Source organism: Erpetoichthys calabaricus, chromosome 13, assembly GCF_900747795.2.
Source record: "Erpetoichthys calabaricus chromosome 13, fErpCal1.3, whole genome shotgun sequence".
NCBI classification, from domain to species: domain Eukaryota; kingdom Metazoa; phylum Chordata; class Cladistia; order Polypteriformes; family Polypteridae; genus Erpetoichthys; species Erpetoichthys calabaricus.
Genome location: NC_041406.2, coordinates 117634799 through 117902864, shown reverse-complemented (window position 1 = coordinate 117902864; position 268066 = coordinate 117634799). Strand labels below are relative to the sequence as shown.

General features: G+C 39.3%; 5 protein-coding genes across 8 annotated transcripts in view; 2 read left to right on the top strand and 3 right to left on the bottom strand.

The window, feature by feature from the left end:
- The first annotated feature begins 88469 nt into the window (after positions 1-88469).
- Positions 88470-108131, top strand: LOC114663627 (heat shock 70 kDa protein 12A-like). The gene is made up of 4 exons (XM_028817492.2): positions 88470-88883; positions 97402-97626; positions 99475-99661; positions 106737-108131. The coding sequence occupies exons 1-4, from the start codon at positions 88605-88607 to the stop codon at positions 107774-107776; spliced, it is 1731 nt and encodes a 576-aa protein (XP_028673325.2). The 5' UTR covers positions 88470-88604; the 3' UTR covers positions 107777-108131.
- Positions 108132-112433: 4302 nt separating this feature from the next.
- Positions 112434-184855, bottom strand: LOC114663628 (uncharacterized). 3 transcript variants are annotated; one of them, XM_028817498.2, is made up of 7 exons: positions 184639-184853; positions 146750-146848; positions 145942-146034; positions 144506-144704; positions 139947-140054; positions 139326-139400; positions 112434-114049 (listed from the first exon to the last, which is right to left on the bottom strand). In XM_028817498.2, exons 1-7 carry the CDS (start codon positions 184680-184682, stop codon positions 113822-113824), a joined length of 846 nt encoding a protein of 281 aa, XP_028673331.2. In that variant the 5' UTR covers positions 184683-184853; the 3' UTR covers positions 112434-113821. The 3 variants fall into 3 exon arrangements, with proteins under 3 accessions (XP_028673331.2, XP_051791801.1, XP_051791800.1); XM_051935841.1 differs by lacking the exon at positions 139947-140054 and having other exon boundaries at positions 184639-184855; XM_051935840.1 differs by lacking the exon at positions 145942-146034 and having other exon boundaries at positions 184639-184854.
- Positions 184856-196256: 11401 nt separating this feature from the next.
- Positions 196257-220522, bottom strand: LOC114663626 (reticulocyte-binding protein homolog 2a-like). Its single transcript, XM_028817491.2, has 12 exons — positions 220372-220522; positions 216636-216698; positions 215249-215323; positions 211588-211671; positions 209804-209887; positions 207469-207594; positions 202892-202996; positions 200380-200575; positions 198897-199004; positions 198184-198258; positions 196620-197421; positions 196257-196559 (listed from the first exon to the last, which is right to left on the bottom strand). Exons 1-11 carry the CDS (start codon positions 220455-220457, stop codon positions 197182-197184), a joined length of 1242 nt encoding a protein of 413 aa, XP_028673324.1. The 5' UTR covers positions 220458-220522; the 3' UTR covers positions 196257-196559; positions 196620-197181.
- Positions 220523-222383: 1861 nt separating this feature from the next.
- Positions 222384-245734, top strand: LOC114663625 (heat shock 70 kDa protein 12A-like). Of its 2 annotated transcripts, none has more exons than XM_051935836.1 (4): positions 222384-222453; positions 239382-239603; positions 242080-242251; positions 243194-245734. In XM_051935836.1, exons 1-4 carry the CDS (start codon positions 222421-222423, stop codon positions 244249-244251), a joined length of 1485 nt encoding a protein of 494 aa, XP_051791796.1. In that variant the 5' UTR covers positions 222384-222420; the 3' UTR covers positions 244252-245734. The 2 variants fall into 2 exon arrangements, with proteins under 2 accessions (XP_051791796.1, XP_028673323.2); XM_028817490.2 differs by lacking the exon at positions 222384-222453 and adding an exon at positions 236111-236501.
- A 17988-nt stretch (positions 245735-263722) lies between these two features.
- The window catches only part of LOC114663804 (heat shock 70 kDa protein 12A-like), a 19457-nt gene continuing 15113 nt past the window's right edge, over positions 263723-268066 (bottom strand). Inside the window, exon 4 of the mRNA XM_028817726.2 lies at positions 263723-266759. Within this exon, the coding sequence (XP_028673559.1) occupies positions 265720-266759 (1040 nt within the window). The 3' untranslated portion in view covers positions 263723-265719. The remainder of the gene's footprint in view (positions 266760-268066) is intronic.

Here is a 268066-nt window from a genome sequence, read left to right as displayed (position 1 = left end):
ACCACAAGTTGTTGCTGCAGGCCCCCCCAAGGATGATGGAACAGATCTATAAAGAACTCCGTGGAGGTCCACAAAGTGTACCCGGTCGGTGCGCTGGTTATCCAGCTCCTTTTGAATATTTTGGCAGAAAGGGGTGAAAGCTTGAGCTTGGGCCAGATCATATAGAGTACTAGGTAGTGATGGAAATACCTTCTTTGCTTCTGCCAAGCACACCATCCCCAAGGATTCTGACGCCCTAGACAGAGCGTCAGGCACGATTTTGTTACAGCCCTTCCAGTACGTCACCTTGAAGGTGAAATTCTGGAGGCGCAGCACCCACCTGGTCAGTTGGGAAGATGTCTTCGGGTGATTAAACACCCAGGTCAGAGCATGGTGGTCTGTGTACACTTCAAAATCAACCCCTTCTAGAAAATGTTTCCATTTTTCCACGGCCCACACTACCGCCAGGCACTCCTTTTCTGCTGTTGAGTAATTGAGCTTGGCGCCGTGCAGCACTCGCAAAGCATATGCGATGACGCGCTCTTCCTTGTCCTTTTTTTGGATGAGCACGGCCCCGAGCCCCAGGTTGCTGCCGTCAGTATGTACTTGAAAAGCGAGCCGTGGATCGGGCTGGGCCAGGATGGGTGGCTTCTGTAGATGTTCTTTCAGCTGCTCGATGGCATCCTGGCATTCTTTAGTCCATTCCCACGGGACATCTTTCTTTCTAAGTTGGTTTAAGGGAGCTGCTATGTCAGCCAACCGAGGGATGTATTTATGGTACCACCCCACCAACCCTAAGAAATGCTGCAAAGATTAAGTCTGTGGGAGTGGGGTAATCACGGATGGCCGTAATCTTCTCTGGGTCTACAGCGACCCCCCTCTGCAGACATGATATGCCCGAGGAAATGGATTTGGGGTTGGATGAAGGTACACTTTGTGTTCAGGGTGAGGTGTGCTTGCTGGAGACGATGAAAGATGGTATCCAGGTCCTGGAGATGCTGTTCTATTGAAGGGGAGTAAATAACAACATCATCAATGTACACAAAGCATATCTTTCCGATTAATCCCCTCAGCACTTGTTCCATAAGCCGTTGGAAAGTGGCACCAGCGTTCTTTAGGCCAAATGGCATGGTTTTAAATTGGAACAAGCCCTCAAGGGTGATAACGGCCGTCTTCTTTTTACTCCCCTCATCCATCGGCACCTGCCAATAGCCACTGTGGAGGTCCAATGTACTAAAAACAGCCACTCCATGCAGTGACTCGAGTATTTCGTGAACCAGGGGCATGGGATATGCGTCCAGGTTTGTCTTCGCGTTCACACCCCTGTAGTCCACGCAGAAATGAAAGGTGTCATCCGTTTTCTTCACTAGGACTACAGGGGATGCCCAGGAGGAGAAAGATGGTTCAATTATTCCCTTGGCGAGCATTTTGTCTAGATGTTTAATAATATCCCTCTTCAGTGGAGAAACACGATACGCCCGGTGTCTCACAGGGACTTCGTCGGAAGTATGACTCATGTGGGTAACCCCATGTGCGACTCCCAATTTCTCAGTCCATACCCCCAACCACTTCTTCAGGACCAGCCTGACCTCTTCGGGTTGTTCCTCCACTGGGGCAGCCGCCGAGGTTTGATTTTTCACTCCTCACTGCTGAGTAAAAATTGATTTGCTTCAGACTTAAGTCTTCCCTAGGCTTATGTACAAAATCGCATACCCCTTCCCCTGGCACCATATACCCCCTGGGACAGAGATGAATAGTCATTTTCATAGCTGTTAAAGAATCCAGCCCAAGGAGTAATGGGACGGACAGGTGCTGGTCATCCAGGACGTAGGTCTCCATTTCCCAGGTGGTGGACAGTACGCTGTACCTCAGGGGGACTCTGCCCAAAGCCTTGTGTTCACTCCCATCTGCCAACAAGAATTGGACAGATGGGGCAGGTGTTATTTTATCTGACGGTCGGCAAATCTTCCTCCAAATGTTCTGTTTGATGAGGGTGTGATGGCTTCCTGTGTCAACCACTGCATCCACCAGCCACCCTCGCAGCGACACTGGGACGACCAGGAGGGACGCACTGACCTGCATAATCGTGAGATCAGCCTCCGACCGGCCAGGCTTGACTCGCTGGGGTCTTTGGGACTGGGTTTCTCTTGTACTGGACTGTATTTTACTCCAGTACGACTTGGAGTTACCCCAGTCCCGTTCCACTTGCGAGCCAACCCTAACCAGATCTTCAACTGACCCCACAACCCAACTGAGACACCCAGCTAGCCGCGGGTTGCAGGCATTAAGGATGTGGCGGACCACCTCTTCTTCGGACATGGCCGTCCACCACTTTAAACACAAAGCCCTATATTCATAGGCAAAGTCCCGGATGGATTGTGCTTGAAGTTGCACCATGGATTGCAGCTTGTCTTCAAGTTCGGTCTCATAATCATCAGGAAGAAAAGCTGTGAGGAAAGCTTGTCGAAAGGATCCCCAGTCCCTGATGTTTTTCTTTGCTGTCAGGCACCAGCTGCACACTGGCCCAGAAAGGGAGGCCCCTATCACTCCCAAAAGTTCTTCAGCTGTCAAAGGAGTGACAGCCAAATACGCCTCCCCTTCTTCCACAAAGTTGAGGACATCATCTGTAGTATATTGAGCCCCCAGCTTGGGGAAGGCCAGGCGTACCCCAGGGGTGGGAGGACGGGTAACATATATAGCGCCTTGAGACCCCCGAGGCATAGAGTGGATAGGTGACTGACGGTATGTCTGGAGACTCCTTCTGACTTCCCCCTGAAGAGATTCTTACCAGCGTCACTCTCGCCTCTGGAGGCACAGCACAATCTCTTGCCCCAGAAGTTTAAGTTGTTCATTTATATAATCTTTCATCTCCTCCTGGGAGCTGCTGATGCGGGTCCGTAAGGCATCCTCGTGTTCTAATGCGCTTTCGGCTACCTCACTGACCCTCTCATTCACACGAGCGAGTTGCTGCACCAGATATTCCCACGGAGGCGAAACATCTTCCTGGCCATCCTCTTCAGGTCCATGGTGATTTTCAAGGTACAGCGACTGTAAAGAATCCACCACCTCCTGCACCGCTGAACATGATCTGACCGTGACGTGGCGAGCCCCGGCTACTCCTTCCTCACACTGCAGCGAAGCAATGGTGTCATCCAGCTCGGCACGCACTACAGACATGATGGTAATCGGAGGGAACATTTATTTATTTATTTTTTTTTAAAGGCAGACAGCGATGGTACTTTTTAAAGATTCCTCAGAGAGGGCACCACTTATGTAACGGCCGATCCCTTACCCAGCCGGCAGCTACACCTCCAAGCCCTGTGGCCTGGATAAATTACTGAAATGAATCTAAATAAGCCATACCTCTAACAAATGAAAATTTTTCCCCACAATCGACGGTTTAAACAAGCACGCAAAAAACAGATAATATGTAAAAATGGGTAAATAACAAGAAAAAATGCACAATAAATATAGATATATAACCCTCCACCAAAGCAACAACACCATATATACATATATATATATATATATATATATACACATATATATATATATATATATATATATATATATATATATATATATACATATATACACACACACACACACACACACATGCACACACACAATAAATCCTCCCTTGCCCTTGTAACATATAACAAACAACACGAATAACAAAAAAATGAATGAGATACGGAAATGAATGTGAACTTGAGTCCGGGCATAAAAACTGTCCTGAATACGGTTGACTGAACTAGCGATAAAGTCGTTTGATTTTCCCAGAACAAAATGGAGCAGCCTCACCATGGATCCTCGGTGCGTGGTGGATGATGAAGTCCGACCCCAGGGTCTCTCGTGATGAGGGTATTGAGGTAAGTCCGGCGGACTGAAAAACAAACTGGATGAAAATGCGTGATGTGGAGTACAGCAGGTACAAATGGCTCGTGGTCGTGAAAATGAAAAGTCTCCTTCTCTCCTCTCCTTCTTCCTTTTTCTGTTCCATCCTGATTACTTAAATAGTCCTGTGATGGATGTAATTGATTAACATCAAACAGGTGTTTTCCAGGATTGAGGATGCGGTCTCCTCCCATCATCCGTCCCCCTTTACGGGGACGACATTCACTGACACACAAACAGCAAATGAGACAATGGAACAAGACGCACGTGGTACTAACACTGACAACACTATTACTACAATGTAGCCCCGCAACAACTTGACTTCAGAAACCTCAGAACAGCTGCCAAGAAGTCTGAGAAACTCACTGGAAAAGTCACAAAGATCAATAAAAAAAAACAAAAGCAAAAGATAAAAATAACCACTAGATTTCTTGGCCTCTGAAATCCCAAACCCAAATTCAAATAGTTTTTAGAAGCCAAACAGTTGGAAAAAAATTAAATTTACAATGAGGCTCTCTCACTCGCTTGCTTACCGCTGTTGCTGCTGCCAAGCAAAAACTGCACAAGACATGGCTCTTTCCATCCTTCCTTCCTGCCTTACTTTTTATTATGACTAATCAGGCTGAACCACATGGAACTCTGGGTAATTCTCTTACACGCAATTCACATACAAGTCCATACAAAGACATTACCTTTAAGACACTAATACACCAATGCAAAATCACATTTTCTGTTTCCTTTCCCATGCATGTTTTGCATTTTATGTTCAAATGTGTTGGCAAGTTTTTGTCAAATTTTTTTAGGAACCAGTAAAATTTTTTTCTTAAATCTATACTGGACAAATTTCAACTAATATATTGCACCCCACAACATCAGATATCACTGCTTTTAGAGTTTGATTGACATTCTCCCCATGAGGTGGGAGGAGGCACATCAGAGAATAACTTTCCACATTAGAATGAAAACATGAAACAGAAGAAGTACACAGGGCTGACAGAAGAAATACGCCGTTTGAGGAGAATGGACAAGGTGATAATTGAGCCCAGTGTTGTATCCATCATTGGTGTCATCACACATACACTACATGAAAACCTACAGACATCACAAATAAACCAATACACATACATAAAACTACAGAAAGCATCCATTTTAAATACATGTCTTAACCCCTTTAAACAATCATAAATATACACACCACATACAACCCTATATATTGGCCCAGGTGTGACATACAGTAGATGGGAACAACAGGGAAATCCCAGAAAATACTTTGAATAATAACACAAAGAAAGCATTGCTCTGTGGGCAGCCTTTACATTCATGTACTGTTGAGTCAGAAAATTTGAATCCACTGAAGGTGTCCAGTCAGAGACAATGAGACATGAAAAATCTTTCAGACTAATATATTTCTTATTTTTTCTTTACCACCCTTTAACTTTAACACTCATTTGGATCAAGCAATAAAAAATCTTCTTTTTTCTTTATATGCATGTAAACATACAGTAAATGTATGGTTTCTAAAAGAGAAATGGCAGCAACAGGTTAATAAAGTGCCTTATTAAAAATGCTTGGAACGAATGGCATTTTGTTTTATTTAGAATTTTAACATGTTAAACTAAACCTTAACAACTTGCTTTCACATTAACAATCAAATATAATAAAACAGATTGAGCTAAAAAAATAACAGGTCTTCACTACAACATGAACATCATAATGAAATACTACTGGGGCTCCTTTATACCAACAGCAATACACCTGCATAATGCTGTACTGTGACGGGGACTGCCAAGTCAACAGCTTTCTTTATTTTTAAATTTTCTTCCTTTTTAATTATTCTGGTGTATGTTCAGAATACAATGTGTGTGTATTTCAGGACTAATTGGGTTACAAAATGATTGACTGACTGACTACTTATGTATTTATTTTATTTAAAGAACTTATGTAAAAAGTCAAATTTTCCCCTTGGGACATATAAAGTTGAAAGGAAATTTTTTTTATTTTATATTCATGTACACTTTGAAAGAAACATACATTATACACATCAGCTCCCTGTCCTTGTTGCCTTATAGAATTGAACAATAACAATATCACCGCAGTGATTTCCAGAAGAGGCGGATGCTGTTGTGCTTTTCAGAACGAGTCAGAGGGCCAGTCTTTTAGTAAGCAATAAGTTAGAAGTTGATCACAACATATATATATAAATATAATTTAAAAATAAATAAATAAAATATCATAAAAGACCCAAGGCCATATTTACAGGCTAGAAATATGCATATTCAAGTGCCCACACAAACATCAGGATTTATGTAAGAAAACTTGGAGACACACATGAATACTTACCAGCCGGGAAGGACTGGGAGAGGGTCAATACCTCCCCTGGACTACGAGAGGGTAGCCAATCTGGTCTGCATCAGGGCCACGGGATCAGAGCTTAGAAGCTCAACCCTGTTGGGGCCCAGCGGCACTCAGATGATTACAGGGCAATGGACTGCAGCACTTCCACCACATCTGGAACTGCTGTTGGAAGAGTATTTACAGAGCACCTGGAGTACATCCGGGTGTTATAAAAGAGGCCGTGTGTTGATGTGACAAACATATTACATCTCATAAATGATGAACATGACGTACAAGACCTTATTTTAGTTCCCTATTAGGAAGGCCAAAGCTAAGTATTTTTACTAAAGAGCTTTTATGGTTTTTCATCAGTTTATCTTGGCTACCTGTTGTCAGTTCTCAGGGAACTGGCCGACAGGTCAACAGGATCTCAGCCCAAGTTCATTCAATCATGAATGCTGTACTGGAAGCCATTAACCGACTGGTGAGGCACTACATTGAATTTTCATATGATGTAGGTGAACATACATAAAATATAACATAAAAATGCAAATTGTAGCAGTGTCTGTTTTTTCTAATGTAATCAGATTGCTTTACTTCACTCATATTGTCATCCAAGATGTGACTATTAAAATCATGTCTTAGTGGCCTGGATCAACCCATGATTCATTTATTTTGAGGCAAAGTACCTTTTACAGACATGATGGTGCTGTGTGTGGTGGCTGGCTGTTGGTATGGTAATCGGCTGATCCTTCAGTGTTTCCAATGGTCTGTACTATCCATTGTAATAGTAATCATATCATTAGATGTGCTACCTTGAAATCCTCTTGGAAAGACACAAATACAACAGAGTGCTCAGAGAAGCAATGACAGTGATATTTGAAGTTAATATTCAGAATGCTCAAAATTTCGACTTGTATTCAGTATACTTGAATCATAAAATGGAATTTATTCAGCACTTTTTGTTGTCTTATCTGTTTAATGTAAATGTCCATCCATCCATCCATTATCCAACCCACTATATCCTAACTACAGGGTCACGGGTGTCTACTGGAGCCAATCCCAGCCAACACAGGGTGATAGTCAGGAAACAAACAGGGCACACACACACACAGACACACACACGCACACACCAAGCACACACTAGAGACAATTTAGGATCACTAACGTACCTAACCTGCATGTCTTTGGACTTGGGGAGGAAACCAGAGCACCCGGAGGAAACCCACGCAGACACAGGGAGAACATGAAAACTCCACACAGGGAGGACCCAGGAAGCGAACCCAGGTCTCCTAACTGCGAGGCAGCAGCACTACCACTGCGCCCCATGTACATGTCCAGCTATTATTAAATGACATAATTATTGTCATGATAGTTACAATTGCCATTATGACCATCAGTGCCATGTTTTTGGCATAGTGTAAATAAAACTCCATCCAATCTCGTAAATATTAATTTCTTTGACCTAATATCAGTTTTCACACATTAATGATAATATGTAAATACTAGCTGACGCCCACCGTAGCATACGGCGGTGTAAGAATAGGAACGGAAAACGGTGAGAAAGGGATTCAGAACATCAAGAAGAAATAAATAGTTCTTGAAAGATGCAGTTGGGAATGTTGCATGTATCTTGGACTTCCTGGAAATGTGGATTGTAATATGATCGTTTTGCCTACACGTATGTTGTTATTTTCAGCGTTTACTTGCAGTGCGTCCAATCTTAATTTTATTTTTCATAAACTTTTGTTTCTTCATCTTGTAAAGCACTTTGAGCTACACCATTTGTATGAAAATGTGATATAAAAATAAATGTTGTTGTTGTTGTAGTGCCAAGAGTCAGTCCTGTTGGATCCCATGTGATTTGGTAGGGGTTTTTTGCAGGAATTCACAATCCCTACTTTTCAGGATTTCCGTCAGACCTGGAAGTACTTCGTTTGGGTTATGCCCTAGCATAAGTCATTCCGCCTCCTCTGGTGAGTCAGAGATGAGAAGAAGGAAGGAGGTGGATGAGAAAATGGAAGGAGAAAGAAGAAGACTGTACTGTGTATTTGTGTTTGTGTGACCAAGAAGAAACCTGTTGTAAGGTATTTTATAAAAAATGCATATGTTTTTGAACCCGTGATTGTCTGTGTGTTAGTTGTTTCAGGGTTGGAGGCTCAGTGGCGCCCCCTATCCGTCACAGCACACAACTCCAAAAATCAGCTAACAAGCCATCATCATAAGCCCAAAAATCATCATAATCCCTGACAACTTGCTTCTCACGTAGCCTGCTATTGGTGATATCCTCCAATATAGCTAATGCTGCCATTGCCAATTATATAATACAACACAATGCACAAGCTTTTTATAGACAGAATAGATGGACTACACACTAAGGCCGTTAACTTTAAGCGTAATAGGCGGTATTACCAATGTTGAAAACAGTCAGTTAACTGTCATAAAATTAGTTCAAGAACATCAGAATGTGACTGATGAGTCAATGAAATGCACAATTAAATTGGATTTTCTGTTCACTTCATTGTCCTGCCATCTGAAGTCACTAAAATGCCAGTACTGAAAAGGACTCTGTAGGACTTTCAGGTGGTTGAATTTTGCCCTTACATTAAGCCAATTTTCATGCCAAGTTTGTATTTTATAAATCCTGACTTTTCCATTTATGTTTCCAAGAGTAAGAACATTTTATACATGAGCCCCTAAATAATGTTAAACTGCAAAATAAACTAGCATACTGTATATCTGGGATCCACACTTCAACATTATCTTGTGCCGCTCTAAATGACAGTGTTTAATGAAATGATTCTGTACACTATTATACAGTATGGGGTCTTGTAACCTGAAAAAATAAAAATAATACAGTAGCAGGGTCTGAAGTGATGTACCAGCTTTATTCTGTTTAAGTAGATGAGCACAGTGTTTCAAAAACTTCAAGGACTGTGAAGTAGTACAGTAATTTCCACATGTAAATCAAGTAATTACATCCATTGATTTATATTATGATAGTTCAATTTTTCTACTACCTTGTGTTCCTATATTACACTGGGTATTTTGTTCTTACAATATCATTCATCAAGACAACAACATGTTCACTCGAATAACTCAAATTGGACAAAGGTATTTGGTGATGGGGGCTGTCTTACCTGAAAGAGAGAGAAGAACATGATTTGAGATATCTGGAGATCATTGCCTTTTTCCTCCTGAACTTTCCCTGTGCTCTCAACTCAAATGACAATAAGGAGGAGGATCTAACAACATGTTTAACTTTTTTTTTAGACAAAAAAATATAAATTAAAGTATTATACACAGTTGGAAGGTATTGGAATGAAATATACCAAATAATACTGAGCATGAATTTAAAGGAGGGTCTCAGTCTAAATAAATTTGTTGAACAACTAGTAGATGCAGTGGTAGACAAAAGCAAAGCTTATGATCTCACTTACTAAGCCTATAAAAAAGCATTCTGCACCAAAGGTTAATACTAAAGATCAGTATCAGAGTCCTAATGGAGATTTTCTTAGAACACGGTCAAGCAGAGATGTTGTTACAAACTCAAGATGGACTACAATGCTCTGGACACTATGGGACATGTAGCTCTGAATCATGGGCTCTTGTCCTTCCAACCAGAGAGAGACAATGAGCCAATGGACTTTCTAAGATGCAGGTAACTTGGAAACTTTTGCCGCAATTGATTCAGTTGTACAAGTACACCAAGTGGCATTAGAGAGAGCTCCATCCTACTGTCTCCACAGTTAAAGAGGACTGGACTGACCCAAAATGCATTTTGGCATCTTTTAGTGTAAGTTACTGCACCACAGAGGTTTAAAATATAGAAAGGGTTAAGCAACAGATATAGTGACAAGTTTAGTTTTGTTTTTCCCTCTCTTCTTCTTTATGTGTTCTTTCCTTTTCTTTCACTCATCTTTTTCCAAATTATTTGTTAAGTTCTAACTCAAGATATTACATAAAAATGAAAAATTTCTGTGAAGTATAATATGTAACAAACAAGCATTTGTGGTATACTTTTTTTCACACTGAAACTGAAAATTAGACAACCAAATCTAAAGCATATCTGACATAAGTGCGATCCTAAACTTCAAAACAGAAAAAGGTGTTTATTTTGTCTTTTTTCTTTAAACATAACTGATATGTATCTTCATACATACTCTGGATTGTTAAATAATAATAACCTCTTTTATAAATCATAAGAGCTATCCAACCATTTCCTAAAGTGTATGCAATTACTACTATAGCATTTACACTGTATTTTGATTTCCTTTGTCCTCTAGAAGTCAGTTTAACATGTCAAAAGTTTATTTAGAAATGTAATTTCCATAAATATAAAAATATCAGAAATAATTAGTATCTTTGTAAGAACTCAGTGTCACAGATTGTGCTGCCTCTCTTAACTGAATGCTCTGGAAGTGCAAAGGTAAATCTAAATCAGGGAATGAGGACCCGGATGCTTCGAATCCAGTTCTGCTCACTTTGTAATGAACAAGAAGTACATAATACATGATATGCCTAAGAAATGAACCTGCTATCCAGATACAAAACAGCCAAGAAATCTGAAACCTCTCTCTCCACACAGACCAGTTGATGGGGTTTAAAGGGTGACAAAACAAGACAAAGTCTACTTCACCAGTCTCCAAAAATAGAAAGCACCCAGGCATCCATTTAAAGACTTAAAATTCCTGTTTGGCAATTTTAAAGTTTAAAGTTTTAAAAGTTTGATTTATTTCATGGACGCATAGGAGCATCTGCCTTCCCAATCCCATTCTTTAGGTCAAGGGGGTAATGACCCTCTGATTTCAAGAGAACTGCGACCGAAAAGTTGCAATGGTAAAAATAAGCTGAAAAGACCATACTGGGTACATTTAAGTTTTTGTGTTCCTACAGGCTAATAAAACTAGATTTAGATTAATATTAAAAGTGATGAAGTACAGATTGAGGAGATCGTTCGTCCCCCAAACTATGCGACTCTTTAATTCCACCTGGGGGGGTAAACGTTAACATTTAACATTATACATAGTTATTGTCTGTTTTTCACCTGCATTATTATCATTCTTTAATTTAATATTATTTATTGTATCAGTATGCTGCTGCTGAAGAATGTGAATTTCCCATTGGGATTAATAAAGTATCTATCTATCTATCTATCTATCTATCTATCTATCTATCTATCTATCTATCTATCTATCTATCTATCTATCTATCTATCTATCTATCTATCTATCTATCTATCTATCTATCTATCTATCTATCTACAGATTTTTGTTTTATTCCTGAATGTTCAAGATCTCTATCTTGACTGTGAATAATTAATAAAACTTAATTCATCAGACAGATGCAAATTAATAGACAACTATGACTGCCACCTACATGCTGACTTCAAATTGATTACAGTTCAAAATGTCTGCAAATTTTTTAGCTCATGATGACAAGCAGGACAGGATCTGGGGACTTATGTGAACATGATGTACTAAAAAGCAGATGACTATAGAATATGAAGAATCACAAATATGTAATTAAGCTGGCAGCTTCAGCCAGGCAGCCAAATCAAACAAACAGAATTTTCAAAGACACCACTTATAATGCATGAATTTTTAATTTATTACACCAATATTTTGGAATACAATTTGTTGATTTTTGTTGTATTTTTCAAAATGGATGTTATTATGTGACTAGTGAAGGATTTATTTGGTCACCTTATTTGACTTTATAATAAACACTTTAGGGAAAATACTTTTTCATAATCTAGAATGTGACAAGATAGTCAACAAACTGTTTAGTCTCACAGTTCATTTCGCTAAGCACATTCACTTCTGGTTGGCAAAGTGGTGATGTAGGTAGTAGCGTTGCGTCACAACACTTGAACTTCACAGCACATGGGCTTGCCCTGAAGGTTCTGGTTTCTTTCTGCAATACCACAGCCATACTGTTCAGCTGAATGTAAACTATAAATTGCCCCAGAGTGACTGAATGTGGTTCAAAAATTGACTGAAAAATAGACATTTACTTGATATCTAACTAATGCATCAATCAATTTTAAAATCCTGAAAGTATGAAAATGATACTCTCTTTGCATAACATTGGGCCAAATTAGAGTTATCAGTCAAACTTCGGCATGCATAAAGGCAGGAGGCAGACTACCTAGAGAAAGCACAAAAAAGCAAGAACAATGACTGGTATTCAAACCCAGATTCCAGCAGTTTTGAGGCAGTTGGTGAGGCAGCTAATTGGTGCTCCTACTGTAAGCAATGACCATTATCTACTCTCTATATATAAAACCCTAAGCTTAAAAGTGCAACGATTTTATGTGATGTTTTTATGTCACTTTTTAGTCACACTTTAAATTGGACTTATTTTAAAACCTGCTTATATATGTTTGGTATCATTCTTTTCAGATTCTCAGATTCTTATTCCATTTTTAAATTAGAAACTAAAAAATATCAAGAACTCACATCCCGTGAGATAAGACTTAATCAAGAGTGCCAAGAGATTTAACCACGCCTGGGGCCGGAAATAAAAGACAAAGAGTAGGACAGCTGCTGTACAGGCTTTTAAATGTTCAAAGCGCCGCACTTAATGCAGATCACGCGGCACGGCAGCAGCAACAAGCCAGCAGCTGATTGAGCAAAGAGGAGGTTAAAAAAAAAACGTTTTTTGTTTCTCATTGCATTACCATTTAAGAGGGGGTTTCGGAGGAGCGACCGCGTCTCCTTGGGGTGCGTTCAGCTCCCCTCTTTACAATGTGAGTGGCAGACTGGCCGCAACTGGTGGATGGGCGCCCCTAGTTATACAATAAAGAATAACTTAAATAAACTAAATATAATGGAAAACTAAAAATGATTGACTAAGTAGAAAATTGCATGCTGTGAGGTGAATGTACTGGAGTACCAAGAAGAAGGAATGCAGTGGAGTTCTGGAACTAAGAAAATATTTTCAATGGTGGAACTACTATGGAGATGTGTGAATTGCAAGACCAAATTAAAATAATACAAACTGTCAGTCAGTATCCATCCCGCTATATCCAAGCACAGGGTCACGGGGGCCTGATGGAACTGATCCCAGCCAGTACAGGGTGCAAGGCAGGAACAAATCCCAGGCAGGGTGCTAGCCCACCGCAGGGCACACACACACACACACTAGGGACAATTTAGGATCGCCAATGCTCATAACCTGTATGTCTTTGGACTGTGGGAGGAAACCGGAGCACCTGGATTAAACCCACGCAGACACGGGGAGAACATGCAAACTCCATGCCGGGAGAACCTAGGAAGCAAACCCGGGTCTCCTTACTGCGAGGCAGCAGCGCTACCACTGCGCCACCGTTCCGCCCTCATTTTAAATCTTTTAGTAAAATTTCAAAGCAAAACAGTTCACATTAATATAGAGAAAAACTGATATTGAAAGAAAAGTTCTTGTTTAAAGAAAGTTCTGTGTAAGGTTTACTTATCTTGTTTCATGTTTCTCCAAGTTTGGTCATACAGTTGTACTTTCAAATGTTCATATCAAAATGGTTAGAATAGCTTTATGCCGATCTACTTTTTGTAAATTTATATAACAGTCCATGCTAGCAATAAGACTGGTTCCTAACTGGGTCAATTAACACTCAGTTTTACAGATAAAGCAAAGAAAGTTCTATTTCTTGTTAACTTACACGGGGCAAAAGACTATACGATATTCTAGGTAGTTGGAAGAAACTGATATTCTATTACTGAAATTAAGCAAACAAATAAATGTAACTTTAATATTACTTTCTTAGATGGCTCTTACGTGGAGTGTTCAGAACCCACGATGACACCTCAACATGGTACCCAGAACAGTTTCCGAGGTGTCTGTCTGGAGAAGAAAAGGGAGAAAGAAATTCCATGAAATCAATACGGGGTGGCCGATTTTAAGTCACAGAATATGGCTTCAGTGTCAGGTGTCCATTTCACCATATTCAGTGCCGTTTTCTTTGTCACTATGATTAAAGGTACAGCCCTTTTGGAAGACTAGGGTATGAGCCTCCTATAGCACCCTACAAGTACTAGGAAGGCTTGGACTTGCCTTTTATTTTGGACCAGTAACGAATGGCTGCAAATTTTGACCCTGAGGCTTGACGTGTCCTCCTTCCATTATATAGCCTAAATATTTGGATTTGGTAAGTTCAAAATAAAACATTTTGGGATTGACCTGGGATTGTCTCCCAGGTAGAATTCACAAAGTTGGGAACTCCAGTTATAAATTTGTGTCTGCGCCTACTACGCCTTTTGGATACGTTCCTTAACCGGGGCCATAGCCTCAAAAAGCGGTCGCGTAAGTCTGCAACATATTCAATGATGTTGTGGGACGAGGGTATTGCTTCCCCTCCCAACCTTCCTGAATTAGATTGAGTAGACCCCAAGGCTGTCTCTCATAGAGGAGCTCAAAAGGCGAGAAGCCTGTCATTAATGCATGCTGGACTTCCCAGAAGGCAAATAAGACAAGGGGTAGGAGTTGAACCCAGTCCTTCCCATTCGTTCGCACTACCTTCCTCAAAATTTGTTTGAACGTTCAACCAGTCTGTCTGTCTGGGAATGGTGTACCAATGTTTTGATGCAGAGTAGTTTGGCCACCTCCTTGAAGGTGGCGGTGGTGAAAGGTGCCCCTTGGCCTGTATGGACTTACTTGAGATGTCAACCCTCATAAAGACCCCTGCCAGTTTCTGGGCAGTGATTTTTGAGTTAGCCACCAGTTGGAGTATGGCCTCTGAATATCATGTAGTGTAATCCATGAGGACAAGAATATACTTGTGGTTCTTAGACGAGGGTTCAAGCAGAGTGAAGATGTCTATGCTGATCTGTACACATGGGATATCAGTTATCAGCTGGAGAACAAGAGGTGCACAGTCTTGCTGAGGGATTTGTGCTAGGTGACACTCCAGACAAGTGGTGCACCTCCTTGTGCATGCTGGGCCATTAGAAGCATACAGGATTTTTTTCAGCCCTTAAGTGGCCCCGTAGCACATGGGCATGAGCCAAATCACAGATCTTACACTGATAGGAGCAAGGAACAAAGAATTGTTTCTTGTCTCACCTTCTGTCTTGGCTACCCAATATAATAAATCTTTATCCAAGACAAGGTGGAACATGGATGGTGTGGACTGCAGCAACAACATTCCCTGCAAACTTCAAGGAATCATCATTCCATTGCTTGTGTTTAAAGGAAGCAGAGAGTGTCTGAATCCAGATCTGCATGGAGGCTGTGCTGGTATAGCAGCCTGTGTTAATATTATTAGCCAGCATTGGTATATTCCTTAACCCCCCCCCTGCCTTTTAATTGATACATATTGATATGACTCTAGCTCTGTTTTTATTACTGGCACTGCCTTAGTCTTAGTTTTACATCCTGCCATATTGTACTTTAGGTTAAAGAGATTATCAACTTTTTACCTTCAAGTTGTCATTGGTTATCACATTTTAATATATTGTAAAGTCCTGTCAGGAAATCCTTCCATCCATCCATCCATCCATTGTCTCCCGCTTATCCGAGGTCGGGTCGCGGGGGCAGCAGCTTGAGCAGAGATGCCCAGACTTCCCTCTCCCCGGCCACGTCTTCTAGCTCTTCCGGGAGAATCCCAAGGCGTTCCCAGGCCAGTCGAGAGACATAGTCCCTCCAACGTGTCCTGGGTCTTCCCCGGGGCCTCCTCCCGGTTAGACGTGCCCGGAACACCTCACCAGGGAGGCGTCCAGGAGGCATCCTGATCAGATGCCCGAGCCACCTCATCTGACTCCTCTCGATGCGGAGGAGCAGCGGCTCTACTCTGAGCCCCTCCCGGATGACTGAGCTTCTCACCCTATCTTTAAGGGAAAGCCCAGACACCCTGCGGAGGAAACTCATTTCAGCCGCTTGTATTCGCGATCTTGTTCTTTCGGTCACTACCCATAGCTCATGACCATAGGTGAGGGTAGGAACATAGATCGACTGGTAAATTGAGAGCTTCGCCTTGCGGCTCAGCTCCTTTTTCACCACGACAGACCGATGCAGCGCCCGCATTACTGCGGATGCCGCACCGATCCGCCTGTCGATCTCACGCTCCATTCTTCCCTCACTCGTGAACAAGACCCCGAGATACTTGAACTCCTCCACTTGGGGCAGGATCTCGCTACCAACCCTGAGAGGGCACTCCACCCTTTTCCGGCTGAGGACCATGGTCTCGGATTTGGAGGTGCTGATTCTCATCCCAGCCGCTTCACACTCGGCTGCGAACTGATCCAGAGAGAGCTGAAGATCACGGCCTGATGAAGCAAACAGGACAACATCATCTGCAAAAAGCAGTGACCCAATCCTGAGCCCACCAAACCGGACCCCCTCAACGCCCTGGCTGCGCCTAGAAATTCTGTCCATAAAAGTTATGAACAGAATCGGTGACAAAGGGCAGCCCTGGCGGAGTCCAACTCTCACTGGAAATGGGTTCGACTTACTGCCGGCAATGCGGACCAAGCTCTGGCACCGATCGTACAGGGACCGAACAGCCCTTATCAGGGGGGCCGGTACCCCATACTCTCGGAGTACCCCCCACAGGATTCCCCGAGGGACACGGTCGAATGCCTTTTCCAAGTCCACAAAACACATGTAGACTGGTTGGGCAAACTCCCATACACCCTCCAGGACCCTGCTAAGGGTATAGAGCTGGTCCACTGTTCCGCGACCAGGACGAAAACCACACTGTTCCTCCTGAATCCGAGGCTCGACTATCCGACGGGCCTTCCTCTCCAGGACCCCTGAATAGACTTTTCCAGGGAGGCTGAGGAGTGTGATCCCTCTGTAGTTGGAACACACCCTCCGATCCCCCTTCTTAAAGAGGGGGACTACCACCCCGGTCTGCCAATCCAGAGGCACTGTCCCTGATGTCCATGCGATGTTGCAGAGGCGTGTCAACCAAGACAGTCCTACAACATCCAGAGCCTTGAGGAACTCCGGGCGTATCTCATCCACCCCCGGGGCCCTGCCACCAAGGAGTTTTTTGACCATCTCGGTGACCTCAGTCCCAGAGATGGGGGAGCCCACCTCTGAGTCCCCAGGCTCTGCTTCCTCATTGGAAGGCATGTTAATGGGATTGAGGAGGTCTTCGAAGTACTCCCCCCACCGACCCACAACGTCCCGAGTCGAGGTCAGCAGCGCACCATCCCCACCATATACAGTGTTGACATTGCACTGCTTCCCCTTCCTGAGACGCCGGATGGTGGACCAGAATCTCCTCGAAGCCGTCCGAAAGTCGTTCCCCATGGCCTCCCCAAACTCCTCCCACGCCCGAGTTTTTGCCTCAGCAACCACCAAAGACGCATTCCGCTTGGCCTGCCGGTACCTATCAGCTGCCTCCAGGGTCCCACAGGACAAAAGGGTCCTGTAGGACTCCTTCTTCAGCTTGACGGCATCCTTTACCGCCGGTGTCCACGAACGTGTTCGGGGATTGCCGCCACGACAGGCACCGACCACCTTACGGCCACAGCTCTGGTCAGCTGCCTCAACAATAGAGGCACGGAACATGGCCCATTCGGACTCAATGTCCCCCACCTGCCTCGGGATGTGGTCGAAGTTCTGCCGGAGGTGGGAGTTGAAGCTACTTCTGACAGGGGGCTCTGCCAGACGTTCCCAGCAGACCCTCACAACACGTTTGGGCCTACCACGCCTGACCAGCATCCTCCCCCACCATCGAAGCCAACTCACCACCAGGTGGTGATCAGTTGACAGCTCCGCCCCTCTCTTCACCCGAGTGTCCAAGACATGTGGCCGCAAGTCCGACGACACGACCACAAAGTCGATCATCGAACTGAGGCCTAGGGTGTCCTGGTGCCAAGTGCACATATGAACACCCCTATGCTTTAACATGGTGTTCGTTATGGACAATCCGTGATGAGCACAGAAGTCCAATAACAAAACACCGCTCGAGTTCAGATCGGGGGGGCCATTCCTCCCAATCACGCCCTTGCAGGTCTCACTGTCATTGCCCACGTGAGCATTGAAGTCTCCCAGCAGAACGAGGGAGTCTCCAGAAGGTATGCCCTCTATCACCCCCTCCAGGGACTCCAAAAAGGGTGGGTACTCCGAACTGCTGTTCGGTGCATACGCACAAACAACAGTTAGGACCCGTCCCCCCACCCGAAGGCGAAGGGAGGCTACCCTCTTGTCCACCGGGGTAAACCCCAATGTACAGGCTCCAAGTTGGGGGGCAATAAGTATACCCACACCCGCTCGGCGCCTCTCACCGGGGGCAACTCCAGAGTGGTACAGAGTCCAGCCCCTCTCAAGGAGATTGGTTCCAGAGTCCAAGCTGTGCATCAAGGTGAGTCCGACTATATCTAGCCGGAACCTCTCAACTTCGCGCACTAGCTCAGGCTCCTTCCCGTTCAGAGAGGTGACATTCCATGTCCCAAGAGCCAGCTTCTGTAGCCGAGGATCGGACCGCCAAGGTCCCCGCCTTCGGCCACCACCCAACTCACACTGCACCCGACCTCCTTGGCCCCTCCCATAGGTGGTGAGCCCATGGGAAGGGGGACCCACGTTGCCTCTTCGGGCTGTGCCCGGCCGAGCCCCATGGGTGCAGGCCCGGCCACCAGGCGCTCGCCATCGAGCCCCACCTCCAGGCCTGGCTCCAGAGTGGGGCCCCGGTGACCCGCGTCCAGGCAAGGGAAAACGCCGTCCAAAATTGTTTTTTATCATAGGAGGTTTTGTTTAACCGCTCTTTGTCTCATCCCTCACCTAGGACCAGTTTGCCTTGGGTGGTCCTACCAGGGGCATAAAGCCCCGGACAACAGAGCTCCTAGAATCATTGGGACACGCAAATCCCTCCACCACGATAAGGTGACGGTTAAAGGAGGGGGTCAGGAAATCCTACATTAAAGTATATGGATTTGACTGTCTTGGTGAGTAAAGCTTTCAGTCCACATACACTACATCCAGTGGGGCAACACACACTCAGGATGGACTGGGTCTTAGGAGAGATGCATTGCTAATACAGCGTTCAGGAATGGAATAGAGGCTAATGAATTAATCGTGATTACCTGGGATGGCACCAGGTCAGGGGCCAGGAGCGTATTCACATCTATCAACATGAAATTGGATTTCCTGCTCCATTCATTGGCATCGTATTGAGTGTCCATGCCCTTACCATCTCTTTTGCATGGATGGGGTTCACCTTCAGGCAAGGCTTCCTCATTTATGGTCAGACTTTGTGACCAGTTGCAAACTAGTATCATGGCATGGGGAGACCACCATTTGTAGCACCACCATTTGCAATTGCCACAATACATCTTGTACAGGGAGACAGGAAACTGCGGTAGTATACTGCCAGGCCTTACTTTGTATACATGACATGCTGGCCCCTTCTCCATCACAAAGGTGATGTTGCTGGTAGAATCATATAAGGCGTGTACCTTGTATCCACTGACTCAAGTGGGACCTGAAAAGGGAACCATAAGAGGGTTAGGTGCGACTGCAAAATAGTACCTCTTTTCATGTGTCCACCCACCCACCCCATGTGTCCCTGTTTTCAGGTATCTGTCTCTGGTTCTTTGGGGCTTGTACCACTTCTCTGGGCTTGAAATGTCCTGCTGCATTGCTTCTCATCAGGTCTTTCAGTCTGGAGAGGCTGATGGTGGCGTTCAATAACCTCGACCAGCCCCTCCATGTCTGTCCAGGACTGACGGAACACCTGGTCAACTAGGTATTCCAGGAGGGCATGGACAAGGAAATCTGCCGCCACTAGTTCCATGACTCCTTTGGCTGTATATCTCCAGGATGCAGCCAGTGAGCCAGCCTGCCCCACAAATTGAAGGCTTGAGTGCAAGTGGGGCACTCAGCGTCGAAGCTTCATTCCCCATAGCGCTGCACTTGACAAACAGGAGTGAAGCCATATTGGGCTACTATTACCCTCTTCAGGGTGGTATAATCAGCTGGTGCGTTTTCCTTAAAATTATAAAACGCCTGTTGCACTTTCACTGTTGGGCAGAGTGCAAGTAGATGTGCTCATTCCCATTGAGGCCAACAGTGTCAGGCAGCAGTGTGCTCAAAACTTAGCAGATATAACTCAATGTCATGACTCATTTGGGCTGGTCCCTTTCCTTGTCAGATGTGTTTGGCTTCTGTAGCCTCACATCATTCTTGAGTTCCTGCCAGGTCTACCTGTTGGGCAGCAACCTGAATTTGTAACTGGTTTACATGGTCTAGCAGTTGTTGGACCAGTTCTGCCAGGTTGGTGAGGTCTGCCATTGTTCTGTGCAAAATCTTGCCAACTGCGCCACCTGTCGAGTGAAGGACATGACCCAAGTGGTCAGGCTCATCCTATTGTTCAAGTTCGGCTGGCTTGGCTTTGTGACTATTCGCAACCTTGTATCACGGCGTAGAGAGACCACTATTTGTGCCAACTGGGCCACTGTCTTTACTTGAAATAAAAAGAAAACTAAAAATGATAGGTGTGTGATACTGTAGAAGTACCAAATACTAAGGCTTTAGCCACTGGCATCATAGGCTTTGGAGAGTGGTCTTTGTACAGGATCAGAGCTAAGTAAAATGTATGCCACTTTTCAGGAGCACCTCGCTTTTATAGTTCCTGGACTCATAAAGGCATGGTCAGTTGCCCTCAGTGTCCGTCTTCTGGGAGTTGTGGGTGATAAGAGAGATACAGGAGTTAGCGATCGTGGCCCCCTGGTGTCCAAGAGTAGTAGTGCTTACCTCAGATGGGCCCTGAAAGTATAATAACACTGCCTCTCAAGACTGACTTAGGAGTGCATTATAGTAATCTAGGCAACTAAAACAAAAGCTCGATCTAATTTTTCAGTGTCTTGTAAAATTTATAAGACTTCTAACATTTGCTGTATCCTTAAGTGCAAAAATGCAGACCAAGTGATGTGGTTAATATGTGATTTAAAGTTCAGGTCAGAATCAATAATCACCTCTATATTTTTTACATCCGCCTTGACTTTTAAGCATAAGGGATCAAGTTTATTTCTGATACCCTTGCTATATCCATGTTTGCCAATCACCAAGATTTCTGTTTTCTCCTTATTTAGTTTGAGAAAGTTACTACTCATCTAATAGGAAATACTGCTAAGACAGTGGATCAGAGAGCCAAGAGCGTCAGGGTCATCAGGCGCTATCGATAAATAAAGCTGTGTGTTATCTGCTTAGCTGTGATACCTCACCTTGTCCTAATGGAAGCATGTTGATTGAAAAAAGCAGCTGACCCACAAAGTATCCTTTTGATACACCATACACAATATCATGGGTCTATGAACTACAATCACCACAACTAACAAAGAATTTTCTACCTGTTAGCAAGACTGAAACCAATTTAAGACGCTGGTGGGGAGGCTCACCCATTGTCTAAAGCAATTTATAAGAATACTCTGGTCTGTGGTGTCTAATACTGAACTCAAATGTAACAGAACAAGAACAGATTGACAGACCCTTTCCTCATTAACCTGCAAATTATTTACTACTTTAACCAGTGCAGTTCTGTACTATAATTTGCTCTAAAACTTGACTGAAACGTATCAAGAAAAGAATGTTAAATTAAGTAATCATTTAGGTGCTTAATTACTGCCTTCTCTAGAATTTTAGTTACGAAAGGCAGGTTAGAAAATGGTCTAAAGTTATCAAAAACAGAGGAGTTGAGATTATTTTTCTTGATCAGAGGTTTAACAACTGTAGTCTTAAAACAGTCATGGAAGGTCCCCATATCTAATGATGAGTTCATTATATCAAGTACAGTGTCAATTAGCACATCAGGGACTCTTTGGAAAAAGCATGTTGGTATTGGGTCATGGTGCAGGTGGAGAATTCAGTTGAGAAATAATTCTACATAGTTAGGTTAGATCTATTCCAGCGAAATAATTTAACTTGTTTAAAATGGAATGCCGGGATTCAATCGGGTTAACTGTGAGAGGATGTACTATATTATTTCTAGAATGATTTATTTTAGCTTTAAAAAATATAGCAAAAGCCTCACAAGTTTCACTAGTAGTTTTTAGAAGGCATTCCATTGAGTGGGCTGGGTTTAGAAGACAATCAATAGTTGAGAATAAAATTCTTGAATTACCAGGATTATTGTTTGTAATTTTAGAGAAATAGAACGATCTATCAAGGTGGACTACGTTGTTGTATTCAGTTATTTTAGCCTTCAATATTTCAAATGGACTATCAGTTTAGTTTAGGATATTTTCCTTCATTTCGGTCACACCATTGTAGAAATAGCAATGCTTTTTGTACATGTAAATACCACCCCCGCCCCCCAACAATGTCAGGGCATCATAATGTTTGGAACAGTTGGCTTAAGAGGTGTTTGTAATTACTCAGGTGTGTTTGCTTGTTTCATTAGTGCAGGCCTAAGGTACCTGGTTTTGTGTCTACCTATAGACTACCTTTGAAGTCTGTAGCTGTCATTGTTCAACATAAGGGCAAGAACTGTGCCAATGAAAGTCAAAGAAGCCAGTATGAGGCTGAAAAACAAGAATAAAACCATTTGAGACATCAGTAAAACCTTAGAATTACCTAAATCAACTGTCTGGAATATCATTAAGAAGAAAGAACACATTGGTAAGATCAGTAATCGCAAAGGGACTGGTGGGCCAAAAAAGACCTCCTCTGTTGATGACTGAAGAATCCTCACTATTGTAAAGACAAAGTTTCAAACACCTGTCCAACAGATCAGAAACAGTCTTCAGGTGGCAAATGTTTATGTGTCAGGGACTACTATCTTCGGAAGACTTTTTGAACAGAAATACAGAGGCCACACTGCAAGATGCAAATCACTAGTTAGTCACAAAAACAGGATGGCCAGATTACAGTTTGCAAAAAAGTACTTAAAAGAGCCTGCAGAATTCTGGAAATAGGTCTTGTGGACAGACGAGACAATAATGAATATGTATGAGAGTGATGGCAACAGCAAAGTGTGGAGACAGAAAGGAACTGCAAAAGATCCAAAGCATACCACCTCATCTGTTAAACATGGTGGTGAACGTGTTATAGCTTGGGCATGTATGGATGCCATAGGTACTGGCACATTCTTTTCACTGATGATGGAACAGCTGATGGCAGTTGCAGAATGAATTCTGAGTTGTATCAAAACATCTTATCTGCTCAGCTTTCAGTAACTGCCTTCAAACTCATTGGACAATGCTTCATCCTACAACAAGATAATGATCCCAAACATACTGCTAAAGCAATACAGGACTTTTTCAAAGCTAAAAATGGAAAATTCTTGAATGACCAAGCCAGTCACCTGATATAAATGGAATTGTGCATGCCTTTCATATGCTGAAGAGAAAACCTAAGTAGACACACCCCTAAAACAAGCAGGAGCTGAAGCAGGAGCATTAGAGGCTTGGCAGAGTATCACAAGAGAAGATACTAAGCACCTGGTGATGAATAGCAGACTTCAAGTAGTCATTGAATCCATAGATATGCAACAAAATACTGAATATGACTACTTTAATATACCTGCCATTGCTATGTCCCAAACATTATAGAGCACATACACAGTGTGCTCCATAATGTTTAGGACAAAATCACATTTTTCTTTGATTTATCTGTCTGCTCTACAGTTTAAAATTGCAAATCAAACAATTCAGATGTGATTAAAGTGCACGTTGCAGACTTTAACGTAAGTGTATTTGTATACATTTCAGTCACACCATGTTGAAATTACAACACTTTTTATACACAGTCCCCCATTTCCGGGTACCATAATGGGTGTTATTCTTGCTTTACAGTCTCATAATGGCTTCTTTGACTTTCATTGGCAAAGCTCTTGTCCCCAAGCTTTCAAGCTTTATAACACACTGGTTAGACCTCACCTGGAGAATTGTGTACATCTTTGGTCTCCAGGTTACAAAAAGAACATACCAGTAATAAAAAAAGTCCAGAGAAGCACGACTAGGCTGATTTCCAGGGATACAGGGGATGAATTATGAGGAAAGACCGAAGTATTTAAAATTATGAAGCTAATTAGCACAGTGGATTGAGACTGTTATTTTAAATGAGTTCAACGAGGACATGGGAACACAGATGGAAACTTGTTAAGGTTAAATTTTGCACAAACATTAGGAAGTTTTTTTTTTTTTTTTTTTTTTACCCAGAGAGCACATGGAATAAGACACCAAGTAGTGTGGTAGACAGGGAGTTTCAAAACTAGACTTGATGTTATTTTGGAAGAATTAAGTTGATAGGACAAGCATGCTTTGTTAGACTGGCCTTTTCTCATCTAGATGTTCACTTTGACCAAGTCTGTAGGTAGTAGCAAGCCTAGGTATCTTATGTCTGCACTAATGAAGCAATGACACACACTTGAGCAATCTCAAACACTTGTGGAACCAATATGCCCAAAATTTTTTGCCCTGAAATAGGGTGACTATGCAGAAAAATGTTGTAATTTCTATATGGCATGACTGAAATTTTTAAAAATACTCTTAGTTAAAGTCTTTAATCATGTCTGAATTGTTTGATTTGTAATTTTAAACTGTGGAGCAGAGGTATATGTACATGTGTGTATAGAGAGTGGGGGGGGGGGAGGGGGGGGGGGAGTCAGAGTGCTTTAAAAAATCCCTTTAGCCTATAATCATTTTTGCAACAGCGTGGATTTCCTAAATGTTAGCACTGCTACCTCTCAGCTCTAGTGATTTTGATTTAAATATTGAATTATTACTGTCTATATGGGGTTTGTGTGATTCACCGTTTTATGCTTTGGTTTTCTTTTATTTCTCTAGATTTCTTTCCATATCCCAAAGATATGTTTATTAGTTTCTTCATCCATCCATCCATTTTCCAACCCGCTGAATCCAAACACAGGGTCACGGGGGTCTGCTGGAGCCAATCCCAGCCAACACAGGGCACAAGGCAGGAACCAATCCTGGGCAGGGTGCCAACCCACCGCAGGACACACACAAACACACCCACACACCAAGCACACACTAGGGCCAATTTAGAATCGCCAATCAACCTAACCTGCATGTCTTTGGACTGTGGGAGGAAACCGGAGTGCCCAGAGGAAACCCACGCAGACACGGGGAGAACATGCAAACTCCACGCAGGGAGGACCCGGGAAGCGAACCCAGGTCCCAAGGTCTCCCAACTGCGAGGCAGCAGCGCTACCCACTGCGCCACCGTGCTGCCCTATTAGTTTCTTTGGAAACTAAAAATTAAGCCTATGCAAATGTATCTATGATGGACTAGCGCACTATCCAGGTTTGTTTCCTACTTTGCAGCTTAAGATCCTGGGCAAGATTTGTAATGAGATCCAATAATAATATATGGAGGGATAAAAAGGAAGTATGGCTGGGTAATATGGCATGATACAATACACTGTCATTTTTAATATGTGCAATCTTTAATCTGCATTTGAATGCCACTGACTGACAATTCACAGAGAGCAAATTTGATTTTTCTGTTGCCTAAAATGTCACTTTAAGTGATTCTGCCAAGCTAAAGTCTCAGTTGATTGGGTGTCTAGATTACATTGTTCTTGTAAAGTTCCAAATTTCACTAACAGTAACTGGCAGTAAAACCTCAAAATCGCAAAACATTAGCTAGTATTATTTAAAGATATCTTTACAGTATTTGACAGGCATGATTTCCCTCTCAATAACAGAATTACGCCACTCATAATATTTTCAGCACACAATGCTAAGAGCAATATGATTTGACATATTTATATTCAGTGTTCAAAGATTTTGAATTTCAGGTGTAGTTATGGCCACCAGAATGCTGCATTTATCAAAGGCACCTTCAGATTATTGAGTTAGATAAAAATTTAAATTGTTTTAATTGAATATATTGTGCAGGTGTTGCCGTGCTCCATTTGAAAATCACTCGCATCTTCTTGTGAAATGACTTTTCAGGACTGACCGAGTCATTCCACGAAATAAGTATTAAAAGTAAATTAGCAGAAAAAAATAAAGCAAAACTGCAAAGAAACCAAACCAAATTTGAAAATATTCCAGTAGTAAGTATCTTTGACCAGGAGGTCTCCTTCTAGTTGTTGCCTGAAAACAAGAATACTGCTACTTTTTGTAATAACACAAGCAGTGAAAGTGCAATGCCTTGTTGTCTTCAAAATGAAATAACAAATTAAAACAATTTAATTTGCAAGAATGTTTTTTTTTTTTTGAAGGATCCTTCAACGATTATTAAAGGATAATTAAGAAAAAGGAGTATTCTCAGTTGAATTAACTACAATGAATCACAATTCATGCTTGATCAGAATGTATCCTAATGGGTGGGGTGCTAAAGTGCCTTATGTTAGTCTTCTCAGAACATTACTTATTCCCCACAGACAATTTATTTGCTATGCCTAAATGATGGGAAGATAACTTTTCTTTGTAAAATTATAGCTAAAAATATGAAAACTGATGGAGGCTGGTTAAAGAGTAAAGTAACAGTCCTGAATTTTGTGTGTAACTTTTACCCTTTTCAGGATAAAATTAAAAAAAATTAATTAAAACCCTTTGCTGAAGGGTCCAACGGAGTAGGATCCTTTCTGGCAGTAATGAGATTTGAACCAGCAACCTTTGAGATACCAGCGCAGATCTTCAGCCACAGAGCCATCAATAGATTAGATTAGATAAACTTTATTAAAATGTCTCATTTTACTTGACTTGTCACTTAATTTCAAAGGGAAATGTAGAATCCTAACCCTAGTGTAGATGTAACTATTGGAATCAGAGAAGAAGTCTTCAGTTTTTCTGGATTTTCTGGTGTGAAGCACCACAGGCCATACAATACTTATTTTAAATCTTTATTGCATGATACAACCAATACTGCTATCAATGGAAATGGCTGGGTATTATTACTTACCTGGACATTTTACCAGGTAACAAAATGGAAGGCAAAGGGCCCAAATGATATTTATTTACATTTTTTGCTTTTTTGTTTTTTTTACAACAGGCCATTGTTTCCGAGACACTTAATGGGGTAAAAGACAGTGTTTGATATGCTTCTTTGTCACAAAGTTGAAGGACTACTGTATTGGCTGATTTATTAAATTGTTCATTTTAATGCTTTTATGCACAGAAATGGTGCAGATCAGTCCAGATGAATAGGTGTGTGTCAAACAAACATGGATTGTTGTAATGATTGTTGTAATGCTTAGTGTGCCTTTTTGTTTTTTTTACAATTCTTGTGATAACCAGTAATTACAAAAATAATGCTGGACCCTTGATAGTTTATTATGGATGAAGCCTTAATTGACAAAAAAAATTCAAAATGGAAGCACAAGGACAAAACTTGAAAAATCCTCCACGTATGCATAGACAACAGACCTGTCAGAACTATGTGACACTTCTAGTTTTCTAAATCAATTCAGGGTAGGGTAAACAATCCAAAAATACTTTTCATGACTATTGACAGGTTCTTAAACTCACTCCCAAATGCAAGCTGGCACAGTAATGCATCTCGACTAAACTGTAAAGAATTTGCTTCATTTCTGAATAAAAAATGTACACATACTGTACATTAGCTGGTATTATGCAGCTGTCTGTTTAATTACAATGCATTGCTTTGGTACACTTACAACTTGAATTTAGACTAGACTTTAAAATCTATTGATTAAAATCTAAAAGTTTTTTTAAAGCAATGCTTACTTTAACTCCCCCAGTCATCCATCCGTTCTTATCTAAATATTTCTCAATAAACATTCTTCAAATGAGAATAGTGAAGTGGCCAAAGGTCATTACTTCTTTTAATGAAAAAATTACTATTATTAATTTCACTAAAAGCTTTTCAATTGTAAATAAAACTGTGCTTCACTATCTTTTCTTAAGAAATTTTGGGTATTCATATCACCTTAAGAAGTATCCCCTTAATTTATTTAGATATTTACTTTTTTTTTACTTAATTGATATATTTTAATATTTATTTATTATAAGGTAAAGAGCACAATCATTAGAGGTCAGATTTATTAAAGTTACATACACACAAAAAGGGACACGAATTTTCCGTACACAACTCTCCACACAAGAGTTGGGATTTATAAAAGAAAATATGCTGGCAGAACTTGCCTGTGTTTACAGCAACTTTGACTCTTCCATATGCAACATTTCAAAGAAACTGGAAATGACGACACCTTTGATCTAGTAGGAAAATGTTACCAAACAAACTAAATCTTTACTCAATTGTATAATAATTCATATCCCAAATCCATTATAATAAAGTCTGTTTACATGACAAACATATTAAACCCTAAATGTGATGAATATGATGTATGGACTTATTTTTGTTCCCTTTTAAGAGTGCCAATGCTGTGTATTCTAACTAAAGAACATTTTTGTTTTTTAGTCAATTTACAGTGGTGTGAAAAACTATTTGCCCCCTTCCTGATTTCTTATTCTTTTGCATGTTTGTCACACAAAATGTTTCTGATCATCAAACACATTTAACCATTAGTCAAATATAACACAAGTAAACACAAAATGCAGTTTTTAAATGATGGTGTTTATTATTTAGGGAGAAAAAAAATCCAAACCTGTGTGAAAAAGTAATTGCCCCCTTGTTAAAAAATAACCTAACTGTGGTGTATCACACCTGAGTTCAATTTCCGTAGCCACCCCCAGGACTGATTACTGCCACACCTGTTTCAATCAAGAAATCACTTAAATAGGAGCTGCCTGACACAGAGAGTAGACCAAAAGCACCTCAAAAGCTAGACATCATGCCAAGATCCAAAGAAATTCATGAACAAATGAGAACAGAAGTAATTGAGATCTATCAGTCTGGTAAAGGTTATAAAGCCATTTCTAAAGCTTTGGGACTCCAGCGAACCACAGTGAGAGCCATTATCCACAAATGGCAAAAACATGGAACAGTGATGAACCTTCCCAGGAGTGGCCGGCCGACCAAAATTACCCCAAGAGCGCAGAGACGACTCATCTGAGAGGTCACAAAAGACCCCAGGACAACGTCTAAAGAACTGCAGGCCTCACTTGCCTCAATTAAGGTCAGTGTTCACGACTCCACCATAAGAAAGAGACTGGGCAAAAACGGCTTGCATGGCAGATTTCCAAGACGCAAACCACTGTTAAGCAAAAAGAACATTAGGGCTCGTCTCAATTTTGCTAAGAAACATCTCAATGATTGCCAAGACTTTTGGGAAAATACCTTGTGGACTGATGAGACAAAAGTTGAACTTTTTGGAAGGCAAACGTCCCGTTACATCTGGCGTAAAAGGAACACAGCATTTCAGAAAAAGAACATCATACCAACAGTAAAATATGGTGGTGGTAGTGTGATGGTCTGGGGTTGTTTTGCTGCTTCAGGACCTGGAAGGCTTGCTATGATAGATGGAACCATGAATTCTACTGTCTACCAAAAAATCCTGAAGGAGAATGTCTGGCCATCTGTTCGTCAACTCAAGCTGAAGCGATCTTGGGTGCTGCAACAGGACAATGACCCAAAACACACCAGCAAATCCACCTCTGAATGGCTGAAGAAAAACAAAATGAAGACTTTGGAGTGGCCTAGTCAAAGTCCTGACCTGAATCCAATTGAGATGCTATGGCATGACCTTAAAAAGGCGGTTCATGCTAGAAAACCCTCAAATAAAGCTGAATTACAACAATTTTGCAAAGATGAGTGGGCCAAAATTCCTCCAGAGCGCTGTAATAGACTCATTGCAAGTTATCGCAAACGCTTGATTGCAGTTATTGCTGCTAAGGGTGGCCCAACCAGTTATTAGGTTCAGGGGGCAATTACTTTTTCACACAGGGCCATGTAGGTTTTGGATTTTTTTTTCTCCCTAAATAATAAAAACCACCATTTACAAACTGCATTTTGTGTTTACTTGTGTTATATTTGACTAATGGTTAAATGTGTTTGATGATCAGAAACATTTTGTGTGACAAACATGCAAAAGAATAAGAAATCAGGAAGGGGGCAAATAGTTTTTCACACCACTGTATACTTGTTGTCACTTCTCAGGGAACTGGCTGACAGACAGTATCTCAGTTAAGCTTCACTCCATCAAGCTGACTGTGCTGGATGCCATCAACTGACCAAAGAGGAGCTACATTCAGTTTTCATATGGTGTGAGTGTACATACATAAACTATAACATGCTTTTGCCAACATAAAAATGCCATTTGCAGCAGTGCCGGGTTCTCCTAATATAATCGGAGCAATTTACTGCACTCATATTGCAATAAGGGCACCTAGCAAGAATGAAGCTGCTTTTGTTATCATAAGCAGTTACACATGATACATTGTTACATTAATGCACGAGTCATCTGTGATGTCAAGGTGAGAGTGATAATTGTCGTAGCTTGAGTCATTTATTTTGAAGTAGTTTTGGCAGACATGATGGTACTGCACAAGGTGGCTAAGTTGTTGGTAAGATAACTTTCTGAACCCTCAGTGTTCCATATGGCCTGTACCATTCATCATAACAGCAATCACATCATTACATGTGCCAGGTGATAGTGGCTACCCACTCAGACGTTGCACTTATGCCTTTAGATACATTAGATACAGAAGGTGGTGTTTCGATGTGTTTTATAAATGAGACCACTGATTATTACAGCAAGCAGCAATGGCTAACCTAAAGTGAAATTTAAAAGATAATAAAAAGAAGTTTACAAACAACAATGCACATGAAGGCAATCAGCAATTTGCACTCTGTGGCATCTCCAAAAATTTCAAAACATTAAGTGAAGAGACAGACAAACAGAACAAAGTAACAAAATTTTACATCTTTACAATTTGCCATTTGAGAATACCTACTATAAGGAGAAAAAATAAATGAAAAGAAGTTGGACCCCTACCATATAAGCCCTGTTTAACTTTGTAACTTATTTTTTGGAGACACAAGTCTGAAGATAAAGTAAAAGTAGTGCTCTTCCCTGAGCTCCATCTTCCTACACTACTCTAGTCAATGTGATGATAATCTTTCAGTAAGGTCATCTTTTAAGGAGGATAAGGTGGAAGAAGTAGAACAAAAAGTGATCAAGAATTACACCAGCGATCTCTGGGCGGGACTTTCTATGCCTTAGTAATGGGAATAGAAGAATGCATTATAGATGGTGTAACCTCTTCTCCAGTTGCCTTGTGCACTGTTATGTCAGCAATGCCAACACTGTTAGTGGCACAGTGACATATAAACAGGCAAGTTATAGGCCCCAGTGTAATAGAGGGTGCCTCAGTCTTAACTATTCCATGCACATAGACATGGTTAGAAAATAGGGGACAACTGAATATAGGTAATTAGTTTCCCAAGCCCATAGTTGGTATACCTTATATCAATTGTGAACAACTTTCCTAGATAAATGCCTGGCTGTTTAGGAGAAGTTGGAGTTTAGATTTGCATGGGACACCTGGGCCCATTAGAAAAAGTCTGAGCAGGGGGAGCCTCAGGAACTCCATAGGTCATTCCAAACCCCTTAAAAAATGCACTGACCTGTCTCCTAATTAATACCAGTGGCTGGGGCTTACAAGCCTCTTCTGGGGCCTCATTTATTAATGCTTGCTTACATGCAAAAGAGGCTTGAAATGTGCGCACAGAAATTCCCACGTAAACATTGAGATTTGTAAAAGAAAACTTGATGTGAAAACTTATGTATATTTATGACAAATCTGACCCATGCGTATGCAACATTTTGAAGAAACTGGAAAATGATGGCACCCTTGATCAAGCACGGAAATGCAGCCAGACAAGCTAAATGATGACTCACACATATAATACTTCATATCACTCAGTTGCTATTATAATGTGTATTGACATGACAAAGATGTTATACCATAAAAGTGTTGAATATGATGTATAGACTTTTTTTTATCCCCTTTTAAGAAGGCCAACACTGAAGAACATTCTTGGTTTTTATCAGTTTATAAAGGTTGCCTTTTGTCACTTATCAGGGAACTGGCCAACAAGTCAGGAATACCTGAGCCAAGCTTCGTTCCATCATGCCCGCTGTGCTGGAAGCCATTAGCTATTAGCCGTTAGCTAACTGAGGAGGCGCCACATCCAGTTATTGTACAGTGTGGATATACATACATAAAACATAACAAGTTTCTTTTGCCAACTTTAAAAGGCAATTTGCAGGTAATGTCTAATTATCCTAATGTAATTGAATCGCTTTACTGCACTCACTTAACAATAGTGAAGCTATTTTTGTTAAATGAAAGCTGTTAAATTCCATTTACGCTTAAGTCATTTATGATGCCAAGATGAGACTGACAAACATCATGTCTCTGTGGCCTGGGCCAACCTGTTATTTATTTATTTATTTTGAGGCAAATTAGTTTTGGTAGATATGACTGTACTGTATATATTGCATGGCTTGTTGGTAAGGTAAGTGGTTGAACCCTCAGTTTTTCATATGTTCTGTACTATGCATTATATGTGTTCAGAAACAAACATTTACAAGGTGTTTATGATTTGTAAAGGTAAATTGCACAGAAATGTTTATACACTAGGCTTTTATAAATCTGACTTTTTTTAGCATATGGATTTTCCTGTTTTTTGACTTGGGCATATTTTCACAATCAAATCCACACCAAGTTTTATAAATGAAGCCCCTGGTCTTCAGACCACTGGTCTTGAAATTGTGGTTGTTTAGTTTTGGCAAGTGGTCAACTTGTCAGAGGAAAAAGGGCCAGAGGAAGAAGAGATGGTGAAAGCAGTATGAGGGAAGAGACTATTGAGCTATGAAAAGATTGAAAATTTGCCTACAAACACAAAACATCTAAAGTGTGCTAAGCAATGGAGATGACGGAAATGGTGCATGTGTTTGCATGTCAAAATGTTGTACGAAAGTAAATGCAGTAATAAAGGTATAAATAAAACATCTGCATCAGTCTTAAAATCTGTATTTTCTATACAAATAAATAAATTCTTTACACAAATAAAATTTATATTATTAACATCATTTGTCCAAATTGGAGTTTCTGGAGTGTGTTTTCTATCTGCTGTAATTAAGACAAAAGAAACAGGTAATGAGTTGGGGCACTGTAGTGATTCCCATATAATTGGCAGCTTGAAATACAAATGAAAAAAGCAAATTTTGGGTCTTTTCAGACCTGAGACTATCTTTGACTGACTCTGAGATAGAGGAAGAACCATTTTTCAGTTTGAAAGACAAGAAGAAGTGAGTTCAGGCAGTTGGGAACCGGAATTGAAGTTTGTTAGGGACATGACAGTCAATAACTGCTTCTGCAGAGGGAGGAAAAGAAAAGACATTAGGCAAAGCGCCTTCTCCTGGTTGGGAGCATAATTACATTTATATGAGACTTGAAGCTGTCTCCCAAGTGCACGTTTGTGACACTGCATATTTATTGCATTAATTTCCAGATACTGCTTGGGAATTTACACACGAGATTCAAAGTTATGAAATCTAAAGTGTCATATGTGAGCTGTGCTGAGATACAAGGATATTTAGTTAAAAGTATACTGTATATTAAATAAAACTCTCCCTTATTAATATATTTTTCATAACCTTCAGTAACTCATTATAATATTTTAAAGAAACTCTATCATTTCCTAAAAAGCATACAATACTTAAAGTGAATGTTTCATTCCATGTCCACTGGTTCATCGGTTTCTTATGTTTTAAGAAGTGCATTTATTTTATTGCCTGGAAGCATGTGAATATCTTTTTGTTTTTTTCATTTTCCATTGGCATCTTCAATATTTTTTAATTATAAACAGATCACATTACCAACGTTCCTTATAAAACTGTTGTGATCTCTGTCTATCCTACATCAATTTTTATTAGTACACGTCTGACTCGCTCCTGCACAATTTTTAGTTGAGATTTTAAACTTGTCATTTCATACAGTTTAGATATTTAGTTGAATAACACATAGCTTCAGATCACTTGGTCTTTAGATAAAGATCATTTATGGATTTGAGGTAGGTACAGTGTGAAATATCTTTTTGGGGGCTTGCAGCAATGTGTGTTTGGCTGGAACATTTACTGTTTATACTGAGGATCCAAGTGTTTTATATTCTGAATGGTATTCTTTAAATACCTTAATAGAAGTTCATGCACATCCCTATTTTCCTATTTAATTAAATGATGGGACAGTGATTTAAAGATAACTATATTTCATTGAAATTTATCTGCAACTCATTTAAGAAGATCTTTGAATTGCTTGAAGGAGTTCAGTAAGAATATACCTAAATAAAATAAATCAAACACTTTAAGCATTGATCAGTCTGAAGCAAGGATTTATTCCTAGACACACAAATGCCCCATTCCCTGCTAGGGTCCTGCTGCAGCTTCTAAGATGTGTGTGTGTGTGCTTGTTGTATTGAGCAGGCTGCTTTTAGAAGTTCACACATACATCATCATGTATCTTTTAAAAAGTGTTATTTCTCTGAAAGAACAAAATGGTCTTAAAAACTAACAGGCTAATTTTGAAACAAGATTCAAAGGCAGCTTTTCTAGTACAAACCATACAAAAAAACTTAGAGTCTTAACATTGCTGCCTCATTATTTTCATAAGTCAGTGAATAACTTAAGGCAATGTATAGAAATAGGCAAACATGGGCTAAAGCAGTTATAAGCTAATACAATTATCCATCCATCAATTATCCAACCCTCTATATCCTAACTACAGGGTCATGGGGCGCTGCTGGAGCCAATCCCAGCCAACACAGGGCACAAGGCAGGAACAAACCCTGGGCAGGGCACCAGCCCACCGCAGTAATGCAATTATGTGCTCAAATAAAATATAAATCAAGACTGCTACATGGTTCAAAATACAATTTAATACCCCAGAACTTCACCAACTCCTACAGGCATAAATGGTAATGGTTAGTTCAGTAAAAGTAAAAGTTTTAAATAAATTTTCCAAGCCAAATTAATATCGAGATATTTTTAAAATTATCTGAAGAAACCTGAAAATGACTGGATTATATCCTTAAATCTAGGCTCTAGAAACAGCCTGTCTTGAGATGGTGCTGCCTACCTCTCTGCCACAACAGCATTAAAAAGAAAATAAGAACAATTAATTGTTCAAAGGCACTGACTACACTTAAATCAATTTAGTGATGTTTTAATGAAATAATGTAAAGATATTAAATATTTCAAGACATTTAAAATCCATTTAGCAATATCTCTAAATGAGGGCGGCACCGTGGCACAATGGTAGTGTTGCTGCGTCGCAGTAAGGAGACCTGGGTTTGCTTCCCGGGTCCTCCCTGTGTGGAGTTTGCATGTTCTCCCCGTGTCTGCATGGGTTTCCTCCGGGTGCTCCGGTTTCCTCCCACAGTCCAGAGACATGCAGGTTAAGTGCATTGGCGATCCTAAATTGTCCCTAGTGTGTGCTTGGTGTGTGTGTGACCTGCCCGTGGTTTCTTCCTGCCTTGCGCCCTGTGTTGGCTGGGATTGGCTCCAACAGACCCCCGTGACCCTGTGTTAGGATATAGCGGGTTGGACAATGACTGACTGACTGTTTTATGTTTCATGAAAGTTGTGTATCCTAGACATGTTGTGTATTACAGACATGAAATGTTTGATTGGGATCAAAGCCAACATTCAAACTTCTACACACACACATCTTACTATTAAATACACATCCAACCTATTTTATTTAGTCATTTTAAATTTGTAAATAATGAAAAATATCTATTACCTTGTTAGGGTACACTGCTTTCTCCTTGCACATCCTCAGAAATACTGTACTGGCAATTCTAAATTTCAATAATGAATGGACCCTGTCTTGTACTGTTGTCTTGGCGAGTGTTGGCTCCTGCCTTGAGTCCAATTCAAGCTGAAAAGGCACATCCAAGCTGTAGTAAGCAGGCAGTGCTGGTCAACTGCCTAGACTGCCATCTTCTGGGTGGAGCTGATTTAGCAAGCCAGTTTCACTTTGATATTTTTACTGTAATATAATGATCATCTAATTAATCCTATTACCTAAGCATGCTTCCTTGTCATGTCAACAGGGTTTGATTGTGTTTATATCCCTGATCATTTAATAACTGCAGTCAGTGACATGTGTCAATAATAATATTATAATAAAAAGTAATATGTACAGCCAGACTTCAGCACAGGCTAATTATTTAAAATTACTGAAGATGCATGAAAAAAATATTTGTTATTTGTTTTGGAAACAAAATATTCCTGACACAAGATGATACCCTAGCGCTGCGTAGCCTCGGTGGGCCAGGGATTGATTGACTACTCTTTACTGTTATTCCCTGAGATAACAAGCTTCTGGTTGCATGTAGCTCATTACCCTTCGGGTTTTTGTAACAAAAAGCATGTGAAGAAAAAAGTGATTTGCTGTGTGAGTGACAGTTGTTCAGTAATGGTTAGTGACAACATTCTACTTCAAATGATAGTGAAGCATGCTGTAGCATTACAGATGATGTTTCTTCGAAAAGGTCAGTTTCTTCTCTTTCTATCTCACTTGCATACAGCAGGGAGATGTGATTTGCAGGTTGAGCAAATCAGCTACAGGTCAAATCTTTAAACTTAAAGTGAGTGGTTGTAACTGAATGACCATTTTTACATGTCATTGCAAAATAAAGCAGAAGATCATGCATGTGCACATATTGGATTTGTGTTTTTTAGCGGTCTTGAAAAAAAATAAGAGTCTGCTTTGCCCAAGACCAAGACCAAAAACAGTCGAGTCTAATCTTGAGTACTACAACACTATGTACTATATGTAGTCCTCGCTTTGAAGCCGTTATCATCAGTGAGCACTTCCAGGTCCTTGCAATGGTGCACAAACCCGTCAAAATGGTATGGTGATCTTCTCTCCCACTTTGGTTGTCAAGCTGGTGATAACAGTACATCAGCAGAGATTGTGACCACTCTGTGGTCTAATGGTGTAGCAGGAATATTCAGTGTTGTGTGTTGTCAGATGGCGCAGTTGGATGTTGAGTGCTGCGTTGTCATGTTGTACTGTAAGTGAGTAGGCAAACCTACTTGTCTGGAGCTGAAGATGTACTTTTCTTTTGGCAGATCTCAGCTTTGAAGCTCTCCTTCTTTTGCTGCTCTGTAATGCCTCTGTGATCGAGCTCTGTTCCTTGCCTGAGCACTTTAGCCACCACTCTTACTTCACACAGTTCTCCTATGGTCAGTGGAAACTCAATCTACCACGTTTTCTCAGCTCCATGAGCTAAAAGATCCACTGGCATCCATGCTCCCAGGCCAATGAACCTTAGCAGATGGAATGGTGTTGGTGGAGCCACAGAGGAAGCAGACTCTCAACTGTCAACCCCGTATTGATACTGCATTCTCAAGTGGCACTTTGCTAAGGATGATAGGTATTATTTACATTCCACCTCTAACACCAATGTAATGCTGGCATTGGGTGCCAGAATGGATCCTCTTGCTCTTTACTTGGCTTTTATGTGGCTTGCTATCCTTAAAAAGACTGCTCGTCTTTGTCGCACTGTATGAAACTTTGTTTACAAAATTGCAGGCTTTCCATTTTCATTTGTGTCCCCTGCATCTATTGATAGAATGCCAGCTCATACTTTGGGTGTCTCATCTCCAGCTGATGCAACTGGTGGGCTCCTTTAAAATAAGGTGATGATTTTGCATGAACAGTAAAGTCCGATGTCACTTTTGAATGTACATTATGTAAAAAAGTGCTGGGCAACTTTCAAAGCTGCATCACTGACATCCAGGGTGCCAGGAGAGATGTATCAGGTACAGAATGTTAGTCTGTTAATAAGCTGATAATATGGCATATTAGCTGTGATTGTGACAAAGCTAACTTTCTTTGTACTTATTTTATTATGTATAATAATTCAAAAGTATAATGCTGAAACATATTGATCAACAAAACCAACTTCTGAAACATCTTATGGACTATTCTGGGTATGGATCAGGGTGATAAACCATTTTAGCTTACCGTATGTACTCACATATAAGTCGGGTCTTGAAACTGAATCGATTATAAAATCAGACCCCGACTTATATGCCCGTTCAAAAATGCGACACTTAAATTTTTTTTTTTTACATCTTCTTGTCTCCACCAATCTCGCATCAGTTTCTCAGACTCATCGAATTTTGTTGCAGCAGTGCAGTTACCAATTTTTTTTGCTACTTCAACAACGTTTAATTTAAAACCGGCTTCATATTTTCTTCTGATCGAATGCTCCATCGTAGATAAGGGATGCAATGAAGATAAAGGTGTATGAGAGTGTGAGATACCAAAAACACAAATCAGTGGAAATGTTGCTTTGGAATAGTTCGGGTATTACCGTGTGGTCACATTGGCACAATACATAGATAAAAAAAGGCAGTGTGCTCCATGGTTGCGCTCTCAGGTGGGCGTTAGCATATCACAATCTCTTGGACCAATAGCGTGAGTTTTCCGAATTTGACTTATATGACCAACATTATAAAATACCAGAAACTATAAGGTAAACTCAACTCCCGACTTATCTGCGGGATAACTTGCAATTTAATTAATACTTCGCACAAGTGAGAAATCCATTTTGAAAATAAAATCATTTTCTACATTATTCATGCCTGAGCAAAATTTTATTGACAAATCATAAGGTTTAGAAAGAAAAGTTGACAAAGAAGCTATACAAGCTGCACCTCATACAATTACTATGTTGGCTGCATCTCTACTGATTAACACGTATCATTTAGAAGTAGCTGGAAAAAAAATTAAACCCACTTTTGTGCTTATTTTAAACCTTTTTTTGTTTTTATTTCTTAATAAAAACTGATAATGCCTGACATTTTGAAAATAACCACGTTTTTAATGGATTTAAATATTCTACCCCCACTACTTCTTTCTTTCTGTCTTACAATAGATGGTTGAAATGGATAAAAATCTCTTTGTTTTTAATATTTGACATGCCATACTGTGCTCTGATGGCTATCAAGTATAAGTCTAAGTTTTGTCATGCATACTCTGTCTTTGTCTCTCTCTCTCTCACTCTCTGTAACTCATAATCTCATACGTTGTTTCTAGATTGTTTTGGTTTTCCATGCATCTATTGCATACTCTTCAGTACTTGATGTTCTTGTATAGGGACTCTTAAGGTTTAGTCAACTCCTAGTATTAATGTTACATATTAGTTGGTATTACTTTGATATTACATACTAGTTTGTTTGTGTTTTCCTCAGAACAATTAAGGGGGTTCCAAACAATGGTTCAAACCCAGGGGCCCAATCCCACATAAGTCCAACCATTGTAAATGGGACGACTGCTTAGGTGATTTTTCTAGCACTATGATTTACTATATGTCACTTCAGATGTCAATCCTCACATTTTTTCGAATGTCAGTTGTCAGTAAATGTCAGTAAAAGCTCTCCAACTATTGCGTTATGTTTAAGTGATATAACGTACAATGTATACACAGTTCCAGTGATAGTGGTGTTCCTTAATTTATTCTTACTTACATATATTTTGATTGTGCTTTTGCCTCAAAGTACCTGTTTAAAACATTTAATATTTACTATTATAATACTGTATTATTTATAATAACCTTGCATTTTTAGTTAGTTTTCCATTACTTGGTTTACTGTATTAAACAAAATCATCTGTGTTTTTATATTAGTTGTTTGTGCATTTATTTTGGCAGGTGTTTTTTTTTTCGGGTGTGGGTGTCTCTAGCAATGAACCTTGCCTGGGGTGCCAACGGGGGCATCAACTACCACTGTACACTAGTTTGAAAATGTTCACCTTTTTCATATTTATTCATATAACAATAAACCTGCTCTGAGCCATAAATAAAATTCAACATAAAATGTTTAGTCCAAAACAAATCTTACTTAGTAGAACTGACCTTCAACATATTGCTGATCATCTCAAAAATGTTTATTGCTATTTTAAAATGTTTTATTGCTTCAAATTAGAAACTTTATCAAACAGAACCTGCCCGATTTTCCCCATCTCCCACCTTCAACTATGCTGGAAAAAATATTGCTCAGTCTCGAGGACTCTGCCTGCATTTCTGCAATATATAAAAATATTTTACAGTCCCTCCCTTTCAAAGATCCAAGAGGACAATGGGAAAAGGATCTCACTCAACATATCAAAAAAGGAGTGGAAGGTAGCAATGCAGAGAATTCATTCGAGCTCCATATGTGCAAAGCATACAATTATTCAGCTCAAAATTATATATCCAGCACATCTGTCTTGCTTAAAACTGTCCAAAATGTTTCCAGGGCAAGATCCAACCCGTGAACACTGCAATCATGTTCCAGCCTCACTGGGACACATGTTCTGGGCCTGCACCAAATTAACATTATTCTGGACAAAAATTTTTAAGTGCCTCTCAGACAGCCTTGGAGTCACAATCCCTCCTAATCCACTAACAGCTGTGTTTGGTGTCCTTCCAGATGGGCTTAAAGTGGAGAAGGACAAACAAACTGTAATTGCCTTTACTACACTATTGGCACGCAGACTTATTTTGTTAAACTTGAAGAATCCTAACTCTCCTCTTTTAAGTCAGTGGGTAACTGATGTTTATTATTATTTGAAATCGGAAAAAATCAAATTCTCACTTAGAGAATCTGTGCAGAACGTCTTTAAAACCTGGCAGGATCTAATTAATAATATTTTAGAATAAGCTCTGAAAGCAATGAGAAAGTAGACTCTGTCCCTATTTCTTTTTCTTCTCCATTTATCTGTATCCGCCTATTAAACTCTTCAATTTATTTATTTTTACTATTTTTAAGTTTTAGTCTGTTGGCCATGCTCTCTTTTCAGGGGTGGGGATGGATTTGTTTTCAAACCTATTTTTTTTTTTGTAAAAATTGATCTGTTTGTATGGAATGATTACAATAAAATAATAAAATTAAAAAAAAAAAGGTTTATTGCTTAATTTGCAATCCTTCTTAAATTTTCAAATTTCCAATATTTACAAATATTAATTATTGATTATGAACTATTTCAACCTGTAAAATTAGATTGATACCGTATTCCATTTTCCTTTCAGATGCATTTAAAAAAACCTTTAATCAAAGCTAAGAATAATAAATCCCTTCCGGCGCTGACTGTGATTTCTGAGAACCTTCGCTTTCTGAAGGACCATGCTCTGAAGATGATCAATGAGTCTAGTCTGGAGGTTACATTCTCTGAAGAGGACATCACATGGGTCCTGACTGTGCCAGTTATCTGGAGATCTAATGCCAGGTGATTCATGAGGCAAGCAGCTAAACAGATGAGCCATTAGTAGGTTTACATCTGCCTAGCATCCTAAATGACCTTTTTTCTCTGAGCCTGCATGACCTTCTTATCCTGAGGGGACTTGAAAATTTTTCCACCTCCTATTGCAAAATACATGACCTCTGCTCGCCCCGGCTACATGACCCTCCTGCCTCCCAGCCAGCATGAGCCTTTGCCCGCCCCGGCTACATCACCTTTGCTACTCCATCGGCCCCATACCACTCCTGCCTCTTATGAGTTAGAAGACCCTCTGTCTTTTTCATATTAAGTCCACCCATCACTTTTAAATCAGAGTTCAGGGTCCTCACAGACTCAAGCCAGTGGCGAATGGACATCTGGTCATGTACCCATCCTGTAACCCTGACCTGTCTCTTATTTTTTTTGGATGACCCTCTGTCTTTTTCACTACTAAACCCCCCACCACCTTTAACACTAGAATTACCAGAGCCTACGACAAAACTCGTAGATCTGGCCCACCCTAAATCCGTTCGCACCTCTCCATCAGCATCTTTTGTCCTCTAAATGTGGCGATAAAGACAAGCAGCCTGCTATTCCATCCCCCCACAGCTGCAGAACGTTCACAACGTTCTCCCAGCTCATGCCTTGATCGATTATCTGGGAGTGAAGTGCTGGAGTATTAGAGTGGAAATAATAGATCGTTATTTGGAACAAATGCATTTTATGTGTGTTCCGTTTCTACAATAATCTGTGTAAACACATTGTTAAAACAGAAACGTTTTTCATATTTTAGTAGTAAATGACAAAATGTTAGCATAAACTATATAATGTGTGAAGCCTGAAGTCCAAAGATCAAATAAACACTTCCACAAAAGGTACAAGTATAACATGACTAACGTGACCATACGTCCCGTTTTGAACGGGACCATCCCGTTTTTAGGTCGCCCATCCCATTGTCCCCAAGCACAGCTTTGGGACGCCGAAATATCCCGTTTTCAGAAAGAGAGCAACCCACTGTAACTATTTCAAAAAAAGGCACGAAAAATAAAAAAATCAGATGGTACCGCCTAGCAGCGCGGCGATGATGGCATGCGCAATATTTCTCACACACATGCAAGTCGGTCAGAAGCCTGCTAGCTCACTCGCTCCTCAGTTGTGAGTACGCGTAGACAGCTTGTGCATCTTTCTTGATGATTGATTATTGTTTTTTTATTGTAGTCAATTTAAATTCCTTGTATGTGAACCCTTCATTTTAACAATGCCTAAACACAAGTGCACTTTTAATGTTAACTTACAAACTAAGTACCCGTTTATAAAGCAAAGAAGTACTCCATCGGACGTCAGATGTGAAAAGTGTTGTACAGAAGTTAGCGTATCCCATGGAGGTGCCAGCAATATTGAGCAACATTTAAGATCAGAAAAACATAAAAATTCTGATATTGCTGCTGCTTTGAGTTCTTCTATGCTTAATTTTTTTAAGAAAAGGGATTCACCAATTTCGAAAGATCTGGAAGTTGCTGCGATGGAAGGCGCTTGGGCTTATCATACGGTGCAAGAGAACCACAGTTTTCGCTCAAACGATTGTGCTTCTAAGTTAATTCAAACATGTTTTGAACAGAAATTTAGATGTGCTCGTATGAAAACAGTAGCTATTGTTGTAAATGTGTTAGTTCCAATAGTAATAGGTGAATTAAAAGATCGCCTCAGCGAATGCAACTGTATTACCATATTAACTGATGCTTCAATCCATGGGTCCAAGAAAATATTCCCTGTTTTAGTTTGTTTCTTTTTACCATACGAAGGCACACAAGTCAAACTTTTAGAATTTCAAGACCAACCAGGTGAAACATCAGACATTATTGTCAATTATCTAATGAAAGTATTGACAGAAAATAATTTGACTTCAAAAATCATAATATTTTGAGGAGATAATACTAACTGCAATTTTGGTGGATTTAAAAGACGAGGCGTCAGAAATGTTTATGCAAAACTAAATTTATCTCTCGGAAGAACATTGATAGGAATCGGATGTGGAGATCACATAATTCACAACACGATTAAAACTGCCGCAGATTGTCTACCTGTAGACTTTGAATGTGTTATTGTGAAAATATATTCACATTTTCATATCTATAGTTTTCGCGTGGAAGCTCTAAAAGAATTTTGTAATGAAGTTGACACAGAGTATCAGAAATTGCTAGGCTATAGTAAAACTAGGTGGCTTGCGCTTATGCCAGATATTGAAAGAGTTTTGAAACTGTATAATCCATTAAAAAACTACTTTTTGAGTATCGATAAATGTCCAAACATATTGACAACCTTTTTTGAAAACCCTAACTCTGAATTATGGCTTTTTTTATGCATGCACAGTCAGAACTTTTCCATCAAGCTGTGTTAAAGATCGAGGGTCAGAGTATTTCTGCTATTGAAGCCATGAAGGAAATAAATCAACTTAAAGAGAATTTGGCCTTGAAACAAAGTACTCTGTTTCTTCCCCACTCCTTTCGTAATTTAATGGCAAAATTGCAAGAAAATGGCTGAAGTGGTGTTTATGAAGAATTTATGAAAACTACAGCTGCTGAGTTCTATAAAATAAGCAAAGAATATTTGGAATATAGGACTTTGTTTTTTGAAGAATTAGAAATATTTGAATGGGCGAATTTTAACCAAAATACCTACGTGGGAAGAAATTCAAAGTGTAATGGATGTATTGATTGAAAAGGGATTTATTAATTGTAACCAAGATACAGAAGTATTTGATGAGTTTTCACTTATTTCTAACTACATTACACAGCAAAAAGTGACAGAATGGCACACTGGGAATGTTTCAACCGAAAGTCATTGGGTGGAATTGTTCAAACACTTTCACACCAATAATTTGAATCATACGAACTTTCGTATTAATATTGAATATATTTTATGTCTGCCCGGCACTAATGCACCCGTATTAAGGATCTTTTCTTTTATGAATAAGTTTAGGACAAGCAAAAAAACACAGTTACAAATTGCAGTTCTTAAAGCAGTGATAAGTACCAAAGTAAATTTTAAGAAATCCTGCCAAGAATTTCATTCTTATTTGAAATCAACACCAAATATACTTAAGCAAATTTGTTCTTCAGAAAAATATAAGACCACATAAATTATTTATTTTGACGTGTTCATTGCTGTCCTTTTTATTAATAAATAAAAACTATGAAGAAATATGTGTTTTCTTGAATACACATATTATTACTTAAAAATTAGTAGATGTCCCATTTTGAGGAAAAAAATAAATGGTCACGTTAAATATGACAGCTTCTGTGCTGCAGCAGTAAGAACTGCTGACAGGTATCCAAGAGACCGCTGGTTCAATACTGGTTGCTCACAAATTTACCATTTTGAGTCGTGAGTTGCTCTTGTTGTTAATATTATACAATAAAAACATTTGATTTGTGTCTGTAACAGCCAGTGTAAATGTATACTACTTGTAAAAGTTAGTGCTTTTTTTTAATTTTATTTTTTCAGTATCACAATACTCCATTTGCATAACATCTTGCATTAGTAATCACTGACCACGTGTTTCGCGTGTTTTTTTTTTCCCTATCTTGAACAGTCTCCACATTTTGGTGCATGGTGGTGTTATTTTTGTACTCCAGGACATGCAGAGGAAAGAAAAGTACAGAGAGGTCAGTTCAGCGCTATTTGCAATCATCAAATTCAAATGTTCCCACACACCCAAGGACCATCCTTCCTACATTTACAACAGCTGTACCTGTTGCAATGTACACTCCTCTCTCTATTCTGTGGTTCCTATTACATTGAAGGGGCACCTGACACTGACTGAAATTGCTTTCCTGGGGGAAGCAACAGAAGCTTGTCGATGTTGCATCATCTTTTTCTTTTTCCATCACCTTTTCTTGTAAGAAGTGACGACGATGTTCCTCTGCAAGGTGAGCAAAGAACACTCTTCTTTTATTAGTGGACCCGTGCATGCCTTGTATAGCACATGTGCATCGATCGGGTCAAGCATGTTGTAGCACACACCAACTGGCCACCTGCGTGTTCCTGTTCACACTGAATAAGCTCACGCCTTCTGGTCCATGATGTCAACGCAGCACTGGGCAAAAAAATAAAGCGACAAATATATGTGACATTTTGAAGAAATCATTTTATGATCTGAATAGTACCAATCAGAAAACATCATCGCACTAATGAAATATTATTTGAAAACAAACAGCGTAAGATCAGGTGTAAATTTATGGTACTTTTTTTTTCAGTTTTATTCTGTCAGTCACGTTCATGCTCTCACTGCCCCCCTTCTGATCTGACCCTAACTAACAGCATCAGCATACAATAATACATGAAACAACAGAGGAGAAGCATTAGGCAAAAGTGCCAACCCTCAGCTCATCTATTCCAATTAGATGAGCCCACAAGTTGTCTCCCAATCACACATGACTATAGAACCAATGAGAATTCCAAAAATATCAAATATGATTATTTAATTCAGATACATAGGAAATGATGATCAAAACGAGTAAACATAAATTTCCAAATAAAATAAAGACACTGAAAACCAGGCCACTCCAATTGGCCTAACAAATATAGCATTTTCCCTTCTTTAACTAAGACTTTAATGTGCCTGCTTTACGCTTTCTAGAAAATAACCTCAAACTCATCTATATGCCTATTTGCTCTTTGAGTATGCACTCCATGTTGTTCTAAAACTAGAAGCTTATATAGATTTTAAATTTACAAAGCTAAAATGTTTATGAAAATATAAAACTGACTAACACCACAGAAAACAAATATGGCTAGTCAAAATATTGTGTACCAAAATTCAAACGGAAAATAATGTGAAGTGCCATTGTGAAATATTAGCAGAGAGCATGATTAATTCTTGGTGTTCATAGCATGTTTTGTTTGTAAGTGTGTAGTTTTGACTGCAGTAAATGGCAGTAGCCTGAAATGAGAATGAGAGTTAGTAAAATAAGCTAGCCAAGGTCAAAAATGGAAAATCAAAAATCTAAGAGACAAACTCAGAATGAGAAACCAAAAGTATAGTTAAGATGGACAGCAGGAGAGTCAAAAACCAGTAAAGTAAATAGAAAACACAGCCAAGAAGTTAACCAAAAGACATAGTCAAAATTCAAGAAAATTCTGCAACCAAAAATCAACCAAATATTATAAAAGATCAAGCAAGAATTATAAATTGTATCCATGTACTTGAACAACCAGGAATTGTAAAATGCTGACCTTTATACCCACGCCCCAGTGATGTCATGTGCTACACACTTCTTGTTTGTTATGACTTTGAGTCCCAGAGGACCTACAATGTAAATCCCAAAAACACTTCCAAAAGTTCCCACAAGAGGGAGAAATTCAATCAATAGCCATAGGTAGATACAAAAAAGGCAATGCAGAATCTCTCTATTATAAAAAAAAATCTTGCGACGAGACGTGATCTTCTGAAGAGTGACAGAGGGACACTTCACAGAGGCAGAGACACTTTCACTTCCCGCGACACAGTCAACTCACATCATATTGACATCCAATGGAAGCATGTTCCCATGAGATGGTGACCTAGGCAAGGAAAGTAATAATCAGCCCGGAACAAGTAGTACTGAAAACCTTGCAAGTCCAAACAAGGTCAGAAATAAAAGACAAAGAGTAAAAGACACAGTAGAACTTCATACAAAAGTTCAAAAATGTTGGCGTGATACACATTCAGAGCAGGTTACAGATTATGAAAGCAGTGGAATTCGAAAGGCTCAAAAAAAAATCTTGGCACGATACACACGCAGAGCAAGTTCAAAAACATGACAGTACTAAAATTCGAAAGTGTCAAACAAAAGAGACTACAGATCGCATTCGCGCAAACAAATGGAAATTATTACTAGGTGAAATAATGGAACAGCAAAAAGAGATTGGATATATGGACATAGGTGATATTTCGGAAGTATGTAGGTATTGTAAAGCTTTAAAGTTTAAGTCGGAGATTTGTAGATTGTCTAATTCGTGTTCCCATCAGGGAAAAGTACTGCTGCTTCCCAATGAACTGGCGTTTCCGCAAGAATTAAAAGATTTGTTGTATGGTGAAAGTGAAATCCACAAACACTACAGGCAAAATATATGTGTTGTGGTGGACGGCCAGGACCTATGCCCGGCCAGGACGCCCCTTCAACACTGGATCCGGCGGAGCAGCCACGGGGTGCACTCTGTGTCCCTCGGAACACGTGCCTCCATTGTCAGTCTGTGTCGGGTCAATGCCTATATAGCGCCTTTGCCACAGCGTCTACAATAATCTTTACGCATTTGCATCATTCAATGCACAAGACGTTGATTTACACAGTAATGGACGATACGGTATGAGAATCTGTGTTCCCGCAACAATTACAGCTATGACAAGTTTAATTTTGAAATAACCACAATTTGCTCAGATGTATCTTTATGATCATGGAGAAGCGATGCAACATAGCATCGAAAGAGTTAAACAATCTGACGTAATAGAAATTATACAGCCACTAATGGATACAAATCCATACGTCTAAAAGTATCGTACTTTACACAAAATTTATCATATATATATGAATCCGAAAGATCACAGTCACATTTATAATAAAACCACATGTGACGAATTGTCAGCGATAATAATTTCGAAAGATGGAGATATCAAAGACAGAGAAGATATTCATGTATATCCAAAGGCAAAGCATGATTCGTCATTTATGTCAAATACATCGCCACATGCCGACCCTTTACTCTTTCCTTTGCTTTTCCCAGATGGTGAAACAGGATGCTGCGGTGGGTTGGCACCCTGCCCGGGATTGGTTCCTGCCTTGTGCCCTGTGTTGGCTGGGATTGGCTCCAGCGGACCCCCGTGACCCTGTGTTCGGATTCAGCGGGTTGGAAAATGGATGGATGGATGAAACAGGATGGTCGTACAATATGAAACAAGCGCATTCAGAAAAACGAATAACACCCACACAATATTTTGGGTCAAAATTAGTGATACATTCTCATGTATATAACCCACTTCTATCATCTCAACGTCTATCGCAACATTACATTATTAATGCATATGTAAAAGTCGCAGCTAATTGTCTCTTCTTTATTAAATCGAATCAAGCTAAACTTAGAACGGAACATATGCAAGGTCTCATTGATCACGTTCAAAATTCAAATATCAATAGCTCAGACAAATTCAAAATAGGTAAAGCAGTAATATTACCATCATTATATCAAGGTAGTCCAAGAGCATTGCAACAGTTGTATCATGATGCAATGGCAATATCCCGAACTATCGGTTGGCCAGATTTATTTCTTACAATGACGTGCAATCCACAGTGGCCAGAAATCTGCAGCTTCTTGAGAACAATGCCAATGGCTACATCGGCTTGGGATATTCCCACTGTCGTAAGTAGATTGTTTTATCAGAAAGTCTGACTTTTATTAAATGAACTCGAAGCAGCGATATGCCATTCGTATTAAACCGTTTACAGTTTCCTGCGAGAATAGCTTTTGGAATGACAATTAGCAAATCACAAGGACAAACATTTGAAAAAGTTGTTTTATTTATAAGAGACAAAGAGACGATATATACTCACGGCCATGTGACAATGCGGGTTTGCTGCATGCTCCCATCTGCTGTCAGGGAGTCCTTAACCCGACACCGTCGGTAATGTTACCGATGACCTAAGCAGTGAGGCAACAATATAGCAAGGGGTTGGTGCAAAAGTGTCAAGTGCTTTTATTAAAACAACAGAACAAAAACAGTGTTCAAATTAATAAAGTAAAGTAAGTGCAGTGCTTCAAAGTCTTCAATAAATAAATAATCCATAAAACAAACTTGAATAGTGGAGGTTAAAATATAGAAAAAATCTACTAAAAACAATGAGGTTAAAATAACGCAGGAAGCATTCCTTTTTTAAAAAAAACAACAACAACAAGCCCGGAGTCTCCTTTCCTCTGGCGGCTCCCCTGCTTCACCCTTCTGGGCCCTGCAACAGGAGAGTCGCCCTCTCAGCAGCTGGCCTTCTCTCCACTGTCCAACTGTTCAGTTCATCTTACCAATCCCTGGCTACAGTAGGCCCCACCAAACAGTGACTTGGGATTCCCCAACGACCAGGGCTCTCACGCTGGAGAAATCCACGTCCCAAATCCCGTCTCGCGCTGCCTTCCACGGAGAGTCATCTGCCCTTCACCACTGGTCACTCCCGCTACATGATCACTCAGCGGGAGCGACCACTACTACTAATCCTGGGTGTCAGACCAACACCAAGGCTTCCTGTACAGCTGCATGCGCGAGCCTGAACTCGTTCGCTCATTCTCCCACACCGGCTCTCTCTCTCTCTCTCCCCTGCATCCTGCTTTCTCCTGCAACCTCCGAACGTTTCTCTTCTTTCTTTTTCTTTTTCTTCCCTTAGCCAACTCGCACTTCTATTTTATCAAGAGGGCATGGCAGCTGTAGCAAATCAGCAGTCCCAGGAACAATCACGGATGCGGGCGGTCTCTCACCTGTGCACTTAGGTGAGAAACGCCCACATTGCAAATCGCCCTGAGAACTGCTTCAGCCACACAACCACCACGCCCCCTCACTAAGCCATGAGCGCGGTGATTATTTATTTTAAAAACGGGCCTTTAATGGGAGCTGGGGACCCACTATACCACAGGCCATTTATACGTTGCATTATCACACTGTAAGACCAAACAAGGAACCCTAATTCATTGCGATCTTGAAGAAAAGTTCATTCCAAATATTGTTTTTACTGAAGTTTTAAAATAAACAATGAATATAATGTAACAATTCCCATGAAAACAAAAACACTTTAAATTGTATTTCCACAGGACCAAACCCGGGGGTTGGCGAGCGAAACGAGAAGGGGGTGGAGCCCCCTAGTCTTTAAAAAATAAAAGGTTTATTCTCACAAAAATATTCTTCAGTGGAAATAAAGCTGAAAACACAAAATAAAGCACAAAACGCAAAATGTAGTTGCCTTAAACAATAAGACAATTCTGTGCAAACAAGGTCCCAATAGAAGAATCCAAAGAGTGGTCAAGAGATTTGGTCTTGTCCGTTACGCGAGATGGACTTCTGAAGCGGAGCTCCATTAGCAGCCGGCTTTATTTTTTCTCTTATTTCTTATTATCCAGATGTATCCTGTATTTACCCAACCCGAGGAGTTTCTGCTACAGTATATAAACATGAGTAACAAGAAAGAGGGTCAGAAAGAAACGGAAAAGAAACCTAAAGCTACATCTAAGTCTAGACAGGCATCAAGTCCAAGTGCAAGGTACGGCCTTTCAGAGATTGACCTGCGAACAGGCAGGCGAAAGCACAGACTTCCCAGGACCCCGCTCCACTGCATCACCTCCAGCCGAGAGCGAAAATGAAAGCGAAGGTGCAAGTGATGCAGGTCACAATAGCTCTCCGATTCCAGAAGATCACTTGAAACTGGAAATGGCCTTGCAGTCCGCGCTTTCATCTACTACTCAACGGGCCAGAAGCATCGGCTGCAACGGGGGTTTCCACCTCACCCACGGAGCACGTATGCCAAAACGGTCTGTCTAAACTGAAGGTAATGACAACAATGGCCACGTCATAAATGAGCTCAAGAAAGGCATTCAGAAAAATATAAAGAAAGAAAGCGAGAAGCTGCGGCTGGAGATGCAGGAGCTGTGGCAGGATAATAAAGACTTGGAAAAACGTATATATAATCGCTTTGATGCAGCTTTTAAAGGTATGCTGGGAAAAATTGAGGAACACATTCAGGAAAATGCGTCAAAACTGAGAGCACTTGCTGATCAGTTTGAAGGCATTAAGCAGACATTCACGACTCAAATTGAAACAGCTGAATTTTTGGCATCTACCGCTGATGGAAAAACTACAGCTGCAAATTCCAAATGCAAAAAACTCGGAGACAGACTTGCAGCTCTGGAAGATAGATGCAGAAGGAATAATATTAGAATCGAAGGTCTGCCTGAGAATCGTGAATGTCCAAACTCAGTGAAATTCGTAGCTGAACTATTCTTAAACATAATTGGAGAGGACTTTAAATCAGATACTGAGATAGTGGCAACTTATCACATACGTTGATCAAATACCTCTAAACCTAGGACTCTAATTGTTTGCTTCGAGAGATTACAGTTTAAGCTTAATGTAATGTCACTTCTTAGACACAAACAAGAGATTATATTTGAAAATAACCACATTCGTATATTCCCTGATTTCTCACCCTCAACACCTGCTAAACGTGCCGCATTTTACAACATTAAACAGCAGTTACGGAAAGCCAATATCAGATACAGCCTCTTGTATCCTGCCAAACTGAAAGTGGATATTCAACACAAATATTACATCTTCTCAACAACAGAGGAAGCAGAAAAGGAGTTAAGAAAGCTGATCCCAACACTTTTAAGATATTATCTGCTGTCTGATCCACTTGCAATGATATTGGTACCATAATTATACATTCTTTTCTCTTCTCGGCCACTTTCTGTTTATGTTTTAATTACAATGAACGTGAATGTGTGGAAGAAATTCAAGTATTTTTTTTTTTACCATTCTAAATGAGACTGTTTAACATCATATCCTTGGGTTATTGTTATTGTTATTATTGCATTAGGGTTTACTATACTTATCCAGGGCCACTTTTTAACACCATTCCCTGGGTTTACTATCTTAATATTTCAAGACTGTTGAAGATTATATTTTATGCTTATAGTATTTAGTATCTCTACTTTTTAATCCTCAAACACCGCTGCTGGGGGGCTTGTTTTGTTTTGGACGTGCTCTGTCTCTAGGTATGTCAGAGGACTGGGACTTTGTGAAGTGGGGTCTAGCCTCACGTGAGGAGGCAAAATGGGGGGGGGGGGGGGGGGGGGACTAGGGGGGAGAGAAAGAGAGCAAGCTATATCTAATCTATCCTTATAATTATAATTACCAATGTAACAATAGGCTGCATGGCAATAACTCGTGGGAATATTGGAAATTAAGGATAAAGCTGTCTCACTTCCAGTTAAGACTACAAAATGACATCAAAAATTCAGAATCAATGTCTCCATGATGGGACAGTTAACTTTATGAGCTGGAATATTAAAGGCCTGAATCACGAATTAAAGAGAAAGAAAATATTCTCTCACCTAACAGGTCTAAACTCTAAAATAGTATTTTTATAGGAGACCCACTTACTAAGCAAGGATCAGTTCCGGCTGCAAAAAGACTGGACTGGCCAAATGTTCCATTCTAGCTTCACAAAGAAAACTAGAGGTGTGGGAATTCTCATACTGTACATACAACAGTCTCATTTGTAGCATCAGATGTAGTATCTGGTCCGGAAGGGAGACATGTGATTGTCATGGGCAATTTATGTAACTACAAAGTGATTCTGATAAATGTTTATGCACCCAATGTCGATGATAGGCAATTCCTTCAAAATGTATTTGCATCCATTCCTAATGTGAACACTCATAAAATTATAATAGCTGGGGACTTTAATAGTGTTTTAAATCCACTCTTAGATAGGTCTCCCGTCACAGGGGTGATGACATCTAACACTGCAAAGACAATTGCACAGTTTTTAAGTGACCACAACTTATCATACCCCTGGAGGTTTCGAAACCCAAACTCAAAAACATATTCCTTCTACTCACCAGTGCATCATTGCTACTAAAGAATTGATTATTTTTTTATAGACAATTTCTTGCCGACGATTAAATCTTGCAAGTACGACGCTATTGTTATTTCCGACCATGCCCTTCTGATCTAGGAGCTGAAATCATTATGCCCTACATACTCATCTCGCAGATGGCTTCTTAACCCACTTCTATTAGCAGACAAGAACTGTACAGAATTTATATCAAAACAAATCGGTTTCTTTCTAGAAACAAATACATCCTCAGAGGTCTCTGCAGGAATACTCTGGGAAACTCTAAAGGCCTTCTTAAGAGGACAGATTATTTCATATCATTCCCACAGAAATAAATTAGAAACCAAGAAGGTATCAGAGCTAACCAGCGAAATTACTTAAATAGATCAAGAACATGCCAGGTGTCCAAGTGAGGCTCTTCATAGGAAAAGGCAGGCTCTGCATTCAGAACTAAACCTCTTTGAGGTTTGATTTGTTTTCAATCCTATTTTTTGTAAAAATTGATCTATTTGTACGGAATGATTACAATAAAATTAATAAAATATATATAAAAAAAAAAAAGAACTCAACCTCTTAACAACCAAAGAAACTGAACAACTCATTTTTAAATCAAGACATCATTTCTATGAACACGGAGAGAAAGCTAATAAGCTCTTAGCTCAACAAATCCACAAGTAAGAAGTTCGCAATGCAATCCCAGCAATCACCAACACGAAAGGAAATAAAATCATTGACCATAAAAATATAATGCACACATTTAGAGACTACTATAAATCCTCATATTCTACTGAGTTTAAAGAAGACATCACACAATTTAATGCATTTCTGGACACAAATAGATACTTTTAGTGCAGAGGAATTGGATAAACCTCTGGCGCTATCAGAATTACTAGATGCTATAAAGTCACTTCAGAGTGGGAAAGCAGCAGGCCCTGATGGCTACCCTGTTGAATTTTATAAGAAATTCTCCACTCAGCTAGCTCCTCTCTTATTAGCAACATTTACAGAAGCTAGAGAATCAAATTCTACCTCAAACTTTAAATTAATTAATCACCGTCTTTCCTAAACAAAATAAGGACTTATTACAATGTGCATCATACCGACTAATTTCACTTCTGAATAATGATGTTAAGATACTCTCCAAAATCCTAGCTAGACGGATGGAGAAAGTGCTGCCTTCGGTAATATCACAAGATCAAATTGGATTTATTAAAGGCCGACACTTAGCTTCCAATCTTCGACGCCTGTTTAATGTAATATATTCACCTGCAAAGTCAAACACCCCAGAGATATTATTATCGTTGGATGCAGAAAAAGCATTTGATATGATTGAATGGAGCTACCTTTTCACTACATTAGAGAAATTTGGGTTTGGCCCGAACATGTGTGCATGGATCAAACAACTGTATACCAATCCAGAAGCATCAGTTTGTATTAACAACATTAATTCTGACTACTTTAAACTAGAATGTGGTACCAGACAAGGATGCCCCCCTGTCACCACTACTTTTTGCAATCGCCATTGAGCCTCTGGCAGTTCACTGTCGAAATGCTTATCATTTCTTATCAAGGTGGTGCAGTGGTAGTGCTGCTGCTTTGCAGTAAGGAGATTGTGGGTTCGCCTCTCGGGTCCTCCCTGTGTGGAGAGTGCTTTGAGTAGTGAGAAAAGCACTATATAAATGTAAATAATTATTATTATTATAAAGGGGATTATCAGAGAAGGGCTTGAACAGAAAATTTCTCTATATGCAGATTATATGGTACCGTATATATCAGACATACAAAATACTGTGCCTGCAGTCCTAACAGCACTTACAGAATTTCAAAAGATTTCTGAATAAAAGTGTGCTTTATCTAGTGAATTCTTAAGCATACAATATTAGATTGGACACTTTCCCTTTTATCATTGCGGATCAGTTTAAATACCTAGGGGTAAATATCACAAGTAAACATAAAGCTCTTTATCAACAAAATTTCGCCGTCTGTATGGAAAAAATTAAGGAAGACTTGCATTGATGGTCAACCCTTCATCTCACTCTAGCTGGAAGAATTAACGTTGTTAAGATGAATATACTTCCTAAGCTTCTCTTTTTATTTCAAAACATTCCAATATACATCAATAAATAATTTTTTAAGCAATTAGATTCAACCATAACCTCATTTATTTGGAACTTAAAACACCCACGTATCCAAAGAGCGACCCTACAAAGACCTAAGGCCTTTTACTACTGGGCAGCAAACATAGAAGCTATAAAAATCTGGACACAAATAGATGAACATGCACAGGCTTGGTGCACAATAGAAATAAAATCCTGCAGTACTACTTTATATTTCCTGCTTTGCGCCCCTGTAAATGCAAGTTATCATCAATATACTAATAACCCAATTGTGCTTCACTCACTCAGAATATGGAACCAATGTAGGAAGCATTTTAAGATGGAGAATCTTTTATCTGTGGCACCTCTGCATGACAACCACCTTTTTCATCCCTCGCAAACATATGCAGTTTTTAATATCTGGAAAACATTTGGGATTAAATTACTTAGAGATCTTTATATAGACAACATCTTTGCATCCTATGAACAATTACATTCCAAATTTAACCTTCCAGCAACACATTTCTTTCACAATCTTCAAATTAGAAACTTTGTTAAACAGAACCTGCCCGATTTTCTTCATCTCCCACCTTCCTCTATGCTGGAAAAAATATTGCTCAGTTTTGAGGACTCAGACAGCATTTCTGCAATATATAAAATTATTTTACAGTCCCTCCCTTTAAAAGATCCAAGAGGACAATGGGAAAATGATCTCTCACTCAACATATCAGAAAAGGAGTGGAAGGTAGTAATGCAGAGAATTCACTCACTCAAGCTCCATTTGCGCAAAGCATACAATTAATTATTCAACTCAAAATTATATATCGAGCACATCTGTGTGCATGGTGGCCGAAGGCGGGGACCTTGACGGTCCGATCCTCGGCTACAGAAGCTGGCTCTTGGGACGTGGAATGTCATCTCTCTGAAGGGGAAGGAGCCTGAGTTAGTGCGCGAAGTTGAGAGGTTCCGGCTAGATATAGTCGGACTCACCTCGACGCACAGCTTGGACTCTGGAACCAATCTCCTTGAGAGGGGCTGGACTCTCTACCACTCTGGAGTTGCCCCTGGTGAGAGGCGCCGAGCGGGTGTGGGTATACTTATTGCCCCCCGACTTGGAGCCTGTACATTGGGGTTTACCCCGGTGGACGAGAGGGTAACCTCCCTTCGCCTTCGGGTGGGGGGACGGGTCCTAACTGTTGTTTGTGCATATGCACCGAACAGCAGTTCAGAGTACCCACCCTTTTTGGAGTCCCTGGAGGGGGTGCTAGAGGGCATACCTTCTGGGGACTCCCTCGTTCTGCTGGGAGACTTCAATGCTCACGTGGGCAATGACAGTGAGACCTGGAAGGGCGTGATTGGGAGGAATGGCCCCCCCGATCTGAACCCGAGCGGTGTTTTGTTATTGGACTTCTGTGCTCGTCATGGATTGTCCATAACAAACACCATGTTCAAGCATAGGGGTGTTCATATGTGCACTTGGCACCAGGACACCCTAGGCCTCAGTTCGATGATCGACTTTGTGGTCGTGTCGTCGGACTTGCGGCCACATGTCTTGGACACTCGGGTGAAGAGAGGGGCGGAGCTGTCAACTGATCACCACCTGGTGGTGAGTTGGCTTCGATGGTGGGGGAGGATGCCGGTCAGGCGTGGTAGGCCCAAACGTGTTGTGAGGGTCTGCTGGGAATGTCTGGCAGAGCCTCCTGTCAGAAGTAGCTTCAACTCCCACCTCCGGCAGAACTTCGACCACATCCCGAGAGAGGTGGGGGACATTGAGTCCGAATGGGCTATGTTCCGTGCCTCTATTGTTGAGGCAGCTGACCGGAGCTGTGGCCGTAAGGTGGTCGGTGCCTGTCGTGGCGGCAATCCCCGAACCCCTTGGTGGACACCGGCGGTGAAGGATGCCGTCAAGCTGAAGAAGGAGTCCTACAGGACCCTTTTGTCCTGTGGGACCCTGGAAGCAGCTGATAGGTACCGGCAGGCCAAGCGGAATGCGGCTTTGGTGGTTGCTGAGGCAAAAACTCGGGCGTGGGAGGAGTTTGGGGAGGCCATGGAGAACGACTTTTGGACGGCTTCGAGGAGATTCTGGTCCACCATCCGGCATCTCAGGAAGGGGAAGCAGTGCAGTGTCAACACTGTATATGGTGGGGATGGTGCGCTGCTGACCTCGACTCGGGACGTTGTGGGTCGGTGGGGGGAGTACTTCGAAGACCTCCTCAATCCCAGTAACATGCCTTTCAATGAGGAAGCAGAGCCTGGGGACTCAGAGGTGGGCTCCCCCATCTCTGGGACTGAGGTCACCGAGGTGGTCAAAAAACTCCTTGGTGGCAGGGCCCCGGGGGTGGATGAGATACGCCCGGAGTTCCTCAAGGCTCTGGATGTTGTAGGACTGTCTTGGTTGACACGCCTCTGCAACATCGCATGGACATCAGGGACAGTGCCTCTGGATTGGCAGACCGGGGTGGTAGTCCCCCTCTTTAAGAAGGGGGATCGGAGGGTGTGTTCCAACTACAGAGGGATCACACTCCTCAGCCTCCCTGGAAAAGTCTATTCAGGGGTCCTGGAGAGGAGGGTCCGTCGGATAGTCGAGCCTCGGATTCAGGAGGAACAGTGTGGTTTTCGTCCTGGTCGCGGAACAGTGGACCAGCTCTATACCCTTAGCAGGATCCTGGAGGGTGCATGGGAGTTTGCCCAACCAGTCTACATGTGTTTTGTGGACTTGGAAAAGGCATTCGACCGTGTCCCTCGGGGAATCCTGTGGGGGGTACTCCGAGAGTATGAGGTACCGGCCCCCCTGATAAGGGCTGTTCGGTCCCTGTACGATCGGTGCCAGAGCTTGGTCCGCATTGCCGGCAGTAAGTCGAACCCGTTTCCAGTGAGAGTTGGACTCCGCCAGGGCTGCCCTTTGTCACCGATTCTGTTCATAACTTTTATGGACAGAATTTCTAGGCGCAGCCAGGGCGTTGAGGGGATCCGGTTTGGTGGGCTCAGGATTGAGTCACTGGTTTTTGCAGATGATGTTGTCCTGTTTGCTTCATCAGGCCGTGATCTTCAGCTCTCTCTGGATCGGTTCGCAGCCGAGTGTGAAGCGGCTGGGATGAGAATCAGCACCTCCAAATCCGAGACCATGGTCCTCAGCCGGAAAAGGGTGGAGTGCCCTCTCAGGGTTGGTAGCGAGATCCTGCCCCAAGTGGAGGAGTTCAAGTATCTCGGGGTCTTGTTCACGAGTGAGGGAAGAATGGAGCGTGAGATCGACAGGCGGATCGGTGCGGCATCCGCAGTAATGCGGGCGCTGCATCGGTCTGTCGTGGTGAAAAAGGAGCTGAGCTGCAAGGCGAAGCTCTCAATTTACCAGTCGATCTATGTTCCTACCCTCACCTATGGTCATGAGCTATGGGTAGTTACCGAAAGAACAAGATCGCGAATACAAGCGGCTGAAATGAGTTTCCTCCGCAGGGTGTCTGGGCTTTCCCTTAAAGATAGGGTGAGAAGCTCAGTCATCCGGGAGGGGCTTAGAGTAGAGCCGCTGCTTCTCTGCATCGAGAGGAGTCAGATGAGGTGGCTCGGGCATCTGATCAGGATGCCTCCTGGACGCCTCCCTGGTGAGGTGTTCCGGGCACGTCTAACCGGGAGGAGGCCCCAGGGAAGACCCAGGACACGTTGGAGGGACTATGTCTCTCGACTGGCCTGGGAACGCCTTGGGATTCTCCTGGAAGAGCTAGAAGAAGTGGCCGGGGAGAGGGAAGTCTGGGCATCTCTGCTCAAGCTGCTGCCCCCGCGACCCGACCTCGGATAAGCGGGAGACAATAGATGGATGGATGGATGGATGGATGGATGGATGGATGGATGGATGGATGGATGGATGGACATCTGTCTTGCTTAAAACTGTCCAATATGTTTCCAGAGGAAGATCCAACCTGCGAATGCTGCAATCAAGTTCCAGCCTCACTGGGTCACATGTTTTGGGCCTGCACCAAATTAACATCGTTCTGGACAAAAATGTTTAAGTGCCTTTCAGACAGCCTTTGTGTCACAATCCCTCCTAACCCATTAACAGCTGTGTTTGGTGTTCTTCCAGATAGGCTTAAAGTGGAGAAGAACAAACAAACTGTAATTGCCTTTACTACACTATTGGCATGCAGACGTATCTTGCTAAACTGGAAGAATTCTAACTCTCCTCTTTTAAGTCAGTGGGTAACTGATGTTTTATATTATTTGAAATTGGAAAAAATCTGATTCTCACTTAGAGGATCTGTGCAGAACTTTTTCAAAACCTGGCAGGATGTAATCAATAATATTTTAGAATAAGCTCTTAAAGCACTGAAGAAGCAGATTCTCTTCCCATTTCTTTTTCTTCTCCATTTATCTTTATCCACTTATTAAATTCATCAATTTATTTATTTTTACTATATAATTTACTAGCTCTAAGTTTTACTCTGTTGGCCATGTTCTCTTTTTCAGGGGTGGGGGTTAATTTGTTTTCAGTTGATCTATTTGTATGGAATGATTACAATAAAATCAATAAAATTAAAAAAAAAAGAGTGGTCAATAGATAGAGCAATCAGGTCAAAAAAATCCAATAAATCACAATAGGAACAGTAGAAACACAATTATTTGTAACAATTCCCAAGCACATTTGCAATGAATTGCCAGGAACTGCAGAAGAATTTATAGGACGGAGGGCACTTCCTAGCAGTGATTGACAGGTGACCCTGACTCTTGAAAAACCACCCACAAAACACATGGAACATAGCACAGGCATAGGAAACAAAGTAAAAAATAAACAAAAGTAACATTAACATACCTCAATGACTCAACACTGAACAAAAAAGACAGAAATTAAGACTTTGAAACAAAGTGGTTGAGATAAAACATTGTTAACACAACTGAATAGCTACTATAAGCAATAAAGTCTTAAAATGGTGCTGCCCATAAGAGAAACAAGATGCTGCAGCAGAAGAATGAATTTTAAATTTAACATTGACACAAAAAACAAACTTAACCACTAGTTTCCTGGGCCTTTAAAATCCCCAAAACAATGTTTCAAATAGCTGTAGAAACCAAGGAACTGTTAAAATTGAAAACAAAAGACAGACCATGACATTAACTAATATAAAGGTTAACAACAATAGCAACAATTTCTTGTATAGCCCAAAATCACGCAGGAATGTGTCAATGGGTTTTTACAGGCCCTGTTTACTGACAAAAAAAAAAAACCTTATAGGGAAAAAATGTAAGGAGTTTTGGGAAAGTCAATTCTGAGTGAGACAACTTTACTGGTATGTTGGTGCAATGGGCATCAAAAAATGGGGTAAATACAATACATGAAACAGAATACAAGTAATCTTCACAGAGCTAGATGGCCAATCTATCATTGCCACTTCAAAAATACATTAGTACAAACTACAAGAAAAAATATAAGAAAATATTATGCTACTCACTAAATACAGAACTATCACATATAAGGATACAGATTTATTAAAATACATCAAAAACAAAGTACAAACTAATTACAATAAATGAAACAGTATTTGTTTACCAGTTAATTGTAGAACCATGACCAGATTGCAGAGAAAAAGTCAGAGAAGCCAGGCACAGTCACAGTCCTGAAGACCTTGCCTACTAGCCCACTTCCAATCCCCCCAAGCCATTATACAGCAGAGACAGTAAAGGACCCTTCTACCAAGTGATTCCAGTGCTCCTTTATCAGAAATGACTGTTCAATAGGCAGGCAAACAACTTGGCAGTGGAGTAGTAGCACCAAATGCCACATAAAGATACTAAGAAGAGAAACAGAATAGGCAGGGGTTAGTAACAGTTTATAAATGTCATATTACACGCACTGCGGTGGGTTGGCGCCCTGCCCGGGACTGGTTCCCTGCCTTGCACCCTGTGTTGGCTCCAGCAGACCCCTGTGACCCTGTGTTCGGATTCAGCGGGTTGGAAAATTGATGGGTGGATATTATGTGCACCAGGCCCAATTTTTTAAATACTAGAAATACATCTATAGCCTTTGTTCCAACCAGGATTGTCAAAATCACTAAACCAGGCCAACAAACATACAAACTTAAGGCAGCAAGAATGGGGGCCATAGAATTATCTATTAATCTTAAATGAAGGGCAGCTAGTTTTCATCCCAACACATTAGCTTGTAAAAGATAGCCCGACCACAGACAGACACGACACCAAAATGTCCACAACACACATGTTTATTCCACACTATGTACACTATTTACATGATTGCTCAGTGCTTGGTCCTTCGGCCACCTCCACTCCTCTCTCGCAAGCTCCATCCTCTTCCACCCAACTCCGGCTCTCTGAATGGAGTGAAGCGGCCCCTTTTATAATGCCCTGGATGTGCTCCAGGTGCCTGACGATGAACTTCCAGCAGCACTCCCCAGTGTGGCGGAAGTGCCGCCCTTGCACCCGGAAGCACTCCTAGAGTACACCATCCCTGGTCCGGCAGCACTTCCTGGTATGGCGGAAGCGCTGTCCTCCAGGGCTCTAGGACCATCCAGGCACCCAGGGAAGAGTAGTTCTGCTCTCCCGTTCTGTCGTTCCTCCAGGTGTCCCGTCTGCCACAAGCTGTATATAGACAACTCTTGATCTGCAGCACTCTTGTTAAAAAACCACAAAGGATTAGCAAACAAAACAAGCATTACAAAACAATACTATTGTATAAATTCTTCATCACTTTGTTTGACCCAAATATACGAGGTGAGACAAAAAAATAACCAGATTAGTAAAAAAAAGATATATTTATTGATGAATTACAGCATTCTAAACATTGTCACCTTCTATATACTCCCCCTCCTGATCTCTATACCACTCCATACGTATCTTCCAATGATTGAAACAGTGCTGGAAGTCTTCTTGCTTGAGGCGCTTCAACAGGCTTGCTGTTTCTGTCTTCACTTCATCCACTGAAGAAAAATGTGATCCCTTCTGGTCACTTTTGATTTGCGGGAACAAGTAAAAATTACAGGGAGCTAAATCGGGTGAATAGGGAGGATGATTGAGGACAGGAATGTTTTTGTCAGTCAAAAACTACATTACGGAAAATGCAGTACAATCATTTCAAACAATCTCATTCACCGTTTTGATGTTTTCATCCGCCCAAGATGAGCGTGGGCGGCCTAGGCGATGAACGTCTTCCACATTTTCTTTTCCTTCCTTGAAACTTTTGTACCACTCAAAAACCTGTGTGTAAGACAAACTGTTAACACCATACACTGTTTTTATCATTTCATACGTTTCTGTGGCCGTTTTGTTCAAGTTTATGAGAAATTTGATGTTGATTCGCTGTTCGATTTTTGCACTGACATTATAGTGGTATCTCGTGTAGTGATTGTTGTGCAAATACTGATTGGACTATCCACAAGATATACCTAGCCGGTCGGCAGTTTGAGAGAGCATGTAGGATATAGTTCCATGATTCACGTTTGGCCGACCTCCAGACGGTTTTCCAGGAAAGCCCAGTCCAGTTATTTTTGTATCTCACCTTGTATATATTTACTACATTTTCCAATTTTGAAGTTAAACATGAAATGAGATTTGGGTGTTTTTCCACATTTCCACATTTCTCTGAATACCCTGGCAGTTTCAAAACTCTGTCCTACAAGCTAAACGACACCTGTCATTTCTAAATGAAAGTACACTTTCCAAACTTAAGGGACATTTACCAGGCAATGTGCCTTTTACTGACACCATAATAATATTCCACAAATGAAAAAAAATGTTCAAAATTATAATTAGTATATACAGTTAGATCCATAAATATTTGGACAGAGACAACTTTTTTCTAATTTTGGTTCTGTACATTACCGCAATGAATTTTAAATGAAACAACTCAGATGCAGTTGAAGTGCAGACTTTCAGCTTTAATTCAGTGGGGTGAACAAAACGATTGCATAAAAATATGAGGCAACTAAAGCATTTTTTTTTTAAAATCCCTTCATTTCAGATGCTCAAAAGTAATTGGACAAATTAAATAACTGGAAATAAAATGTTCATTTCTAATACTTGGTTGAAAACCCTTTTCTAGCAATGACAGCCTGAAGTCTTGAACTCATGGACATCACCAGATGCTGGGTTTCCTCCTTTTAAATGCTCTGCCAGGCCTTTACTGCAGTGGCTTTCAGTTGCTGTTTGTTTGTGGGCCTTTCTGTCTGAAGTTTAGTCTTCAACAAGTGAAATGCCTGCTCAATTGGGTTAAGATCAGGTGACTGACTTGGCCATTCAAGAATGTTCCACTTCTTTGCTTTAATAAACTCCTGGGTTGCTTTAGCTGTATGTTTTGGGTCATTGTCCATCTGTATCATGAAACGCCGCCCAATCAATTTGACTGCATTTAGCTGGATTTGAGCAGACAGTATGTCTCTGAATACCTCAGAATTCATTCGGCTGCTTCTGTCCTGTGTCACATCATCAATAAACACTAGTGTCCCAGTGCCACTGGCAGCCATGCACGCCCAAGCCATCACACTGCCTCCACCGTGTTTTACAGATGATGTGGTATGCTTTGGATAATGAGCTGTTCCACGCCTTCTCCATACTTTTTTCTTGCCATCATTCTGGTAGAGGTTGATCTTGGTTTCATTTGTCCAAAGAATGTTTTTCCAGAACTGTGCTGGTTTCTTTAGATGTTCTTTAGCAAAGTCCAATCTAGCCTTTCTATTCTTGAGGCTTATGAGTGGCTTGCACCTTGCAGTGCACCCTCTGTATTTACTTTCATGCAGTCTTCTCTTTATGGTAGACTTGGATATCGATACACCTACCCCCTGGAGAGTGTTGTTCACTTGGTTGGCTGTTGTGAAGGGGTTTCTTTTCACCATGGAAATGATTCTGCGATCATCCACCACTGTTGTCTTCTGTGGACGTCCAGGTCTTTTTGCGTTGCTGAGTTCACCAGTGCTTGCTTTCTTTCTCAGGATGTACCAAACTGTAGATTTTGCTACTCGTAATATTGTAGCAATTTCTCGGATGGGTTTTATCTGTTTTCACAGCTTACGGATGGCTTCTTTCACCTGCATGGAGAGCTCCTTTGACCGCATGTTGTCTGTTCACAGCAAAATCTTCCACATGCAAGCACCACACCTCAAATCAACTCCAGGCCTTTTATCTGCTTAATTGATAATGACATAACACGGACTTGCCCACACCTGCCCAGGAAATAGCCTTTGAGTCAATTGTCCAATTACTTTTGAGCCCCTGAAATGAAGGGATTGTGTTAAAAAAATGCTTTATTTGCCGCACATTTTTATGCAATTGTTTTGTTCACCCAACTGAATTAAAGCTGAAAGTCTGCACTTCAACTGCATCTGAGTTGTTTCATTTAAAATTTATTGTGGTAATGTACAAAACCAAAATTAGGAAAAAGTTGTCTCTGTCCAAATATTTATGGATCTAACTGTACATAATATGATATGTGAAACATGAGAAAAATGAGCGCCAATGTCAATTGGTGACAGATACCTTTGAAATATACATGTACTGTTTGGAAGCTTGCAAGGGTGTGAAGTGGTATGAATTGCAGTTTGCCTTGACTCAATGTTCATTCCCCAACTGTCAAGGATTAGAAGTAGCCAATGCTTGAATTGCCATTACACAAAAACACCAAGTCATCCATGAGTAGTCTGTGCAAAGTTTGCCACTTCAGTGTTCAGCATCATCTCAAGGTTATTTAGGTTAGGCTGACTGGCACATTTAGATTTAGTTTCTGCCATATGTCTAGTGATGCTGACTTATCTTCCTGTCCCCTGTAACCCAAGAATGACTAAAGCAGATTCTGAAAATGAATGGCTGGATTTCTGCTGCTTTTTTCTCTTTTAATTCTTGTTTAAGTGACATTAGACAAAACCGTTGGTACAAGTTGCAGAAGCAAGATGGATTTTCTATGAGGGCATGCTGTTTAAACAGAATCTTAATGTTGTTTTTGCTTACAATGAGTTTACTCTTTTTCACTGAAAATCACTTTCAATTTCATCTCTCTAGATCTAGAAAATGCAAAATGACTTTTCAGTTATTGTATTTTAAAATAAAGATTTTACAATTTTAAATTTAAAAATGCACTTATCCCAGCGGGGTGGCATGGTGGCGCAGTGGGTAGCGCTGCTGCCTTGCAGTTAGGAGACCCGGGTTTGCTTCCCAGGTCCTCCCTGCGTGGAGTTTGCATGTTCTCCCTGTGTCTGCGTGGGTTTCCTCTGGGTGCTCCGGTTTTCCCCCACAGTCCAAAGACATACAGGTTAGGTGCATTGACGATTCTAAAATGTCCCTAGTGTGCGTTTGGTTTGTGTGTGTGTGTGTCCTGCCCGGGGTTTGTTTCCTGCCTTGCGCCCTGTGTTGGCTGGGATTGGCTCCAGCAGACCCCTGTGACCCTGTAGTTAGGATATAGCAGGTTGGATAATGGATGGATGGATGGACTTAGCACAGCAATATTTTTTTATCATGACAATATTTTTTCTTTTATTTTGCAGGCTGGACTGGTTGATGATACTAATTCAGAAAAACTTCTCCTTGCTGTTGAACCTGGAGCATTATACCTGTGGTGCATGCCATTACCCAGCTCTAGATTTGTAGCTGAAAACAGCAGTGCTGAGACTCTTTGGAACACCCCAGTAATTCAGTGTCTGATTATAAATTGTGGAGGTAAGCTTGAAAAATATAAATATCTGATGCTGCAATATGACGCAACTGATTAATGTGAAAACATATTCTGGGAAAATGAACAGAGCAAAAGCAGACAAAGCATTCTGACCTATTTTTATGGTGATGGTATTGAATCTCATCAAAAAGGCTTGCATTGTTCAAGGATCAACCAAACAGTGGTGGTGTTTTTCCCTACATCAGGATTTGTGGCAAACCTCCACTCCCAACCACTAAAGCTGCAAAATGGCAATCAAAATATTAAAAAGAGGGAGGAATACAGGAAATGGAGAAAAAAACACCACACAGTAAAAAATCAGAACTGCCAACCTTCTATGCCTAACTAAAGAGGTTTTACTATTTGTTGGACAATTTGTCACCAACTTGTCCAAATCAAACCAGTTCTGGAGCAGTTCTCTCACCTACACTCTCCCTGTCTCTATGTGTCACTAGATCCTGGCTGCTATTTCCTAACTCACTTCCTGATTCTGTACTGAATAAGTCCTGGGATCTGAGGTGGCTTTCAAACCTGGAACCATTAAATACATATTTCCCATTCTTTATAACCACAGTCATATTACAGTATAATAAAACAATCCATTACAGCTCTATCATTATGCAATATTTTCCTTGTTAATTATTACCTTCTCATTTTCCGCAATAAATAATAGGAAAGAAAGAAGGGAAGACAAATATATCCAGGAAAAGGGTTAATACTGCATGTTATAAAATAAATGTTTGTTCTTTTTCTGTTTCAAATAATACAATATGTTGCTTAGCCTTTGTGAAACTGAACCTGGTATAGAGGTCTGCTACTTGGGCCAAATCAGCAATGTAAAAAATAACTACATTAGCCTCATCATTGAGAGTGAGGATGACTCACAAAAACGGTATGATGATGAGATAATGAAGGTCTTTTATCTCTCTGGTGTATATTGACCAAAAAATAAAATCGAGGCAATACATTAGGGTAAAGCCTAATCAAAACATATAAGCAAAGTAGGGTAGAGTCTAGACAGAGCCTAGAAAATACTTTAGGTAGTTTAATCTTGAATAGGTAAGTATGTTGTATAATTTAAAATTAAATTAAATTTCATGCATTGGAAGAGTATATTGTATTCTTTTTGTATTTCTGTGTATGCCTGTACACAGCCAAAGTAAAAGACCTGTAATGAGCTAAAGCGGCCCTAGCAGATTCTTGAGGCAGAACTAGTAATAATGAATTGTTTTTTTTGTGTTCAATAATTGTCAAATACTGAAAAAATAAATAAAAATATTTTTGAGTCAGTTTATTTGTGTTTTCTGAAAATTATTTGTAGGATTTTGACACCCAAGGAGTCCAGTATCCAGTATTCAGTATTTGTTTTTTGTTATAAATTAAGATTTAAGGTTACTAAATTATTTTGCATCTTTTTCTGATGTCATTTTGTTTTTCACGGGTGCCACCATTTTGTGACTTTGTTGTCATGATGCAGTATCCTGTGTTAAGAGGCATGATCTAGGAGGCCACAACCTATGACATACTAGCGCAAGAGTATAAACATCAGCACAATACACTTCCAGGCCAGCTGAGATAACTAATAAAACCTGAGGGTTAGAGGCTGATTTTCAGTGCAGTAATTTTGGGTTGTGCCTGTTGACAACAAATTTTGGTTCCTCTTTGGGCTTAGGAAAAAGATAGGACTGATCTCTGATTTAGACTTTTGGCTTACTTTCCTTTACTGGGATCATACATTTCCACATGTCTTCTGTTTTTTATCCAGGAAGAACAATTTGGATGAGTCTGACATCTTTCAAAGGTAAATTGACATACTATTAATTTTGCTTAAGAAAATAAAGTTTTGGAATGAGGAGAGTAGACAGGTGGTTTTTGCAGCTGCTGAAAGCTTGATCCTCTTTTCTGTAATGCATTTTATTACTACAAATGTTTGTGATGTGCCATCTGTTGGAATGAAAAATGTGTTGCATTTTATTACTACATGCATTACAAAATACATTCCAATAGATGTCACACTGCAAGTGTTAACACTATGGTCTATGTTGATTTCTTAGATTTTAACCTGTCTTAGATGGGTAGCACTGCTAGTACATATATAAAATGCTAATAATAAGAGAACTTACTAAATCCCTGTTCTCCCCTGTCCTAATTAATATTACAGTTAATTGAAAAATGAATAACAAACAACACACAAAAAGTCAAATATAGAGCACAGTTACTGTAGAAGATGGAACATAATGGATGAAGTCAGCAAGTTCCTGAGATGTAAATGAAAATGAATGAACCACTTCAAAGTCAAAAAGTCAAAGTGAACTTTATTGTCATCTCAGCCATATACAAGTATACAGATAGACGAAATTGTGAAGCTCAGGGTCCACAGTGTAACAACATGACATGCAAATAATAAATTAAAAATAGAATTAAAATTTTAATTTAAAATTAAAACACAAACAAGACAAGACATTGTGCAAAGACAAGACAAAGAAGTAGCATCAATATTGATGTGTAAGATATGTAATATAATAAATTATAAATAATAGATATAGATATTATAGAAATTATCAGTGTATGATAATAGTTGTTTAAGACATGTGTAAACAATGACAGCTCAGAATCAGTGGCGACTGCTCTAAGACTACAAGGGAAGCTCCGCTTCTTCTACTATGTCAGAAAATAAATGCTCATATATGCACTGTCGTATTTATATTGGTTTTAATAAAAGTGCGTTAGAACACGTTCAACTTCATGACTAGCTCGTTCAGAATCAGGTATTTATTGTAGATTGTTTGACGCGATTTTCTTGTCATACATTTCTGTGCAGCACAGCGCGTTAAACCCTCCTGAAGCCCAAGCACAGAGGAGCTTTTTTCACTGCAGAAAAGCTGGACGGTAATTTTATTTTATTTTTTATTTATTTATTTTGTGTTCTTTATTTCGTCTTATACGATTTCTCGTATTAGAAATTTGTTAGTTTTCGCATACCCCTTGGGGTCAGAGCGCAGGGTCAGCCATTGTACAGCGCCCCTGAAGCAATTACAGGTTAAGGGTCTTGCTCAAGGGTCCAGCAGAGTAGGATCTCTTTTGGCAGTGGCGGGGATTCGAACCGGCAACCTTCAGGATACCAGTGCAGATCCTTAGCCTCAGAGCCACCACTCCACCCAAATCGTCACTTCCAGGGAAGCTCAGCTTCTCTGGGAGTGGATGGAGCAGTGGGCTGGGCTGCTGCATGATGATTGGAGGAGCTGTTTAAAGGGAGGAACCCCTTTTTTGATTGACAGCATGTCTTAAGTATACATCAGCACTACAGAGATTCGAGTTCAGTCCCATGCGGATTTGCAGGTGAAGTCGTACGACAAACTGCTGCACTCTGTATTGTTTGCTGGTGATATAAACCATTTTTGTTTGTACAAATCATTCTTTAAATAATAAAAAAAAAACATATTATAGCGTTCTTGACTTTGCTTCTTGTTTCAGCATTGTAAAGTTAGTTCATTCATATAATTAAAGTAGCTCGTGGAAGGGGAAACTAGCCAGCTAGCAAGCTGTGCATAATGGCAGACACAGACGGTGCTAATATTGTTGACCTGCTTTTGGCAAAACCATTTAGTAGTCTTCCTTACGAGGAGAGATTCAGAATTAAACGGCAGGGCAGACCAACGCCCAAGATTGATCTGGTGCAAAAATCAGGAAAAAATAACAGGTCTTTTCAGCTCTCCTGGTATGACAAAGTGAACTGGCTGACTGGAAGTGCTGTGACAAAGAAAATGTACTGTTGGCCATGCCTCTTGACGAAACCTTCTCAGGGAATGGAATGTGTTTGGTCAAACGTGGGTTTTGGGGATCTGGGTAACTTTGACAGGGCATACAAAAGGCATGAAAAGTGCAAAGAACATGTGAGTTCATGTGCAAGGTTAAGTTGTCTGGGCAGGGTCAGGGTTGAACATGCAATCAATGAAGGTCTTCGCACTCAGGTGGCAAAACATAATGAAACAGTAAAAAAAAAAACAGGGCCTTCCTAAACCATCTAATTGATGTGACTTCCTTGCTTGGCCGTCAGGAGCTGGCATTCAGGGGGCATGATGAGAGTAGTGAATCAGCAAATAAGGGGAATTACAGGGAATTTACAGAAACATTAGCTAAATATGACTCTGTCTTGGCCACACAATTTCAGTCATCAGCTGTGTTTTCTGGTATGTCCCACTCAATCCAAAATGACTTGATCTCTGCTCTCGCAGCCACTGTTTCTGATCATATAAAAGGTGAAATTCAGAATGCTCCTTTTTTGCATGGCAGGTGGATGAAGCAACTGACATATCTTTCCATGCCCAACTGTCTGTCATTGTTAGATATGTGGATAGTGCAGGTAAAATTCAAGAGTGCTTCATTGGATTTTTGGATGTGTCAGGGGATCGAGATGCTCAGTCTGTGTTTGAAGTTTTAAACGAGAACATGCAGGGCTACAGTTTTAGAGAAAAACTTGTGGCACAAACCTACGATGGGGCTGCTGTCTTTGCTTCATCTCTCAATGGCCTACAGGCCAAAGTTAAAGTAATAGCCCCTGGTGCACTGTTTGTGCATTGCTATGCACACAGACTGAACCTGGTGTTGTCCCAGGGTACTAAATGCTTGCCTGAGTCAAGAATATTTTTTGCATCTCTCTCTGGGTTCACCACATTTTTTTCAAAGTCCACAAAAAGGATGTCTTTCCTTGAGTCTGCAGGGTCTTCAAGATTGCCCAGAAATGCTCCTACTCGATGGAATTTCACATTACGGATAGTGAGCACTGTGGCAAACAATTATGATGACCTCCTGCAGACTTTTGACAAGATTACCCAGGATGAGAGCATGGATGATTACACATTAGATGCTGCCAAAGGCTTCAAAATGAAACTGGAGGATTTTGAGTTTGTGTTCATGTTGTACACATATGAACAAATATTCTCTGAGACAGATGTTGTCCAGCAAAGGGCTATGGATGTTCTTTACTGCAAAAAAAGAATTGGGTCTCTCCTTGCTTTTGTCAAGGAGAAGAGGTCAGAGGAGGCTTATCAAGCAGTTTATGCAAAAGCAGCAAATCTCACATCAGACCCTCGAGATGAACCTATTAGAAAGCGCCGTCTGTCACAATTACAGGATCTCCAGGACCGCTACAGAAATTTGTACATGGCCATCCTAGACAATCTCATGGAGCAGATTTCTCAGCATTTTTCAAATTTGGAAAGCATGAGCTTCTTAGAATTAGTCAATCGAAATTTGATGAAATGAGACAAGTGTTTCCAGAGGAGGCATTTGAAAGTGTGCTGAAAAGTTATGGCCATTTCTTTGACTCAGGGAGACTGAGATCTGAACTTCAAGTACTATATTCAGATCACGACTTACAGGGGAGCAGGGGTAAGCTGTGTGATTTCTTGGTGTTTTTTAAAGACATGGAGTTGGATAGTGCAATGCCTCAGCTATACAAGCTGTTGTCGTTAGTGGCAACAATTGGCACTACATCAGCAGGTGTAGAGAGGAGCTTCTCCTGTATAAAACGGGTCAAGTCATACACCCCCAACACGATGGGCCAAGATCATTTGAGCAACCTTGTTCTCCTGGCCATTGAGAGGAAACTGGTTAAGTCCCTGGAAAAGATGGCCAATTGGTACGACACGGTCACAGACCATTTTCTGCAAAAGGAACGGAGGGCACAATTTACGTACAAATAACATAATGAATTTTATGATAAAGGCCTAATATGAGCTTCCCCTGTTTCAAAAGCTAGCAGCCGCCACTGGAAGACTCATACTATTGAAGAAGGATGACAGTGAAAATGGACAAACTCAGCTATCTGTTCACTTTTATAGAACGGTTTGCAAAAGGTGTGCTTATCAGCTGTGACACGATAAGAAGACGTACAGGTTTTTTTTAAAGTCTTCTCTAATGCTTCATTGTGGTTAGCTTTGCTGCCTCACTACTTATCAAATAATGCCAATGAGAGCTTAGTGACGACAGACGCTAATCAAGCAATGCCACATGATTTCAAAAAATTCTTAACACTCCCTAGCTTTCATAAATTGTTTCTTTGCTAGCTGAAACATTATCTTCTGTTTTATGCACTAACTTTGTTTTTGGTGTTTTTTCTTTTTTTTTTTTTTTTTGGTGGATTTCTAGATCGCAATCCCCCTGGGTTGTGGCAGAGCCCTGGATCCCCACAGGGCTTCTTGGGAACTGGAGTTCTTTGGCTCAGCCCTGTTGGGTCCCATGGGCGCTACCAGGGGGCGCAAAGAGAATTTGCAAGCCCTAGTTTGTCGGGCTCCCGCCTCACGTGGAAGTGCTTCTGAAACCACAGCTTCGGGACACCAAAAGTGCTTCTGGGTGTCACATAAAAGGAGCTGATTGCCACAACTCTGGGAACTGGGGTTGGGAGGAAGAGGATAGCACTTGCTGGGAGGAGTGAAGGAGGCAGAGAGAGAGAGAGAGAGAGAGAGAGAAGACAAACAATTGCTGTGTGCTGCTTTGTAACCATGGTTGTGGCATGAGAAATGCTTGAATGGAAGGATTTCCCATAATAAAAGCTCTTGTTTATTGGTTTATTGTGTCCAAGCCTCTTTGTTTTGGGTGTTTGGAGAGCAGTGGGGTGGCCACAATATGTTTTCTGAAGGTTATATTTTTTAAACTGGAGCTTTTTAAAATGTTAATTTTGTTGTGAAAAAGTTAGACAAGCTGTTTTGAACTGTGTATTTTAACTGTGTGAGCCCTTAAAATTGCACAGTAATGACAACGTAGAGCAGTAAACAGCAGAAGAAAACACTTTCGTCTAAATGAATGATCCATTAGCTCAGATGGTTGGCTTTATGACAGTGACTATTAGGAAATAGTGAGTACTTACAGAAACCTGTTACAATGTTCTCTGTTTTTCAAGAGCCTATTTAGATGCACAGTAGAGTTTACCAAACCTACTACTAATACCTCTTACTAAAACTATAAAGAACTATTATTTGATATCTGGTGTTACTGCCATCATTCAGTTAAAATAGAATCCAAAAATTCTTCAGAACAAGCTATTTTACTGTGACATGAGTTTCCACAAAGAAGCAGCCAATGTAAGAAGCTACTTATCTCCTGACCAGAATTCCCCAAATCCCATACTCTTACCGACATATCAGGGTGGACTGCTGTAGTTCAACACTTCCCTCTTTCTTTTACATGTGTAACCAAAGACAATTAAAAAGAATATCAGAACAGGCAGGAGAAAAGTTACAATATTATTCATCTTATATTACAGATAGTGGGTGACACTTTGGCACAGCGGTATCGCTGCTACTTCAAAGTAAGAAGACCAGGGTTCACATCCCAGGTTCTACCTCTGTGGAGGTTGCATGTTTCCCCTGGGTGTTCTGGTTTTCTCCTACAGTTCAAAGACATGCACGTTTGGTGGATTGACGACAATAAATTGGCAGGTACGTGTTCACCCAGCAATGGGCTGGCATCCTGTCCAGGGATTACCCCCCATGATGCTGTTAATGATTAAGTGGGTATGTATTATAGATGATACGTTTTAATCTTTAAATATTATAACTAGTGCCATTAACAAAAGCTAATAGAATGTAGTTTTGCAAACCATACTACATGATAAAGCTAAAAGTGTAGTTTCAGGAAATGCATAAACTTTTAGTTACACTCAAATTTGGTCTACTCTGTTCAGGTCATCATCTGGTCTGCTCTTTTCTTAGCCAGCTCTTCATCTGACTTTATAAAACTGTCTTCCTTAGTGGCCTGTCCTGGTCACATTTTCTAGCCTCATAAATCTAAAACATGTTTCTCATCCACCAGGTTTTCTTCCTGAAAGGGGATGAAGTACTTTAAATAATGTCTCTGACATGTCTGCACAGTTATAGCAAAGCCCCCTTGTAAAACTGGTTGCAAGTAGACTGATAACTGCTTTCAACACCTCCCCAGAAAAGTTGTTTTTTTTCAATAACTTTAGTCCTAAATCTCTGGGGGAAGAAATTACGATGGCTTACTTCTGCAATGCTGCTTCTTTCTTTAAGTCACCACTTAATTCTTAAGTGATAATTTATTATATTAATATTTAATATGTCTCATTATAGCACCTCTAATGTTTAAGACACCAGCCTAGATGACAATATGTATGGAAAAAGTGTTGTATGCAGTTTTAGCTGATTTGGGTTTTTTAATTTATTTCTTTCACTTTTGAGCCTTTTTAATGTGTACCATACACCTGTTTCCCTCATTGGTAATCATCACAACAAGGACCATATGCCAAACCCAAAGCAAGTTGTGTGTTCCCTTTCCTATCTGTTCCTTTCATGATGTGTTCATTTCTCTTGGAGCAAAACAGTTTCTGTCAACCTGAAACATCAATGTGCTGTAGCTCTTGTCTTTTTTTGTTTTATAGAGAACTTTCAAAGACTGTCAGATTCTGGAGTACATGGGAAGACTTTGCAGCAGGATGTTTCAGAGCGGGCAGTTTAATATTTCTACATGACCCTGCCCTCATACCAGTGTAGCAGAATGAAGCTGATGGCTTTACGTTTGAAACTGGTAAAGAGGCAGGCTTGCTGATATTTCCAACAATTATCAATGGCTCTGATGTCATCTGTCCAGCAGATATTATCTCATACAATTTGGGGTAGAGAGATAGAAGTCATTCTGCTGCTCAGGATTTGGTGGTTTATGCTTTTCATGCTTGTATTTTACATTAATGTAGATACATGTGATGTAGTACTTAGTGAGGAAATATAAAATTGTATTCTCTAAGTAAATGCTGTTGTGCTAATAATAGATGATGTAATTAAACATATCCATTAGTATGGAAATTGTGTGCAGTTAATTTCATTTAGAGTTAATGTTAAATACTTATTTAATTTTTTTAATGTTATTATCAGCATGTTGTTGGTGAGATGTCTTCTTATGTGATTTGCTGTCTCTATATCTGTTCTCCAGTTCAATTTCTTCCTTAGGTTGTGTGAAAAAAATGTTTTATCTCTTTGTATATTTTTCTTTTTTTGTCATTACTCAATTTATAAAGCTCCTTGTGAGATTTTTACAAAGAACAGGTACAGGTATAGTAGAACAGGTACAATAAAGCTGATTTGATTTGCTAAGGCTGAAGAGGCCAGTGGCATGGTGTCTTCTGCCTCGTTCTTTTTATTTTAATTTTCCTCACTATACCATACAATTAATTATTTAATTCTAATACAATTGTCATTTTCAATCCTGACAATTGTTTCTATTTTTTATAAATTCTTCTTGACCTCTAGAAATTATTTAGGTATCATTTTAGGGGTGGGTTGGATGGTGGCACAGTGGTAGCACTGCTGCCTTGCAACAAGGAGACTGGAGTTCACTCCGTGTGGGGAGTTTGCAAGTTCTCTCCTTGTCTGATGGGTTGCCCTCTGGGTTCTCTGTGCACTACCTGCCTTAATCATCAGAATTAAAACAAAAAAGGGCTTGAAATATTTCACTTTACATGTAATGCATGTAACATGTGTGAAGATTTACCTTTTTGAAGGTTCAGATTCAGATCAACAGGAAATTCCACATCCATGGCCCTATTTAAGAGAAATGTTTGAAATTGTCGACTCTAAAAATGATTCTTCGCTAATGTGTTGTATTTTGTGCAAACGTAAAAGTCATGAGATTTTGGCATTCAAGAATTCTCCATCGAATCTGAAAAAACGCATCGAGGTAAATAAAATTTTATGTTATCTTGAGCTAATTAATTATTTTCTTTAATATCAGTTTGTAAACGTAGCATCGGTAGAACTAGTATAAAGGAATGTTTTCTTGCTTAGTTTTGCTGTTAAAAAGTTTTTTTTCATTACAGAAGATTGTCATCTACAGCTAACACACCTGAATATAGATGCTTTAACAAAATAAAACAATTACAAATATGTTAGCAGAATTCTTTTTACAATTTCAGTGCATTTGCATGTTCTTGTGTTCATATTTTTATTCATAGGGAAAGCACGTGAATCACCTGAGGCCTCATGCATAACGGCGTGCAAAGAATTCACACTATAACATGGCGTATGGACAAAAGCGGAAATGTGCTTACACACAAAAAAATCCAGATCCATAAATCTGTGTGAAAGCCAACTTCTGCTACATAAATCCCGGTCAGCGTGAAAAGTAACGCACGTGCACGCACCTGCTGTCCCGCCCCAACTCCTCCCAGAATTACGCCTCTTTGAATATGCAAATCAATATAAATAGCCCTTAAGCTCAGCATTCTGTGAAAAGACAATGGGAAAAGCATGGGGGAAAATAGAAGAATTTCAGCGAATACCAAGTGGAGGCAAATAAAAAACGTACTATTTGTTGGTTTAAATAGTGGTATAAACAACAAAAGGAAGTTGATCGAGTGACATAGAGTGTTGGAGAAACTCGAAAGCTCAAGTTCCCAAAGTCACACAGTGCCCGAAATAAAAAGAAGTCAGATATCAAAGTCGCCGTGAAAACGAAATGTCATCTTTAATCTCTAAATTTTCACTTTAATCACATAGTTTATTTTGTCATTAAAGTAGAACATCATAAACTTCATCTTAAAATTGTTTAACTTACTTGTTTCTCAAATCCCATCGTAACTAAAGAAGCACGTTAAATGCTTTGTTTTGTGTTTGATCTTTTATATGCTCTATGTGTGTGAATCACTATGTGCTTCTTAAACCGGCTTTCTCTTCCTCTGACAGGACACAGAATCCATTACATTCTTGATATTACACATTTCTGAATAATTAAAATACTGAGATGTATACTTGATATAATTTTCATTATGATAGGCGTTAAAGCATGGGAACACGGTGGTGCATTGATTGTTCATGCCTCACGCAGGATGCTTGCTGCGCCGTGCATGACCTTCGATGAAATAATTTATTGCAGCAGTACTATCTCTTTCAAACGTACTAACCCCCAATTCCTGTCCTTACTGAAATATCTTCGTAGTACATGTTAAATTATTCTGTCCATCCAGTGTCATGCCAGTCCCAGCAAGAATACAGCGTGAGGCAGGAACAATCCATGAACGGAGCGCCAGCTCCTTGCTAGCACTGCAACACCGTGTCCTCACATGTTTATTTATTAACAATATAGATTATTTAAATTAAGTTAAAGTTTTATCTGTATAATATAATAAACATATTTTGCTGCATTTCATCTTAAAAATGACATTGTCATCATATGTAAATCCGTGCTTTATAAAGTGGCTCAGGTTGTGCAATATTATAACTGTATCGCAAGTTTACAGTGAGGTAATTGTACTTATAAGTACAAACAGTTCTACAAGGAGCACTTGATGGACTGATTGAGTGTGTTTATAGTTCTTGGGATGAAACTGTTTCTGAACCACAAGGAAAGGCTCTGAAGCGTTTGCCGTATGAGAGCAGTTCAATAGACAGCATGGCTGAGGCAGCATGTGCTTGATGGTGTATACCGATAATTCTCTTTCTGATCAGTTGCTGTACAGCTGTGATTCCCTACTCAGATACAATGATATAAATACTCCGAGTGGTGCAGTGAGAGTAATATGGAAAAAGATGATCCGTTGTTGCAACCCCTAACGGGAGCAGCTGAAAGAAGAAGAAGGTGCAGTGAGAGTAACAACGCTAAAGCAGCTATTGTATTTAGAATAGTTTGACCATTCTGTGGACCATTATATTGTTATAGGTTAATTACAATCAGAATCATTAAACTAATAAATAATATGAGTTAATTCAGTGTATTTATAAAGTCGCGTCAGGGATGTGGATCTAAAAAAGAAAGTGAAACCACACTGGAACTGTAGCACTGCTTTGACGCTGGGTGCCGCCAGTCTGCAAAACAGAGCGGAGAACCTGCGTACGCCAGGGTAAATGTGCGTGGCTTTATGCCAAGTTTAGGTTTTATACGTCGCAATTTGAACGTGGAAACGTTCATATGCACCATTTATACCCGTGGAGAGGTACACAAATTTCACTTCAACTTCTATTACAAGGCGATCAACATCAGAAGGAGGCCCTTCATCAAAGCAAATGAAATTGTGGCAAACCAAGAAAGTGTCAAAGAAAAGTGTTGATGATGCCATCATTAACTTTGTCATTCAAGGTCTGCATCCATTCAGTATTGTTGAACAGCAGGGTTTTAAAACATCACCAGGGGCCTCATGTATAACGCCGTGTGTAGAACTCACACTATAACATGGCGTAAGCACAAAAGCGGGATTGTGCGTACGCACAGAAAAATCCAGATGCAGGAATCTGTGCGCACGCAAACTTTCACGTTCTTCCACTACATAAATCCCGATCAGCGTGAAAAGTAATGCACGTGCACGCGCCTTCTGTCCCGCCCCAACTCCTCCCAGAATTACGCCTCTTTGAATATGCAAATCAATATAAATAGCCTTCTGTGAAAAGACAATGGGAAAAGCACAGGGGAAAATATAAGAATTTCAGCGAATACCAAGTGGAGGCAAAGGAAAAACGTACTATTTGTTGGTTTAAACAGTGGTATAATCAACAAAAGAAAGTTGATCGAGTGACAGAGTGTCGGAGAAACTCAAAAGATCAAGTTCACAAAGTCGCACAGTGACCGAAATAAAACAGAAATCACAAATCAAAGTCTCCGTGAAAAGGCAAGTCGTAGCCCACCGTCTTAGTGTCATATGAAAGCTTATTAGGGAACAGACAAAAAAAATAGGCACACAGTGGGAAAAAAAGCACGAAATGTCAACTTTAATCTCGAAATTTCCACTTTAATCACGTAGTTTATTTTGCCAAAAAAGTAGAACATCATAAACTTCATCTTAAAATCGTTTATTTTACTAGTTTCTCAAGTAGCACGTTAAATGCTTTGTTCTGTATTTGATCTTCTATGTGCTCTATGTGTGTGAATCACTATGTGCTTCCGTTCTTTCTCTTTCTCCGACAGGACACAGAATCCATTACATTCATGATATTACAGCTCTCTGAATAATTAAAATACTGAGATGTATATGTGATATCTTTTTCATGATGATAGGAATGAAAGCATGTTATTAAACATGGGAACACGGTGGCGCAGTGATTGTTCATATCTCACGCAAGAGGCTTGCTGCGCCATGTGCGACCTTCGATGAAATAATTCATTACAGAAGTACTGTCTCTTTCAAACGTACTAACCTCCAATTCCTGTCCTTCCTTTTCTTTCTCCAAATACCCAATCGCCACACAATCAGCTTTGTAATAGACGTTAAGCCATCTGTACGCTTAGAACGCCGATTCTTCAAAACTTTTAAGGAACATTGAAATATCTTCGTAGTACATGTTTAATTATTCTATCTGTCTATCCTTCCAGTGTCGCGTCAGCACCAGCAAGAATACAGCGCAAGGCAGGCTATCCGTGAACTAGCTATACGCTGCGGCACCGTGTCCTCACATGTTTAATTATTAACAATACAGATTATTTAAATGAAGTTAAAGTTTTATCTGTATACTATAAGCAACATATTTTGCTGCATTTCATCTTAAAAATGATTATGTCATCATATGTAAATACGTGCTTTATAAAGTAGCGCAGGTTGTGCAATATTATAACTGTAGTGTAAGTTTACAGTGAGGTCATTGTACTTATAAATACAAACAGTTCTACAAGGAGCACTTGATGGACTGATTGGGTGCGTTTATAGTTCTTGGGATGAAACTGTTTCTGAAACGTGAGGTCCGTACAGGAAAGGCTTTTGACGCTTTTTGCCGTGGTTGAGGTAGTGTGTACTTGAAACTGTATACCGATAATTCTCTTTCCGATCAATTGCTGCTGTGATTCCCCACTCAGATACAGTGATATAAATACTCCGAGTGGTGCAGTGAGAGTAATATGGAAAAAGATGATCCGCAGTGGCAACCCTTAACGGGAGCAGCTGAAAGAAGAAGAAGATGCAGTGAGAGTAACAACGCTAAAGCAGTTATGGTATTTGGAATACTATGGCTATTCCCTGGACCATTATATTGCTACAGGTTAAATACAATCAGATGCATTACACTAATAAACAATATGCAGTTAATTTCAGTGTATTTGTAAAGCCGCGTCAGGAACGTGGGTCTAAGAAAGGGTGACCACACAGGAACAGTAGCACTGCTTTGACGCTGGGTGCTGCCAGTCTGCAAAACCAAGCGGAGAAATTGCGTACGCCAAGGTATGAGTTACCGTGGAAATGTGCGTGGCTTTACGCCAAGTTTAGGTTTTATACATCGCGATTTGAGCGTGGAAACATTCGTACGCAACATTTCTGTGCGTACGCACCGTTTATACATGAGGCCCCAGATGTTGTTGTAATGTCTCATGTTACAGTGAAGAAAGCAACACTAGAAATGAAGGAAAATCTAAAGGCTGCTATGAGTGAGATTGAGTTCATCGCTACCACAACTGATTGCTGGACAGCACACAGACATAGGTTCATCTGTGTCACAGCACACTGGATGGAGACTGAAACCCTGGAGACGTGCTGTGCTGCTCTAGCTTGTAAACAGCTGAAAGGACCACATTCCTTTACTGCTCTTTCTGGTGCCCTGAATGGCATACATTCAGACTTCAACATTTGTCACAAGATCAGATGCACAACAACTGATAATGGCTCCAATTTTATAAAAGCATTTTGAGTGTATGGTGAGCTGCATGAAAACTACAATGCAGAACCGCTCGAGGTGGATAAGGCAAAATCAAAAAGGAGAAAGAGAGCACAGTGAGGGCAGAGGAAGAAGAGGAGGAGTAAAGCAGTGTGAGTGTTGAGTTCGCTCAAATTGGACCCATGTGGGATGAAGATGATGGCCTTGAATATCAACTGCGAAAGCACCATCGCTGTGCCTGCCACCTTCTCATCTTGGTAACAATGAGGCTCTGACATTCAGCATTTTCAAAGTGCTGGACTCTCTGGAAAAAGAGCAGTAGATCTACTACAGCTGCAGAAATTATTGAAGAGAAATGGAAACTCCAGCTGCTGAGGCCAAATGAGACAAGGTGGAATTCTCTTTTTTTGGCTGTGGAGAGGATTGTAAGGATCACAATAGAGCAAGGAGAAGGAGCTATTGCAGCAGTGTGCAGTACACTGAAAATTTGTATGTATCTCCCTATCACTTTCTTTTTAAAACTTATTGACTGCTGTATGAGGTAGTGTTTATTAATACATGACACAGTTAAGGATAAATTATCATGGGGTAATTAGCATTACAAAACAAAAGTCTGAATACACATGTACTTTTTTAAACAACTGTGTCAAAAACTGAAAACAGCCATTATTGAAGAGGCTACTTTTCACTTTTATATTTTGAGTATATTTCAGAACCTGTACTTTTTTACTTTTACTTAAGTAAAAGAGTTGAATGAGTACTTGTACTTCTACCGTAGTCTTTTTTTATGCAAGTATCTTTACTTTTACTTGAGTAAAGAACTTGTGTACTTTTGTCACTTCTGGGTACATGCAAGGTGATTTTAAAGTCAGAGGGGGGAAGTTATGTCATCTGGGGTTGAACCGGAAGTAACGTCTACTGGGGAGGAACAGGAAGTGATGTCTTCTGGGGAGGAACCAGAAGTTATGCCATAGGGCCCAGGCAAAATTTCCCGCATTTGGTCTGCGGGGAAGAAAGAGAAAGGATCAGTGTACTGTGCCACCCCCTGGTCCGACCTTCTTTTGAGCCCTTTAACAGCCTCCCATACACATGTGTGTAACACGTCCCCCCTCCCAGGCCAGACCTGTTGGGTCAGGTGTTTCTGACCGAGAGGTTATGAGCCTGAGAAGGAGTATCGGCACTGGCTTAGATAGACGATAAATGACCGAAAACTTGTACGGCTGTACATCTAAAAACTACCTCATGATCCTCGGGTTTTACTTCTTGTGTAGGGCCATACACTGTAAAGGTGCATGATCCGTAACCAGGGTGAACTCACGGCCCAAGAGGTAGTACCTCAGCTGAGTAATCACCCATTTAATTGCTAAAGCCTCCCATTCTACTGCCGCATACCTGGTTTCCCATTCCAGCAGTTCGGGCCCAAGAATATAATGGGGTGTTTGACACCATTGACGCTTTGGCTCAGCACGGCAGTTAGACCTGTGTCCGGAACATCTGTCTGGAGGATAAAAGGCAAAGAAAAGTTAGGAGCAGGCCCGCACCTAGGAAATTCTGGGCCCCAGGAAGCTGACAGAGTTCGGGCCCCTTTCGTGTTTCAAATATGTGCGTATATTTTAAAACACCACTTAATTTCGAAAACCTGGTTTTTGACGAAGGGTTTTGAAAGTCAATGGTTAACTAGGAATAGTTTATTCTGAAAAACTCATTCTGAATATAAAATATCTCTCCATATTGTGTAAACATCATGGTAATCAGCAGTTACTGGCTGGTGGGTTAATCCCTTAACGCTTTGCTGACCATTTTCTAATTTTAATATTTGAAAAATCATCAATGACTTTATCAAAGCTTATGGTATTTGCAAGTTCATGTTCAATGGATAACGTTGCGACGTTATTTATAATTGCAAGTTTGCTGAATGATCTTTCCCCTTGTGCCACAGGGACACGGAGACAACAAAATATCCTCAACGCTACGCATAGTTCTGGATATATGCCTTCAAGTCCAAGCTCAAATATCGAGTTTAGTAAATCAAGACAACTGTTACCACAATCTTTGAAAGTCGCATCATACACATTTTTGATGTGAAGCAACTCTCCTTTCAAGTCAGTAGTCTGATCACTTGGGTATTTGGCAATCAAAATTCCGCAGGACTCGGATATTTCGTCGGCGCTCATATTCTTAAAATCTAAAACTGGGTGAAAAAGTTAGCATATATTGTTTAAAGTTGCGAAACGCCGGGATAGTTCAATAATTACAGAATCCATAACAGAGTAGAATGTGCCGTTCCTAAATGTCTCCTCCGGACCTTGTTCTTGATCATGATCATCAGATGCATCCAAATCAGCTATATAGCGTCATGGTCATTTGTGACGCCTTGAAGTCTTGAATTCTGCCGGAATTGCCATTTCATTTGCCACATGCTTTGCTTCAGATAAAATTGCTTGCCACTGCTCTCTAAGACTTGTCATTTCGTTGCCCAGATCTTCGATATTTCGTGCTGCAATTTCCAACGATATTGACCGTGACTGCAAGATCATACTTCTTTGATTGATGGATTGCAAAACCTTCAACCAAAATGTAGACATAAAAATTGCAACAAATGAAGAAAAATACGTTTTCAGACCTCGTGCTTCTGATCGAATTTCATGTGTATATTTTTGTGATATCATCACTTCATCTAAAGCTTGCAGAACGCTGGGCAACTTTCGAGCAATAGGCCACACTATGTCGACCCTTGCGCTCCAGCATGTGTCACTTAACCTGTGTAACGAGCAACCTGTCTTTTGCAGCAAAATTTCCCATCTTTCTGGGCATGAACTGAAAAGAACGTAGATACGGTTGACGCATCCAAAGAAAGTAATAGCATCTTTGCAACACGAAGCGGCGTTTACGCCGACAAGATTCAATGTGTGCGCACAGAGAAAAGAGGGCAGCCTCGTTTTGCTGTAAGATGCATGCCTGAACACCTTTCACCTTTCCGGACATATTGGCGCCGTTGTCATATCCTTGACCCCTGCAGTCCCCAAGATCAATTCCATGTTCTTCCAAACTTGACAACATCATATCGGCAATTTCTTCTTCCGTTTTCTTGTTACAGTCGACAAACTCGACAAATCTCTCGTGGATGGTCCATGTCCGATCTGTATCCTTGTGAACATATCTCAAGATGAGAACATTCTGTTCGGTATGGGAGACATCTGGTGTAGAATAACATATCAGTGAATAATATATAGCTTCTCTTCTCTCAGATAAAATCCTATCCAGTACATGTTTTGTACAAAGAGCTATGAATTAATTTTGAATTCTCCAAGACAGATAATTGACTCTGAACTTCCTTCCACTTTCCTGGTTCTCTCGTATGTATTGTAAATGCTCGCGTAAAATGGAGTCATATTTTGCTAACAACTCCAGGATGCCCAAAAAGTGTCTGCTGTGCGGATTTCCAATTTCTTCTGATTCTCCACGAAACGGAAGGTTTCTGGAAGCCAGATACAGCACTACGTCAAGAAGGCGTCGTAAGAGGGCCCTGAATCTGTCTATTTTGTTGCAGATCTGTTCTTCAAGATTTTTGTCAATGCCAAAACCTTTAATTGCTTTTCCCAGTTGTCGCCACTTAAGGTAGCACTCTTTGTGTTGGATACTGCGCTCATGACTCGCCAATTTATCGTACAACTCCCTCCATCTGTGCTTCTTCGGATCAAAGCCCTCTTTTTTCACCAGTTGACTAACTGAAGACTTTTCTGAAATAGCAGGCATAAAAAGCAGGCATGTCACACAGTGCAACACTTGGTTCTTCTCACTCCATATAATCCAGTCTCTGGGAAAAGTTTCTCTGTTGTTAGACGATTTGCTGTACAACAAACCCTTTGGGAATGTTTTCTCGAGGCGATCTAACGGAAGGCCTTTCATCATCTCCTCTAGTTCATCTTCACTTTTTAAATTTTTCATCATAGACACAATACACTGCCTATCATAATCTCGTAGAGTTTCTGGCCAGTTTCCAGGATCTTTACAATCGAATGAAGACGAATATGTATGATTTTCCATCTCCATGTACAGAGTCTGCTCACTGTCAGCATCACTGATGTGTGGTTCTGAGTCTGCCTGTTCACGCACCTGATCTGCATCTGGGTTAGTTTCTTCTTCATTTGATGTGCCATCAACCCCTTTATCATGTCCGTCTGGACTACTGGATAACACAGATACTTGGAATGTACCACCTTTATTATCCGGGCTGGTATTATCGTTTTCAATATTGGCACTACCACTGGAATTGTCATTGTTCAACGACACAGGTTTTTCAAAATACCGGAGAAGTAAGTTTTTGTCCTTTAATTCTTCATCTTTTTTCTTCTGCTCTTTTTTTTCCTTTCGCTTTTGGCACCCAGATTTATGCTGGTAGGGCATACTGTACTTTTTACGATCTGGATCCTATATGTAAAATAACGATAAGCGATGGTGGTATTAGAAATATATTGTAAACAAAACACGCTAGTTCAATTTATATCATGTCCGTGTTACTGGACTGGTGAACTAAACAAAATTAAATTACAATGCATGTATTGTACAATAGTGCGCGTACCTGTCTCTGACTGTTGAGTGAGTCTGATGACAGCCACTGTTAAGACCAAAAGTCCAAATACAAAATTAACGCCGATAGGCGCTTCTCTTCACTGTTCACATAATAATGAAATAATGCCAAATTATAAGCTTTTGTAAAGTCTAACTCTAAGCGTGCACGGAACAGTAGGCCCTAACTCAATACTCACACGATTGCGAGTGCGACTGTCCAGCATTGAATGAATAACTTCCGCGATTCGCGCAGGCAAAAGGTGGAGACTAAACATAAACATTGCCGCACCGCCAACGGCACTCATTCCGACTTGCATATGTTATCTTGATGACGGACACGGGACAGCCTTTATGAGAATGCCACTGAAGCTCTCGGTCTTGCATTTTCCCACGGTTCGACGGATGACAGAAATGGAGTTCAAACTCAAAGCAGCTAGATCCGAGATCGTACCCACCGGCGACCGCTGTATGACGTCGACGCGCCCCTTCTTGATAATAAAGGACCTTTCGAGAAAAAAAAAAAACTCGAAAAAGGGCAGGCCCCTATCTAGCTCGGGCCCCTGACAAGTGTCATGGTTGTCCCCTCCTAGGTGCAGGCCTGTTAGGAGCCATTAAGACTGGTGCCAAAGTAAGGGTTTGTTTTAGGTCACAAAATGCAGTTTGTGCATTATCATCCCATACCACATTGTTTGGGACCCTCTTTTTTGTCAGATTAGTCAAGGGAATCACAATCTAGGGAAACCAGGGAACAAACTGGTGGTAGTAGCCTGTTAAGCCGAGAAAGGCTTGGACTTGTCTCTTGGTTTTCGGATGGGGCCATTTTAATATGGTTTCTATTTTGGAAGACTCTTGCCTTACTGTACCATGGCCCATTAAGTAGCCCAAATATTTGGCTTCATTTTACCCAAAGCAACAGTTGTTAGGATTAATCTGCTTTCCCCAATGTCCACAATATGCCTTGGACCTGCTGTAGGCAGTTCTTCCAGTGCTGGAATAGATAACCCCATCATCCAGGTAGGCAGCACTATATTAGTTATGGGTGTGGAGCACTTAGACGCTACCAGACGCTAGGATCCACAAGATGCTAGTAGGTTGTAGGTGCTCCATGTAACACAAATGGAAAGGACACAATACTGCCAGAGACCTATAGGGGTGATAAACGCAGTCTTAGCCTTTGTGGAGTCCGTTAAAGGAACCTGCCTATACCCATTTGTCATGTCAAGTGTGGTCAAAAATTTGGCCTGTCCTAGCCTCTCGAGGAGGTTGTCCACTCGTGGCACTGGATATGTGTCGAAAAGGGAGACTTCATTAAGCTGGCGGAAGTCATTGCAGAAACTCCAACTCCCCTCAGTCTTAGCGTCAAAGACAATAGGGCTGGACCAGGGACTATGACTCTCCTCTATCACACCTAGTTCCAGCATATGCTTGATCTCCAGCTCCACTTCTGCTCTTTTTGCCTCAGGCCCTGTCACAATGTCACGTCAATCAGTGAGGTTCATCCGTGTTTTTCACTCACTACCTCTGGGACAGACAGGATACAGTAACTGTTTCCAGGTCCTGTTGCTGGTGGGTGGTCAGATTAGACCCGAAGTTAAGGTCTATTTGGTGAGCAAAAATTGAATGAGGTTGGCCAGAGGAGGGGTCAGGTTCCCTATCCTTTCATGGTTTAAGCAGATTCATGTGATAAACCCATTCACTTGGTTGATGATTGGGTTTTTTCACCAAATAGTTGATGAGCTCCTTAACATCATATGGGCCTTGCCAATGAGCCAATAATTTGGAAAGGAAGGTAGGAACAAGCACCAAAACCTGATCTCCTGGGCAGAACTCCTGTAGAGACGTGCCTCAGTCATAACAACGGACCTAAGTGGCTTGCGTCATCTCCATGTGGGTCTTTAGAAGAGTTCAAATCTTAGCAAATCTATTGCGTAACTGAGAAATATATTCCAATATATTTGTGGAAGGGAGGGCCTCCTCCTCCCAACCTTCCTTTAGAATATCTAATATGCCCCGGGGTTGTCGCCCATATAGTAATTCAAAAGGAGAAAACCCTGTAAAGGCTTGTGGCACTTCCCAATATGCAAAAAGGACAAGGGGGGACAACTGGTCCCAGTTCCTCCCATCCTATGACCACTTTATGGAGCATCTGTTTGAGGGCTTAGTTAAACTGCTATACTATCGGTTTGAGGATGATACACCAAGGTCCTTAAATGCTTTATTTTGAGTAAGTTGGCCATTTCCCTGAACATTTCCAAGGTGAAAGGTGTCCTTTGGTCCATCAGGACTTCTTTAGGGAAACCAACTCGTGCAAAGAACCCTACCAATTTCTGTGCGATAACTTTAGGAGTTGCTGAGCGCAACAGAACAGCATTGGGGTATTGGGTGGTGTAATCCACTAGGACTAATATATACTTGTGTCCTCTAGCCAAGGGCTCTAGGAGTCCCACCAGGTTGACCCTGATATGTTCAAATGGGACATAAATAAAGGGAATGGGAACTAAAGGAGCACAGTCCCTGGACCTTCCTGCAAGCTCCCTGGCTGCTGGGTAAGCACCGCTGCAGTGCATCGGGGATCCCCGGCGCCCACTCCAGATGGAGACGGTGAAACATAAAGATTAGGGACGCATGCACGTTGAGTTTCACACAGTGGCCATTCTGAACCTCCTGGTTTCAAATCCTCCCATAGACACTGAACTAACTGCTAGAGTAAATTCTTGTGCTGCGGATGACTGATGTTTGGATGCTTTCAAAGTAGGAATCTGGAAAAAATGTTGATATACAGGTAGGTGCAAAAAAAAAACAACATTGGTGCCATGGTCTGCTGGAAAAATAGGAAGTTCCATCATTGGAAAGGTTAAATGGTGTATGTTACTGCCGTCTCATGCCATTATGTTAACAGGAAACAAACTTCACACATCCTGTTCATACACATTCTTATACAGTACCTATAAAAGAGCAGCTGCAAAGAACATTTAAACACTGGATATAGTTATGCAATTATGTTCCTCATGAGATCTTGAAACCAGCATAGTTTGCATTTTACTTTAAAAGTCACTGTTTAACCTAGATTGTGTGGCTAGACGCACTCAAGGTAAAGAATTTTGTTTCAGATAGAGATAGATAGATAGATACTTTATTAATCCCAGTTAATATTAATTAATTTCAGAGTGTCTTGTTCATTTTGTTCTAATATGCATTAGAATGATGTGCTTGAACAGATTATAGCAGTTGCCTTATAGCCCTCCTTCTTCATTCCCCACAGAGCCCTGACTATAAAGTATTGTACAAATGAGCCCTATCTGTTTCCAGATTCTGGTTGCTGTCTCTTTAGGATTGCTGGGGATGGCTAGCCCACATGTCTCTTGGCCAATCCTTGTCCTTATGCTAAGAAATGAACAAAGAAAAAACAAAGAAATGTTTTTTTATATAATATGGAATGAACGGGTTTTATCATAAAAAACTTTGTTTTCCGAATTTTCCATCTATTTAAAGAAATTAAACTCATATATTTAAGAGAGAATAAAAAAAAAACATTATTTGATCCTTTAATTATTAGATAAACAGACACTTTAAAATTGTTTTAACCTTGCATGACAGAGTTAAAGGAAACAGAGCTGAGAAGCTGAAATCATACAGGTAAGTATGGTTTCATTTTTGATTAAAGAGCGCATTACATCACAGCCATTCCTCAGGGCAGGAACTAAAGATACATACAGGGAGAGAGAGAGAGAGAGTAAAAATGAGTTAGTGACAGCAACTTCGCAGATATGAACTGAAGTCCCTTCAGATATTCTGATTTTGCACTTGTTTACTGCCCACTTCCTGAAATGGAAGGCACCTTTTTTATTGTGGCCATTGACTTTGGGACCGCATACAGTGGGTACTGCTTCATTGTAAAAGAGGACACATCAAACATACGAAATCCTCACTGGGGTACAGAGTATGGACTCAGGTTCTATAAAACCCCCACTTGTGCTCTGTTCAATGAACATGAAGAGCTGGTGAAGTTTGGTTTTGATGCTGTTATGGCATACAAGAAAATGTCTCCTACAGACGCTTCACTCTTCTACTTCTTTGAGAACTTCAAGATGGAGCTCTACAACAAGGTAAGATCTTTATTTTTCCTGTTTGTAACAGAGGAACATCCTTGCCTCAGTTTGCTCCCCCTGTTGGCAGCAGCTTCCCACTGATTGATTAAGAGGCTGCAAAATTTGTGGGCTAGAAGTGAATGTGTTCTTGTGTAGTTTCTTTCACTGTTACCTATTTTCCTCAGATTCTTACTTACGCAACAAATTTAAACAATTTAAACAGTCTAATGCAATTGCAGTATAAAAAAGGTTTGTTTTTTACAAAGCCAAAGTTGAAAACAACTTTGCTTTGGTTTGATATTTTGCAACACTTTGGATACAACATAACATTCTCAAGCCCACAATTCAGGGACTGTGGAGGGCTAGAACCTAACCCAACAGCATTGGGCAGAAACTTATCCCTCATATTACTATCCTGCAATTTAGGATCACCAATCAACATGCACATCTTTCAAGATGTAGGAGAAAACCAGATCACTCATAGAAGAACCCATACAGACACGAGGAAAGGCAGAATATGAAAAATCCCCAAAGAAAATGATTATCTGTTGGTTATAATTTAAAGCGAACAAATGTTATAGCTGTGGTGGCAGCATGGCTGACTACTTAGCCCCCTTTAAACGTCCACTTATGAGAAAAATAGTTGTGAGAAAAAAATTATAACCATAAATTAACAATCACCATATAAGATGAAACTTTTTCAAAATGTCCAAAACTAGCTTTGTTAAAATTATGACTTATTTTTACTTCCATAACATCACTTTTACTCCTTCCAAAAGAATACTAATGGCTTTTTGGAAACTCCAGCTCTGTATTTTACTGCAGACAATTCCAGATGTGGTGTTTAGGGTACAAGACGCACTAGTAACACTAAGGGTAATGCTATAAATTATGCACAGTTTAGGGTCATCCATAGGCAGTAGCAGATATAAGTAAAGGTGAAAAAGAACAATTAATGCATTATTGTCTGTAAGGTAAAATAAAAACTAAGAACAAGTGGAATCAGGAACACAGGAAGGATGGAACAAACAGGGCAAAAGGACTTTATCAAGCATACATCCAAAAACATTGGCCAAAATCTCAAAACACTAGGGACAACAGAATGGCACAATGCGAGACTATCTGAAGACATGGATTCTCTTCTTTTAGTTTCTCATCTTCATATGGGAGCCGAGGACAGTTCAGAATAAAAACTGTCAAGTGACTTGTCCTAATCCTACTTCTTCCATGCTGGTTTATAAAATAAACAAGGGGGCTCCGCCCCCTGCTTGCTTTGCTCGCCTAACCCCGGCATTGGGTATCCTGAAATACATTAGTCGAGCTCGTTCGTTTTGGAGCCGTGACCGCTTTGCCCACGGCATTTCAGATGCGCGTTGTAGGCGCCTGCGTTCATTGAGTTTATCCAGGTGGGCTCGTGTTTGTATATCCGTCAGTCGAGCTTGTTCGTTTTGAACCCGTGCCTGCTTTGCTTCCGCAGTTTCAGATGCGTGTTGTAGGCGCCTGCGTTCATTGATCATATCCAGGTGGGCTCGTGTTTGTATCGTTGAGCTGTATTGTATTTGAATTTGGTGTAAAGCGTTCAGCAGTTTGTACAATCCCAAACAGCACATTATTCCTAACTTCACTCCGCAGTAGTGCCACTCACAATATGGCGGTGACGTCTGCGCCTTCACTCCGCAGTGGTGCCAGTCACAATATGGCGGTGACACCTGAGCCTTCCGTACTATGTCGGGTTTCACTATGCTGTGTAGGCGGCTTTGCCTTTCGTACTTTCCCGCGCCTTCCGTACTATCTTTGTGGACCTGTGGGGCCTCCGTAGCCTCTTCCGTTTAAATCTGGGCTGCAGCGCAGAATCCTCTTTTTTGTGTGGCTGTGTCGTTAGTCGTTAGTTATAGGCACATTGTTGCTTCATTTCTCATTCACGTCAGTTGAGCTCTTTCGTTTTTGGGCCGTGACTCCTTCGTTCGCGGTGGATACAACTTCGCTTGTGGTTTATGAGATGCGCGCTGTACGTGCCTGCGCAGTACGTCTCATGGTCCCATCGCCGTGTACCTGCGTCCATATCCGGTTTATTCTTGGTTAGTAATATGGATGAGTGACTAAATTATAAATAAATTGTCATCAATGTGATTAAGCGTATTGAAAAATGTAAAAATAGTCTGTGTTTCTTCACTGACTCATCCATTACCCTAGACATAAACTCACAAGACAACACATAGAAGCTGTTTTCACATGTACAGGGTAAAGTACATGGTCCTGTCAGCCTTATATTTAAATATTTAACAATAAAAGGTATTTTTTTTTGTGTTCTAAGAATTGTTTGTTTTTTAAACACTGCAATCATCAAAAGTGAAAAACAGGAGCAGATCATCCATTAATTCTGGTTTTCCACCTATTGACTTTTACATTTAAACAGTCTGACTTTACCTCTGCGACTAAAAGTGATGCGATTTTTCATTGTTAGCAAAAAGAGTTTACACTATGTACTACTTATTTTTTTTATATATAATAACTAATTTACAGTGAGTAGTCACTATGTTATGTTCATTTGCCTAAAGGCCATTTCCCATTACGTGACTTTTCCAGCGATTTTGAGTTGTGGACTTCATGTACATAATCTTACTGTATTTGGGACAGTAGTGATGCATTCCCTAGTCTTATAGTGTGACATACACAGTGACTCAGTCCAACAAAATCAAAAAAGCTTGATATTGTCTTAAATCACTGAAGCGGACCACATCACAACGTTAAAAAAAAAAAGGACAGAGATTGCAGCAGAACTTGCTGTGCCTGTAAACTCATTGAGGCATTGGGCCCATTAGGCACCATATTAGTAGTTGTCACAAAAGCACTTGATTGATTGAAAGAACAAAACTGTGAAAGTCACCATGTAGTTGGGAATTTGGCATTACTATCAATTTCTAGTTATACAAATTGACATACTCAGGCAACATGATCAGTAACTGTAGTCATCAAATTTAATTTCCCCTTTGACTAGCTGTGTAATTTGACGTCGGTATAACAATGGGTTTGCTCATCCTCTTCCCCTATAGCCTTAAGGTGTTCATTCAATTTTGAAAGTATGAAGGCCTCATCCGCAAGATGCTTGACTGGCTTGAGATTTGCTGATTGGAATGGCCACAGGATTCATTTAAATTCCCTGTTATATACCTGGCATTTCATAAATGTCTCTCATTAAAAAAATATACAGAGATGGGAAGATCATAAACAATGCTTAAATATTTTGTGACATTCAGGTATTGCTTTACGTGCATAAAGGAAAGTGTGAAATGAAAACACACCCACAGCCTGCATTTTCATCATCAAGCAGGATGGGTCCAAGGGTTGTTGTTTGCGCTTCTTAGGCCACTGCAACTTCATCTTCTTGTTTTTGGGTGACAGTGGAGGTGTAAAAGGGCTTTCCCTTATTCACAAAACAGTATGATGAGCTGCTCTTGACCATTTCAACTATTTTTTTTTTCGCTATTCTCTAACCCAACTGAAAACCACCCACACTTTAAATATAATGTGAAAAAAATAATCAAGATGTCATTAAATTATGTTAATAGTACACATGAAAACACCTACTGTAATTACAGAAACTTAGTACACCAATATATCCCACGATTAAAAACAAGTCCTCAAATTTTATGGCATCCAATGCAAATTAATATATCAGTAAATTTAACTGAAAGTTTTATGTGATAAATTTTGTTGTCTATGTTGTTTGAGGCTTGATGAAGCAAAGACATTAGAAATATTGTTTATGGATACAGGCATATTTATATATTGTATATTTAGTTTCAGATCCAGGGAAAAAAATGTAGGTTAAAATATATATTTCATGGCAGCCAAATATTTATTATTCATAAATCTAACATCCTAGGTTTGCACTGTTTTCATCTCTTCACTTTTCTCCTCCTGTGTGTTTATCCCCCCAGACACAACAGTTCTCTTCCCATATCCAAAATAAATGTGTGTAAAGTTAACCGGAACGTCTGAAATGAATGTGAGTGTGTGCCCCCCTGTTCAGAGTTGATTCCTTTCTTGTAACTGATGTTGTCAGAGTCCTCTGCAGGGCCTCTGAAATAGATAGAGCCAGTTTGAGAATGTTATATTAGGTAATGCTATTTCATTTCCATGAAAAGAAGCAAACACAGAGAAAGATTTGGGGCATGGCCATGACCCTGAACAACGAAAAATAAACTGAAACAAAAATTTTCTTTTTACAAAGATGAGAATGATGTCCATTACAGAACTGACTGAACATTGATGAATTTTGGGTCATATGGATTCCAGACTGGAAGGGGTGGGCAATGAAAGTGATGTCAGCAGTGGAATGGCCATCAGTATTCTGTTCTACAGAGGTAGGAATACAGAAGACATTAGAATACAACGCCAGCCCCTGCTTTGGCAGGTTTTTACCATCACCAGAACCCTTAAGTTTAAATGCATGAATTTGACACATTACAGATTGGCTATGAATGAACAAACTGCTTGGAGACAATTGTTTTAATTTAGTTTTGACTAATTAAATAATTCTTTGTTACCTTGGGTGATCAAGAAAAGGTGTGAAAGAAAAAATCACCTTCTACTAATATGATGCCAGTGGATGCTTCAAGTTATACAGCTAAAGTTGTAGTAATGTAAGGCTTATGACATATATTTTTGCAATGCTGATCTTTAAGGGGATGTGGTATTCTACTCTGTTGTGCTGTACTATCTTAAGGAAGTAGTTCATTTATTTTATTTTCAAATACAATAAAAACCTTGTAGAGTATGACAACCTTTTCCATGAACGAGTTGTTTTGTGCAGGTTGTACTGGCTTTGGCATCACTGGTATTTTAGGTGGTATTTGAGTGTTTACAAAAGGCACTGTCCTCGCTTCACTGCCACTCTGGCATGCTGATCACAGTCTTATGAAACTGTTTACTTTGACACACCCTTTTTCTTTTAAGTTTATATACTTTATCTGGATGCATAGTTAACCAATTATATACACAACAAAATTGCCAGTGTTCAATTTTATAGCGTTGTTAATGTTAAATCTTATAGCATTAAGGGAACATTTCAAACTGCATATATGAAAAGAGTTTTCATAAATTAACACTTAAAGTGTATATATGACACTGGACATTTTGCTGTGTAGATATTTTTATCATGAATGGATAACTAGGGTGATAATCAAGAGACTGCTGGCATCAGATTTTCTAGTGCTAGAATAAGCTACATTTTAACATAACATTCAGGGTTGGTGGCAGTCAGATTACCTTTGAAAATTTATGAGCAAACAAGAAAATATCTTATTATAAAGAAAAGACAATTTTAACATGTATGCTCTAAATTGTCAGATGCTTAAATTAACTTTCATATTGCTATGAAAATCTTTTAAATGGATTATTTTTAGGGCAGCATGGTGGGGCAGTGGAGTTTGCATGTTCTCCCCATGTCTGCGTTGGTTTCCTCTGAGTACTCCGGTTTCCTCCTACAGTCCAAAGACATGTAGGCTAGGTGCATTGGTGATTCTTAATTGTCCCTAGTGTGTGCTTGGTGTGTGGGTGGGTGTGTGTCTGTGTGCCCTGCGGTGGGCTGGCGCCCTGCCCGGGGTTTGTTTCCTGCCTTGTGTCCTGTGTTGGCTGGGATTAACTCCAGCAGACCGCCGTGACCCTGTAGTTAGGATATAGCAGGTTGGATAATGGATGGATGGTTTATTTTTAAGATGTAGACTTGTGCAAGACTTTTGTTATCCTTGATCCTGACATGGGAAATATAGCTATAGACAGAAGATGAATATTCAAGAAGATATTCAAGGTTCTAATGCATTAAATATATTTCAAAACAGTTCTTTAAAGTAATGACTGGGTCTGTTAACTGTCCCATATTAACTTGACCAAAATGTTTTGAAAATTTTTACTACCCCCTTTTCATATCTTTCAGACTTAGAACTAAAGGGAAGCTGGAGATACACAGGAAAATCTTACTTCTCAAAGGTTGATCTTTGATGGCTCAAAGAACTTTAAAGAGATGCTAATGTATAGTTCAGTTAGGAATCAACTTTGTCACTGATGTTTCCCCCAAAATTCCTTAGTCAAAAAAGTTTTAGACATAAAGGAGACATGAGATATAACTATGAGTCAAAATTAAGAATTTGGTTTGAAAAAGATGTTTTATTTTGTGAGATCTCTTTCAAGACTTCATGTTTTTATTGGACTGATGCATTTATCTAAATGACTTACAATATTTGAGATAGGATGGGTTACATTTCTTTTGCTAATTGGAGTACAGGCAGGTGAAGTGATATGCTTGTGGTCACACAGTGTCAGTTCTATCTATCTATCTATCTATCTATCTATCTATCTATCTATCTATCTATCTATCTATCTATCTATCTATCTATCTATCTATCTATCTATCTATCTATCTATCTATCTATCTATCTATCTATCTATCTATCTATCTATCTATCTATCTATCTATCTATCTAGTGGGATTTGAACCCACAACTTCAGGGATGGAAGCCTGAAGTCTTAACCACTCCGCCTCTTTTTCCAGAATCTATTCCAGAATACAACTGTATTTATCAATAGCGCCTGATGACCCCAACTCTCTTGGTTCACTGACCCAATGTCTTATTTGTGTTTCTGAGTGGATGAGGAGTAATTTACTTAAAGTAAATAAGGAGAAAACAGAAATCTTAGTTATTGGCAAAAATGGATATAGTGAGGGTATTGGAAATAAACTTGATCCATTAGGCTTAAAAGTCAAGATGGAGGTAAAGAATTTAGAGGTAATTATTGACTCTGACCTAAACTTTAAATTGTATATTAATCAGATTACCAAGACAGGAATTTTTCACTTAAGAAATATAGAAAAAGTTAAATCCTTTATAACCTTGCAAGATGCTAAAAAATTAGTTAACGGTTTTGTTTATCGTCGACTAGATTCCTGTAATGCACTCCTTTCAGGACTACCCAAAAAAGACATCAATCTAGTACAGAATGCAGCTGCTACAATCTTAACTAGTAAAAGAAGCACATTTCTCCAGTTTTGATATCACTATATTGGTTACCCGTGCCATTTAGAATTGACTTTAAAATACTGCATCTGTTTATGGGTGTCTGCTTATAATTCCAAGAGATACACTTAAAAGAAGTGGTGAGGCAGCCTTCTGCTGTTATGCACCTAAAATCTGGAATAGTTTACCGATAGAAATTCACCAGGCTAATACAGCTGAGCATCTTTAAAAAACTGCTGAAAACCCATTATTTTAACATGGCTTTCTCACAGCTACATTTTAGTGTAACCCTGATAAACTATATATGCATTGAATTATCATTTTTATCATTACTCCTCAATCTGTACTAATCCCTACTCTTCTCTGTTGTTCTTTTTCCATTTTTTCTGTGGTGGCATGCAGTCCCTACATTGATAGATTGAAGGCAATACCCCAAATGTCAACATGGCCATCATTATCTAATTCTTTCACATGAAACCTGAAAACCATGAGGACATGGTTATATTAGGTAGAATACCCAGTGGGGGCTGGGTGGTCTCGTGGCCTTGAAACCCCTGCAGATTTTTAATTTTTTTCCAGCCCTCTGGAGTTTTTTTTTTTGTTTCTTCTGTCGTCCCAACCACCGCACCTTACTTTATTCTTTGTTATTTGGTGTTGCCTTATGTTATTTAGATTTTTTATAAACTTTTCTTTCTTCATCTTGTAAAGCACTTTGAGCTACACCATTTGTATGAAAATGTGTTATAGAAATAAATGTTGTTGTTGTTGTATCTAAACGAAGCACAGCAATATAAATGAGAGAAGCTAATAGTATTATTCAGAAGCGAGGGCTATAGTTTTGTAAAGTGTTTTATTACTACCTTCTATACATTTCACCATATATAAATGAACACACAATGCATACTTTCAAATTGTAAAAAAAAAAATGTCAAGACACTACTTGGAAAATCTGAACCCATTGTGTGAATTTGCTGAGATCTCCGCTGAAACTCGAGGTGATCTTTGTGAGACTACTGGGATATTTTTTTCTCAAGAGAAAAATCTGAGAAGCATGAAACAAAAGACAATGTCTCCATTTCATTTCTTTCTGATCACATTGTTGTCAAGGAGAAATGAAAAGGATATTAAGGAGATCTATTTCTTGATTTTTGATTCTGAATAATAAAACCTTCAGTCTCCATTATTCATGTAACAGCTATTTTTTTTAACAGTGCTTTATTAAGTTTGAAATCACTGTAATGACAGATATTAAGATGTTTTGATCAGTTTTCAGAGGGTAATTCAGTGTAATTTAAAGGGTAATTTAATTACTGTAAGCACTTAAATCACTTTGTAAATCATCTCACTAGGCAACTAATTACACTGATTCCTACTATCTGTAAACTGTGCAGCTGCATACAGGCAGTTTTGCAATAGCATATATAAGGTTTATTTTAGCCATTGACCAGCTGTCATTATAATAACACTTATAGATCCTGTATACCATTCCCTTATTTATTTATGTGTTTGTTTGTTTCCAGAGCTGTTTAAAAAATCTTCAGCTCAAGGCAAAAAATGGCAAGTACCTTCCAGCTATGACTGTGTTCTCAGAAAGTCTGCACTATCTGAAAGAACATGTTCTGAAAATGATCAACAATTCAAGTTCAGATGCTGTATTCTCAGAAGATGATATTACGTGGGTGCTGACAGTGCCAGCCATCTGGAGACCTGATGCTAAGCAGTTCATGAGGCAGGCAGCTAAACAGGTAAGACACAAGATCATTGTGTACGTACTGGTTTAGTCAGAAATACTAAAACTGAAGCAGTTTCAATAATTACTGGGTATTTACATAAGTTATATTGTTAACAGCAAACAAGTGTCATGTTATCTTTTAAATTATTGATATACTGTTCAAAAAATTAAAGGAACCATTTTTAATCAGAGTATAGCATCAAGACAATGAAACTTCTGGGATATTGGTCTGCTCAGTTAAGTAGCAGAGGGGGTTGTTAATCAGTTTCAGCTGCTTTGGTGTTAATGAAATTAACAACAGGTGCACTAGAGGGGCAACAATGAGATGACCCAGAAAACAGGAATGGTTTAACAGGTGGGGGCCAATGACATTTTTCCCTCTTTATCTTTCTGACTGTTTTTTCACTAGTTTTGCATTTGGCTATGGTCAGTGTCACTACTGGTAGCACGGGTAGTCCAACTTCTCCAGGATGGCACATCAGTACGTGCCATTGCTAGAAGGTTTGCTGTGTCTCCCAGCACAGTTTCAAGGGCATGGAGGAAATCCTAGGAGACAGGCAGTTACTCTAGGAGACCTGGACAGGGCCATAGAAGGTTCTTAACCCATAAGTAGGACCGGTATCTACTCCTTTGGGCAAGGAGGAACAAGATGAGCACTGCCAGGGCCCTACAAAATGACCTCCAGCAGGCCACTGGTGTGAATGTCTCTGACCAAACAATCAGAAACAGACTTCATGAGGGTGGCCTGAGGGCCCGATGTCCTCTAAATGGCCCTATGCTCACTGCCCAGCACCGTGGAGACTCGATTGGCATTTGCAATAGAATACCAGAATTGGCAGGTCCACCACTGTGGCCCTGTGCTTTTCACAGATGAGAGCAGGTTTACTCTGAGCACATGTGACAGACGTGAAAGGGTATGGAGAAGCTGTGGAGAACATTATGCTGCCTGTAACATCATTCAGCATGACCGGTTTGGTGGTGGGTTAGTGATGGTCTGTGGAGACATATCCATGGAGGGACGCACAGACCTCTACAGGCTAGACAACGGCACCTTGACTGCCATTAGGTATCGGGATGAAATCCTTGGACCCATTGTCAGACCCTATGCTGGTGTAGTGGGTCCTGGGTTCCTTCTGGTGCACGACAATACCTGGCCTCACGTGGCGAGAGCATGCAGGCAGTTCCCGGAGGTTGAAAGAATTGATACCATTGACTCTCCCCCAAGCCTGCCTGTCCTAAATCCAATAGAACACCTCTGGGACATTATGTTTCAGTTCATCCAATGTCACCAGATTGCACCTCAGACTGTCCAGGAGCTCAGTGATGCCCTGGTCGAGATCTGGGAGGAGATCCCCCAGGACACCATCCGTCGTCTAATTAGGAGCATGCCCCAACGTTGTCAAGCATGCATACAAGCACGTGGGGGCCATACAAACTACTGAGTACGATTTTGAGTTGCTGCACTGAAATTTCAGCAAAATGGACTAGCCTGCCACATCATTTTTTCACTTTTGATTTTCGGGGTGTCTTTGAATTCAGCCCTCTGTAGGTTGATAATTTTTATTTCCATCAAATGATGTGGCATCCTTTCATTCCTAACACATTACCCAGTCCATATCAGTATAGATACCCAGCATGATTTTTTCCCATTGATATATGATGTGTTTTCAAAGTGTTCCTTTAATTTTTTTGAGCAGCTTTATATATCTTATAAATTTTTAAATATCTAAGACCATCAAATATATCTAATAAAACAGAGGCTAGGATTCTAATCATGAAGAAAGCCCAAAATAAGCCAGAAATGGGGATGATACACTTACTAGGATAGAATGTTAAAGAACATTTTTGTTTTACCTTACAGGGTGGATTAATTGATGATATTAATTCAGAAAATCTTGTACTTGCGCTTGAACCTGAAGCAGCATCACTGTGGTGCAAACAGCTTTCTAGCTCAGGTTTTATGGTGGAAGGAGGTACACGTGCAGGAGGTACACACTCAATTCTGCAGAATAATCCAGGAATACAATATATTGTGGTGGACTGTGGAGGTAAGTTTAGATAATCAGAATGACTAAGAGTATAACACACTAGAGCAAAGTGATGAATCTAGATAGAAAGCTCATGTAAAATTACCTAGGCATAATAAAAAGAACTGAAACATTTAAACAAAGATGGCAAAATTTGCTGCAGTAATAACATTTCACATATTTAATATCTCATCAATATGAAGTATTGAAGTTGTGGTAGAATTAAAAACTGTGGAAGAAGTCAACATATAGTATACAAGACATTACATTACAGTGTTTGTTGTTGGCTCTAGCCATTTTCCTTCCATCCACACAAAACCTCCAGTTTTCCACAGATTTTATTTGGTTGCCACAGCACCACAGGGTCCAATTTTAGGAGGAGGCCTGGAAAAGAAGTATTCTCACATCTGGCTTTGGGGGGGGGGGAATACATTATTCCTGACATGAAACCATGATTCTCATTTAACACATTGAGGTTTCCTGGTAGCTTCAGTGAACATCCAGCTTTTTATGAGCTATGTAAGGCTTAGGAGTACTTGGACACTAGGGTGTCATTCATGAGAACATTAGACTAAAAACTCTGCCACCAAAGAATGGCCATTCCAGCCTTGGAAAGTTTGTGGAAATTTGCCTGAAGTGACCTGAAAATACCTATGTTTGTAAAAACAAAGAGTATATAGCCTACAGTGAACAGGTGAGTTAAGGTACAGTACATTCTCATTGGCAAAGGAAAAGACCATGGATAGGAGATCCCCAATGAGGTGGGGAGTGACTTACTGCTACAGAGAAGTAGTCACAATCTTCCACACAAGAAGGACTCTAATATCTGATCAGTCTATACTACACTATATAGCCAAATTTTGTGAACAGCTGACCATAACACCTATATGAGCTTGTTGGATTGTCACTCCAAAACTTTTTCTTCTTCTTCTTTCTCTACATCTTTTTCACTTCTGTATGGGGTCAATGTGCTTGATAAACCTTCTCCAAGCACCTCTGTCCTGCATCTCCTCCCTAGTCAAACAGTTTTCCGTCATATCTTATTTTACTTCATCCATCCAGCTCTGCTTTGACCTACCTTGATTTCTCTTCCCCTGTACTTCTATACCCTCATTCTTTAGCCCACATGTTCTTTGTATCTCTTCATCATATGTCCATACCACTTCAACCTACTTTCTTTCTACTTTAGATATTTAACCCACTTTTGTTGTACCTCTGATTGTATCGGTTCTCATTCTGTCCATTCCAAAACATTACCCTTCACTATTTCAGAAGGGTTTCCACAAAATTTAGCATTGTATCTTTGGGAATTTGTGCCTTCTCAGCCAAAAGAGCATTAGTCAGATCAGGCACAGATGTTGGACAGGAAGCCCTGCCTCACAGTCAGCATTCCAATTCATCCCAAAGGTGTTAAACCATGTCTTTATGGGCCTGGCTTTGTGCAAAGAAGTACCGTCATGCTGTAACAGAAAAGGGCCGTTTGTACTGCTCCAGAATCCAATAGTTACATGACTCCATACAATGCTTGGAATTGCACATAGTGATCATAGGCTTCTATGCAGCTGCTTGGCCATGGGACATTTCATGAAGTCACTGATATTTAGTTCTTGTGCTGATGTTGCTTCCAGAGGCAGTTTGGAACTCTGGTGTGAGGGTCAAAACAGAGATTAGACACTATGTGCTTCACTACCTAGTGGCCCCATTCTGTGAATTTGCAAGATCTACCCCTTCATGGCTGAGCTCCTAGACACTTACACCTCACAATAACAGCACTTATAGTTGATCAGGCTATAAGGGCAAAAATGTTATGTATTGACTTGTAGCAAAGTTGTCAATCTATGCCATGTTTAAAGATGACTGATCGTTTCAGTACGACCAATTCTAATGCCGATGCTTGTCGGTGGAGATTGCATGGCTAAGTGCTTGATTTCTTGTAGCTGTTAACAATGGGTGCAGTTGAAACACCCAACCTCAATGAGTGTATTTACATGTGCTTTAATAACCCAATTATTTACGGAAACCCAATTTCAAAAATAACATTTATACATTTATTCTGGTTAGAGAAAAAAGGATATTAGTCTCTGAGTCTATTAATCAGTGGAGGTTTGTAGTGCGGGCCACTGGGGCACCCACCAATATTTTAAAAATTCTCCTTAAATTAATTAGGCAATGTGAAGTAATCATGAAATAAATTTGTTCATTTGCACAATGTGCTGGTTTCAGCACATGCCAATATCCATTAAAAATTGGTTCTGACTTTTTTTCCAACTATTTGTTTAATTTCTGTGTGAATACCTATATTTCCTGAGTGAAGGGCACAAGCCAAATAAGAGTCTTATGTGAGTCTTTGATGATTTAGCATGCAGGTGACCCAAGGTAGCCCTTCATTTGGTTGCTTTCAGATTTTTCTGGGGATTTAGGTCTATGTGCCCTGGACACTCCCACATTTATTGGCAAGGAATTAGTATTTTTTTAGTTTTTTTTTTTAATCTAATGTGATTGGTCAATTGTCAAAGCACTATTTTATGTTCATGTCAATGGTTCGCAGATCATACCCAGCATTAATGTAACTACAGACAAGTCAGCACGACTTTAGGAAGGTGGCATACTTCAAGTGGAACTTCAGAAATCAAAGAAAATTGAGTTATTTCTTTAATGAAACACCCCTTCATAAATCATTCATTTAAAGAATAACAAGAAGATAAAGGAGCTCGAACTGGACCGACCTGACATAAGAATTTAGCAGCAGGCAAGTGTTCAAGGATGAGCTTACACACAAACTTTTTTTTCACACAAGCTCTGCAGGTGGTTGAGACCTGTTTGATGAGGATAGGACTACCTGAAGAAGCTGGCATAAAATCAGCTCCATGATTGCCAGATTGGAGCACTTCATATGTGTCTCCTTGCTGCTAGAGTCCATCTGCCCTGGGTGTGTGGTTTCCAGCGAGCCTCACAGCGCTGATGGATAGTGGGCATACAAGTTTCCACTGAAGCAGAGAAGTGAGGGCAAAGGGGTGAAACAGCATGGAGATGCCAGCAATGTGCTCACTAGATGCCCTGTCTGCGAACGCTGATCTCAGATCAGCTCCTTTCTCCAATAGTTCCACCCCTTCAGGCAGTTGAGCAAGTGAATGAGATACATTGTATAATTGTTTGTGGTTAGTAAAATAGTGGTGTGCCTTAGGTTGATTTTGGTTATAAAACACGTGCCACTACAGAAAAAAGGTTGGGAAACACTGATCTAGACAGTTGTATAAGGCTAAAGTTTTTTGGGAAGCTTAGTGAAATGACTCAGTTTAATCAGAAAGTAACTGAGACATTTTTAGGCCCGAAGGAAAGGAGGGCAAAATTTATGTTAAAAAATATAGGTATCCTGATTGTAAAGAAAGAATAAGCTGTAGGTTGGACATGTCCTGCGGGTGTAACTGGGCAAGTTGGCAGAGGATTGGGCAATTTAGAGACAGATGTAGTATAAACTTTGGGTGGCAGGTGCACCAGTTCCTTTCTACATCAACAGGGCATGTTATGGGATGAATAATGGGACTGTGGATGTCACTGGGTGAGGTTTTGGAGTACAGTAGAAATGGGCAGCATGGTGGAACGAGTATAATACATTTTAGCCTGGATTTGTCTTATGGGACAAGATATGCATTGGCACTATGATGAGGGTCACAAGAGCATGTGGAATGACCAGATAGATAGATAGATAGATAGATAGATAGATAGATAGATAGATAGATAGATAGATAGATAGATAGATAGATAGATAGATAGATAGATAGATAGATAGATAGATAGATAGATAGATAGATAGATAGATAGATAGATAGATAGATAGATAGATATTAAAGGCACTATATAACAAATAGATGGGAAAAGCATATAATAGATAGATAAACAGATGTGAAAAGCAGCATATAATAGATAAGTGCCCCCCCCCCCTCCCCAAAAGCTCCCACTCAAATTTTTTTCACCAGCTGTCAGTGGTATTAACGCACATCGATTTCTCTGTGAGTAACCCGGTTATGTGGTCATGCAAACCCTTAACAGGGTTACGATTAAAGATTCTGTAGTCTGTGCATGTCCATTGCACTCTGGCAGCATCAGCTGAGGAGGGTCTGTCTATTGAAGTTCACACTCATACACGTATGCAAGCTCTATGATAGCAGCCTAGTGTAAAAAACTAATCTGCCTTTGTAAAAAGTACCCAATGACTATAAGAAATTAAAAAATGCATCTTGACAGCTACTTTAAATGCTGTTATTACTAACAGAGTTCAAGGACTGTCTGGTTTATTTTCTGTATTTTTTTCTTTGGTTTTGTATTATGAGGTATGGTATTTAAAGCACAATATTACCTCAACATGCAGCATATTTTGTAATATTACCAATAAATGAATGGTCATAACAAGTCCCACTCCCATCAGTTATCATTGTTACTACATATTCAGTGGGCCTTGTTCAGTATAGCTCTGAATCTGCTCAAACCCAACAGATTCTTCAATTGCTCTGCTTTTCTCCCTAACAAAACAAAAGAGAAATGCTTTAGATTCTCATCTATCATTTTCAAAATGCTAGTTCTTTAATTGCATTTTACGGTTCTTTACTGGGCTGTATGGTTCCTTGCAGAATAATTGCTTGACTAAGAACCATTTAATTCTAGGAAAAGTTTTTTGCATATGAAGTTTGCTCTTTGTGCTTTGGAAAACTTCCTAATATGTAGAAAAAAAACCCCTGAAATCTTTAGTGTATGGTCAGCATCCAGGACACCTTGACAGTGGAAGGCCTGGGGGAGATAGCTTATTCAGGGCATTACCTCCCCCAGAGCACTAGATGGCAGCCCCCCTGGGTTTCAGTGGTGCCTTGGACTCCCACAGGGCACCTTGGGAATTGGAGTTTGGAGCAACCCTACTGTGTTCTGTGGGTGCTGTCAGGGGGCACTGCAGGAACTGTTGAGCCCTGTGTGACAGCACTACTTCCACACTCGGAAGTCCACACTCGGAAGTGCTGCCGAAGAAGGTCATTGGACACCTGGAGGTGTCCTATGAAAAGAGCCAGCCACCACTACTCTGGGGTTTTAAGAGTGATTAAGAAAGTGAATTAAGAAAGTGAATTTTGATTAAATAGTAGATTGTAGGATAGCCATATCCATTATCTGATAATACTTGATTCTTATCTTTTGTTTAAAATTGAATATATAATAACTACAGTGCCACAATAGTTCTAACAGTTGCCTAAAGAAATGTCCTCCAGTCTAAATGATTTGATCTGTACAATAAAGTGCATATACACTTGCAATGCTACGTATCTTTTCACAATCGGTAACACCATCCTGTTTTTCTTCCTTTTCCTAAATCTGACATCAACAAGCACATGTGATCTATGAGATGATAAGACTTTGTAGGTATAGCAGATCGTGGAAACAGAGAATATCATCAAGCTTTACTAAAGGTTTACTAAAAAAGAATGTATCAAATCATTCCATAATTACTTTGTCTTACTCCCACCTATAGTGTTAGTTGTGTAGAGTCTGGATACTTGGCAGTCCCATTTGGAAGACTGAAACATTTTTCTACATTTTGGCTTTTTGTAGTTGCCTTTAAAAAGCAGGATTACCAAAGGTACTTGCTGAGCAGTTTTGATTAAGAGTTTCTTCCACTGTTAATTATTGAACATGCCAAAGATACTTTAGGCTTATAGTGGCTATTTATTGTTAAAAGTACCACTTTGGAAATGCTGTTCCTTTGTTTGAGTTCACAGTTGGTGTTGGTGTAGCATGCTTGACTGGTTTTCTGCGATTTCCACCTCCTTTGGTTTGTATGCTTGTTTTCTGTTCTGACTTAGTGCTTCACAGAACTGCTGACCTGAGGTGTCTTCATTTTTTCTAAATGACTGTTTTGCTCAACTAGCTGATATTTTACACATAGCACCAAACACCCAATGCCAAGCCATCAGTTTCAGTTAGGACTACTACTAGTCTACTACTAGTCAAGTGCCTTTTAGCAATCACCTAAAATGTTCATATGGTAGATGAAGATAGGCCAACATCCTTTGTCAGTTTGGTGGCTCAGTAGAACATGTTTGATTTATTTTGAAGTAACAAAAACAGAATTAAAATCAGTTTGACAAAACCACAAGGTTGCTCCTCAATGACAGTACATTAAGTAAAGATCCTGAATCATTTCCTATAAAAATCATGAATAGTTAAAATTATAAAAATTACTATGGTACAGTAAATGAACATTTTTTCTTCACTAGAATGGTTAGTGAACAACCAGTTCATTTCATAGGCAGGTAAAATCATATTGTCTTATTTACATGCCTAGCTTTTATTTTTATTTGTAAAGGTAAGTGAAAACTGTTGTTACACAACTGAATATAGCCATATTGTATATTTTGGCCAGTAGGAGGCATCTCACAACATCCAAACCTTTGACTCAACCTTACAAACATGGTCTTGGTGCAAACGAACAATTTTATTTTACAATACCTTACACAGTTCTGTTTCTTTCCCGTACAACAATATAACACACATCACTTGCCCTCCACTCCTCCAAGGTGAACGAATCCTCTCCTGACTCTGACCCAAGTGTATGAAGGTGGTCCCTTTTATGACAGATCTAGGAATACTTCCAGTGTCAAAGAGGAAGCATTCCCTGGTCAGGCAAAAGCCACTGAATGTAGGGGCAGCTCTTCCCACCAGCCCATGGAGCAGAGCAGAGCTACCTCACAGGACTGCAACTCCCAGCATGCTATGCAGACACATGAATGGGCATACTAACCCTGGAATACTGCTACTCAATGTGTTAGGGGAGCATCCATCTACTACACTGGCCTCCCGGTCAGGTAATGGTATAGGGTGTACCCAGCCAGGATGTCAGCCAAGGCCAGCTGTCCACCACAATATCCATGCATGGACGTCACATCACAATACAAACATTAGAAGGAAAGAGGTAAGAAAGACCTTAACACAGCTTTGCTGCTGTAAATTCTTTTCCTTCCCAATTTTTTCACGGGTGCTTGGCCTTTCTTGAAAAATAAGTTAACTGAACATCCAGCCATGTTTAATACCAAGCATTTCATTTTTTCAACTGCAGGTGGTACTATTGACATCACAGTCCATGAAGTGTTGAAAAATGGACTCCTAAAGGAACTTCAGAAAGCATCTGGTGGAGGCTGGGGAGGGCTGAGTGTAGACAAAAACTTCACAGCCTTTCTTCGAGAGTTATTTGAAGGAGATGTGTGGGAGACATTTGAGAAGGAGCACCCTTCTGAACTACAGAAGATGATGTACAATATCTCTGTACAGAAATGCACTGACAAGAGGGAAGACATTTTCTTGCCATGTGTCTTTAGTTTAGGAAAACTGGCAGAGAAGAAGAAGGATATATCACTGTATTTTCAAGGTATTGATGGAGCCTCTTGGTCTGATGGAAACATAAAAATTTCCTACAAAAAGTTAGAAAGTTTTTTTAAAGACAGTGTAACAAACGTTATTGAAGCAATTGAAGACATTATGCAAAAGCCAGAAATCCACATTGATTACATTTTGCTAGTAGGAGGATATGCCTCCAGCAAGATTTTACGAGACAAAGTGACATCAAAATTTAGTGGAAAGTGCAGAGTTCTTTGTCCCATTGACTCTCAGTTGGCTATTGCAAAGGGAGCAATTCTATTTGGAGTTGACACTAAAATAATCACATCTCGTGTATGCATGCTGACTTATGGCCTTAAGATATCTGAAACATTTGTTTCTTACAAGCATGATTGGAAAAAGCGCAGAGTCTCTGCAGGTAATGTTGTCTATTGCACTGACATTTTCATGAAATTAGTTGAAAGGGGCCAGTCTGTAGGACAGAATGAGTCAGTGGAGCATTTCTTCAAACCGATAGATGGACATCAGGTACAGGTTTTGTTTTCCTTCTTTGCTACAGAAAAGGAAAAAGCCGAATATACAGATGAGCCAGGGGTGAATGAAGTAGGCTCTCTTATTGTTCCTATCCCCAGTAATGTTGTAGGTGTAGAACGCAGACTCAAGATGGATTTCAAATTTGGTTTGACAGAAATAAAAGCGGCAGTGACTGACCTTCACACAAACAAGACTCAGAACATCACCCTAAACTTTATGACAGACTAGACATGCAGATGGGCAATGTGGCAAAGTAACCAGAACATTGGACATTAAACTACAAGGTTTCCGGAGCAAACTCTGTTACCAGCTTGCAGAGTAATTTGCTGAAACATCCAGGGCTAACATTAGAAAACAAATGTATAACTAGTATTGTATTCTGATTTTTTGTGTCATCATGAGTTAAGATGCTTGCTAAATATATCATTATAAAAAAGTACCAGTAATGTATCTGAAACAAGCCTAACATTGAATATAACATTACAAAACTTGGTGTTTATTATGTTTAATTCATGCAATATGTAATAAATTAATGTAACTTGTCAAAAACAATCTGTACAATCATAATAAAATGTGTATATTTAATACTGAAACACTGCAGATTGATCGAAATAGAAAATCTGCATATTTTTTTTAATAAATAAAATGTCAGATATAAGTAAAATGAATTTAAGGTATTTATAGAGCTCAATTTAATATGAGGGTAAATCATAAAGTAAAGAAAATTTGAAGATTATGCAGTAGATGCTGATGCAATACAACACATTCACAATGGCTTATGTGTAGCACAGATATCTCAACAGCAAGCAGCACAGAGCTTTGCCATTAGCCTAGTTGAAGCCAAGCTCAAATGAACATGGACTGGCATGGAGGTAGGCAATCAGCAAGGTGAAGCACAGTCAGTCTCTTTTTCAAATGGCTGAATCTCACAACAATGCTTTGCTTTTTGCCCTTCCTAACATGACATGAATATGCTGTGTAACAGCTAGCCCGGCCACAGACAGACACGACACCAATGTCTACAACACATGGTTTATTTCACGCTATTTACAACAGGTTCCAGCAACTCACACACAACTCTTCCAGTCCTTTGTCTCTCCTTGGCCGCCTTCACTCCTCTCTTGCAAGCTTCGTCTTCCTCCTCCCAACTCTGGCTCTTTGAATGGAGTGTTCCAGGTGCTCGGTGATGGTCTTCTGGCAGCACTTCCTAGTGTGGCGGAAGTGCTGCCCTTGCACCCGGAAGCACTCCAGGCGTACACAGTTCCTGGAGCGGCAGCACTTCCTGGTGTGGCGTAAGTGCAGTCCTCCAGGGCTCAGGAACCATCCAGGCCATCCAGGTTGGTTGGGTTGGGCCATGGGCTTGGTTGGGCCATGGACCCCCACAGGGTTGAGCTTCCCAGCTCCATATCCGTGGCCCATGATAGAAATCAGGGGGGCTGCCCTCTTGCACCCAGGGGAGATATTGCCCTTTTCCTGGTCTTTCCCTGATCCAGGTGTCCCGGTAGGGCAAGGTCCCTGGTCGTCTGCCACAGCTGTTTTGCACTTTGGCTAAAGATGTTGATCAATACTCAATTACACTTTTGGCTTGAAAAATGGATATATTTGGTAGGTTTTGTGTTTTTTATTTTCACATTAGGTTAGGTGTTTTTGTAATTTATAAAAAGCTTTACTTTAGAAAACAATTTTATGTGCTAAATTAATATATACCATGATTGTGAAGAAATAACTTTGACTTTAAAATACCAAACTTATTCTTAAAGTACATAGGCCAGGGCAACACCAGAAATCAAAAGACACATGTCAACAGTTAAACCAGGATGGTGCACCAGTTTTTGCTTAGTCTTTCAATCAGACCGGGGACTGGCCAGATCTTTATAGGTGGATACACCTTTTATTGGTCTGGTCGGTCTGATGGCTGTCATACTTGGGGAGTAGCTGTTGCTGTAGCGGATTGGCTTCTTCCGATGGTCTTCCGATGTCACTCCTTTCAACAAGCGTATTATGAGTCTCCGGTTACGGCATGCTCCGACCGTGGTGAATGATGTCTTGGTGAGGAAGACATTTTATTCGCAGCTTCGCTCGGTGGTTGATGGGCTCTTGCAAAACTAATGGGTCTACAGAAGTGCCCAGTTTGTGAATTCTGACCACAGACTTGTTGTTGCTACTCTTAGGATCCAGCTTAGGGCCAGTAGGTTACCACCTACTAGGAAAATGAGCCTAGACTTGGCCAGACTCCAAGACCAGGCTGTTTCTAATGAGTTTGCACGCAGTTTGTGTGAGGAACTTTCAGAACTGTGTACGACTACCAATCCTAATGTGATGTGGGAGACTTTCCGTGACAAGACCCTGAAGGTTGCTGGGGGTTGTGTTGGTGTTACCGGTGTTCCCAGAAGGAGATGTTTCATCTCGCAGGGCACCCTGGATATCATTGAGAGGAGTCGCAGTGCACAGCTCAATGGCAACTCTGGTCTGTACCGGGAACTGAGAAGGACGGCTGCGAATGCTGTGATCTTCGCGGAGTCAATGGAGGCTCTAATCAGGGTGCTCGAGAGACTGAGCGAGGAGTCTGAGTGTCTGGGTTTGCAAATGTCCTGGATAAAAACCAAGATCCAGGCCTTTAATGACGTCTTGGGCACAGCCATCAGCAGTGTGTCTGTTTGCGGAGAGAGTGTTGACCTTGTTGAGAGGCTTACTTACCTTGGCAGTGACATTCATGTCTCTGGTGACTCTTCCTATGAAGTCAGTAGACGGATTGGGAGAGCATGTGGGGTCATGAGGTCACTGGAAAGGGGTGTGTGGCGCTCCCAATATCTATGCAAAAGGACGAAGGTCCAAGTCTTTAGAGTCCTGGTGCTTCCTGTCTTGCTATATGGTTGCGAGACATGGACGCTATCCAGTGACCTGAGATGAAGACTGGACTCCTTTGGTACTGTGTCTCCGGAAAATCCTTGGGTACTGTTGGTTTGACTTTGTATCGAATGAAAGGTTGCTCATGGAGTCCCGAATGAGGCACATTACATCTATTGTGAGGGAGCGTTAGTTACGGTACTACATCCATGTGGCACGTTTCCCCGAGGGTGATCCAGCTCGTAAGATCCTCATTGTTAGGGACCCGAGTGGCTGGATCAGACCAAGGGGTCACCCACATAACACCTGGCTGCAGCAGATACAGTGTCATTTCCGGAGGGTGGGACTGGACCGTGTGTCTGCCTGGGGGGTTGCAAACCGGGATACCGAGTTGTTTTGTTGTGTAGTGGGTGCGGCAACGCACTCTACCAGTGCATGCTCCCCAACTTGACTTGACTTGACTTAATTCAATCAGTCAAGGCAATTTTGCATCACCAATAAACCTGGAATGTCTTTGGAATGTGAAATGAACTTGGAGTTTTGGGATCTACAGTAACTTATGTTACCTATTTAAAGTTTTTTTATGTTGTTATAAAGGCAGTAATGAAGACAAATTTTATTAGTCACTTTTCATATTTAAAAATATTTAAATGAAAAATAAAAAGGTCATATTTGTGAAAAATAATTTAAAAGCTTCTAACGCCTTGCTTAACCTCCTTAGCGTTGCATTTTATTCCAAAAAAACCTGTAAAAAGCGTTGCATTTTGTTTGGCAAGAAAAATTACATTTTATTAAATCTCAAAAGTATAATAATGATACAAACAATAATAGAAATGATGAATAAAAGCAATAATATTAAATGAACAATAATAACATAAAAAATTACTGTAATTGTAAGAAAGTTTAATGAGGTCACGCCCTCACCCGGAAGTGGTTGCCTGTTCATGACAGACTTTTTGTTTGGTTTGGTATTGGTTTATTTACAGCATGTTTGTTTGTTTATTGTTTCAGTTGTTTTTTATGTTAAATAAATATAAAATACTGGTATTCAACAGTCTCATATCTCCAGTCATCTGGACGTGACTCCAGCACTCGGCTTTCTGTTAGCTAAACCCTGCGAATTAGCGCATTTCCAGAGGTCCCTGACACCCTTCTTTTACAGTAATAATAATACTACTAATGATTCCAAAACAGTATATAATCTCAAAATTAGTCATTTGTGTGGTATCTATATCATCAATCAAGCAAAGACAGCTGCCCAGCTAAGTAGGTGGGTTTTGTGATTTTAGGAATTTGCTTTAAGGTGTAAGAGATCTGGCAGGTAGTTCCAGATGCATTGTCATGGATATTGAAAACAGCAGGCATTGTGTGTATGGCCTTGGTCCAGGGCCAGTGGACCAAATTTCTTCTGGACATGCTATACTGTATACTTGTCCTTTGTGTTAGAGGCTTACAGAGGGCCCTAATAATACTGAATCAGGTTGCTATTGTCTGTATAGCTTTGTGAGCTGCTATGTATTTCTTGCAGAATGTTGACCATAAACTATACACAATACTCCAGACGCAGTTAGGATAGCATCCCTTGATTTATATTCAACAGTTTTTACCACATAACCAAACATTTTAAGTGCCTTTTTAATCACTTCTACACTTTGTTTTAGAATCTAAGCAGTCTTAGGTGATGAGAATTCTTTTCATGGACAACAGTCAACTCCTTCCAAGATATTTGCTCTAATTAACAACCATAAGGATGTTTGAGGTTTTGAAAACACAGTGCACAAAACAAATGTTTCAGATGTTTTCTCTTTATTTAAGAGTTATTTACAAAGCTATTCAATATGACATTTTCATATATCTGCCTAACAAGTTGCCTAAAAGAAGTATTCTTAGAAAATACAATTATTTTATTAAAGTATATTTTTAATGAAGTAAATTCTTCTAATGCATTTTATTGAGAGTCTAAATGGCACCCTTACAAAAAACCTAAGCAATATGATTCATTTACAATGACTATTTTATTCAACAGGTGTTTATATTATTATTTGCTTTTTCAGCAGTGGAATGCGTATACACATTTTAATCTGAGACATATCGACTTTGCATTAACATATTTGATCAATTTTCATGAGACAGCATTAACACCAATCCACTACTGCACACACTTTAGAAACACTCCCTAAAAATATTGCAGCATGTTTTGTGTGGATTTCACTTTACTCCATTATACTTGTGTCAAAAACTGGTCACTTTCAAAACAAAGGCTTCTAGTGCAATGCAGTGTCTTCCTGAAAGCACTTTCGGGCCATTGAAAAAGTATGGATGTCCTCCCTCTATCAATCCCCAGGGACTCTGACAGGGCTTCACTTCCGAACTCCATATCCCAAGTACCCCTGTGGGTGTCCCAAGTGGGATTTCATGTGAGGACTACCGCCACCTAGCATATACTGGATGGGATTGCTCCTGATTCCTAGCTATCGTTGATCCATCCGTTATTTGATAAATGTCAGACACAAAGTTATTTTCTTGCCCCACCAGCCAATCCATGTGTCCTTCTGCTCTGGCTTCCCATCCGGGTAAAAAACACCCTCCTTCCCAGTTAGGATGCCCGTTGTCCTCTTACACTATCCATGTTTTAAAATATAGTGGCATCTGAGAGTGGGGAGCTTTGAGGTTTAAAATGGTGTCCCTGACCCATTAAGAATGCAGAATTTTTGCTTTCATATTAAACTTGGACTTGATCACATTAAACAAAATGTGTAATTAAACAAGAAAAACAACTAACTGACCTATTTCTGCAGCGAAAGGCTTTTTCCATTTTTATCAAAACTATAACTCATGCTTTTTCACCTTTCTATGTGGACACTTACTGTGTTTAAAACATGCACTTTTGTAAATCTTTAGTTTAGAATTATTCCTTTTGTTATTGCAGTCTACTCAGTTATTAGCCAGGCCACAAATAATAATTACATATATAAAAGAAAATGTAACATTAGTTTCTGAAGAAATATATTTTGGTAACAATGTAGAATTACTAGAGCAATGTGAGACAGAAGCTGTCAAAACATAATTATCACTTGTGATATATAATAATCACTGCCTATTTATTTGATCAATTGCAGTAGAATTTCCTTGTACATGTCCTTGGCTTCATGATACATCAATCAGACCAGATTTAGAATATATGCATTTTGTGTGATTTAGTGACAAAATCAGAGAACTTTAAAGCAAAAGGTTGTTGTTTCAATGACTTTGTGGCCTCAAGCAAGTCTTGTAATCTGTCAGTGCTTCTGTGGTAAGGAATAAAAAATAATTTGTGGTACACCTTCATATTTCAGAGGGTGTTACCTATTGAAAGGAAATTTATAAACTAAAGGCTGTTTGTCTTCACTCAAGACATCTGACTGTATACCTTTTATATATTTGCTCCTACTTTTTGTCCAGACTATATGAAACAATTTCTGCAGGGTAAAGTTCACTGCAGCCATTGGTGATTGCAGGGAATATCATTCTGTCCTTTTGTCGTGGAATGTTCCAATTTGGTGAGAGTGCAGGGTCATGAAGGAACATTAAACTTGCAACTTTGAAACACTCCGCCACAAAGTCTTGAAAGCAGCTGTCTCCAGGGTTCTGTAAATTATGACCTATGCAGATTATCTGTCAAAGATAATGTTAAGCATTAGTAATGCAGTAAAAGGTGATTAGTATATTTAGCTGACTTGCAGCAATTAGTCTCTAATCATTGGAATGGGTACAGTCCTGTTGTACATGAAAAATGACAAGTAGAACTTGGAAGCTAGTGATGCAAATGAGACAAGCATGATTAGGCTTAGCCCTCAGTTAAATCTCTAATTGCAAATTCTTACTTTTCAAGATTTCAGCAAACATTTGAGCACATTTTTGTGCCATGACCACATGAATGTGACAGATTCCAACAGGAATAAGCAGAAATAGCAATAGACTCTAATTACAAATGCAGTGATCACTTTGAGAAAGACCTTATGGATAGATTTTGAAATCTTGTATCCATTTGTTTGATCGTGTAATATTCCACACTTGGGGACCATGTAGAAGGGCAGAACTAATGACTATTAACACTTTTAAAATGATCATACGGTACTTTCTTCTTATTTTGTTTTCTGGTTCTGCCGTTATAAAATGTTAGCCTACTGAATACAGATTAAAGTACAAGCTTAAAACCCACTCACATGATTTCAGGATTCATAACACCCTGGAAACACTTGTGGCTGTATTTTAATTCAATCATTTCAGCAACCAACTATTGTAAAGGAGCTCACTACACTAGAAGCCATAAACCAAATGATGTACTATGATACTGTAGTCCCTTCTGTGCAAACCAAGAATACAGTTGTAAAGAAACACAAATCAGCAGAGGGCAATGATTTGATTGGACTGTTAGGCTTCAAATTTTTTCTCAAGATCATGATTGATAAGTTGCAACTTACCTACAAATCTATTTAATCCATCTGCTTGAGGTCGCATATTGTAATTTCATTGATCCTCTGATAATCATCTTGTTGTGATAGAAGCATTCAACAGATTGAGAGTGTGTTTTCTTTCCCAAGTTCAGTATTTTGTGAGTATGAGAAGGAAAGCCTATCCAGAGAGTGTAAAGCTACTGGTTTTCAGATTTCTTCCATGGTTGTCTATTGGTTCCACATGTTGGCTTCACACCATGCAAGTCAAAATTATTTTGGAGCCGATAAACTATGTTGCATGTCATATATGTTAGTTGAATTAATAGGTAAAAAGTTAATCTAAGTGTTAGGATACACTCATACTATTTTTTCCTTGAACTCTGTAAATATCTCCTCAATTGGCCAAATTTATTTAACTGTATAAATACAGTTATGAATCTTTTTCTCAATTGCTTTTTTCCTCTTCCTCTATCCAGTAACCATCTATCCTCAAATAGAGCACTCTGTAAACTCTGCTAGATTATTAGATAAAAAGTCATTTTTATTTTTCTTAGGCCATCACTATTTATAGCCCTTCATTTCAGAAACATCTACATTAAGGTGTGGAATAAAAAAGACAGTGCACTCTATGATACTTTTGACACTGCGAAAGTGAAATCAGTGACTTAGTTCAACAATACAGAATGACCCGTTTTTTGCCTTGCTCCATCTCAAACTGTGATGTGAATATCTTCAGTCTGAATTTCAAGTGTGGTGCCTGCTTGCTTGTCATTGTAGCCCAAATTTAACTCTAAGCTGCTATAGGTCTTAACTTCTCAAAAACCTAAACATTTGCTTTAATCCATATCATTAAAATGCAGAATATTGAGCTGACTTGAGCTGATAATAAATATATAACAAAGAATAAGAGAATTTCATTTGATAATTAGTGTATGAAGAAGTAAAGGATAATTTAAGTTTATAATCTGAAGAAGAGAAGAGAATTCTTACATTTGAGAAATTAATGATTTCCTTTCTTGACTAATACAGTTCTGGAGTTAAAAGTGTGACACATGACTCTTGTCTCTTGGTTACCTGAATGCATTATTGAACGAAAACTTTTTTTTAATGTATTTCCTATTTTCATACATCTTTCTAATTATAATAATAATAATTCTTTACATTTATATAGCACTTTTCTTACTACTTAAAGCACTTTACATTGTGAGTGGAGAGTCACTTCAACCACCACTAATGTGCTGTATCCACTTGGATGATGCGATGGCAACCATTTTGTGCCAGTATGCTCAACACACATTAGCTGTTAGGTGGTAAATGAACTAGCACACACCAACCTCCTGGGTGCCCACTTGGGCACCGAGAAAACTCTTGAGCGAACTAAGCTCAGTTTTTACTAGCTGGGAATTAATGAATAGGTTCACCTCTTTAGCACATCCTGTCCATAATGTCATCTGCATTCCTAGGAGGGACTGTGCTCCTTTAGTTCCCATTCCCATTACTGATGTCCCATTTGAATGTATTGGGGTCGACCTGGTGGGACCACTAGAACCCTTGGCTAGAGAACACAAGTATATATTAGTACTAGTGGATTATGCAACCCGATACCCCAAGGGTGTTCCGTTGCAGTCAGCTACATCTAAAGCTATCGCACTGGAATTGGTGAGGGTCTTTGCGTGAATCAGCTTCCCTAAAGAAGTCCTGACAGACCAAGGGATGCTTTTCACCTCAGAGACGTTCAGGGAAATGACCAAATTACTCAAAATAAAGCATTTAAGGACCTTGTGTATCATCCTCAAACTGATGGTCTAGTAGAGCGGTTTAACCAAATTCTCAAACAGATGCTCCATAAGGTGATCAACAAGGATGGGAGGAACTTAGACCAGCTCCTTCCCCTCATCCTTTTTGCATATCTGGCAGTCCCCCAAGCCTCTACATGGTTTTCTCCTTTTGAATTACTGTGTGGGTGACAACCCCGGGGCATATTAAATATTCTAAAAAAAGATAGGTAACCTGACCCCTACTCCAGTCACCCCAGTTTACTCTTTGCTCACCAAACAAACCTTAACTTTGGACCAAATCTGACTGCCTAATCCCCTCTCCCCTTCAGCAACAGGAATGAGAAACAGTCATCCTGTCTGTCCTGGAGGTAGTGAGGGAAAAACTCTGTCGGACTTCACTGATTGTGCATGACATTTTGATAGAGCCCAGGGTGATCGGCTGGGAATGCCCATATCGACTTCCCAAGGCAAAAAGAGCAGAAGTAGAGATGGAGATCAAGCATATGCTGGAACTATGAGTGATAGCAGAGAGTCCCTGGTCGAGCCCTATTGTCTTGGTTGCTAAGCCTGACGGGAGTTGGAGGTTCTGTAATGTCTTCTGCCAGCTTAATCAAGTCTCCCAATTCCATGTCTATCCATTGCCACAAGTGGACGACCTCGAAAGGCTAGGACAGGCCAAATTCTTGACCACACTTGACATGATGAAGGAATACTGGCAGGTTCCTTTAGCAAACTCTACAAAGTCTAAGGCTGCATTTAGCACTCCTAGTGGTCACTGGCAGTATTGGTTCCTTCCATTCAGGAAACATGGGGCACCTGTAACCGTCCAGCATCTGGTGGATAAAGTGCACCGGCAACGTAACTCATGTAGTGCTGCCCACCTGGATGACGTGGTCATCTATTCCGGCACCTGGAAGGACCACCTACAGCAGCCATGGATTCCAAAAGTGATGCAATATTAAATTGGCCACGTCCAAAAACCAAGAGGCTACCGCTGGTTTGTTCCCCGGTTTTCCGAAATTGCGATGTCCTAGACTAATCTGACAAATAAGAACAATGTGGTATGGGATGAAGATGAACCGTTACTTCGGCATCTATCTTAATGGCTCCTAACTTTTCTTTTCCTTTTATCCTCCAGACGAATGCTTCAGACACAGGTCTAAATGCTGTGCTGAGTCAAAGCGTTGACATTGTCAAACACCTCGTTATGTTCCTGAGCCGGAAAGTGTTGGACCAGGACACCTGGGGCCTCATGTATAACACTGTGCGTAGAATTCGCACTATAACATGACGTAAGCACAAAAGCCGAAATGTGCTTGCGCACAGAAAAATCCAGATGCAGGAATCTGTGTGTTCACCAACTTCCGCATTCTTCTGCTACATAAATCCCGCGCAGCATGGAAATAAACGCACGTGCATGCGTTTGCTGTCCCGCCCCATCTCCTCCCAGAATTACGCCTCTTTGAATATGCAAATCAATATAAATAGCCCCTAAGCCCAGCGTTCTGTGAAAAGGCAATGTCAAAAGTGCGAGAAAAAATAGAAGAATTTCAGAGAATACCAAATGGAGGCAAAGAAAAGCGTACTATTTGTTGGTTTAAACAGTTATATAAGCAACAAAAGGAAGTTGATCAAGTGACATAGCGTGTTGGAGAAACTCGAAAGCTGAAGTTCACAAAGTCACACAGTGCCCGAAATAAAAAAGTTGTCACATATCAAAGTCGGCGTGAAAAGGCGACTCGTAGCCCACTGTCTGAGTGTCATATGAAAGCTTATTAGAGTACAGTGAAAAAAAAGGTACACAATGTGAAAAAAGCACGAAATGTCAACTTTAATCTCGAAATTTCTACTTTAATCACATAGTTTATTTTGTAATTAAAGTAGAACATCATAAATTTCATCTTAAAATCGTTTAATTTACTAGTTTCTCAAATCTCATCGTAACTAAAGTAGCACGTTAAATGCTTTGTTTTGTATTTGATCTTATATGTGCTCTATGTGCCTGAATCACTACTTCCTCCGACAGGACACAGAATCCATTACGTTCGCAATATTACAGCTCTCTGAGTAATTAAAATACTGAGAAGTGTATGTGATATTATTTTCATGATGATATGAGTTAAAGCATGTTATTAAACATGGGAACATGGTGGCGCAGTGATTGTTCATGTCTTACAGCAAGATGCTTGCTGCGCCATGCGCGACCTTCAATGAAATGCTTTATTACAGAAGTTCTGTCTTTTTCAAACATACTAACACCCAATTCCAGTCCTTACTTTTCTTTCTCCAAATACCAATCGCCCCACAATCAGCTCTATAATAGACGTTAACCCATCTGTAAGCTTAGAACGCCGATTCTTCAAAACGTTTAAGGAACATTGAAATATCTTCGTAATGTTTAATTATTTTATCCATCTATCCTTCCAGTGTCGTGCCAGCCACAGCATGAAAACAGCGCGAGGCAGGAACAAACCATGAATGAAGCACAAGCTCGCTAGCGCTGTGGCACCGTGTAGTTAAAGTTAAAGTTTTATCTGTATAATATAATCAACATATTTTGCTGCATTTCATCTTAAAAATGATATCGTTATCATACATAAATACACGCTTTATAAAGTGGCTCAGGATGTGCAATATTATAACTGTATCATAAGTACAATTACCTCACGGTAACTTGCAAGTACAAACAGTTCTACAAGGAGCACTTGAGCCGCCGTCATGGATGTGAATCTAAGAAAGGGTAACCCAGAGATGTGACCAGAACATCATGTGTGGGTGGGCATTTGGCTTGTCTGGGGGGGCAAAAAATATCCATCCATCCATTCCCATTTTTGTAGGGGGGTCAAATAATTATAACAACATAGTTTTATATAACATATAAAAGCAAAAATTGTGGCATAAATCATAATCTATTGTTCAATAAAATTAACAGAAGCAATGGAACTTGTATTATTATTTTTTGTGAACAAATATAGAACTACATCTACAAGGTAAATATCAATAAAGTCAAATGTGTACAACATATGAGAGCAAGAACAGAAATGTGGCTTATTGTAGTCATGGGAGGCTATAGGACATCAGTTTCCAGTGTTTAACCAGGATATTATCTAGGACCAGTCTGCGGTTACTCTTGACAAATTCTGAAATAAATTCATTCATGTCTAGATTTTCTATGATGTTTTTCTCATGTGCCAGAATGACTAAATTTCTCTTCCTTGAATGCAGCATTGTTCGGTGGAGTGGAGTGAGAATGCGGTTCAAAGTAGAGAAAGAGCTTTCACATGCAGCTGAAGACACACCAGTGATGAATGCTGTGATGCAGACATGGCTCTGACGTGCGAGATACTAGACGCGTGTTTGTGGAAGCCGCCACAGTCTTTTTCTAGAGCTTTTTTCCAAATAGTGTAGCCGTGTTTGGTGAATATGTCCTCGCGCTCCGAATTGGAAACACTAAATTTGCTGCAGGCAAAGCAAAAGCTGCCATCACGGACAACAGAATATTCAAGCCATGGTGGAGTCTGATACCAGCTTGCACTAAAACATCTGAGTGTCTTTCCGAATGCACGCTTGGGATAATTAATTAAAATGGGCTGGGATGGGCTATCCATATTTAAATCAGGCAGACCGGACTGTATATTTTGTTGAAGGCAGAAGTTTGGAGTACCCGACACGGGTGCAGAGCTGGAGGATTGTGTAGGCTTATCTACATCTTTTGGAGTTTCAGTTCCCGATGTGGGTGCGCTGTGCTCCGTGTTGGTAGCAGCAGTGCTGGGCTCAACCGTGGAGCCAGCAGCTTCCGGAGGGACAGAGGTTAAAGATGTCTGCTTTTTAATAAGCCACCTATGCATAGCCTTTGGTGTTACCAACCAGAAAATAAAAGAAGAATGGATCGTATACGCTGTTTTAATTAAAGAATGCGGTCAACAAGTTCAAAACGTGCTGCAAAATGTGCGGCGAAGTGAACTGTGAGCAGTACGGTTCCTGTCTAGTGGAGGAGACACTGACGGATAAGCCCCAAATTCAAATGGGCCGATTGGAAAGCAACTCAGTTTTGAAAATCGTGGCACACGGCTGGGGGTCATGCCCAGCCGGGACGCCCAGGAGGACAGGAGGAGGGCTCATGCCTCCTCCAGACCACGAGAGGGCGTCCTCCCTGGTGGCTTTGGGGACCATGGGTACGGAGCTTGGAAGCTCAACCCTGTAGGGGCCCGTGGTCACTGCCAGGGGGCGCCCCAATGCCTTGGGAGTGTTGGCCCTCAGTACTTCCGCCACACTGGGAAGTACTGGGAGGAAGAGACTAGAAGACACCCGGTGGACTTCCGGCTTCACCATGGGAGCTTCTGCCACACAGGGGTGTGGCTATGAGCCCTCAGGATCCACCTGGAGTCCTTCCGGGGGGTATAAAAGGGGCCGCCTCCCTCCAGTCAGGAGCAAGAGTCGGGAGGAAGAAGACGAGGCTTGGTGGAGAGGAGTGGAGGCGGACCAGAAACTGAGAAAGGCATTGTGTTGTGGCCAGGACTTAAAGGGGTGATTGGTGCTTTGGCGCTGGGTATGTGCACTTCTATTGTAAATAAACACGTGTGTGGTAAAACCATCATGTCTGCCTGTCTGTGTCTGGGCTGTTCCCCACACAGGGTATGAGGTACCGTGGAAAAGTGCGTGGCTTTACGCCAAGTGTAGGTTTTATACATCGCGATTTGAACGTGGAAACGTTCTTACGCAACATTTATGTGTGTACGCACCGTTTATACATGAGGCCCCAGGTATGCGGCAGTAGAATAGGAGGCTTTGGCAATTAAATGGGGATTTCTCAGCTGCGGTACTACCTCTTGGGCCATGAGTTCAAGATTATGGATCATGCCCCTTTACAGTGGATGGCCCTGCACAAGGAATCAAACTCGCGGGACACAAGGTGGTTTTTAGACCTACAGCCATAGAAGTTTTCAGTTGTTTATCGTCAGGGCTTTCTCCAAGCCAATGCCGATGCTCCTTCTTGGGCTCACAACCTCTTGGTCAGAAACACCTGACCCGATGGTCTGGGCTGAGGGGGGTGCTATGTCACACACGTGTGCATGGGAGGCAGCTAAAGAGCTCAAAAGAAGGTAATTCCCGATTGGACCAGGGAGTGGCAGAGTGCACTAATCCTTTCTCTTTCTTCCCTGCAGACCAAATGTGGGAAATTCCGCCTGGGCCCTATGATGTCACTTCTGATTGCACCCCAGATGACATCACTTCCGGTTCCACCCCAGATGACATCACTTCTGGTTCCATCCCAGAAGATGTCACTTCCGGTTCCAACCCCAGATGACATCATTTCCCCCCTTTCAACTTAACTTTAAAACCACCTTGTCTGTACCATAACCTCAGTTCTGTTTTGGACTCTTGTCTGTAAAGACTTTTTCTCAACAAATCTTCAAGTTTTCAGCCACTTTCCAATTATATGGGAGGCTGACTCAAAACCTTTTTACATCTCAAGGCTTGATTATTACCACATTTGAAAATACTTAATTTGTTAATGCAATGACAACATAGCTACAATAATAACATAATACAACATAGCAGAAGTGTCACACTCAATTCCTTGTGGAAAACAGTGGCAGAAGGTTTTCACTCTAAGCAGTTTCTTAATCAGAACTTCATTCTTTCTTTAAATGTAATGGAGAGGCACCCTGTCCAGTAAATTATTTCTGTCTTGCATCTTATGCTTGATGGGATAGGCTCCAGCCTTCCCAACCCTACTCAGGATTAAGCAGGCTTAGAAAATAGTATGGTATGGTTTTAAATTTCATATTTCAGTATGTTTTATATACTTCATGCACATTAAATATCTATTTTTTCATTGTTCTCATTTGGACACATCATATTTTATTGGATACATTATTCATTTCTGACAGTAGCATTAAAATATTTCTGGACTGAATCATATTTCCACTTCTCATATATTTTACTGATTCTTTAAGGTGAACACTTAGACAGAGGCAAACAGGACCATATTAGCTGGTGAGCCAGTGGTTTACTTTTCATTTGCTTCTTACTATTAAGTGCAAGTTTTTAAAAAAATATAATTAGTTAGAGACTCAGAATACATCTGTCTAAGAGAAAAAGAAGCAATTATGGGTCCTCAAACTTAACATAAATAATCCATTATTAACTCAAAAATAATATTCCATCAGCAGCAATAACTGGCTTCTAATTAACAAATGACATACATTTGCATATATATATATATATATATATATATATATTGTGGCACACGGCTGGGGGTCATGCCCAGCCGGGACGCCCAGGAGGACAGGAGGAGGGCTCATGCCTCCTCCAGACCACGAGAGGGCGACCGCCCTGGTTCCTTTAGGGGCCACGGGTGCAGGGCTTGGAAGCCCAACCCTGTAGGGGCCCGTGGTCTCCACCAGGGGGCGCCCCTATGCCTGAAGGACCCGGAACCCCAACACTTCCGCCACACCAGGAAGTGCTGGGGGGAAGAAGATTGGACTGGAGGGCTTCCAGGAATACAGCCGGCACTTCCGCCACACAGGGGAGTGTCTTAGGAGTGTCGGGAATCACCTGGAGCCCATCCAGGTAATTATAAAAGGGGCCGCCTCCCTGCAGAGGAGGACTGGAGTCGGGTGAGGAGAGGACAAGGTTTGGAGGCAGGAGAGAGGAGGTGGCCTGAGAGCAGGCAGAGAGAGTGAGAGCCTGGACTTTGGGGGAGATTGGTGAAGGAGGCACTGGGTTTATGCACATTTTGGACTTATTATTATGTATAATAAACATGTGGTGGACTTGAGAATGGTGTCCGTCTGTCTGTGTCCGGGCAGCTTATCACAATATATATATACTGTGGTGGACAACCGAGACCCATGCCCAGCCAGGATACCCCTTTGTCACTAGATCTGGGGGAGCAGCCATTGGAGCCACGCTACGTCCCTCGGAACCTTTGTTGGCAGCCCCCCTGGGTTGCGTAGGGGCCACTTTCGTGGAACACCGGAGCTCATCCTGGTTGGGCAAAGTGGGCTCCGCCAGGGGTAGCTGCATAGAGCTGCATGGCTTAACGAGCCCATCTGAGCGGGAGCACAGCCACACCTGGAAGTGCAACTGGAAGTAGGTCAACGAGCACCTGCAGCACTTCCGGGTGGGCTATAAGAGGAGCCTGCAGCCACTACTCAGGGTGCCAGAGTTGGGAGGAGGAGGACGACGATGACAACAACAGCGATGACAAAAAAGCTGCTTGGGAGGAGTGGAGGAAGACATAGAAAAGTCACCCCAAATCACACTCTATGTGTGTGTTTGGGTGCTGTGTAGGGCCTGTGGGAACTGGGGACGATGTGCCCCACGGCTGAAGAAAAAATAGATCTTTTTGTTTATTTTACCCATGCCTCTGGTGTCAGTCTGTGTCGGGTCGGTGCCAACCAAGTGCCTATATCACAATACATATGTATATACTGTACAAGGCGCTGACTGCAGACTGACGCAGAGGCACGTGTAAAAACAAGGACACTTTTTATTTTTCTTCACCTGTGGGGCACGTCTTCCCTGTGAACTTCACAGGCAATACACAGTCCCAAAAACACGTAAATACCACACCAACAACTCTCCAACTTGCACCACCACTCCTCCCAGGCAACCTCGTCCTCTTCCTCCCGATCCTGGCTCCTGAGCAGTGGATGCTGGCCCTTTTTATAGCCCACCCGGAAGTGCTCCAGGTGTTTGATCACCTGTGGCTAATTGCACTTCCGGGTGGGGCTGTAGAGATGTCCAGGTGGGCTCCGGGATCCATACAGCACCCCCTGGCGGCCATCCCAGATCCCCACAGTGTTGTGGAGTACTCCATCTCCCATGAAACCCTGCGGGAAACTGAGGCACCATCGTCAGCCAGGGAGGCTGCCACCAAGTGTCCTGGGGGAGGTAGTGAGGAGCCCATGGCTGCTCCCCCGGACCATATACAACAGGGGCGTCCCGGCTGGGCATGGGACCCGGCCGTCCATTACAATACATACATATACAGTATATATACATATACATACAGCAAAACTGTAACACTTCCACACTATCAGTAACCAAGCCCTAAATCTAAACGCTATCCTGTATGTATTGTACAGATATGTTTAAACATTTGTCTGAGATTTTGTATTTATCTGCCTCTTTTTTACATTTATAGTGTCTGTGCATTGTTATGCAATGGTTAGCACTGCTGCCTCACAGATACAGAAGAGTGGACTTTAATGCTGGCTCAGAAACTTTCTCTTTCTGGAGTTTGTATATTTTCTCTGCATCTGCATAGGATTTTCTCTGGGTACCCAGTTATATTTCTTTTAAATCAGAAAAAATGTTAATGTTAGGTTAATTAATGACACAGAGTGTTCCCTCAGATAAATTGGTGCTTCATTCCTTACTACTGAAATGGGCTTTGTCCCTCCAAGAGCCTAAATTGTATAGCATGTGTTCAGAAAATGAAGGCCTGGATAGCTTATCTTTGATAATTTGTGTAAATGCTCAAAACCTTTAGGTAATGAAGAAATATAAAAATAGATTGAACCAAATTGAGTTTAATACAACCAACTGAAAGATGTAGAGGCTTTTTTGAGATTTTCTGAGCCATTTAATTAGTTTCCTGTCAGTTGCAAACTGCTGCCATTGTTCTTTTTATTAGTGCCTGATTGATGATTTTTTATTGTATTAAAAAATCATTTCAAGGTTCCTATGATATGAATTATAAATGTCAGCCAGCGCCTCTTTCCAGAGACCATGGGATTGTCTCCCATGTTCTCCCTGTATGGAGTTTGCAAAGTGCTTTCAGTAGGGAGAAAAGCACTCTATAATTATTATTATTATTAAAACCACCATCTGGCAGAAAAAGTTTATTTAGTGGTTTATTAAGTGAGACGCAAGGGTTGAAAAGCAATTCTACTTTATGTCTGAAATGCTTAGATACAGTAAGTCCCACAAGCATCTTCTTCAGTCAAGATGTGTGAGGAGAAAGATACCGGCACAGTAGAAGTGATTTAAGTCTCAAGAATTGCTGCTTGTTGCTGACCATGATTGTTGAGGTTGCTGAACGGTATTCTCTACCATCTCCCCAGCTAATTAAAAACTGACTTGTCTACTTTGGTCTTGCATTTAACAATAATTTTGACATTATTTTATATAAGTTCTGATGTGTTAAATAAAGAACGAATTTGATTGTTTTTAAGTGTAACAAACTCTACATTATTCACAACTGTCTAGAATGTTTTCATCAATTTATTTTATTGAGCCATTTTATTTTGTTCAAAGCCACTGATAGCCAGCAGTAGAAAAGTAAAATGCAAAATTCCAATCTATTCAGATTCCATGCAAGAGCAAAGTGTGGAGACAACAAAGAACTACCCAAAATCCAAAGCATAGTACCTCATCTGTTAAACATGGTGGTGGAGGTGTTATTGCTTGGTCATGTACAGCTGCCACAGGTACTGGCGCACTTGTTTTCATTGATGATGTAACTGCTGACAGAATTCTGAGGTGTATAGAAATATTTGCTCAAGTTCCAATAAATGCCTCCAAACTCATTGGATGGTGCTTTATCCTACATCAGCGGTGTCAAACTCCAGGGGCCTCATGTATAAACGGTGCGTACGCACAGAAATGTTGCGTACGAACGTTTCCACACTCAAATTGCGATGTATAAAACCTAAACTTGGTGTAAAGCCACGCACATTTCCACGGTACCTCATACCTTGGCATATGCAATTTCTCCACTCGGTTTTGCAGACTGGCGGCACCCAGCGTCAAAGCAGTGCTACTGTTCCTGTGTGGTCACCCTTTCTTTCTTAGACCCACATTCCTGAAGCAGCTTTATAAATACACTTAAATTAACTACATATTGTTTATTAGTGTAATGCATCTGATTGTAATTAACCTGTAGCAATATAATGGTCCAGGGAATAGCCATAGTATTCCAAATACCATAACTGCTTTAGCGTTGTTACTCTCACTGCAGCTTGTTCTTCTTTCAGCTGCTCCCGTTGCCACAGCGGATCATCTTTTTCCATATTACTCTCACTGCACCACTCAAAGTATTTATATCACTGTATCTGAGTGGGGAATCACAGCAGCAGCTGATCCAAAAGAGAAGTATCGGTGTACAGTTTCAGGCACACACTACCTCAGCCACGGCAAAACACGTCAAAGCATTCCCTGTATGGACCTCACGTTTCAGAAAAAGTTTCATCCCAAGAACTATAAACGCACTCAATCAGTCCATCAAGTGCTCCTTGCAGAACTGTTTGTACTTATAAGTACAATTATCTCACTGTAAACTTGCACTACAGTTATAATATTGCACAACCTGTGCCACTTTATAAAGCGCGTATGATGACAATATCATTTTTAAGATGAAATGCAGCAAAATATGTTGCTTATAGTATACAGACAAAACTTTAACTTCATTTAAATAATCAGTATTGTTAATAACTAAACATGTGAGGACACGGTGCCACAGTGCTAGCTAGTTCATGGATTGTTCCTGCCTTGCGCTGTATTACTGCTGGTGCTGACGCGACACTGGAAAGATAGACGGATAGAATAATTAAACATGTACTATGAAGATATTTCAATGTTCCTTAAAAGTTTTGAAGAATCGGCGTTCTAAGCTTACAGATGGCTTCACGTCTATTACAGCGCTGATTGTGTGGCGATTGGGTATTTGGAGAAAGAAAAGTAAGGACAGAAATTGGAGGTTAGTACGTTTGAAAGAGACAGAACTTCTGTAATAAATTATTTCATCGAAGGTCGCGCATGGCGCAGCAAGCATCTTGCGTGAGATATGAACAATCACTGCGCCACTGTGTTCCCATGTTTAATAACATGCTTTCATTCCTATCATCATGAAAAAGATATCACGTATACATCTCAGTATTTTAATTATTCAGAGAGCTGTAATATCGCGAATGTAATGGATTCTGTGTCCTGCCGGAGAAAGAGAAAGAACGGAAGCACGTAGTGATTCACACACATAGAGCACATAGAAGATCAAATACAGAACAAAGCATTTAACGTCCTACTTTAGTTACGATGGGATTTGAGAAACTAGTAAAATAAATGATTTTAAGATGAAGTTTATGATGTTCTACTTTAATGACAAAATAAACTACGTGATTAAAGTGGAAATTTCGAGATTAAAGTTGACATTTCGTGCTTTTTTCCCACTGTGTGCCTATTTTTTTTCTCTGTACCCTAATAAGCTTTCACATGAGACTCAGACGGTCCGCCACGAGTCACCTTTTCACGCCAACTTTGATATGTGACAACTTCTTTTTTATTTCGGGCACTGTGCGACTTTGTGAACTTGAGCTTTCGAGTTTCTCTGACACTATGTCACTCGATCAACTTTCTTTTGTTGATTATACCACTGTTTAAACCAACAAATAGTACGTTTTTCCGTTGCCTCCACTTGGTATTCGCTGAAATTCTTATATTTTCCCCCGTGCTTTTCCCATTGTCTTTTCACAGAAGGCAATTTATATCGATTTGCATATTCAAAGAGGCATAATTCTGGGAGGGGTTGGGGTGGGACAGAAGGCGTGTGCACGTGTGTTACTTTTCACGCTGATCGGGATTTATGTAGTGGAAGAACGTGAAAGTTTGCATGCGCACATATTCCTGCATTTGGATTTTTCTGTGCGTACGCACATTCCCGCTTTTGTGCTTACGCCATGTTATAGTGTGAGTTCTATGCACGGCGTTATACATGAGGCCCCAGGCCTGGAGGGCCACAGTGGCTGCAGGTTTTCATTCTGACACTTTTCCTAATCAGTGACCAGTTTTCACTGCTAATTAACTTCTTTTCCCTTCATTTTAATAGCCCTGTTTTTAAGGATTCAGTCCTCTGAATTGATTTGTTTCTTCATGAAATGGTAGAAAAACAGAAATGAGACGTTAAACGAGCCAACAAATGAGCAGTTAAACTGGGTATTCAAATTCCATCCAATCTATTAATGAGAAGCTGATTCTTGCTGTTAATTAAGCCCATTATTTAATTTTGTGGCCTGTTGCTGCTCTCATTCTGCCACAGCCGACATTTCCAAAACAATTAAATTTCTGTTCATCAAAATGTTTTGGTGACCTGAGAGATCAACCTTACCAAGACCTTCACTTTTCTTTATTTTCAGATATTGTGTGATGGGTACAGGTGAGCTGGTCATATGGCGGCACATTTTGTGTCTCATTATTGTTTGGCTGCTAATTAAAAAAGAGACAACTAAGTGGCTGAGTCAAGTTAATTAAAACTAAAGCAAAAGAAGTTAATTAGCAGGAAAAACTGGTTACTAATGAAGAAGATGGTTAGAATGAAAACCTGCAGTCACTGCGGCCCTCCAGGCCTGGAGTTCGACACCCATGTCCTACATCAACATAATTTTAAACTATGGAACAGAGGAGTAAATTAAGGAAAAAAAAGTCATTGTCCCAAATATTATGGAGGGCACTGCATATTCTGTATATAGTAGTGGATGGCAGGTATGGGCCCTGCTTGTTTGCCTGGCCAAAAGGTCAGAGGAATGAATATTCAGAGGAAGGTGAGTACACTATCTCAGCCATAAGGTGGAGATGCTGTGCCAACACGGACGGACTGGAAGCCCAGTGGGATTGAACAGAATGACCATGGCCTGTACAGTGAATGGACTTGAGGAGGCAGCATACCAAGAATGCATGCACCACCAGTGTGCTGGGTGGCTACATTCCAGTGCTGGTGTACCCAGATCCTCAGCTGCAGGGGTTACTGAAAATTTTTAGAACATTAGAACATTAGAATAATCTAACCCAGCCACAGGGGATGCACCAGCCAGTGTACTTCTTTATGCAGGTCCCAAGCCCGGATAAATGGGGAGGGTTATGTCAAGAAGGGCATCCGGTGAAAAATTTTGCCAAATCAATATGCGGACAATAATACAAATTTTCATACTGGATCAGTCGAGCCCCAGGTTAACAACGACCTCTACCAGTACTGTTAGCCAACAGGGTGCTGGCAGAAATTGGGCTACTGTTGGCTGAAGAAAGAGAAAAAGAGGAGGGAGACATGTCCAGAGACAGAAGGACAGAAGGAAGGTAAAGAGAGTGGAACTGAGGGTAGGAACTTTGAATACTGGCAGTATGACTGATAAGGGGAGAGAGTTAGCAGATATGATGGAGAAAAGGAAGGTTGATATATTATGCGTGCAAGACACTAAATGGAAGGGGAGTAAGGCCAGGTGGATTGGACGTGGATTCAAATTGTTCTATCTTGGTGTGGATGGGAGGAGAAATAGGGTAGGGGTTACTCTGAAGGAACAGTAGGTCAAGAGTGTTTTGGAGGTGAAAAGAGTGTCAGACAGAGTAATAATTATGAAGCTGGAAATTGGAGGTGTGATGATGAATGTTGTTAGTGCATATGCACCACAGGTTGGGTGTGCGATGGATGAGAAAGAAGATTTTTGAAGTGAGTTGGATGAAGTGATGAGCAGTGAACCCAAAGGACAGAAAGTGGTGATTGGAGCGGATTTCAATGGACATGTTGGTGAAGGGAACAGAGGAGATGAAGAGGTGATGGGTAGGTATGGTGTCAAGGAGAGGAATGAAGAAGGTCTGAGGATAGTGGATTTTGCCAAAAGGATGGACATGGCTGTGGTGAATGCGTATTTTAAGAAGAGGGAGGAACACAGGGTGACATACAAGACTGGAGGAAGATGCACACAGGTGGATTACATCCTATGCAGAAGAGTTAATCTGAAGGAGATTGAAGACTTTAAAGTGGTGGAATGGGAAAGTGTAGTTAAGTAGCATAGGATGGTGGTCTGTAGGATGACGTTGGAGATCAAGAAGAGGAAGAGAGTTAGGGCAGAGCCAAGAATCAAATGGTGGAAGTTGAAAAAGGAAGACTGCAAGGCTGAGTTTAGGGATAAGGTGGGACAGGCACTGGGTGGCAGTGAAGAGTTACCAGACAGTTGGGCAACTACAGCAGATGTAGTAAGGGTGACAGCAAGAAGGGTGTTTGGCGTGACATCTGGACAGAGGAAGGAGGAAAAGGAAACCTAGTGGTGGAATGAGAAAGTATAGGAGAATATACAGAGGAAGAGGATGGCAAAGAAGTGGGATAGTCAGAAAGATGCAGAAATCAGACAAGAGTACAAGGAGATAAGGCGCAAGGTGAAGAGAGAGGTGGCAAAGGATAAAGAAAAGGCGTATAATGAGTTATATGAGAGGTTGGACACTAAGGAGGGAGAAAGGACCTGTAATGATTGGCTAGACAGAGGGACCAAGCTGGGAAAGATGTGCAGCAGGTTAGGGTGTGTGATGGACGACCGGCTATGGACTCCAGTCGCCACCCCCAGGCCGCTAGAAGGAGCCCTCCGGACAGCATGATGGTGCCCCGACTTCCAGCAGGGCCTCATGGACTCTGTAGTTTATACACACAGCCCTGCTGGATACCTTGGGGGCCACCGGGAGTCGCTGTAGGGGGGCTAGTGGGCTCTTGCATGCCCTATAACCCGGGAGTGCGTCACAGTCACGTGACTGGAGGAAGCGACGTGCTCCCGGGGTGAAGAAAAGGACTGTTTGCCCTGACCCGGAAGGAAAACGGACTTGTGGGTGTGGCCAGGAACCATTTCCGGGTCAGGGTGTATAAAAGGACTGTGGGAAGCCCAGAACACTGAGCTGAGCTGGGAGGTACGGTGGCAAAGTGTCTGGGCGAGGAGGTATTGGTTTTGAGAGAGAGTTTGTGATTTATGAATAGTGTGGTGGAAAGGGTGCTTGGTGCACTGTATAATAATAAAAATAATATTAGTTATACTTTTACCTCGTGTCTGGAGTGGTACCTGAGGGTTCAAGAGGTGGACAAAAGCCTTAACTGCTACAGGTGATAAAGGATGGAGTTGGAAACATACTTACAAGTGAGGAGAGGGCGTTGAGCAGATGGAAAGAGTACTTTGTGAGGTTGATGAATGAAGAGAACGAGAAAGAGAGAAGGTTGGATGATGTGGAGATAGTGAATCAGGAAGTGCAACGGATTAGCAAGGAGGAAGTAAGAACAACTATGAAGCGGATGAAGAATGGAAAGGCTGTTGGTCCAGATGACATACCTGTGGAAGCATGGAGGTGTTTAGGAGAGATGGCAGTGGAGTTTTTAACCAGATTGTTTAATGGAATCTTGGAAAGTGAGAGGATGCCTAAGGAGTGGAGAAGAAGTCTACTGGTGCCGATATTTAAGAATAAGGGGGATGTGCAGGACTGTAATAACTGCAGGGGGATAAAATTGATGAGCCATAGCATGAAGTTATGGAAAAGAGTAGTGGATGCTAGGTTAAGAAGTGAGGTGATGGTCAATGAGCAGCAGTATGGTTTCATGCCAAGAAAGAGCACCACAGATGCCATGTTTTCTCTGAGGATGTTGATGGAGAAGTATAGAGAAGGCCAGAAGGAGTTGCATTGCGTCTTTGTGGACCTGGAGAAAGCATATGACAGGGTGCCTCAAGAGGAGCTGTGGTATTGTATGTGGAAGTCAGGAGTGGCAGAGAAGTATGTAAGAGTTTGAGAGGGAGGTCAGTGGAATGGTGAGGATGAAGGGAGTAGAGTTGGAGAAGGTGGATGAGTTTAAATACTTGGGATCAACAGTACCACGTAACGGGGAGTGTTGAAGAGAGGTGAAAAAGAGAGTGCAGTCAGGGTGGAATGGGTGGAGAAGAGTGTCAGTAGTAATTTGTGACAGATGGGAATCAGCAAGAGTGAAAGGGAAGGTCTACAGGACGGTAGTGAGACCAGCTATGTTATATGTATTAGAGACGGTGGCACTGACCAGAATGCAGGAGACAGAGCTGGAGATAGCAGAGTTAAAGATGCTAAGATTTGCACTGGGTGTGACGACGATTGATAGGATTAGAAATGAGTACATTAGAGGGTCAGCTCAAGTTGGTCGGTTGAGAGACAAAGTCTGAGAGGCGAGATTGCGTTGGTTTGGTCATGTGCAGAGGAGAGATGATGAGTATATTGGGAAAAGGATGTTAAGGATAGGGCTGCCAGGTAAGAGGAAAAGAGGAAGGCCTAAGAGGAGGTTTATGGATGTGGTGAGAGAGACCATTCAGGTGATGGGTGTAACAGAACAAGATGCAGAGGACAGAAAAATATGGAAGAAGATGATCCGCTGTGGCAACCCCTAACGGAAGCAGCCGAAAGAAGAAGAAGAAGAACATAAGAATAATCTAACTGAGAACAGGTCATTCAACCTAACAAAGCTCACCAGTCCTATTCACTTAATTCTTCTAAAAAAATGTCAAGTCTAGTCCCTTGTCCTACTCTTTACTTGGTAGCTTATTCCAAGTGTTTATGATTCTCTTTGTAAAGCAAAACTTACTAATGTTTGTGAGAAATTTACCCTTAACTAGTTTCCAACTGTGTCCCCATGGTCTTGATGAGCTCATTTTAAAATAACAGTCTCGATCCACTGTTCTAATTCCCTTCATAATTTTAAACAATTCAGTAATGGATCCTCTTAATCTTCTTTTGCTTAAACTGAAAGGCTCAGCTATTTAAATTTTTCCTTATAACTCATCCCTTGTAGCCCTGAAATCAGTCCAGTCACTCTTCTCTGGACTATTTCCAGCACTGCTATGTCCTTTTTGTAAGCTGGAGTCCAAAACTGCATGCAGTACTCCAGATGAGGCCTTACCAGTGTGTTATCAATCTTGAGCATAACCTCCTTGGACTTGTACTCCACACATCTTGCTATATAACTTAGCTCTCCTAACTTAACTGTTAGCCTTCCCAATGGCTTCTGAACTCTGTCTGGCAGTTAAGAGTGTTGAGTCCTCTATGACTACTAAATCCTTTTCATATGGTGTATTTTCAATTTTCAGACCTCTCATTGTGTATTTAAAAATAACATTTTTACTTCCTACATATAATACTTTACATTTACTGACATTAAATTTCAAAAATCCTGTATAATGATTTAACAAATTCCAGATTATCTGCCAATCAACCTAGCTTGGTATCTTCTGCAAACTTAACCAGCTTGTTATTTATATTCCTATCCAAATTATCTATATATATAATTCACTAAGCCGCCGACAAGTAAGACACCCATGGCGCACGCAGGACGGAGCCATGCCCACCAACTCTAAGACCATTGGATACGACAACAACTCAAAGAGCCACGTCCACCAACTCGGACGCGACACCTCAGAAAACATGGCGTCATTTATGTTCGTCTGTGCTAGAGTCCACATGTACCTCTGAGCCACGTTGACTGTTCATAGAGGCATGTTTCTCGCAGATGTGAATCGCTGTATGCAGCGTGTAAAACAGTTTGCAAGGGGTATCCCATGGTATCCTTAAAACAATCCTTTAAAACTGAGGTTAAAACACAATGAAGGAAGCAGTCTTTAAAAACCAATAAGTCCTGTGCCTCTTTTTCATTAGCGTCTCACCCTGCTTCACCGATGCAGGTCCTGCAACAGTCGAGACGCTCTCTCAGCAGCTGATCTTCTCTGTGCCTGACTCCACTACTGTCAGTCGCCTGATTAAAAATGGCCTTTTGAAGGGGAGCTATGGACCCGCTATACCACAGAAACACATTGCCTTTGAGCCTGCTCTCGCTCACTCTAACGTACCGGCTTTCTCTCTCTCCTCACTCACTCGCACACTGCACAGGGAGAAACGCCCGCAGCACGACTCCACCCGGAAACCGTTTCAGCCACACTTCCACGCCCCTTGCTACGCTGTGAGCGCGGTGATTATTTATTTAAAAATGGCCTTTTGAAGGGGAGCTGTGGACCCGCTATACCACAGGAACACCTGTGACATTGCCTTCACATTGTTTTCCTTTTATTTCTGATCCCGTCGAGCAGATCAGACACCCAGGCAAACAACACTGAATAATCAATAGCTGCAACTATTTTGCCCGCCCCAACTTCTCACCTGAGTCGGTTTCGTCTGTGTTCAGCAGTGTTTCCCAAACTCGGTCCTGGTGAACCCCTGTGGCTGCAAGGTTTTGTTCCAACCGGATTCCTAATCATTAATGCCGGTGAAACTCATCCGGGATAAGTCGGTTTTCAAACGCAGCCGTGTAGCAGATTAGTCTAGCAGACTAGCTGGATGTAATAATCCAAGATGAATTCGCGCCCCCACGCTGAGTGAAAAGCCAATGTATATTGAGTCTAGAAAACATGATCAGCAAGTCTTTGATAGGCTGCAACAAAATGATGAAAGAACGGGTGCATTTTTTTCACACAAGCTGTGTGTGTGTGTGTGTGTGTGTGTGGGTGGATGTTAGTTAGTTAGTTAGTTAATTAGTTACTCGAAGGATTTCAAGATTTAATATGCACAAGCGGTAACACTGCAAAAGCAGCCCAAACCAGAAAAGACGGCTGGCAAAAAATGGCCGACAAATTAAATGCGTGTGCATTGTACTTACTAAAAGCAGCGTTACGGATTTTGCAAATGTTAATTTTTTTCCCTCTGCTTAAAAAACATTAAAAAAGCGGCGTGATTATGCGGCGTATACTACGCCGCGGGTTGGTATGCAGCATGTAAAACAGTTTGTTTGTTACGGATAATTTGCCTTTTACTTTTATACGAAGACAATTTCCTGTTAGATTGGCCTTTGCGATGACAATTAATAAGGCACAGGGCCAAACTTTCAAAAAGATATGCATGTATCTGCCAAAACCAGTTTTCAGTCACGGACAGTTGTATGTTGCTCTCTCCAGAGCTCCATTTTTTCATTCACTTACTGTTGTATCCTCAACCCCCCCCCCCCCTTTTAGACAACTGTGTCTTTCCGGAAGTGTTCAGCCATCAATAAATAATTATGCGGCGTATGCCTGCAGGAGCACGTGCAGCGAGCGAGCGAGCGACACACACACACATACAGGCATGCGAGAGAGAGAGAGCTGGACGCATTAGAATAATAATACTTCATTACATTGATATACCGGTGTTTTCAGTATTCAAAGCGCTATCTATACAGGGAGGAACCGGGAAGCGAACCCAAAATCTTCCACAGTCTCCTTACTGCAATTCAGCAACACTACCGCTACGCTACAAGGCAGTTAAAGAATGCACTGCGCTCGATTTTGTTTTCACTTCTGTTTACAGCGATCGGGTCGTAGTGTGCATTATTGCAATGTTACTTTTCTTGGTGGCTTATTACATTACGGATGTTTCACATGTTCATTTTTTTCCCTGTGCTTAAAAGACATTAAAAAAGTGTTTCTCAACTGTGACTCTGGGACAACTCAGTACGCAAGCTATATTAAGCGTCAACAACGAAAACTCGATACACCTTAATGAACAAGTTCTGAAACTTATCCTTACCGACGAAGTAACTTTCACCAGCGTGGCATCCATCGTCACAGACGATCCCGCTTTCAGTCATGGACAATTGTATGTTGCTCTCTCCAGAGGCCCATCTTTTCATTCACTCACAGTGGTATCCACAAACCCACCCCATTTGGACAACTGTGTCGTTCAGGAAGTGTTCACCCATCAATACATAATTATGCGGCGTACGCCGCGGGTTGGCTAGTATATATATAATGTGTAATGTGTAGAAGATCTCATTTGAATGAAATGAAGAATTGTAAGGTCATAAATAGGGGAAGTATGACAGTGAGCATAAAGTGGTGGTGATGGACTGGGAGATCAGAATCAGCAGGAGAATAAAACCAGAGCAAGCAGGACCAAGGATAAAGTGCTGGAAATTAAAGGAGAAAGGGCTTAAAACATGTTTAGGGAGGAAATTTTAAATGAAATGTAGTCATTTGAGAGTGTCGAGGAATGGTAGAAGAAGAATAGCAAAGTTGTATTAAGAGCAGATGAAAAGGTGTTGGGTATGATGACAGGAAGGAGCCCACATGGGAACAAAGAGACATGGTGGTAGAGCGGAGAGGTGCAGGATGTGACAAAGGCTAAGAAGAAGGCAAAGAAGAAATGGTACCAATCAGAGAAGAAGGAGTATAAAGAAATGTATAGACAGACAAGCAAGGAGGCAAAGAAGGCAGTGGCAAGAGCCAAGGTGCAAACCTTGGAGGAGGTGTACAAAAAATTACAGACAAAAGAAAAGTGAATTCTAGGAACAAGGCTGACAAGTATTTTAGTCAGATAAAGCAGATAAAAAACAAGCAAGGTGTGGTGTTAAATGAAAATGGTAGGATCAAGAATAGAAGGAAGGTAAACTTTGAGAAGCCATTGAATGAAGAAAATCCAAGGGTAGTATTTTGGGATGGAGTTCCAAATGAAGAGCTAGTACCAAGAAAAAGGAGGAAGGAAGTAAAGAAGGCACTGATAAGAATGAAAAATGGAAAAGCAACAGGACCGGATGAAATTCCAGCAGAAGTGTGGACGAGTAAGGAGAAGAGGGAGTAAACATGTTGTGGGATCTAATGCAGGTCAACAAACAGGAGAGAATACCAGAGGAGTGGAGGAACAGTGAGATTGTACCCATTTATAAGGAGAAGGGTGATATTCAGGATTGCAGAAACTATTGAGGGATAAAGCTGAAGTCACACACAATGAAAATTTGGGAAAGAGAGAAGAAGAGAAGGCTTAGGGAAGAGACCACCATAGAGCATGAGCAGTTTGGTTTTATACCAGGGAGAACAACAACTGATGCAGTGTTTGGATTGAGACAGCTCATAGACAAACATTAAGAAAAACAGAAAGGTCTGTATATGGTGCTTATTAATTTGGAGAAGGATTATGATAGAATGCCATGTCAGGAGAACTGGAGGTGCATGAGAGAGAAAGGAATACCACAGAAGTATGTGAGGATTGTCCAGGATATATATGAGGGAGTGAGGATGAGGGTTAAAAGCAGTGTTGAAGTAACAGACAAGATCCCAGTTAGAGTTGGTCTGCACCAGGGATCTTCTTTAAGTCCTTACCTCTTTTATCTGGTTATGGATGTGTTGTGTCATGGGATAAAAGACCAATCCCCCTGGTACATGGTTTTTACTGAGGAAACGGAATTGTGTAGCACCAGAAAAGAGGAAGTGGGGAGAAAGATGGAAAAATGGTGTAGTGCTCTGGAAGATAGAGGGTTGAAAATAAATAGGAAGAAGACATAATATATTAAGCTTAATGATAATTAGGATTCAAAAGTTAGCCTGCTGAGAGAGCTATTGAAAAGAGTGTATACATTTAAATATCTAAGATCAGTGGTAGCCCAAGATGGAAAACTAATTGTAGAGATAACCTACAGAATACAGTGATGCAACAATTGAAGGAGGTATCTGGAGTATTGTACAATTGAAGAATTAAGGTTAAAGGTAAGGTTTTTAACACAGTAGTAAGATCAGCAATGATGTATGGAGCTTAGACATGGGCAGCAAAGTACAGAAGAAAAAGTTAGATGTGGCAGAAATGAGAATGTTGAGATGTATGTGTGGAGTTACACAAAATGAATGAATAAGAAATTAGACAATCAGAGGTACAACAAAAGTGGGACAGATATCTAAGAAAGTACGGGAAAGAAGGTTGAAGTGGTAAGGACATGTGATAAGGAGAGGCAATGAATATGTGGGCAAAAGAGGGATGGGAATGGAAGTACAGAGAAAAAGAAAGTCAGGGAGGCCAAAGTAGAGGTGGATGGATAAAGTAAAAGAAGAAGGAAAAGGGTTTGACAGGACAAGTGCAGGACTAAGCTGTTTGGAGAAGGCTTATCAAGCACTTTGACCCCACAAAGAGTTGGGAAAACATGAAAAGGGAGAAGAAGCTGGACTGATTGGCCTGTTGTCACTAAGGTTGTTCAAATATTCTAAGGTTTATTTAAAAGTGTCCACTTTTGGAGTAAAAGACTAAGTGATTCATAATTTTTTTAATGTGAGTGCTTCATGTTGCTTCTAAAGTTTTTACATTGAACTGTGGAGCATTAATAAAATATAACCAAGAAATTGGGTTGAAATAAGACTAGTCTGAGAATAGGCAAGGTTCTAAACCTGTTAATAAAGAAATAAGCCAGAATGAACTAGGAAACAAGATCCAATTATCAAATTCGATGAAGCAAGGGAAAAGTTGTAACACTAAGATCTTCTAGGTAGCACCTTTTAGCGACCTCTAGAGACTAAACGAGAATATGAGGTGAAAGCCAGCATCAACAGAGTAAAGTAACAGTCCTAATCATAAGGTCTTTTTAGTAGAGATCTTCAGTCTAATACACTGATATGTGTGTTACTGAGTTACTATCCATAATATGAATCCTGTAATGAAAAACACTATCCAGCATCAGGATAAATATCGGTCTGTGGTGCATTACTGAAACCAACAATATGGTGGTGATCAAGAAATAGAATACAAAAAACAATTTACAAAAATTTACAAAACATTTGCCTATAATGCTTTGATATTATGTCTTCATTACAATGAAATCTTAAGTTATAATGCTTCAATGAATACAGAAATGCACTTTAAACAGAAAATGTAAAATCACACCAAACCAATGGAAGCATTATAAAGGGGTGGTAGAATGAATGGAAGGAAAATATCAAACATCACATGTCACGAACAAGTGTATTACTGAATAGAAAAAATGGGTTTGAGCTTAAGAAAATTCTTCTGAAGTTTTACACTAATAATATCTTATGATTTACCATTCACTTCTATCTGCAGTTAAGGACATTTAATCAGAAATTTTGCTAAAGCAAAAGATGATTTTGCATAAATCATTATCCAAAAAAACAACTGAAAATCATAACTTAAAATGGAATTACATCCTACCTTTAATTCATCTTGGTAGGAACTTCTACCACGGAAAATCAGTTGCTTTTGGAGGATTTGTTTGTTGTACTTACACTGTGTTATAAAAATATAGAAAGTATTATCTGTCATTTGAATAAGATCAAGTATGTTAATCTTAGTATTTGACACATATAGAAGAAACTCTTCACGTTAAAAAAATTAAATAAATTAAATAAAGCAGGCATTCTTGGAAAACAGCCCAGGCTTTCAGTCTTATTTTCCATTTGTTAATACAATGCAGTACATTGTTCTGTTTAACAAGATTTTAAAAAATTGTGCATATGTTAACTAGTTCAGTAACAGAAAGTTTGTGCCTTCATGTTACACATAGGTGCACCACCAGTATAAATGGAAGTAGTTAAAGAGACCCTACAGTTTATTATGGGCCAGTTGACATAGAAAAGCAGAGACTTCCTTATGAATTGCCCTTAAGCTCATAAATTCTCCAGGGCTCTAAACTAAAAGGTGGTTACAACTTCTACAAAGATTGAACTTTAACTTATTTATCTCTTCTGTTGAATATAAAAGTACCTTACATTTTCAATAAATGAAGCTTGTTTGTACAGTTTAAACAGTAGCATGAAAGATTTCAAGAATTACCACTTGTTGAAATTTTCCATCTTGGGAATCGCAAGGGTCAAGTAACAACAATTGCTGAATACTATCCATTATTTTATTTATATAATCATGGGAAACCTGGAAAGATTTCTGAAAAGAAAGACCAGAGATATTAGCATTCGTGTATACTAGTGCCAAATATTGGGCACTCTTAAACAGTCAATGTGGTACAATTTAAAGTGATTTCTTTTGTGTCTTTTTACTGAAAGCATGACATTTGCAATATATGTGTCATAAACTAGTATAATGGAGTAGAAAACAAATTCAGGAAAGATAAATATGGGACATTTAAACCTGTACAGGGTGTATGGTTACAGAAACCTCTGTATAAAGAAATGAAATATTAAGTACACAACAGCTGCAACAGATTAAAAACAACAGAAAAGAGAGAAGCAGAGTCAGAATTGGAGACACAGAGATTAGAAAATTTATAGCAAGGATCTGAACAACTGGTAACTGATGGTGCTCATGTGGATAATGTAAACTTATGAGTTTCGAGGATGAACACCTTTACATCAAAGATTGGAATTACTGGCAACACCACTGGAAAACATAGTCGTTCCTGGATACAAGCCTTCTTAGTTAAACAAGTTTACCAATTGTGTTACTGATTGGGATAATGCCAATTGGGACTGGGAGACAACATTAATCATGGAGTTCAGGAGACATTTTTCCATTTTCCAAAATTAACCTGAAAGTAGCAATTATGAACTAATTATGATGTTTCTTAGAGTAAGATTGTTTACTGATCTTGTTAGCACTAGAATTACCAAAGCCTAAAAAAAAACTTGTAATCCCGGCCCATCTTAAATCCCTTCACACCTCTCCATCAGCATTGTAAATGTGTTGATCAGCAAAAGCAGTAAGCAGCCTGCTATCTCATCCCCCTACCAACGCAGAAAGGGCTCAAAGTTCTCTCAGTTCAAGTGTGTTTACCTGCATGTGAGTTGCCTGGAGTTGTATAGGGTAAATAATAAATCGTTATTTGGAATACATGCATTTCATGTGTGTTCTGTGTCTACAACAATCCATGTAAACACATTGTTAAAACAGAAACGATTTTCATGTTTTAGTAATAATTGACAAAATGAACACATTTAGCTGGAGGTTTCTCTGGATTCTCTTGTTTGCTTCCCACAACTCAAAGATATGCATGTTAAATTATGTTCACTCAGTATTTTCCTTTTAATTTTATATCCTGGGTGTGCCAATATTTCTAACCAGGTTAGATGAAAAGTGTCAGTAACACAGTAAGAGAGCCTTTCTACACTGGGATGTTAAGTGAAGGACCAGGATATGAAAGTACCAAATGAAAACAGAAACGTTTCAGTAAGAGGCAAAAAGGAGGTCAGTGCAGAGACAGACAAAATCAGTGTGACTGCTGTTTAAGGATTTCACTTATGTAGAAAACTGTTCATTTTCACTTTCAATGCACATTTAATAATGTTGGAAATTTTTTTCATCTTTTGGGACACAATTATTATTTACTATGGATGACGATATTTTGTGTACACGTTTCCATGGTAAATCTACGCATGGGTAACTTCACATGACGTCATCAACACAGTTCGGCAAAGATTGGCCTGTACACTTCATGGTTATTCTAGATTATAGATAGAACCTCATTTGGCTTGGTTTCTCGGTTTATATCGCCTCCTTCTTATTCTTTACAAATAGCCACTTTCTTTCACAGCAGAATCTCCCTTTAACAAGTTAGTTCTTCTGACACTTTCTGCATTATGGACTAATGGGTCATCCAGAACCAATTTTAAAAAATTGGACATCTGTCACATTTGGTCAGGGACTGGTTTGGAGCTATTCTGTGACATTACGTTTTTTTAGGTGTGTTTGCATATGATGCAAAAAGTATCTACTGCAGTTATCATGTGTGTCTCTCTCTCTTTCCACATGAAACAACTTAGCTCCCAGAGGACAAGTTTTGTAAAACTATTGTGAGGTGATCAAAGGAAAAAATGGATCAGTAGGCAAACATATAGAAAAAAAAATGAAGTTTGAGTCAAAGCCAGAAAATCAAAGTCTGCCTGTGTGATTATGGATTAGTTTACCATTGAGAAAGTTAATTTCAATCTGTATATTTTGTATATTATTTTTTTACTCTTCTGACAGTGGATCCCCAGTACAAGTTGATCAAACCAGGAAAAGCATGCGATTGCGCACAAGCCACTCGTACACTAGCTCACTTCTTCAGCTATTTGAGGCAAATTAACCATAATAAATAAATAAATACAAATTTAATGAATTTAAGAGGAAAGAAAACCTGCCATCCATCATGGTCTGAAACAGTCAAAAATGTTACTTTAAGATTTCAAAATAGATTTGAACTCTCTGTTGGGTACTTATTTCAAAAATGTTATGTTGAAGAAATATGACCTACAATTAGTGATAGATACTCAACAACTAATAGTATAACATCAATGGATACCATTTTTCTATCACATGAATTGTATGTAATCTGCTATTTGTGAGCCACAGCAAACTTACTATTTGGCTCTATGTTTTTAACAATGTGACATTATAAAATACTGATAAAATGCATCTCTTTAATGTAATCTGTTTACACATGTAACTGCATTTTATTATTGCTATTATTTTTGAACCAGTAATGGCTTGCTGCACGATAACGTGCAGTGAATACACTTGAATTATAGTTTTCATACTCTTTCTCTGTACATTTAGCATTAATTTACTCAGAGGTCGATGCGCTTTCTGCTTCATGAGCAGCTCTTGTTTTCTCCACTCTAGCGGCCTGCTTCTTCACTTCTTCCGTCAGCATCTTTTCGCGTTAAAACTGATTAAGTCCGTTTTTGTGTTGGAATTACTTAGTACGTTTTTCTTAATATTTTACTTAAGCTGACACTTAAGTGTTCAATCTGCCTCAAGAATGATTTAAGATATGAAGAGGTAGAAGAAGTGACGGTTGAAAGTGGTAGGGATGAGAACAGCCGCCCTGCTGCCAGCTGCCAAGAGTTGATTCTACAATAAAATAAAATAAAAATAAAAACAGTAATAAAAATCATCACCCCAAAGAGTGGACAGTAGAGGTCATGTAGTATATGTGTACCTAATTTCAAGTCAATAGGTCAAACGGTTTGTGAGCTACAGGTGATTTAAAAACCTGGACAAACAAATGTACAGTCATGGTAGCTTATTATATAAGAAGATATGAGTCAATGTTCCAAAACTAATAAAAAAATTATAAACAATTGTGATAACAGACTCTGATTAAGCAACTAAAAAAGTGAAAATGCTCCAACTTTCAAATCAGTTAAGTCCCCAAATATACCTGAATGTTATGCCATGCATCTTCTTGGGGGTCATCCTAAACCGTTCTCTGTCTGTTTGTTCTTTTGGGAGTGCTTTTTGTTTGCTCTTAATTTATATTTTAATAAAAACAGTTTTTATGTTTACTTATGTGTTTGGCCATTTGAATGCAAAAAATGATTGCAAAAAAAAAATTAAAGGTTTGCCAATCCTGTCTATGTACATTTTGTGGACTTGTAAAACATTTTTGACCATTAATATATGTACAATAGTGTTTGGAAGATTCTGTACAAGAATATGGTTTTCCAGAGTCATTGATCTGTTCTATTAAGTCCCTGTATGAGCAGAGTGAGAGCAGACTTCCTATACTTGCTGTTGAGTAAAGTCTGTTTCCTGGAACTCTTCGCAGAGTTCATTGTGTCTCCGGTTAGTGACTTCATATTACAGCATGAATAAATCATGGAGAGTATCATGATTAGGAACATTGAGGCTACTTTTCTACTGTTTGCAGATTGTGTAGTCCTCCTGGCCTCATCAAACTTAAATTTCTGGTATGCAATGGAGCATTTTGAGTTTGATTTTAATACAATGGGATGAGCATTAGCACCTTCAAGTCTGAGATCATGTGCTTCTGCTAATAAATAATGGCTCACTCCCTGCATATAAGGAGTAAGTAGCCAGTACTTTGTTTTCTTGGTCACAAGTAATAATATAGGGTTCAGGAGATCAATCAATAGTTTGTGGATGATTATCAGTTTAGCCGACAGTTAACCAGAGTATGGATGTAAATCAAGAGTTAAGTTCTAGCATAAAGCTTCAGATTTTTACTAGTCAGTCTATATTCCCATTCTCACTTATGGTTTAAGCTGTCAGACATGGTATAAGAGATGAGATTGTGGCTACAAGCTTCCAAAATAAGGTTGTTGCGCATGACAGTTAGGTTTACTATCTGTGAACTGCTGCTTCACAAGACTGAGAGGAGCCAGTTGAGGTTTTTTAAGCATGTATACATATATGGCATCCTGAGTGATTTGAATCTTTCATCTTGCTTGCCAATGTCTGGAATGTCCCTGAAGGAACTATAGAATGTTGCCTGGCCTATGCAGCTCAGCAAGTTGTCAGAACTGCCTCCATGTACATATGCGTTGGAAGAGGTGTGGGGAAGTTATGTCACTATTATTATAATTTGCATGAGAGTGAGTTTTCCCAAAATATATCAACTTAATATGCTGATCCATTACATACAAAAAAGGTCTAACCTGCAGGATTTGTGCACCAAGAATATTGATTTCCTCAGATGTTCTTTTCCTTGATTGAAGTGCTTTTTGTCTTAGTACCAACCAAGACTGTTTCAGATTATCGTACATCTTCACAAGCTCAGTCTCTCTGTATGGATCATTAAGATTTTCAGATGTAACCCCACTGAAACGCATTTGTTTTAGAGCCATGGTTTTGCACCTGCATAAATACAAATTATTCCATGAGACATTATTTGAAATTATGTAAAAAGGCTTTGCATTAACCCCCTGCAAGTGGTACAATAGTGTTACCACCTTTCAAATCCTAGGTTATAAATAAAGGCAAGCTGAAGTCACAATTATTTAGCTGAGTGAATTTGCTGTTTTTAGATATGACAATAAATCATGTAATTTGCAAAAGCAGCTAAAACAAAAAAGGTTGAAAAGTGGAATTTTCATTGTGAAAGGAAATTTCAGCAGCAGAGAATGTTACAGTATGAACCTCTTGCACAAGCAGGAAAAAAACAACAGTAGTTTGTAAACCAGAAGTGTCAAACTCAAGGCCCTTAGACCTTTCGAAAGTGACCCACTTCATCAATACCCAAAAGATGTTACATATGATTCACAATGACTGTTAGTTTTATGAAAGATCCTCTTTAACAAATGTTTCATATACAGAGTGTATCCATATTACTTAGGATGACTGCATTTACACCTGACATTGAAATATCCAGTATCCACTTGCATTTATGAGTGCAGTGCTGCACATGGTAGCTACTAGCTGCTTGTAATGAACCAACAAGAAAAAGTGAAAAGAAGATGACTTGCAACACTGCCATAAAAAACTTTAGCATTTTAGAATGATGGCGATGATGTGACTGTCTCATTAAGGGGATGGACGCTCGAGACACTCATTGCTGTTACTGCCACTCCAGTCACTTTTAAAAGCTGCACAGGTGTCAGGGCTGGCCCTACATAATTTTTTTTCTTTTCTGCTAACTTGACTGTTGTATGCAGATAGAAGGTATTCCATTTACAATTATGTGAAATGTGATCACTAATCGTTTTTGACCAACTCTGAATCTGGTCTGTGTGATACACCCCAAGTGCCAACCAATCATGGAAGTTCTTCTATTGCTCAAGCTATAGAGAAGCTGCTTCTGAGCTAGATCACGTTTCAATTTGTGGTTGACCATCAGCAGTTACCACAGTGCAAACTGGAATGGATTGTGGTGTGAGTTTACAGTAATTCACCCACTTTCCCTTATTATACACTGAATAAGCCCCTTATTTTGGATGTTGGATGTTGATGTACTCATTTTCTTCATTTTTTACTTCAATTAATAATCTGTCGGAAACATGCAAGTAAGAATCTCCTTTACGTGTGTAAACTTGATGATAAACTTGAACTTAAACTACTAGACGCTGACACATTATTGAAAAAAGTCAAAAGTCACCTCTTTTTACATTCATTGAGCTCTTTTTGTAAAGCTTTATTTTCTTGGATTAGTTTTTCTGTGTTAGTCTTGCTCTTCTCATACACTTGAACACTGAAAAATTGTAACAGAAGAAAAGTTTATATAAAATACACTAAAAAACACATTAAGATTTTATCTTTTCAAATGCTATTTATTTAAGTACCCCTATATAGGATTACTTAAATTCTGATTATATTACAATTCTGTTGAGAAATGAGGACTGAAATGGACATAAAGCAAGTTAACAAGTCAGGATAAACTACACTGCTAAGGGAAGAGCTCCTCAAGTGATCAATGCAGTTACACGACTAAATCTAGTGATGCTATACTGCTGCTTCATGATGCTTGCAAGAAAACCTGGAAATGGTGACAATTGAGAAAATCTGTACAAATACCACTAAACTTTAAAATGAGTTCAGCCATAATGTGAGGTCAGCCATAACGCATAGAGTGGTAAACATTTTTACCATAGGGCAAGCATATACAGTATGGCTATTCTTGCCAGTGGAAACTGATTGGTGATGTGAACTTTCTCCTTTTTAATTACTTTGTGTATGAGTGTGTGTAGGGGAGATACAAGTATGTTGGAAATCATAATAAAAAAGCCCCCTTGGTTTATCCGGAGCAAAGAGAAACAGTATTACTATGTCTATGTGAGAAATGCCATTTTTAAAACTAAAATCATACATTGTAATGCTTTTGTGGTCTGGTCATTAGTAAGACTGACAGAAAATTAATGTAGCATTAATAACACTCAGAATATACAGTACATGCAGCTTTTAATTACCGTCTTCTTAAGTCTTCAAGTTCTCTCTGCATTTCTTGTTTTTCTTGTTGTGCTTTATCAAATTGTTTTCTCTTTGCATCTTCAGCATAAGCAGTTGATCTGAAGGAATAATCAAACAGTCAAACACTGAAATCCAACCTTACATGTATTATGCTCTATATCTATTATATATTTCTTTATCTTATGCCCTCTTATAAGAAACACCAATTGCTTTTGCAGCATTTCCTGTTCACTCATTGCAGAAATGTAATCACTGGACTGGCATTTACCATCAATAAACCACTTTGTGCTAAAGGCCTGTGCTGAGCTGAAAGGGAAACGGCGCATACGTTTTAGCAACAGCCTAACCAATTAGTCCAGTCTTTTAATCCGCTTGTGACAGTCTTCTAGGAGGTATATTGGTTCTTGGTCTTCTACTCCATCCATTCATCTGTTATCAAATAATTTATTTCATTGTTTTAGGGCTAGAGCAGCATTGGACACAAAACAAGTATCTCTCCTAGACTGGATGACAGTCTATTGCAGGTCACAATTATGCCTACATGTGGCCAGGTCAGAGTCACTAAACATTGTAACAACCATGACCTGAAGAGAAAAACTTATAAATCCATAGAAAAATCCACATAGACATTGGAAGAATGTGCACAGGATTTGAACCCAGAGCTATAGAAATGTGAAGCAGAACTGATAAACGCTACACTGCCTTGTTTTTCAAAAATGTCAAAAGTTTTCAGAAATTTAAAAAGTTTTTAATGTTGGTAGATTACAAATAATACAGTACATGCAAATCTTGTTCCAAAAAACAGCCACAGTTATCTAACACATTTATCAAGTTCAAGATAATAAAGAGGTGGTGCATTTCCTGGCAGCACTGAGTACAAGGTAGGAGCCAATTCTGGATGAGATACTAGGCTTAGTCAAGAAATTGCTGCTGTATCAAACGTCCTTACACTGCCCACAAAAAGATATCCATGAAATCCCAGCATCTGAACAAGCAGACGATCAATGAGATGTCAATAATCACCATAAAAGACCTATTCAGTGTACAATAAGAGGAGTAAATATACATCATACCAATATTTAGAGCCTAGCTTATATGGAAGGATGATACAGAAAGTAAGTATAAGAAGAAAGTAACCAGCCCAAACAAAAAAAAGCACAAATATGCACAAGCTACATTTTTGAGAAAGATTTTGTGATAAAATAAATCCAAGGTTGAGTTTTTGTAGTATAAATCTTCCCCTTCGTAATCTGATTGGCATTGATTTGTTCAAGAACATTTTGTCATGGGAAATAAACCAGACATGTCTGACTGGCCTGACTACTTATGACTGCCATTTCCCGAAATTGTTATGCCAGTTATCTTTAATCTCCTGGCCCATATCCAGTAATGTATATATAGCACATATTGACATGACAATTATAGTTTGCTCTTTTGTCTTATCTCTCTAGAGATGGAGTTGTATAATACTTGATAAGTAACATGGATCACCTGCATAACTCACTGTGTACATAGCTACATGTACCTCCTTCTGTGAAAATATTTCCAGTGTTAACAAACCCCATGTGTAGCCACCATCTGAACCTTTACATTTCAGATTTGTTGAGGTTTTGGAAATAGAATGCTGTTTATTAAATTTAGCTTCAGTTAAGGAGAACTCAGCAGAGAGTGAAACTGCAAGGAAAGTGAAGTAGTGTAAGATAGGAGTTGAATGATAAGATGTCCTGAAGGTATGTGCACTTGGGATTATAACACTACCATTGACACAAGACTTTTTCAAATAGGGGGATGCTATGATCCAATGTAATAATGAGAAACCAGGATAAAATGTGGGTCAGAAATATTTTTATTCATGAAAGGGCTGTGAATGAGAGCAAGAAATTTTTAAACATGATATAAAAAAGGTGCTTTATGATATTTATGAGACTGGTTAGTGTGAACATTAAATAATCTTAATAAGCAATATTTATAACGAGAAGAATAATATAAACAACACTTTCCAGATTTATTTACACCATTTTATTTTGATTATAATACATTTTTCATTATCACTGTTAACCAAGTTGCATTTCAAAATTAATATTAACTGTTACACAGCTGCACTCAGGTTAATTTAATTACAAGTAATTACAGAATCCTTGCCACACTAAAGACCCTCTATATCTGGTAGTCTCATAACACAGAGGAACTATATAAGGAAGGCTCTTTTTTTCTTAGCAGACTACATTCCTTCAATATGGCCAGTGACATCCTTCTTATCTTCTACAACTCTATAATGGCTAGTGTGTTTTTCTACGATGTGGTGTGCTGGCTGGTAACATGACTTCAAGAGAAGCCCACCAAATTAACAAGCTAATTAAAAGAGCAGGCCCAGATATGGAACACACTCTGGACCCCCTGCAGGTAGTAGCAAAGGAGAGAATTAAAACAAAACTGAGTGCCATTATGTGCAATTCTGCACTTTCTCTGTCTAACACCCTAACTTTGATTACTTCTAGCCAATGAATTATTCAACACAAATATGTCAAGAAACACTACTGTATGTAGCAATGGGACTGTAACTGCCATGTCAGAAGTTTTTCTTTTGTTTTAATTCACTATCTATCTATCTATCTATCTATCTATCTATCTATCTATCTATCTATCTATCTATCTATCTATCTATCTATCTATCTATCTATCTATCTATCTATCTATCTATCTATCTATCTATCTATCTATCTATCTATCTATCTATCTATCTGTTTTTTTGAGCTTCTGTAAAAAGCAATATTTGCAAAACAAGTTTTGTCTAACTCAAATACAGTACCACATTTTCACAACTCAACCTCATCCCATTTTATTCTTCTGGATTTAATATTTACACACTTGTAATATTTCAAACACTCAAATGCACCTACTTAATACATTATAAATTCCTCCTGTTTTAGTAATTTGCTAAGGACTGCAACAACCTTTACAGTACATTGAAGTGAAATTTTCATGTCCAGGGGCCTCATGTATAACGCCGTGCATAGAACTCACACTATAACATGGCGTAAGCACAAAAGCGTGATTGTGTGTACGCACAGAAAAATCCAGATGCAGGAATCTGTGCACACGCAAACTTTCACGTTCTTCCACTACATAAATCCAGCGTGAAAAGTAACGCACGTGCACGCGCCTTCTGTCCCGCCCCAACTCCTCCCTGAATTACGCCTCTTTGAATATGCAAATCAATATAAATAGCCTTCTGTGAAAAGACAATGGGAAAAGCACAGGGGATAATATAAGAATTTCAGCGAATACCAAGTGGAGGCAAAGGAAAAACGTACTATTTGTTGGTTTAAACAGTGGTATAATCAACAAAAGGAAGCTGATCGAGTGACAGAGTGTTGGAGAAACTCGAAAGATCAAGTTCACAAAGTCGCACAGTGCCTGAAATAAAAAAGAAATCACATATCAAAGTCGCCGTGAAAAGGCGAGTTGTAGCTCACCGTCTGAGTGTCATATGAAAGCTTATTAGGGTACAGACAAAAAAAATAGGCACACAGTGGGAAAAAAGCACGAAATGTCAACTTTAATCTCGAAATTTCCACTTTAATCACGTACTTTATTTTGCCATTAAAGTAGAACATCATAAACTTCATCTTAAAATCGTTTATTTTACTAGTTTCTCAAGTAGCATGTTAAATGCTTTGTTCTGTATTTGATCTTCTATGTGCTCTATGTGTGTGAATCACTACGTGCGTCCATTCTTTCTCTTTCTCCGACAGGACACAGAATCCATTACATCCGTGATATTACAGCTCTCTGAATAATTAAAATACTGAGATGTATACGTGATATCTTTTTCATGATGATAGGAATGAAAGCATGTTATTAAACATGGGAACACAGTGGCGCAGTGATTGTTCATATCTCACGCAAGAGGCTTGCTGCGCCATGTGCGACCTTCGATGAAATAATTTATTACAGAAGTACTGTCTCTTTCAAACGTACTAACCTCCAATTCCTGTACTTACCTTTCTTTCTCCAAATACCCAATCGCCACACAATCAGCTCTGTAATAGACGTTAAGCCATCTGTAAGCTGAGAACGCCGATTCTTCAAAACTTTTAAGGAACATTGAAATATCTTTGTAGTACATGTTTAATTATTCTATGTCTATCCTTCCAGTGTCGCGTCAGCACCAGCAATAACACAGCGCAAGGCAGGAGCTATCCGTGAACTAGCTAGCGCTGCGGCACCGTGTCCTCACATGTTTAATTATTAACAATACAGATTATTTAAATGAAGTTAAAGTTTTATCTGTATACTATAAGCAACATATTTTGCTGCATTTCATCTTAAAAATGATATCGTCATCATATGTAAATACGCACTTCATAAAGTGGCGCAGGTTATGCAATATTATAACTGTAGTGCAAGTTTACAGTGAGGTGATTGTACTTATAAGTACAAACAGTTCTACAAGGAGCACTTGATGGACTGATTGAGTGCGTTTATAGTTCTTGGGATGAAACTGTTTCTGAAACATGAGGTCCGTACAGGAAAGGCTTTTGACGCTTTTTGCCGTGGTTGAGGTAGTGTGTACTTGAAACTGTATACTGATAATTCTCTTTCCGATCAGCTGCTGCTGTGATTCCCCACTCAGATACAGTGATATAAATACTCCGAGTGGTGCAGTGAGAGTAATATGGAAAAAGATGACCCACTGTGGCAACCCTTAACGGAAGCAGCAGAAAGAAGAACAAGATGCAGTGAGCATAACAACGCTAAAGCAGTTATGGTATTTGGAATACTATGGCTATTCCCTGGACCATTATATTGCTACAGGTTAATTACAATCAGATGCATTACACTAATAAACAATATGCAGTTAATTTCAGTGTATTTATAAAGCTGTGTCAGGAATGTGGGTCTAAGAAAGAAAGGGTAACCACACAGGAACAGTAGCACTGCTTTGACGCTGGGTGCCGCCAGTCTGCAAAACCGAGTGGAGAAATTGCGTACGCCAAGGTATGAGGTACCGTGGAAATGTGCGTGGCTTTACGCCAAGTTTAGGTTTTATACATCGTGATTTGAGCGTGGAAACGTTTGTACGCAACATTTCTGTGCATACGCACCGTTTATACATGAGGCCCCAGGTGATTTTATTGATCCCTTTATTCTTCTCATCTGTTCCATGTTGGACATATCGCTGTCTGGATAAGCGCCAACTCCCAGTCACCCTGAGTTGAGTTTTCTAAAAACTAAAAGGGTTATTTGGATGTATAACCATTAAAAAACATTTGAAGAAATGAGTAGACCTTTCCCGGGAAGAAAAAGACTTTTCTTATAATGTTTAAAAAGTGGACCTTTACAAAGTTGATTCTTTTCTATGCTAAAATACCTGTTATTGTAAAACAACATGTCATGTTACTTGGTTACTGAATATGTACCTTGTTTGTTAATCCAGCATCTGAACAAGTAGAAGGTTTATGCGGCCAAAAATCAACTTAAAAGACATACTCAGTGTAAAATGATAGGAGTGAATATACATTACTATCTATCTATCTATCTATCTATCTATCTATCTATCTATCTATCTATCTATCTATCTATCTATCTATCTATCTATCTATCTATCTATCTATCTATCTATCTATCTATCTATCTATCTATCTATCTATCTATCTATCTATCTATCTATCTATCTACTTACCTGTACCCAAAGCCCGCGCTGTATGGGAGGAGGAAAAGAAAGAAACCAATCAAAACAAATCATCTAAAGGTGAGAAAGCATAAACATGCACAAGCTAAATTTTGTGAAAATGTCTTGTGTAAAATAAATTATAGACTGAGTTTTTTGGCCAAACTCCAAAGGCCACTGTGTAGGGTAAATTTTACCATTCACAATCTGATTGGCATTGAATTGTTATAAAAACGTCCTGTCATGGGAAATAAACCAGACATGTCTGACTGGCCTGGCTCCTTTTTTCATCAAGGGAATGACTGAAGACTTATGACTGCCTTCTCACTAGTTATCTTTCTCTTTCAAGAGCCCTTCTTATAACCCATGTTTCTAAGTCACACAACCATACCTCACTATAAGCATCTTGACTCTAATGACAGGAGTGTATGAGCTCTGAAAGCACTTTTTGGAGACAATAGGTTTTTTTAAGGCAAAGTTGAGAAACAGTAAGGCCACATGAAACCAAGGTTATCTTTATAAGATCAGTAGAAAACGTGATCAGACTGACAAAAGGAAGAAGGAAAACTCAAGCCAAGAATCCTGTGATTTACTGCTGACACTTCAAGCAATGCAAGAAATGGGCAGCCTTGAAGCAGTGCTGGTGCTGGTTATTAATGCGTCAACTGACTGTCCGGTAGCTAACCTTGGTTCCCTCCACCACTTGATGATCTGTGCCCTAGGGGAATGCCTAATTCGCCTTAATGGTGGAGCCAGCCCTGCCTGGAAAACAAAACATCTGGCATTACCAAATTGTATGGTGTTAATAATTTAATTTGAGTTTATTTTATGAGTCTATTAATTTCATCTATAATACATGACTTTTTCTATTGCTTTGGTGCTCTGTCTAATTGTCCGTGGTTAAAGATGTAAAAGGAAGAGGAAGTGCTGAACTACATTACCTGACAGTGTAGAAAGAGTATGGGATTTGAGGTACAGTATTCTGTTAAGGTCTACATAATGAAGAGTATAAAGGGGAGAAGGCAGGTCACCCTAGGACCCTATCACAACAAAACAATTAGGTTTTCAATAATTCTGTAATGCTATTAATATGTGGTGTATAGCTTTGCTTGCTGCTTCCTCATATCTTCAAGACAATAATAATTCTTTAATAATAATAATAACTATGCAAGCCTTATACCAGACTGATGTTCTGTCCAGTTTTGGTTGTTGTCAAAATAATCTGGCTACAATGACTAAGAGTTTCATAAAGCAGGCATGCATTTTATGCTCATACTGCTGCTTTAGGTTGACTTTTTCCAAAGGAGAAATACACAATATAATTCCAAAAATACCTTCTGGTAACATTTTAAATTAAAAAAATAAGTAAATGAAGAACAATCAGTCTTTCATAAAAGAATGAAGTCATTCAAGACAAGCAACTTGAACTAGCTTCACTATGAGCTCTTGTAATTTTAAAATCCATTTTTACATTATGAGAAGTGCCGTAAGTAAACAAACATTACTGGTTATATTTGGCATCCACTGAACTATGTACTTTGTTATTTCGTGTTAAGCTGTTAAAGGCCACATATTGCCTAAAACTGTTTGGCAAAAGGTACTATTAAAAAAGGCAGGGCTGCATCCAGATTGATAATTCAAATAGATAATTCTATGATGCCTATAAATAAACTTATGTTGACTGAGATTAATGTTTAACTGTGGACTCCAAACATTCCTCAGTGCAATAGTTGGCTTTTACAAATTAAATATCTAAATATACATTATAAATACACTATACAAATATCATATTCACTATCGGGAAGGATACAAGTAATCCACATAGATTATTGAGTATAACACCTAATTATCTAATATAACACCTTCATTATCAAATATAATCCACATATAATACCTGAGATACCTTATGAATGCTTTTATAGTTAGGGTGACTTGTTCCATTCAATTTTGACAGACCTTTCAAGGCTATTAAGATCGCGTCCCAGGTCCTGTCTGTGTGGAATATGCATGTTCTTCCCTGTGATTGTGTGGGTTTCCTCTGGGTGCTTTGATTTCCTTCCAGTTTCCAAAGACATGGAGGTTAGGTGAATTAGTGATTCCAAATTGACCCCAGTATGTTTTTGGGAAGTGTGTGTGTTCATCCTGCAATTAACTGATGTCCTGTCCAGGGCTGTTCCTGCCTTGTGTTCTATGCTAGCTGGGATGGGCTCTAGCAACCCCTGTAACTCTGGTCCAGATTAAGTGGTTTAGAAAATGACATAACATTAGTATTGGGTCCGAATCCCAATCATTACAAATAACCTACTGCATGGTTTTAATGTAAGAATTTGAACATTACCATCAACAAAATAAAGAAGCTGATTGTGGTCTTCAAGAGTTCATTTACTTTTGACAATAATGGGGTTGTGGTTGAAAAAATAAATAACTATGTTTTAAGAAGCCTATTTCAGTGAGAATCTCTAATGTCCCTTTCAACACGAAACTTTCTTGTAAAAAAGGATACTCAAATGATATCTACAGATGCAAACTGTAGAAAACACTGACTTGATGAATTATAGTCTGGTATGGCAACAGCACTGTGATTGACCACAACAACCTACAACAGCTAGTTAAAATGGCCTAGATTATCAGTGAAGCTACAATTTTATTCATTTAAGACATTTATGACAATAGATATCTTAGACACCACATACCTTAGCAAATTGTTTGCCAAGAAAATTAGCCTTATTTGTGCTACCTAGCAAAATTGACTGACTCATTTACTCATTCACTCCTCAACAAAAACACTACTTCTCATTTATGTAAAAAGCTGAAATTTGTCAGGATGATACATTTAGGGCAGTATGTATCTGCTAAGAATAGATATTTCGATATATATTTCGATATTTATGGATAGTCCCTGTAACACACAAGTGCATGTGAGGCAGTCAATGGGCTTAAGTGAGGGTAAAATGCTGAGTCAGGGGTTGACGGAGTGCACAAATGTCTTTTCCCCTTCTCTGCAGATCACCAAAAGGGACCGATTAAACCCCAGCCAGCTTCCACCTACCTCTCTAGACCACAATCACCTGCTGACCTCACTTCCATCAGTTCCCTCCTGGACCCGCCTCTTCCTCCCCAACGCCTATAATGACCAGCTACTTGTCCTTTCTAGTCAGTCCCATTTTGGACACAGTCCTTTAAGACAACTCAGCCTTTACAATATACAGGGTGGAACCCCAAACCTTCACTGGTTATTTTTGTCTCTTTATTACACCCCCAATAGAAAAACTAAATACCCCAAAATCTAAAAATGCCTTGAGGGCTTTGATTGAAATCTGTTAATGTTATAGAAAAAAGAAAAATAGCTGACATTTGTTTTTTTTTTATTCATTGACATTATACTAACTCACATGCCAAGAACGTACTGTACGCAAATGAAGGGTGCCACAAAAGGAATTGACGATCCAAAGAGCAGAATTAGCTAATGGAGTAGACAGACGACTAAAAATAGGGTGGTGACCTGGACAGAAAAAAGATGTGACCACATTGTTAAATGGAAAGAAAAATAGTGATGGGTGGAGTGAAGCCTCATGAAATGCCAAAACATTTGAAGCAATTATGTCAGAAATCATGTTGCAGCTTCGAAGCATTTGACACTCACCTCTCTAGTGACATCTCTGGGCCATTTGTCTTAATGTTAGGCAAACTCATAATAAAGTTTAATGAAGTCTGTTAAACTTTTATTTCTTTTTTGTTTCACTGCTATGGATTGGCAACGAAGAGAAGAGCAGAATGTAATTTACAATAAACAAGAGTTTTAATAAAACAAAATTAAACATTTCATTCACCGAACCCCCGCATTTTTAATAAATATTTCCCTTTCACACTATATCATTATTTTTGCTCCTGTTATTCTTATTATTAGCCCACATCTTTTCTTGAGATTGCATTTAATCCATTATAATTTGTGGTTCAACAGCCTAAATGTTGGAGGTTAAAATAAAATAAAATACATTGAAAATGAGCTATGTCATATCTCCTCAAATGTTTTCTTTGTTCTGACTTATTTAAAACCGAGTAGACAGAAAATAAAGGCTTAACCCTCTACTTTTCCATAATTTAGGTGAGTGCATTTGAGAAAGAAGATGAAACATTATTATTCCATCAAGTAATGAGATATTTCAATTATTAACACTTTATATTATTTTGTGGAGGGAAAAATGAACAAGTTTGCTACGAAGAAAAGACATTGTCACAGTCAAATCTGTCACAAACCCTTATTGTGCTGTCCAGTGGCTCGACTGACTATGGTGATTGCCTTTTGTTCTCTGTGCATAGTGCAAACCCAGGCTGAAGTCAGATTAGTCACCTGATATCCTAAATTGGCAAAATTATTTTGATTGATAATGTGGAAGGATCGTAAAAAAGATCTATTCTGGAATCATTCCCACTTACAATCGCTATCAGAATTGTGATGACTAATTTGCAGAAAGGCAGACACATATTTACTTCTTCTTCCTTTTCGGCTGCTCCCATTAGGAGTTGCCACAGCGGATCATCTTTTTCCATATCTTTCTGTCCTCTGCATCTTGCTCTGTTACACCCATCACCTGCATGTCCTCTCTCACCACATCCATAAACCTTCGCTGAGGCCTTCCTCTTTTCCTCTTCCCTGGCAGCTATATCCTTAGCACCCTTCTCCCAATATACCCAGCATCTCTCCACTGCACATATCCAAACCAACACAATCTTGCCTCTCTGACTTTGTCTCCCAACTGTCCAGCTTGAGCTGACCCTCTAATGTACTCATTTCTAATCTTATCCATCCTCGTCACACCCAATGCAAATCTTAGCATCTTTAACTTTGCTATCTCCAGCTCTGTCTCCTGCTTTCTGGTCAGTGCCACCGTTTCCAACCCATATCCATTTTCGATTCATTGCTACTTGAAGTCTATGAATCCTGACATTGAAAAAGATGATAACAAACCCATTGTATCAGGTCAGGCTGAATTCACTCTGCTAGACCCTAAATTCAAAGGTGTCAATCCAGAGCATGTCAGAGGGGTTGAGTTGGGAATGGGAGTAGGACAAAGCTCCCGAGAGGAGAAGAAAGGCGGCCAAGGACTGAGAGAAAGAAGCCCATATTGTGGTGATTACTGCTGTGTGCATTGTGTGTAGTGTTCGGGACTGTGAACCTGTGTTTATGGTGCTTAATAAACGTGTGACTTTTATAAAGATGTGGTTTCCGACTGGTGGTGTCCGGGCAAATATAACAGTGGTGCATAACTAATTACAACTGTCATTCAAACAGAAACAGCCGTGGACCTCAACAGCAGCCACTCAAGATGCCTTTGTGGTGAAAAGAGAACTTGGTTATTCCTACAGCAGTTGGTGGTAAAGATCCACTTGTGTGCTGCAGCAACAAATAGCAGCGGGATAAGCACATCTGGACCTGCTTTAAAAAAATGCATCTGACTTGACAGCAACATCCCTCCCTTGTGAACACATTCTTCAATGTTCAGATAGACGATCAGTACAAAGTTGTCTTAGTCACAGCACGGCATAATAATAAAATATTTCCTTCAGTAAAAATTATAGTTGCCCTGTCTACCATTGCTAACCAATCTTCCAGTTACATAAGCACTATCCCAATCACTAACACATTTACCGTGTACCCACCTCCAACCATTACTGATCAAAGTAAGAACACATTTCACCGGATTAATTTAATATTTAATAATTCAAACCTTTAAACCTGCAATCATTAGCCATAACAACAACTGAAATCATCAGTCAAATGTTTTGTTTCGTTATACACATGAAACAAAATGCACATTTAGTTTTGATATATATTTATTAATTATAATAACAGTGATAATAATGAAAAGATGCAAAGGGGAGTTATTTATAAGAAGAAAGTTTTATGGTGACATTTAGTGTAGTGTAGTGTAGTGAACTGTATTACTAAAGCTCTTCTTTGCCGCATTATGCATTCTAATGGTTGGCATTTGTAAGATGCATAATTTATACATTTGTTTCTCAATACTTAGTATTATTTGGCACAATCAATTAAAATGTATTGATGATACACAAAGATTCACTTTGCCTGACAGTTCTGTCAAGTTTTTAAAATCTGGTAATGTCGTGTTTAGTTCAAATGAAGCTCGATGAACAAGGATTCGAAATGCCAAGATGATAAGTGCATAACGAAAATGAAACACAGAGCTGGGCTCAAAGCACTGAATAGAAATGCATGGTGGAAATTAAGTGTGAAGCACAGCTCAAAGCGCTGAGCAGACATGCACAGTGGAAATTAAACATGAAGTATGGAAATGAAACATGGAGTCCGGTTTGAAGCACTGAGCAGACATGTGTAGTGGAAATTAAAAATCTGAGTGTAGTTCAAAGCACTAAGCAGACATGTGCAGTGGAAATGATGCATGTGAGCATGGATGTATTGCAAACCTAACAAACATTTGACACTTAACCCTCTAGTGATATTTTGTAATTTATATTGATATTATACACTCAGTTGATATAGTACAATGACAGACTGAAAGAACAATTCAGGGAGTTGCTGATGATTCATGCTTGTTATTGTAGCTGTAATGTGATTTCCTTTGTCTGATACATAGCTCCAAAAATCTCTCTGTTATAAAAGAAAATCTTGAGACGAGACAAGGCTATTGCCAAAAGATTTTTTCAAGTCCCGCCCTCCTCTCAACCATATGCGGTTAATGGCCCATGCCCACAGTCCTATCACCACTCATTCGTGTGAATGCTTTTGTCAGACACAGTTCCTGTGTGCTCAGCTCTTATAAATTTTTACATTTGCTCACTTTAAGTTCCCAATAAAAGAAGACTTATTATGTCCAACTCTTATTGAAGAATTTCATCCCAAAGGGATACAAATAGAAGGAATGAGTACACGGGCAATCCTAGTACCAAGAAACGATGAAGTCAAATGAATTAACGCAAAAAATTGTTGATCCGTTACATGGCAAATTGGTTAAATGCATATCAATAGATTATGCTGAAACAGTTGGTGGTGATCGTGCGGAAGATGAAAACATCAACTTACAATATCCCGTAGAATATCTACAACTGTTAACACCGCCTGGTCTTCCACCGGCTGAATTACTGTTGAAAGAAGGATGTATCATAATGTTATTACATAATTTACAGTATGTATGAGTGATGGGCTATGGAATAGGACAAGATTAGTTGTATTCAAAATTGGTGGAACAATTCTGACATGTAAAATTTTAACAGGCGACAAGAAAGGTAATGTAGTACATCTTCTGCGAATAACATTAGACACCAAAGGAGATCTTGATATGTCATTCGTATTAAAACATTTACAGTTTCCCGTTAGAATAGCTTTTGCTATAACAATTAAATCACAGAGACAAACATTAGAAAAAGGTTTATTTATTAGAGAGAAAGAAACAATATTCACTCACAGGCAGTTATACGTTGCGTTGTTACGATGTAAGTCCAAACACAGAATCAAAATTCAATGCGATATTGATGAAAACTTAATTACAAATATTGTTTTTACTGAAGTTTTACAGTAAAAATGTAAGTTTAAAAAGTATTTGCATGTTAATTTCAAAGCCAAACAGAATGAAAAAGTAAAACGCAGCGAACACTTCTAATGCAACATGAAAGATAATTTTCTTTCAATTTATTATGTTTTACTATTTTTTACTATGGTTAATTACTCACTGTTATGTAAAATAGTTAGTTCTATTATGCATATGTAGCAATTCCCAAGAAAATAACAATCTGTTTAAATTGTACATCCGCTTCCCCATACGTGAGCAGCAGAGCCGTGAAGTGGCTAGCGTGTAGCACCCACCCGGGGGTTGGCGAGTGAAGCAAGCAGGGGGCAGAGCCCCCTAGAATATTATATAATTATATATTATATATACAATATATATATATTAAAATTTTCACTATACACCATACTAAACTTCATACAATATTTGAGTGTTTAGAGGCACTGATGTCATACTGAATGTACATTTTAGATAAATAAAACATAAACTACTGCCCAGCATGCTTAAATGTGTGTTTTCATTTCTAATCACTGTATGGCACTTTTCTTTTAGGACAAATCTCTATAAATAGTTTCCACCAATCAGAATCTTTTAAAAATCCAGCATGACAGTGTGAACCTTCATTGCATCCAACTAGCACTTTATGTACTTGTATTGAGTTGTTGGATTATTTATTATTAGATAGATAGATAGATAGATAGATAGATAGATAGATAGATAGATAGATAGATAGATAGATAGATAGATAGATAGATAGATAGATAGATAGATAGATACTTTATTAATCCCAATGGGAAATTCACATTAAGCATTGTTTGAGTTACTGTTTCGTGTAACACAAAGCTTACTTAGCACTTAACCCAATATAGAAATGCAAGCACATACCTCTTAAATGATATACTGAAATGACTGCACTTACTGTGTCCATTATAGGAAGTTGTAATTTTTGATTTTTCTTATTATTATGGATTATAATTCCTCAGTGTCACATAGTATTCATAACTACTCATGAGTCTCGCTTCATTGTCATTGTCTCATATTTTGCATATGCAATCCTTTTTAAAGGGAGCTTTTATTAAACTGGCATGAACAGACTGTGTTTTTCTTAAAATAACTTAATTTCCATGACATTGACAACTAAACATAAGATCAAAAGTTAAGTAGGCTGTGAATATGTTTGGACTGTGCTGTATTTTTTTTTGAAACATTGTCTCAGTACAGAGAGTGCGTGCCGTTAACAGTGCATTATCCTAAATAATAGCTGATTAGCTGTTTGATATTTCCTAAAGGCTAATGCTTCTTATTTTGTTCATATAATATATTTTGACATTTTTACATTGTTTTAATTTAATATGAATTATTGTAAACTTTACCCATGTTCATTACCTTTGTAAATATGAAATTTTTGGTGAGAATAAACAACAAAGTATGCAGTAGTTATGGTTATTTTTTTTACAATTAACAATACTTATAATTTGCCTGAAATGTTATTCTTGGTGTGTTTTTACGTTTGGTAAAGGAATGCTTCAGTATAGAGTCAATTTATTACAATTCTGAAGGTGTACATTTTCTGTATTCTTGTTACGACCTACTCTAGCCTTTTATTTTATATTCTAAGTTACGGGTTTACCTTAATTGGGTTTTGCCCTAATTACCCATTTAAGTTGCTTATTGATTAACTCACCTGGGTATGGGTGGGGTGTAGGTTTAAAAATTGAGCTTCTTGGGGAGAGAGAGAGAGAGAGAGAGAGAGAGAAGGGAAGGGAAGGGAGAATTGAGTAAGGTAAGATAAGGTAAGGTAAGGTATGGTGAGGTGAGGTGAGGTGAGGTGAGATAGGGTTAGATAGTCTGGCTTTGGGTGTTTATTTAAGAAATCCTTGTAAGCTAGCTATCTACATAATAAAGGTAAATAGTTGTATGTTTGCTGTAGACTTTGTGACGTTAGACAGCTAAGTTTGTGTGGTTTTTCCTGCCTTGCTTGTTTTGTGTAGTTTCTTCCATATATTGTGTGTTGATGTTTTTTTTCTAATAAATGGAACTTGTTTTTATTTAGGTTTTTGTTTGTGTTTTGTCTCTCTCTCTCATTAGTGTACGGCCTATATATATATCCCTAGACTTTTTGGGTAGGCCGTAACATATTGGGGGCCTGTCCAGGATTCTCTTTTTGATTACTGTGTGTATTTTGAGTTGTAATTGGTTTTGTTTTGGCTAGAGTGCTTTTGGTGGTTTTGTGTTGATTTTTGGAGTTGAGTTTTGTTTAAGTGCTCTAGTATATTCAAAAAGAGATTTTTTTTTTGGAGAGTTTTTGTTTAAGTGCTAGTATATTTAGTATATCAGCAATTTTTTGAAGTTGTGAAATTGTTAAAGTTGTGGACTTAATTAGTTGGTTAATTGGGTCAAAAAGTTTTTTTGTATATTGTAGTAGGTTTTTAGTGTTATGGATTTTGATTTGCATAAGTTTACTAGTGCTCCCACTGTTGATAAGCTTGATAATTGTAGAAAGGCAGATCTCTTGCTTATTGCTGACTTTTTTGATATTACATTATCTCGTTATGCTAGTAAGAGGGAAATTAAGTCTGAACTTAAGCGTAATTTAATAACATTGGGGGTATTACTTGACAGGGAGGTTTCAGAATGTATTATGGAAGGTGATGCTGCATTGTCCGATACTTGTGCTGAAGCAGAACCTAATTTGCTTTCAGAAGCTGCCGTTGTAGCTCCTGAGCCCTGTTTTGATGTTCCTGTGGAAAATACAGCTACTATAGTTCATTTGAAAGAACTTGATCTTGAGTTAAAATGTCAAGAATTTAAATTACAGGAGCTTAGGTTGGAAGAATTGAAAGTCAGAGAGCGTGAAAGAAAGGTGGCTATGGAAATGGAGATGAGAAGAATGGAATTTGAAACTAGACAAGTTACTCGACTTCGCGAACTTGAAGTTGAGGCCTTAAATACTGACCATTCTCGACCTAATCCTTTTAATGATTTTGATATTGGTAAACATATTCGTTTAGTTCCTCCTTTTAAAGAAACTGAAGTCGATAAGTATTTTACTGTATTTGAACGGGTTGCAACTGTATTACATTGGCCAAAAGATGTCTGGACATTATTGTTGCAATGCAAATTAAGTGGAAAAGCACAAGAAGTGTGTTCTGCTTTTTCGGCTGAACAGAGTCTAAATTATGAGGTGGTGAAGAATTCTGTGTTGCGGGCTTATGAGCTGGTTCCAGAGGCATATCGACAAAAGTTTGGAAATCATAAGAAGCAGGTTAATCAAACAAATCAAATGAGTTTGCTCAAGAAAAGGAGAACATTTTTGATAGATGGTGTGCATCTCAAAGTGCCAAACAATTTGAACAGCTCAGAGATCTAGTCTTGCTTGAGGATTTTAAAAATTGCCTTCCAGAACGAATTGTGACCTATTTAAATGAGAAAAAAGTTTTGAAAGTCTCAGAAGCAGCTGTATTAGCTGATGAATTTGTCCTTATTCATAAAACAGTATTTACTCCACAAAAAAATTCTGGTGGGGAAATAATAAAAGGTAGAGGTTTGAATGGGTCTTTCATCAGAATTTAGTACAGGATAAATCGGTGACTTCTAGTAATGTAGCAGTAGATCAAAAGCGTGTTTGTTTTTATTGTAGAAAGCCGGGTCATATAATTTCTAATTGTGTGATGTTGAAGAAATATGAAGATCCAAAAAGCGTGGCACTGGTACACCTTGAAGAAATGTCTGAGGGCTTGTTGGTTAGTAAGGGTTCTGAGCCTTTTATTACAAATGGCTCGGTAACAACACCTGACCATCCTGAGGTTCAAAAGCCTGTTAAAATTTTAAGGGATACGGGTGCCTGTCAGTCATTTTTATTGGAAGGAGTCTTACCCCTGTCTGAGAAGACATCAAAAGGATCAAGTATATTAGTGCGGGGTTTTGAAATGGGCTATGTCAATGTGCCACTTCATACAGTGATTTTGAAATCTGACTTAGCGTCAGGGCTTGTTACTGTTGGAGTGTGCCCTAGATTTCCTGTGGCGGGGGTTACATTCATACAGGGAAATGACTTGGCTAGGGGTAATGTGTCACCTGTTCCGGAGGTTTTGGAAAACCCTATACCATCTTGTTCTGATGATAAACTGGCTTGCCAGTTTCCTCAAGTGTCTTCTGCATGTGTTGTGACTCATGCACAGTCCAAAAGACTTGGAGTAGATAGTTCTGAGGAATTGGATGTGAATTTATCAGAAACCTTTCTTAATGATATTGATTGGAGTGTATCAGACTTCCAGTTGTCAATATTGCCTGAAGATGAGAAAATCTTAAGACCATTAAAACCAAATGAGACTGTAACTGAAGATTTATTGCCTTGGTCCATTTCACAAGAGCAATTTATTATGGAACAAAAGAGTGATCGTGAACTTTCATCATGTTTCTCTAATGTTGTGTCTAAGGAAAAATTGAGTGAACTGTCTATTGCTTACTTTGTTGAAAATGGAGTCTTAATGCATAAATGTCAATCATCTTCATCAACTCCTGAATGGGATGTCAAATATCAAATTGTTGTTCCTGCTTTATATCAGTTAAATGTGCTTTCTGTTGCTCATGATCATTGTTTAGCTGGTCATTTAGGAATAAAAAAAACGTGACCGAATACTTAGGCATTTTTACTGGCCAGGGGTATGGTCTGATGTTAAATGTTGTGAAACATGCTCAGTTTGTCAAATGGTTGGAAAACCAAATCAAAGGATTCCCTTAGCTCCATTGTATCCAATCCCAGTAATAGGGGAACCTTCTGAACACATTATTATTGATTGTGTTGGGCCATTGCCTAAAACAAAATCTGGAAATCAGTATTTATTAACTATTATGTGTCGAGCCACCAGATATCCTGAGGCTATTCCTGTAAGAAAAATTACTGCCTCTGTTATTGTAAAGGCTTTGGTGAAATTTTTTTCTATATTTGGTTTACCTAAAGTTATGCAGTCGGATCAAGATCTAATTTTATGTCTAAATTGTTTTCCCAAGTTTTACAGCAGTTGGCAATAAAGCATAAAATCTCAAGTGCTTATCATCCAGAATCTCAAGGGGTTTTAGAATGGTTCCATCAGACCCTGTAGTCTATGCTGCATAATTATTATCAGTTTGAGAGAGATTGGGATGAGGGAATCCCTTTTGTATTATTTGCTATAAGAGAAGTAGCTCAAGATTCTCTAGGATTTAGTCCTTCAGAACTTGTATTTGGTCATACTGTACGAAGACCTTTAAAGTTGTTAAAAGAGAGATGGGCATCTGAAACTTCAGTTACTACTAAAAACTTACTGGATTATGTTTGATTTCTGTCACAAACTGAACTATGCTTGTGAACTAGCTAAAAAAAACTATGGAGTCTTCTCAAAGAAAAATTAAGCATTATTTTGATAAGAAATCTGAGTCGAAGTTTTCAGGCAGGAGATAAAGTATTGGTTCTATTGCCTGTCCCTGGTTCTGCTTTGCAAGCTAGATTTTCTGATTCTTATGTAATTGATAGAAAAGTGAGTGACAGGGATTATCTTATCCATACTCCTGATCGTAAACGTAAAACTAGATTGTCATGTTAACATGTTAAAAAGGTATCAAAGTCAGGTGGAAGATTGTTTAGAGGATAAACAGGGGGTTAAGTTGGGTGGTCTTGAAACCTCGGTGGCGTTAGCTGTGCCGATTACATCTGAGGATGGGTTATCTATGTGCTATGCACATGTTGTGAGCAGCAAGTTGTCAAACTCTAAAATATTATGTAATCTTCCAGAATTTTTATCTTATTTACCTGAATCTGAGCGTGCTGATATTGCCAATTTGATAACTGCTCATTCTGGGCTATTTTGTGATGTACCTACTTGTACAAATGTGTTGTATCATGATATTGAGGTACACAATGTACAGCCAATTAAACAGCATGCTTATAGGGTTAATCCTGTTAAACGTATACTTATGGGTAAAGAAGTTGAATATTTGTTGGAGAATGGTCTTGCTGTTCACAGTAGTAGTCAATGGAGTTCACCATGCATTTTAGTACCTAAGACAGATGGGACTTATCGGTTTTGTACTGATTATCGAAAGGTAAATGCAGTCACTAAATCTGATTCATTCCCTCTTCCAAGAATGGACGATTGTATTGATAGAGTTGGCTCAGCTCGCTATGTGTGTAAATTTGATCTGTTAAAAGGATATTGGCAGGTGCCTCTGACTCCATGTGCTTCTGAAATTTCTGCATTTGTTACACCAGATTATTTTCTTCAATATAAAGTGATGGCGTTTGGAATGAGGAATGCTCCTGCCATATTTCAACGAGTAATGACAATTGTACTCGCAGGATTAAAAAATTGTGAGGCTTATTTGGACGATCTAGTGGTTTATTCCAAAAGCTGGACCGAACATCTTCAGGCAATTAATGCTGTTTTTGATCGTCTGGAAAAAGCTAACCTCACCTTGAACTTGGCTAAATGTGAATTTGGACAAGCGACGGTTACGTATCTTGGAAAACAGGTGGGCCATGGAAAGGTATGACCTCTTGATGCCAAGATTACTGCTATTAAAGAGTTTCCAGTGCCTAAATCAAAGAAAGAACTGAGGCGTTTCCTGGGTATGGTTGGATACTATCGCAGTTTTTGTAAAAACTTTTCTAGTGTGGTGACACCATTGACTGATTTATTGAGTGTAAAAAGGACTTTTGAATGGAGTGATGATTGCCACAATGCTTTTGAAAATGTAAAATCTTTGTTAATGATTGCTCCGGTTTTGGCTGCTCCTAACTTTATGCTGCCATTTAAGCAGGACATAGATGCAAGCGCTTGTGGAGCTGGAGCTGTTCTTCTACAGGAAGATGAGAATGGAGTGGAACATCCTATATGCTATTTTTCTAAAAAGTTCAACAAACACCAACGGCAGTATTCAACTATAGAGAAAGACTTTGGCCTTGTTGTTGGCCTTGCAACATTTTGAAGTTTATGTTGGTTCATCTGTACTCCCTGTAATGGTTTTTACAGATCACAATCCTATTACATTTTTAAATGGTATGTTCAATTCTAATCAGAGATTAATGCGTTCGTCTTTGATTGCTCAAAATTATAACCTAATTATTAAGCATAAAAAGGGTAAAGAAAATATAATTGCTGATGCTCTTTCTCGCATTAATGTATAGGAATTGATGATTAGGGGAAAAAAATATTTTTTTTTTGTTATGGGTGGGGGTATGTTACGACCTACTCTAGCCTTTTATTTTATATTCTAATTTAAGGGTTTACCTTAATTGGGTTTTGCCCTAATTACCCATTTAAGTTGCTTATTGATTAACTCACCTGGGTATGGGTGGGGTGTAGGTTTAAAAATTGAGCTTCTTGGGGAGAGAGAGAGAGTGAGTGAGTGAGTGAGTGAGTGAGTGAGTGAGTGAGTGAGTGAGTGAGTGAGTGAGTGAGTGAGTGAGTGAGTGAGTGAGTGAGTGAGTGAGTGAATGAATGAGAATTGAGTAAGATATGGTGAGATAGGGTTAGATAGTCTGGCTTTGGGTATTTATTTTAGAAATCCTTGTAAGCTAGCTATCTACATAATAAAGGTAAATAGTTGTATGTTTGCTGTAAACTTTGTGAAGTTAGACATCTAAGTTTGTGTGGTTTTTCCTGCCTTGCTTGTTTTGTGTAGTTTCTTCCATATATTGTGTTGATGTTTTTTTTCTAATAAATGGAACTTGTTTTTATTTAGGTTTTTGTTTGTGTTTTGTCTCTTTCATTAGTGTACAGCCTCTCTCTCTCTCTCTCTCTCTCTCTCTCTCTCTCTCTCTCTCTCTCTATATATATATATATATATATATATATATATATCCCTAGACTTTTTGGGTAGGCCGTAACAATTCTTTATTTAATTTGGTCACAGTGTAATGTGTGCCAGTGTAGTTTTGTTACTTTTGTTGACCCCCAGCCCCCAAGTCACAGTTCAACCTAGATTTTTGGTTGTGGTGCTTAAAACATTAAGGGGGCAAAGATCAGAAGATTAAGTGTTTAAATGGGTAGGGTTAGCACTGAAAATGATTTGGTTGAATACCGTGATGACAGTCTGATAACTACACTAAAGCCTGGTGTATACTTACCCCGTGAAGTCGGCATGCTGACTGCACCCCAAAGCAAGCTTGCAGTGAACAACCAAGGCACATTTATACTTGTTGTGGCCTGTTCTATTGGCACGCTGATATTCTCTTAGTCAATACATGACAGTGTTTGGTCAATGTCGCAAACTAATAATGTCACAGCAGAGGATGTGAGACTCTGCTGATGGAAGTAGAATTGTATCTGCTGTTACTCACTTTGGAAGAAAAAAATAAGTTGTAGACCCATTGACCAAAAGTGGTGAAGGAAGGGCAAGTGCAGTATTCTAGTTCAGGGGTCCTCAATCACAGTCCTGGAGGGCCACAGTGGCTGCGGGTTTTTGCTCCAACCCAACTGCTTAATAAGAAGCCCTTATTGCTCAAGTAACACTTCTGCTTCACTTTAGTGATCTCGTTCATTAAGATTTTGAACCCTTATTGCTTATTTTAGTCTTAAACAGCTGTATTCTCGGTTTTTAATTGCTCCTAATTAGCAATAACAGGCAAATAACAAAAGAGACCAGCATTTCTCCATTTAGCTTGTTACCTTTTACACCTGTGTGTATTTATCATGCACTATTGGGTTTAATTAAATACTGTGAAGGACTGAGAATTACTCCTCCATTTTAGCTTTCAAATCATTTGGATGATATCCTTGGAAAGGGGAAGAAAATCTAGGATATGAGAATGACCTGACATAGCAGAGTTAAAGCACTAACAAGCCATGAAATGAAATTATTGGCAAGAATTGCTTTCTAATTAAGCAACTGGGTTAGAACAAAAACCTGCAGCCACTGCGGCCCTCCGGGACTGTGATTGAGGACCCCTGTTCTAGTTAGTGGGGGCCCTACAAAATAAGCAGATGCATTCCAAATGTTTTGCATGTCTTCCTAGTGTTTTGATGAGCAGTTGCATCATTACCAGCCCACAGTTCATCATTCTGGCACCCACGTAACCAGCCTCTCCTTGATATTCATCATTTTGGATACATGTCTGCCACTAGATGAAATGGTGGAGAGTATATCCAAAAAAAGACTGGTGATCGGAGCAGACCTTAAAGGGCATGTTGGTAGTACACTAAGCTAAACACAGCTGTTAATGGGTTAGGAGTGATTGTAAGACCATCTAATAGGAATTTAAAGATTATGTCCAAAACGATGTTAATTTGGTACACTCCCAAAACATGTGGCTCATTAATGCTGAAGCTAGATTGCAACGTTCATAGGTTGAATCTTGCCCAGGAAACATTTTGGATAGTTTTAATCGAGATAAATGTGCTCATGTGGAAGAATAATTTAAGGGTAACATAGTATTCATCTTAAAGAAACAGCATAAAGGGTTAATAAATGTGGGAAATCAAATAAAGGTCAAGTGAACAACAAAATGTACACTGAAATATAAGATTTGGTTTAGAAAAAATACTGAGATGGTCGAGTAAATAAAGAATGTACCAAAAGAAAGGCTGCTGTAATATACAAAATGTACTGAAGGATGACTAAGAAATCAGCAGATGTAGGCCTACTATAAGCAACAAGTATGGACAGTTGTTATATGCACAGAAATTTCAAGGGTGGTGGCACATCTCAAAAGGTACAAGAAGAACCACAATATAATATAATAGACTTTTATTTTATATAAATTATTTGGGTGTAAACCAATGAATCAACCAGAGTAAAATGTATGTATTGATTGACACTGTATGTAAATTCAATAGTTTATAAAATGAACCTCTGTTCTTTGTTTCTGTGATCATTCTGCCCATGCTGTAATGGACTGCTTTTGAAGAATGCTTCCTCAGTGGCATTTTGCTGATGAGAAATTAAAAGATACAATGAACAGCGTTTCTCCTGCCTGATTACTGCATTGTCCTGTTAGAATACGTTTCATTCTTTAATAAGATGTTAAATTTCAACCACACTCAATGGAAGATTTTAAGTTGAATAACTTGAGTGTTTTGCATATATGGAACTAGAGTTTATTCTGTGCATGGCTGCCTTTCTGAAATATTAAGTGAAAGGTCCTTTCCCCATTGTACCCTCAGAACGTTAAAACAAAGGGACTTTAAAATGTTTTTATAAATTGTAGAGATGCTATCTTAGTCTTCAAGGCTGATAATATTTTTCTGGAATAGAAATAGGTGGAAGGTGAGGAAAATCTTGCAGATTCCATTTAGCAAAGTTTCTAGTTTGAAAATAGTGGAAAAATTGCATTGATGAGTAGTTAAATTTGAAGCTTAATTGCATGTAGGATACAAAAACATTATCTACGTACAAGTCATTAAATGTTTTAATCTCAGACATTTTTCAAACATTAAATACTATTATGATATTGGCGCATTGTTGGCGCCGACCCGACACAGACTCACACTGAGGCACGTGTAAAACACAAAGTACTTTTATTTTTCTTCAGCTGGAGGGCACATCTTCCCCGTGAACCCCCCAGTCACAACACAGTCCAAGTAAGCACAAATCCAAAACTACAAACACACTCCCGTTTGGCACCACCACTCCTCCTTGGCAACCTCGTCCTCTTCCTCCCGATTCTGTCTCCTGAGTGGTGGTTGCTGGCCCTTTTTATAGCCCACCCGGAAGTGCTCCAGGTGCTTGATCACCTGTTTCTGATTGCACTTCCGGGCGGGGCTGTATAGTTGTCCCGGCCAGCTCAGGGACCCATGCAGCACACCCTTGGCGGCCACCCCAGATCCCAAGAGGGCTCCACAGGGGGAGGAACTGAGGAGCCCATGGTTGTTCCCCCGGAACATATGTAGAAGGGGTGTCCCAGCTGGGCATGGGCCCCAGCTGCCCACCACACTGTTTATGTTTGAGAGGGTGGAAAAGAGTGGTTGTCATATAGAGGTGCAACAGATAAGTGCTTCTCTGTCTTGAAGTGCTTCCATATTTTGAGTGAATGAAGGGCAATTGGATTATTAGTGTATTGACAATAGTTTGTATTTACTGGAGCATGGAGCAGGGAATATAAAGAAGTACTGCAAGATTTAAAATTTATTGTACACCAGGCTTGTGTATGTACATCAATTTGTGTCCAGATCTTTATGGCCTTTATATTTGCCACCCAGTAATAAATTGATAGGTAGTGCTATGCCTCCTTCTACTTTAGGTTGTTGTAGAGTCGCCCTTTGGATGTGTGGATGTTCCGAATTCCAAATAAATTAAGCTATGATTGAATCTAATTTCTTCAAAAAAGAGTTGTTAATGTATATAGGAATAGTTTGAAATAGAAAAAGAAGGTTGGGAAGTATGTTCAATTTAACAGTGTTGATTCTCCCTGCTAAGGTGAGATGGATGGTGGACCATCTATTCACATCTTGTTTAATTTTCCCCATGCAGAGAGCAAACGTTTGTTGAAAAAGAGCTTTATATTTACTTGTGATATCCACCCCTAGATATTTAAACTGATCTGCTAAGGTAAATGGGAAGGTGTCCAGGTTGTGTGCTAGAGAGTTCACTGGGAAAAGCATAATTTTATTGAAATTAATTTTGATTCCAGATATCTTTTGAAAATCTGCTAGTGCTTTCAGGACTGCTGGCACATAATTTTGTTGGTCAGATATACAGTATACAGTACCATATTATTAGCATATAGTGATATTTTCTGTTCAAGTCCTTCTCTGAAAATCTGCTTTATCTCTGATACATTTCAAAAGTAAACAGCCCGTGGCTCAATGGCAATTGCAAAGAGCAATGGTGATAGGGGATATCCTTATCGAATACCACATTCTAGTTTGAAGTAGTCTGAAATAATGTTAATACGAATTTAAGCTTCTGGACTAGTACAGAGTAGTTTAATCCATGCACATATGTTTTGTGAATGGGTAGTCTCATTCAGCCTTATCAAATGTTTTTTTCTGCATCCAAAGATACTAAAATCTCTGGGGTGTTAGATTTAATGGGTGAATATATTATATTAAACAAATGTTGAATATTAGAAGCTAAGTGCCTTTAATAAATCTTGTTTGGACTTGTGATATTACAGAATTAAGTACTTTCTGAATCCTTCTGGCTAGAACTTTGGAGAGTATCTTAATGTCATTCTTCAGGAATGGGATTGGTCTGTATGATGCTCATTATAATATGTCCTTATTTTTCTTAGGAAAGTCATAAATGAATGCCTGGCAAAAAGTTTGAGGTGGAATTTTGTTGTCTTTATCTTCTATAAACGTTGCTAATAATAGTGAAACAAACTTATTTGGAAATGTTTTATAAAATTCCATTGGATAGTTTATTGAGTCTTGTAATTTTGATAGTGTCAGAGGTTTATCCAGTTCAACAGCACTAAAAGTATTTAGCTGTGGTATTTGTAATGAGTCAAACAACTCATTATATTGTGTCTTTTCTTCTTTAGAATGAGTTGACTATAAGGACTTATAGTACTCTCTAAATATGTGAGTTATATTTTTTTGGTCTATGATTTTACCTCCGTCTGTGTTGGTAATTCATGTAATTGCATTGCTTGACTTCCTGCTTGTGGATTTGTAGGTCTAAAATCTTATTGGCCTTCTCACTGTGTTCATAATAATGATGTTGCAATTTAAAGATGAGCTAATCTGTTTCTTTAGTAGGCAAGAGGTTAAATTCTGATTGCAATACCTGTCTTTTCCTATGAAGTACCTCATTTGGAGATCTGGCTTATACTAGATCTATTCTGGTAACTTTACTGATTAACTCGGACGCCTTCTTGGTTTCCAATTTATTTTTGTGAGAAAGATGTAAAATAATCTGGCCTCTTAAAAATGCCTTCAGAGTTCCCCACAGTATTCCTGCAGAGACCTCTGGGGATGCATTTGTCTCCTGAAAATAATCAATTTGCTTGGATATGAATTCTGTACAGTTCTCATTGGCTAATGGAAGGGGATTAAGACACCATGAGCAGTCTGAGGTGCAACCTGGCAGCATCAGATGAACAGTAGTTATATGCATGCAGTTTCTGTCAAAAATGATCTATGACCTGTCAAAAATGATTGATGGCCTTAAGCCCCGCCCCTTCGTACAGTTAACGGAAGTCCCGCCCCCTTTCCTCTGATTGGTGGATTTGAAGGATGCACCCGCCCCCATCCACCTGTTTACCCCCCGCACCAACCATCTGTTTACCCCCCAGCCCCCCAACCACCTGTTTACCCCCTTCCTTGATCCCAACCTCAACCACCTGTTTGCCCCCTCCTTGAACCCAACCCCAACCCCCTCTCCCAAAGACAAGTCCAGTCCTGTTACAGACCCTACCGTCCACACCTGTTGGAGGCCCACTTCTCTCGAAGACACACACACACTCTATCTATCTATCTATCTCTCTATCTCTCTATCTATCTATCTATCTATCTATCTATCTATCTATCTATCTATCTATCTATCTATCTATCTATCTATCTATCTATCTATCTATCTATCTATCTATCTAAGCCTTGTAAAAAATCACACAGACGTATGCAACCATTCCCTTTTAAATTGCGTATAAAAAAAGCTATCCTCGGGTGTATAATTTATATAAAAAGTATTTCCCACACATATATCAATGGGCCCTAAGGAAGCATATTGTGGAAGCAAGCGTTTAAATGTCTAAAAGTTAGAACGCCTTCAACATGCAGTCATTCTGGGAAAAGAGAAAGGCGCTTTAAAACACTCTTTGGCAAGCCACTCTTTCCAAAGCACAGCGCCGACAGCCTGTAGCCAAGGGAGGTGGGGGGAGCGATTTACAGCTCAGAGACAACAGGTGTGACCAGGCTCAGGCCGGATCTTGACCTTTAACATCATGTCGGAGCGTCCGGTGGGCCGTGTGAAAACGGTTTCACCTTGCGGATTGCAGCTGCTAAAAGAAATCCACGCATAACAAAGGCTCCTTTTTTTGAAAATACCGGACTATTCGGTGTCCGGCCAAAGGTTTAGATGTAATTATTGTTCATACAGAGCACCGACAGTCAATATAACGGTAAGACCTGTTCATGATTATTATAAGCGTTAAACGAGCATGTTTTAAAATGGAGGGGCTGAATCCTTATATTTTATCCTTAATATTAATATTTCCAAGTTGATTCTCCGGTAATTCCCTTTTAAAAATGATATTTGTGTACAACGTGTTCAAGTACTTGTGTAGGAGCGTGAGCTCGCTCGTGTGTGTGTATAAATTGTAGCATTTTATATTTCTATCTATCTACGTGTACGACGATTAATGTACAATGTTCATAGGACTGAAGCAAACAATATTAGTTTTTTTCTCTTACCGAAACGGGCTTTACAATCAATTAAGTTTTGTCTCGGCATCTGAAAATTCAAACAGGTTCTCTCCTCTGAGAATATTCAGGCTTGGTTTAAATGCGCAGGCCGGGTGTGTAAAAGCTCGGACACCCTGAACAGGGACCCAGGAATTTATATCGTGGCGAATGCTTAATAGACATAATGCAGTTGTGTTTCCATTCATTTCGATAAATGAAATATAATACAGACTAGTAGACCCAAAGTTCGGGTGGTTTTTAGACGTATCAAGTGTATTGTTGAATAATGGGGTAAATGAATAGGATAAGATGTACCGGTATGTATGAGATTATATCTTAGTACACAGGGAACCTGAGACTCGGCTATCTGTTTTTATTTACGTCTTTAAAAAGTTTGTATGTATACATTTTTCTGTGGTACCTGTTTCTTTTTCACAAAGGTCATGTATCTTTGTAAGACGGTCGTATAAAGTTTAACTTTTGCCTCGGCGCTCAAGTCACGACGTTCGAGTATGAATTTCATTTGTTTATTCAGTTCCATTTCCGTAGCATTTCGATGCATCGTAGCCTTTTGTTTTTGACGGACTAGGCACATCTTGCGTGTGTATTCATATTTATCCTCTCGAACCTATTAAACTAGTAATGCTTATGATGATTTTTAATTTTTTGTTTAGCTCATTTCTATAACATAGGAGCCTTTTGACAAAGGAAAACTTTGTAAATACACTTGTGCATTTAAACAGAGTTTTATAAGAAAGCAGGTTTCTACCTAATCCCAGTTTTGTACATGCATTTAAAAGCACCCACTGTTACACTAGCACAAAATGTTGATATTTTCTGTCTACTCAAAAACTAAAAAGTTAAAAACAGAAAATCCCGATTCTGATTTTTTGTTTTGTCATGGGAGGATGTTAGGGTGACACTTTATACTCTTTCTTACGTAGACTTTGTAGAAGAAGAATGTTCTCCTCAGCACCATGTATTTTGTGTGTTTAGTAAATTAGAATTTTTATAATAACTATTTTTCTAACTTGCCAGTGAGAGACGCTTTGGCTTATGAACTAACAAAAATATGTTATTCCAGGGTTCAGGAGCAATAGTGTCCACATGAATAAAATCTAAGCTGTTTCTTGTTTTCCCTTTCTCAGAGTGAATGTTTCAGGGACAAGGTCACAAGGCTGCAGAAAGTACATGTAGTTTATGCAAAGGCGTCTCTCCTGTGCTTAGCTTTGAGAACACAGATAATGCTTAGCTCAACAGACATATTGTTTAACTTTACTGTTTTGATAAGGATGTTCTTTCTGTCTTATTAATCATGAGATGCTGAAGTATAAAAAAAACCCTCCTGGCTTTTGATCAGGGTTCAATTGAGCTTTGCGGCAATAAGTTATACTCTTTTGAATCTCTACTTACTGTGACTCCGAATGAACAAAAAAGAGAATTGAGAAATATTATCTGCCTGCTTTTCAGTGTGCCTTTTTCGTCCACAACTTTAACACATAGTCTTACCAAAATAGTTCAGCACTTCCCAATTCCTGTAACTTTAGGTAATTAGACAGAGCTCCATTAGAGGCAGGAGAAAAAGAAAAGTTTTATAGGTCAAATACACAGTGCCATAAAACAAAAGAAAAATAAAGTGTGAACACCACACACAACCTGGTATTGCTAGATGTTTCGTTTTTTTCCAGGTGACCCATTTGACCTTGCTTGCGCCACCACCATCTACTCAAAGCACCATGATGTTCCAACAATGATGGATGGATTAAAAGCCAGAAGTCTGTATAACCATCAGCATCAAGTGACTCCGGGAGAATCCTAACTACAAAGAGGACTATTTCATTTATGTTAGGTAGAATGCTCGGAGGGGAGTGGAACCCCTACAGATTTTATTTTTTTCTCCAGCTTTCTGGGGTTTTTGTTTTTTCTGTCCCCCCTGGCCATCGGACCTTACTCCTTTTCTATGTTAACTAATGTTGTCTTATTTTAATTTTTTATTTTTCTTTTCTTCATTATGTCTATCTATCTATCTATCTATCTATCTATCTATCTATCTATCTATCTATCTATCTATCTATCTATCTATCTATCTATCTATCTATCTATCTATCTATCTATCTATCTATCTATCGCACTTTGAGCTACTTTTTGCTATATAAATGTTGTTGTTTGTGAAAAAACCTTGAAAACTGCTTTTCCCCTCTGTTTGTGAAAAAGCACCCTTTGTTTTAGTAGCATTCAGGGTGAAGGGGATGTACGTTTGAAATGGGATTCCAAGAGTCAACAAGTGTCTGCAATCTTCATGAATACGAGTCAAAAGACCAGGGTTTGTGCGGTGATCAAGGTCAAGGGCAGAGTTAAGCTAGACATTATTATTATTCCAAAATGAAACATTGACTCGGCCATATCACAAATATAAGACAGTAAAATAAAGTAAATTTACAAATACTAAGTCGCAGAGGAGATTAAAAAAACATATTAAGACCGGATCAACAAGGGTTCACCCCAAGCTCACAGCACACTACAACTGAACCTACGTGTTTTGCAGTATATTCTCGGTTAAACGGTCATCTGTTTAGGCAGTTCCACGGGGGTTGCAAAGAGTTGGGGAAAACATTATTTAACATCTGCTAGTATGATGCTAATTAACATTAGCCTGCTATTGTTAGGACCTTATCCAGCACTAAAAGTTGGGCTTGTGTTCCTCCAGATTCAGGAAGAACATGAAAAAGTGGAGTTATAAAGGAGTTATTACAATTTGAAAAACTGCCGTGATGTATAAAAAACATTGATAGATGACAAAACCAGCATGAAAAGAAACCTTTTGGACGTGTGCAGTCTGGAATAGTCTGAACATGTCTTAAAGAGTTAATTTTTAAATAAAACATAATAAAAATACTAAATATTAAAACTGAATAAAGCACAGAAGTAGCCTTTAATGATATCCATTAGTGTTAAGTATTATCAAGCACTGGGTTCTGTTTATTATAAGATTTATTTATTTTAGTTATAAGCAAAATGATTGGCTGCATTTTGCTTTGAAATTAACTATAGTTTGATACAGCTTTAAGAATTAGAATGCAAGACAAACCTATACACTTAATAACAAATTTTGGATCTCTGTTTTATTTTAACCTTTTGACCAGAAACCCCTGGACAGGGACATATACCACATATATTGAAAATGAACAGTGCCGACATGCTAACTAAATAGATATAATCTAAGATATTTTAGAATATGGACCTGTGCGCTAACCCCATGATTCTGACAAACTAAAGGGTCTCCACTTAATTGTCAAACTTTCAGCAGGAGCTGTGGATCTTGTAATGGAGAGTGTAAAAGATTCTACAATCTTTACTCTGTAAAGATCAATATGATGGAGATGTAGTGCCTGGGTCCACAGTGTTAACCAATCATAGGACATGATGTTCAAAATTCACCTAGGGTTTTTCCGAAGAGATGGGACAAGTGCGGCGTGTGTTCTGTATTCTCTTTTCTGTATTAACTATTCACAATGACCATACTCCCGAGAATTTAGGCCGTTTTTTATGTAAAAGTACATTTCACAGACCTGAATAAGAGACATCCCTCAAAATGCTCTTGACACAAAGGAGGACCAATCTAATTCTTAAAGCTGTATCAAACTATAGTTAATTTCAAAGCAAAATGCAGCCAATCATTTTGCTTATAACTAAAATAAATAAATCTTATAAACAGAACCCAGTGCTTGATAATACTTAACACTAATGGATATCATTAAAGGCTACTTCTGTGCTTTATTCAGTTTTAATATTTAGTATTTTTATTATGTTTTATTTAAAAATTAACTCTTTAAGACATGTTCAGACTATTCCAGACTGCACACGTCCAAAAGGTTTCTTTTCATGCTGGTTTTGTCATCTATCAATGTTTTTCATACATCATGGCAGTTTTTCAAATTGTAATAACTCCTTTATAACTCCACTTTTTCATTTTCTTCCTGAATCTGGAGGAACACAAGCCCAACTTTTAGTGCTGGATAAGGTCCTAACAATAGCAGGCTAATGTTAATTAGCATCATACTAGCAGATGTTAAATAATGTTTTCCCCAACTCTTTGCAACCCCCGTGGAACTGCCTAAACAGATGACCGTTTAACCGAGAATATACTGCAAAACACGTAGGTTCAGTTGTAGTGTGCTGTGAGCTTGGGGTGAACCCTTGTTGATCCGGTCTTAATATGTTTTTTTAATCTCCTCTGCGACTTTGTAAATTTAGTTTTTTTTACTGTCTTATATTTGTGATATGGCCGAGTCAATGTTTCATTTTGGAATAATAATAATGTCTAGCTTAACTCTGCCCTTGACCTTGATCACCGCACAAACCCTGGTCTTTTGACTCGTATTCATGAAGATTGCAGACACTTGTTGACTCTTGGAATCCCATTTCAAACGTACATCCCCTTCACCCTGAATGCTACTAAAACAAAGGGTGCTTTTTCACAAACAGAGGGGAAAAGCAGTTTTCAAAGTTTTTTCACAAACAACAACATTTATATAGCACATTTTCATACAAAAAGTAGCTCAAAGTGCTTTACATAATGAAGAAAATAAAAATAAAAAATTAAAATAAGACAACATTAGTTAACATAGAAAAGGAGTAAGGTCCGATGGCCAGGGGGGACAGAAAAAACAAAAAAAAACTCCAGAAAGCTGGAGAAAAAAATAAAATCTGTAGGGGTTCCACTCCCCTCCGAGCATTCTACCTAACATAAATGAAATAGTCCTCTTTGTAGTTAGGATTCTCCCGGAGTCACTTGATGCTGATGGTTATACAGACTTCTGGCTTTTAATCCATCCATCATTGTTGGAACATCATGGTGCTTTGAGTAGATGGTGGTGGCGCAAGCAAGGTCAAATGGGTCACCTGGAAAAAAACGAAACATCTAGCAATACCAGGTTGTGTGTGGTGTTCACACTTTATTTTTCTTTTGTTTTATGGCACTGTGTATTTGACCTATAAAACTTTTCTTTTTCTCCTGCCTCTGATGGAGCTCTGTCTAATTACCTAAAGTTACAGGAATTGGGAAGTGCTGAACTATTTTGGTAAGAATATGTGTTAACGTTGTGGACGAAAAAGGCACACTGAAAAGCAGGCAGATAATATTTCTCAATTCTCTTTTTTATTCATTCGGAGTCACAGTAAGTAGAGATTCAAAAGAGTATAACTTATTGCCGCAAAGCTCAATTGAACCCTGATCAAAAGCCAGGAGGGTTTTTTTATACTTCAGCATCTCATGATTAATAAGACAGAAAGAACATCCTTATCAAAACAGTAAAGTTAAACAATATGTCTGTTGAGCTAAGCATTATCTGTGTTCTCAAAGCTAAGACGCCTTTGCATAAACTACATGTACTTTCTGCAGCCTTGTGACCTTGTCCCTGAAACATTCACTCTGAGAAAGGGAAAACAAGAAACAGCTTAGATTTTATTCATGTGGACACTATTTCTCCTGAACCCTGGAATAACATATTTTTGTTAGTTCATAAGCCAAAGCGTCTCTCACTGGCAAGTTAGAAAAATAGTTATTATTAAAATTCTAATTTACTAAACACACAAAATACATGGTGCTGAGGAGAATATTCTTCTTCTACAAAGTCTACGTAAGAAAGAGTATAAAGTGTCACCCTAACATCCTCCCATGACAAAACAAAAAAATCAGAATCGGGATTTTCTGTTTTTAACTTTTTAGTTTTTGAGTAGACAGAAAATATCAACATTTTGTGCTAGTGTAACAGTGGGTGCTTTTAAATGCATGTACAAAACTGGGATTAGGTAGAAACCTGCTTTCTAATAAAACTCTGTTTAAATGCACAAGTGTATTTACAAAGTTTTCCTTTGTCAAAAGGCTCCTATGTTATAGAAATGAGCTAAACAAAAAATTAAAAATCATCATAAGCATTACTAGTTTAATAGGTTCAAGAGGATAAATATGAATACACACGCAAGATGTGCCTAGTCCGTCAAAAACAAAAGGCTACGATGCATCGAAATGCTACGGAAATGGAACTGAATAAACAAATGAAATTCATACTCGAACGTCGTGACTTGAGCGCCGAGGCAAAAGTTAAACTTTATACGACCGTCTTACAAAGATACATGACCTTTGTGAAAAAGAAACAGGTACCACAGAAAAATGTATACATACAAACTTTTTAAAGACGTAAATAAAAACAGATAGCCGAGTCTCAGGTTCCCTGTGTACTAAGATATAATCTCATACATACCGGTACATCTTATCCTATTCATTTACCCCATTATTCAACAATACACTTGATACGTCTAAAAACCACCCGAACTTTGGGTCTACTAGTCTGTATTATATTTCATTTATCGAAATGAATGGAAACACAACTGCATTTTGTCTATTAAGCATTCGCCGCGATATAAATTCCTGGGTCCCTGTTCAGGGTGTCCGAGCTTTTACACACCCGGCCTGCGCATTTAAACCAGGCCTGAAAATTCTCAGAGGAGAGAACCTGTTTGAATTTTCAGATGCCGAGACAAAACTTAATTGATTGTAAAGCCCGTTTCAGTAAGAGAAAAAAACTAATATTGTTTGCTTCAGTCCTATGAACATTGTACATTAATCGTCGTACACGTAGATAGATAGAAATATAAAATGCTACAATTTATACACACACACGAGCGAGCTCACGCTCCTACACAAGTACTCGAACACATTGTACACAGATATCATTTTTAAAAGGGAATTACCGGAGAATCAACTTGGAAATATTAATATTAAGGATAAAATATAAGGATTCAGCCCCTCCATTTTAAAACATGCTCGTTTAACGCTTATAATAATCATGAACAGGTCTTACCGTTATATTGACTGTCGGTGCTCTGTATGAACAATAATTACATCTAAACCTTTGGCCGGACACCGAAAAGTCCGGTATTTTCAAAAAAAGGAGCCTTTGTTATGCGTGGATTTCTTTTAGCAGCTGCAATCCGCAAGGTGAAACCGTTTTCACACGGCCCACCGGACGCTCCGACATGATGTTAAAGGTCAAGATCCGGCCTGAGCCTGGTCACACCTGTTGTCTCTGAGCTGTAAATCGCTCCCCCCACCTCCCTTGGCTACAGGCTGTCGGCGCTGTGCTTTGGAAAGAGTGGCTTGCCAAAGAGTGTTTTAAAGCGCCTTTCTCTTTTCCCAGAATGACTGCATGTTGAAGGCGTTCTAACTTTTAGACATTTAAACGCTTGCTTCCACAATATGCTTCCTTAGGGCCCATTGATATATGTGTGGGAAATACTTTTTATATAAATTATACACCCGAGGATAGCTTTTTTTATACGCAATTTAAAAGGGAATGGTTGCATACGTCTGTGTGATTTTTTACAAGGCTTAGATAGATAGATAGATAGATAGATAGATAGATAGATAGATAGATAGATAGATAGATAGATAGATAGATAGATAGATAGATAGATAGATAGATAGATAGATAGATAGATAGATAGATAGATAGATAGATAGATACTAACCCTCACCTATTCTGTTTCTCTTCTTGGTACCCAAATGTGGCACTTGGTGCCACGGCCCACCTGCCAAGTTGTTTTGCCTGCCTAAGGTAAAGTCATCCCTGATAGAGGATCGCAGGAATCGTGAGAAAGAGGGGTCCTTTCATTGGACTGACTAGCCCAGCACTGTTTCAGCTGTGAAATGGCCAAATGGGGGAGGCAGCTTGATGGATGAGGCCTCCAGGAGTCTAAAATTATCTAAATCTTATTATGTGATATCATCTACTGTTAGATTCTGCTCCGTACTTCTAAAAAATTTTTTAATTTTTTATTGAGGATTTGTTCTGTTCTGTGTATTGTATTGTATTGTATTGACCCCCTTCTTTTGACACCCACTGCACGCCCAACCTACCTGGAAAGGGGTCTCTCTTTGAACTGCCTTTCCCAAGGTTTCTTCCATTTTTTTCCCTACTAGGTTTTTTTGGGAGTTTTTCCTTGTCTTCTTAGAGAGTCAAGGCTGGGGGGCTGTCAAAAGGCAGGGCCTGTTAAAGCCCATTGCGGCACTTCCTGTGTGATTTTGGGCTATACAAAAATAAGCTGTATTGTATTGTATTGTATTGTATTGTACAATCAGGTCCCATGCCCAGCCAGGATGCCCCTTCTACTTATGTTCCAGGGAAGCAGCCATTGGCTCCTCAGTACCTCCCCCGGGATGCTTGGTGGCATCCTTCCTGACTGTCGATGATGCCTCAGTTCCCCTCAGGGTTCCATGGGAGATGGAGTTCTCCACAACCCTGTGGGGATCTGGGGTGGCCGCCAGGGGGTACTTCATGGATCCCGGAGCCAGCCTGGACAACTCTACAGCCCCACCAGGAAGTGCAATCTGGAAAAGGTGATCCAGCACCTGGAGTACTTCCGGGTGGGCTATAAAAAGGACTGGCAACCACCACTCATGGCCAGAATCGGGAGGAAGAGGATGAGGTTGTCAGGGAGGAGTGGTGATGCCAGAAGAAGGGTTGTGATTTGTGTTGTGCTTAGTACTTGGGACTGTGTTGTGGCTGGGGTTTCACGAGAAAGACGTGCCCTCCACCTGAAGAAAGAAATGAAGTCTTTGTGTTTTTACACGTGCCTCTGTGTAAGTCTGTGCTGGGTCGGGTGCTATACGGTGTCCTTTTTACAATATATATATATATATATATATATATATATATATATATATATATATATATATATATATATATATATATATATATATATATACTGTATATATATTGTAAGAAAGGCTCTTTATTGTGCCTGACCTGACACAGATTGACACGGAGGCACGGGTAAAATGAAATAAACTGTTTATTATTCTTCAGCTGGAGGGCACGTCATCCCCGTAATCCCTCCAGCCACAACACAGCCCCAAAACACAGTACAGTCACCAAGCACCTTCTTTCCTCACCACCACTTCTTCTCAGCAAGCTTTGTCCTCCACCTCCTGACTCTGGCCACTGAGTGGAGGTCACTGGATCCCTTTTATTGGGTACCTGGAAGTGCTCCAGGTGGTTGATTGCACTTCCAGGTAAGGCGAAACCAGTGCCCAAAAGGGGCCAGCAGCTCCTGTTGCAGCACCCCCTGGCGACACCTGTGGAACCCCACACAGCTGCACAGAACTCCAACCCCCATGAAGCCCTGGGAGAGTCCGAGGCACCGCTTCAACCCAGGGAGGCTGCCATCTAGCATCCAAGGGGAGATACTGGGCTTCCCGCCCTTGTCCTTCTGGTAGATGTGGTGAAGGGGCATTCTGACCAGGCATGGGCCTCGGCCATCCGTCACAATATACATATTCTTCTGACATTCTTCAAGCCCCTGCTAGGCATGTCTATTCGCATATGTGTAATGGTGGTCCTCTTTTTCATATTCGTTTCATTTTCTTGTTTATTTTTATTTAATGTCATCACTTTACACATGTCATGATGCTTTTTCGATTCTGTGTTGCAAGTGTGTACATGCTCTCCTCTGGCATGTTTCACTTTTTTCCATCAATTCTGTTTATCCTCTCACATTTATGCATGTTCAGTTAGTAGGAGATTCTAAATAGATCTGGTACGAGCGGAGTGTGGTTCTGAACATGAGTGTACCCTGCCTTGACGAAGTTTCCTGTGACATAGTAATGCAAAAAGCACATCCAAAAGGCAAGCTGTAAATTCAATAAGGGTAATAAGTGCCTGAGCTATTCGAACACTAGCAACAGGAAATAAATATATTGCTTTTAAACAAAGTGACAATCAAATACCAGTTGTTACCTTCATATCACATGTCTTACAAAAATTCAAACCTTACAGCAACATATTTAAATGTACAATATGTTCACCAAACACTTTAAAATAGCTCAAGATTTCTTAGGGTCTTTGCATATTTTGGATATTCAAGTCACCCATATAAGGATTTGTTTGAAGATAAATGTGTAAAGAAAAATATGTGATATGCATATTTATTGTTAAGTATTCATTTGAAGAATGTTTAATTTCATAATCATGTAGAGTCTATGTATCCATTCATTTATCCATCCATTCATTCTCCCAACGTTTTACTTCACTTCTGGTTTGCAGTGACCACAGCCTAGCCTAGCAGCACTGAGTGTAAGACAGGAATCACCCTGTTCATGGCACAACACTCACATTCTGTATGTGAGACTGTTTTAGTGTTGCCAGTTAACTCTTCCAAATGAACTGAACGTCTCTGTGACTTTAGGCAGGAATCATTGCCATCAATTTCTTTATTAAATGATGCATGTATGCTTGCTCACGGTAGTCCTAAAATTATAATATTATTTATATAAGTAGTTTTCTTACCTTCGTTTAGTTGTCCAGTCATCCTTGTAAGTAATTTTAAACATTTTCTGGTAGTTGCCTGTACACAGTTCGCCTGTAGTCTTTTTGTTGCTGGCTAAGAATGACAGATATTGAGATCTGCCTTGCTTCTGGTATGATGGCCCCACCCACTCACCTGTTTGCTATTATAACTGAAATATGAAGTTGCCTTGTTTCTTTGGATAACCTGTCTAACAACAGAATAAGCCAAGACACTGAAGATAAATAAAGAAGCTAGTCCCTCCCTCAGATAGCTCAAAGCGAAAGAACACAGCTTGTCTGATACAATGAAACTTGTCTCACAATGATGCATCTTTTTCTTTATCTCCTGGAAATCAAAAAAAACCTGAGTGCATCCATCTCACAAGAAGATAGATTATTCATTAATTGAGCCTCAATTTCATGCATATGGAAAGAGTATTCAGTTCAGAAATAAAAAATATCACAGTGTTGTCAGTTCTTCAGATAACCTTCTTTGTTGGTTCAACTGAATTGATATCTTCATTTTAAAGCCATCAATAAACATGTATCTACATTGAACATAACCCCTGCATCTCATCCCTCTTAGCTGTGTTTAATCTCCTGCCTAAGAGTACTCTTTTTAACCTCATGATTATGACAGACATTGGAGAGCCACATCACATTGCTATCCTTGTGATGGCTTCACTGGGTATCACTAATGTGGTGTTTCCATTGCTTAGATGAACCTGTCTAGAAATTCATCTTACTCGGTGGTGTCTGTTTCCATATTAATACAAACTGATGTAGCAATATTGTAGTGGCAGCACTGCTCCAGACATTTTGAACTATTTGCTATTAACTGTATATGATTTTATTCCCCTAGAAAATTTCAGTATTTTTCCTGTGGTGAATGTGAATGAAGCTCAACAGCATTTGGCAGATTAGATAAAAACTTTGGAAAAAACTCACCTGAACAGCCCAATTAGATTAGATTAGTTATCTTTATTGCAACATTCACTGTGAAGTCATAGTGAAATTCTTGTGTCGCAGTTTGCTTGTAGGTAGGGAAGTATATTCAGGCAATAGGACAATAAGATGATGGTGTACAAGTAAATAAATGTAATCAGTAAGAGTAAACAAAGAATGGGCTAATCTGCATAGTGTATAGATATATTGTATTAAATTGAATTAAAAATGTAAATGGCAGTACACATGTAATATTTGGTGAGTTTCTAATAAACCAGCAAGTGGGTACAGTACAGGGCAGGTAAATTCAGGTTACTGAGTGGACAGTGATCTTATGTTCCTGAAGCCGGTGGAATACGTGGTGAGGCTCTGGTAGAGCTTTCCAGAAGGCAAAAATAAAGATGGGAATGAACTGGATGGCTGGCAAAAGAAACGATGGATTCAGCTGTTCTCCAGGATCTTATGAAGTAGACGGTGTGAATCTGTGGAAGGTTAGCCCCAGTGATTTTCTAAGGTGTATGGACACTCCTTTGAAGCATTTTTGCAAATCAGGTTACCAAACCATACCGTAATGGATCTGGGCAGGATATTTTCAATAATGCAGCACCAGAACTTAGATTAGATTAGATATAACTTTATTTGTCCCCATGGGGAAATTTGTTTCTTAAACACAAGCTCTTTTAATAAATAAATGCAAAAATAGATAGATAAATATATATTCACCCACACTATGGTCTGAACACACTCAAGAAAGACTAAAAAAGAAGAAAATCTAAAGGGAAAGAAAACTGTCTTGGCAGTCACAGTGAGGCATTATGAAGGTGTATTGCTGGGACCCCAGTAGCATTTCTTGACACACTTCTGCTGAATAATTTCTTAGCTTAACACTAGAATTACCAAAGCCTACGAGAAAACTCGTGAATCCGGCCCACCTTAAATCCCTTCAGACTTCTCCATCAGTGTCTTTTGTCTTGTAGATGTGCCGATCAAGACAAGCAGCAAGCAGCCTACTATTCCATCCCCCCACAAAGAACGCAGAACAAAGTTCTCCCTGTTCCAGCCTTCATTATCTGGGAGTGAAGTGCTGAAGTTTTAGAATGGAAATGAATAGATGGAAATAATAGATCGTTATTTGGAACAGATGCATTTCATTTGTGTTCCGTTTATACAATAATCTGTGTAAACACATCTTTACAACAGAAACGTTTTTCATATTTTAGTAATAAATGACAAAATGTAGACATAAACTATATAATGTGTAAAGCCTGAAGTGCAAAGATCAAATAAACACTTTCACAAAAGGTTCAAGAATACTGCAACAGCTTCTGTGGCACAGTGGCAAGAATTGCTGACTTGTAATCAAGAGTCCCCCGGCTCGATCCTGACTGCCTTGTATATTTACCGTTTTAAGTAGTGAGCTGCTCTTATTGTTAATATTATACAATAAACACATACATTTGATTTGTGTCTGTAACACCCACTGTAAATGTATAGTACTTGTAAAAGTTACCATTTTTTTTTTCACTTTTATTCTCTCAGTCATGATCATGCTACATACTACTCCCCCCCCCCCCCCGAACCCTTCCCCCAGGGATTTGACGCTGTTACTTTTTATCTGAAACTGGGAATAACTGTAGATGTGAGTGGTGTTTTGAGACAATAGAACTGGAAATTCTCTGATATGGATGGATAAAAGCTGACACACAAACGCTGGAGAATCTGCCTTCTTCCTATTTCATTGCCACTTGAATTTTTTTATTCAATTTTATTAAGTGTTCCTGCTTACGCTGAATTAGTATGTGCCTTTTTGTCCATGATGTCAAAGCCGCACTGACAAAAAACAGAGACATAGGTATATATGATATTTGGAATTATTCATTTTATGGCCTGTATAGTACATTTCGGAAAACACTGTGGCACGGATGCAACATTAGTCATATTATTCATATTCATTCACGTACCTTCTTACGCTTATAATCAGTGACCGCGTTTTTTTTCCCGATCTTGCCCAGTCTGCATAGGACTCCAAGACATACAGAAGAAAGAATATTCCTCTGCAAGGTGAGCCATGAACACTCTTCTTTTCTCAGTGGACCCCGTACATGCCTTGCACAGTACATGGGCGTTGATCACTGCCAGGCCAGGCTTGTTATAGCACAAGCAACCAGCCACCTGCGTGCTCCTGCATGCACTGAATAAGCTCACGCCTTCTGGTGCATGCTGTCAGCGCAGCACCGGGGAAAAAAAAGAAAGATAAATATATGTGACATTTTGAAGAAATCATAGTATGACCTGAATAGTACCAATCAGAAAACATCATCACACTAATGCAATATTATTTGAAAATGAATAGATTAGGTATAAATTTATGTTACTTATAAAAGTTAGCTTTTTTCACTTTTATTCTCTCAGTCACATTCACGCTCTCCCTCCCCTCCTGATCTGACCCTTACTAACAGCACCAACATAAACTTACACCCGCTTGATCTTTGCACTTCAAGCTTTACACATTATATAGTTTATGTCTACATTTTGTCATTTATTACTAAAATATGAAAAACGTTTCTGTTTTAACGATGTGTTTACACAGATTATTGTAGAAACGGAACACACATGAAATGCATGTGTTCAAAATAACAATCAATTATTTCCATTCTAAAATTCCAGCACTTCACTCCCAGATAATGAAGGCTGGAACAGGGAGAGCTTTGTGGCCATTTTGCGGCGGTGGGGGGATGGAATAGTAGGCTGCTTGCTGCTTTTCTTGGTATCCGTCAATAAGGGCGCGCACAAAAAGGCGACCTTCAAAAGGGCGACCTCAATTGGGCGCGGTGAATAAAAGTGCACATAAATAAAAGCGATCTTCAAAAGGGCGACCTCAATTGAGCGCCGAATAAAGGCGCGCGTAACTAAAGGCGAGCTTCAAAAGGGCGACCTCAATTGAGCGCCGAATAACTGCGCGCATAAATAAAGGAGTGCTTCAAAAGGGTGACGTCAATTGGGCGCAGCGAATAAAGGCAAACGCAACAAAATTATTACAGAAAATGTATTAGATAAAGGCAATGACTGAACGTATAAAAAGGTGAAAGCAAGAATATTAAAACATCCAATTAATTAATGCATGAACTTCTAACGAACTACTTCTAATGAACTATTTCTAAAGCTCTCTATATTTCGTTGTTTTCAAAATTACAGAAAATTAGATTAAGGCAATGACTGAATGTATAAAAAGGTGAAAGCAAGTTACACTTGAAGCTGTAGATTATGTGCAATGCCACGTAGATATTCGAGATGCGGTCTATTAGCAAAATTTTTTTTGAAGCGCTCCTTTATTTGCACGCGCATTTATTCGGCACTCAATTGAGGTCGCCCTTTTGAAGCTCGCCTATATTTACGGGCACCTTTATTCGGCACTCAATTGAGGTCGCCCTTTTGAAGGTCGCCTTTATTTACGTGCGCCTTTATTTGCCGCGCCCAATTGAGGTCACCCTTTTGAAGGTCGCCTTTTTGTGCGCGCCCTTATTGAATAGAACCGCTTTTCTTGATCGGCACATTTACAAGACAAAAGACGCTGACTGAGAAGTGCGAAGGGATTTAAGGTGGGCCGGATTTACGAGTTTTTTCGTAGGCTTTGGTAATTCTAGTGTTAAAGTACTCAGTGTTACTATATCAGAGAGAGGATGTACAGTACTTTTCATAATGGCACTTGGTTTTCTTTTAATTCTGTCTTTCATTATTACTTCTAGGTGGTTCAGAGTACGTCCTATAACTGTGGTTTCCCTTTTAATTAGCTTGTTAATTAGGTAGGCCTCTTTTAAACTGATGTTACTAACCTAGCACATCACAGCGTAGAAAATTACACTGGTCATCACAGAGCTGTAGAAGATGTGAAGGGTGTCATTTCCTACATTAAAAGAAAGCAGTCTACTAAGGAAGAAGAGCCTGCCCTGCCCTTTCTTATATGGTTTGTCTGTGTTACAAGACCAGTCCAACCTGTCATTGATGTGGACCCCCAAGTACTTGTAGGAGTGCACCACCCCCACATCCACTCCTTAAATAGTGACTGGATATAAAGGCTATTTGCTGTGGTGGAGGTCAATAACCAGTTCCTTAGTTTTGCTGATGCTAAGTTGGAGACAATCTTTTCTGCACCACCCGACTCCTATACTTTGTCTCCTCCCCTTATAAATACACCCCATAAATGCAGAATCAACTGGCAATTTCTGCAAGTGACATGATTAGCTGTAAACCACCTAATGTCACTGAGATTGTACAGTTGGTGAACCAGCTGAGGGTAGGGAAGGCTTCCGGGATCTGTTGTATCCAGGGTGAATGTCTCCAGGCTGGTGGTAAGGCTGTCCTTTTTGCATTGCAAGAAATCTTTGCTTCAATTTGGTAGACAAGTATTATCCCAACTGACTGGAAAACAGGATTTGCTGTCCCTATTTGGAAAGGGAAGGGTGAGATCCTGGATTACAGCAACTACAGGGGGCTAACACTGCTCTCTTTGCCAGGTAAAGTTCTTGCTAGGGTTATCCTCAATAGGATCCATGATCACTTGCTCACCTATCACTGACTGGAGCAGTCTGGTTTTACACCAGGATGTCTACCATCAACCGCATCCTGGCACTGAGGGTTCTCATGGAGAGCAAACATGAGTATTGACAGAGTTTCTTTGCAGCCTGGGTCGATTTTCAGAAAGCGTTCGACTCAGTTGATTGAGCTGCCCTGTGGGACATCCCGAGACTTTGCTGGATCCCCTCAAAAATGCTGGATATCATGGTTGGCCTGTACACTGCTACTGTGAATGCTAGGCAGAGTGGGAGTAGAACCTCTGCATGCTCCTACTCTGTTCAATGCTTGTATGGATTGTATGTTGGGCAAGGTCGTGGGGTTCAGTAGCTGTGGGACATCTGTTAGTGAAGAAAGATTCACTGATCTTGACTTTGCTGACGACGCTATGATCTTTGTGGAGTCAATGGACACTCTGATCGGGACTCTCTGTGAGTGTCCTTGATAAAAAACAAGATCCAGGCCTTTAACGACTTCTTGGGCACAGCCATCAGCAGTGTGTCTGTCTGCAGAGAGAGTGTCGAACTTGTCAAGAAGTTTACTTACCTCAGCTATGAAGTCAGTGTGACGATTCGTTGCATGCTCCCATCGTCTCCTCTACTGGTCACTCCAGCTCCTAAATCACTCAGCTGGAGCGACCGCTTCCTTCAGCCCCACTGAGTGTCGACCAAACACTCCCCTCGTGTGCTCACCTCCTAGCTGCCTGCTTTCTCTCATTCGAGCCTGCTCTTGCTCGCTCACTCGCTCTTCTTCTCCCTCACACCGGCTTTCTCTACCTGCTTCCTGCCTTCTCTTGCTACCTCCCATTCTCTTCTTTCTTTCCTTTTCTTTTTTCTCTGCCCCAACCGACTCGTGCTTCTATTTTATCAAGAGGGCATGGCAGCTGTAGCAAATTAGCAGCCCCGGGAACAATCACGGATGCAGACGATTTCTCACCTGTGCACTTAGGTGAGAAAAGCCCACACCACAAATCGCCCTGAAAACCGCTTCAGCCACACAACCACCAAGCCCCCTCGCTAAGCTGCAAGCGCTGTGATTATTTATTTTAAAAACTGGCCTTAGAACAGGAGCTGGGGACCCGCTATGCCACAGTCAGTCGATGGATTGGGAGAGCATGAGGGGTCATGAGGTCGCTATCCAGTGACCTGAGAAGAAGACTGGACTCCTTCAGTACTGTGTCTCTTCAGAGAATCCCTGGGTACTGCTGGTTTAACTTTGTGTCAAATGAGCGGTTGCTCACAGAGTCCCGAATGATGTACATTACTGGCATTGTGAAGGATCATCAGTTACGGCACTATGGCCATGTGGCGTGATTCCCCAAGGGTGATCTGGCTTGCAGGATACTCCTTGTTGAGGGCCCGAGCTTCTGGACCAGGCCAAGGGGTCGCCCATGTAACACATGGATGCGGCAGATAGATCGTCACTTCTGAAAGATGGGACTGGACCGCGTGTCTGCCTGGGTGGTTGCCAACCAGGATCCTGAGCTGTTTCGTCATGTGGTAGGTGCAGCAATGCACCATACCAATGCATGCTCCCTGACCTGACCTGATATGACCTAGTGTTACATTTATAGTCAGAGGTATACAGAGTGAAAATAAAAGGAGACAGAACTGTTCTTTGTGGTGCTCATTGCTCAAATTTGTATCAGTAACCAAGTATTTGAGTCTCACAAACTGTGGTCTTCCCAAGAGATAGTCCATTATCCAGGACACCATAGGTCACCCACCTGCATATTTCTGTGTACTGTAGGCAAACTGCAGTGAGTCCATGTGGACTACCTCAGGAAGCCCCATATAGTCCAGAACCAGTTTCTCAAAGGTCTTCATGCTGTAAGATATAAGTGCCACTGGTATATAGTATTTATCTAAAGAGTTGCGTGCCTTCTTTGGAACAGGAACAAATGTAGAATATTATCCACAGCAGCAGCACTTTCTGGGGCCTTAGAAACAGACTCAACGGGTGACAGAGGACACCACAAAGTTGGTCAGCACAGGACTTAAGGTTTTGAGGATTGACTCCATCTGGTCCCGCAGCTTTTCTTGTGTGTAGCTTCTTCAATTTTCTCATTACACCTTGTGTTTAGTTTTGGAGAGCCCATATTGATGGCCAGTGGTGGTTTCATCACTGGCTGTTCCATTAAAGTGGTAGGAGTTGTTGATGTAGTACAGATTTGTACACAAAGACTGGTCATTGGAAGAAGGTGGCAGTAATTATGCCCATTCCATTCAGTTAGTTTTTTTTTTTATTTCAGCTTTTTAAGCGTCTTTTCCTTCTCCTTTACTCAGTTGTTTTTCTAGCTCTTACTGTGCATCCTTCAGACCATCTATGTAGCTAGATTTTTTATTTTCAGGATATCTTTTACAGTGGTGTGAAAAACTATTTGCCCCCTTCCTGATTTCTTATTCTTTTGCATGTTTGTCACACAAAATGTTTCTGATCATCAAACACATTTAACCATTAGTCAAATATAACACAAGTAAACACAAAATGCAGTTTTTAAATGATGGTTTTTATTATTTAGGGAGAAAAAAAATCCAAACCTACATGGCCCTGTGTGAAAAAGTAATTGCCCCCTTGTTAAAAAATAACCTAACTGTGGTGTATCACACCTGAGTTCAATTTCCGTAGCCACCCCCAGGCCTGATTACTGCCACACCTGTTTCAATCAAGAAATCACTTAAACAGGAGCTGCCTGACACAGAGAAGTAGACCAAAAGCACCTCAAAAGCTAGACATCATGCCAAGATCCAAAGAAATTCAGGAACAAATGAGAACAGAAGTAATTGAGATCTATCAGTCTGGTAAAGGTTATAAAGCCATTTCTAAAGCTTTGGGACTCCAGCGAACCACAGTGAGAGCCATTATCCACAAATGGCAAAAACATGGAACAGTGGTGAACCTTCCCAGGAGTGGCCGGCCGACCAAAATTACCCCAAGAGCGCAGAGACGACTCATCCGAGAGGTCACAAAAGACCCCAGGACAACGTCTAAAGAACTGCAGGCCTCACTTGCCTCAATTAAGGTCAGTGTTCACGACTCCACCATAAGAAAGAGACTGGGCAAAAATGGCCTGCATGGCAGATTTCCAAGACGCAAACCACTGTTAAGCAAAAAGAACATTAGGGCTCGTCTCAATTTTGCTAAGAAACATCTCAATGATTGCCAAGACTTTTGGGAAAATACCTTGTGGACTGATGAGTCAAAAGTTGAACTTTTTGGAAGGCAAATGTCCCGTTACATCTGGCGTAAAAGGAACACAGCATTTCAGAAAAAGAACATCATACCAACAGTAAAATATGGTGGTGGTAGTGTGATGGTCTGGGGTTGTTTTGCTGCTTCAGGACCTGGAAGGCTTGCTGTGATAGATGGAACCATGAATTCTACTGTCTACCAAAAAATCCTGAAGGAGAATGTCCGGCCATCTGTTCGTCAACTAAAGCTGAAGCGATCTTGGGTGCTGCAACAGGACAATGACCCAAAACACACCAGCAAATCCACCTCTGAATGGCTGAAGAAAAACAAAATGAAGACTTTGGAGTGGCCTAGTCAAAGTCCTGACCTGAATCCAATTGAGATGCTATGGCATGACCTTAAAAAGGCGGTTCATGCTAGAAAACCCTCAAATAAAGCTGAATTACAACAATTTTGCAAAGATGAGTGGGCCAAAATTCCTCCAGAGCACTGTAAAAGACTCATTGCAAGTTATCGCAAACGCTTGATTGCAGTTATTGCTGCTAAGGGTGGCCCAACCAGTTATTAGGTTCAGGGGGCAATTACTTTTTCACACAGGGCCATGTAGGTTTGGATTTTTTTTTCTCCCTAAATAATAAAAACCACCATTTACAAACTGCATTTTGTGTTTACTTGTGTTATATTTGACTAATGGTTAAATGTGTTTGATGATCAGAAACATTTTGTGTGACAAACATGCAAAAGAATAAGAAATCAGGAAGGGGGCAAATAGTTTTTCACACCACTGTAGTTTCTTAGTAATTCAAGGTTTGCTGTTTGGATAGCAACATACTGTCTTTGAGGGTACTACAGTGTCAACAAAAGTTAATATAGTCTGTGATGTAGTGATTAAGTCCCTCAATATCATCCACATGTGACTTGCATATCATTTCACAGTCTGTCATTTGAAAGCAGTCATTCAGAGCCATTTCAGACCCCACTTCCTCACTACAATGGTGGTAATAGATTGCCATTTAATAACAGGCTTGTAGCTAGGAAAAAGATGAATCAGGTTGTGGTCAGATCTGCCTAAAGTTGCCAATAGCTTTCACTTAAAGGCATCTTTAATATTTGAATAGATGCACATTAAATTGTGTTTAGGTTCCCACCCCAATGCTCTGTAGCCTCTGCAGGATAAAGAGCCTTTGCTGAGCTATCTTGAGAATATAGATTGTATTGATAGGCTACAAAAGGCAGTCAGTGATCTGGACATCCAGCAATCTGCTAACTGCCTGAATGGGGAAGTCACTGATATAGAGTGGGTGTGGCTGCCTTTGTTCTTCCCAAAGTCAACAATGACCTTCTTTGTTATTGCCAAGGCATCATTCAGTCAGGTCTTTTACCACTGCCTTATAGGCAGCCTTGTTACTGTTGCTGGTTCAGTGATGGGGCCAATTACTGTGGTGTCTGTGTCATTTAAATAAAAAGAGGCAGTTTACTTCCTCAAACACAGGCAAACAGTGCTGTTCACCCACGGCTTCAGCTAGGCACTCAAAAGTCCATTGTCACATATGTACGCATGGGAGGCAGCTAAAGGGTCTAAATGAGAGTAACCACACCAGACCGGGGGGGGGGGGGGGGAGTGCACTGACCTTTTTTCTTGCTTTCCTGCATGACCATTCATGGGAAATTCCGCCTTGCCTTGATGATGTCACTGTTCTGGGTGTCAGTCAAATCCAGTCCTGCATTTTGGATTTGTGTTCCAGAGTCCAGCACTGTACTACCTTCACTGTCAGCTTAGCGCACATTACTATGTTTGTAAGCAGGCACTAGAAACATCAATGCATGGTCAGACTTGCCAAAGTGTAGAATTGTAGGTATCTTTAACTGTGATGTAGCAGTGATCAAGTTTCTGATTTTCCCTGATGGGTCAAGTGACATGCTAGTAGAACTTGAAGGAGACTTTTTTGAAGTTGCAATGGTTAAAGACTCCTTCATCGCTTCTGGGTGCTGTATCTTTTGTTTTGAATTGGTGGGGTGCAGCTTGTCTAGCTCAGCCACAGATGGAGTTTCCAGTGGAATGTAACAAGCCCGGAGTAGCACTGAGGAAAACTCTCTTGGCAGGTAAAAAGGCCAGCACTTGATCATCATACTGTATATTCTAAGACAGGCAATGGATGATTGTATCCACATTAGTGCACAAAGAGCTACTAATAAAAAAGCACACACCACCTCCCTTTGTCTTCCCTGCTCTTGTCAAAGTTTCTGTATTGCTCTAATTATAGAAAATTGAGCTTTCAAAAAGACAGTTTTGAGAGGGGTCGGCAAAGTCTTAAAATTAAAAGGCCCAGCACTATAATAAATGTTGTCAAATACTTTACTACTCAGATGGAGACTCTCCAAAGCATCATTCTAACTTACAGACAAGCTAGCTCCAAAATGGTTTCCTCCAGCTGCAATAATTTAAAAAATCAGAAACTGTCAATCACCAAGTTCAAATGTGAGCTTCAACTTTAAGGAAATAGCTGATCAGAAGGGTTAACCAAAGCTCTAGCAACCCACAAGTACATTTATAACCAGTGTAACAGGTAAAGGTGTGCATGGAGGTAAAAGGCAGCAAGAAGGCAACAGTTACTGTAGTTTAAAAAGAAGAGCTGTTTACCATAGGCTTTTAACAAACCTCACAGTCCCTTAGGAAAACTAAAGCATATTAAGCAGGGCTAACAAATGCAAATGCTAAAATTTGTACACATATGGCATTTTCTGCAGTGGAATGTTGGAACCAGAGAACCCAGCAGAAATCTACCCAGGCAGTGACTGAACTTGGATTTAAATTAAGCCTCCTGGATCAGCACTAACCTCCCACCCTACATATCAACTGAGAGGAAGATTGCTTTCATTACAGAGAACACATCAGATACCCTTTACCATTCTTTTGATTTACCATTTATTTTATTTACTATAATTACTATAAACAAAATAATGTACAGAGAGCAAGCAAAGAGTATACAATATAAAAAGTTAGTTTGTCTTTGTTGTCAGTTACATGAAACTTTACTTTGTGTTATTATACTTTATTACGTTGATTTATAAAATTATCAGTCTACCACAAAAAGGAATATTTTCTTTCATATTCAAAGAAGATTCTTAATTAGAGTTGATTTATTTGTGGGGTAGAAAATGAAACAGTTCAAAGCAGTTCTTATACCTGTAATATGTTAAATTAAACTCAACTAATTACTATGAGTTAAACAATATTAAATGTAAACTTTAGAGAGAAATTAAATAATTACATTGTATCAACATAAATTTTTCCAGGCAGCATTTTCCATTAATTGTATCAGGGTAAGGAGAGTTGTTAGCATATTTTATGTTATATGTTATGTAAGCATATTTTATGCATTAGTAGTATAATAATATCCATACATCTATTCATTTTGTGAGCCTTAGTCCAATTTGAGGTTTTGAGAAGGCACAGACTTTTCCAAGTGGATTTGGACAAACACAGTGCATAATAGTACATACTAAAGTTTTTTTTTTAGTTTTCAACCTATGTTATTATTCTGCTTTAACTAACATTTCTCCTTATTGCTCAGGATTAGCCATATACAGCCAAAATTTTAGTTCTGATGCCACCAGTATGTCACAGGAACAAGAACTGACTGCTGTCTTCCTAATATGGAAAGCAAAGAAACTCTTCATCTGCCAGTGTAAGTTCTGTCCTTCTTTTGGTATTTCCTCACAGCAACTGTCTTTTGTATCTTCTGTGTGTTGTCCTGTTGGCACCTTTTCCACTGTAAACATCTTACCAGTATTGTAACCCCTTACATTAATATAAGAGCCTGTCTATTACTTTTAACCCAGATTATATGAGACAATCTCTGCTGGACAAATCAGATCTGAGCCATTGCTAATTGCTGGAAATATCAGCATGCCTGCCTTCTTGCCATCTTCAAATGTGTAGCCATCAGCTTGACTCTCCCACTGAGGCACAAGAGATGGGTCATGAAGAAACATTAAACTGCCAACTTTGAAGCACTCAGCTGCAAAGTCTTCCCATTCCATCTCCGGGAGTTGACCATCTTTATACAATCTCTATGAAAGACAATGGCCAGAATTAATAAAGCCCTACTAGCATAATCTTATGGGTTAGCAAATGTTTTATGCAGCAGGTTATTACTGGATCAAGACTGATGAGTGCTTCCAGGAGAGCAGTTTGCAAGATAAAACAGAGGCTGCCTATTAACCTATTCATTTGATTAGATAGATATACTTTATTAATCCCCAGGAGAAATTCAAATGCATACTGCAACAAAACAACAATAAAAAAAACATAAAAACATACAATACACAGGTGTTGACTCAAAGTACAATAAAAGACAACAGAGAAAACACATTTAATACAATAAAGAATTTGCTAAAAAATAGCTATAGCTATAGCATTTGGTTGGAATGAAGGAATGGATGTTGGGAGGAAGCACCGACTGCCTAATGGCCACAAGCAGGAAAGTTCTTCAAGCAGGTGCTCCATTTTCTCAGTCTCAGATTCTTAGAGACCCAAAGTGTATTCTTCCATCACAAGATGCAAAGGAGGAAAAAACTTTAAAGTCAAAGTCTGTGATGTTACTGTATTCTGACAAGCCAAGTGCACAATGAAAGCAATTATGGCAATAACCTATCTTCTTCACAATTATAACAAGCAAGCTGGGAATTAAACTGGGATCTAAGATCTGTATAATAGCAATGCTACGAGTTGTGCTACTCAGTACTTCCTTGAATTTTACAAAAATATAGCCATATTTTAACTAGATTAATTGAAAATCGGATTTATTACAAAATTATAAGGGGAGTGTTCACCTTAACTTCTTCCTTGTGGAAACTCAGGTCACAGCTGTGCAGTCTCCTTTGAAGAATTTTTTTGTTTTCTTTAAACTACATTAGGAAAAATAATGCAGTTGATTGAAATATTATATCAATACAGTTTAGAAAATATTTAAATATAGCTGAAGTTTTAAAGAATAAAGCAGTTTGGACTTTAGCCCTTAAAAGTTCTAGGACCTCCGATCCACAGTGCTCCAATCCAATACACTTGCAGGACCTGAAACCTGACCTGACCCTAACCCTAATTGTGACTCTCGATCCAGGCATTCCCTTAAAGAGCTATGTACCCAGCTTACCTTTTAGATTTTATAATCTCCTTCAATATAAGTAGGGCACTTCCTTTGCCCTCTGAGGCTTACCTGCTGCCTCCTGCTGTCTGGGAAGAAGACTGCAGGCTTCTTCCTAGTCCACCTGGACATTTCTCTAACTGTTCACCGGGAGAATTTACTACCAAGGAGCATCCGACAATTAGAAGGGTAAATGTTCACTAGCTGCAAATCTCTCAGCCCAATTACTCCAGATCTGCTTTACTTTGTCGGATAACTTTTTCTCTCACTCGTATTCTCTAGAAGGTTTTTTCCATTGCTGTTTCAGAAACCCATAGCAGTCCACCCTCACAACAATTAAATTGTATTTATATGTACAGTTTGTTATTAATAAAAATAAAATTTTCTTAGAGAATTGAATACCAGTTGTTGATTTTGATCATCTTTTAAATCATCTTGGTTGAGTAGTAGATGAGTTGCAATGTCCCTCATTCTTTCTTCAATAACTTTTGGAGAAAGCTGAAAGGACATCTAACATAAAAGAAAAACCATGAAACATGCTGTAATTTTTTAAGTCTGACATACACATTGTTACATTTTCACATCAAATGTAAAAATTAAGATGAATAATAAACAAGTTCAAGACATTGTCTTATTACTCAATTACATTCATTTCAGAAACATAAACTACAAGACCAGATGTATTAGCAAAAGTTTTAAAGATCAGAGCAGATATATGGTTTATGAAGATTATTGTAAATAAATGAAAGTTTAACACATAAGCAGAAAAAAAATCAATGTAAATTCAAACACACAACTACCTAAACACGCGTTACCTAAAGCATAAAATTACAGACCCATCACCCATACCATTTACCAAAGAAATTTTAAAGATTAACAGGTTAATGGATTCGGTAAAAGTGTGGAGTACAACTTAAGACAGAATATTCTTAAAATGTTTAATGCGCTAACAGTGACATATGTGGCCTACTGTGAGCTATTTTTGCTCTGTAATAAAAGAAAGTCATAATAGTGCCAGGATTACACTTAGGCTGTGATGCTAGGTTTTGCTCTGTGTATTTTTATCAATAATTTTCTTTTTCTGTTTATTAAATTGTATTTTGTCTGTTTGTATTTTGTTTTAACATTAACCTTTTTTAAAATTATTTAATTATTTTTCATTAGTATGTTAGGGGGAGATAGCTCACAGCTGGAATACGTTGTGTCTGCAGCCCAAGAAAGACCACTTATGAGCTAATCTGGTGGCACAACAATTTAAGGATGCCCCACATTTTGGAGAGACCACTAGAGTGTGTTTTAACTTAGTGGATTCAAATTGTTACTTTAAATTAAGTTCTTCAAAAAATACATGGGAACATGGATAGAAACTTGTAGAAGACTTTCAGAACTCAACTTGATATTTATTTCAGAAAAATAAGGCGGATTGGACTGGCAAGTTTTCTAGGTTTGAATGGCTTGTTCTCGTTTCACATATTCTAATGTGAAAATCACACATATATATATATATATATATATATATATATATATATATATATATATATATATATATATATATATATATATATATATATATATATATATATATATATATATATATATATATATATATAGTGTGTGTGCATTTGGGATTATGTAGATCCTGAAAATATATAGGTGGGTGGAGGAATATGTTTATGATGCTAAAATAGCACAAACATGTTAGCAGTTATTTTACTTTTTATACTCTCTGTTAAATTAAGCACAAAAACAGTTTCTTCTTTGATTTTAGCACATTGCATCCTAAGTATAGTGCCTGGTTCCTATTATTCAATGGCTTACATTCATTATTACCGAACGACACTGTTGTAGCAGCCCTGTAGAAAACACTGATATGAGTTAGTCTAACCTGCAAGACCAAAGCTCCGAGCTTATTGATTTCCACTGATTTTCTTTTCTTCAAGTATCTTTCTTTTTCTCTTGGCCAGATCTGTTTCTTCAGGTGATTGTACATTTTCACAAGCTCAGATTCTCTGCATGGATCATTGATGTTTTCAGACAATTGTCCACTGAACTGCATTTGCTTAGAAATGTTGATTTTCATCCTATAAAAATTAAATGGATTATATGAAAGTTGAAGAGACAAATAGAATGAACACTGAATTGGGAGGCTACACTGATAGATAGATAGATAGATAGATAGATAGATAGATAGATAGATAGATAGATAGATAGATAGATAGATAGATAGATAGATAGATAGATAGATAGATAGATAGATAGATAGATAGATAGATAGATAGATACTTTATTAATCCCCAAGGGGAAATTCGCATACTCCAGCAGCAGCATACTGATAAAAAAACAATATTAAAATAAAGAGTGATAAAAATGCAGGTATAACAGACAGTAAGTTTGTATAATGTAAATGTTTTCTCCCCCGGGTGGAATTGAAGAGTCGCATAATGTGGGGGAGGAACGATCTCCTCAGTCTGTCAGTGGAGCAGGACAGTGACAGCAGTCTGTCACTGAAGCTGCTCCTCTGTCTGGAAATGATAATGTTCAGTGGATGCAGTGGATTTTCCATGATTAACAGGAGCCTGCTCAGCGTCCGTCGCTCTGCCACAGATGTCAAACTGTCCAGCTCCGTGCCTACAATGGAGCCTGCCTTCCTCACCAGTTTGTCCAGGCATGAGGCGTTCCTCTTCTTTATGCTGCCTCCCCAGCACACCACTGCGTAGGAGAGGGCGCTCGCCACAACCATCTGATAGAACATCTGCAGCATCTTATCTCATTAATATTTCAAACACAAAAAGGTACAGTCTGTTAGAATTAATCACGTTGTCTGAGGAATTTGCCAGCTAGCAAATGATGGCTCACTTTAGTTTGACATAAGACCAAAAAAGACAAAAGGTGCACACTGGTAAAAAGGAAGAGATCTTGCATATTGACAGCAGTGCAGGAAGACTGAGGGCAGGCTGCTAAGCAGGATCTAAGGATACTTAAGACAGTGGGTAAAGAAGACTGAGAAGAAATTGTGATAAAACTGGAAGTGACATAAGCGCTATGGAGTTGTGGTTGAAGTATAATGATCCTCAAGACTATTAGAAGACATATGCTTTCTGGTAGTGATATAAAATACCATGTTGTCCTTAAATATGCACATCCTTGGAATCCTTTTAAGTCAACTAAAGGCACAAAGGTCCACAAACACCAGGGAGAACTTGTGACATTTTTAACCTGGTGTTCAGACAGACAAGTAAAGCAAAACTTAACATTGTAGCACTTGACCTGAAGTAGCCAAGTTGAGTATGGAATCAGGAGAAGAGTTTTTTGTTTTAACAAAGAGTTTCTGGCAGAAGAAAGAGTCATGAGAGACAGAGACACAAAAGGTGAAAAGTGTAAGTGCTTTAGTGGTACAAGAGACATTGGCAAGTATAAAAAGTATACGTCTAAGTAGGTGTTGTGGATCTCGAGGGTTTATGACAATTTGAAAAAATGAAAGTGTAGTCTTGTTTGTCACTCAAATAGCTTGCTTAAATATATTTAACACAGATTTTAAGACAGTCAGTATATCATGTAGATGTTCTGCTCTGCTATTATCTCAACCTTTTTTTCTGATTTAAATTTTTCCTTTCAGTGCTTTGACCAGTTTTCCTTACACATGTTGTGTTATTCCACCTAGTAACACATTCTTTTTGATCTTTATTTTTTGATTGTTATATGTTGCTGTTTGCAATCATTGTTAGAGGTACTTCCTCTCCAAAGATTCTTCCCCGAATCATTTTTTAATCTGACCCACACCACTAGGCAAAGGCTGAAGGGTTTTGATATAAACCCAGCCATGTATGTTTAAAGGTAATTTAGTGTAGAGATCTTTACCCAAGACTAAGAACTACTTTTTATCAGTAATGAGCACAGTTTATTAGATGAACACAGTTTCATCCTAGTTTCCTTGCCTGTTATTCTGTCATTTACTGTGTTTCTAACATATTGTGTTTTAGGCCAGTGGATCTGAAATTCTGATTCAAAGATTTCTGTTACCCTTCTGCTTTTGCTTTCCTCATTTTATAGAGAGAACTTTATGCTTATAATAAAAACATCTTTGCCTATCTGAGGAGCCTATTCAGCAAGGCTTTGAAACAGTGGGATGAAAGTCAGTACCATAGCTTTCTGATGGGATACATATGTTCATTTGATGTATCTCATTTCATATTTTCAGTTGGTTAGGTTTGTAGTAATATCGGTCTGAAGCTTAAGCTCCTTCTGGGATATTCTAGTCCATGTGAGAGATATAAACTCCTCTGACATGTTAATTCTCAGTAGAAAATACTTGGTATACAGCAAGAGTCCAACATCCTCACCCTGACATTGAGACTGAAACATGCAAAATCAGGATAATGTGTAGAATGACTGGTTACCTTTTCTGTAAATCACCATGGGCTTTCTTTAGTTCTTGCATTTCTTGCTTGACTTTTTCAAGTTGCTCACTCTTTTGGTAACAATTTTGACAGCTTTGTTGATCACTTTAAAATTAAATGAAAGGTAAATAGGTAAAATCACAAACATGAAGAATAGCTGTAACATTTGGGAAAACTGCAATCATCATTAGAATGAGTGGGTCAAAATTGATGTGACATTTACTTTGTGTATTATTTAAAATAATTACTATAGAAAATGAATATTTTAGTTTACAATATATAATCAACCTTTTTAAGATTTTGTATTAGAAGATAGTGCAGATAGTGGATAAGGTGCAAGTTTAAAATCACAAAATCAGAGGTTCATTATGCTGTACTGAGTCTCAGAGCAGCTGTAAAATATTTTTGGAGAGCAATACAAAATAACTGTCACTTTAGAGACAACTATCAGGTTAATACAATTTAAGTGTAAATACAATATTGCATAGTGATGCTTTAATTACAAGGCCAGTAAAGCATCAGATTAAACACCAAAAAGTAAAGTAGTAACTTATATAATTTAGTGAAACAAAAAGAAAGACAACATTACATTATGGAAAAGGGGGATTCATTTTCAAATATTTTTCATACTGTATACTGTAGTTTGTAAACATACAATATTCAACTATGACATTTAATTTGCTTCTTTTTTGTTACTCTTTTCTATACAGTCTCTATCCATTTTGATATTGCTTCATACTTGCATTGATTTTACATTCCAAAGCTTTTTCAGACAATGAGACATTTTCAACTTTCATTAGCATAAGTGTGTTTTAAAATTAAACTTTGTGATCTTTATACTACAGTATATATGGATGCTGGCCCAACTTAGTAATTTGCAGTGTTTTTATAGGATTAGTAATGTTAACAGTCATGTCAGTTTCCCCAAGACAGTGAACCATACAGGATTGGGAACCTTCTCAGTCTGATCCTTGGTTTCATAGCCCTGGTCTAGGAGAAGGGCCAAGATGAGTGAGTTTCTAGATGTAGGAGGAAAAGAGTCCAAAACAATGTGGGATGTGGCCGGCCGTTCATCCTGGCCAATACCCCCAGGCTGCCAGATGGAGCACTCCCTGCAACATGGAGGTGCCCCGGATTCCAGCAGGGCCTCATGGACAGTGGAGTTTTAATGCACAGCTCTGCTGGATACCATGGGGACCGCCAGAAGTCGCTGCAGGGAGGCCCAGGGATTTATATTTTCCGTATAGCCCAGAAGTATTTCCAAGTCACGGGAACGGAAGAAATGATATAATTCCGGGCTGAAGAAAAAAGAGAAGTTTTTACCTGACCCGGAAGTGCTGGATAATCACATGGACTGAGGGCTCAGAAGCACTTCCGGGTCGAGGACTATAAAGGACTGTGGGAAATCCAAGACGGATGAGCTGAGTTGGGAGGCAGGGTGGCTAAGTGTCTGGGAGTGGAAGATTGTTTATTATTGTAATGATTATTGTTTATTGGAGTAGTGTGGAGTAGTGGTGCTTTGTGCACTTATTTATAATAATAAATATTATTATTTGTCTTTTATCTGGTGTCTGATGTCTGGTCTGAGGGTTCAAGGGATTGACAGTGCCTCTATTGTCACAACAACAATCTGTTTTGCCTATGTTATTGACCAGCTTTGTTTCTATGTGTTTTAAATTTAAGCTGTGTAGTGGCAATTCATGTTAAATATCTTATGAAATAATGAATCTATGTGAACTTTGTGTTAGCCAGCTAGAAAAATATAAGAAAACTAGGGGGCTTTGCCCCCATGCTTGCTTTGCTCACCAACCCCTGCGCTTGCTATGCGCTAGCCTCTTTGCGGTTCTGCCGCTCACGTAAGGGGATGCGGGTGTACAATTTACTAACTATTTTACATTACAGCAAGTAATTAACCATATTAGAAAATATTAAAATGTAGTAATTTGAATGTAAATTTGTTTCATGTTGCGTTAGAGATATTCATGGCGTAATACGATTTTGTTCTGTTTGGCTTTGAAATTAACACACAAAAACTTTTTAAACTTACACTTTTACTTAAGTAAAAACATTTTTTTAAGTAAATTTTCATTAATATTACATTGAATTGTGATTCTGTGTTTAGACTTTCATCGTGAAAACGCCACGTATAACAGCATGTGATTGAATTTCATTTCTCTCTGTTAAATAAAACGACTTTTTCGAGTGTTTGGCTCTGAGATTTGTAAATTGTCTATGCAAAAGCTATTCTTACAGGAAACTGTTAATGTTTCAATACGAATAGCATTTCAAGATCTCCTTTGCTGTCTAACGTTATCCCCTGAAGATCTACTACATTACCTTTCTTGGATACATCCTTCTTTCTACAGTAACTAGTGCAGAGGAAGGCCGGATGGTGTTAACAGTTGTAGATATTCTTCGGGATATTGTAAGTTGATGTTTTCATGTTCCACACGATCACCACCAACTGTTTCAGCATAGTCTATTAATATGCATTTAACCAATTTGCAGTGTAACCGATCATCATTTTTGGCGTTAATTTGTTTGACTTCATCATTTCTCAGTGCTAGGATTGCCCTTCTACTCATTTTTACTGTTGATAACCCTTCGTGATGAAATTCTTCAATAAGATTTGGACATAATACATCTTCTTTAATTGGGAACTTAAAGTGAGGAAAATATTAAAAGTTAAAATTTGTAATAGCTGAGAGAGCAAGAACTGGTTCTGTCAAAAACATTCACATGAATGAGAGGTGAGAGTACCGTGTGCGTGGTTTTCTATGGTTGAGAGGAGGGCATGACTTGAAAACATCTCATGGCCAAAGTCTTAACTAGCAGGACTTGAGAAAATCTTCCAAAAAGTCTTGTCTTCCAAAAAGCCTTGTCTCGTTGCAGGATTTTTATTTTATTATAATAAAGAGATGTATAAATTTAAAAAAATGAAAAAATATATTGGAGCCTAATAAGATAAGTGGGGAAATGAAAAAGGGCGGCATGGTGGCACAGTGGGTAGCGCTGCTGCCTCACAGTTGGGAGACCTGGGGACCTGGGTTCGCTTCCCGGGTCCTCCCTGTGTGGAATTTGCATGTTCTCCCCGTGTCTGCGTGGGTTTCCTCCGGGCGCTCCGGTTTCCTCCCACAGTCCAAAGACATGTAGGTTAGGTGGACTGGCGATTCTAAATTGGCCCTGGTGTGTGCTTGGTGTGTCAGTGTGTTTGTGTGTGTCCTGCGGTGGGTTGGCACCCTGCCCGGGATTGGTTCCTGCCTTGTGCCCTTTGTTGGCTGGGATTGGCTCCGGCAGACCCCCGTGACCCTGTGTTCGGATTCAGCGGGTTGGAAAATGGATGGATGGATGGATGGAAATGAAAAATGCATTATAAACAGGTAAAAAGGGAATTTAACAATATAAGGGACAATTGTAAGCAAACCTTAAATGGATAGGAAAGATTATGTAAACCAGTGAATGTGCTATCCACAATAAAACATAAAATCAAATATGAAAAACAGATTGAAATTAAAGTAAGTTCACGGAACAGTACTGATGTATGTAAAAAGAAAAGTGTAAAATTGAATTGATGAATTGATAGTTAGGAAAAAATTTCAGTTGTTCTCATTTCCACAATAACAGCAAAATGAAGAAAAAATATTGCTGGATGCCAACAAATTAACATGTTTAGTAGCATATGGATATAAAACAAGCAACATAATGAAAAGAAATGAGAGAATCCATGATGAGTCAAGTTGAGAAGAGACTCTATGGAGACTATCAATGAGGAGCACAGCCTTGCAGGCAATTGAAAGAGTTCTGAACTCATTTATTGCATCAGCAGGAGGCCACTGAAACAATAAGCCTAATGAAATGATTCCATTAATTACAACTTACAAATTATGAAGGTTGAATAGCAGTTACAGAGACCACTATTAGCAAAGGTTAATGTGATTCAGCCTGATGAAACTGGGAGGTTGAACATGAACAGAGTGACATAGCTGGTGAAGAAAGAACAAATCTTCATGATGTTATGAAGAAAGAATTAAAAGGCTGCAACAGGATGTGCATTACTGCATAGGAGGGATACTCACCCATCCAGTGTCATGAGGTGGTTTTTGATATCAGGTAAATTTATCTAAAGAAGTATCTACATAAAAGTATCAGAAATCAGATTTGGGTAGATTGAGTTTAAAATGATGGTCTGTTAGCCAAGAGGAAATGGCCGAGACAGAAGATCTACACTAAAACCTGGGGATTGAAAGCAAAAAATAAAACATTATCTGTGTAAGTGTGGTAAGTGAAGCTATGAGAGAGAATGATGTCCCTGTAAGACACCTTGAAAAATGAACACGAGTTATGCAATGAGACAAAAATGAATGAATGAATGAATGAATGAATGAGCAAAATATGTTCCTGCCACAATGGTGAATGGATTGCCAGCCTACTCTGTATGACGTATGATTAACACAGAATGCAGTAAAGATACACATTAAAAACTTTCAAATTAGACACACATTAAAGCTTTAAAAACTGAATCTTGTTGGTATCATTGTCAGACCAAAGAAAGCATTCATTTCATGGAACTACTATACCTTCTCTTCAAATTGTGATAGATTTTACTGATTTCTTCTTTTTCTTGTTTTACTGCTTTCAGCTCTTTGGCATAGGTGTCACACTTCTCACAGTTAAGATTTTGACTTTGAAGCAATGAATTTAACCTTGAGAAAAACAAGTTACAGTATTAAAATAGTTAATGTCAATCCACACCAGCCAGGCTTGCAATAGGAATTAAATTAGAACATTAGAACATTAGAACACTCTAGATGAGAACAGGCCATTCAGCCCAACAAAGCTCGCCAGTACTATCCACTTATTTCTTCCAAAAAAACATCAAGTCGAGTTTTGAAAGTCCCCAACGGCTTACTGTCCACAACACTACTTGGTAGCTTATTCCAAGTGCCTATTGTTCTTTGTGTAAAGAAAAACTTCCTAATGTTTGTGTGAAATTTACCCTTAACAAGTTTCCAACTGTGTCCCGTGCTCTTGATGAACTCATTTTAAAATAACAGTCTCGATCCACTGTACTAATTCCCTTCATAATTTTAAACACTTCAATCATGTCAGCTCTTAATCTTCTTTTGCTTAAACTGTAAAGGCTCAGCTCTTTTAATCTTTCCTCATAATTCAACCCCTGTAGCCCTGGAATCAGCCTAGTCGCTCTTCTCTGGACATTTTCTAGTGCTGCTATGTCCTTTTTGTAGCCTGGAGACCAAAACTGGTATTTGGATTATGAAACCCCTTCCTTTGAAAGAGATATTTCTGATCTCTTGGTTATTGAAATCTTGCTTAATTTTTCACCTAGCCCAGGGGTGGCGAACTCCAGGCCTGGAGTGCCGCAGTGGCTACAGGTTTTCATTCTCACCCTTTTCCTAATCAGTGACCTGTTTTCACTGCTAATTAACTTTTTCCCCATCACTTTAATAGCCCTGTTAGAAGAGTTCAGCCCTCTGAATTGATTCCTTTCTTCATTAAATGACAGCCAAGTAGGAATGAGATGTGAAATGAGCTAACAGATGACCAGTTAAACTGGGGCTTCAAATTCCAACCAATTTCACTCCAATCACTTTCTTAATGAGAAGCACATTCTTGCTGTTAATTAAACCCGTTATTTAATTCCATGGCTTGTTACTGCTCTCATTCTGCCACAGCACACATTTTGAAAACTTGTTTTTCCTTTCTTTCTAAGAGCACCGTCAAAATGTTTTGGTGACCTGAGAAATCAACTGTACCAAGACCATCACCTCTCTTGAATTTCAGATATTGTGTAATGGGCACAGGGGAGCTAGTCATGTGGTGGCTTGTTTTGCGTCTCATTATTGTTTGCCTGCCATCTAAAGAAAAAGAAATAACTATGGGGCCTAAGTCAAGTTAATTAAAAGAAGTAATCAGCAGCAAAAACTGGTCACTAATTAAGAAGATGGTAAGAATGAAAACCTGAAGCCACTGCGGCACTCGAGGCCTGGAGTTCGCCACCCCTGACCTAGCCTTTTGCTTAGCAATTTTATTTTGTTCTACTAGTTCTGACCTAAGCTTCTCATTTTGACCACTTCCATCTCCCCTGCTTTTACAGCCTGACATCCTGTCCTTTGTAAACAACAGAACACAAGGGCAATGCTATTTTGTGGTAATGTGAGTTGTTTTGTTTCAGGCAACACTCTTGTTTGCTACCACATGACAACCAGTAGTCACAACACATAACATCACCATTGGAATGGTATATTTTTCGGATTTTTAAACTTCTAGGTTATCCAAGATCAACGCTTTGAGTGCATATCTTTGACCGTCTTTAGAGTACTAGATATTCAAATTGTTTACTTTGAGTTTGCTTATCATTTTGGGTTTTGCTGCCCAGGTCTTTGATTTTCAGTTTTTTTTTTTTGTTTGTTTTTTTCTCTTACTCTGTAGCCTGCTGATTTCCCAATCAAATGCAAAAGACTTCAATGATCAAGGAAAATTTAAAATCAGCAATCAACCTAATATTCACATCTTTGATATGTGAAATTTACATTGAATATCAAAAAGCACAAAAAAGTAAAACCTGCCCTAAAAAAATCAACAACAGTATTTGGCATAATCAGTGAGGAGGAGAACACACAATCAGAGAAGATAATAAAATTTATAGTATGAATTAAATGATTTTCAGCAATTCATTTACTTGCTGAGGTTGTCTAATGAATATGTAATAATATACCCAACTAACTATAAGACAGGAATATAAAATTTTAAATAATTAATTTTAAAAAAAGTGACTTGCCATAGATATTTCTTTAGTAAAGGATCTGTCACTAAGAACTTAGACACACATTTCTTATAGATGATTCGGACAAGTTAGCCAACAAATTAGCTGTTGCAAGTAAATATGATTACCTTCCTTCCACTTCATCATACTGTTTCTGGATGTTCTCCTTTTCCTGCTGAACTTGTCTACACCTTTCCTCATTACCTGCATACCTAGGGATAATAAGAGACATTTCTAAAACACATTTTTCTGAAGAATCAGGTTTAAGAAGAAAATGTAGGGATTCCTTACACCCTTTATTTTCCCCTTGGCCTTAAGCTAAGTTAACTAAACAGAAAGACTGAAAGAATTAGGCAAATTCACTCCATTTAAACTTTCTTAATTTTCACTTTTCAAAAATGTGGAATTTATAGAATTTAAAACTTTTCATGATTTTCTTTGCTCTTTGGCCCTTACTCAGGAAAGACTAGAACGGACCACACGTTTATTCAGACTTTCTTAAACAAGACAAGGCCAAGGGCTGTTTCTCTATTATTGCATATCAGGGCTCTTTTGTCATGTTAAACTTTAACAACTTAACAGTTAAAGGAATACTACATCCAAAAATAATTTGTAATGTTACTTATCCTATATAGTTTGTAGTGAATGCTGAGAAACATTTTTAATCTCATGTTTTTCATGTATAACAGAAAGGAAAAAAGTTTATGATGTAATGCAACTCTATGGTGACCAATATTGTACAACTAGAAATTATTTGAAAACTTCCATATAAAAAAATAAATAAAAACTCACCTTACTCATGTCTAGTGATGAGTGAACACCACAGAGTTCACTTCACCATGCATTTGCCGAAATCATGGAAATGTTTGGGAAATTCACAGAATTCCGCTAAACACGTTGGAGTCAATGGGGCAGGAGGAACTGAACTTATGTTGAGTTGTTTATAACAATGTAATGGTCTTTTAACTGTTCCAGAGGGCTAGGGAAGCACGTGCCAATTGTGGTGGGCCGATTATTGTGGCCAAAAATGTGATCTGAGCTGTAGGACAACAGTGCTACCTGCTGCATCAGGGATTGCAAACTCCGGTCCTGGGTGACCACCGTGGCTGCAGGTTTTCATTCTAACCCTTTTCTTAATGAGTGATCTGTTTTTGATGATAATTAACTTCTTTTGAACTAATTTTAATTGACTTGTTCTTGAAGACTCAGACCCCTTAATTGTTTCTTTTTCCTTAATTAGCAGCCAAACAATACTGAGATACAAAATGAGCCAAAACAACTTGTGTCCAAAGTATAATATCTGAAAATAAAGAAAGATGAAGGTCTCAGGAATGTCGATCTGCTCAGGTCCCCAATACATTTTAACAGGGCTCTTAGAAAGAGAACATCAACAATTTTGGAAATGTCTGCTAATGCACCACAAGAGCAGCAACAAGCCACAAAATTAAAGAACGTGTTTAATTAAAGACAAGAATCGGCACCTGATTAAGTAGCTGGTTGGAGTGAAATTGGTTGGTGTTTGAGGCCCTCACTTAGTTTGTCTTCTGTTGGCTCACTCACATCACATTTCATTTCTGTTTGGGTGCCATTTAAGGAAAGAAATGAAACAATTCAGAGGAACGATGAAGAAATTCAGGGGAACAAATCTTAAAAAAGAAATTCAATTAAAATTAATTCACAAGAAGTTAATTAGCAGCACAAACAGGGCACTCATTAGAAAAAAAGGTTTAGAATGAAAACCTGCAGCCACGGTGGTCCTCCAGGACCGGACTTGGCACCCTCTGTGTTGCATTACCTGTGCCTCAGATAACAAAAGTACTTTTTTTGTTTTACTGAACTGCAGTGGTCAAACAAGGATTCCTAAGGGACTTCCAAATAGGGAAACTTACAATGTGATGCTGAACAAGATTACCTTTTCTCCAAACTTTGACATTTTTTCTGTATTTTCTCATTTTCTCGATGAACTTGGTTATAGGCTTTTTCAGAATTGAGAGACCTAAGGAAAATTATGCACAAGTAAAAAATAAGCTATTTGAAATGTTCTTTTGTTTGATTTAGTTCAATTAAGCCAGGCTGTAAAGAATACACATGGCATAGCTCTCATCAAAGATAACGATTAACCACCATTCTTCCCTAATGGAGCCTCAAGCTTGTCACTGTGGGTGTCAATATTAAATTTTGCATATAACATTATCTCTGATTATCAAAATTACCTGCATATAAAATAATAATAATATAAAATAATAAAAAAGGTAGAGTGGTGCCTCTGAGGCAAATATCTGCAGTCGTATCTGGAAGGTTGCTGGTTCAAATCCTGTTACTGCTAGAAGGGATCATTTTCAATTGGGCACTTGAGCAAGGCCCTTAACCTGAAAATTGCTCCAGGAGCACATGCAATGACTGACCCTGTGCTCTGACCCCCAAAGTTCATGTGAAAAGACGGTTTCCCCTCTGAGGTTAATACAGTGTACCATATATCAAAAAAAAAAACAAAACCTTTGGATCATTGACCAAAATATCCCATAGTAATCAGAGAGACATGTTAGTGCTCCTGTGCTGGCTGAACACTGATACCTTACTCAGGTACTGTTTGATATTCAATAAATTAATTAAATGCAGAAATGTTTTAACTTAGGTTATGCATATCTTAAGTAGATGAACTGCATCTTAAATGGATGCACAATCTGGAAAAAAATACTTCTGACAGAATCTTGCAACAGCAACATTTCATGATACATACACACTTAGACACTGTGTATGGTTATTTCATCAAAACAATTAAGGTGATTGTGTTCTATTAACCAATATGCCAGACAACCACTACACATCTAGATAGTTAAGAAATAGTTAAGAACATAGAAGACAGAAATGTCTTATTTTGAGGGTAAGGCAGTGTTCCCCTGGAACAAGAACACTGTTAGTATCATTGTATCAGCATTTAAATGTGCTTATTGACTTTATTTATTTGCTCTCAAGGACAAGATTTGGTTTTCAGGCACAATTTTCAGCAATAGTCGTCATTTTGTGCTCTCCACTGTCAAACTCTACAGCATCACTGAGAGAGGGGCATTTTTAAAATCCAAAAATCCACCTTGATCCTCTAGACATTGTTTATTGCTTTATATTTTTTTTTCAGTTTATGAGAATTTTAATATTGAAAATGGAATTTCTAAACACTAGTTACAGATAAGTTATCATTTTGTTTCTTAGTCTGAAAACATTATTAATATTTTCCTTTTAATTTTAAGGTACATCACACCACCATTTTAGAATTTCTTCACTGCTGTTGTGTCATCCTGTAGTATGATGAGTCTGGGGGAGTTTGTTGTGTTAATTTATTAGTTGTTTTAAATTGATTTTAGCACAACCCATTAGCAGTAGCTCACACTGGTGAAGGAGGCTCACGTGAGTGCCTATGCTAGTCAGCAAGTACCAGCTAGGAGTTGAGCAAGATAAAGGGGTGTGTTAGAGCAGAAAGGAAAGGAAGACAGAGTTTTTGAAACAAAAGGAGAGTGTGATTGCAGGTCAGACAGGTATCAGAGACAGAGAGAGAAATAGAAAAGGATGGGCAGCATTTTGACTATTAACAGAGAGTAGGACTGAGGGCTGTGTGGAGGTTCCTTGTTGTGGTAGAAATCAAGTCCACTGAGCTGTGAATTAGACCTGAAGTAGAGAGAGAACAGGAGCTTGTGGGTTGTGGGATGAGCAAGACATGGCAGCAATTTTAAAAAGGGCAATGTGTCCTGGGGAGCTGTTGAGGTGGGTTACTGATGGAGGTGTCAGTTTGGGGTTTGTGTGGCAGACCGGGTGCTGCATGCTTGTAAGATCCTGATGTAACATTCTGATCTACATAGTGAAAAAAGCGAAAAGATTACACATTTAAATGTGTTTATTGACTTTATTTATTTGCTCTCAAGGATAAGGTTTGATTTTAAGGCACAATTTTATACATTCATGTATTTATTGGATTATTTATTTACTGGCTGCTCTGTTTGCACTTTTTGAAAATGTAACTTCTCTTAATGTTGAAAAGAATAGCAGAATTTTATTTGTAAAACATTCACTTGTCTGCTTATTCTCCCTGACCCATCTCGGTCATGACTATCGATTTCCCTGAACAGATGATTATGTACAGTAAATGGCTGTGGGTTAGGGACATCCAGGAAGCTTGCCAGAAAGAGAACCCAACAGTGGAACATTGAGTTAGGACTGGAGTGTATTGCAAGTAATGAATTTTTATCTGGATTTTCCTGATTATTTAATTTACTTGCTTTTGTCTTTGGATTTTGCTCATTGAATTGTGTTTTTAGGCTGGTTAACCTGGATTGCTTTTTTATGCCTATCCTTTTTGATAAGAGCTTCATTTTGCTTTCATGCTCTTTGTTAATAAACTCTCTTATCCATATTACTAACCGAGAATGGTAAACCGGATGGCATGGACGCAGGTACACGGCGATGGGACCATGAGACATACTGCGCAGAAACATACAGCGCGCGTCTCATAAACCGCAAGTGAAGTCGTATCCACCGCGAACGAAGGAGTCACGGCCCAAAAACGAAAGAGCTTAACTGACGTGAATGAGAAATGAAGCAACAACGCGCCCATAGCTAACGACTAACGACACAGCCGCACAAAAAAGAGGATTCTGCGCTGCAGCCCAGATTCAAACGGAAGAGGCTACGGCGGCCCCACAGGTCCACAATGATAGTACGGAAGACGCAGGCATCACCGCCATATTGTGAGTGGCACTACTACGGAAGGCGCAGGCGTCACCGCCATATTGTGAGTGGCACTACTGCGGAGTGAAGTTAGGAATAATGTGCTGCTTGGGATTGTACAAACCGCTGAACGCTTTACACCGAATTCAAACACAATACAGCTCAACGATACAAACACTAGCCCACCTGGATAAGATCAATGAATGCAGGCGCCTACAACGCGCGTCTGAAACTGCGGAAGCAAAGCAGGCACGGGTTCAAAACGAACGAGCTCGACTGACGGATATACAAACACAAGCCCGTCCAAGATGAACGAGCTCGACTAATGTATTTCAGGATACCCAACGCCGGGGGTAGGCGAGCGAAGCGAGCAGGGGACAGAGCCCCCCTTGTTTTTATAATAATTCCACATTGCCTTTTTCTTATAAGCATGAGTTTTTACAGTTTCTCTCCCTTGTAATTCATTATTTGTGAATTCTGGGATTTGACTGCATTTTTAAACTTTTAAAAGAGACTCTCCAACAGTAAGCCTGTGTAGACTGAACTCTGTAGGTAGCAGTCTGGCCTGCTTTTGTGGCCTTTTTTGGAAGCTTCACATCCTTTTGATGTATTTGGAGGTCTTAATCATAAAATACACTCTTCCAGGGATGGAGACACCAAAAATATTACATGAAGGAAAAACAACTTCTGTCGACCAAGCTGGTAGCAACAACAACAACTGAAAACATAGCAAGCTACACTTCAAAGTGTGCTTCTATAGTTCAGCTGTGGCAGCTTTCTAGCTTTGAGTAAACTTCTATTAAATATTGTAATTTTACAGACAGATAAATTAAGAAGTAACAGTTCAGTGTTACCTTTCTTTAAGTTCATTGTACTCTTTCTGCAGTTCTTGTTTTTCTTTCTGAAGCTGCAATTTTTGCTTTTCACAGCTAAATAAAACAACACAGGAGAAATCTCATTTAAGAATTTGATTGTGTATAGAGTAAAGATGAACAAACTGAGAACACAATCTGCCTCAGGGTATGTAAAAGGTAAAACTTTAGTATTAGTAATTCTGTTCTTTTAAATGATAGAAAGTACAAACAGCATGGAGAAATTACTGTAGAATGATGAAGCGCAGTATGAGTGTATGTGATTGTGAGTCTGTACTGTAATAGCCTTCAACTCTCTATTACTCTCTAGGAAGAAGCTAGTTCAGTACTGCAATATTGAATGAATGTAAAGATTCAAAAGAAAAATAATGCTGATGAACATTGCAATCATTTACGTTCTCTAATTTGTGCATAAGCCCCATCGCCATCTGCACAGTAGTATGTCTGAGTTGGTGCGTTTTAGGGGTGATGTCCTTTAATTAAACAAGCCCTCCATCAGTCAAAAGGAAGTTTTGCCAAAGAAAAGAATTCAAGCACTAGCTATTAATATCACTGTTATCTGAAAACTGAATTTCTTAATTTACTAGAACATTCTTCTACAATAGGCCATTATTTTAAACCAAAAGATTAAATAAAAAAGAAACAAAACTGAAATCAAATTGAAAGTAAATTCATATTTACAAACTGTAAATTGAACAACAAATGTGCACTGTATTCATTTGTAAAGCCATAACCTGCTTTCTCCTATTATAAGCTCATTTTTTTTGCCTTGAAGTGGAAAACATTTCAGACTTTCAATTCAGCTACCAATATATTCAAAGAGAACTACACTGTAATAAAAAGTCTTGTTTTCATGACTATATAAGCCTACATTGAATTAAGCAAATGGACAAAAATGAAAAATAGTGAATGAAGCTAACACAATGAATAATGAAGTTAATAAAAGGAAAAAATATATAAAAAAGGTAACATTCAAGATATCAGCACCCATCATGTACAAAATAAAGAAAAAAGCTTTAACTTTAAGGAAATATGAGAAAGAAATGGTACATAAAGTTGAGGGGGATTCATTCTTTCCTACTATCGATTCATCCATTCATATATTAAGTCAATTTTCTAGGACTGCTTGATTCTTGCCGGGGTTACAGTAATTATGAGTTTATCCTAAAAGTTAGTGGTGCAAGGCAGAAATTGATTTTATAGGATAACCCAAATGATTACATAATACATGTATACTCAGATTTACCAAATTTAAAATTTCCAAGTGATATTACAGGATAGCTTCGGCATAAAACAAACTTAAGAGACTATGCAAACTTTATGCAGAGGCTCCCTAGCAATTTCCAAAATAATGCAGTATTATACTTACCTTTTTATAATGTCATCTTTTTCTTTAAGTTGCTCACTAACATCCTCTTTTCTGAGACGCTGTCTGAATGGGGGTAAAGAAATCTATTAATTTGATATACAGTACTGTATGTCTTATGGGTAAATACTGTGAAATGTATTTTATGACCAGTGCTGTTAGTGACTTATGGAAGAGGAAAAGAGGAAGGCCTAAGAGAAGGTTTATGGATGTGGTGAGAGAGGACATGCAGGTGATGAGTGTAACAGAACAAAATGCAGAAGACAGGACAATATGGAAAAAGATGATCCGCTGTGGCAACCACTAACAGGAGCAGCCGAAAGAAGAAGAAGCTGTTAGTAACTTATGGATCTTTACACTTATGCTGTTGATATTTGCTTTCTTAGTAAGTTTCCAGAGACAGAGATTCATGTTTTTTTAACATTAGACTCTTTCATAACAAAACAATATGCCATTTCACCTTATTTTAATGCCCTTTGACATTACATAGACAAAATGCAGTCTTTATAGCACCTGCAATATGCTGACTTTCAAATATTGATTAATAAACAGTCACTAATGAAGAAAGGGGTGTGTTTTATACTGACTGCTATGTTACCCTGAATGGCATTTCATGCTGATTGTAAAGGGAGTGTGATCTTTAAGCTGCTCTCTACTACAATGTTTTGTTTGTCAAGCCAAACTGAATATTTTATATACTCAATCTAATGGGAAGGCCATGGTATTGAAAATTGACTCTCATGATAGTTCACATTAAAACTAAGAAGCTTGCATTGGGATAATAGTATCCTTGAACCAAGTGCAGAGGTGGTACTACCAAGATCATGGTGGCTGGTGACTCTGAAAGTAGTAGTGAAAGGAATGGCCAGTCGATGCAGTAGAGCAGGCATGTCAAACACGTGGCCCCGGGCCGCATGCGGCCCGCAACAGAAATCTGTGTGGCCCGCATGACAGATCCTAGTTAGCACTGAACTTGTACAAAATTATTACTATCGTTTGAGATTGAATCATTCTGCATCTTCGGTGTTACTTATTGACTTTTCTTACTTCTGCCTTCTGACAAAAGCGCGATTTCCCATGGCATTACGGTACCGGAAACGTCATCTGCTAGTATAGCCACGAGCCTTGACCAAAGTTAATGAGCCGCAGTGTCACAACTGAAGTGCTAGGCTGCAGCAGGGGTGGCCTTAGGCATGTGCAAACTGTGCACCTGCACAGTGCCGCCAAATCCCAGGGGCCGCCACGCCAATATATATTGAATATAAAACAGAAAGAGAAAATAACGGCACAGCTGATGGCAATGTGGCCGAAAAACATTGTGTTTCTTGTTAATTAGTACGCTGTATTTACAAATGTCGCTAGAGTCGGAGCAGTAAGCTATATGTAGTATTATAACGTTCTGCCGTAATGAGAATATCATGGGCCGCCACTTGGTTTTCAAGTTACTGACACGCGTATATAGAAGCGTGTCATGAGCACGAGGCGGCTATGCAGTGGCCATCCACCGTGCATAAGATACCGTATTGACATTGCCAGGCGAAGGGGCCACCGATTCTTTCTCTGCCCAGGGCCGCCACGAGCCTAGAGCCGCCCCTGCTAAGGCTACACTACTGACTGGGCTGCTGAGACTGGCCACTGGGCAGAACTGACCATCACGAGTAGTAATAGCCCGCATATTTTCACGTTTTTTTTGCTCTAGTTTCATGTAAATTTGTGCTAGTATTGTAACGAACAGTTAGTGCAGACTACAGCTGAAGATCTGAAGTGGACGCGAGAAGTTGGTGAATTGTTTATTAACATATTTTTGTGATTTTGAGTTTGTAAAATTATTGTAGGTCAGGTGGCTTTTTGCATATCGGCTTATTTTTCAATATAAACTTTGAAGTAAACTTAGTAAAGTAAAATTTGATTTTTGGAGGATTTGTTTTCCAGCTTGAATTTCTGAGCAATGAATTCAGTGAGCGTTTTCGTGATGTCAGTTCACACAAACAGGGCATTCCGCTGCTCTGTTACAACGTTGAGAATGCGCCTGAGAATATCCAAATGGAATTGATTGAAGTGCAGTCAGATTCTATTCTGAAGGCAAAATACAACGAAGTTGGTGTGCCAGGCTTGTATGCTTACCTGCCACCCTCGTATGTGCAGATCTGTAAGTTGGCACCGAGAGTACTGTCAATGTTCGGATGTTTTCGTTAATGAAAGCTACCAAAACCCCACATCGCTCAAGACTTACCGTCGAGCACCTTTCATCCCTCATAAAAGTTGCAGCTGCACAAGATTTCAAGCCTGATATTGACGAGCTGGTTACTAACAAGAGATGCCAAGTGTCGGGACAAAAGAAATAAATCTCACACTGTAAGGCTCCTATATAAGCAATGAATATAATATAATGAATATAATATAATAAGGACCTGGCTAAGACTCTAATTCTACACTGTTGTATGGAGACTGTATGGAAATAAATTGCTTTTCTTTAAACTTTAAACTTTAAGTGTTACATTTTTTAAAGTTTTCAGTATTGGAAATAAAGCTACAGTAACTTTGTATAGTAGTATAATAGTATTTGTTACAGTGCGGCCCGCTGAAGCACATATGGCAGTCGAAGCGGCCCATCAATGGTAGTGAGTTTGACATGCCTGCAGTAGAGTCCAATTCAGGTAGTGTAAAGAAGACATTGATTGATGTCCATTTGTTAAGTTGTTTGTTGTGGAAGGTCTATGATTGATTGTAGTTCAATTCCTAATCTTAACATTTTTGAAAGATATACTGAATGGTTAGTTAAATGTCTGTTGAAGTGTCAAAGTAAAATTATTGGCTGCTTTGGACCACGATAGAGAGCAAGTCTAGATCTTTGCTAATAAACTATAGTGTCAGAGAAATATTAAGTCATTATAATCTGTAGATAATGCAGTCATTAGGTTGTTTAAAATAAACACTGAGTACATATTTGTTCACTTTATTCTTGCAGATCAATGCTTACATATTTCCTGCCCTCTTACATTCAATTCTAGATGACTGAGCAGCTATCAAACAAGTAAGAGAGAAAAATATCCAAAATACACAAGTTAAAGTGATCTCTCTCTAGGTAAATTTGAAATGGTAAACAAATCCATAATTGAATTTACACAGAATTTTTATGTTTTTTAAGACAGATGAGTTTAAAGTTTATATCTTGCTTTTCAGTGTAAAGTTTTGACATTTCAGAACTATGTACAGTATGCTCTATTCAAGATATTTCAAGAAAAACAGAATTTCCAAATCAGTCCACTGAAAAGTCAAGATGTTTCATGCAGATATGGACAGACTCCTGCAATCCTCTAGTCTACCATTTCACCCATAAAAATGCCAAAGAAAAAGGCATCAAACCTAGGCCATTCTAAATCTCCCAGGATGGTCAGGCATTCAAATAAAACATTATTTGTTTTTCTTAAAAGGAAAATACAGATTTAAAAAACCTTATCCATAAACAAAGTCTACCCTGCTGAAACTAGGATGACCTTACAAGCCTTTGTAAACATTTCATATTGACGAGGTGGCCACACACTGCTCTACTTTCCTAATTGATGAGTGGCTTTAAGTAAGCATGATGTTGGACCCGCCCCTTTGCACCTGTATTACTGTATGTTACTGCATCAAGCCCAGTCAGCCCGACCCCTAGAGGATAAAAACTGTTCCCGATGCCCGACGGATAACACAGACATAACACTTTGCCAGGACTACTAAATTCAAGATATTTTACCTTTCAGGAACCGTGTCATTTTCTCTGCATCTGTCACAAAAGAAAAAAGAATGCAGCCAACGATGTAGACTATGAAAGCGCTGCATGTCTTTTTCCAATTCCAGGTGGCCTGTACCCTTCAGTTAGTTGCCCTTTTACTGACTGGGCTCAGATTCTTCTGCATGCTTAGAGAAGCTGGTTTGCTCCACCCTTTAGCTGTCTTGCAATAAACACTTGCACTGCTTTCAGTTTTAGTTTCCATCTTATGAACAACATTAATAAAAGTTATTTCTAGCTCTGTAAAAATTAAATTTTACAAATGACAGAGATATGCCTAAGTAATAACTTATAGTACTTTTAATGTCCAAAATGTTTCCAGGGCAAGATCCAACCTGCGAACGTTGTAATCGAATTCCATCTTTACTGGGCCACATGTTTTGGGTGTGTACCAAATTAACATCATTCTGGACAAATAATTTTAAATGCATATCAGACACCCTTGGTGTCACAATCACAACTGATCCATTAATAGCCATGTTTGGTGTACTTCAAGATGGGCTTAAAGTGGACAATAACAAACAAACTATACGGCGGTCCAGATCTAACTATGCAACTTTTAATGCAATGCAATAATTGCATAATTAGATCTGGACCACCCTGTATAATTGCCTTTACTTCACATAGACTTATCTTGTTCAACTGGAAGAATCTTAACCCACCTCTTTTAAGTCAGTGGTTAACTGATGTTATATATTATTTGAAATTAGAAAAAATCTAATTCTCACTTAAAGGATCTGTTCAAAGGTTTTTTAAAACCTGGATGGATCTAATCAATAACATTTTAGAATAAGCACTTATTTTGGGGAGTAAGACTCCTTTCTTTTTTTATTACTTTCAAAGTTTTACTCTGGCTCTTGGCCTTCCTCTCTTTCTCATGGGTTGGGGTTGACTTGAATTCAGTTTTGTTGAGTTTGACTTGATTGTATGGAATGTTACATGCTTTTAATAAATGCAATAAAATATATATATATATAAAAAACATGACTTATATGTGTGGAGTAGTTAAGATCAGATGTGTAGTCCTGCAGCTTCACATAAGAGACATAAGACAATGGTCAAAAAGTCTGATGTTTTATTTAACTTTCCCAATTAGTGTTTTTATGAGGTACAACCTACAGAAACATTGAATACTTTGAATATTTATTTGGACTGCATTACCTAGTGCAGTTGTTGAAAGGTATATGTTGCTTAATTAACTGATAATAAATTCTATTTACAAAAGGTGTGTCATTCATATTTCTTTGTGGAACAAACAGCATCTTCATCATACAGCAATCAAAGCTGTCAATCTGCAAATAATTTTCTGTCACTCATAAAAGCTGGTTGTACCAGCCCATCCCTGTGGTAGTGATGAGGAATGATAATCTCTGTTCTTTAACTGAGAATGATAACATGAGCATGACATGTTTTTCTTTAGCAGCCCATTTCTATTTTTGATACACAGTAACAGAGAAATATTTATATCCTCATACCAAAACTCTTAACAAGCTTTAAATGAACTTCAATAACGTTTGCTATTTTCAGGAGGTCAGTGACTGAATTACACCAAATGTTCCACTTTTTGTGAATAGGTATACACCATGGGTCTTTGGTCCTTGTACTTTTTGGTATTTCAAATTTCATTTTAAAAGCAAAAATGAAAAAAACGAAAATGAAAGGAATTTTCAGATTATAATTTTTGATTAAAGAATAAAATCAGGAAAAATAAGGTCATTTTTAATTCTATGGTAACAAATAGCAGTCATAAACTTAAAATTACACATACTTTTCTGGATTTATTTGTGATTTAAATAATGAAAGTGTAATAGCTCAAAAACAACAAAACAGATGCAATTTCGTTGTCTGAAACCGGAAGTACTTCTTCATTTGCATGATTTTTGATGACACGTGTGAACAGTCCCCCTCACACCACATTGATCGATGGCCTTGAAGTTACACTGGCATCAGCAGAGGATGGACCATTACGTTGTTTTTTGGAACAGTAAAAGAGTGACACTCCGGGGCGAGGACATGACTGCAGAAAAACTGAGTCACATCTTTCAGGTAAAAATACAAGCTTTGCAAACTTTGCTTCATTGATGTAGTAATTTTCGATGACAGGCCTTGTTTCACCATTTCTAAAATCACGTCTGAGTACTATTCCAACTTCATGATGATGGTCCAGTCTTCACACCAGTGACCAGTGTTTGCTGCAAGTGGCGCATTACCTGACCAGGTTGTTGACCTACAAAAACTTCTGGTTCAGACAAAATAAATAAAGGGCTTTTTTCTCATTCTCATTTCTTGCATTTTTGTTTTCTGATGTGCGAAAGAACAAAAGGAAAAAAGTAATTTTTTTTCATTTTTCCCTTTTAAGTTGAAAATCAAATAAGTGTCTCTTTTTCTTTTTAAATATTATTTTCTGAAACAAAATTTCAGATACCAAAAAGTACACGGACCCGTCTTTCCACCGTCAATATTTTAATGTTCAAAATATATATTTTATTTACAAGTCAAACTATCAGTTTTAGAATTTGCTTCATCCAGTCAAGGGTTGGAAGCATATTTTTAGAGTGTCCAACACAACACAGCACAACACACCAGATCAACTGTTATATTGCAGGGCAATATTCTGCTCATCATTGTGTTGCCAGTTTAGAGATGGCAGTTAACCTAAAACACATGTCTTTGTAATGTAGTAGGAGAAAAATGGCCCAAAGTAAGATCCACACAAACAAAAGGATACACAGAGACATAGTGACATACATAGTGACTGTACGAGGATTTGAACCCATAATACCAGAGCTGTGAGCCAGCAGTGTTAATCACCATGTCATTGTGCTTCCATAGTTTTTAAAATTGAAAACTTTATATTCGACCAAAATAATATTATGATTTTACACATTTAGCCAGAAGTTTGCTTAAATTTCAGAACTGTATGTTCACCTTGGAAAAATGTGGTCTTTTCCATCATTTTATCAACCATGTTAAAGATGGCACACAAATTAAACTTAAAATTTATATCAAAAAGTATCAATAAGAAAAAAGATAGAAATAAAGCTTTAAGTGCTGCATTTAATATCTTTCTGTGACATATTTCTCACAATTCTATTACAGTTTCAGGTGCTCATCTTATTTGGCTTTCATCTTTCTTGACAAGTTACGTCAAGTAATTAAATATCATAATTTCTTCATTTTAGTTTTAAGCACAGTGTTCTATTTTTAGAAGTCTGTTTGTGTTCAATTTTATTTTATTCATTTAATTCTTCATTAAAAAACATTATGCATATGAGCCCCATCAATCAGCCATCTCCACAAAGAAAGAAATTCAAGGGTATGGCAAAATAGGCCAAGTCCATTCTTGGGATGTTAAGCTGAACATAGTAACCCACATTCATAAAGTTTCTGGTCCCCTCTTAGTTTGCAGTCAAATCATCAAGAGTTGCTTTTATATTTATCATTGCATCTCAAAGTTATGCACTTAGCTGTTGACGTCCTTTCTTCAAAATTGCAGGCTATCATCTTTAGCATGTTTCCTTGTGAAACATCTTCAGTCTGAGCAACCATTACCACTGAACCTCTTGTCAAATGTGTTTCAACAATTAGCCCTTGGTCAAAATCATCAAGATCTGTCCTTCAAGCCACAGTAGCCAACATATTGAGCAACACTAGTGGGACCAACTCCCTGTCTACACTTGTTTTTAATGTAATATTCCTCATTTACTGAAGTGCATCATTTAAGACTATTTATTTTCTGTTGTTGACTTGTCAAAGGGCCTTATAAGGCCACTTCAAGAGAGCAAAGTGCCTTACAAGAAATTAGTTACTGATGATTGCTATAATGAACTTAAGTGTCATTTGTAGAGTGTTTCATCATTGTGTTAAATGTGATTTATAATTAGAGACTGATCAGTTTGCTGCTGTGATTAGTGTTGCTACCTCATAACTCCAAAAGCCTGTTCCAAATCTTGGACTTGGTGCTACAGTATCTGAGAAGTTCCATATTCTCACCAGGTCAGGATGCGCTATGTTTAACCCATTGCCTGAAACCATGAGTGCGATCTCTGTGGTGTGTGTGTGTGTGTGTGTGTGTGTGTGTGTGTGTGTGTGTGTGTGTGTGTGTTATGGACCAGTATAGACACCCTACACTTTTTTAAGCAAATAAGAAAAAGAAAAACCACAAAGGACGCATGCCTACAATCACACTTTATGATCATGGCAGCAGCTGCTAAAAATATCAAGAAGATCCCTCAAACGTCTCTCTACTGACTTATTAATATGGCAAGCTAAGTCTGTTTTAATATTACAATAAATATGCACCCTTCTTTGTGATAAAACCTGTGAGCCCTGTGTTCTCTATGAAGCCAGTATAGTGGTCTAGGATCTCCCATCTGCTAATTCTAATCAGTTTTTTAAGGTGAGTTTCTACTGTGTTTTTCAACCATCTCTTTTGGCTACTCTGGGCTCTCAGGCTTTAGCTGAGTTGACAGTAGGGTTCTTGTTTGGAGACAGGATCTGGGCATTCTGTTGCTGTTACCTGTGTGGTGGAGTTTTTTTCCTAGGATCAAACCTTCAATTATGTTCACCTCTGCTTTGGTCAGGAGGCTAAAATTAGTTCAGTGACCCACCCAGTTGTAACAGAAGCTGTGCTGATAGTCTGTCTTGAAAAACAGCAACAATAGGCTATCAAGTCTTTGCTACTGTAAAGTTGAGTAGTGCTTCAAATTATGTTTTAGAACATTAGCTTTTTTTCCTTCTTGAAGAAACAGTTCTTGTACACCCAAAACACCGCTTCCTGAAGGATATGCTATGCTAAATGTCCTCCTTGATGGTTAAGATATTACACAGGTAGCTGATTTTTGTTTTCTGAAGTAAACCTTTTTATGTAATCAGTCACTGTACTGCATCAACAACCAGGTTTGGTTAACAGCATGTTGCAGAAAGCTTCTCTTTGTTTCAACATTAATGAGAGCTAGAGTTCTAGCTTTGCCGCATGTACAACAACAACAGCAACAACAACAACAACATTTATTTATATAGCACATTTTCATACAAATAATGTAGCTCAAAGTGCTTTACATAATGAAGAAAAGAGAAATAAAAGACAAAGTAAGAATTAGAATAAGACAACACTAATTAACATAGAATAAGAGTAAGGTCCGATGGCCAGGGAGGACAGAAAAAAAAAAAAAAAAACTCCAGACGGCTGGAGAGAAAAAATAAAATCTGCAGGGGTTCCAGGCCATGAGACCATCCAGCCCCCTCTGGGCATTCTACCTAACATAAATGAACAGTCCACTTTGTATTTAGGGTTCTCATGGAAGGACTTGATGATGATGGGCATGTAGACTTCTGGCTTTTAATCCATCAATGTAGGAACATCACGGTGCTTTGATTAGGTGGTGGTGGCGCAGGTCGCCACCACAGAAAACCAGGAAAAGAAACAGAAGAGAGAGTAGGGGTTAGTACGGATTTTAGAGCCACCATGAATAGTTATTATAATGAATTGAATATACAGAGTATCAGGATTAAATGAAGGTGAAGTTATGAGAAGGCCATGTTAAAGTAATGTGTTTTCAGCAGTTTTTTAAAGTGCTCCACTGTATTAGCCTGGCGAATTCCTATTGGCAGGCTATTCCAGATTTTAGGTGCATAACAGCAGAAGGCCGCCTCACCACTTCTTTTAAGTTTAGCTCTTGGAATTCTAAGCAGACACTCATTTGAGGATCTAAGGTTACGATTTGGAATATAAGATGTCAGACATTCCGATATATAAGATGGGGCGAGATTATTTAAGGTTTTGTAAACCATAAACTGTATTTTAAAGTCAATCCTGAATGACACAGGTAACCAATGTAGTGACATCAAAACTGGAGAAATGTGCTCGGATTTTCTTTTCCTAGTTAGGATTCTAGCAAATGTATTTTGCACTAGTTGCAAACAATTAATGTCTTTTTTGGGTAGTCCTGAGACTATGTATTACAGTAATCTAGACGACTGAAAACAAAAGCGTGAACTAATTTCTCAGCATCTTTCAATGATATAAGAGGTCTAGCTTTTGCTATGTTTCTTAAGTGAAAAAATGCTGTCCTAGTTATGCGATTTAAAATTCAGGTTACATTCAACAGTTACCCCTAAGTTCTTTACCTCCGTCTTGACTTTTAATCCTAATGCAACAAGTTTATTTCTAATAATCTCATTGTCTCCATTATTGCCAATCACTAAAATTTCTGTTTTCTCTTTATTTAGCTTGAGAAAATTACTATTCATCCAATTAGAAACACAAGTAAGACATTGTGTTAGTGAAATAACAGTGCTGGGTCATTGGGTGCAATTAATAAATACAGCTGTGTCCCATCAGCATAGCTGTAGTAATTCACGTTGTGCCCCGAGATAATCTGACCTAACGGAAGCATGTAAATTGAGAAGAGCAGCGGACCCAGGATAGAGCCTTGTGGAACACCATATAGGATATCATGTGTCTTTGAAGTATAATTACCACAACTAACAAAGAATTTTCTACCTGCCAGGTAGGATTCAGACCAATTTAAGACACTGCTAGAGAGGCCCACACATTGACTAAGGCGATTTCTAAAACTGTTGTGATCAATGGTGTCAAATGCAGCACTCAGATCTAAGAGATGAGAACAGATAAATTGCCTCTGTCTGCATTTACCCGCAAGTCATTTACTACTTTAACGAGTGCAGTTTCTGTGCTGTGATTTGTTCTAAAACCTGACTGAAATTTATCAAGAATAGCATGTTTATTGAGATGGTCATTTAACTGCATAATGACTGCCTTCTCTAAAATTTTACTTAAGAAAGGCAGGTTAGAAATGGGTCTAAAATTTTCAAAAGCAGAGGGGTCAAGATTATTTTTCTTGAGTAGGTGTTTAACTACAGCAGTCTTAAGACAGTCTGGGAAGACCCCCGAATCTAATGACGAGTTTACTATGTCAAGAATATTATCGATTAGCACGCCTGATACTTCTTTGAAAAAACTTGTTGGTATTGGGTCAAGGACGCAAGTGGAGGGTCTCAGTTGAGAAATTATTTTATGTAAATCAGGTAAATCTAGGAAATGTAGTTACAGTCATATGAAAAAGTTTGGGAACCCCTGTCAGCTTGCATAATATTTTACTCTACTTTCAACAAAAAAGATAACAGTGGTATGTCTTTCATTTCCTAGGAACATCTGAGTACTGGGGTGTTTTTCGAACAAAGATTTTTAGTGAAGCAGTACTTAGTTGTATGAAATTAAATCAAATGTGAAAAACTGGTTGTGCACAAATTTAGGTCCCCTTGTAATTTTGCTGATTTGAATGCATGTAACTGCTCAATATGGATTACTTGCAACAACAAATTGGTTGAATTAGCTCGTTAAGCCTTGAACTTCTTAGACAGGTGTGTCCAATCATGAGAAAAGGTATTTAAGGTGGTCAGTTGCAAGTTATGCTTCCCTTTGACTCTCCTTTGAAAAGTAACAGCATAATAATAATTCTTTACATTTATATAGCGCTTTTCTCACTACTCAAAGCACTCTCCACACAGGGAGGACCCGGGAAGTGAACCCACAATCTCCTTACTGCAAAGCAGCAGCACTACCACTGCGCTCAAAAGATTTGAAAACAAAGATTGTTCAGTATCATGGTTTAGGGGAAGGCTACAAAAAGCTATCTCAGAGGTTTAAACTGTCAGTTTCAAGGAATGTAATCAGGAAATGGAAGCTACAGGCACAGTTGCTGTTAAACCCAGGTCTGGCAGGCCAAGAAAAATACAGGAGCGGCATGTGCGCAGGATTGTGAGAATGGTTACAGACAACCTACAGATCACCTCTAAAGACCTGCAAGAACATCTTGCTGCAGATGGTGCATCTGTACATCGTTCTACAATTCAGCGCAATTTGCACAAAGAACATTGTATGGCAGGGTGATGAAAAAGAAGCCCTTGAGTAAATGCTCATTTAGACAAGTCAGGTTCATTTTGGAACAAAGTGCTTTGGACTGATGAGACAAAAATTTATTTGGTCATTACAAAAAGCGCTTTGCATGGTGGAAGAAGAACACCACATTCCAAGAAAAACACCTGCTACCTACAGTCAAATTTGGTGGAGGTTCCATCATGCTGTTGGGCTGTGTGGCTAGTTCAGGGACTGGGGCCCTTGTTAAAGTTGAGGATCGGATGAATTCAACCCAATATCAACAAATTCTTCAGGATAATGTTCAAGCATCAGTCACAAAGCTGAAGTTACGCAGAGGTTGGATATTCCAACAAGTCAATGACCCAAAACATAGTTTGAAATCTGCAAAGGCATTCATGCAGAGGGAGAAGTGCAATGTTCTGGAATGGCCATCACAGTCCCCTGACTTGAATATCATCGAAAATCTATGGGATGATTGAAGCAGGCTGTCCATGCTCGGCAGCCATCAAATTTAGCTGAAATGGAGAGATTTTGTATGAAAGAATGGTCAAAAATACCTCCATCCAGAATCCAGACACTCATCAAAGGCTATAGGAGGCGTCTAGAGGCTGTTATATTTGCTAAAGGAGGCTGAACTAAGTATTGATGTAATATCTCTGTTGTGGTGCCCAAATGTATGCACCTGTCTAATTTTGTTATAATGCATATTGCATATTTTCTGTTAATCCAATAAACTTAATGTCACTGCTGAAATGCTACTGTTTCCATAAGGCATGTCATATATTAAAAGGAAGTTGCTACTTTGAAAGCTCTGCCAATGATAAACAAAAATCCAAAGAATTAAGAGGGGTTCCCAAAATTTTTCATATGACTGTATTTAACTGAATGTTGTGCACTAACCAACAATCAATAGGCATCCATTAAAACTAAGTAAAACATGCAGCATCTGCAGCTTTCATATTCTCCTTGTAATGTGTGATCGAAAAACAAGCACCTCAATAGCTTTTGTTCCTCTCATTCTAGGCTCAGCACCACACAGGATAAACGTGAGCTTCTGCAAAAAAGAGACTTGCCTAAGTGTGAATTTGAACTCTGTAACAGACTACCAGATAATGCTGTCACAACCTCCTGAGTCAATTATAAAAATACTTCAGTGATAGTTATGAGAGGCTCAGTTCATGCTCATATTAAGGTAGAAATGTGATTTCTTATAAATGGATGCCATGAAGTGTGAGCTGCACAGTAATAAAGACTAATCTTTCAGAATTATCTAATCTGTTTGTAAAATCAGAATGTTGGTCATTTGCACATTTTTCTGTCATAGAGAATTATAATCATTCCATCTTCAAACTGACAATCCACTTCAGTTTCACTTTAATTTTCACTTAGAAGACGAGAAGTAAAATTTCCACTATTTTAATGAGGTTTACAGACAATGAAGGACACCTACTGGGCAAATTACAGCATTCCATCCTCAGGAAAAACTGGCTTTTACATTTTTAAATTTCAAAACTTTAAATTTACTGTCAAGTGGGCATTTTTCTACTTCTTGATATATTTTTAAACAGGTGATTGCAGCTGTGTTTTCACACCTAGTCTGAAAAGACTGTTTTCAGTCCTGAGTAGCATTAAAAAATACAACATATATGATTTTAGGGTTAAACAGTAAAAGGTATAAATCATGAATAAAGGAGTGTCTTTCATTTGAAATGCCGTCAAGGATACCTGATGATCAAGCAGTCCCTCCATGTGATCACTAAGAGTTATTACAGTGCTCTAAATAAAGTAGAAAATGGGCTTGAGGAAAGACATTATAACCCTGCGGTCTCTTACAGCACCTGGTGTCTGGCCTGATTACTCTTCTGTGTGACTTTTTCCCATCTTCCCTACAGCATTCCACAAAATATTCAAGTTTCTTCCCACATCCCATGGACTTATGCTTTGGGTCATTTAGCTCAATGGGGTGATCTGTATGAGTAACTGAGGCTGCACCTGTGATAATGCCACAAGATAGGATGGTGTCATTCTTGATTTAGTGCCTGCCGTGCATATACTGTAATGCTACTATGGAAACCAGGGGTGCACCTACCGCCCTGACCCGATACAAACAGGCAGAGATGCCAGTTCAGTCCAACTCAAAGCCTTGAATTCAGGGAAAGTCTCTCTGACCCATACCAACAGTCACAAGCAAAGTAGAACTCTGTCCCTATCTTCCAGAGGTTTGCAGTCCCCTTCCTTCTTCAAACCTCACAAGCATTGCCTCACCACACATTGCTTCTTCCACCTCCTCCTGATTCTGACTCTCCTGGGAGAACTCCAGATGGTTTGTTAAGGAGACCTGGAATTACTCCCAGGGTGGTGGAAGCCCAAAGTAGGTTTCTGCAGCTCCTACAGCTCCTGCAGTTCCCACTGGTGGCCTCCCTGGAACCCAACAGGGCTGAGCCCACCAATACCAAATCCCATATAGCCCCGTGGGACTCCAAAGGGCCGTTACACCCCAGGGGATCTGCCAAACAGCAGTTTGGGGGAGAATGCCTTTCGTAAGTCTTCTCCCCCTGTCCCTGCATTTTGAAGGTGTCCCAGTCGGGTAACGGCATTGTCCGCCATCCATCACACTACCAAGTATGACCTGTAGGGAGCAGACCAGCACCCGAAACACCCAGATTCAACCAAACCCCAAAGTCACAGATTCAAAATACCTTTTACAAATGTTTATCACCTGATAAATTACAGTCACAATTTATTTTCTTTCCTTTTCCACTTCCACTCTCCTCCAAGCAAGCCTTGTTCACCTCCTCCTGACTCTGATTCCTTGTATGAGGCGGAACAGCTGACTTTCAACTCGAACCCTGAATTACTTCCATGGCAACAAGATTGTCACCTGGAAGCACTTCCAGCATAGGCAGGACTGTAATACAAGCACCTATTCCCAGCAGCTCACCTTAGCAGCATCTGAGAACCCCAACAGGACTCCCCAGCAAAAATGACTCCTATTGTGTTTTTGATATGGATGTGAGCAACACTTGAGCACCACAAGGAATAGTCCTGCTTCCTTTTCTCTTCATTCTGTACATCTCAGACTATTAATATAACACCAGGTCATGTCACTGTTGTGTTTCAGCCAGCACTTTCCCCCAGGCTGGCTTCTCAAATTAGCATTTTTAGTTTATTTTGTATACTTTTATGTCAGTTATTTGTATTTATATTTATTTTATTTATTATGTACATTTTTCTGCTTGTATGTTGGAAAAGGGGAAGGGCATTAGTTATGTCCCTTATGTCCCACATGCCCATCACCGCCAGGAACTGCTCTCTACCTTTTTTAAGGGAGGGCATCCAATAGTTCCTGGTGATTCATTGAACACGCTAGGGAGTGGACAGTTTTAGTGAGTTTCTGTGTCATTGCTATTGCTATTGCTTGTGCTTTCTGGATTTTCATTTCTTGTTCTTTGTTTTTCAGCTTTGTCTTTGGATTTCATTTTGTGGCTGTGATTCTTGAATTTTTGAACCTATGCTCTGTTTTTGACCTCACCTCTGGATTTCGGATTGGGACTGTGTTTATTGTTATTTTTTGAACCTCTGCTCAGTTTTCGACTACAATTTTTCAATTCTGGGATTTTGTTCACTGTGTATCGTCTTGCCTTTTCAGGCATCTCCTTTGTGCTCTTCAGAGCTTTAGTGATTGCACAGCCTTTTTTCATTAAAATAATCCTTTTATTTTATCAACATTTGTCTTGGCCCTTTGGGTTCCTAGTCATGGTATTTTGTTGGTGTTTCCCCCCTCTAGTGGGCAACCTCAGAATTTTTTTTTGCAGCTATGCTTTTTTGAACTCAAGCAAGATCAGAACAATCACTTGCAGAAATTCATAGATGATTCTGTACTTTTCAGGTATGGGAATCAGATAAAGAATTTTGTTTCATTGTGCAAAAAGAACTGTCTGCCTCTAAACATTAACAAAACCAGGTGGTCCATTCCGACAAGTACTTTGGTGTCCACATTAATGACAGGTTGGACTGGTTTCAGAACACAGAGGAACTATATCACAGTCAAATCAGAACTTTTGTTTCTTTTGAATTTTCTTGCTTTATAGTAATTCCGGTGTGTATATTTATGTATTTATTTATTTAAAGCTTCTGTAAAAACGCCATGCACACACTGGGTACATTTAGAACCAAAAATAAACCCTACACACACCTCTTTGGGATGTGAGGGAAAAACTGGAGAAATCATCCACACAGCCAGAGAATGTATAAAGACCACACAGCTAGGGACCTGAACCAGAATACTGGATCTGTGAGGCTGTAGCCCTGACCACTCTACTGACCACTCATTTTGCAATCGTAGCTAAAACATTAGTGAATACTCCCTGTGAAACAACACATGGTAAGGCTAGATGTTTTCATCAAAGATTTTTTTTCCTTATTAAGCAGGAAAATAAAAGAAAATACTGAGGTGAACCAGTCAAGAATTTTATGTTATTTAAATTGTCAGTCAGTCAGTCATTCTCCAACCCTCTATATCCTAACACAGGGTGAAGGGGGCGTGCTGGAGCCAATCCCAGCCAGCACAGGGTGCAAGGCAGGAACAAATCCCGGGCAGGGCACCAGCCCACCGCAGGTTATTTAAATTGCTTTTTTGCAAAGTGAAATCAAGGTTGTGAGGTTCTCTGTGGGGACTCGTTGAAGGTGTTAAGTTCAAAGTGAATAAAAAGCAAGAGGAGACACATAGGAGAAGATTACATATTCAAAGAGACAAACATATTACTTGAAATAAAAAATGGATGTTATGCTTACATGGTTTTTTGAGAGACCCACTTCCCTACTCTTAATTCCTTTCCTTTGATGTCAACATCACATTCTTTTCATTTGTTAACTAAACACTTTTTAAAATGTGTTTAGTTTGTATAATAACATTTGCTATTTCTAATTTATTTTATGAATCAATATTTGGTTCATTTGCATGCTGAACATAGTTCCTGAGTGTGTAGAATTTACACAGTCTCTCTCCAGTAGATAAAAGATATACAGGTTATATCAATTGGCAGCTGTTATGGTTATCCTAATGTGAGTGAGCATGAGAGTGTGTATGAGGGAGGGAGGCAAAGGTCTGGTGTCACATCAAGGCAGGTTCTTGTCTTGTACCTCATGCTGCTAGGATAGGACTATACTCCCTGCAACCTTACATTAGAAAAAATGGTTCCATAAAATGGATAGGCAAATGACATACTGATGCAGTGGGTGCAAGTCTGAACCCAAATTGTATGTTCTACTCCATTAGACTAGGAGGACTCAGACTTCTGAGAGGTATAAAATGCTTTAGAAAAATGTAATGAAGCAAGAACACAATATAAATAATGAATTCCAAAATGTTAATGTAAATTTTAAAAAGTATCTTAAGTAATCATCCACATAAAAGTAGAAAACTGGACAAGGATAAAAAATGTACACTCAGGAGTATTTATTTATGCTGCGAGAAGGAGGAACAGAAGATGTGACACTCTCACTGTTGATTTGGCAATTTTAATATTGCTTGCCATCAGTTTACTTGCAGACAGGCTTGGTTCAGGTCTCCTGTAAGTTGGTCCCTGATGTGTTGGCTCCTGTTGTGGTATCAGATCTGCCTGAAAATAAGGGTTCAAGCCATTATATTTTATGTAAGCAACATTACAAGTCAGAATGTCAGACACAGTATGATCGAGTATGAGTATGTGAATTAGAGTACCGTGTGCTCAACTAGCATCATTTCTAAGGGTAGCTCTTTTCCTTGCAAATGCTGATGCCAAGGTTGTAATGGAGTAAGCTTTTTTGAAACATGAAAATACATGATTAGAAGCATTTATGTAGGGTTAGGTGCCACAATAGCAAGTCCCATTAGAAAAGCTATATATAAATGTACGGTAAATTAGTAAAAAGTCATTCAGCCTGGTCTGACCTCTAGGGGACATTCTTGAGTCGGCCCCAACACAGAATGACCCAGAGACAGCACAAAACTCCAGTAATAAGTTATTTATGAAAAGATTTTTTCAGGGAGACAGAGAGACAGCAATTTATATAAGAAAGAAAAGCAACAAGCCACTAAACCACTTATTGGCCTGACTCCATAATATACTTTGCCACCTCTTACCTTCCCCCACTTTTCCCTTTTCCACCTCCTTGTCAGGAGAGCCCTTGCCTCTTACTTTACTCCCAGCTTCAAGCTCACCTAGCTGAGAGCAGGAGGTTACTTTTAAAAGGCAGCACACATCCACTTCAAAGGTCACGGCTAATTGGCCAGTCACAGGTCATTCCTGACCCTTTGAGAGGCATGCGACCATCTTCTTAAAGGTCGAGGTGCACATATATTTCTTTGGACCATTGCCGTTAAGTAACCCCATTGTCTTCCATTTATTATATTCTACTCTTTCTTTCAAAGGTACACGTTGCTGTGATGCACAAAATACTATTAAATGGATATTTGTTGTAACAATTCTTCATATAAGATAGTAGTGTGGTCCGTGGTGGAGCGTGGTTTTAAATAAATAATAAGATTCCCCAAAAATAGGGGTGGGGGTGCAGGTGCATGTGTGAGCATGCATGCACCACTCTGAGATTGATTGGGGTGCTTGGCTGATCATGCATTCACGTGCAAATGTGAGTGAATAAGTCAAGTGCCTTATTCACACCATGAAATAGATGGAGTATAGCACCTAAACTCAATCAGTACTATACAGGGAGCATGCATGTCAGAAAGGGGAGTTCAAAAAAAGAAAGAATTAAGGATTCAAAAAAATGAGATAAGAAAAAGAGAGATAGAAAATAATAAATGAACAGAAGTTAAGAAAGGAGAAAGAGGCAGGAGGGTGAGGAGCCCGCGTTGTGAGGAAAGGAGTCGGGAGAATACCCCGGGAAGCGAGCGTCAGGTCTTTACTTGAGTGTGAAGGCTGGAGAAGGAGTGCTCCTTAATGCAACGCAGACAAATAGGAGTGACCCTGTTGTACACCATTGGACTGACTGTGAGGTTTGATTCGGAATCCCATGGATGCCAACAGTTTGGCAGTAGGAACCCAAACCTTCGATTAATTGGATGACTGCACCTGTTGGCAGGTGTCTCCTCATGCAAGAAGGTCCCGATGAGATAAGATGAGGAGACATAAGATCTAAGAGGTTGGGGCTCGTGTCTGTTTTTAGAAGAAGAACCCTTTCTGGGATTTTTATCCTCATTTTAGTTGTATTATTTATTTTAATCTCCACGTTTCACTTTGATCTTATGCATTTATTTATTTATTGAAGATTTTTTTTTGCACTGGACTTTTTGGACAGTGTTTGGTTTTAAATAAAAGCACTTCAATCACTTTGCACCAAGTCCTTGCTAACAGTTGCCCTGCTCATCCTTGGGTACATTATCAGCAGTTCCAGGTTCAGGAGGCTCCCAGAAGCAACCAGGGAGCTTAAATCTAACCTGCACCGTCACAAGTAGATGTGGATTAACCATGCAATGAATGGCACTTCTCCCACCTTGGTTCCTGCCTTGTATTTAATGCTGAAGAAACAGACTGAGACTTGTTTCAGCCTTGTGCCCAAAACGATGGTCTGAAGATAGGTGAATGGGTGACTTAAATCATATATCTAGTTCTTCCAAGGAAGTCTCCATTTTGCACTTTATGTGAATTTGTTTTAACAATAAAAACAGTGTTAGATGATGATTTAGTTAGTAAAACCGGTTTAAACTGCATGGAGGCTTGTACTTTGTTTCCACTGTAGGGCGGGAGTCTAAAATATGTTCCCACCCTCAGAAATATTGAACAACAAACACAGAAATGAGACTGGTTAAACTTGACAGATTCATAGTAGAGAAATCTCAGAGGCATTGCTAAGTTACTGAACAACTTTTTCTAGTCCTTTGTATATTCATTAGTGAAACAAAGTTAAAAAAATGGCAGACACTTTTTTTGTCATTGCTATAGATTTTGGGACAGCATATAGTGGCTACTGCTACAGTGTGAAGGAAGACGCAAGTCACATCAGAAATCCTTTCTGGGGCACGGACTATAGATTGAGGTTCTCCAAAACTCCAACTTGTGTTCTTTTTAATGAAAACAAAGAGTTTGAGAAATTTGGTTTTGATGCTGTGATGGCTTACAAGAATATGTCTTCCAAAGAAGCTTTACACCATTACTTTTTTGAGAACTTCAAGATGGAACTATACAATAAGGTAATCACACCAAGACTTGTACCTTATAAAATACTCCACTATAGTTTTCAATCTTACATCTCATTTCTTTCTCTACTCCCTAGTGGTTGTTCTCACAGGAAAAGCAGCTTGGGGATACTAGTTGGAATTGTTTCTAACCTTATTGACAACCTTAGCTTGAATCCCCTAGAGTCAGAAAAAATACTGAAAATACCACAGGTCACAAAACAGTGACATTTGCTTATGTTAATTTTTGCCAGAAAAATTTTAAATTGGCCATCATCTAAGATGCAAGATAAACACTCCAGTAGGGGACAGGAAAGCAGTATCTTCTTGAGAGTTAAATAAACACCAATAAGCAGAATGAATAAAGTGCAGCAGCTTGAAATCTGCGGTGTCTGTTTTTAATCCCATATTCAGAAAAACAAAAACCTTTGAGTATATAAGGGATGAAAACCTGATTTGTGCTTTTTGTAGCCTTAACAAAAACAAAAAGTAAAACAAGCAACAGGTTTACTGGCTCTGAGTTAGAATTTCTTATTCATTTCTGTAGGGCAATATCTAATCCAACCAATCAGCTCTGCTGGCTCTGGGCTGCTCTGTTATGATTTGGGCCAATTTGCTAATCTTCTTTAACTCTGATACATTTTTTCCTGTTTGCTTATTGTTGTTCTTTGGAAGGATCTAATCACATTGAATATTATTATTTGAGTGCTTTGGTTATCATTTTATTTTAAGTATTTCACATTGCGATTTTGTACATTTGGCATTTTGTGACCGTGTTAAAAGGATGTTATGCACTGTTGCTATGCTCTGCCTCCTAGAAGGCACTATGCATCACGTCATTAATAATTAGCTTTACATTCCTGTGCAGAATACAGTGCCATTCTAACATTTGAAAATCACAACTCGAACAACTTTAGTCTGTGAACGACTTTTTATTTTTAATTTACAGCCATTTTTGTTTGTAATAGTCTTGTGCCTAAATTTTTGCAACAGCTTCCTTTCAGGTTATACTATGGTTTTGAATTAAGATTTTAGCAACAACATCACCTTCAGGTTATAGCATAGTTTGGATACTTAGAGATTTTAATGGCAATTCCCCTTCACATCATAGTATGGTATGCGTAAGCCCTTTGGTTGTCGACTTCTCATCATTCTTGTTTTAGCATCAATCACAGTTTTACACTTCAGATTTAGCTATGGCTTCTCTAGTTCATCAGATTCATCCCTTGAACATTTTCAGTCTTTGCTCTCTTACTATATTATATCTTCTATTTTACACTAGTATTTCATTTGGCTATGGTCAGTGTTACTACTGGTAGCATGAGGCGATACTTGGACCTTAGAGAGGTTGCACAGGTTGTCCAACTTCTCCAGGATGGCACATCAATACGTGCCATTGCCAGAAGGTTTGTTGTTTCTCCCAGCACAGTCTCAAGGGCATGGAGGTGATTCCAGGGGACAGGCAGTTACTCTAGGAGAGCTGGACAGAGCTGTAGTAGGTTCTTAACCCATCAGCAGGACCGGTATCTGCTCCTTTGGGCAAGGAGGAACAGGATGAGCACTGCTAGAGCCCAACAAAATGACCTTCAGCAGGCCAATGGTGTGAATGTCTCTGACAAAACAATCAGAAACAGACTTCATGAGGGCCCAACGTCCTCTAGTGAGCCCTGTGCTCACTGCCTAGCACCCTGGAGCTCAATTGGCATTTGCCATAGAATACCAGAATTGGCAGGTCCAAGGTCCACCACTGGCGCCCTGTGCTTTTCACACATGAAAGAACATGTGACAGATGTGGAAGGGTCTGGAGAAGCCGTGGAGAACGTAATGCTGCATGTAACATCGTTCAGCATGACCGGTTTGGTGGTAGGTCAGTGATGGTCTGGGGAGATATATCCATGGAGGGACACACAGACCTCTACAGGCTAGACAACGATACCTTGACTGCCATTAGGCATCGGGATGAAATCCTTGGACCCACTGTCGGACCCTATGCTGGTGCAGTGGGTCCTGGGTTCCTCCTGGTGCATGACAATGCCCTGCCTCATATGGTGAGAGTATGCAGTCAGTTCCTGGAGGATGAAGGAATTGATACCATTGACTGACCCCCACACTCGCCTGACGTAAATTCAATAGAGCACCTCTGGGACATTATGTTTTGGTCCATCCGACGCTGCCAGATTGCCAAATATTAATCATATTTGTCATTCACTCCCATAAATATACACACAAATTTATTATAATAAGTTACATCTCGTAAAAAATTACAGTTCACTATAGAAAGTCTTAACTATGAATTTTGTCTGGGAGATGTCACACATCTTTGTTTCAGCAGCCAGCCTCAGACATGTGACTTGCTTGTGCAGTGATCATTCTATCTTGCTTTTCTCACAACTTTTTGCATCTTGTTTAGTGCAGTAAATTTAGAATAAATAGTAATCATAAGCCCAAAAGGTAATTGTGAGTGTCCTGCAACCCTAAACCCATTGAATTGCAAGGGATAACTGTGTTTCTTTTAGATTTTATTCATTCAGTAATTAAATATTCATAGTACTAAAATGAATGCACCTGCTTTTCAGAATATTGAGCTCATTCTAAATGTATACTATATTTACTATTGAAATTTAATTTTATAATTAAATCATCTATACATGTACATTGAAGAAAAAAATGCCAATCTTTGGCATTCGCTTTACTTCATTTTGCACAAATGTTGACTTGTCAATTGAACCCATTAAACCCATCTGTGTTATTACGGTATGACTGCTTATCCACACACAGAAAGCTTAATCTCACATACCACTTCTTAACACTTCACACCACTTCTGACAATTACCTGTACCCTCTTAGTGTTTCATTTTGTCATATTTTGTTCAATTTTGTATTCTTGCATGATAGGAACTCACACCAGACTTAATGATCTCCACTAAGGATGGGAAGTTACTGCCAGCTCTTACAGTGTTCTCAGAAAGCCTACGCTATCTTAAGAACCATGCCTTGAATTTGATTGAGAAAAATACTTTGTGTAGGTTCACTGAGGAGGACATAACTTGGGTGTTGACTGTGCCTGCTATCTGGGGGCCTGAGGCAAAACAATTCATGAGACTGACAGCCAAACAGGTAAGGTACACTGAATTTTAAATATGTTTTGGTTGACCTATCATGCACTGAAGTTTAATTTTGCATGTTTTTAATAATTTTCACTTTAGCACTAATTATAGTTGCTGATTTTAACCACAGAAAATCTTTAGTCCATTCAGGATATCTATCTATCCAAGCCTTTATCTGACTCCAGTTTTCTAGTTGAGGGTCATGGTAAACTGGCGTCTACCCCAGCAGCACTGGATGTAAGACAAGATCTAGCTATAGAGGAAATGAAGTCTAATGAGTGAGAGCACTCTCACTTAAAATGGGCCAATTTAGAGTCATATATTTACTTAACATTCAGTTACTTGGGCTGTTCAAAAAATTAGAGCATTTGCAGGAAAAGCGAAAACATACAGTATGCAGAACTTGGACTTAAAAACTGGAGTCAAGAACTTTGAGGGAGCAGAATTACCCACTGTTACACTGTATTGCCTTAAATTCTGGCAATACGATTTTCAATTAAATTCAATGAAACTGTAATCATGGACATCGGTTACTTATACTGATGTGTTTTAAAGCAAGTCAGAGTTGGTACTGTTGGCAACATGGAAAACCTAACTGACTGTGTAATGATTTTGAGTTTGACTGTGCTTGTTAGACACATACTGTAATTAGTAGATAAGGCAAGCGGCTGGTGTACAAAAATAACAAAATTGACATGCCCAGCACATCACTGCTTACAACCACCAAGTCTGATTTTTTATTAGTATATAAAGCAGTACTATCTGTTCAATAAATTTGCACAACGTTTGCCCATTCCTGAAGCTTTTAGTGTAGTTTTAAAATGTTGCTTCAATGTGTAACCCTGACTAAGTCACTTAATTTGCTTATACTGTAATTGCAAAATGATTTTTTCTAAATATTTGAATATATCTTGATTTTGTAATTTGGGTTGAGTGAAGCTGACAGCTAAATGTAAATTAATGTAAAATAATATTAATATATTCACTTTTTAATTGCATCTCTAAATGGGTTTCAGCAGCAAGATTTTTTTTCCCTCTTTCCAAAACAGCACAGCATCAGAGGACAGGTCAGGGAACAAAGGAAATTGTTTCCACTGCGTAATATGTGTTCAAGTAACCTTCATTTTTTTTACACCTCTCCAATAACCACTTGATCTTCAAAAAAAACACCAAAAAAAAGCAGATACATAAACAGCACAGCTAGGTTTTATATAAACTATGCTAAACTCTGAATCTCGGCATAACTTCAGACCTGTTTTCAGTTAAGTGAAAAATTAACAACAAATATAACCCCACTTGAGCATCACAATGCTTTCACACAACTTTGACTGCAAAATACACAGCTGAAATCACTTCCACATGAGTGAAGGAGAGGAGGAAGAAATGGCACATTGTGGGCTAAGGAAGCCATGAGTAAAGACCACAGGGCTGAAAGATGTTTCGCTCGCTATTTTCACAGACATGGCATACCTGACAATCTATACAAATATTAAAATAAATTATTGTCTTTTTTTATTTGTGCTGTATGAAGGTCCTTACACACATCCAAGATTGTAACATACCATTGGAAAACCTTTGCAAAGTGTCATCATTTTGGCAAGAGTCTGTGCTAACTGTTAATACACCATTTTGTATTAAGCCTAAATGCCACTTGATGTTTACAAATGTTTACAAATCCATAGAAATATTAATATGGATGCACCGGCTACAACTCAAGTGTCATACAGCTTATAACCAAAACACATTTGTCCAGATATGGTAAAGTGACAGTAGTGGTCATTGTTGGATTGGACATATCCTTTCATACAAATTACAGACTGCATATTCACTAAATAATAATTTCAATAGAGCATGCTTGTATTTGTGTTATTTTCAAAAAATATATTTGTCATAATTTAAAGGGACCAAAGAATAACTGCCATTTATACTTTAAGAATCTATGGGCCAGAACCTTTCGTTGACAAGTGTTTATTATATCAGACTCTACTACTGCTTTGTTTTTGCTCCAATACAGTTGGTAACTTCCATAGGACTGTAGCCAAACTCACACACTCAACTGCAACACAAAACATGGAAATATATAAAGCTTGTAACTGTCCTTTTTATTTTGGATATGAGAAAGAGGTCAATTCAGAAACAAGCTTGCTTTCCCCAAATGTATATGGTGGACCTTGCTGCAAGTTTAGATGAGGTTCTTCTCTTCCTTCTTTCCTTACTCAACTTCCTCTTCATCTTTTTCCACTTTTATGTGGGGTTCATGTGCTTGATCAGCCTTCTCCAAACAGCTCAGTCTTGTACTTTCTTACCAGTCAAGCCCTTTTCCTTCAGATCTTCTTTTACTTTAAGGTTCTTCTCTGCCTTGCATTCAACAGTTGTTCAGCGACTTAGCTTTGGTAGACCTAGGCCAAGAAGAAGGTTTCTGATATGTAGATATAATAGTTGATCAAATTAAATAACAGTAATTTACATTTTATTTTGTGTTGCAGGCTGGGCTTGTTAAAATGCTGAATTCAGAAAGTCTGATACTTGCTCTTGAACCAGAAGCAGCATCGTTGTGGTGCAAACAGTTGCCCAGTTCTGGGTTTGTAGCAGAAGGAGGAGCTCATGAAATACTTGAAACTCAAAAAGGAACAAAGTATATTGTTGTCGACTGTGGAGGTGCAAACATAAAATATATAGCAATAAATAACATTATAAATATCTTTTCGGCTTTTCAATGTTTACTGAATATAAATGTTCATAAGGAAAGACGTCTTGCCATTTTTATCTTTACATAAGATCATAATAATTTATAGAAGTGATGTAAAACAATTCAGTCCATTAAGTCATCTTAACTAATAGTCACGTTGTTCCATAATCTAATGAAGATTAAACTTGTCATGTTATCTTTGTTATGGTATGATTTGGCATTTATGTGTGACTTGGCATTTTGTTCAAAGTTTCTATGACCTTTTAGGTAAGGAAGTGCCTTTTGGCTTCCATCCCTTTAAATTGCCATCATTGTCCTTGAATACATAATTCGATATTATGCTGAAAGAACTTTGATGGATCAGCTTTATCCATGCTTTTGAAAATATTCAAGTCATTTGTCAGGTTTCTAAATATCTTGTCCTGTTCAAGACTAAAGAGGGGAGCCCTTTGGCCAATTAATGCAGGACATTCCCTTTAGTTCAGGGATACACCAGATTGTTCTTCTCTGTACAGCATCAACAGCTGTTATGTCTTTTGTACTGTGGTGACCAGAACAACTGCAGGACTCCAAATGTGCAATAAAGAACCTAAGTGTAATGTCCATTAATTCATATTGAACTTAACTTTTTATTTGTTCTGTTAAACACTTGTATGCAAATATAAATCAGTTACAAAGTTTTCTTCCTATAGTTGGTGTTGCCAATATTAAATTTAAATAAAATTTTTGCTGCCCTGTTACTAAATATAAAGTAATGTTTTACTGTCTAAAGTTGGACATGAGAAAAAATAAGTCCAACAATATATCAATGTGAATATAGACACATTTACCTGAATAACTGAGGCAGTTCATTACATTTGTTTAGTAATGTTTTTTTTTTTGTCTAAATGGTGTTTATTCATCTCCTGTAGGTGGCACCATTGACATCACAGTGCATGAGGTCATGGAAAATGGGTTCTTGAAGGAGCTTCAGAAAGCTTCAGGTGGAGGATGGGGAGGTTCCTTTGTGGATAATAATTTCAGAACATTTCTGCGTGAAGTGTTTGGAGAAGATGTGTGGGACTTATTTGAGAAGAATCATCCTTCACATGTACTGAGTATGATGTACAACTTTTCTATTCAGAAATGCACTGAGCAGGATGGAGACATTTTCTTTTCATGTGTATTAAGTTTAGTAAAATTAGCAGAACAGAAGCAGGAAATATCACATTTTTTTAAAGATATTAATGGAGTCTCTTGGTGTGATGGAAATATTAAAATTGCCTACAGTAAGCTTGAAAGCTTTTTTGAGAATAGCATAACTCACATTATCAATGCAATCAAGGAGATTATGGAAGAGCAAAAGAATCAGATTGACACCATTTTGCTCGTTGGAGGCTATGCGTCCAGCAAAATTTTGCGAGATGCTGTCCGAAGTACATTCAGGGATCAGTGCAAAGTCCTCTGCCCTGTTGACTCCCATTTGGCCATTGCCAAGGGAGCTATTCTTTTTGGTACCAATCCTAAAATAATCACATCAAGAGTTAGCAGCTTAACGTATGGGCTGAGAATTTTGGTCCCATTTGATCCTTCAATACATGATAAAGAAAAGATAACAGTTGACAAGGCAGGTGACACTATCTTCTGTAATGACATTTTCATGAAATTAGTGGAAAAGGGACAATCAGTAAATATAAATGATGCATGTGACTATATCTTAAATCCATTAAACGATGACCAACAAAAAATGCATTTTGCTTTTTTCAGTACAGAGCAAAAAGATCCTATGTATACAGATGAGCCGGGAATGAAGCAAATTGGATCATTTGTTGTACCAATTACAGTTACTAAATTAGGCCGACAACGTAACGTTCGGTTGGATGTTAAATTTGGCACTACAGAAATAACAGCAACAGCAACTGATCTGTCCTCTAATGAGACTCAGAATATCATGTTGGAATTTCTTACTGAATCAAAAGAAACAAATTAAAACATATTGATCCTTCATTAAGTTTACAAAAATTTTGGTCGTATTAATAGTAGAACTTTTAAAGTCTGCATTTTATCACAGAAGGAAATTCATGATAATTTGTAGATAATATGCAGTTTAATGCAATGAAAGTATAAATGGATAAAAAATTAAAGTAAAACTATGGTGTACAGTAGTGTAGTAGCAAATGCTGTAACTTCTTGTGGCTGTTTCCCAGATTTTTTAAATTTTCCATCCACATCCCAAAGACATGCACATTAGGGTTTATTCCTAACCATAGACCTACCATTTTTGAGGAAATGTGAGTATGTACTAGGCCAGACTGGTTCCCTGTCCCCTGACTCAAACACAATATTGCCAAGATTGGTTCTGGGACTTATGACTGCAAACTGTATTTAAGCAGTTTTACAAAAAAATAATGGATAAAGAAATGAACTGATCAATATATAAATGAATTGAAAAGTAAATAAATACTAATGAATAAATAAGTAAATAAATGTATATATGAAACAGATGTAGGTAGAAGATAGTAGAACAAGTGTATTCAAAAAGAGGTTCTAAGACCAGTATGGTTCTTAATGGTTAAGGTAATAAATATGCTAATGAAGTTCTTTTGTAATGAGAAAATAGTTTACTAAATCAATGGTTTCCCAAAAACCCAAATATCACTTACAATAGGGTTCGCAAAACTAACTAAAAGATAGCTTTATAGAGAATAAAAATACAAGTCCCATTTGAGGTGAATGCATCATTGCTAGTTTTTTATGCCTACTATCAACCTACCAGCTCATTTGGAGTTTATATTGCGTAAGAAAAAGCTCTCTGAATTTATAACAGCATTACAATATCACAATGGTTCATGATTTTCATTGTGTCTGCTTAGGAATTCCCTCAGGGTGACACCACTCTTCCTCTCTCAGCAACAGTAGCAGTCATAAGAAACATTGGATTTTTGGATTCTTTAGCAGCCTGATATGCTATAAAGAACTCTGTCAGCCGATTGGCTGATCAGGTTGCAAACCAGAAAGGGGCCTCTTGAGCAACAGTAGGCTGTATTTCAGCTTCACGACACATGCCCTTCTGGTTATACTTATTAAAAATAGCAGTTCAGAATGTTAGATGGCCAAAGCCTCAAGTACAACATGGATCTAAGAAATTTAGTCTGATCTTTCTCTTAAAGTGCTGCTCTCTTTTCCTTAGCCGAGTTTCTAGGACATCACAAGGGAGTTGCTTTGATATCTTCCAACTGTAAAACGAGTAGATATTCAAGTTTATGATCTTATCTGTTCAGGCTTTGTTAATTTATTCTCATTAACTGCATATTTTGTATGTCAAATTGGGTTATGCTAGATCTTTGTAACCCAAACATTTTTACTATAGTGTTGATAGATTTATTAATTCACACTAGAAATTGTTTGTGTATATTCTAAGTGGTGCTTGTGTTCTCAACATATATTTTTAATAAACCTCAATTATCTAGAAATTAATTTTTGTCTACATATTCTCATAATTATGAACTTCTTTTACTCAGGTATGGAAACACATTGACAATACTAGATATCTAATAAATTTGTTCTCAAGTAAGGTCCTGTGATGAGACATATGAGGAGTTTGTGGCATTGTGGAAATTTTAGTCTTTAAAAATAATGTGCCTCTGGCACTGTGGGTGTGCTCAGTTTTGGAGATAGGTGGTTGCAGGGTATTTGGTGTGGAGGCAAGCTGATCAACTGTTAACATGTGGGCGAGATCAGCTCAGCTGGTTCCACATTGGCACTCAGTGGATCATATTTAGGATACCACACCAACAGGAGTATAAAGGGAAGACTGAGGTGATTGAATGTGGGAGAAATATAGGAACAGAAAGAAAATGATGTTAAAAGAAAAGGAGGATAAAGAAGGAGAGGTAGGATCGGCCAGTGCTGCTATGGACAAGAGGCATGCAGTTAGAAACAAAATCCCATGTTGGGCAAGGTCCTCACAGGGTAGGGCTGCTTCTACTGAGCTTCCAGGGAGTAGGGCTCACAGGCCCCTGTGGATGCCGAGGGTTAATGGTGCGAACATAAGCAAAATAAAGGGTTGACTGCAGTTGCCAGAAGACGTCTCCTCTCACTGACCTTGTACATGGTATTTATAATAATTTCATATTTCAATATTAAGTGTACTTATGTTCTGTTAATGAACTCTGGAAGATCCTCCAACCACAATACTCCTTCTCTAGCAAGTCAAATAATTTGTAGAGGATCTGTGCAAAACTTTTTTAAAACCTGGCAGGATCTAATTAATAACATTTTAGAATAAGCATTTGAATTGAGGAAACGGATTCTCTTCCCCTTTTCATTCTATTTATTTGTTTACTTATTTTTTCTACTAGTAAAGTTTCACTATGTTGGCCTAGCTCTCTTTCTCATGGGTGGGGGGTTGAGTTGACTTGAACCTAGTCTTGTAAAATTTGACTTGCTTGTAAGGAATGTTGTTTGATTTTAATAAATTCAATAAAATGTTATAAAAAATAAAAATTTGTAGATCTGATAGACAGGATATAACCAAACAAAGTGGGAAAATGTTAAAATTTGAACCAAAATAAAAAGAGTAGAAGCCTAACCATGTCATGAGGCATTGTGATTAAAAGGTTTCCAAATCAAAGAGAAGAATAAAGCATTGTCATTTGCTTACTGTATATTACTTTATTAAAAAAAAATGTCCATTTTACTCAAGTAGAGGCAAAATTAGACTGGAGTCACGTTGAAAAATGGGAAATTTACAGGTCTATCCCTCTAAAACAAATCATATGAACAACAACTTGACAGAAAGGTGTTTTTACTCCTGGAGGGAGCAAATTAGTTGTTTATCCTTCTATACACTTAGTGTAACATGTCCATTTCCTCTCTTTCTCATCTTATTTTAAACTTTGAAACAAGCTTTCAAATCATAGCAGAGGGTATCAATTCAAATATTCAGTTTCAGATGTTACACCTGTGGCGGACAGCCGGGACCCATGCTCGACCGGGACACTAGATTAGGGGAGCAGCCATGGGATCCACGCTACGTCCCCCGGAACACTTGGTTGCAGCCCCCCTGGGAATTTCTTGGAATGCAATGAAGTTTAGTTGGTTCCATCACATTGGGTGTCTAGTAGAGTGTGCACTTGGCCACCATTTAAACTGGAGAGATCCATCAATGCAATATTTATATTGGGCAGATGTTAAGCAGATGCTATTTTTACATCAGTTTATGGTTTCATGAGCTTATACATATGAATTGTATCCCACTTTTCATTTTAAAATCGAAGCTGGTGTGGTAAGGAGCCAACTACAAAATATGAGTAACACAGTGGAAACATCAGACTCACCACAAACTTTTTTTTTTGTGTGAGATGTCTTGTTTCTTTGCGACATGTAAAACAAAAAAAATATCCAGCATGAAATATTGTGAATTGTACAAACTTTCTCCAAATCGTGCATAAGCACTTTGCCCTATAAATGGCCGGCAGAATTTTCTCAAACTTTGCAAAAACAAACAAACAAACAACAAAAAAAAAAAACCTCAAGATCACTTCTTTCATTGATATTGTGTGCTCCGTAGTATGGAGCCCCCTGAGGGAACATTGTTTAATGTTGAGCACCAGATAGTATCAAGTGAGCACTTGATAGTTTTTATAGAGATTCTGCAGAGGATTCCCATGTTAAAATTGACTATAATATTGTTATAGTTCAAAATAAAATTGTATATGAAGACAGAGAATATGTCTGTCTGGAATACTAACATATGGCTCCATTTTTTGAATATCTGATTGATTCTCCACGCCTGGGGATCTTTGTTGTGTCCAAATTTTCCACGGATCAGTGTTTACCTATTGGTTCTGGCATGCTGAGATATCTTGTCATCCCCATATCTTATACAAATTAATTGGTACAGTATGTTTAAATGCATATTTTTTTTCACATTGTGTTACAGAGCTCACAAGTGCTTTCTTTAAATTTGTTTTTTAAACTCTCATCACCCCACTGTTTGTATTCTTTATATTCTCTACTGGTTTATGGTGGTGTGCTCAGTTACTAGGTAATTTGTTTAATTCAATTGAACAAATAAAATCAAGTTTAAATAATAATATGCTGTATAAGTTAATCATATGTATTATTATTAATTAGATTTGATTGGTAATTGTAAGCATGCATGCATGTTATAAGTGCAAATATCAAGGACTTTTGTAAATGTAGTGTTTTAATAACATCTTTTTTAGTAGTTTTTGTAGGCTATGTATCACATTCTGAATTTCTTGGAATGCAATGAAGTTTAGTTGGTTCCATCACATTGGGTGTCTAGTGGAGTGTGCACTTGGCCACCATTTAAACTGGAGAGATCCATAAGGCTATAAGAAATAAAGAGCAGCCCAAAGAAAACTGGAGATTATTTAAGGTTGAAGTTATGTACACAACAGGTTTGTATGCATAATATCTGGTATATTTCTGAATATATGCATATTAATAACAACAGAAGTGCAAGACTGAAGCTTCCAGTTGCTGAAATTCCAAAATGGACAAATCAAAGGAAATTTTAAGCCTAAAATAGCTAAAATGCTTGAACTGTAACCTCATCCTCAGACTGTTACTTATGCTAATAAAGTGAAAATTCAGTTGTCATATTTGATTCGTTAAAGGGAAAATCACTAAGTTTAATGATTGATTATCTCATTTTATTTATATACTGTAATTTAATTCAATAAGGGTGGCGCAGTGGGTAGCGCTGCTGCCTCACAGTTAGGAGATCCGGGTTCGCTTCCCTGTGCTCTCCCTGTGTCTGTGTGGGTTTCCTCCGGGTACTCCAGTTTCCTCCCATAGTCCAAAGACATGCAGGTTAGGTGCATTGGTGATTCTAAATTGTCCCTAGTCAATCAATCAAAATCTTTATTGACATTGGTGCAATTTTCCAGTGCAGAAAAAAGTAAACTAAAATAAAAACAAAACCAAAACACAATTACTCAAGTTACAACTAAAATAAGGGAATAAAATAAGTATCCAAAATTGTCCATACAGCAGAACAATGTTTTCCACTCATACATACATGCATACATTATGGTGCACTTGTCCCTTATCTAATGTTAACTTAGAATGAAGGTGCACTTGGTCAGATTGACCACTTAGCAGCATTCAGCATGGTGATGGCTGAAGGATAGAAACTGTTTCTCAGTTCTATTTGTCTTAGTCTTTATGGATCTGAAACGTCTGCCTGAAGGCAGGTGTTCAAACAATGCATGTCCTGTGTGTGATGGGTCCTGAAGAATTTTCTTGACCTTCCTGAGACAACAGGAACTATGTAGTTCTTCTAGTGAGGGGAGAGGACAGCCGACTATCCGCTGGGTGACCTTAATGACCCTGTGGAGCTCTTTCTTCTGTGCTACTGTGTAGCTGGAGAACCACGCACAGAGACAGTAGACCAGGATGCTCTCTATTGTGCAGCGGTAAAAGGATGCCAGCAGTTTCTCAGGGATGTTGTTCTTTCTGAGCACCCTCAGGAAGTAGAGTCTCTTTTGGGCCTTCTTCACTACCTCAGCAGTGTGGTGTTCCCCAGGTCAAGTCCTCCCTAATGGTGACTCCCAAGAAGTGGAAGTCTGAGACCCTCTCCACACAGTCCCCATTAATGATGAGTGGCTGGATGTTGTCTGCCTTCTTCCTGAAGTCCACAATGAGCTCCTTGGTCTTGGCTGTATTTAGGAGCAAGTTGTTATTCCTACACCACGTTGTCAGCCGCTCCACTTTATCCCTGTAGGTGGACTCATCCCCCCCAGAGATGAGCCCTACTACCATGGTATCATCAGCGAACTTAACAATGGTGTTACTGTAGTGGGCAGGAATGCAATCATGAGTGTAGAGGGTATAGAGCAGGGAGCTAAGCTCACAGCCCTCTGGTGAGCCAGTGCTGAGGCAGATGGGTGTGGAGAGGTAGGGGCCCATTCTAACCCTCTGAGTGTGATCACTCAGAAAGTCCTTGATCCAAAGGCAGGTGGAGTGTGGAAGTCCTATGTCTGACAGTTTGGTCACCAGTCTGTGGGGTAAGATGGTATTAAAGGCAGAGCTAAAGTCTATGAAGAGTGGATGTGCATAGCTCCCCTGCTGCTCCAGATGGGACAGAACAGCATGGAGAACAGTGGCCACTACGTCCTCCGTAGACCTGTTTGTTCTGTAGGCAAACTGGTGCGGATCAAGCATGGGAGGCATGAATGACATGATGTGGTTCCTGATGAGCTTCTCAAAGCACTTCATAACCACAGGGTTCAGTGCAACTGGCCTGGAGTCATTAAGACTGGTGATGGACTGTTTCTTGGCCACAGGCACTATGACAGAGGATTTCAGGCAGGATGGCACAGTGGATTGAGACAGAGAGTGGTTGAATATCCTGGTGAAGACCCCAGCCAATTGGTCTGCACAGTCTTTCAGCATGCGTCCTGAGATGCCATCGGGTCCAGCTGCCTTTCGTGTGTTGACAGACTGCAGCATGCATCTCACCTCATGCTCCCCCACTGTGAAGACGGTGCTGTTGTTGGTATCTGGATGGGGTCTGGCTGTTTCTGGTGGATTCACTTCAAACCAGGAAAAGTAGTGGTTCAGTTCCTCAGCCAGCGATAAATAACCTCCCACAGCTCCGGGACTGGTCCTGTAGTTGGTCATTTGCTGGACACCCATCCACACTTGCCTGCTGTTTTTGCTATCCAGATTTTCCTCGATCTTCCTTTTATAGTCTGACTTGGCCTCTCGGATGCCCCTCTTTAGGTTGGCACGGGCTGTGCTGTAGAGACCCTTATCACCAGACCTGAAGGTAGTGCTCCTCTCTTTCAACAGCCTCTGGACTTCCCTGGTCATCCAGGGCTTTTGATTGGGGTAGACTCGGATATGTTTATCCACTGTGACAATGTCTGTACAGTTCTTAATATAGCACAGTATGCTGTCACTAAACGCTTCAAGGTCTGGGTGTTCAAAGAGGTCCCAGTTGGTCCTACTGAAACAGTCCTGCAGCTGCTGAGAGGCTCCATCTGGCCAAGTTTTAACTGTCCTTGTGCTGATATGAGCAGTTTTCCTAAGTGGAATGTATGCTGGGATTAAAAACAGTGACATGTGGTCAGATTGTCCCAGGTGAGGTAGCGGTGTAGTGTGTGCTTGGTGTGTGGGTGTGTGTGTGTGCGCGCCCTGCGGTGGGCTGGTGCCCTGCCTGGGGTTTGTTTCCTGTCTTGCACCCTGTGTTGGCTGGGATTGGCTCCAGCAGACCCCCGTGACCCTGTAGTTAGGATATAGCAGGTTGGATAATTGATGGATGGAATTTAATTCAATATAAATCTGACCACAAGGCTAATACATGAAAATGTGTCTAAATTGGTAAAACTTTTTTTTCATAATTGCACAATCGTAGGAGGCATTTAATCATACATGGAAATGTATAACTGCAACTGATAACTGTATATTTTGTATGATAACTGTTGTGACAGATTGAGGTCCTCTCGACCCTTTGAACCCTCTGACCACTCTTCAGACACCAGGTAAAAGTCCAATAATTATTTATTTGGACAATAATAAAATGCACAAAGGACCTACACTCCACAATACTCATATATCAATAGTCAATAATCCAATAATCACAATCCTCCACTCCCAGACGCGTTGCCACCATTCCACCCAGCTCAGCTCAACGCTGTGGTGTTTCATTGTCCTTTTTATAGTCCTTGACCCAGAAGCGTTTCACCTTCTCTGTCCATGTGACCTGGAACACTTCCGCGTCAGATAAAAAATCCTTCTTTTCTTCACCCAGGAAGCACATCGTTCCCTTTGTCCACGTGACTCTGACGTACTTCCTGGGCATATGGCGAATAGTCTCTGTGCCTCCCTGCAGCGTCCTCTAGCGGGCCCCAAGGTATCCAACAGGGCTGGGGATAAAAACTACATTGTCCAGTATTCCCTGTTGGCATTTGGGGCACCTCCATGATGCAGGAAGGGCTCCACCTGGCGGCCTGCGGGAATTGCCTGGGATGAAAGGCCGGCCACATATCACACTGTATATTTTGTCAATAATTTCTTAGTCTTTTCCTGAAAGAGCCAACACAAGACGATGATGTGGGGTGTAAATCCAAAAAACATTTATCTCTGCCACCCAAGATAACTCCTCAAAAATTTACAAACACCAAGAACAACAACAACATTTATTTATATAGCAGATTTTCATACAAATAATGTAGCTCAAAGTGCTTTACATGATGAAGAAAAGAGAGAAAAAAAAGACAAAGTAAGAATTAAAATAAGACAACACTAATTAACATAGAATAAGAGTAAGGTCCGATGGCCAGGGAGGGCAGAAAAAAAACAAAAAACTCCAGACGGCTGGAGAAAAAAAATAAAATCTGCAGGGGTTCCAGACCATGAGATCGCCCAGCCCCTTCTGGGTAAAGCTGCCTGCTGATCATGGAGAACACTGACGAAATGCAACATCAATCTGCAGGACACATTGATCTGATAGTAATCAACTACATGCTGATTGTAGGTTCATTGAACATGGAAAATGCATACCATAAAAGAAACAGTCTGAGAAATCTTTGCAGAAATCAAAGTGCATCTACGGTGGAAAGGCCAAATACTGAGGGTAGAAAGTGGTCTAGCTCACAACTAAATGTTGGACCAAATCAAGACATTTATGGCAGTATTTATCTCCATTTCTCTTTTATATAGCTGCCTCCATGTTTGTCACTTTAAATAAAACCCTGATAACCAGACAGAAATGTGAAACAAAAAAGTTACCCTAAACATTTTACATTTTAAGTAAAAGTATTCTGAACCTGTGCAACCTTGTGTTTGTGTGTAATGATGCTCACAGGATCCATTGTTTTCAATGATTTTTCTTTCTTTTCTCTAAAGTTTATTCATACCTACAGCTACATTGATTTAACACTCTTTTTTATCTCTTTTCTTTATATTTTCACTTTTCATCATGTATGCCATTTTACAATTTTAATTTCACACTTGTAAATTGTTTTAACCACTTCTCTGAGAATCTTTATTTTATTACCTGATTTTGTTTGGTATTAAGTTTGTGGTGTTTTTACATTGTTTTACCTATTCAATTCAATTCAATTCAATTCAATTTTATTTGTCATTCAGCAGAACATCCAAGATGTGCTGCAGAACGAAAATACGATGCACAAGACATTAATAAAAACACATAGTTAAAATCAGCCTACAATAAAATACTAAAATGCTTCATTTAAAAGACGAACAGCAGTAGGAAAAAAACTGTTTTTAAACCTGGTAGTTCTACATTTCAGGCTGCGGTACCTTCTGCTTGAGGGCATGAGGGAAAAGAGTTCAGAGGCAGGATAAGTAGGGTCTCTAGAAATCCGCACAGCTCTGGCCAGACAGCGTTATTTTGCCAAATCTTGTACATTTGGCAACGGGGCTCCAATGATCCTCTCCGCAGCCCTCACCACTTTCCTCAGTGCTTTCCAGTCCGAATCGCTGCAGCTCTCCTGCCACAGAGAGCTGCTGCTGGTTAGCACGCTATCTATGGTCCCTCTGTAAAAAGTGGTGAGGACTGACTTACTGAGATGGGCCCTCTTTAGCCTCCGCAGAAAGATCAAGCGCTGGTGAGCTTTCTTGACTGCGGAGGAGGTGTGCAGGGACCAGGTGAGGTTGTTCGTCACATTAACTCCCAGGAACTTAGTAGACTGCACAATTTCCACAGCAGTGTTCTTAATGTAGACCGGGATGTGTATCAGCTGTTTCTTCCTGAAGTCGATCACCAGTTCTTTTGTTTTTTCGACATTCAGTATCAGATTGTTTTTAAATTCTTCAAGACATTATTGTTAAGTCAAGATGATGGTGGAGCAAGTTAAAGTGATTTTAAAAACAGTTCAAGACCTTCATGAGAAATGCTTTAGTGACAGTGGTTCAGATCCTGTGTTGGAAAAAGATATTCTTCCACTACCAGATCTTCTCACATCCCTGCAATAGCTTGAAAGTGAGCTAGTGGTTGGTATAAATTAAAAATAACATATTAAGTAAACACCTTTTTAAAAAAAATTGAAAAATATATCCACAAAGGACAATGACAGGCTTCAAGTTGTATAGGCTTATACGCACATACGCCGCTTATCAGAGATGCACGAGCTGTGATGCGTAGTCAGAATTGCAGGCACAGTTAAAAAAAAATTCTTCTTTGCATGATAGGCTAAACCTATTTTTGGCAGATGCAGTGGTTAAATAAACCTAATTTTAATTTTTAAGTCTTTAAGTCAAAAAAGCTTTTAATAGTCAACAACCTATATTTTTTAAAAGAACTGAAAAAACCCTACCTGAGTGTGCTTGTCAGTTTTTGGGAGAGCCGAAGACTGCTACTGTGCTAAAATCTTTGTTGAAAACTAAGTGAAGTGCCCATAACCTGATGTGACAGCCTTCATAGATATGATCTGTGGTCAGAAAGTAATGGACATGAATATATGTAGGTAGGTATGGGGCAGAATGCCTTGCTATGGCTCCACCTTTAGACTGACCTCATGGAGTGGCTAAATATACACTACTAAGTGCTTGAACTTCTAGTAAATTAACAGTATTTGTTGCTTGTTCAAATTCTTGGGAATGTTTCTATTGTATCATGCATCTTAGGAAATTATAAGCTACAGTAATTTCTTCTTTATGGAAACATTTGACAGATTTCTTTGCTTGGAAATCAAGGAAGTATTTATGTTAGAGACATCCATCCATCCATCCATCCATTATCCAACCCACTATATCCTAACTACAGGGTCACAGGGGTCTGCTGGAGCCAATCCCAGCCAACACAGGGCACAAGGCGGGAAACAAACCCTGGGCAGGGCGCCAGCTCACCGCAGGGCATGTTAGAGACATGGTGTGGAGAATTTTGAGGCAAATATTAACCAATTCATTAGGTCAAAAAACTCAGCTGGTGGGGAATAAATGGGAAAAATGTTTCCATAATCTTCACATTAAGGATATTTTTATTGGTGAGTTTTTTATAATGATTTCAATACACATACACAGCCTTTCAATGTGAATCAACCTGCAACTGAAAATTTCTGAGGAATGAGTACCTTTTTGTTATTTATAATAAACCAAGCCAATAAAGGTAAACTAGATGTACTATGACCAAATAAAAATGTGTCCATTTTTTCTGCATTTACCAGCTTAAGTTTCACCTTTGGCATGGGCAATAGCTTTGTATTAAATGTCACTTTTCTTTTCACAAACTACTGTTTGAACAAATCTTAAGAACATTCTAATCATAGCTGGCTGAAGACGTGGCCCTGTAGCCACCAAGGAAACCCCTAGCTGAATATGAAAAAAAGATCTAATAGTTAACATTCAATAACATTTAACATTAAATTAAATGCAACAGGGAAAATACTAAATTATATAAGAAAAATAGTGCATTCTATTGTAATACCCATCCTAATTGTGGACTGGACTGCAGCAAAACATAGTGCAGTGTCATTCAGCTGGGTTATCAGATTGGCTGTTTCTTTAACTAATGTGGGGTTTTTGAATTGATTGCGCCAGGCTGGGTTGAAGAAGAAAATGTAGCCTTATTTGATAATTACATTATTTGTAACATACAATTTCTCCCATTAGAAATTTGTCATTTTTTTTGCATACCCCAGCAGATTCTCCAGAGACACAAAGAAAGGGAAAGTAAGCTTGGAGTCTGATTGAAATCTGTTTGTACAGTGCCCCTGGAGCGAGCAGGTTAAGGACCTTGCTCAAGGACTGAATGGATTAACATTTCTTCTGGCACTGCCAGGATTCGAACCAGCAAGCGTCTAGTTACCAGCACATATACTGTACTTTAGCCTGTGTTGTGATGTGAGATTTTACATATAACCTGATGAATATTTTGTATGTCTTTATTTGATTTTTAGGCAAAGCAATGTAATTTAGTGTTACTTTGGTGAGAGGCATTCGTGTTTGCCACCCCTTTTACGACTGAGCCTTTTTGAATTTTATGACAGGATTTGGGGGAAGATGTGCCTTAAACCGGTTTGGTTAGTGTTTCTTTGCTAAAGTCATTTCTACCCCTGCAAATAGGCTAAGGTGTACTTTAACATATGGTTTGGGGGCATGTGTTAAGATGTTCTATTTCCCCCATTGGTCTGAGGTATGGCTGTTTGGAATTGGCTTGGTTCAGAAGCCTTTAAGTACTACAACGCCCTATTGGCTGTAGGGGTTGGACAGAAAATCTATATATTTACTTGTTTAACCTCACACTCTATCTCTTACTAACCAATATCTGAAAGAAGCATCTCTTGCTAACCTGTGATGAAGACCACACAATGAAGAGCACAGCTCAGCAGCCATTTTGAACAGACATGTGGCTGAAAGCTGAGCACCAATGATGCCTTAACTGGAGACATTTAAGTAACTAAAGACTGTGTGCCGCTTGAGCTACATATCGTCATTTAATCAGGTTGTATGGTTGCCAATATTCAAATATACTTTGCATTTTGTTATTATTTATGAATATTATCAATAATACACTATCTTATGTGTAACTTAACTTCTGCTTGTCTTTTTACTACATCTAATTGCCTGAGGTTATAGAAGGGAATGTGGGGATAAGTTATATACAATAGTACCTTATAAACAGTGGTAAGTCTGTGAGATTAGGCATTCTAAGGCTACATATTAATAATACAATAGGGGAAAGTAGAGCAATATATATTACTCTACCAAGACAAAACAGCCTGGGAGCCACCTTTCTGCCTATATGTGTATTGTTTATTAGGCAAATAAAGAAACCAAACCCAGGAACTGGAAGTATTAACTGATACATTTTAATGGTGAAACTGATATGTGTTTTATGTTATGGCAATTTGTTATATACTTCCATACTTTACATGCCTGGTATATGCTTATATGACTTTTTAGTGCACCACAATCAGTAAAATCAGCTAGTGTTATGATTAATTATCAAGTACATCAATGATAAAGAGCACTTAATGGCAGTAACTTTCCTGTTCACCATGGATGACCTGGAATATTGTATGACCTTAAAATCATGAGTGATCAGAAACATACTGGGGCCTGTAGAGCAAAGGGGCACCAGAATAAAATTCTACTTTTGACATCAAAGTCTTCAGCTAGTGTTGACGCTAACCCATAAACAGGTTACACATCAGTGAAAAGCAATTGGTGATGCTTGCAAACTAACTACAGGGAAGCATTTAAAGCCAGTTGTTTAGCCAGTAATGCATGCCATTATATTACACATACTTGCATTTGTAAATATTGTTTCTTGTCAGAATACAAGTACATTTTCTATAGTTACTTTGTTTATTGTAAATAAACCACAAATACAAAACCCACACTTGTGGAATGTTTCTTTGACATTATGATTTGATGCAATCAGTGCTCATGTCTGACAAATAACCAAGTGTCAGTGTTGATTGACTCAGACTGCATAATGACTGTTCTTAAATGCAGTATGAAGAAACTCTGCAACATCAAGAACCACAACTCAGGAGACAGTAATGTGGATTAAAAGATGAATTCATCCAGCTACAGACAGGGATGAGGGAAACAAGCAAGAATGGAGCATCAGAGGATAAACAACGATCAAGAATCAGGTGAGCATTGTCAAACCTCAAACAAGTCTAGTAAGACGTTCATTAGGAAATTGTGTAATTTCAAGTAACTGATGAACTGCTGATGCTTGGCTGCAGGTGAAATGCATTTTCCTGTTCTTTCCAGTCATCATTAAGATCGGCCTTCAAGGGCATGTAAACATTGTTGAGGACAAATTACTAAAGCTGATGTTGTTGAGCTTCTAATGGACTCTTACACCACCACCATGTCTTAAAGGTAGGTGTACAACATAGGCCTGAGTTTTTTATGCAGAAAACAAACAACTGCAATTATTCATTTATAATGTGCTGTTGTTATAACAGTAACATATGCTCTTGAATTGTATTATAACTTAGAACTACCTGAGATGGTCAGATCTGTGAAAGATTGCATTGAGGTGCTTCGTGACATGATGGTCTCGGAAAAAAGAAACCTCATCATCTGTGCTGTCAACCTCTGGGATGATATACATACTGTATGACCAACTAACACTAAATACAAATACAAACTCTCTCTCTCTCTCTCTCTCTCTCTTTATATATATATATATATATATATATATATATATATATATATATATATATATATATATATATATACTGTGGCACCCGGACGGGGCTCATGCCCGGCCGGGGCACCCAGGAAGACAGGAGGAGGGCTCATTCCTCCTCCAGACCGCGAGGGGGCATCCGCCCTGGTTGTATTGGGGGCCACTGGTACAGGGTTTGGAAGCCCAACCCTGTAGGGGCCCGTGGTCACCGCCATGGTGCATCCCCCTGCCTGAAGGACCCTGGACCCCAGTACTTCCGCCACACCAGGAAGTGCTGGGGGGAAGAAGAGAGGGAACACCCGGAGTGCTTCCGGGAGGACAGCCGGCATTTCTGCCACACTGGGGCATGTCCGCGGGATTGCCAGTGTACACCTGGAACACATCCGGGTACAGATAAAAGGGGCTGCCTCCCTTCATTTGATGCTGGAGTTGGGTGGAAGCAGGACAAAGTTCAAGAAAAAGAGAAGGAGGCGGTCCGAAGAGGCAGAGTGGTTGGCCTGGACTTTGGGGAAGATTGAGGTTTGTGGCACAATAATTATAAAAAGTAGTGTAAATAAACGTGTGTTGAGTAACATGAGTGTGTCTGCCTGTCTGTGTCCGGGCCAGTCTCCACAATATATATAGTCACAAACTTGCACAAGAGTCATAGCAAGGTTTGGAGCAGCCACCCGTATATTGTTTTCCTGGCTGCTAAATTGCAAAACAAATGATAGCACTGATGCGCACAAACCAGAGTCTAAAACAGAACTGAGGGAATAGGGAAAAGGTGGAGGCTTTTAAAGGTCAGTATAGGAAGTGACATCAAAGGTGCCGGGACCAATAGGGTCTTCAACCATAGGCTCAGGCCCAGACATGACATTAAGGGGGACGGAACCAGAAAGGTCTTCATCCATAGGTTCGGACCTGGAAGTGACGTCAACAGGGCCAGGCGGAATTTCCTGTGAATGGTCTGCAGGAAAGCGAGAAAAAGAATCAGTGTACTCTGCCACATCCTGGTCTGATTTGGAATTGCCCTTATTCAAGCCCTTTAGCTACCTCCCTTGCGCCACCTGTCTGAAAGTACCTGGATTCCAGCAGAATAAAAGGTTTTGTCTGAAGTACACTAAAATAGTCCCAGTTTAGTACGTTCAAGTATATTTAACACAAAGTTGATATTTTATACATTTTTTGTACAATTTTAATATATTTAGTACAACATTAGTTGTTCCAATTTAACACATTTAAAATATACTTGTCATAAGTCCTAGCCCAAGTATGTTTTTTCATACTTTAGCACACTAATATTCAGTACACTTCAATATACTTTTTTTTTACCATGGTGGTGGGTAAATAAAAGATATTAAAAAATAATTGACAAGCAAACAACATTTGTAAAAAGTGTCAGGTAAAAAGTGAAGTAATTCCAGTGCCAACCATAGGGCTTTTTTAAAAAAAAAATTATTTTCTGTTAACTTTAACTAGACAAAACAGAGGATTCACAGAAATGGATGTTTTATAATAAAGCTCAATCTGTCAAAAATGGAAAATTAAAAAGAAACAACTATAGTAAGAACAAGCTCACCCCACCAGTGCCACCTACCCAAATTACCCACCCATATGACAAACTGTGAGTAATTGCAATGGAAAGTATGTAAGCTAACATTGTCTGGACACACCAGGAAGAGAGAAGCATAACCCAAGTCAAGTCAAGTTGGGGAGCATGCACTGGTACGGTGCATTGCTGCATCCACTACACGACAAAACAACTCTGGATCCCAGTTTGCAACCCCCTAGGCAGACACGTGCTCCAGTCCCACCCTCCGGAAATGAACCTCTATCTGCCGCAGCCAGGTGTTACGTGGGCGACCCTTTGGCCTGGTACAGCCACTCAGGTCCCCAACAATGAAGATCTTACAAGCTGGATCACCCTCTGGGAAACGCACAACATGGCCTCAGTGCCGTAACTGACGCTCCCTCACAATGCAAGTAATGTGCCTCATTCGGAACTCTGTGAGTAACTGCTCATTCGACACAAAGTCAAACCAATGGTACCCAAGGATTTTCTGGAGAGACGCAGTACCAAAGGAGTCCAGTCTTCGTTTCAGGTCACTGGATAGCGTCCATGTCTTGCAACCATATAACATGACAGGAAGCACCAGGACTCTGAAGACTTGGACCTTCGTTCTTTTGCATAGATATCGGGGGCACCACACACCCCTTTCCAGCGACCTCATGAGCCCCCATGCTCTCCCAATCCGTCTGCTGACTTCATTGGAAGAGTCACCAGAGACATGAATGTCACTGCCAAGGTAAGTAAACCTCTCGACAAGGTCAACACTCTCTCCGCAGACAGACACACTACTGATGGCTGTGCCCAAGAGGTCATTAAAGGCCTGGATCTTGGTTTTTATCCAGGACACTCACAAGCCCAGACACTCAGACTCCTCGCTCAGTCTCTCGAGCACCCCGATCAGAGCCTCCATTTACTTTGCGAAGATCACAGCATCATCAGCAAAGTCAACATCCGTAAATCTTTCTTCACGAACAGATGCCCCACAGCCGCTGGACCCCACGACCTTGCCCAACACCCAGTCCATACAAGCATTGAACAGAGTAGGAGCAAGAACACACCCCTGACGAACCCCAGAATCAACTGGGAAAAACGCAGAGGTCCTGCCTCCACTCTGCACAGCACTCACAGTACCAGTGTACAGGCCGGCCATTATATCCAGCAACTCAAACAGTAAGATTAAAAACATAATTTTATGTATTAAGTTTGTTATAAATTCCCATTTAGCACTCATTAATCATTTTTGAGAAGTGTAAGATTGAATAGATTCCTTCTAGAGTTGATAAGAAAGGAGATCTGCTGATTTTCAGTGATAAGCTAAAAATTACTAGGCGGAAATCATGCTTAGAGAGAATAACCTCCGGTGGGGAGGAGAAGAGGGTGACGAGGAGAGGACCAACAGAAAGTAGATTTGAAAAGGAATGTTAATAGTGAGCAACTGAGAGAAAATTAGAAACTGATGAACCAAAATAAATAAACTAGTGGAGATTCCCAGAACATTTGTACAAATGTGCCAGAGACATTTCCTTGAGAGAAATTGTTAGGAAGCCAGACCCATGGGAAAACATCTGAGGGTGGTGGATAGGACTGGCGAGCTTTGTTGGGCTGAATGGCCTGTTTTTGTCTAGACAGTTCTAATGTTGTAAATTGGTCTGTGAGATTCTATGAACAAAAGTTGCACATATAGCTGATTTCCTTTTTAAGAAATACATGAGCCATCATCCTTCTCTCTCTTAGGAGAACAGTAATTTTACTCCATAATTTTTCCTAATACTATTCTATAGACTAGGAGAAAAAGTAAATGTTATCTCTGGCAAAAGTGTGCACACCTTCAAGGTCACAGAATACAATTCTGAAGAGGGCCCCCAGCTTACCAAATCGAGTCCTTCTGTTTTATTCCCTGATTCAGTGATTTCTAGGCTACCACAGTCTAATCAAACCATAGGCTGACAGGTTTTATTTAAACACTGTTAGAGTTACCTGAACATGCTTTCTCCTATCTGGAACCTAAACTCCCTTTTTGGCTCTGCTTCTGACAGATCTCTATAATGATGTCCTTACAAAACCTTACTGTCCTTCATTGTACATAGTCTTTGGTACCTTAATAAGGATTGTCTACTTTCTCTGAGCCACTTCCAGGCTCTTTTCCTTTTCCTTTTACAAATAAGCTTTTCTTTTACCCAAGGAAAAACAAAACCAACACAGAACTGTAGAGGAGGTGGAAGTGCAGATGAAAGTGTAAAACTCTTGAAAAGAAATTTACTCTAAGCCCTTTTACAAAAAATTATGTTGTAGAAAACCTCTGCAGAGCAAAATACTCAGCCAAATGAAACAAGCATGAAGTATTGTACAGTGCTGGAAAACATTAAGCTCTTTATTAATTTAAGTTCTATTTTGGGTTTAATCCTGCAATCTAATGAAAATTACAATTATTAGAAGATGTGTAATACAATTTAAAGCAATATAATACAACAATTTGGAAAACCGTATTCTCCCCAGTTATGTAGTATTGAACTAAATATCGTTCGTGTTTATTTTTTTCAAAACCCGAAAGAGTATTTTAAAAAATTAACATTTATTTAGGGAAACAACAATTCTAATATTGAAACCTAAAACCTCTTGAGAAAGTAATTTGTTTCAATACCTCATCTCCGCCCTCACTTATTTTTGCATAATTTTTACATTTTAACAAGTGTCCTCTAGTGATCATGAATTATTTAGATGAAATAAATATAATGAATATACTTTCTGATGCCTTTGTGAACTTTAATTGCCTCAGTTACGTTCTCACAAAGAATTATCAAAAGACGTTTGAATGATTCAAGTTACATAAGCTATTAGTTTAGGTCTTGCCTATAGCAATAAACTAGTTTCTTCTGCTCTGTTCAAATTCTAGTGCATCTTTCTTTTTTGCATATGATGGTGAAAATAATTTCCTAAAGATCTACAAGGTGAATATATTAATTTACCACATGAAATTGCATTCTAAAGTATATTTTATAAAATTAAAAAAATACCTAGCCCACGCCTTCATTTTAAAAAGAATACTGCATCCCACTTTATAGAAAAAAGCCTTCAATTACCACATGCATCAATTTTTCAAGCAATAAATGTTACAGATTTATCTGTGTCTTGAAAATACATATATATTGCAGAACAGTGTATCCATGTTGTTTTAAGAAGGAAAAAAGGAAAACGTTGATATTTAGTCACTCAGACCAGCCGTGCATTTAAATTTGTTTCTCATCTTCCTCCACCCTTTCAGTTTCAGGAGCATAGATTCAGCTCAGAAAGCCTTCTCCAAGGGCCATTATTGACATTACTGAATGCTGATGCCTGATGCCCAGACATGAATTGCTTTCTCAGTTCTGTAGACAGTTAGAGAATAATAACTGAAAATGTCACACTTACTTACATTCTTTCACTACACAGAAGCTTATTTCATTACTTCACAAAGATATTTCCTGCTGCCTTTGGATTGATAATACACAGAAGTGTTTCAGTGAGAGAAACTATTGAACAGGTGCATAGCATGCAATCAATTGACAAGAACTGAACAGAAATTATAGACATACATCCATCCATCCATCCATCCATCCATCCATCCATCCATCCATCCATCCATCCATCCATCTTCCTAACCAAAGACAGGATTACGGGGAAGCTGGAGCCTATCCCAGCAAGTATTGGGCCCAAGGCAAGAATAATCCCTAGACAAGGTGTCGGTACATCACAGAGTGAACAGTCTCAAAACCCCCCAAAAAACACACACACACACACAAACTTGAGCCACTTTAGCCATGCCATGACAATTCACCCACGTAGTCTGAAGTCTGCAAAGTTTAGTACAGATGGTGTACCAAAGGCAGAGTGGTAGCGTAGAGCTGTCATTCCTGCCTCATGGCACTGGTGCCTGCATGGAGTCTTATCTGTTTTCCCTGTGTGTTTATGAATTAATTGGTATCAGTGAGTGTCAGTGAAATTATTCACTTAAAAACATTATTCTAATTTCTTTTAACTATATCCTTAGCAAGAGTGACTGATCATATATTAAAAAATTCGAGAACAGGTTTGCAAGGTTTCAATCTGCTCTATCACATACTTTGCTTTTTTCATTTTCTGACTATTTTCTTAATGTGTGTGTGCACAATACACCATGGAACCTACAACTCGCAGGAGGCTTGGCTCTTTCAGACATATAAGGCTTTCATTAAAAATACAACGCATTGTAATCAGTTAAGTTCTTATTTATTGTTATTTTTACAAGTCCAGTAAATTATGTGATTGTTTCTGCTCTTTTCACTACACTGCCATTTGGTGTGAAAAAAGTCACATAGGCTATGTAAAATAATGCAGAATGAAATGGGTGAAAAGTTACTGCTGTTTATCAAAAAATAATCATGTGATGTGAGCATGCATCTGTCTGTTGTTACATGTCATAGCAGAGCATAATTACTGAAGAAACAGAACTGCAGAAGCAAAAGTAGGATTATAAGCAGAATATAGCTTACCAAATGGGGGATGAGTCTAGAAGGGTGGCCGACATGAAATCAAGAAACATATTCTTACCTTGAGAAAATACTAACAAAAATCTAGGATAAAAAGAACTATTTTAAGTTTACTATTGTCATCACAAGCCTGTCTCAGAAACACAAGGGCAGGTTTCCTTAAACCAAACCCTTGCTACTGCAACGTGGATATATTCACTATGTTTTAAGGATTATTTTACAATAGGACTCTGGAATGTATTACTTACTTTATATAATTCAACCCAGCGCTTGTCATTGTTTTAGAATTTTAAAACATGCTTCACTTTAGATTGCAATTCCATGTGGCAAAATAATATTCATCATGATTGTGAAAAAATAAATTTGACTTGAAAAATACTGAGTTTATCCTTTAGGTCAATTGAAAACTCAAGGTATGCATGTGATGAATGAATGTGTGACTGTAAATTCTTGTCTCTGTATCTGGTATGGATAAATGAAGCCATGTTAATTAATTTATGATACTATCCCTATCTCTGTCTCTATATTGTTTGCATATCCCAACAAAATGTAGCCTTGGAATAATGATTACCCTGTACTGCTTGCCATAAAACACAGTGACTTGTCCAAAGATTTTGATAAAAGATTTCCTCGGGCACACATGCTATGCTCTATAGAGAGTGGCTTCACAAAGTATGAAACATAAACTGCTGGTACTGGCTAAGTTCACCTAATTTCAGTTCCATAACAAGTGTGCTTGGTAGATTGGTAAACTGAAGAATTACTGGTATTACAATCTGCGTATGCTGACCTTATCACAAACCCGAGGAACTACACATTACATAACATTGAAATGAATGCTGCTTAATTTAGTCTTGGCACAGTGGTCAGGACTGTGACCTCTATGTCTGAACTTTCCGAAGAATTTAAATTGTGACTCATTGCTATAAAATACAAATTCTGAAACAAAACTAAACTTTTCTAGACTATCTGAACTAATTGGGTATGACACCTTTCTACAATGGTGGGATGAATCTAGGTTTAGTCATATTGGCTTGCATTTTTAAGTTGTTATTTTTGCTCTGTTTCAGTTCAGTTCTCTCTGCTTGCTGGAATAAAGACTTCATTAGGATGCATTTCATGTTTAAAGTGAATATCAGTGGTCTAAAATTTCAGTTCTCTTTTTTCCATACCTAACTGTCAATTTTTCTATTAAATCACAGTTTAACTCAAGTTACTATATATAAGTAATTACTGCTTTCTAATTTTGATTTATTCTGACATAAATTTTAATTTGATTTTTTGCACCTCTCCAGAAGATGTGTCGATAGCATTTGCCTTGATTTCTGTTAGACCGAATTTAATCTTCAAATGGATTTCACGATTTGTGCCCAGTCTAATATCAGGCATGGGTAAAACAAAGGAGCCAATTTCTTTCAATCCTGGCTCATCAATATAAATAGCATTCAGCTTTTCAGTAGAGAAAAACCTGAAACCTGCCTCAGTTTGGTCATCATCTACTGGGAAAAATGTATATTGAGCATCCTCATCATGCTCTACAGATTGACCCTTACTGACTAGATTTAAAAAAAGACCAGTGCAATAAGTATAATCTCCTGCTTTATTAACTCTTCTTTTTTTAGGGTCATGCAATAGAGGATCATATTTTCGACTCATATTTATGCCGTATGTTAGAGCACTGACTCTGGAATGAATGATCTTAGAGTCAGTACCAAAAATAACTGCCCCCTTTGCAACAGCCAGTTGGGATTCATATGGACACAGGATTTTATATCGGCTGCCAAATTCTCTCTTGACTGCTTCTCTCAATAAACTGCTGGAGGCATAGCCTCCGACAAGCAGAATGAAATCAATGCTAATTTCTGGTGTGTCCAAAATTTCTTTTATCTTCTCCAGAATATTTTTTATACTCTCAGTGAAAAAGCTGGCCAGTTTTTCATAGCTAATTTTAATATTCCCGTCAGTCCAACAAGCACCTTCCAACTGACTAAAATAACTAGAGATATCTTTGTTCTTTGCAGCTAATTTCGCTAAGTTGTGTGGGCATTCGATATATATGTCTTCTTTTTCGGTGCATTTCTGAATGCTAAAGGTGTGCATCATTTTTTGCAGCTCAGCAGGGTGTTCATTCTTATATATCTCCCACAGGACTGGACCAAAAATTTGTCTTAGGAAGGCTGTGAACTTGCTGTCTACAGAAAAGCCTCCCCACCCTCCTCCGGATGCCTTCTGAAGCTCTTTTAGAGATCCATCATCAAGCACCTCATGCACAGTTATATCGACTGTCCCACCTGAAAAAGAAAAAAATGGAGAATTACAAAGCACCCTGCCAAAATATCATGCAGCATTACTTGAATGAAAGTTTGTTTTACAAGAGGACAGTAAAATACAAATAAACTGGAGTAATTTGGGTAATTTGAAATCTACACTTTATCTGGTATTTAAAAGTATATATAAAAAGTATTCGTCTTCCTGGAACCTTTTACATTTTTATTATTATATAACATTGAATCACTGTGGATTTAATTAGGATTATTTTGGCACGGATCAAAGGAAAAAGAACATTTAATGTCAAAATTAATACAGATCATCGCAAAGGGATTTAAATTAATTACAAATGTTTTTTTTTCCCCCTTTGTCACCGATTCTGTTCATAACTTTTATGGACAGAATTTCTAGGCTCAGCCAGGGCATTGAGGTGGTCCGGTTTGGTGGACTCAGGATTGGGTCACTGCTTTTTGCAGATGATGTTGTCCTGTTTGCTTCATCAGGCCGTGATCTTCAGCTCTCTCTGGATCGGTTTGCAGCCAGGTATGAAGTAGTTGGGATGGGTATCAGCACCTCCAAATCCGAGACCATGGTCTTCAGCTGGAAAAGGGTGGAGTGCCCTCTCAGGGCAGGGGGCGAGATCCTGTCCCAAGTGGAGGAGTTTAAGTATCTCAGGGTCTTGTTCACGAGTGAGAGAAGAATGGAGCGTGAGATCGACAGTTGGATCGGTGCGGCCTCCGCAGCAATGTGGGCTCTGCATCGGTCTGTCGTGGTGAAAAAGGAGTTGAGCCGTAAGGCGAAGCGCTCAATTTACCAGTCGATTTATGTTCCTACCCTCACCTATGGTCATGAGCTATGGGTAGTGACCGAAAGAACAAGATCGCAAATACAAGCGGCTGAAATGAATTTCCTCCGCAGGGTGTCTGGGCTTTCCCTTAAAGATAGGGTGAGAAGCTCAGTCATCTGGGAGGGGCTCAGAGTAGAGCCGCTGCTCCTCCGCATCGAGAGGAGTCAGATGAGGTGGCTCGGGCATCTGATCAGGATGCCTCCTGGACGCCTCCCTGGTGAGGTGTTCCGGGCACATCCAACCGGGAGGAGGCCCCGGGGAAGACCCAGGACACGCTGGAGGGACTATGTCTCCCGGCTGACCTGGGAACGCCTTGGGATTCCCCCGGAAGAGCTAGAAGAAGTGGCCAGGGAGAGGGAAGTCTGGGTATCTCTGCTCAAGCTGCTGCCCCCGCGACCCGATCTCGGATAAGCGGAAGATGATGGATGGATGGATGGTTATTTTTTTCATTATTATTTAAGATAGTCATGAACTGACATCTTG

Coding starts and splice junctions, on each gene's coding strand:
- LOC114663627 (XM_028817492.2), top strand. CDS start 88,605: ATGGAAGGCACCTTTTTTATTGTGGCCATTGACTTTGGGACCGCATAC. Junction 88,884..97,401: donor AGATGGAGCTCTACAACAAG/GTAAGATCTTTA, acceptor GTTTGTTTCCAG/AGCTGTTTAAAAAATCTTCA. Junction 97,627..99,474: donor TGAGGCAGGCAGCTAAACAG/GTAAGACACAAG, acceptor TTTACCTTACAG/GGTGGATTAATTGATGATAT.
- LOC114663628 (XM_028817498.2), bottom strand. CDS start 184,682: ATGTTTAAAATTACTTACAAGGATGACTGGACAACTAAACGAAG. Junction 146,849..184,638: donor GACTGGACAACTAAACGAAG/GTAAGAAAACTA, acceptor TTATTCCTTCAG/ATCAACTGCTTATGCTGAAG. Junction 139,401..139,946: donor ATGGAAAATTTCAACAAGTG/GTAATTCTTGAA, acceptor TTTATAACACAG/TGTAAGTACAACAAACAAAT.
- LOC114663626 (XM_028817491.2), bottom strand. CDS start 220,457: ATGCAGCGCTTTCATAGTCTACATCGTTGGCTGCATTCTTTTTTCTTT. Junction 199,005..200,379: donor TCGGAGCTTTGGTCTTGCAG/GTTAGACTAACT, acceptor CTTTTATGTTAG/ATGTCCTTTCAGCTTTCTCC. Junction 198,259..198,896: donor ATGATCAAAATCAACAACTG/GTATTCAATTCT, acceptor TTCCTAATGTAG/TTTAAAGAAAACAAAAAAAT.
- LOC114663625 (XM_028817490.2), top strand. CDS start 236,223: ATGGCAGACACTTTTTTTGTCATTGCTATAGATTTTGGGACAGCATAT. Junction 236,502..239,381: donor AGATGGAACTATACAATAAG/GTAATCACACCA, acceptor CTTGCATGATAG/GAACTCACACCAGACTTAAT. Junction 239,604..242,079: donor TGAGACTGACAGCCAAACAG/GTAAGGTACACT, acceptor TTTGTGTTGCAG/GCTGGGCTTGTTAAAATGCT.